Source organism: Syngnathus floridae, chromosome 14 (assembly GCF_059516105.1).
Source record: "Syngnathus floridae isolate MCC-2025c chromosome 14, RoL_Sflo_1.0, whole genome shotgun sequence".
NCBI lineage: Eukaryota > Metazoa > Chordata > Actinopteri > Syngnathiformes > Syngnathidae > Syngnathus > Syngnathus floridae.
Window position 1 is genome coordinate 2,930,683 of NC_142426.1, and position 228,814 is coordinate 3,159,496.

At 44.2% G+C, this 228,814-nt stretch overlaps 24 protein-coding genes and 7 long non-coding RNA genes across 54 annotated transcripts; 18 read left to right on the forward strand and 13 right to left on the reverse strand.

The window, feature by feature from the left end:
* Positions 1-6,878: 6,878 nt before the first annotated feature.
* LOC148387011 (uncharacterized) lies at positions 6,879-16,368 on the reverse strand. The gene is made up of 3 exons (XR_015862734.1): positions 16,240-16,368; positions 7,238-8,618; positions 6,879-6,999 (listed from the first exon to the last, which is right to left on the reverse strand). It is a non-coding gene; the product is annotated as an uncharacterized LOC148387011 (long non-coding RNA).
* A 1,328-nt stretch (positions 16,369-17,696) lies between these two features.
* On the reverse strand, positions 17,697-21,428 carry psmb5 (proteasome 20S subunit beta 5). Its single transcript, XM_088397058.1, has 3 exons — positions 21,165-21,428; positions 20,264-20,570; positions 17,697-18,095 (listed from the first exon to the last, which is right to left on the reverse strand). Exons 1-3 carry the CDS (start codon positions 21,387-21,389, stop codon positions 17,812-17,814), a joined length of 816 nt encoding a protein of 271 aa, XP_088253184.1. The 5' UTR covers positions 21,390-21,428; the 3' UTR covers positions 17,697-17,811.
* Positions 21,429-23,072: 1,644 nt separating this feature from the next.
* On the forward strand, positions 23,073-27,622 carry prmt5 (protein arginine methyltransferase 5). The gene is made up of 16 exons (XM_088397346.1): positions 23,073-23,246; positions 23,427-23,545; positions 23,783-23,868; positions 24,008-24,142; positions 24,223-24,335; positions 24,454-24,503; positions 24,583-24,746; positions 24,896-25,057; positions 25,372-25,449; positions 25,537-25,595; positions 25,778-25,900; positions 26,007-26,182; positions 26,497-26,700; positions 26,787-26,897; positions 26,964-27,028; positions 27,111-27,622. The coding sequence occupies exons 1-16, from the start codon at positions 23,149-23,151 to the stop codon at positions 27,261-27,263; spliced, it is 1,896 nt and encodes a 631-aa protein (XP_088253472.1). The 5' UTR covers positions 23,073-23,148; the 3' UTR covers positions 27,264-27,622.
* A 326-nt stretch (positions 27,623-27,948) lies between these two features.
* ap1g2 (adaptor related protein complex 1 subunit gamma 2) lies at positions 27,949-38,087 on the forward strand. 2 transcript variants are annotated; one of them, XM_088396261.1, is made up of 22 exons: positions 27,949-28,212; positions 28,643-28,851; positions 29,097-29,221; positions 29,523-29,664; positions 29,777-29,873; positions 29,957-30,033; positions 30,275-30,370; positions 30,616-30,696; positions 30,795-30,893; positions 30,976-31,031; positions 33,644-33,757; positions 33,836-33,976; positions 34,265-34,319; positions 34,552-34,674; positions 34,809-34,898; positions 34,992-35,119; positions 35,293-35,397; positions 35,479-35,626; positions 36,516-36,678; positions 36,792-36,943; positions 37,125-37,223; positions 37,316-38,087. In XM_088396261.1, exons 2-22 carry the CDS (start codon positions 28,651-28,653, stop codon positions 37,409-37,411), a joined length of 2,388 nt encoding a protein of 795 aa, XP_088252387.1. In that variant the 5' UTR covers positions 27,949-28,212; positions 28,643-28,650; the 3' UTR covers positions 37,412-38,087. The 2 variants fall into 2 exon arrangements, with proteins under 2 accessions (XP_088252387.1, XP_088252386.1); XM_088396260.1 differs by having other exon boundaries at positions 27,949-28,171.
* A 59-nt stretch (positions 38,088-38,146) lies between these two features.
* Positions 38,147-39,723, reverse strand: nedd8l (NEDD8 ubiquitin like modifier, like). The gene is made up of 4 exons (XM_088396263.1): positions 39,564-39,723; positions 39,093-39,140; positions 38,932-39,014; positions 38,147-38,856 (listed from the first exon to the last, which is right to left on the reverse strand). Exons 1-4 carry the CDS (start codon positions 39,579-39,581, stop codon positions 38,736-38,738), a joined length of 270 nt encoding a protein of 89 aa, XP_088252389.1. The 5' UTR covers positions 39,582-39,723; the 3' UTR covers positions 38,147-38,735.
* A 372-nt stretch (positions 39,724-40,095) lies between these two features.
* Positions 40,096-41,759, forward strand: zp3f.2 (zona pellucida glycoprotein 3f, tandem duplicate 2). Its single transcript, XM_088396262.1, has 9 exons — positions 40,096-40,251; positions 40,317-40,501; positions 40,569-40,672; positions 40,739-40,830; positions 40,904-41,084; positions 41,145-41,238; positions 41,304-41,392; positions 41,462-41,553; positions 41,621-41,759. Exons 1-9 carry the CDS (start codon positions 40,191-40,193, stop codon positions 41,698-41,700), a joined length of 978 nt encoding a protein of 325 aa, XP_088252388.1. The 5' UTR covers positions 40,096-40,190; the 3' UTR covers positions 41,701-41,759.
* A 964-nt stretch (positions 41,760-42,723) lies between these two features.
* On the forward strand, positions 42,724-44,518 carry LOC148387017 (zona pellucida sperm-binding protein 3-like). Of its 2 annotated transcripts, none has more exons than XM_088397364.1 (9): positions 42,724-42,883; positions 42,958-43,124; positions 43,183-43,283; positions 43,356-43,444; positions 43,504-43,681; positions 43,754-43,859; positions 43,942-44,027; positions 44,163-44,254; positions 44,317-44,518. In XM_088397364.1, exons 1-9 carry the CDS (start codon positions 42,793-42,795, stop codon positions 44,373-44,375), a joined length of 969 nt encoding a protein of 322 aa, XP_088253490.1. In that variant the 5' UTR covers positions 42,724-42,792; the 3' UTR covers positions 44,376-44,518. The 2 variants fall into 2 exon arrangements, with proteins under 2 accessions (XP_088253490.1, XP_088253491.1); XM_088397365.1 differs by having other exon boundaries at positions 43,769-43,859.
* Positions 44,519-48,577: 4,059 nt separating this feature from the next.
* Positions 48,578-51,510, forward strand: rnf212b (E3 ubiquitin-protein ligase RNF212B). 2 transcript variants are annotated; one of them, XM_088396611.1, is made up of 13 exons: positions 48,578-48,747; positions 49,078-49,202; positions 49,276-49,328; positions 49,463-49,537; positions 49,667-49,773; positions 49,852-49,951; positions 50,024-50,052; positions 50,133-50,173; positions 50,423-50,447; positions 50,531-50,585; positions 50,762-50,814; positions 50,909-50,939; positions 51,008-51,510. In XM_088396611.1, the coding sequence occupies exons 2-11, from the start codon at positions 49,094-49,096 to the stop codon at positions 50,807-50,809; spliced, it is 642 nt and encodes a 213-aa protein (XP_088252737.1). In that variant the 5' UTR covers positions 48,578-48,747; positions 49,078-49,093; the 3' UTR covers positions 50,810-50,814; positions 50,909-50,939; positions 51,008-51,510. The 2 variants fall into 2 exon arrangements, with proteins under 2 accessions (XP_088252737.1, XP_088252738.1); XM_088396612.1 differs by lacking the exon at positions 48,578-48,747 and adding an exon at positions 48,758-48,898.
* A 36-nt stretch (positions 51,511-51,546) lies between these two features.
* Positions 51,547-55,802, reverse strand: homeza (homeobox and leucine zipper encoding a). The gene is made up of 3 exons (XM_088396608.1): positions 55,385-55,802; positions 54,557-54,640; positions 51,547-54,167 (listed from the first exon to the last, which is right to left on the reverse strand). Exon 3 carries the CDS (start codon positions 54,138-54,140, stop codon positions 52,158-52,160), a length of 1,983 nt encoding a protein of 660 aa, XP_088252734.1. The 5' UTR covers positions 54,141-54,167; positions 54,557-54,640; positions 55,385-55,802; the 3' UTR covers positions 51,547-52,157.
* An 819-nt stretch (positions 55,803-56,621) lies between these two features.
* On the reverse strand, positions 56,622-60,730 carry dhrs1 (dehydrogenase/reductase (SDR family) member 1). 2 transcript variants are annotated; one of them, XM_088396609.1, is made up of 9 exons: positions 60,590-60,730; positions 59,301-59,449; positions 58,781-58,924; positions 58,484-58,563; positions 58,276-58,408; positions 57,920-58,051; positions 57,774-57,843; positions 57,581-57,661; positions 56,622-57,509 (listed from the first exon to the last, which is right to left on the reverse strand). In XM_088396609.1, the coding sequence occupies exons 2-9, from the start codon at positions 59,442-59,444 to the stop codon at positions 57,373-57,375; spliced, it is 921 nt and encodes a 306-aa protein (XP_088252735.1). In that variant the 5' UTR covers positions 59,445-59,449; positions 60,590-60,730; the 3' UTR covers positions 56,622-57,372. The 2 variants fall into 2 exon arrangements, with proteins under 2 accessions (XP_088252735.1, XP_088252736.1); XM_088396610.1 differs by lacking the exon at positions 60,590-60,730 and adding an exon at positions 60,048-60,204.
* Positions 60,731-61,154: 424 nt separating this feature from the next.
* On the reverse strand, positions 61,155-62,517 carry c14h14orf119 (chromosome 14 C14orf119 homolog). The gene is made up of 2 exons (XM_088397395.1): positions 61,807-62,517; positions 61,155-61,740 (listed from the first exon to the last, which is right to left on the reverse strand). Exons 1-2 carry the CDS (start codon positions 62,236-62,238, stop codon positions 61,567-61,569), a joined length of 606 nt encoding a protein of 201 aa, XP_088253521.1. The 5' UTR covers positions 62,239-62,517; the 3' UTR covers positions 61,155-61,566.
* Positions 62,518-63,274: 757 nt separating this feature from the next.
* On the forward strand, positions 63,275-77,291 carry acin1a (apoptotic chromatin condensation inducer 1a). The gene is made up of 18 exons (XM_088396357.1): positions 63,275-63,443; positions 65,349-65,414; positions 65,920-66,031; positions 66,111-66,166; positions 68,646-71,390; positions 71,554-71,682; positions 71,819-71,898; positions 73,242-73,299; positions 73,531-73,570; positions 73,678-73,820; positions 73,890-74,033; positions 74,115-74,298; positions 74,668-74,813; positions 75,049-75,156; positions 75,232-75,339; positions 75,430-75,736; positions 75,831-75,931; positions 76,007-77,291. Exons 1-18 carry the CDS (start codon positions 63,306-63,308, stop codon positions 76,340-76,342), a joined length of 5,001 nt encoding a protein of 1,666 aa, XP_088252483.1. The 5' UTR covers positions 63,275-63,305; the 3' UTR covers positions 76,343-77,291.
* A 597-nt stretch (positions 77,292-77,888) lies between these two features.
* On the forward strand, positions 77,889-109,516 carry trim110 (tripartite motif containing 110). Of its 4 annotated transcripts, none has more exons than XM_088395737.1 (9): positions 77,889-78,012; positions 86,667-86,809; positions 106,955-107,469; positions 107,537-107,632; positions 107,702-107,935; positions 108,053-108,075; positions 108,281-108,426; positions 108,512-108,783; positions 108,862-109,516. In XM_088395737.1, the coding sequence occupies exons 3-9, from the start codon at positions 106,981-106,983 to the stop codon at positions 109,129-109,131; spliced, it is 1,530 nt and encodes a 509-aa protein (XP_088251863.1). In that variant the 5' UTR covers positions 77,889-78,012; positions 86,667-86,809; positions 106,955-106,980; the 3' UTR covers positions 109,132-109,516. The 4 variants fall into 4 exon arrangements, with proteins under 4 accessions (XP_088251863.1, XP_088251862.1, XP_088251864.1 ...); XM_088395736.1 differs by lacking the exon at positions 77,889-78,012 and adding an exon at positions 78,172-78,312; XM_088395738.1 differs by lacking the exons at positions 77,889-78,012; positions 86,667-86,809 and adding an exon at positions 104,901-106,259 and having other exon boundaries at positions 106,955-107,104; positions 107,351-107,469.
* mmp14b (matrix metallopeptidase 14b (membrane-inserted)) lies at positions 86,897-97,505 on the reverse strand. The gene is made up of 10 exons (XM_088395734.1): positions 97,102-97,505; positions 90,908-91,056; positions 90,700-90,822; positions 90,134-90,441; positions 89,494-89,655; positions 89,245-89,402; positions 89,040-89,178; positions 88,792-88,942; positions 88,596-88,711; positions 86,897-88,411 (listed from the first exon to the last, which is right to left on the reverse strand). The coding sequence occupies exons 1-10, from the start codon at positions 97,204-97,206 to the stop codon at positions 87,873-87,875; spliced, it is 1,950 nt and encodes a 649-aa protein (XP_088251860.1). The 5' UTR covers positions 97,207-97,505; the 3' UTR covers positions 86,897-87,872.
* sall2 (spalt-like transcription factor 2) lies at positions 98,073-105,458 on the reverse strand. 2 transcript variants are annotated; one of them, XM_088395731.1, is made up of 3 exons: positions 104,945-105,458; positions 99,085-102,703; positions 98,073-98,977 (listed from the first exon to the last, which is right to left on the reverse strand). In XM_088395731.1, the coding sequence occupies exons 2-3, from the start codon at positions 102,460-102,462 to the stop codon at positions 98,696-98,698; spliced, it is 3,660 nt and encodes a 1,219-aa protein (XP_088251857.1). In that variant the 5' UTR covers positions 102,463-102,703; positions 104,945-105,458; the 3' UTR covers positions 98,073-98,695. The 2 variants fall into 2 exon arrangements, with proteins under 2 accessions (XP_088251857.1, XP_088251858.1); XM_088395732.1 differs by lacking the exon at positions 104,945-105,458 and adding an exon at positions 103,995-104,814.
* Positions 109,517-109,949: 433 nt separating the features above from the next.
* On the forward strand, positions 109,950-112,141 carry cbln12 (cerebellin 12). The gene is made up of 3 exons (XM_088395739.1): positions 109,950-110,879; positions 111,301-111,420; positions 111,481-112,141. Exons 1-3 carry the CDS (start codon positions 110,622-110,624, stop codon positions 111,676-111,678), a joined length of 576 nt encoding a protein of 191 aa, XP_088251865.1. The 5' UTR covers positions 109,950-110,621; the 3' UTR covers positions 111,679-112,141.
* LOC148387027 (uncharacterized) lies at positions 111,064-113,314 on the reverse strand. 2 transcript variants are annotated; one of them, XR_015862497.1, is made up of 2 exons: positions 113,174-113,314; positions 111,064-111,789 (listed from the first exon to the last, which is right to left on the reverse strand). It is a non-coding gene; the product is annotated as an uncharacterized LOC148387027 (long non-coding RNA). The 2 variants fall into 2 exon arrangements; XR_015862496.1 differs by having other exon boundaries at positions 113,058-113,202.
* Positions 113,315-113,346: 32 nt separating this feature from the next.
* On the forward strand, positions 113,347-128,581 carry chd8 (chromodomain helicase DNA binding protein 8). 2 transcript variants are annotated; one of them, XM_088396408.1, is made up of 40 exons: positions 113,347-113,458; positions 114,590-115,626; positions 115,748-116,053; positions 116,190-116,303; positions 116,385-116,558; positions 116,658-116,887; positions 116,973-117,084; positions 117,177-117,386; positions 117,474-117,542; positions 117,621-117,676; positions 117,756-117,873; positions 118,155-118,238; positions 118,324-118,461; positions 118,643-118,764; positions 119,316-119,559; positions 119,629-119,805; positions 119,902-120,045; positions 120,204-120,302; positions 120,394-120,553; positions 120,699-120,909; positions 120,984-121,179; positions 121,289-121,459; positions 121,530-121,820; positions 121,916-122,136; positions 122,235-122,437; positions 122,572-122,728; positions 122,809-122,898; positions 123,351-123,454; positions 123,540-123,663; positions 123,738-123,813; positions 123,891-124,165; positions 124,274-124,503; positions 124,590-125,231; positions 125,305-125,408; positions 125,581-125,793; positions 126,041-126,133; positions 126,222-126,335; positions 126,440-126,541; positions 126,622-126,726; positions 126,858-128,581. In XM_088396408.1, the coding sequence occupies exons 2-40, from the start codon at positions 114,691-114,693 to the stop codon at positions 127,242-127,244; spliced, it is 7,602 nt and encodes a 2,533-aa protein (XP_088252534.1). In that variant the 5' UTR covers positions 113,347-113,458; positions 114,590-114,690; the 3' UTR covers positions 127,245-128,581. The 2 variants fall into 2 exon arrangements, with proteins under 2 accessions (XP_088252534.1, XP_088252533.1); XM_088396407.1 differs by having other exon boundaries at positions 116,385-116,887.
* Positions 128,582-129,045: 464 nt separating this feature from the next.
* On the forward strand, positions 129,046-145,561 carry eif4g1a (eukaryotic translation initiation factor 4 gamma, 1a). Of its 5 annotated transcripts, none has more exons than XM_088397490.1 (31): positions 129,046-129,536; positions 132,078-132,200; positions 132,293-132,379; positions 132,860-132,892; positions 134,339-134,518; positions 134,598-134,697; positions 136,558-136,709; positions 136,939-137,031; positions 137,159-137,234; positions 137,314-138,171; positions 138,381-138,469; positions 138,603-138,780; positions 138,978-139,111; positions 139,316-139,435; positions 139,556-139,960; positions 140,092-140,238; positions 140,303-140,536; positions 140,614-140,718; positions 140,860-141,153; positions 141,254-141,362; positions 141,435-141,531; positions 141,608-141,939; positions 142,028-142,143; positions 142,224-142,396; positions 142,482-142,607; positions 142,803-142,884; positions 142,968-143,066; positions 143,183-143,323; positions 143,406-143,487; positions 143,562-143,699; positions 144,364-145,561. In XM_088397490.1, exons 2-31 carry the CDS (start codon positions 132,126-132,128, stop codon positions 144,549-144,551), a joined length of 5,043 nt encoding a protein of 1,680 aa, XP_088253616.1. In that variant the 5' UTR covers positions 129,046-129,536; positions 132,078-132,125; the 3' UTR covers positions 144,552-145,561. The 5 variants fall into 5 exon arrangements, with proteins under 5 accessions (XP_088253616.1, XP_088253619.1, XP_088253620.1 ...); XM_088397493.1 differs by having other exon boundaries at positions 141,254-141,359; XM_088397491.1 differs by lacking the exon at positions 129,046-129,536 and adding an exon at positions 129,815-129,934.
* Positions 145,562-146,194: 633 nt separating this feature from the next.
* fam131aa (family with sequence similarity 131 member Aa) lies at positions 146,195-149,893 on the forward strand. 2 transcript variants are annotated; one of them, XM_088397502.1, is made up of 5 exons: positions 146,195-146,489; positions 147,313-147,424; positions 147,604-147,780; positions 148,973-149,116; positions 149,246-149,893. In XM_088397502.1, exons 2-5 carry the CDS (start codon positions 147,334-147,336, stop codon positions 149,575-149,577), a joined length of 744 nt encoding a protein of 247 aa, XP_088253628.1. In that variant the 5' UTR covers positions 146,195-146,489; positions 147,313-147,333; the 3' UTR covers positions 149,578-149,893. The 2 variants fall into 2 exon arrangements, with proteins under 2 accessions (XP_088253628.1, XP_088253627.1); XM_088397501.1 differs by lacking the exon at positions 146,195-146,489 and adding an exon at positions 146,513-147,237.
* Positions 149,894-150,058: 165 nt separating this feature from the next.
* LOC148387031 (chloride channel protein 2-like) lies at positions 150,059-172,126 on the reverse strand. Of its 4 annotated transcripts, XM_088397497.1 has the most exons (25): positions 169,185-169,308; positions 162,911-163,079; positions 161,055-161,186; positions 160,838-160,966; positions 160,410-160,543; positions 160,188-160,268; positions 159,855-159,878; positions 158,734-158,812; positions 158,510-158,635; positions 158,314-158,398; positions 157,613-157,714; positions 156,927-157,029; positions 156,346-156,501; positions 156,026-156,095; positions 155,833-155,943; positions 155,484-155,697; positions 155,268-155,401; positions 154,958-155,190; positions 154,513-154,624; positions 154,388-154,434; positions 154,217-154,279; positions 154,054-154,092; positions 153,873-153,977; positions 153,708-153,794; positions 150,059-153,641 (listed from the first exon to the last, which is right to left on the reverse strand). In XM_088397497.1, the coding sequence occupies exons 2-25, from the start codon at positions 163,077-163,079 to the stop codon at positions 153,177-153,179; spliced, it is 3,000 nt and encodes a 999-aa protein (XP_088253623.1). In that variant the 5' UTR covers positions 169,185-169,308; the 3' UTR covers positions 150,059-153,176. The 4 variants fall into 4 exon arrangements, with proteins under 4 accessions (XP_088253623.1, XP_088253622.1, XP_088253624.1 ...); XM_088397496.1 differs by lacking the exon at positions 169,185-169,308 and adding an exon at positions 171,543-172,126 and having other exon boundaries at positions 154,513-155,190; XM_088397498.1 differs by lacking the exons at positions 162,911-163,079; positions 169,185-169,308 and having other exon boundaries at positions 154,513-155,190; positions 160,838-160,961.
* On the forward strand, positions 150,410-161,597 carry LOC148387032 (uncharacterized). The gene is made up of 2 exons (XR_015862868.1): positions 150,410-150,774; positions 161,066-161,597. It is a non-coding gene; the product is annotated as an uncharacterized LOC148387032 (long non-coding RNA).
* LOC148387033 (zona pellucida sperm-binding protein 4-like) lies at positions 163,428-165,484 on the forward strand. The gene is made up of 8 exons (XM_088397500.1): positions 163,428-163,749; positions 163,947-164,134; positions 164,212-164,309; positions 164,442-164,599; positions 164,670-164,862; positions 164,921-165,065; positions 165,162-165,240; positions 165,306-165,484. The coding sequence occupies exons 1-8, from the start codon at positions 163,464-163,466 to the stop codon at positions 165,431-165,433; spliced, it is 1,275 nt and encodes a 424-aa protein (XP_088253626.1). The 5' UTR covers positions 163,428-163,463; the 3' UTR covers positions 165,434-165,484.
* thpo (thrombopoietin) lies at positions 169,458-174,380 on the forward strand. 2 transcript variants are annotated; one of them, XM_088397503.1, is made up of 7 exons: positions 169,458-170,773; positions 172,268-172,403; positions 172,621-172,848; positions 172,919-173,049; positions 173,139-173,225; positions 173,318-173,482; positions 174,066-174,380. In XM_088397503.1, exons 3-7 carry the CDS (start codon positions 172,836-172,838, stop codon positions 174,231-174,233), a joined length of 564 nt encoding a protein of 187 aa, XP_088253629.1. In that variant the 5' UTR covers positions 169,458-170,773; positions 172,268-172,403; positions 172,621-172,835; the 3' UTR covers positions 174,234-174,380. The 2 variants fall into 2 exon arrangements, with proteins under 2 accessions (XP_088253629.1, XP_088253630.1); XM_088397504.1 differs by lacking the exon at positions 169,458-170,773 and adding an exon at positions 171,599-171,659.
* A 1,016-nt stretch (positions 174,381-175,396) lies between these two features.
* On the forward strand, positions 175,397-184,691 carry LOC148387035 (solute carrier family 12 member 9-like). Of its 2 annotated transcripts, none has more exons than XM_088395548.1 (14): positions 175,397-175,758; positions 176,343-176,477; positions 176,766-176,903; positions 176,984-177,096; positions 177,401-177,602; positions 177,764-177,871; positions 178,139-178,265; positions 178,788-178,945; positions 179,358-179,440; positions 179,930-180,054; positions 180,129-180,321; positions 180,475-180,649; positions 180,719-180,865; positions 183,514-184,691. In XM_088395548.1, exons 1-14 carry the CDS (start codon positions 175,569-175,571, stop codon positions 184,392-184,394), a joined length of 2,775 nt encoding a protein of 924 aa, XP_088251674.1. In that variant the 5' UTR covers positions 175,397-175,568; the 3' UTR covers positions 184,395-184,691. The 2 variants fall into 2 exon arrangements, with proteins under 2 accessions (XP_088251674.1, XP_088251675.1); XM_088395549.1 differs by having other exon boundaries at positions 178,139-178,250.
* A 2,380-nt stretch (positions 184,692-187,071) lies between these two features.
* On the reverse strand, positions 187,072-187,740 carry LOC148387036 (uncharacterized). Its single transcript, XR_015862449.1, has 3 exons — positions 187,705-187,740; positions 187,189-187,249; positions 187,072-187,114 (listed from the first exon to the last, which is right to left on the reverse strand). It is a non-coding gene; the product is annotated as an uncharacterized LOC148387036 (long non-coding RNA).
* per2 (period circadian clock 2) lies at positions 187,209-202,035 on the forward strand. 3 transcript variants are annotated; one of them, XM_088395546.1, is made up of 23 exons: positions 187,209-187,451; positions 190,148-190,673; positions 192,773-192,865; positions 192,953-193,107; positions 193,252-193,373; positions 193,622-193,823; positions 194,039-194,090; positions 194,349-194,491; positions 194,597-194,675; positions 194,780-194,886; positions 195,030-195,183; positions 195,321-195,435; positions 195,670-195,822; positions 196,105-196,177; positions 196,286-196,466; positions 196,577-196,695; positions 197,043-197,249; positions 198,032-198,304; positions 198,480-199,300; positions 200,356-200,563; positions 200,647-200,815; positions 200,986-201,136; positions 201,280-202,035. In XM_088395546.1, exons 2-23 carry the CDS (start codon positions 190,252-190,254, stop codon positions 201,433-201,435), a joined length of 4,155 nt encoding a protein of 1,384 aa, XP_088251672.1. In that variant the 5' UTR covers positions 187,209-187,451; positions 190,148-190,251; the 3' UTR covers positions 201,436-202,035. The 3 variants fall into 3 exon arrangements, with proteins under 3 accessions (XP_088251672.1, XP_088251671.1, XP_088251673.1); XM_088395545.1 differs by having other exon boundaries at positions 190,151-190,673; XM_088395547.1 differs by lacking the exons at positions 187,209-187,451; positions 190,148-190,673 and adding an exon at positions 191,199-191,403.
* A 1,365-nt stretch (positions 202,036-203,400) lies between these two features.
* hes6 (hes family bHLH transcription factor 6) lies at positions 203,401-206,377 on the reverse strand. The gene is made up of 4 exons (XM_088395550.1): positions 206,133-206,377; positions 205,960-206,046; positions 205,776-205,860; positions 203,401-205,295 (listed from the first exon to the last, which is right to left on the reverse strand). Exons 1-4 carry the CDS (start codon positions 206,196-206,198, stop codon positions 204,859-204,861), a joined length of 675 nt encoding a protein of 224 aa, XP_088251676.1. The 5' UTR covers positions 206,199-206,377; the 3' UTR covers positions 203,401-204,858.
* Positions 206,378-206,496: 119 nt separating this feature from the next.
* Positions 206,497-208,179, forward strand: LOC148387039 (uncharacterized). Its single transcript, XR_015862448.1, has 3 exons — positions 206,497-207,190; positions 207,346-207,404; positions 207,485-208,179. It is a non-coding gene; the product is annotated as an uncharacterized LOC148387039 (long non-coding RNA).
* Positions 208,180-209,771: 1,592 nt separating this feature from the next.
* LOC148387040 (uncharacterized) lies at positions 209,772-213,146 on the reverse strand. 2 transcript variants are annotated; one of them, XR_015862447.1, is made up of 3 exons: positions 212,990-213,146; positions 212,597-212,706; positions 209,772-212,495 (listed from the first exon to the last, which is right to left on the reverse strand). It is a non-coding gene; the product is annotated as an uncharacterized LOC148387040 (long non-coding RNA). The 2 variants fall into 2 exon arrangements; XR_015862446.1 differs by having other exon boundaries at positions 209,772-212,706.
* On the forward strand, positions 211,619-213,833 carry LOC148387041 (uncharacterized). Its single transcript, XR_015862445.1, has 2 exons — positions 211,619-212,741; positions 213,007-213,833. It is a non-coding gene; the product is annotated as an uncharacterized LOC148387041 (long non-coding RNA).
* The last annotated feature ends 14,981 nt before the right edge of the window (positions 213,834-228,814 follow it).

Here is a 228,814-nt window from a genome sequence, read left to right on the forward strand (position 1 = left end):
GTCCAACAATATAATGGACTACTAAATAGGTTGGTCAACATTTTCATTAAAAGGAAAAAGTAACAATTTGATTCCTCACTATTGTGTCAACGGGGCTTAACGTAGTGGAACCAAAGTGCAAATGAATTGTTTTTGTGGCCTGATTAATAAGTGTTAGAGTAACCAATTTGGCATTAAAGTGGAAGTCAATCCCCAAATTTTCTAATATTATATGTTCTGCACAGCCCAACCAGTCTGTGTTTTGACTGATTAATGTTTCATTTTTGGAATATCAATTAAACAGGCAAAATCCACTTGTTTTTATCCCTCTCAGGGGGCGGCCATTTTGCCGTCGACTGAAAATGACATCACAGTCGCCAGATAATTCACAACTAATCACAGCTCAGCTTCAGACAACCGGTGAGCCGTGATTGGTTGTAACCTGAGCTGGCAACTGTGATGTCATTTTCAGTGAGTGGCAAAATGGCCGCCACCTGAGATGGATAAAAACGGATGAATTTTGCTGCTTAACTTATACTATTGCGCAAACGCAATCATGTTTGGACCAGTGGGGACAAAAAAAAGCGTATTGATGTCTACTTTAAGCTAGAAGTAAGGATGGTAGTTATTCTTTGATATCTTTTTCCCAGATGGGATGTCATGTCTCGATTGCTCCTATTTCTGTCAACCTGTCTGAATTACTGCCACCGTACTCCATACCACTCACAACGCACTCAAGAAGGATATTTCGCTATCCTTTCCATCCAATGTTCTTGCACATCAGCGAGCGAGCACACTTGTCGTGCAGGCCGACAACATCAACATGCATGTTTTGCAAGGGCACTGTTGTGCATTGTTACGTGGAAGGAGGGGAGGGGAGGGGAGGAGGCCATGCTTTTTCCCGCTGCAGCTTTGATCAGTATATTTCCGTCATATACACTCGACAGGGAAAAGAGAGGCCGACAAATGTCCCTGCACATACTGGAAGATGGGAATATATGTGAAGTGGTAGGAAAGCAGCAGATGCGTCTGTCTTATCGGCAAGCATGTGGGTAGAAAGTGCCCTTCCTGGCACGGGAAACATGCAGCCTTCCAGGCAAATGTGGAGAAACAGACAGAGTGACAGATAGCATGACGCTAGCAGACGGACGCGCGCGCTTGCAGGAACGACCATCTTTCACATCTACGGATTCTAATAAGACTAAAGCACGAGCAGAGAGGAGACCGACAGATGTCCTTCTCTGAGTTGGAAAGATGCCACACCTCTACGCGCGCATTATCTATCTATCCTCTTCCCCTCCACCCGTCTGGCCCTTGCTGTCAGGCAGCCAGACAGGAGGTGATGTTTGCTCCCGAGAGCACTGCACTGCCGTCGTTTCTTTTTTCTTGGTCCGCATTCATACCTCCTTTTCCTGTGTGGCATTTACTGTTAAAAGTGTCACAATAATGCCACCAAGAGTGACAGCACGCCACGGACTTGTCAATTGGCGTCTGCTCATTGCAAAATTCCAGATATGACAATTATGGGCTCTTTGCCTGAAGAGAGGCAAGAGGAATTGTCTGAATGCAAATTATTACTATATATGGATGCATTATTATTTATATACATCATTATCATTTCTGCGTTGGTGTATGTGTCATTGGGTTTATACTAAAGGGGACTTTGGGGGGGGGGGGTTGTCATCATCATCATCTGAAAAGCTGTTGATCTGTGAAAGTAATCAAGATCTGAATTGGGCAGGAGGATGAAAAATAGTAGAAAAGGAAATGCAGCTTAGCAGTGCTATATCTGGAGGTTGTTCAAATGGACGCGTGTGGAAAATATTATAATATATAATAATTAGAAGGCTTGTGTTTGCAGTCCAGCTGGTCACACTTGTACATAATAGCGCTGTCAATTCCATCTGGTAATGTTTGTTTATATGAAGTCGGATAAGAAAAAAATGGAAAAATATTTTTTTCTTTTTTTTACTAAGAAGTTTTAGCTAATATGATCATGACTTAAGAAAATGACTTAATTATTTTTCATACATTTTTGTAACAGAAGCTATTTTCCACATCCGGCTTAAACAAACAATTTTTTTTTTATTATTCAAATTTTTTGAATTTTTCAATGTTCAGTTTCAAGAGTTTTAACTTTTGATGCTTCTGAAGAAAAAAATCCAAGCATTGCGATCAGTATTCTGATCTGCTCATACTCACAATCTCATCATGCTGAAATACTTTTTAATCTTGCAGACCACTCCTCAATTGACGTATGCTGTGGCGTAATATAATTCATTTCCGGTTTTCCGTTCTGTGCAGCTGTCTTGCATTATGTATACTTTTCTCTCCAGACATCTATTAAAGCGCCTGACATTTTGCTGTTCAATCTTGAATAGACTACTCTGCTTCAACACCATTCCTGACAGACTTCTGTGAAAAGTGCCACTCAAGCACTTAATCCCACTGCTTGGAAATTACATATCAATTTGAGATTTTTACAAATTTTGAACGACACCGGAATGAAGCTTCTGTACTTTTGATCCTCTTCATCTCGATCACTTCTAACGTGGAGTCGGAAGTGGGTTACAATCTTTGAACTGATTTCCGATCAACAATCCATATTCACACCGCGCGAGTCTTCAGTCAAGCCCACATACATCATTTTACTCGAAGCAGCGTACCCCAGAGAGAATCTATAATGCTCATATAAAGTGAAACACTGCGACAGTAGCTGCTCAGCTCACCTGAAATCTTCAAAGGACTGTTAAAGCCTGCCCTCATAAGATCAAACTTATTATCATTTTAAAAGTAATATAAAGCAAGATAAAAGTCATTTGAGGTTGGGAAAATATATTTGTCACCCACATCGGTCACTCTTGAAGTCTATCTCACAATGTCGTTATGTGGCCATTTGAGTATTGTAATATACCGTATTTTCCGGACTAAAAACCTAGAATTTTCTCAAAAGCCGACAGGGCGCCTTATAGTCCGGTGCACCTTATATATGGACAAAGTTCTATAATGGGCCATTCATTGAAGGTGCGCTTTATAGTCCGGTGCGCCTTATAGTCCAGAAAATACGGTACTCCTGTAAATGTATAGCATTTTCTATTTTGAACTTTGCACCATAAATTTCACCTTCTAATCAGATACATGAAATTGAATAAATAAATTCTAATGACATGGTTCATCTAACTATTTGAGTGTTTCCCCACGTAGCAAATATACATGTTTAAAAGAGCCTTCAGGAAAAATACAGTACCGAAGTGAAAACTACAAACAGAATATCAAACATGCAGTGGAACCACTAAAGTCGACACGATATGTTTTGGGATGTTAGTCGACCTACAGTTTAACCCGATTTAAAAACAATTTTCCTGTAGGTAATTCAAGTATGTGTAAGTAATGCTTTGCACATCTGCCACACGGCAGAAAGAAATTAATATTGTTCCCGATACAAGTGGAAAATTGTGCACTGTAGATATTAGACAAACGCCTCAGACGTTTGCGTTCATGGACTGGCTTGATAAATGAGCCTATATAGTATTAAAGCATACTGTATATGCGTATGCTTGGTTTATGTATTTTTACTGGACCGATGTTTCTGCATTTATAATAGTGTGATCATAATATTAATAAACCAGTGGCAATAACCTGCTCACAATATGCATACATTTGAACTCATCTAAATAAAAGATTTAACCGTGCCAAAAAGAATCATATCTTTTAGCATTGCGTTAATGTGAAAGCAGAACAATTACTTACTTGGCCGAGAAATTATCTGCATAATTACGAGATGAGCATTAGCGGCGTTGGTGAGCATATTAATTGTTGTGTGCATACTGGAGAGAAAATATGCACAGCAGAGCCCCTTGCAACCAGATGTTTGCTGTCTACCAGCTGGAGTTTAAATGCAAAACAACCTTTAAAACGCCAAATGGAACCTTGAAGCAGAAGATATTGTTGACATGAGCAGCAGCTGCACCAGAAGAAGAGAAACAGGTAAAGCTGCCGCGCCACTGGCAAAATCAGCCTCATTTAAGCCGCTATAGCGAGCGGAACATTTCCCAACACCTCCAGGGGATACAAAAAAGCTCCCTGAGAGTTTTAACACCCTTTTTTTGTTCCGCCTATAGAACGTTAAATATTTGATTTCCTGAAACATGCATGAGATGAATCTAATCCTTCAAAATGGGATCACTTGACAAGGTGATGTATTGCGCAACTTTGAAGGAGAATTTTTAACTTTGCAAGGGATCTCAGCATATCACCCAACGCCAGAGCAAAATTCATTTTTTTCTTATTGCTTTAGTGGATTTTTTGGCAGTACTTATTCCAAAAGAAGGAGCAGCATTTTTGGTTAACAACAAAAAGAAATCGCGCCTGTGACAGTGACCCAGTGACACATTTTGCTTTGCTGCTTTTCAAGCTTACACCCAGCCAGTTCTTTCTTTTTTCCTCCTCTTTAGCTAGTAAAACACATACAGCAGTTATTAATTATTTTTTTTTACACCCAAAACCCTAAAATAAAATCAATGAATTGAATGGAAAAATGACTGTCGATACTAGAATTAAAAAAGCTACTGTAACCATTCTAACATTTAATTATGTGATACTTTTGCATACCACTAGAGGGAGCCTGCTTTCTACCAGTGGTACTCGCACCACACTTTGAGAATGGCTGCCTCGAGATTGATTTGCCCGGACTAAAACCTTTTTATAGTTGATTGCTGGTTTTTCAGCAATAGTCCGATTTTTGGTTATCAAGCCAAATAAACCGTTTATGGCAAGGATGAATGAATTGACATTGACATTATTTTTGTTTGATTTTTTTTTACAGCATTTAACTGCTCTCACCCAGGGAACTCAGCATATTGCACTTTGATCATTTTTTTTGGAGTCCAATAAATTATGTGGATGATACTTCAGGGTCAGAAATTGAAGTGTGAGCAGTTATTCTAAAGTGTCTGGCAGAGGAATTGTTGCTTATTACTTTCTATTTATTTTGGAGTAGTCTCTTCTCTTCCACAAATGAAATCATTTTTCATCCCATTTCGTTTTTTTTTTTACAGTTAGAAGGGCCAATTACTTTGTCAATGTCAGCAAAATTTGTGATTTGTTTTTCCCTCCTAACTAAGAGGGCGGTTGTTATTTTCGCTGAACATGTTCAACTTCTAAAACTTGTCTCCCAAATGAAGTCCAATTGACACAATGGGGCTTTTCTAAATGTGCGGCAGAGAAATGGAGGGATACACAAGTATTGCTCATTGTGATTTGCGCTGCTCCCCCTTTCTGCTTCAAAGCTTCCTAATGAATCAATTCATCACCTGGTGCTTATCAGTAGACGCATAGTAGTTTGTTATATAGTAAAGCAGTAGGTTTGACAACAGTGCTGAAAATACCATTATGTTCAGCCCCATTACATGGGTGACAGCTGATTAATGAAATGTAACGCCGTGCAACATATTCAAGGAACCTCATTTTCAAAATGACCTTGCACATTATAATTTATGAATTTATGATGGAAATCTCAAGAGTTTAAACACAGTGCTGGGGTGTTTGTGTTTTTGTGTTGGGGCTCAATCAAAAGTTAGGTGCTCTTCATCTTCCAACAACTCCAGGCCACCTTGTGTGCATTCAAGTGTGCCAGTGGCTGTGGCTTTGTTGCTTTTCTAGCGGCCAATTCACAAGCGCCTCCAACTGTGATGCAGCTTTACCGCTTGTCTTTCAGGACCACCATCCAAAAATACTTGGGTTCTGTTCCTTATCACATATGAGCCCCAGCCAGCGTCATGCAGATGGTGGTCTTACATCTGGTCTGACTTCAGGATGCTATGTTTGAATTTGAAAGTTGTGCTCACTTAAAAGTCGATTTAGATGCCTGCTTATTCACAAATTCACACATTGGTTGAATTATTTGGGGAAACACGTCATATTTTCAAGCGAAACATTGTAGCGACCAAAAGCGTCATTTGACTCCAAACACACTAAATTGTTGCTGTTGGTGGATGTCTTAAGATTGCCATCTTTCACCAACATCCCAAATGGGCGCTAAATTGGGTGGTCACTCACTTGAACGGATTGTGCAGTGTAAAAGTGGTGGAGGCTGCCCAATTTAAAAGAAGCTTTTACACTTTAGGTGGCCCTGGTGCTTTTTAACATTTGAAAGCACAGCACAAACTCAGAATGAAGTGATAAAATTGGAAATGTTACTAATATTGCTGAGTTACATCAAAGAAATGTATTGCTCTGATAATCTCGGGGAAGTCAATAACCACAGAAAAAAAAACGTTTTGTTTGATTCAACTCGCCCCAAGTGGGTGGAAATTGTATGTATTGCAGCTGCCTATTATGTATAACGTTGTATTTAACACTTGGGAGCCGAAAAACTACTCTGGCAGACACCAGCACCAATGACCCAGATGGAAAGGAAATGCAGAGGTGAAAGGAGTTTTGCATGACTCCTACTTGTTACTGGCTCTAGGCCATACAAAAGCTCCAAATAGTTCGACCGTTATATATTTTATTTTTCTATTTTTTTTATATATTTATTATTGTAGTCCGACCGTTATCCAAATGTCTTGTAGATTATTATTATTATTATTATTATTATTATTATTATTATTATTATTATTATTATTATTATATTGTATAATATGAAGAATATTTCACATAGAGCTTAAAAATAACCCACAGGAATCCTGATAAATACATTATAAACGCTAGTAAATTCACTTTAAAGCAGCTCTTTCATCCACTATAAATAAATGAATGTGTTTCTCCGAATTTCAAAGCACATTTTCCAGCAATGTCCCCTTAATGCATTGTTAATGTGTGAAACGTCTGAAAACGTAGCCAGCATTTTAAAATGGGAAATTTGAATATTGGTGTAAGTGCGCGTGAGGTGTCACCTTTCATCTTCAAGAGTACCGGCTCAATGTCAACCTGCCAGCTGATAAATGGTTTTTCTGCATTCCCCTTTTCCTGTCTGCTTTCCTCGAAGCAAAGGGTGTGCCAGCGAGATGAACAACCGCACTGGAATACAAAGACCATCAAGCGTTGGCGTCCATACCACAAGACTCGTAAGGGAGACAAAAGCAGCTGTTCACTCGGGACAAGCAAAAAGATGGACGGACAGCAAACACCAAACAGGCAAAGTGAGTGATCATCACAATAATGGTCATAATCTTCAACCATCCAAGCAGAGAGAAAAAAAAAGTTTGCACAAATTACACGCAGGTTAATTCCAAAAAACAAGCCCATGCACACTCACACATGAAGAATGGAGTCGCCAGTGGCTGAGAAGCCAGTAGTGATGAATCTCTCATACCTGCAATCACACTAACAATGATGGGGTGTGATGAAAGTGGACTCTGTGACTGGAATACAAAACGGTGGAATATGAAATAGGACGCCATATAGTGGTGGCCCCCGTCCACGCTCATTTTTCCATGGTGTTGCATCTGGCATTCATCAGTGGACCTTATTGTTCCATCTGACAGAGTGTAAATTACAGGTGGGGGCAGACTTCCTGCCATTCTCCAGAAATTGCTCCCCATTTTCTGACATCTATGTGATTTTGTGATTTTTCAAAGGCTTCATCGACATTCCATCTTACATCATCTGCACCAATATTTTTTCTCTATTCTTTCCCACTCTTTTTCTGGATCTCTTCCCTTTATCTTTTACATTGATGACTTTTTTTCTTCATCATGGAACGTAGGGGGGGGGTGCCACAACCGCAACCTTTTTGAATTGCCCTTTGTTATAATTAACGTGTGTTTTGGCGCATGTACTGAAGTCAACATTATTAGGGGAAATAAACATTTGGTTGACTGGTTTGTTTTGTTACATGACCATATAACAGCGTGTAACCTTACAAATGAAATGTATTTGGCTTCCCACTAGGAGTGAGATAAAAATATGAGATCTATTCATTTTATTTTGATGAAGAGCAAGCAGTCACAAAGGCATCATAATGAGCTCCTCGTAATAATAACAAGAGTATAGTTTATGCTTACGGGGTCAGTGTCTTCTCTCAGTATGCTTAAAATCAGTCGTAATAAAAATGTGACATTATTAAAAATAAGAAAAGAGAGAAAGAAAAACAGTTGAGTCAAATTATTGAGCAAATTATGTTCCACTACCTTTTCTTCACTCTTTTTTTCACTTCCTGACTCCAGTCTGAGTACAAAGTAGGCTTGACCCAATTTAGCTTCTATGATCAGATGAGATTAGGCCTTATCAAAATGCTATGGCTACTTTAACGATAACATTTTGTGTTTCAATTGACACCAAAAAGTGAAAACCATTTTTCAATAGTGACATATTTTTCAATCTGCAATTGGCTGGCCACTAGGCACATGGTGTACCCTGCCTCTCACCCAAACTCAGCAGGGATTTGAAGATGAAAATAAAGCTACAGGAATGTGCAAAGCAAGAAGAAAACAACTCCACTGAAGAAGAAAAAATAGTAAAATAGAAGCACTGTCACTGGGAAGAAAAAAAAAAGACATCAAGGGGCAAGCGGAAAGCTGATATTGAAAAGCATCCATCCATTTTCTATAGCACTTATCTTGTTCAGGGTTGTAGCACGCTGGAGCTTATCCCAGTTGACTTTAGGCGAGAGGCAGAGTACATTCTGGACTGGTTGCCTGTTAATCACATGGCACATATAGAATTAAACAACCAGTCACGCTTGCATTTACAATCCCAGAGTGGCAAATGAACCAATGCTGGCAAACAAACAACTACATCATGGAGGGCATGTCAATGAAGTCCAGAAAAAAAAAAATCGACACTAAATCAGCACATTTTGACAACTTCACTGCACATTTCAGTATGCCCTAGTTATCAGAATATAAAACCAATATGCAAACGCTGCAGTTGTGCTTACTTTTTGTTAGTGCTTCCCTATAGTCCCATCTGTGGCTTGCTCAATTAGTGTACTTCCCACTTGCTAGGTGGGCACTGGGAGACACTCCAGAGAGCCACCATTTTGTATACAAGCAATTAAAAAGTACATTTTCCATAATAAGGGATTGACATAACCATTGCAGTAACCATTGGCATCTGGCTATGATGATGGAGCCCTGGTGAGCACATAAAGCTCCTATAGAAGATTCCCCAACTCCCATTGTTCACATACACACACACGTCAAGTCTTCCCCCCCCCCACGCTTCACTTTTCCTCCATCGAGCAGATGGGTCAGCCATCTGCTCCAGTTCTCTTCCTCTTATCTTGGTCTTGTGCTCTCCCAACCAGCTGTTTTGTGTGTTGTGAGGTCTGGATCCAAGTTATGGCTACACAGGTCCCTCACTTCTCTTTACAATATTTTTGCTTTTTGCATTGATTGCACTTTGATGCAAGTCAAGTATTTTGTTGTACTCCTGACGTTCAGACGCTTAACTGGCACCTGGTGCCCCAAAATGAGAAGAAATTTCCTTCGCTGCCTCTTGAACTGTGGTTGACCTCGCACGCATGTACCACTCGCAGCCAGCCAGCCGTCTTTCCTGTATGTTGTTGCGTTCTCCTGACAGTGCAATTTCTTCAAAGCAAAGCAAAAGCCAGAAGGCTCCAACATTCAGTCTGATAGACTTTACCTACGTGACTAAGATCTGTATGCTCTCTGGCAAACTAAATGACCTCTTTCTCTACAATAAATGGAGATGCAGCTGTCAAAATGTAAAAAGGCATTATGGATTGTTTCATATTTAAGCTTTGGTCTTCTACAGGTGACCTCACGTCAGGCATGGCGGCCAATCAAACTCCAAGGCATCTTTTCATTTTCAATTTTTTTTTTAAATTGAATTCAGTACTGTTTGTCCTCAGGGGCAGTTCCATTGTATAATATACGTCTGTTTTAAAATGTACTATTTATTTTAGGAATATTGCACAACTAAATTAATTTTACCGTCAATTGAGAGGAATACAGTAAATATGATGATCACAGGAATTGAAAATATATTTTAGATAATTAATCTTTGCTTACTGTTAACTATTTGCAATTTTATAATCAAACAGATTTTTTTTTTTTTTTTCAACACAAGCTGTATTGAGCATGCTTCCAGAATCGGTTCTATAATTCAATTCTCTTTGAAGGTTCCCTCTGCCGGAGAGCCTATGCCTGGGAGGTTCGCCAGTAGCTCTCGCTGTTTGCGTCTGTGTATTCTGCGTTACTTTGACCTTGCCTTTTCAGAGGGCTAATGCCCTGCCGAGAGATGTGCAACTTGCAGCAGCCTCGTATAAGCACATAGATTAACACACATTCACCATCTTAAGATCCAATGGCCAGGGACCAGCACATGGACAATATATGTCAAAAAATCAGGAGGAAACAATGCATCTGATTGAAATTCCTTTTGAACTCTGATTGAATTGAAAAAAATGTTATCCATGTAAACATAGCGATCAAAGCTGGAGGCAGCAGCAGCAGCATGAAAATACACTTTTTTTCCCACACACACACACATGTACATGCCCATAACCTTCACGAGAACAAAGCGTGCGCATTTCAGATGTGAGTCAGTGATATTTGATTTTGAGAAAGAAGATCTGTGTCACAAATGTGATCACAGGCTCCTAAGGGAACGCGGTGGGAAGAGAGAGTGCAAAGATGGGACATTTTTGTCAGATGTGCTGCTTGTTCAAATATTCTCTAAAGGACACCCAAAAAAAAAAAAAAAAAATGAGGCGCATAAACACGATAAGAATCAAACATCAGCTCTAGCCCTGACTGAATGTCTGCATATGTTATGTACACACATTGGAAATACACCGGGCGGAAAAAACAGCCTCGAGACCACAGGTGTAGCAAAACAATGCAGAGAATATTGAGAGGGAGAGAAAGAGAGAGGGAGAGTCAAGGGGGTCACAGGCCTCGCCAAGGGCACCAGGCCAACTGTATTCAAGTGGAAGCCCATCAGACATTCACGTCCCCCTACGGTCAAGAGGAATGCACATGGAAAATAGGGCGCGGCAGGCTTAATGTCGTCCACAAGGAGTCACGCTTTGTGTCCAGATGCTACCCCGCATGTACATGCACACATCATCCAACAGATAGAAATGGGAAAATGAAAATGCATCCAGATGCTAAGAAGGAGCAGATATGGCCATAACATTGTTTTTATTTTGATTTAATACGGAAAATGTGTTTATCCACTGAACAGTACGATATTTTTGTTTTGAATCACATTTATAGAATAGCTTATCTATTTTTTACACTGCTTGCTAATTCTACATCAGTGGTATTCAAATGTAAATATTAAAAGGCCACAAATAAACATTTCATTTTTCTTTCATGACTTTTCGTTCACAAGGAAAAAAATTTGAACTCAAGTGGCAATCCAATATTGACATTATAGTGGCTACATTTACATGATTCGGATCATGTCAACTTCTTCTATGTCAGGCAAAACCAATGCTGGTTTAGCTAAAGTAAACCAAGCTGTCAACTATTCCTCATCAAAAAGAAAAACAGCCTGGGGTTTTATTTCAGCTTGTCTTTGCACACAGTCGGGTGGTGAGTGATGTTCGAATTGTGTCCTGATCGTAATAGTTTATGGCGGCCACTTTATCATCGTTTTGGGTCTTTGTCACTGGATCCAAAATTTCTCTCTACTCAACCTCAGCTCTTTTCTTTGCAGGAGACTAGGAAACATACTATCTGATATGAACTGATTAGGTTAATATATGTATAAAAAAAATAATAAAATGAACATGAGTCAATCTCGTTCACTTTGAAGCCTCCCTTATCTGCTTCAACTGGACTTCATGGCCGATGAACTAGTAATACTCACAATTCATCCAAAAGCATCCATAGATTAAAATGATCACTGAGCTAGTGAAAATCAAGAAAGAACTTTTTGTCCATGTCGCAATCATCTTGTAGCCTGCCAATCAAACAGCCGATTAAACGATAATATCATAGACTAATTTTCTCATTGGCCTGTGGAGCGACGATATTTAAGCCCCTCATCTTGTAATGTGTGCCTGGGGTAAGGTGAGAATCGGTTGGTTTATGCAGCCTCACACACACACGCCTCATTTTTGCTGCTTTAACCCTTCATTAATCCCATGTGGTGCCATTTTTAACCCCATTGTCTTCAGAGCTGAGTGAGCACTGCAGCATCTTCCAAAACTCCCTGCAGGGGTAATTAGGCATGATGAACGCCATTCCAGGAGAGATTAGAGAGACCCAGGTGAGCAAGCAATAAAGACTTTAGCCTCCACATCATAATGATATACGCAGAACGAGAGGCAGCGACAGATGCTGCCATCGGTGCTTCTCTTTCTTCTTCATATTGGTTACAACAATGATGCTTTTAAAGTACAGTGCAGCGTCTTTATTTTCTGTGGAAGAAAGATTGTTACAAAACAGCTGCAAGAAAATATTGCAGCACAGAGCAGTAGTAAAAAAGTTGAACAGTTTTTAGTCAGGGTTTTGTTGTAACAAGCACTTCAGGAATTATAAACAACAGCAGTACGAAGATTATGATCTTACTCTGATATGTTTTACAAAGAGTAACAAGGAAGCCATCTGTTTGCAGGTTTTTATCTCAGAGTTAAGAACCCTTTGAGAGAACAAACCAGAAGAATCTGTGATCGAAGGCTTTTGTCTGACAATGCTCAACCCAGTTCATATCTTTGACGTCTATAACCATCAATGGTACTGAATGAGTTAAATATTCAACATACAGTCGCTATGTATTTGCTCTTGGTTTATTCACATCGTTAATCAAATGTTGATGTTGCTCTCCGACTGATAAACAATCAACTTAATCCTGCATTTGGAATATTGATGTTACAGCATTACTGCTTGTTTTATTTTTAATGCTTGCCTATGCTAACGCTAAGCACCAGAAGGCTATATTTTCTCAGTTGAACTATTTAATGAATGCTAGAAAGATCAAAACACAGCCGGGAAGCAAAGTCTGACAACCCTGGTCTCTTATATTCGTGGTCGGGGACGATTCTGCCTTCGTCATGTGACAAAATGTGACTCTCAGAGGCGTCGCTTCCGATTGCTTAGTCACCTGATGAGTCTACTTTTTCCTCTGTGATGAAAATTGTGCAAGTTAATCTCTGCTTGGGTAACGCCATTGCTCTCAGAGCAGAGCTCGACTGCAGCTGCATTGGGAACGATGGTACCTCAGAGAAATGTAGTATGCAGAATAAAGTCGTAACATTATGAGATAAAAGTGCTAATGTTGCAAGAGCAAAGTTGCATTTTTTATGAAATAGTCATAGGAGAACATTTCAAACAAAGGAATATTTTAAATACAGGATGGGGAGATGCACTGGAGGCAGCTTCCTGGAAAATTTAAGATATATTCCTTTTATGCTGCCTTTATTTTTCTTTCGTTTAATTTTACACTTGGGGTGCTATCTTAAACGTCTATGGACGCTACAGTATTCGGGATCTTAGCAAAAGATCGCAACCTTAGTTAACATGCCCATCAGCAGTGTGCGCAATCTTTTGAGAGTGAATACACAATTGAACGCCCACTATTTAGGATCTTAGAAAATCAAGCCTTTCTGTGTATACGCATATTGTCTCCTCCATTTCTTGATCAAGTGTGTGCTATTTATGAGAAGCTTATGGTGTTATATCGCTAATCTGTCCATTCAGCAAGACTGAATTTAGCCACCAAATTAAACTTGCCAATTAAAGTGGAGCTGTACAAACATTATTTGAACATTATTCTAACATGATTATTCTTGGTAATGCAAATGTGCGCAAGACGATGGTGATGCAGATGATGTTTAAATGACCAGTGCATATTGATGTGAATGGATTGAACCACACATGCTTGAATGCGAGATGTCAAAGTGAAAAGGAGGCACAGTGAGTGCTGCCTCTCTTGAGGTGGGAGGGGGGGAGTACCTGACAGATGGGCACCTCAAAACAGACTAGTAAGCATCTCTCCAAAAACGGTTTGCCATCAGACAGCAGCGGGGCTTGAACCGTGGCCCTCTGGCGCAAGTCCTGACCAAGATTGTCAGCAAAAGATTAGGCAGGCCACTTAGTTCGATCACCATCAAATGTGAAGAAAAAAAATTGGATGAAGCCTAATGGTGAAGCATGAAAAAAAAAGACTTGATGCAGTGGTAGCAGGCCGACTCATCCATAGTGCAGGTATTTCTGCAAATATGAATAATAATAAAAGGAAGCCATGTTTCAGAGTGCATAGTGCAAACATGAAAAGAGAACAATTATGTCCCAGATCTGAAACAAGATTTGTGAGAATTGATTCGGCTTTATGAAATGTAGTCACGTAGTATACATGAGTAAACACGTCCTGATAACTTCTGTGATTCCACCGTGAATCATCCCAGCTGAAGAAAGTATGCCTTGATAGAAAAGTCAATGATCTGTGGTGTGATGTGTGCTTGTGCATGTGTGTCAAGAGGTCATTGGGCTGAGCAGTAGGTGTCAAGATTGCTCAAAAGAGCAAGAAGTGAAGCCGAGCGAAGAAGCGCCAGGGAGAGAGTGTACTATTCCAGACAATCAGATGGCCATCAGCGTAATGAGTGCAGATTGGTCCTGAACTCAGAAAAGGAAAGGAGACAGCTTGTGAGGAGGGGAAATGGAGAGAGGGGAAAGGTGGGACGCACAATCAGATGATACGGAAAAGGTAGCGAAAGTTGTCAAATCCAACCGGAACAAGTTTTGGGATTTTGAGAACGAATCCAAGCTTCAATTCTATTATATAAAAGTTGTTAAAGTATAAGTTACAGGACCAGCCAAAAATATGGAGAAAAAAAAGTGTGATTATAGTCTAAAAAATATAGTAATAGAGGGATGATTGCGGTAAAAAGTGCTCGCCACAAACATGCAAATTGATACCACCGTGCAATGAAAACATCAGGTGCTGTTTGATAAACTGTGTTTGTCTGCTGCATACACTGAAGCAACAAGCAAGAATTTTATGATGCAGACAATTAGAGTGAGGGATAAACAAAGAGGGGTAATTAGCAAACAGCAATTTACCTAAATCTTCACTATTCAGCAGCAGCAAAATATATTGATCAGTCATGGTGTCTCTAATGGGGGAATGTCATTAGTTAGCAAAGTCTCGGGATTTAATTAAACTGCCATTGTCATGATTTAGTTCATCAGCAATTCACTCTCATTACCGTGCCACTTTTGTCATTTTCCATAGCGGTAAAAATGTGGACGAGTGTTTACATTCGAAACAAGAGAACATCCAAGAAGACATTCTTCATTTGTGGCATTTGTCTCAGTTCTGGAAAAGGAAGTCATCAATTATATCTCACACATGATCCCAGTACCAAAACGACGTGTCACTTATTTCCTGATCGTTCTCGACACCCTTAACATCACTTCTGTCATGTCCAGCCCAGTGGATCATCTATCAGTGGGCGATCATCCATTTGGACGGACACCCTCTGTTATTACCCTCACCCTCTGGGTCCGTGGCTGAATTACAACCGCAAAGTCAGTCGAGAGCCAGGAAGCTGCTGAAAAGGCTGAGCCAGGGTAACGAGCTCTGGGGTGGCTAATTAATGGCTCCATTTACCCTCAGTTGGGGGGGGGGTGTCACATTGATCAAAGCAAAATCAGGCCTTGGGGGGGGCGATGGATGGATGGATGGATGGATGGATGGATGGATGGATGGATGGATGGATGGATGGATGGATGGATGGATGGATGGATGGATGGATGGATGGATGGATGGATGGATGGATGGATGGATGGATGGATGGATGGATGGATGGATTGAGTGGGCGGACAGACAGCCTTCTCTTCTTCACCGTCAGAAGCAAAACTACATCCATAAAAATGGTGATTTATGTCCACCAGTATTTTGTCTTAATTGACGACATCCAGCAATACTGTCAAGTGAACAAATGTTAGTTCTCAAATATCCACAACAAAGCCACAAAAATAAGAAAGGGGAAGGTCCCCATTGGTACAATGAAACAACAGAACCTACAATTCAATTTTGTTTCCTCCAAGGGACTCCTCGGTTGCCCCGTAGAAGAGGTAGCGACACAATATAAAACTAATATGGCTGGCAATACCACGGGAGTAAGTTGAGTGACCATCGCGGTTACCATTGCTCTTAGTGCCCTGTCGTTTCCTGACCCCGTCTTTGCTGGCCAGAAGGCAAAGCCAGCCGCTCTTGACAATAAAACAAACCGACAGGCACCATTTACACAGTCAGGTGTCATGACAAGGGATAAACAGCCAGCTGCCTCGGGCCTCTTGAGTCACAGTCCGCATTCATCGTATGGGCTATCGTTCTCACCCTCATGATCATCATCATCATGGAGAGCAGCGATGGTTGTGTGGAAGAACGCCTCTGAGTGCTTGCCGGGGAGAACACTGTGCACTGAAACTGAACACAAGTGAATGGCTGCTAAGTCTTTGCAGAGCAGTCTGCTTCTGTGTCACTGAATTAATTAAATCCTAAAAAATGGGCAACAAATCAGCACCCTTCCAGCTCGGGGGGAAGAAGAAAAAAAGAACAGTCTCGAGTCGTGAGATGGCGGCAGTGGCAGGCACGTGGCAGGAATGGCAACAGAGAGGCTGGCTGTCATCACAAGGGATGAAAAACAGCACCTCTCAAATGAGGAGCTGGCGCTCGCTGCCTGCCTGCCTGGCATTTGCGCCAGTGAGGAAGACCATGCATAGACACCACAAATGTAATTACGTTTGTGCCACCTTTGTTGTTTGTCACAACAGCATACATTTACGGATTTGGGTGAGCTGATTAGACGACACCCAGAGAATATTCAGGGTGGACGAGAGACAGCCGGTTGGGAGTCATTACCTACAATAAATAGAGCTCTCATTCGTTCTCCCTTTGGGGTAAACCATCAGTGGGAATAAACAATGGCGGATGCATCAATCATTGTAGGGTTAAACTTTTGTCTTTGTTTCTTTCTGTGTGATCCAATCGTACAATATTACATACATGGCGATTTGATGAAGTCACAGAGCTAAAGCTGTAATAATATTCACCTTTTTTTTTTTTGCTGAGGATAAACAGAAGTTACTGTCATACGGATGCTTCGCCATTCCAAATCACTGATGAGCCTCTCTCATTTCCATATATCAAAATCCTGTTCTCATTCCATCTGCTAACTACTCACCTGTGAAACTAGTTTTTAACCATGCTTTGATAAGGTTTGGTTTTGGATTTATCTCACCCAGTTTATTCCCAGCTATAAAAACCACTGAAGGGGTACACACACTGCCATCGCGGGTCGTTATATTGTGAAACAACTTGGCAGGCTGGCACGCAGTTGAGTATTCGCTCCAAGTGTGTGTTGGGTGTGGAATTTAAGTATACATTGCCCTTCCAATTAAAATATGTATTTGTGCATTATGAGTGGGGGAGATGAATATTATCATGGAGGGAGCACAATTACCAAGGGTAGTGGTATGCAATTAAACGGCACTATTTAGATGTGCGACTTTTGCAGATGAATGCAGAAAATAAAGTCAGGACATAGAAGGCTTTGGTGTCCCTCCTTTGCCTAATGGCCATAGATGATTACAAACACAATGACACTAGTTATGGCAACATTAAGAGTTCACTGATAAAAGTGAAGTTCTCAATATCAATTATATTGTCCCGCACGTTTGATCCCTTTTCAGTCCCTCATCTGATTTATGTACTAGCGACAAACTTCTACAAACTTTGAGCTAAGAAGTCATTGTATGGTTTTAATATATAAAAAAAAAAAAAGGAGTCCGCAGTGAATGGATGTTTTTTATTATTAACTAAACAGACATTTCAGAACTTCAATTTTGGATACAGAAAATGTGTTTCCCAACATCCCAGTTCCCGACCCTGAGCGTTGAACTTTCCAAATTATGCCTGATTTTTGTATCTACGATGCAGCTCAAGCACATCATCCTGGGAGACCCTGGTCCAGCCTTCGCTATGGACGTGGTAGAGGTTGACCTGCCCTCCGCTGTAGGCGTCGCGGTACGTGGCCTGGTAGATCGCGCTGCGGCCAAGCTCGCAGGCTTCCTCCACGGTCAGATCTTGCCGAAAGCCGCTGTCCATCACACCGTAGGCGTAGATGGAGCCAGAGCCCAGTGAGAACATGTCGCCACAAACTCTGCTTCCTTCTGAGTTGACGTAGTACAGCCCTGAGGAGAAAGTGGGACTGGTCAAAGCGATGCAAAAAAAAGAAACACCGCAAGGGGGTATTTACAGTAGAAAGCATCGAGAGTTCGAGCTCAAGTGTTAAATTGTTCCGATTCCACGCGGAATGATATGTGTGCGCGCCAATATGAGCAGCTGCAACCTTTCCAAGTGAAGACGTGGTGCTGGATAGAACAGCTGCATTCTCTTCAAGTAAAATGAAGCGGACCACGGAACCTGCTGATGCGCGGGGCCACATCGTTTTCCGCCCAGGGGCCCCGCTCAGGCCTTATTGATCCCCCGCAAAAGTGCCAAAAATTAAATATCGACCAGCAAGCCAAGCTACACAGTGAGATGCACCTTAAAAACCTTTGGGGAGGACACACACTGCCGGCACACTCAGTGGACGGATGACTTGTATAGTTTTTACTTTCCAAATATCTATTTCAGTACTGAAAGTGCAAAGACCTCCACATATGAATCTGTGGCACGTTGAACATTGACATTCATAGGTGCTCTCCATTCCATCAGACAGAGCTTTAGCTAGTTCATCTCTCAATCACTCCCTCTATTACTGAGAAATCTTAACCATTAATTCACAGCATTTATTTATATGAGTTCGGATTAATCCCCTCATAATGTAGAAGGAGTTACTCTCACCAAATGCCAACTCACCCACCAAATTGCATCTTATAAAAGAGGCATGTCTTTCATGACACTTTCCAAAGCAAAAATGTGTGAGATTTTTATTCTAGCAAATGTTAGCTGTTACCACTTAGAGAAAAAAAAAACACTTTTAACACAACACCCCCAGATTGCACATTCACAGCTAAACTAGTGACAGACTGTTAGCGCTATGGAGGGCCACTTACTTTTCTAGTGGGGGAAAAAGCATCCCATTCATTTCAGACGACAAATTGCAGCTTCCTCAGCCTGTCGTTAGCTTGCTTTGATGAGCATCCACAGCCTATGCATGGGGTAAAATTGCCACTTTGACACCTGCCTGTTCCAATTGAAAACTGTTAAGGACTAGTTACAAACAATGGTGCAGGCGGACAGTTAGAATGGCAGCCTCTTTGTGCTGAGCACCGCACAGAGGATGTGGAGGCAGGCCTACAAATAGAATTGGAGTGGCAAAAAAAAAAAAAAAAGAAATAACTTCCCACATTCATTCCCTTCCAAACACTCCTGTGGTCTTCATCATGATAAATGCAAGACCAATAACAGAAATGCACACGGATGCATTTATGTTTAGACTCTGAGGCCACATTAAAAGTGCCAAGCGGTAGATGCGTGCTTCACTGCCAGATGAGACGAACCTTCCATTCGGATTAGTCAACCTGGCAAGGAGGAGACTATTTACGCAGATTGTGTAGCTGGCTGCATGATTTGGTGTCGAGCAGTGTGTGTGTGAGCAGCGAGTTTTGAACATTGCTGATTTCTTTCCACCGAGAAATTGTAACTGGACAGTTTACAGTAGCCTTCCATTTTGGAGTGCAGTTTGTATAATGAGCTTCCAACTCAATCATGGGTAATTTAATTGACATGCCATTTATCTGACCCTTCAATCACTGACACTGAAAAGCTCCTATGACAATTGAACAAATACAAGGATCATTATTTTCTCATTTGAATGCCTGGGATTTGAATTCACATCATTTACCTCGGATGGCAAAAAAACAAACAAACAAACAAACAAACAAGCAGTGATTGTGCACACAGACACCTCTGGTTTGAAAACAAAGCCCACATCGATTTCGCTCGTTGTTCAAGCCTTATGCGCAACACTTGTATACGGCCAGGATCCAACGTCCATCCTGCCTCTCTCACTGACCAGCAGAGCAGACTTCATCGATTTGCCATCATGGTCTCACTATAGCAGACTCGTTATGTGCACCTTCAGTGATGTACAGCCTCACTCTGGCATCAAAAGTGGCAGCATTTACCACTTTTAAGCGTTAATTGCTCCAAAGGAAAGAACAGAGGTTGCAGTGCCATCTAGTGGGAATTTCTGGAAACTATATTGGCATTTTCTATTTGGATTTACTTTTTTTTTCTAAAGAACGTGCATAACAAGTCTAAAAATTATATTACTGTTATAAACACGTCCTTTGGAAGAAAAAAAGCAATTTCATGCAGTGTTTAAAAAAGACTTGAAGACTGAAGTAATTACCCGGGCCTCTCTTGTCCCAGCCACAGACCATGGTTGACATGCTGAGTCCCATGCCCTTGTACTGGTAGACCATGTTGGCAAGTAACTTGGACGCTGCTGCCACCGAGATGCGCTCTTTGTTGCGGAGCTCGTAGACGCGGCATTGGCGTGCCAGCATACGCTCCCAGAAGCTGCAGTCTGCTGCTCCTCCAGCCATGGTGCCCAGCAGGTAGGGATTAATCTCAATCACCTTTTTGACCGTCTGCGAAGCGATGTAGCTGCCCGCTGTGGCCCGAGAGTCCACTGCCACGATGACACCATGCTGGAACTGAAATGACAGCACCAGGGGTTACCATATAACTAAGGTCAAGATTTGAGAAAGCTATAGTAGAAACGGGCACTGAGGTAAACCTTTTAAAGATGTGTTTTAATGAGGTTAAACTAGTTTGAAGCATACAAAAACGTTTTGGTATAAATATGAATAAGCAATGGCTCCAAATGTGACAATATCTTCATAATACAACTAGTACAACTTCATAATAAAAGTTTATTGCCACTAATCAGCGAACAATCTGGTATGATTATTGTGTTGTGATTAAAACGTTGTCATGTTATCAAGTGAAAATATGCCCGCTAATAGTAATGACTTATTTTCACATTATTGAACCTTATTTTCATTTTATGGTCGCCGCACTCGGCAACACTCACGGACATTAACGATGGGTGGGTGGTTGCTTGCTTATATGTAAGCATGCTAACATGCTACGTGAGATGTAGCGTCAGCGCTTCATAGTTCAGTCTGATTAATCAAAAGTATGAGTACAATGCTACCAAAAAAAAAAAGACACATTTCGTTATAGATATTGTTGTCTCTTGTTTATTTTGAAGAATTCTAATCCAAGTATCGGGGGCGATTACTTACTTTGAACGCTAAGGTAGTGGTCCCATGCAGAAACTCTATTTTCCTCTCGACGTCATCGTCGTCCACAGCACACAATGGATTTTTGATGGCAAACTGAATGTTGTCTCCCGATGCTGTTTCGAGCCCAAGACCACTCAGTACGGGTCCACAATCGAAAGCAGCCGTTTGACGGCTGCCAAAAGAGAAACCAGCACAATCACTGTTCAACACACTTGCGAGAGCCATCTTTGAAACTGTCCGATCATGAGCAAGCAACTTCCGTGGTTTCGTATTTGCACATTTCGTGACAGAAAGAACTCAGCGCCCCCTGGAGTTGCGGGTGTACGGATGAACAAACTATGCAAAAAGGTTAATGGTGCATTTAACTCAGCTTTGTGTCCTTAAAAATATTTCTGACGCTGTTTTAAAGACTGCCTTAGCTTTTTTTCCCAGTACACCAGGTTTTCAAGATATTTTCATGTTTTATTTTTAAGTTAGACATTTTAAAGTTTACACAATACAGATTTTAGCCATGTCGTTTCAGAAAATAATTCTGTGCTGAACCTAACCCTTAATTCATAAACATAACTAAATACACATTATTATTATTATTATTATTATTATTATTATTATTATTATTATTATTATTATTATTATTATTATTATTATTATTATTATTATTAAAGCGTCATGTGCCACCGTAAATATCTACATATCTACATAAATGTATACAATTTCTCACTGGTACAGATTAAAGGACAGAGTGGGTCGATGCTGAGCTCAACGGCACATCCAATTGCATTATTCAAATTATTCCAAAACTCATATGTCACAGAGATATATCTTTACTTAATACCAAAATATCATTAAATGTAAAACCCAACCTTGTAGCACGTCCCACCTTGAAAGACCAATCCCAAAGTTGTTAATGGAAAGGGTCTGTCTGTGAACTGTTAAAGAATGGAAAGATGTAAAGACAGTTACTGAAGATAATTTGAGGTCAGCGCTGGCATGTAAAAATTCAACAGATTTGCATTTCCATTCTGGTTGATTTAGTCTCTACTCAAGGTCGTAACTGTTGATCAATTCAAAAGATCTGATTATATCCTTCAAAGTTAGAGTGAACCACTTGTGATTCATAGTGGTGTCCTTGAAGCTAGATCTTCCAAAGCCAAAAGCAAAGTAGAAATACTTGTATTCCTTCTTCAAAAATGTCTTTCTCGACAGGCTGGGGGTAAAAAACGTGATATAATTGAATCCAGGAAAATTGGCAACACTCATAAACTCGCAAATCCCATTCTCCTTTGTTCAGGGAGATGCTGTCATCTGTTATCTAGGTCAACTCATCTCGCTGTCCTTTTGCAACTCTACAAATAAACTTAGTCTCGACTCTTTTATAGCCTTTCAAAATATGACAGCTTGCAGAAAATAGTCGTACAATATGTCTTAGTAGACAAGTAATTTGATCATGCTTGAAAGGAAAATGATATGGACCGAAGCCTGTTTCTGCAAACCTTTTCACATTTACCTTCATCACTTTCTGTTTGCTAATGCCTAATGAGACACGACAACACGTCGAATCTAAGGTGGTTGCTTGTAACATATGATCAGGGGGTAAGGAAATAAGAGTTGTGATCAGCACAAAATTTTTTGTTGTCAGCTCCAAGAACAACACTGTATACCAGCCTAAAGCAAATATGCAAAACAAATAGGTAAGGTGTATTTTTCTTCCATTTGTTGTAATTATTTGATTTTACATTTGTTTTTTAATTACATTAGAACACAGTCTTTTGTTTTAATACACAAGTACATAGCTGTACTTCTACATTTTATGCCGCGATATTGCGCGAGAAGTGAAACTGGCATACGTCCGACGCCATTTTAGCTCCTCCTTCCCTCGGCCGTCCTATCCACCGCGTCGCCTGCAGATCCAAAATGGCGTCGTTTTCCTCCTAACCGGGACTAACGAGATTGTGGTCCTAGTTGGTACCTTGCATGCCAAGTCATGGCGTCCGTTAGTACGGGAAGCAGAGTGTCCTGCGGGAGAGATTTGAATTGCGTGGCAGAAGTTGACGAAACATTAACTGTGGTCGCCAAACTCGGGTAAGAAGAGTGCTGCTTAGTGTTGAGCTTGGATGTGGAAATTAATGCGTAAATGTCAACGATTGATGCTAAGCTAGCCGGCGAGACACAAGCACGTGCCCCATCCCAGTGTTGTGCAGTTTGTAGCCAAATATAATGTGTATGTTTTAGAGTTTGCATTTATTTGTCTCTGCTACTCAGGTTTGACTTCGTATGCATGCCCCTCTTCCACCCGAGGTTCAGGAGGGAATTTGAGTTGGAACCCGCTAAATCTCGACCTGGTCCACAGACGCGGTCTGACCTGCTGCTGTGTGGAAGAGGTTCGAACGCATTCGCCTGAAAGTTGGCCACGGTTTAATGTACATAAATGTGCACATCTGTGCAAAAAGAATAAGGCATAGATGATGCCCATTTATTAAGATTACTTTGAAAAATAAATTCAAGGTGTACTGTATGCCAACAATTTAAAGGTGTGACATTCAAGGCCCACTGCATAAATGACGGCAAGATATTCAAACCAGAATTTGCTTGTTGATTATTGTATGTATATATTTTAGATTGGAACACTCTGATTGTTGGGAAGCAGTCCCCATGGATTGACGCAGATTGTGAAGTGGAGACAGTACGCAGAAGCTCAGAAGCTGTAAGTTGGAATGAACAGTCACAGATGTTGATCCTGGAAACAGTCCTTTCATTCCTCTCTTCCCATTTTCCTCTTTTGGGTCTTTGCCATGTTCTTCTTATGCCTTCCATTTCCATCAAAATTGTGTCATTCTCTCCAGGCGCTGGCACAGGAATTGCATTTCTCAGCCTACTTGGGTCTGCCAGTCTTCATGATGTTTTTAAATGGACCTCATAAAGCAAATCTTGCTCGTGTGCTGCTTAATCATATCCAATCTGGACACCACACCACAAATGTAAGACTGCTTTAGGAATAAGAGTTGAGAGCAAGGCGGCAAGAGTTACTAAATGAATCTCGTGAACTTTCTGTGATTAGTTCTGGATTCGAGTTCCACTGATGGCACCTGAAGACATGCGGGAGGACCTGATTGAGAATGAGCCACTCACATGTATTGATGATCAAACTATAGATGAGAAGACCTGGAACTGGTTAGTCCAAAGCGACTAAGTGCCATCAATCTTCTGTTTGCTCTTTGAATGTTTTCTTACTTGTATTATAAATATTGCTTTTTGTATTATTTATTTCTTTTTTTGCTTGTACGTGTAGGTGGCACTCATTAAGGACACTTTGTGATTACAACAAGAGGATTTTTCTTGGTAAGAACAACATGCCACTACTTAAAGTCAATTCCGTTTCAGTAAAATAATCCACATTTCCTGTTTTGTTGTCATGAAGCCATTGAAGTGGGAGCAGACATACCTTCAGAAACTCTGATTGATAAGTGGTTTGGGGAACCAATCAAAGCAGCCATACTTCCCACCAGCATCTTCCTAACCAACAAGAAGGAATTTCCTGTTTTATCCAAAGCACACCAGAGAATAATTGTCCGACTTTTCAAGGTAGGAAAAAGTTAGTTGATTAGTATATCAAAGGGTATTTTTAAACAGAGTGGCTGTATAAAAAAAACTGATTTTATTTTGACCTCTGCAATTTGATTGACAGATTTCTCAAATGTCACGGTACTAATTAAAATGTCTTCTTCTCACAGTTGGAGGCACAATTCATCTTTACTGGTACAAGTCGTCACACTGACAAGGACTTTCGCTCATACCTGCAGTACCTGGAATACCTCAGTCAGAACCGCCCAGCTCCCAATTCCTATGAGCTCTTTGCTAAAGGTTATGAAGACTACCTCCAGTCTCCCCTACAGGTACAGAAATCTTCCATACATATTATAAAATCTTTTTTGTGTCAAAAAAATTACTTTAGTTTTTGTTTTTAAATTTAGGGCCTATTCTTGATGTAATAAGACATTTTTAAAATGTATATTTTCATGAATTTGAGTCATGGGGATAATTTTCTTGCTTCCATACGATGGTCACATTTCCAGAACGTCCACTTTGTGGCCTATTTTTCTCCAATATACTGCTGTCATGAAAATAGGTGACTAAAAAATGACATGCTGTGTTTATTTAAAAACAGTCTTGTATGAACTTTTCCATGTCTTCATCCTATTTCATGTAGCCTCTCATGGATAACCTGGAGTCACAGACTTATGAAGTTTTTGAGAAGGATCCTATTAAATATTCACAGTACCAACAGGTAAGACCCACAGTACTGTCATGACGTTGTTTTTGTTTGGGTAGTATAACTTTTAACGTTTCTCGTCTAAATATCACTTGTCTTCAGGCTGTGTATAAATGCCTTCTCGATCGAGTCCCGGAGGATCAGAAAGACACCAACGTTCAGTGAGTAGCATCACCAAAGCAAGTGCTTTATTCAGACGTGACAAATAAAAAGGAGTTCAGATGTATTTGTTTTCTGTTCGCTGACTTTTGAACAATGCATATTCTCTACAAAAGAGAAACTTGTTTTCTTGTCATGGCAAATGTAGAAAATCGGGTTAATTAGTTGTAACTCCTTTCCACAGAGTGTTGATGGTGTTGGGGGCAGGCAGGGGTCCCCTGGTCAATGCATCTCTGCGTGCTGCCAAGCAAGCAGAGCGCAAGTTGAAAGTTTACGCTGTTGAAAAGAATCCCAACGCTGTCATCACGTGAGTGGCCCCGACAACAATATGCCCAACTTGGCTCTCAAAGAAATTGAATGATCAAATATTTTGTCCCGACTGATAAACTTGTTTGCATGAATTGCTTCCATAGGCTGGAAAACTGGCGCTTTGAGGAGTGGGGAGATCAGGTGACTGTGGTGTCATCTGACATGAGAGACTGGACCTCGCCTGAGAAGGCTGACATCATTGTCAGCGAACTGCTTGGATCATTTGGCGATAATGAACTTTCCCCGGAGTGCTTGGATGGAGCGCAGCACTTTCTCAAAGGTGCTTCCTTGCAGTCATCTGTGTCCTAGAATGAAAAAGAATAACCAAAACACTCCTTAGAATGGTGCATTGCACCACCAGAGTGAAATTGCTAAATGCTACCTTTCACGGTGCATTAACAGTGTATTTATTTCTTGGCAGACATTTTTATTATTTTAGTTTAGATGAAGCTTTTGCACTGAATGATATTTGGTGGTGCAGGTATACCTAATAATTTGTCCAGCAAGAGTAGAATTGCTGTCACTTTCTTTTCTTCCTTGTTGTTGCATCTAAAGTCAGCTTCTATTTCCTCTTCTCGTGTCTCATTACGCCAGATGATGGTGTGAGCATTCCCTGCTCCTACACCTCCTTCCTTGCACCGCTGTCCTCCTCCAAGCTGTATAACGAAGTCCGAGGCTGCAGGGAACGCGACAAGGATCCCGAGTCCCACTTCGAAATGCCATATGTAGTACGTCTCCACAACTTCCACCAGCTGTCTGACCCCAAAGCATGCTTCACCTTCACACACCCCACAAAAGGTAGAAAAAACACAAACAAGTTTTACACTGATTCATGCAAATTTATTTTAATGAACTGACTTTTTTGCCCCCATACCCCCCTTTAGATATGAACAACAACCGTTACCAGTGCCTCAAATTCTCAGTGAATTGTAACTCTGTCCTCCATGGCTTCGCTGGGTACTTTGAGACCACACTCTACAAAGATGTTATACTCAGTAAGTATGCTTCAAAAAGTAAAGTATAGTCAAGTCATAATACAAACCTTTGTCTGTGCTTAATAGGCATAAAACCTGATACACATTCGCCTGGAATGTTTTCGTGGTTCCCCATTCTCTTCCCCCTCAAAGTAAGTACTTTGGTTAGCTTGGAGTATTAAACACATAGACATGATCCTCAACAAATCTAAATTCTTGTGCTTCCTTCATCAGCAACCCATCTCTATTTCACGTGATGATGATGTCACGGTGCGATTCTGGCGATGCAATAATGGAAAGAAAGTGTGGTATGAATGGGCTGTGACTGAGCCGGCGTGCTCTGCAATTCACAACCCTGCTGGACGCTCCTATACAATCGGACTGTAAACATGACCACAATGTTGTCCTCACGTTCCTACTACGTATTTTCTTTTTGTAACAGTTGTGGAGATGTGTGTACCTCATTGTCAGTTATACTAGGTCAGATTATCCTAACACAATGTTGAAAAAAAACACATTCAGTGTCCTTGTTTTGTGTTTTGTTTTTGTATACAGCAAAGAATCACCACAAACATTAAATCTAGCACAAACTATGCCTTATTGAAGAAATTCCATAAAAATGAACACCTGTCTGGTCAATTGACGAATATAGGGACTCTTGTGGCACTGAGATTACATGCTAAAATACCCCATTGTTTTGTATTTGTATGTTTAAATCATGTCAATAAAGACGCTGTTATGTTCTATTTTTTTAACTTGGTTTTTGAATGCTTGTGAATATTTTTTCCACTCATTTATGACCTGTGGGATAGTAGGAATTGCGGAAGTCATGAGGCAAACTGGAGTTGCGGAAATCGGCGTTAATCCGAAAACATTATTTTCAAAATAATAGGTCACTTAATATATAACGTGGTTTTGATCATGTTACTACTCTATGAACTGAGTTATTTTGTATATCTAATGATTATTTCAAATATTTGTGAACAGCCGTGTAGGCCAATCAAACAAAGAACCATGCGGGGTTTATTTAAATGGAAGTTTATTTTGAAAGGTCAAGCATGGAAATGACTCACCACCGATATTCTTTGATGTCCATTCATGAAGACAGCGCCAAAGGTGTCGAGGAAGGGAGTCTACTAGTCTTTTTGTTTTGTTAATGGTCTTTAGTCGTTAAATCTACGTATTATTCGTTATAATTTCAGCCATAACCTTTCACACAAGTCTCCTGCCATGCTAATTAATATAGATTTTTAGCTTGACACCATCTCCCACGGTTAGCTCGGCGCTATCTCAAGGTTAGCCACCGGCTACACTACCTGAGTGACCTGTCTTGCTGGTATTGGTAGTATTAAAATAACTTTTTTTTTTTTGGTTAAAATGTCAACGTCTCTTTCCTTACATTCAAAAGTGACGTAATGTGTCGTTAGTGAATACACTTGTATTACGTCCATTCACTATGTGTTGAGCACTAAAAACGAGTTCAGTTTAAAACCAAAAACGTTGTTATGGACTAATAAATTGAACGTTTCAGATTTTGAAGTAAATTTACTCCATTTTACTGTATTGTAACATTTTTTTCTATTGCTCACTCACTCTCACGTCACACTTTCTCTCTCTCTCTCTCTCTCTCTCTCTCTCTCTCTCTCTCTCTCTCTCTCTCTCTCTCTCTCTCTCTCTCTCTCACACACACACACACACACACACACACACACACACACACACACACACACACACACACACACACACACACACACACACACACACAGACACAGCCATGTCTCCATCGATTCCACTGCAGGAGATGATCCGGGCCATTAGGTCGGCCAGGACCCAGTGCGAAGAGCGGGGTGTCATCCAGAGGGAATGCGCTGTCATCCGTGCACAATTCAGACAATCTGACAACGATGGTCGATCTCACAACCTGGCCAAGCTTCTCTATGTCCACATGCTTGGCTATCCTGCACACTTTGGTCAGGTGAGAAGATTTGAGTGTGATGAGGCAGATGATTGGCTTTCGCCGTAAGATGCGATTGGCAGTCCAATCTATTATATACTTCTATGAATGTGGCTCATGCTGCAGACACACCGGAAACCACAAATTACCCCGCCACACCAATCAAAGGCTATGAAGGAAGACCGACCAAGTGGACCAACGAGTACGCCCTGGTTCTTGCTTGGCTGTTTTAGAGCTAAAGTTCTTGTTAAAATTCTTCCTGTTAGATGGAATGTGTCCGGATGATAGCCAGCCCTCGCTACAGTGAAAAGCGTGTAGGATACCTCGGAGCCATGATGCTGCTGGATGAGAAGCAGGATGCCAGTTTGCTCATCACCAATTCCATAAAAAAGTAAGAATGTCCATTGCAATCACATAGCCCTTTGAGGAATTAAAAAATAACTGCGCAGTCGACTGAGTTTAAATTCAATGGCTGCAATTATGATATGTCGAAACTGATGGCTATTTTTTCCATTCAATTGTGCATATACTACTTGTCTGACTGGTGACATAAACCTTTTGTAGCAAATGTACTCAAGAGTTATTCCAGGAGACAAAGTTTGGTACAACATATAAGGCGAAAGTAGTAATAAGAAATGACAAAGTTTTCATTCATCATATAAAACAGCAGCTATGTGCTTCTTGCTTTTCAGTGACCTGTCTCATAGTAGCCAGTATGTGCAGTCTCTGGCTTTATGCACTCTTGCCTGTATTGGCTCGGCTGAGATGTGCAAAGATCTTGCCCCGGAGATTGAGAGGCTGCTTCGAGCCCCCAATTCTTACATTAAAAAGAAGGTAAAGATCCTCTCGTTATTTCCATACCGCAGTTCAAAGAAACATTGGTGATGCTGAGCTTGTTTCTGCCCCTTCGTAATATGTTTCTGACGCTCTTCTCCTGTTTACCCAGGCTGCACTGTGTGCCATCCACATTGTTCGAAAGGTTCCAGATCTCGGGGAGCTCTTTGCCCGAACGGCTCGCTCTCTCCTGGCCGAGAAGCACCACGGTCAGTTTACCTTTGACATCTGTTTGAGACAAACATTTACTCAATTGTTTTGTGTTCAAGGTTTTGGCTCTGTTTGTCTGAAGGTGTGCTCCATGGTGCTGTAGTGCTCATCACAGTGCTGTGTGAGTGTAGTCCAGATACACTGGAGCGCTTCAGAAAGGTGCGTAGATGACACACGCACACTCAAACATATTCACACGCACATTTTGGGCTGATATGACAAAGTAAGTTCATTGAGGGTATTAACAAAAACCCGTTAAGCATTTTCAAGAACATCATACTACAATATTTGTCCACTGGCCTGCAGCACTCTGCATTTCCATTGACATTGTAAAACATCTTCAGGCAGTGTACCTACTCGAAATTCTGCCCTTGACTTTAACATTTAACGTGTATTGCAGACGGTCCCAGATCTGGTTCGCATTATGAAAAGCTTAGTAACTTCCGGTTACTCTCCAGAGCATGACGTGGCAGGGATCAGTGATCCTTTCCTACAGGTTTGTCTTCACTCTAATACTGCTGGAAATCGTGATTTCACTTATCAAAACAATCGTGATATTTTTTTTTCATTATCAAGCAACCTGTTATGATGGAAATTGGGAGCTCTTTGTATGTTGAAAGATATTTTCTGTGAAGATTTAAGATCCTGATCATGTATACACACAAAAAAAACTAAAATATCACACACTGAAGAGATGTTAAATGCTAAAAGAATAATAAAACGAATGCCTTCCATTCACAGGTCCGCATCTTGAGACTGCTGAGAATCCTCGGGCGCAACAATGAGGCAGCAAGCGACACCATGAATGATCTCCTAGCTCAGGTTATACTTCTGCTTACTACAATGCGTGCACCATGCTAGCTGTTTGATTTGTTTACAACAGGTCAGCTAATGGATGATTTTTGTGTGTCACTGAACAGGTAGCTACCAACACAGATAACACTAAGACCGTGGGCAATGCTGTGCTGTATGAGACTGTTCTCACGGTGCTGGACATCAAATCCGAAAGTGGCCTCAGGGTGAGAAGACACTTTTTAAATGGGGGCATGCCTCATTCACAATAATTATAGTCGTTATACTGAGTAAGATGAATTCCCTCAGATCCTGGCTGTGAACATCCTGGGCCGCTTCCTCCTGAATAACGACAGGAACATTCGGTCAGTGCATCTTAACGGCGTTCGACCCCCACTTTGTATTCCTTGGTTTCATCTCTTCCCCCATCCTCAGCTTCTTTCCCTGTACATTTTCGTTCCTCGAGGCCACTGGCAACTTCTTGACAGGTTGTCATCAGTCTGAGCTATCTCAGCGCCTTGCCGTGGTACATTATCTCTGGAGCCACACTAGAAGGTCACTTTCTATCTGCTAGGCAGAATGAAGGCTCATCAATTGTTCCTCTGGGCTTTGTTATAGTAATATTTTTCCCAGCGCTTATCTTTAAGGGACATGAGGTCACTTTACAGGGTTGTCTGGTTTTTACCTGCAGGAGGCTTAATCGTTTTGTGACCATGACGGAACAGTTTTTTTTGTTTTGTTTTGTGACAGCTGTGGTGATAGTACGTCAACATTGTTTTATCAGAATGACAGATAAATCATTCACTAGATTAATGTTATTTTATTTATTATTTAATTGTTATTCATTATTATATTTTTCATGATTATATTATTATTTCATTTTTATTATATTATTCATTAGTATATATTTATTATATAAAAGTTTTGGGCTGAAATAAAAGTTTTGGGCTGAAAATATATTTTATTCAATAATATTCTCAACCTGTTTAACCCATTATGCATTTGGCTACACAAAATATTACCGTATTTTCTGGACTATAAGTCGCTCCGGAGTATAAGTCGCACCAGCCATAAAATGCCCCAAAAAGTGAAAAAAAACATATATAAAACGCTCCGGAGTATAAGTCACATTTTGGGGGCAATTTATTCGACAAAATCCCACACCAAAAACAGTCATGAACGATCAACAACAGGCTAAACGATAGAAACAACAGGCTAAACGATAGGTATGCTAACGTGACAAACACAAACAAAGAGCTGAGAACGGGGCTGACGTAACATATAGAGTGATTAAGGACAACTATTACATGAATAACATGTTTATAAAACCATCGGTGTCACTCCAATTCATTAAATCCATCGATCGTTCTTTGTCAACAATGGGTGCGCGCGGCTGAGAGCGCTTGCTCTTCAAAATATTCCACAGGCTCATATAACGATAGATAAACTATATTTCAAATAACTATAATATAAGCCAATAATATTATCAAACCATCCGTGCACTTTAAATCCATTAAATCCATCGATCAAATTCCTCGTCCTTTGTCAACATTGCCGCGCGTGCGCCCTGACGTCAGCCTCGTCTTTATTCCACAGATTTAGTATATAACTATATTGTAGCGTTAACAAAGTACAAGGATAGACGTGGGTTTGGTAAACGGCTCTTTATCAAACAAAACAAACTTCCAAGCATGTGGCGGCGTAGACTTCCAGACACGAGAGCTCCATGGCATAGGACCGGGCGTGCGTAATGGCCATGTCCGAGCCCCATGCACCGTTCGCGGACAGCCACTTGGCCAAGTGCCGGCCCCCGACTCAGTAGAGTAGGACAGGGCGTGCGTAAAAGCCATAATAGTTTTTCAAACCTTCTATGTCACTCCAAATCCTTAATTCCTTCAAACTCTTTGTCCTCCGTGTCACTTAGAAATGATCACCGCTAATGATGCCGGAAGTCCTTACGTGGGTACGTTTGTCCTTTATGTAAACAACCGCCACGCCGTGCCACTGACATCACTTAAAATAGTAATCCATTGGTACATCACGGTTCTCCAAACTTTCTTTCTGCTGCTTGATTACTGTTTTCAGCTGCATATTTTACAACTTGAAGTTTGTAACCTGCAAAATATGAGTTTCTTTTTGGTGCCATTTTTCTTAAGCCCACCCAGTTGATGAGTCACGGCCAACGGTGAAATTTAGAGCGCCCTCATCCAGTTTCGTCTGAAAATATAATTTTTTTCAGATGTAGTTTTTTGTTTTGTTTATTTGGTCGTTTTATCAAAGTCAAAGTCTGCTTTATCGTCGATTTTTTTTTTTTTTTTTTTTTTTTCTTCATATACTAAGACACACAAAGAGATTGAAATTACGTTCCCACTATCCCTCGGTGAGATAGTACTCGTATGCATACAAGCAACACAAAAAAAACCAAGAAGGCACAAACAATGAATAAATAAGAGTGTTGAATAAATGATAAATAAACAAATAATAATAAATAATAATAATAAATATAAGAGGAGCAAAAATGGAGCAAGTGTACATACAGCAGACAGTGAACTTGGATATGGTGCTTTAAAGTGTTAATTGCTTTATTTGATGTTTTCTCTATTTTTTATGTTTTGAATATGTTCAAGATAAAGATATAAAAGCATGTGAAGTGATCAACTATACTAAAAATAACATGGGAAGTGGTCAAGTATACTTGTAAGTAAGTGATGTCTTAATGATGAAGTAAAAATTTGTGAAAAAAAACATATATAAGTCGTTCCTGAGTACAAGTCGCCCCCCCACCCAAACTATGAAAAAAAACGTAACTTATAGTCCGGAAATTACGGTAAATTGATCCAACATGACCTTTTTCAGGGTATTAAACTAAAATTCAACAGTGGAATAGGTTAACGAAAAATCATGCCAAGTCATTAATTGCAATTTTTCAGCTTGCCCTTCCTATTTTGCAGATTTTCTTGTTTTTGTTTTTGTCCAGATACATTGCCATGACCTCCCTGCAAAAGATCGTTGGGACAGACAACATTGCCGTACAGCGTCACAGAGGAACCATCGTGGACTGCTTGAAAGACCCGGATGCTTCTGTCAAACGGTAACACACATATTTTTCCACACATTTTTTTTTCAGTTTCAAACATGAGCTAATATCCAGTTCCATCCATTTGTTCAGCCGTGCATTAGACCTCTCCTTAGCATTGGCATCCGCCAGCAACATCCGCTCCATGATGAAAGAGCTGCTCATGTTCCTCTCCTCCTGCCCACCTGAACTCCGAGCTGAAACTACCAGCGGGATATTCTATGCTGCAGAGAGGTGAGCGAATCATGCACATGCTCTTTGGTATAGTCGTAGGCGTGCAAATATTCACAATGGCATGATACATTGGCACTCTCTTTGCCCAAAGCAGGGATTGGTTTACTCCCATTGTGTGGCACACATCTTCACTGTGTGATTGTTAAAAACGCTCAAAGGCATTACTGTATTGGTATGACACTATCGCCACACTTCTGTGTGTGTCTGTGTTCACGGCCACGCAGACACGGATGAATTTCCCTGTGTGTTTCTGATCTGCTCTAAAGCACCATTGTGTGTGTCTGTCAGGTACGCACCTTCCCAGCGCTGGCACATTGACACCATCCTGCATGTCCTCACCACGGTAAACACAACGTCACACATTGTATGAAACAATTTTCATTTGTGCTGGGTGGTGTAAATGAAGCGTTCGAAGGGGGGAAAGGTTTGTTCTTCCAAAAGTTCTTGAACAGCAAGGTTAACTGTTGGTGGTGTATGCGATGGAAAGGGATGTTGAGATATATTGCATCAGCAGCCGTGTGTAGAAAGGTGTGTGTTAATACGCTCCTGTTTGTTATCCATTCCTACACTGCAAGGCTGGAGGTGATGTGAGAGATGAAACCGTTCCCAACTTGATCCTGCTCATCACCAACGCTTCTGAGCTTCACTGTTACACCGTCCACAAACTTTACCGAGCGCTGCTAAGTGACATCTCTCAGGTGTTGTCCTCGTTTTATTATGTTGTTGACATTTTATTATTATGAATTTATTTGTGATGCTTGATTTTCTTTTTTTCTATACAGACATTTGTCCAAATACAATTGCATCTAAGTTACTTTTTATTACTCTGTAGCAACCACTGGTTCAGGTGGCCTGCTGGTGCATTGGAGAGTATGGAGATCTGCTACTCAGAGGAGAATGTCAGGAGATGGAGCCTGTTGAGGTCAATAAACCACACTGGTTCATCATTTGCTTTTTTATGGGAAAACATTTTTTTTTTTTTTTTTAATTCACCATTGTCAATTATTGTAATTAGGTGACTGCGGACAGTGTGCTGGAAGCCTTAGAAACGGTTCTCCAGTCTCACATGTCCACCCCGACGACAAGGGGCTTTGCTCTAACTGCCACCATGAAACTGAGCACCCGCATCATTGACAATGTCGAGTAAGACACACAACCCAACAACATAAACACAACTCACTGTTTATATTTTCTACTTGGTAGTATTCTAGAGTTACATTGCTGATTGAAATATTTCTATTTAAACTGGGGGAAAAGCTGATAAACCCTTTAACTCCATTTCCGTATGTCCATGTCTTCCTGTTTTTTTATTTTAGTCGAATAAAAAGCATTGTAAGCATTTACGGCAGCTGCATAGATGTGGAGCTCCAGCAGAGGGCAGTGGAATATAACGCGCTCTTCAAAAAATATGACCACATGAGGTTTGTGTGGATTTTCATCTTGGAGGGGAAGAAGAAGTCGATTCTCTTAAAAATGTTGAGCTGTTCACTGTGTGTCCACAGAGTAGCAGTGCTGGAGAGAATGCCTGTGATTGACAGGAACTCACCAGGTCATACCAACGGGGACTCGATGGGGGGCGTCATCAAAGAGTTGGAGGTGGACAAGGTGAAGCAGAGAGAGACCCTACTGCCACAACTACCTGCTAACCAGGTGATATTCCCATCAATGCACTTCTCCTTCTGAAAGAATACAATATAAGTGCATCTGAAAAGCGTTTATTTAGCTCTACTGTACAATGTAGATCATGTTTATTTGCATAAACCATCTCTCCTGACCAATTATTTCATTGTTGTGTGTTATGCTAAAGCAATGGAAATGAAACTCAACTAACCAGTTTATACGTAATGTTCTGTCTGGCATGAGATCACTTAGTGAGTCAGCACTTGTGAATTTCGTCCGCCAACATGAGTGGCATTGTTTTGTATCGTGCTGTGTTTTTATTTGCATATCCGTTAAGGAACTGAGTTGGGTGCTTCTCAGGAAGTGTGGTCTTGAAGTATGACATCAGAGCCTAAAAATAAACCAGGTCAAAACCAGGTCAAAATAATACATGCTTTAAATCAAGCCTTCCTGCAATACGAAAAAAAACTTGGTAGGTGATTTAAAAGATGTTGACTTTGTGTTTTGCAGCAAACTAATTGAACTTGCCATTCCGCCAGAAGCATACAGTCATTTACCGTAGTAGATCGTGAGTGCCACCGTGTGGAAATAATGGGCGAACCAGGAGTGTTGTCAAAATTGTGACGGCTCTTTTTCAAATACATTCACACACAAGCAACAGCACAAATTGCTGTCAAGTTGTTGATTTGATCTCTGCGAGATCTCTGCGATATCGTAAGCAGCGAAATCCGGTGATTGGTAGTAAATGAAAGAAGGTAATAGCTCTCAGTGAGTCAGCATTTGAGCATGCAATTAGGCCACACTTTGTGAGAACCACTCAGTTCAAATCGTCCGTAAACTCTCGCTACTTTATAATCTAAGGAATGTGATAACGGATGCATGGACTTCTTCTTTCCTCCCGTGTTTGTGTTTTATTAAGGTATGTGATCTTTTGAACCTGCTTGGGGACTCGGAGGAATCCGTTCGGGCGGGCCCAGCTGAGGGTGACAAGGTACCCGTCCAGTCCATAACCACAGCCAAGCCTATTGGAGGAGAGCTTTTGGATCTGTTGGGCGGATTTGAGCCCACCCCCTTGGCATCAGGTTTGAGTGCTACACCCACACTGCTTATTCAAAGGCATCTCAAGATGTGCAAAGGGGGTTCGTGTTTTATTTGCGTAATCTGTATGACGTTATCAGGTTGCTTTATTTCCTAGCCCCTGCAGTGACAGTGTACGAGAAGAACGGTGTGACTCTGACGCTCAGCTGTGAGAAACAGTCCGACTCGGCCGTGAGGGTAACCCTGAAAGGCTGTAACTCATCTGACTCGGACATCACAAGCTTCAGTCTGCAGGCTGCTGTGCCAAAGGTTTGTGGCCAGGAACTGAGCACTTTGAGACACACAGTTGGGAACTATTAGTAGGACAACTATGATGAGGCAAAGCTGGGTACTCTCAGTATTTGCAAAAACCAGAGACTACTAATTTCAGGTTGTAGAATGACATGAACGAAGTGTTAGGTATCCACGTCTGTGTATTTGATGGTTTCAGAGTGTCCACTTAAACATGAAGGCCCCCAGCGGAGACACGCTTCCTGCAAGAGGCTTGGCTCATGTGACCCAGTTGGTACTTCTCAACAATCCAAACAAGGTGACTACCCATTTTCATCTTTTCCATTGTAGCAATGGTTTCTTGAGCTCAACCGCAGAAGGAAAAAGTGTCATCTGACCCATTTCCCCCAGGTCAACCTTAAAATGAGGATACGGATATCTTACTCAAGCCAAGGATCTTCCGTTAGGGACACAGTTCAAATTGATTCCTTTCCTGGACTTTCTTGATTGGCTCCTATCACCAGACATTCCTCAGATTCACCATTTGGTTGTTTACTCTGATGCTGAACTTTGATAAAGAAGTCATCTATTTGATATTGCATTCAAGACAAAAGTAATCAAGTATTGTTTTTCCAAGGTCAGCAGGCTAGATATAATATTCAGGGTTTTGAGTACTGTAGTTGATTTGACCTATCCTATGATTGTCTTTGATTTCTTTGAGATACTGAATGTCTTGTAGCACTCCATTTGTACTCCCTCCAAATCAATTGGTTAACAGGACATTGCCAACTAATGAACTGTCACCATATCGTTACACTCATAGCTCCCCTCTTCTCCTGTGCCTTTTATTCTTTGTGCTCAAAGGTTTCTTATTGTTAGTAATCATTCAATTACATTGCAATCAGCATTACTTGATAAATCGTGCAGAACCTCTTGAAGAATAGTCATGTTTATTTACAGTCACTCTTAAGTTTTAAGGTCTGTGTCGCATTAATTGTTCTCAGTATTTTTATTTGAAAGACCAATCCACATACGCTTACATTCAGAAGTCCTCCCAAAAACTGCAAAGTGTCTGCAGTGGTGTACTGTGGCTGGTTAAACTGTTCCAGATCCAAGAACACTACTTCATGTTTGAATTCACACTCATTTTCTAATAAATGACGGGATGATTTCAGCACCTTAAGCAGCAATGTGTATTCTATGCACATTTGAGCAATGTGCATTGGAAAAAAAGTGCAAAACCCAATTTAAGCATTTATTGACAATTTCCACAGCATTGGTTAATTGTCAATTTATGCACACGTCGTCGTCCTGAAAGTTGTTGGATTCAAGATTCAAGAGTTTTTATTGGCCAGGTTTGAGCATGCCAAACAAGGAATTTGACTTCGGTACATCACAGCCTCTGTTTAACATTTAGGTGACTAACAACACTCAGGACATGTGAAAAATATTCTCAAACATCCCCTGATCTTAAACTCCCAAGAGGGCAAGGAAAAAGCCAGCTAGGGGAAATGAGAAACCTTGAGAAGAGACCACAGATGGGAGGGTCCCTCTTCCAGGATGACCAGGCTGCAATGGATGGATTTAGCTACCTAAATGTTGGCTGAGAGTCAAATTCCATGCTCAAACTTGGCAAATAAAAAAATTGAGATATTGAGAGTGGCCTGTACAAACAGGGCAAATGCAGAAAGCCAATGTGGGTCACAAAAACATTCACAACAGGTTTGCTTTTGAGTGTGGGAGGGGTCATTTGGTTGTTATGGTAACATACTTTAATGATGTTGGAACACCTCGAGCATTGGCACACAGCTGGCATTGCGTTAAGCGCCATTCATGTTGAGGTGAGTAGTACATCGGGCGTGTGAAAGGCTTCCCCCCCTCTTAGCGCCAACACCAGATGGAGCACCGAGCCTCCCTGGATTTTGTAGTCTGCTGCCGTCTTTTCATCGTTCCTGAAAATCATAGGACAAAATATGCATGACAATTACACTTGAGGGGAAAAAGATTGTCACTGTGAAAGAGCTCACATCTGTTTCCCACTGTAGATGAGTCTTTGTTGTTGAGGGGGTATGCCTTCTTTTTCTTCCACCCTTTCTTTAATTCGCTCCACCTAGAAAGCCAAACAAGATATCAGATGAGTGTCTATCTTGAGTGTTATTCAAGAGGACAAGATTTGAAATGTCTTTACCTTGTCTGTGGGCTCAATGTCGATTTCGATTTCTTTTCCAGTCAGAGTCTGAAACAAATAAAAGCCCTGGTCTGATCCACATCATGGAGCCAGCATTTTTGAGTTTGCGTGCTAGATATTCTGTTATATCTGATTGTAATTGCTATTTAGATCCGCATTCGTTATTTAAACCCCATGTCTGCAGAACTGGGGGAGGGGGGGGCTCCACATAATTAGAAGTTTTACTTTTCAGGTGTAAACTCTACAACGCAGAGCATAAAGATGACGACGTAACAGCAACATATGAGGTGTCAATTGCAAGAGATTTCACGCATATAAAATGACGCCTCACAAACGTATTGTTCATAAGAAATACAGCGGCAAAAGTGCAACCTACACAATATAGCTACAAAATGAAACGGTCGTTTCATTTGGAAAGATCCCTCCAAAGAGCAGACTTTCTTGTTTGACTTCAGATGACAAATGCCTTACCTTCACTTTGATCAGCATTTTGAACGAGGAATATGACAATTTGAAATGATCTTAACATGTAATGAATAAAGCGATTTTGTAGTCTGAGTAGATCTAAACTGGTCGCCGGGATGATTCAGGATTACTTCCTGTGTAACATGCTAAAGGTTCCGGAAGTGACGTTTGCGTAAAATATTTGTCCTTTGTTCCGCTTTGCAGGCTTGTATTTAGATTACGTTACCGAGTGTTACCGTTTATAAGTATATGTCTTTATATTGTCAAGAGTCCTCTAATGTTTGTTGCATTAACTTTGACTGTTTCCCCCCAAAATGGTTATTTAATATTCCATGTTTTTTTTATTTGTGTATATTTTATTCACAAATAAAAGATATATGAGAAGACGAAGAAATTGAATATTTTTGGTGCAAATTAAATTTTATAGTAATAATAATAATCTATTTACATATTTTCACCCACAACCTCTGACTACAAATAAAAAAATGAGATGTGGGCCATTGAGCAAACAGCTTTGGGTGTGGACGGTTAAAAAAAATTGTTCCTGTTCCTGCACAGATGTCTGGCATTGGTATAATTAGACAGGAAGTGTGTATATAATAGCACTTGCCAAGTGTCTTGGCTTATTCAGCCATGCTTCTCCATCTCTTAGGTGTGACACTATTGGCTGTTTTTGCAACAGCTGAAAATAAAGGTATTGCACACACATGCTTTGTTAATACTGTACAGGTTTTTCACATGAGACTCCTTTCTTTACAGATATCAAAATAGAATGTAAGCCAGACTCTGTAAACATCACATGGATCATCAGTGAGGAGCTGGTGCCATACTCGACGTATCTTTTCCTTGGAAACTGCATACGGTCAGATGCGACTGTTTTGCCAACGGGAGAATGGGTGCTACATTTTCACTACAAATTCAGAGACTGTAAATTTAAGAAAAAGGTAAGACTAGCAAATACGGCCATCTGAATCCTCAGAAGCTTCTTGATGACCAGTCTGTCTTCCACAGATAAAGGGGAAACATCTGATCTATCAAAATGTGATGACCTACAAGCCTGGAGTAAAGTCACAGCCACCACTATACGAGTATTTCTTTGAATGTGTCCAGAAAAGGTGCGGTGTAGTTTTAATATCCACTGTTTACCTGACCCCATTTAAAACCTCCCCAAATATTTGTAGGCCAAAAGGGTGGATTCCTCCATTCCTGAACCCAGGTGCCAGTGTTTCTGTAGGGCATGGTGGCCTCGTCTTCCATATGGCACTCCTCAATGGTGATTTTCCTCGCTGCCATACAAAAGATTTGATAAAGCATGCATAGACTCAGTACTGGCGTTCTTCATCCAGAACAAATGACAGGCATAGCAAAATCGAATGTAATCCCGCTGGGCTCGGTCATGCCCATCTGGGCGGCTGTGGAGCAGAAAGCCCATCAGCCCTTGCGGCTCTTCATAGAGGAATGTGTCGCAGCCCCCACTGCAGAGCCGGAGCTACATCAGCAGGTTCATCCCATCATTGTCAACAAAGGGTAGGTCTCATTTGCCTTTTCAGTGTAAAAACTGGATTTGTGAGCGTTTACTTTCTACAGATGTCTTATCGAGAGCAACTCGGCGTTTGTCCCTCGATACCATTCATCTGCACTTGTTCTTTCCCTGCAGTCATCCATGTTGGGTACTGGAAAGGTGAGAAAGAAAATGACCAATTTGTAAAGTGACTGATTTTTATTTTATTTTTTTTCCCCCTACAGCTGTACATTCACTGTAAACTTGTTGCATGGGATCCTGAAGTCCTTGATGAAAGCAAGAAAGCCTGTCAATATTCCAAACAGAATGGAGGGCAAGTGTTGCACGGAGCTTCCTTTTATTTTTAATCTGCCTGTGCAATCATTTGTACTTTTATTCTTAGATGGGAATTACTAGACGACCCATCCCAGAACAGCCTGTGTAGCTGCTGTGATCAGATCTGCAAAACTCGGCTCAGACGAAGAGCTGAACAAAGTATTCTTTTTTTGGAACAACTTTGGGTTGAGCTGCCACATGAGTATATTTGTACCTCTCTCCTTAGAATTCCATGGGTTGAGTCAACTTTCAGTGTTGGGACCATTGGTCATTGTGGATTGCTCGGAGAGACGTCTGACCACATAAAAAGATGGAGGCATTTGTTTCTGATAAGGATGCAGAGAATAAAATATTTTTGGACACAATGTGACTGTTTCAATGAATTGCAACTTTCTTGGCCTGGGGTTTTCTTTTTCTTTTTTTTTTGGTGGAGGGGTGTCTAGAGTTTGAAGTGAATGGGCCCCCCCCCCCAACCAAAGTTTATTGTAGTACAGATTAACTTAAAAAGTACAGATAATTGTAGCAGAATAAATGAAGGTTATGTTGACAAATAGCCTAGTTCTGTCAACAGACTTGGAAAATGTTCAAATGCCAGTGATGGTTTTACAAAGGTAAACTGATTTAAAATGCATTGAGATTAAAGTGTGGACATCACATATTCATAAATAACCAGTGTATTTTTTTTTAATTGAAAGTTTGCCCCATGGGAAAAAATCTATTCAATTTGATATCAGTCTTAATTACTATTCCTGTTCTTGGGTGAATATATCAGTTCTTACGCAGTGTTTCTGTGCACGAGTGTAAATGGATTTTTGTTGCATGAAATGATATCAGTTTATTCCTAACAGTCTATTCTATTCATTTCATAGTGTATATGCAGATTTTAGAGCGGTCCAATCAGATTTGATCCACTATGTGCTCACGCGTCATCTGTATTGTTGGCCAGCAGACTCAGTAGTGCCAGCAGATATATTATAAATCATATTCAAACTTGAACTTTAACCAATCAGATTTAAAATTCACCGCCACACAATAGTGGCAGAATTTTCCATTCCTAGATTGGTAGGTCCAAACACGCTAAATCTGACTCATAAAAGAAGATTGCAGCGATCCGCACACACTAATTCAATAATCAGCATGATCACTTTCAATTGTTTCCGATGATATTTTTGTCATGTTACAAAATAAATTGAATTTGAAAGGCATGGCACAGCTAAGCTGTTCGATTGCTTCCTATTGATGATTCTTCTATTTGTGACGTGCTATCAGGAGGTCCCACCCATCCATCCCAGATATGACTTTTGAAAAATAGAAAATTATGAGTAATCAGGTGCACCTGTGCAGGTTGGCAGGTGAAACAGCTGATTGAGTGCTCAGAAGGGATAAAAAGACAATTCCATGCAGCAAGCACTTTGTTCAGTCATGATGGCTTCCATTTGGCATAGTGCATTGCTTTTCAGCTTAGCTGCTGTCGTTGCAGTATTTGCAGGTAATGTTGCTTTGCTGGAATTTTTTTTAACCCAGTTTATTTGCTGTATGTTGTGTCTTTGTTCCCCCCCCAAGATGTCAAGCTGGACTGCAGGCCTGATTTTGTGACGCTGGTGTGGAGGGAAAGCAGACACCATGCTGATACGTCGCTTTTTCGTTTGGGAACGTGCGCTCCCATCAGTGCATCTGCTCGGGAGGCAACTTTCAGAGTGGAGTATAAAGATTGTGACTTCAGGACAATGGTGAGTACCTGTATGTGCTGTTCCCTTGTTCTTTTGACATCTTAACACTTTCTCCTAGGTGACTGGGGACAAGGTAGTGCACACCAACGACCTGATTTATTTGTCGCCTGACTCTGGAGTGCAAACTCTCACCCATCCTGTTATTTGCGTATTTGACAGGTTGGTTACGTGCTTCTGTTGTCATCAAGAGCTATTTTTGAAGTTAGCGTTTTAACCTGTACCACGTTGCAGGCCGAAAGAATGGGCCCCGACCAGTTACGATCCAGTCTTCTCAACCTATGGCCAGTCGGGTCTAGTGTTCCATATGGCACTTATGAACGGTGGGGTCATTGCTGAAATGACTTCATTTTGTGTTCAAGCTAACTATTTTTCTTTTAAGAGGACTTCACCGGCCCGGCTACATCAACTCGTTCTGCGCTCGGGTCGTTCATCCCGATCGTGGCTCGTGTGGAGGAGAAAATGCATCAGCCGTTGCTCCTGCTGATTGAAGAGTGTATAGCGACAACTACACCAGAGCGGCAGTCAGATTATTATTACAACATTATCGGCAATAAGGGGTACTTTCCTAAAGCAGGCCTAATGGCTTCAACTATTGTGAAATCTTGTAATTCTCCTTTCTTTAATCATAGCTGTCTTTTGGATAGTAAGATGTCACAGTCCAGATTTGAACAAAGGCTGATTTCATCAGAAGTCAGACTTTCTCTTCAAGCGTTTAGATTTGCTGTTGAAGAGGAGGTAACTTTTCAAAATTATTTTGTATTTTTTTTTTCTTTATTCCCCCCAACTTCATATTGATTTTAAATGTGCTTCTCAACAGGTGTTTATTCACTGTAAACTTGTAGCTTGGGATCCATCTGGTATTGACCACACAAAGAAGGCGTGTAACTTTGTCAAAGGGCATGGGTAAATGTTTTGAATTTTTATCAGCCATTAGCTTTTTAGTGTCAACCGTCTACCTTAAAGTTCTGGTCAATTTCCAAAGAAATATCATCTTTAGTAGTAGAAATTTATTCAATCCTAAATGCCTCACCACTTCAGGTGGGAGTTGGTGGACAACCTTGCACATAGCAAGTTGTGTGATTGCTGTGAAACAAGTTGCAAGTCCAGGTGGTCAAGGAGTGTAGATTCAGGTATCCCACACCTCTCTCTCCTGGAATCATCTTGCTGGTCTGACAAGATCTTGTTTTTGCAGGGAAACATGGAATTGTCGAGAATGCAGTCCTTGGACCCCTGACGATTCCTAAAGTCTGACCCTGAAGGGGCAATGTCTACTTTTTGTGTGGAATGACCTTGCGTAACATTTATTAACAGGAATGGTCCTCTGTGCAAAAAATATTTTATTTTCACAAGTGGTTTAGTCAACCAATTTTGTCCAATAAACAATCTGGAACACATGTCTGACCTTTGCGCATATTTGAGACAATAGCCTTAAACATTTGATTAAAATGCTTGCTATCTGCCTCCTGCAGGGGCTTGCTGATGTGCTGCTTATTTGAATCAAATTTGTTGTCATCCTCAAGAACTGTAAGCGTGTTTGACAAAAGTAACACTGCAGGCCTAAACATTGAATGGAATTGATTCATCCACATGGCAAGTGTAAATCTTGTGTTGGCTTTATGGCAGAACATGTCTGCATATGCAAGTGGCTCTCCTTTTGATCAACAACCAATGTAAACAACTGAGGCCATTTGGCTTTTGTTGGTTTGCCTTTGAATTTCACGCCATAGCACTCTCAGGCAACCAAAATTAAACTTCACATTCACACCACTGTTTAAAGAACAGCTTTTTGATGGAAATTCAGCCTGTTAACCTTTAAATTCTATGGACTATGGAAGCAAAAAAGGACCAGTTTTGCTTGAGGGGTTATGGTTAAAGTTGCAAGTTAGAATAAGTTTTTTTTTAAAATGTAATTCAGCAGAGAGTGTCTAACCAATTCAATCCTAAACCTAGTATGAGAATATCTGTCTTGATAGTATGAAATGGCCACTGTTGATTCAGCATTTTTTTTTTTTATACAAGCTCAGAAATGTTGGAGTAGTTGATGGAATCTACAGCATGTCTGAGTTCCATAAAATTCTGACTCGTGTTAAATTTGTAATCATTTATTTGTGATACATTCAATTTAAAATTACAGTTCGGTTTATACCTTACCAGGTGTGGTTTTCTTTTTGCTATATCAAAACGGTGGAAAGACCTCGTCATTAATAGTTTGTCTGTTCCTTAATCAAAGTTGCTGTTTAAAAAAAAAAAAATTATACAGTATAGAAATAGTTTTCATTTATATGTATTTAAAGTATTCGATTTTTTCCGACTGGAGGCGGGGCTCGAAGGCGAGCGTCTGGTGGCCGGGCCTTTGCCCATGGGGTCCGGCCGGGCATAGCCCGAAATGGAAACGTGGGTCCCCCTTCCCATGGGCTCACCACCTGTGGGAGGGGCCAAAGGGGTCGGGTGCAATGTGAGCTGGGCGGTAGCCAAAGGCAGGGACCTTGGCGGTCTGATCCCCGGCTGCAGAAGCTGGCTCTTGGGACATGGAATGTCACCTCTCTGGCTGGAAAGGAGCCCGAGCTGGTGTGCGAGGCAGAAAGATTCCGACTAGATATAGTCGGACTAGCCTCCACGCACAGTTTGGGTTCCGGTACAAGCCCTCTCGAGAGGGGCTGGACTCTCTTCCACTCTGGAGTTGCCCACGGTGAGAGGCGTCGAGCAGGTGTGGGTATACTTATTGCCCCCCGGCTGGGCGCCTGCACATTGGGGTTCACCCCGGTGAACGAGAGGGTAGCCTCCCTCCGCCTTCGGGTGGGGGGACGGGTCCTGACTGTTGTTTGTGTCTATGCACCAAACGGCAGCTCAGAGTACCCACCCTTCTTGGGGTCCCTGGAGGAAGTGCTGGAGAGCGCTCCTTCTGGGGACTCCATCGTTCTACTGGGTGACTTCAATGCTCACGTGGGCAATGACAGTGAGACCTGGAAGGGCGTGATTGGGAGGAACGGCCCCCCTGATCTGAACCCGAGCGGTGTTCTATTGTTGGACTTCTGTGCTCGACACGGATTTTCAATAATGAACACCATGTTCAAACATAAGGGTGTCCATGTGTGCACTTGGCACCAGGACACCCTAGGCCGCAGTTCGATGATCGACTTTGTAGTCGTGTCATCGGATTTGCGGCCGCATGTTTTGGACACTCGGGTGAAGAGAGGGGCGGAGCTGTCAACTGATCACCACCTGGTGGTGGGTTGGCTCCGATGGTGGGGGAAGATGCCGGTCCGACCTGGCAGACCCAAACGCTCTGTGAGGGTCTGCTGGGAACGTCTGGCAGAATCTCCTGTCAGGAAGAGCTTCAACTCCCACCTCCGGCAGAGCTTTTCCCACGTCCCGGGGGAGGCGGGGGACATTGAGTCTGAGTGGACCATGTTCCGCGCCTCCATTGTTGAGGCGGCCGACCGGAGCTGTGGCCGTAAGGTCGTTGGTGCCTGTCGTGGCGGCAATCCCCGAACCCGCTGGTGGACACCGGCGGTAAGGGATGCCGTCAAGCTGAAGAAGGAGTCCTATCGGGCCGTTTTGGCCTGCGGGACTCCGGAGGCAGCTGCGGAACGCGGCTTCGGCGGTTGCTGAGGCAAAAACCCGGGCGTGGGAGGAGTTTGGTGAGGCCATGGAGAATGACTTTCGGACGGCTTCGAGGAAATTCTGGTCCACCATCCGGCGTCTCAGGAGGGGGAAGCAGTGCAACGTGCTGATGACCTCGACTCGGGATGTCGTGAGTCGGTGGGGAGAATACTTCGAAGACCTCCTCAATTCCACCTACACGCCTTCCATTGAGGAAGCAGGGCCTGGAGACTCTGAGGCGGATTCTCCAATCTCTGGGGTCGAAGTCACTGAGGTAGTTAAAAAACTCCTCGGTGGCAAGGCCCCGGGGGTGGATGAGATCCGCCCGGAGTTCTCAAAGGCTCTGGATGTTGTGGGGCTGTCATGGCTGACACGCCTCTACAACGTTGCGTGGACATCGGGGACAGTGCCTCTGGATTGGCAGACTGGGGTGGTGGTTCCCCTCTTTAAGAAGGGGGACCGGAGGGTGTGTTCCAATTACAGGGGAATCACACTCCTCAGCCTCCCTGGTAAGGTCTATTCAGGGGTGCTGGAGAGGAGGGTCCGTCGGGAGGTCGAACCTCGGATTCAGGAGGAGCAGTGTGGCTTTCGTCCTGGCCGTGGAACAGTGGACCAGCTCTACACCCTCGGCAGGATCCTCGAGGGTGCATGGGAGTTCGCCCAACCAGTCCACATGTGTTTTGTGGACTTGGAGAAGGCGTTCGACCGTGTCCCTCGGGAGGTTCTGTGGAGGGTGCTTCGGGAGTACGGGATGCCGAGCCAACTGATAAGGGCGGTTCGGTCCCTGTATCACCGATGCCAGAGTCTGGTCCGCATTTCCGGCAGTAAGTCGGATTCGTTCTCAGTGAGGGTTGGACTCCGCCAAGGCTGCCCTTTGTCACCGATTCTGTTCATAATTTTTATGGATAGAATTTCTAGGTGCAGCCGAGGCGTTGAGGGGGTCCGGTTTGGGGACCTCAACATCGCGTCTCTGCTTTTTGCAGATGACGTGGTGCTGTTGGCTTCTTCAGGCCGTGATCTCCAGCTCTCGCTGGAACGGTTCGCAGCCGAGTGTGAAGCGGTCGGGATGAGGGTCAGCACCTCCAAATCCGAGTCCATGGTCCTCGATCGGAAAAGGGTGGAATGCCCTCTCCGGATCGGGGATGAGATCCTGCCCCAAGTGGAGGAGTTCAAGTATCTTGGAGTCTTGTTCACGAGTGAGGGGAGGATGGAGCGTGAGATCGACAGGCGGATCGGTGCAGCGTCGGCAGTAATGCGGACCCTGTACCGGTCCGTAGTGGTGAAGAGAGAGCTGAGCCAAAAGGCAAAGCTCTCAATTTACCGGTCGATTTACGCTCCTACCCTCACCTATGGTCACGAGCTATGGGTCGTGACCGAAAGAACGAGATCCCGGATACAAGCGGCCGAAATGAGTTTTCTCCGCAGGATGTCCGGGCTCTCCCTTAGAGATAGGGTGAGAAGCGCGGTCATCCGGGAGAGACTCGGAGTAGAGTCGCTACTCCTCCACGTTGAGAGGAGCCAGATGAGGTGGCTCGGGCATCTTATCAGGATGCCTCCTGGACGCCTCCCTGGGGAGGTGTTCCGGGCATGTCCCACTGGTAGGAGACCCCGGGGACGACCCAGGACGCGCTGGAGAGACTATGTCTCTCAGCTGGCCTGGGAACGCCTTGGGATCCCCCGGAATGAGCTGGATGAAGTGGCTGGGGAGAGGGAAGTCTGGGAGTCCCTCCTAAAGCTGCTGCCCCCGCGACCCGACCCCGGATAAGCGGAAGAAGATGGATGGATGGATGGATGGATGGATGGATGGATGGATGGATGGATGGATGGATGGATGGATGGATGGATGGATGGATGGATGGATGGATGGATGGATGGATGGATGGATGGATGGATGGATTTTTTCCGAAGTTCAGTGAATGTCTCAACGGTCAAGTCAGGTGGCTCACAAGCTAATGTAGCACGCTAACGGCCGCAGTCACTCGTCCGTTTTTTTGTCAACCACTTCTCACATTTGCGGCAGGTAAGATTACGAAAATGTCACGGCATGTTTTATATTCGACAGCATGTTAAGTATTTTACGTTTGTAGTCACACGGGGAATTTGATTTGAAAATGTTAAGTAGCAACAACTCATAGCTAACACGTGCAGGCATTAATCGCATGCTACAAGAGGTAAGGATAATTGTTGGTGTGATAAATGTATTATACATATACTTAAAGATAACGTGATAACACACTTAAATAAAAGTAATTTGTTTAAAAAAAAGTCGTTTTCAAAGTGAATAGTTTTGCTCTTAGCGTTTGTTTGTTTGTTTGTTTGTTTGTTTTATTTTGTTTTGTTTGTGTGCAAGATCTAAGGGGGAGCAAATGGAGTGGTTCCACTGCAACAAGTGCTTCATAAGACGTGGATCAACGTTTGCAGTTTCTACCTGTGGACACATCTGCTGTGAAGCTTGCATTAAATCTGCCATAGCTGGTCTGTTCTCGTCATATTCAGATTCCTTGTAAAAAGTAGTTAGTCACTGTTGGGATTGTGCATTTCTCCTCAGCGAAATGCGTCATATGTGGAACCAACTGCCAATATATTCCCATCACAGACAAGGTTGGTTATGTTTTATATCTTATGTTGCGGTGATCCAAATATTTTCACATTTCCAGAACCAAATTATTTCATTGGAAATGTTGCTGTATGTGGTGTTTGTAATATTCAAAAAGGCTTTGTTTTTTTTTTTTTAGATGAAACCGCAGGACAAAATGTTTTTCATGGACCCCGTAGAGCTCCTCATTTCACGGCTAGAACGCATTTTACAGGTTTGTTCATACCTGACTGCTGTCTTTTTTAATTGCTCTCACATTCTGAGAGGTATTTAACCTTAATGGTGACTGAAAAGAGCCCTGAAATAAAATCTGAACATCTAAAGATGAGAACTCATTCCTCAGATTACCAATTTTCAACGGATGCAAATGGAGCGAACGTTGGCGTATTTCAAACACAAGTCTGTCGAACTAGAAAAGCGCCTGAAAGAAGTCACTCAGCAGAGTTACAGGTGAATTAAGAATACATTTATTGTTCCCCCCAAAATGCTACTTACCAAAATTGTCACTGTTGATTCTTTTGTCATCAGGCAAATAGCTGAAATGAAAAGACTGAATGCTGATTTAAAAAGCCAAAATATGGAGTTGCAAAGAGAGATTGCAGAGTTGAAAAAGCCTCTCTCACAGAGGGTACGTGTTGTGTTTTGAATTTCAAAAGTGTTTTGGGAAAAGGTGTTAATAGCGGTAGTCTGCTCTCCATAGGGTACTCCTTCACCATTTCAAACAAATCGGTAAAAGCACATTTCTTTTTCACAATAATGAATTGTGTTGAGGCTGTAAGTGAAACGTATATGTCTTGTGCACTGTGCAGCGTTCGAAGGATCTCACTTCCTGTGGCTGTCACTCCTCCTGGTAATTTCAGTTACTTCTTTTTAATTTTTGGTTTGTTTTTATTGTATATTTGTAATTAAGCCGAATCATACAAATCCTTTGCAATACAGTTGAAGAATGATTTATTGTATTATATATTATAAATCCGAATGAAATTCCGACATATGCAAGAATTTAATCTTCAAACCTTGCATTTTTGTTTGCTACAAGAATGGCATTCTTTAAAAATACTTATATTTTTTACTAATTGCATTTTTCTTCCATCTCCAGTTACTGCTCAATCGAGAACTATGAGGTACGTTTGACAGCCATTTTGTCATACAGCCTCTAATTTACAAGAATGACATTTCAGCATCCATATGTGTTCTGTGGTTTCAGTCCCCTAGGTCCAACGTGGCCCAGAAACAGAGGTCTTGGTCTTGCATCTCGTAGAGTTTAGTACCGTGATCATTCTATACATTTTTTGAAATTTTCCAACATTTTAAATGAACAAAAAGACTGTACTGTTGTGGAGCTGCTGGTGCAGATGACACACTCATTATTTTAAAAAAGATGTCTGAATTTGAAGAAAATGTGAAAATAATTTCTCCTGTTTGGAATTTTACTCAGAGTCCTGGATCAATCACTTCTTTGTCTAGCCACAGCCCTCTTCTTTAGACACAGTAAGTTGCATTTTTTTTGTTTCCTGTCATTCATTAGTGTATATTAGGTTTGTCAGAATATTAAATGTCTTGGTGCTGCTTATTGTTTTTAAAGGGACCACAATTCCCAACACCCTATCTCCAAGGTAAGAAATACAATGAATCTTTTTGACGCATTTGCGTCTAACCCCTCTTCGATTTGTGTCGTCCACAGAAGCCCAAGCAGCTTCCAGTTCCATCAAATGGCTGCTTTATCAGTACACTCACCTAGGCATTAATCAAACCGGTTGAAGCAGGCTTTTTTTTTTTTATCCAGTTCAGTTGTTGCACTGCGTTGTTTTCCATTGAGTAATTTATCAGTCATATGATCTCACTGTTCTGGTTTCCGCATGGTGCTGGTTATTGCCAGCTTCGAGTTAGAAGCTGTACATACATGCGATAAATTGTAAAAGGGCCTTAACATGCATTTGACAATCGCTTGCAAAATTCGCAGTCAAAATGTAACACGTTCATTTGAAGTAGTACGTTTACACAAATAATTCTTTAAATGTGTTCTTAATTTGAAATGATTTTTTGAAAAATTACCTTTAAAAAAAATGTAAGCAAGCATATAATACATTTCACTAAATCGAGTGAGGTGACTTGGTGCACGTATGCTATTGAAGATGATGTGCTCTTCTTAAGTACGGTTACTTTAAAGTAAAAGTATTTCAACAATTGTGTGAGTTGTGTTTGGGATACATACTGCAGAGGTGAATGGCAATGTTTGTAACTTTTTCTTTTAATCTAAACTTGTATAAGTTAACAAACAACAGCAGGTTGAAGGAGGACAGTGTTTAGTACATGAAATAATTGGACAAAACGGCAGCAGGCTCCAAATCCAAAGTGCAAGATGTCAAATTCAAGGGGAAAATGTCCAGTGTGCATTCCTTACTACAAGGAATAATGGGTTAGAAAGGAATGATTACTCAAAATGTCAGTGGCTAAGTTGTCTCGTCCACTGTCTTCTTCGGGTACCAAAAGAGCCACCAGTTTAAATTACTGCTACAATGAGCTATTCTGCAGTTCAAATCTAAACAAATAAGAAAAAAATATAGCAAACCAGTGTACAATTTTCTTTCCTATTTACAGCGACACGGGCAGCAAAGTTATTCCGTTTCAAATATATTAGGATAAACAGAGAGGGAAGTCAATGTACAAGCCTCAAACCTTGAACTGGGCTTGTACTTGGAAGACTAAACGTTACAATACAACGCTTCAGATAAAGCAAAAATGGAATCACACCAAGTGACGACTTAGCTTGCTGGTAGAGACGATATTCGAGTACTGAGTCAACACGAGCCCTTTTGTAGGCTTCAACCGCTTTAATCTGCAACAAGAAGTTCTTGGTGAACCTCGCCCACAACCTGAGCTGAAAACCAGTCTCGCACTTGCTGGTAACTCATTTTGGATTTCTTGCATAATACGTCAAGGTCTTTTTCGTTGAGTGAGCCCGTTGAGAGAAAATATCGTACTAACGGTTGGACATTCGGGCAACCTGCGCCGGTTCCATTCACTTGAGATTTTCGTTTGCGGCTACCTCCAACTCGTGGAGACAGTCCTGAGCCATTAGGTAAAGCGGCGTTACTCTGCTGGGCGGCCAGCTCTGCCAAGAATTTGTCACGGACCCCCTTAACCCATCGCAGTTGGCCGTTTTTAACAGCGTAACGCGTGTCCCCAAACCACTGGATAACATCAGCTCGAGGTAAACCGGTAATCCTAACAAGTTCTGTGTAATCGTCACTCTTGGGCCACTGACAGCGGAGGAAGTGCTGCTTCAATAAAGCCAACTGCTCCTTGGTCTTCCTGGGTCTGCCGCCAGATGAGCGGGATGTCGACGCTGTTGAGAGGTGTAGATTATTGCCCCTGGCCGAGTGCTCGGACTTCTTTGATGCGCTGCTGATGTTGTCTGAGGGCAGTTTGTATGGTGACGCCTCAGGTGGTGGCGTTCCAGAGGGGGAGGAGCTGGGAGAGGATTTGCATGCGTCAGGCGGTTCCTGCGGAGGAGCCTGTTGGTCCAGCTTGCAGGGCTTGACCAACTGTAAAGGTTCTTCTTCGCTTTGCTCCCCGTCTTTTAGACTGTCTCCATCACCAGACAGATCTTCCATGGCTTCATATCCCTCCGCCTCAAGGTCCCGTTCCCCGAAAGCCTCAAGGCTGTGAGACAAGAAAGTCTGGAAGAAATGTGAATTTCTTATCACATTGCTTCGGGCTACCTCCTGGCCTTTCCCCGCCGGATTAAAAAGAGCACTCTTTTGAGTCGTGAGTGAAAGAGGTTCGCTTTGTTGTTCGTGTTTGCCTCCTACAGCTGGAAGGCTAGAAAAGCCCTGGGCCGCTGCCAAACTTCCTCGTCCGACTCTAAGCTGGTAACGGCTGTCGCTGAACCATTTTCGGATGTCGTTGCGGCTCAAACCGGTCTCCTCCTGCAAGCGCCTAAGCTCCACCTCTGCAGGCCAGTTCTCTCTCAAAAAACTCTTGCGAAGTGCAGCAAGCTGAGCTTTAGACTTTTTGTAGCGTCCGTGGCGGTGTTGTTGTGGAGAGGAGCCCGAAAGGTCTAAAGACACCTCAGCAGGAGCAGCAGCAGCATCGGCGGTGATGGCAGCCACCGCATTAGCACTTGATGGTATCTCACTTGGTGGGCGGTAGAAGTAAGAATCCTGAGGCGGCGGTAATGTGGAACTGAAACACGGGCTAGTGGATTTGGTTGGTTTGTAAGAATCTGGTGATTCACATTTTGGTTTCTTCTTCTGAGGAGACACAATAGGCAAAACGGGTTCGGTGACAGAATCTTTCTCCTCAATGACTTTGGCTTCCTCACTTGGTTCAGTGGAGTCATCAAAAGAATATGGCACTGATAGTTTCCGCCGTGTCTCCTCTATCTCCTCTGATGACCAACTGATTCCGTATTTGATTCTCTGTACCATAAACCAAACCTTAACTTTGTCCAAGGGCAAAGAGCAAAGCCGGGCTAGGGTGTTGACCTCAAGTGACGACGGGTATGGAAACAAGTTAAAGGCTTGGACGAGCTCTGGAATGGAGTCCAATTCGCGGGTTTGATCAGAATGTGTCCACACCAATTTCAGTTCTTCTGAGACAAGAGGCAAGCACACAACAGCGTTGTGGTTGGTGGTGAAACTGGATGCGGAGCCTGGGTTGCTTTCGGGTGACCTGGCAGGAAGATGCAAATCTTTAACAGCGTGTTTATCTTCTTGCTTTACTTTACAAACAGTCTTTGTGGTTTTGCTATCCAAGAACTTCTTGGCCACATGCGCTCCCACTCTGCCGTTTTGTTCATCGAAGGTCGCCATCTGGGCCTTGGAAGTCGGGTGTTTCACCTGGAAGAAAAAGGCTATTATTTCACATGTTGATCGTTTCCCAAAAATGTCAGACCACTAGAGTTTATATGCTAATGTTTTCACAATGTTTTGTTTTGCCCTCATTGTCGAAGTCAGTTATCGGACAGCTGTTCCCCCTCCCCCCCTCTACTTTGAACTCCTTATTCTGAACTCCCCCTGAAACGAGTTGTATACCCGGTCCAGACTGGGTTCCCCTCCCCCAAAGTGTGGTGGGTGACTTTTGTTTTGTGTGAGCAAGGGGGGTTAGGTGTGGGGGGGGGGGGGGGGGGGGGGGGTGCGGGGGGGGGGGGGGGGGGGTACTGGTCGCAAAGGGTGGGAGTGTGGAGAACGGACATCCATGAGAAAACCCTTCACGGTTACGTTCTCACCCTTTTCTTATTAGGCTTTGTTCCACTTCAAGTTTCCAAAGACAAGTAGAGCCCCTTCGTGAAGGCAAACAGCAGAGCAGAAGCCTGTGAATTTATAAACGGAAAAAATGATCAGCATTAGTCAAACTTTATTTTTTTCCAAGTTAAAAAGTATTCAACTTGAAAACACCTTAAGAGAGTTTGGTAGTTTGTTTTAATGTTAAGCAACAGGTATCTATCAAACAAATTTATAATGTAACTTTTTTGTGAAACTATTTTGAATTAAACAGTTAAAAATTAGGATTAAGTACAAATCCGTTACTTTTCTTTTATTCTTTGGGTTTTTGTGAATATGTGAATAGCCCAAAACAAGCATAGCCTGGGCACTGTCGTCAATCATATATAAACAAAAAAAAAGCCACTAATTTCTTAATAACGGGTAACATTTTAAATGGGAAACAAGGAAGAATACGCATCTTGTTATGAGACTGCGCCATGGCCGAAGATTGAGGTCGCTTTTTTTTGCCTACGCCAAAAAAAAATGTGTAACCAAACCACGAGCCAACTCTAACGCCACAACGTTCGTCATTCGTTACCTATTGGAACAAATAGGGGCGCTAATTCAAGTAGCTGTCCCGTGTTTTGTTTTTTTGGATCCGAGACGTAATGCATTGAAATGGAAACTGTTTTTCCAAATAAGGTTTGAATCGGGTAAAAAGTTGCTCGTTGTACCCCTAACAATGGTAGTCGTGCCTGTGCCCCTTTATGGCGTACTAAGTAAAACGCTTGACTGAGCTGGCGCACTTCGCCGCCAGACACACTTGGATTTAACGCTGAAAATAAACTTACCGCAAAAGAATCCGTTGTCCCGGAGCTCCGTGTGAGCGAAAGGACAACGAGTTGAAAAGGGTCCAGTTTCCGTTGAATGAGAGGCGGCTCTAAATGGCCGAAGTTTGGAAGAAGACTGGACACAATGCCCGTCCGTCTGGCGCCTTGACCCTTGGCTTATTTCACCGAGCGCCTCGTCGGATTAACGGCCAAGGAAGGCAAGATGCGACGGCGACTAAGTTTGTCACCCTTTCCTTAGACTTAGTCTCGCTTGCCCCCGCCTTCGGCGTCTTTTTCTCCCGACTGAGAGGTGGTGTTCGGTCGCGATCGCTGCTTGGTCCGCGGCCGCTTTTGTTCTGTTGAGAAGTGTTTCCACTGTCCGGCCAGATCGAGGCGAGGCGGAGCTGCGGACCAGGAAGCCCAACCAGGCCCAACTGACTGTTACGGCCTCGGCGTAGTGGGTGTGCCAGTCTGCCGGGGAAGGCTTCACATTGGTGGGAGAAAGCGTCTGTACAACAAATCCCGGCCAGTGGGCTAAACACTTTTTTTTTCCTTCCCCCTACGTGAACCACGTTGCGCCCCCCATCAAATCTGGGCCACATTACGATGAGATTTATTTGCGTAGAGAATCATGTATGTAGAATCATGCATGGAGTAACCAACAGCACTTGACGTGATGTGTTTTTCCGTCTTTATTTGTTCAAATGATATCAAACATGTCCAGTAGCTACAGAGCTAATGATGGTGCTTATGCAAATTTGAAGAGACAGGCTCCAAAAAAAAAAAAGAAATGACACGCACAACACTGGAGTCAGCACAAAGGTGGGAAAAAAAAACAACACTTCCCAAAAATGATTCATTTTGAGGATAGACACCTCATGGGCTACAAATGAGTTACCAACAGTTTCTTTTCCTGAGAGGAAATAAGGGAAATGTACCGTCAGATAGCTTTCTTTAAATAGCTATAAAAAATGCAGCATAATGCTCAGTTTAAATTTCAATGCAGGACCAGTTTAGTACAGTTTATCAAATAGACCCGGAGTTTCAAATTAAAGGACTATTATAGAGAAAAACTCTTTTCAGGGTGCATATCTAGAAACATATAAATGGATTGCACAAAAGCAAGCACAGTGAAAACATTAAAAGCTGAGATTTGAGTCTTCAATTGATGTAAAATATTTAGCCTAAACAGTTTCGTGGGTGTGAAATGGTAGTATTAAATGTTAATTCCTTTATTCAGAATAAGACAAAACAGCAGTTTAACCCTTTAGTGATCTTTATTAATAGCATACCGTTTTGTAAAATAGTAACACTTTTTGTAAAAATATGTACGTATGTGCTTTAATATTTTATCAAATATTGTTATACATTCTGGCTGCATCCACATCCAATACAGCTTCATAGTAATCACAAATAAAATTTTACATTCTTAAACAAAAAAAGGTAATAAGCATGAGTAGAAGCTCTCTCTATATGTATATAACTAACCGCAAAGCGCACTCAATTTTGTGGTTTGTTTTTCGGTTATGCTAAAATGGTAGGTAACAAATAATGGAAAAGAGTACAAATACAAGATGTGCCTTCTTCTGAGGTTTTTTCCCCCCCAATACTATATGGCTCGATTCGACATTAAATGTGTGCAATGGTTTATTGTATTCACATATAAGCTTAACGGGTTATATATTTTTTTTTATTCCTATCAAGTTTTTTTTTTATTTCCATCAGTTTATTGTCATTATTTTCTGGCATTTCTCTTGGCTGTAAGTCTGTAGACATTAGATTTCAGCCTCTTTGTGCTACAATGTCAATGTTATCTGCCCAGAGCCAATATTATTGAACCTATATTATCAATGGGACTGTCTCTTTAACACATCACATTTTCCAAGGTCTTCTAGCTCACTCACAATATTACCATCCTCAGATTCTTTATGAATTTTTTTTTCTTAATTTCAATAGGCACTTGTGGCAGTTGCGTTTAAAAAGTAGTCACAAAGAGGTTTTCCATGTGGCTAGACATTGTTGCTACCCATGGAAAGCATAGAGCGTGGAATTCTTATAAAAGAAGGGACCACATATGAGAGCCAGGAGAGACGCGGAACTTGGGTCAGCAGGAACTTTATGGAGGTGAAGTCTTCAACACTGCGCCCTGGAAAAGCAAACAAAAATAAATACCATACAAACACTTTGATTTTCAGTCTTCCCCCAAAAGTGACTCACCATTAAAGTCTCGGAGCCCATAACGCCTCGCCAGTTCACAGGTCATGAGAATTTTTCCACTCAGCGACATCAGGTTTTTATCTTTGAAATGGAGACAGGGTTCATTAGTTGAAGCTGAAGAAGTCAAAGTCATGTCAAAAATGATATTTGCAATTGTATCATATTTCTGTCAGCGAATGGATAATAGGCTTACCTTGAGCAAGGTTGACAATGCACAGGCCACTAAATTCAGTGGTTTCTCCATTGACAAACACATCCTTAACCTGAGGGTGAAACAATTGAGATATTTGGCGTAAACTGCATACTTTACACACGGAGTTCATCTGGCTTGGCATCTACTTTCTGTTGTGCATCATCTGAAAGCACCATCTCTTCTACTAGCTCCGTCTTCACTGGTCCGGGCCACAGACTGATGGATGCCACGCCGCTTTTGCGAAGCTCCACAGCCATATCTGCTGCCATGCGGTCACACTGTAAAGTTAAAAGTCCCAAAGTCCCAATGATCATCGTCACACACACATCTGGGTGTGGTGAAATTTGTCCTCTGCATTTAACCCATCCCCATGTGATTTTGATCCATCCCCTGGGGGAGAGGGGAGCAGTGAGCAGCAGCAGTGCCGCGCTCGGGAATCATTTGGTGAAATGGTTTCATTACTCCAAAGATAAATCCCAGACCTAGGGAAACACCAACTTACTGCCGCTTTCCCAACACCGTATGGAACATTGAAGAGATATCGCACTCCTCCCATGGATGAAATGGTGACGATCAAACCTTGACCTTGAGCGACCATCATACGGGCCGCATACACCGAACAGATATAGTGGCTTCTACCAGATTGAGAATTAACACCAAAAAAAAAAAGGTTAAATGAATTCATGTTATCCATTCAAAGTGCTTACTACCTTAGGCCCGTGTTGTTTATGGTATCCCACATAGACGGCTCTGTCTCCCAGAACTTTTTCCCCTGGTTCTCAAAGATGGTCTGCAATGACAGCAAATATTTTGTGAGATGATAAACAATTAAAGGTTTCTCTCACAGTTAATGTTATCATGACAAATCTTAGAGGCGAGGTCATATTAGCTCACTTGACATTGTTTTTATTTGGCAGAAATTTGGACGCCAACCACGATTACAAAAGAGAATGTTTTCCACTTTGGAGGATCTGTAGTATGAGAATTAGTGCTTGAATGCCACCAACCTGTACTCCAGCATATGCGTTGTTTACTAGGAGATCCAGTCTGCCACTTTGTTCGAGTTTTATGCGTTCAAAGAGTTTCTCAATGTCTGAATCATTAGTTGAATCACAGATGACCGGCACACACTTTCCACCCCTCTGGTTTACCTGAGCAGAGAGAGAGCACACACAAATCCGTTTTTCCCATAAAGTCATTTTTAGCATTTACTTGCGTTTTAAAATGAACAGACAGACAATATAAATTGTAGATGTGAATTTGAAAGAAAAAAAAATCATCCATTAGTCATCTAATTGCCATGAAGTCAACAATTATTTCATAAAAAAAAAAAAAAAAATCATGCACTAGTCATCTAATTATCACAACGTGAACAATTATTTCATATCAAAACAAGCAGACATTTAAAGATGAATTACTCAATCGGTAAACAATGATCTACAGAAAGAGGAAGTTAAAAGAAAATGCCTTAGCTCAAGATTAACTTCTTGGTATGTGCTTCTTGCCACACCCTGCTCAGAATGTCACCTGTGTTGCCGTTTCATTAAGAGTTGCTTCGTTCCGTCCTGTGATGTAGACATTAGCGCCTGCTTCACAAAGCTGCAGGGCTATTCCTTTACCGATGCCTCTGGAGGCACCTGTGACCACACAGATCCAACCGGACAGGGACATGTTCTCTGTGGACCGCAGATACATCATAGGTCAATGTCGCCAATTTTTGCCCATCAAAATGCACAGAAGCTTTTGCATAGTCTAAAAATACATTTCCGGATTTTAAACGAGGCAGACGCTGTCACCCATCGCTCGTCCTGGTATGCCAAAGTTGTCGTGCTAGTTTGTAGAAGTGGGAAAAAAAAACATTACTAAAATTAAATTGGCCTTAGTGACGACATGGAGCAGGGGTCACCAACATGATCATCAGGTGCAGGTTGTGGGTCTAGTCTCGAAATAGCTTACCAGGTAAGAGACATTGTGATTTTCTAAGAATGTTGAAGAAGTGATCTTTTGAAAACATAAACACTAGCAGAGATTTATAGAAATAAAACATGAAGAGAAATGATCAGTAATAATACGACCTACATTATTATCTGATAGTCCTTTAAAAGGTTCGTGACCCCTGACCTTCCTGACCTCAAACTAACAAAGTATATCGAAAAAAATGCTTTTCATTCACCCTTGCATAACGATCCAGCGTGCGCATTTGTGTAAGAGTGATGATGACGTTTTTAGAAAAACAAACAGCAATATATTTAAAAAGTTAAGACTTTCCGTTACCGTTTTCAGCTCGGATTTTCTTGGACAGACGATGTTCGATAGTGAGTGCCAACAATGAGAGAGAGGCACGACACAACTTAAAGCAAAAAAGTGCAGCGTCACTTAGGTTCTTCTTGTGGCCATGATCAACAAGAAAAAAAAAAGAAGAAAATAACGGGGCGTGTACAGCAATGGGTCATCATTAACGTGATAACGCCAGTGCATTCACGATTACTCCATAGTTATGGAATGGGGGAAAGGGTGAGCGGCACGGCAAAGGTCAACAGGTAATAGTTACAGTTGTTGCAGTAACTCGAGTTATTCAAATAACCATTCGAAAATACAAACGACCACATACTAAGAAAAACAAGACTCTGCATCCAGCATAAAAGGAGACATATGTAAATTCGAAATATTATGCAAATGTAGAAAATAAGCAGCTGTTAATTGCCATTTAAATTGACCAGAAATATTATTTCAAATTCAGTGCAAAAATAAATAAATAAATAAATCTATAACTGATTGAAATCAGATAAATGCATGAAAGGAAAAGGGCAACTTACAGCGATTGGAGTCAGATATTTCTTCCGGCGACGTCTCCGGACTTATCTGGCAAATTGCGAATGCTTTGCTGCTGATATGAGATGAATGCAACTCCTCCTTTCTTCTTTTCGAGACATTCTACCGCAGCTGCGATACAATATTGTGCTTTACTGCCCTCTGACGGTAAAATATATATCTTACAATATTATATTTATATTTATTTATATTTATAATTGATATAATATATTTAGTATATTTTGCAACTCTTTGACTAATAATAAACTTGAAGAACTCTATAAATATACAACGCGGCTAAGATGAACAGTCTGTTTTTTCGTTTTGTTTATTGGTTATTGTTGACATAATTTAGAGGTAGTAAAAGTACTTTGTGTGACACTGTGTGGAAAAAACAGGTTATCATTCAATTCTTGAGTGTAGTGAGAAAGTGAGAGAAAATGTATCAACTACACTTGAAGGCCTTATCATTGAGAAAGGACAAAATACTTTTTGAAAAACACTGAAGAACCCCAATATGCATTTTCCTGCATTTTGAACCTATGCGTCATATCAGAAACAAAACAAGGGTACAATAATGTATACTGTTTATTTGTACAGGTTTACAAAAAATGTCCACACCATATCCAGTATATAAACCAGGGTAGTCACCATGAAAAATGATCATACAGCTCTTAAAGCTAGAGGTTCAATCAAGATTTGTCCATGAAGTACAGTACGCATTAAACACGGTTAGTTTGGTGATTAAAAAACAAACTAACTAACAAACCAAAAAGAAAGGCGATGTATGACAAATCTTTTTTTTTTTTTTTTTTTTTTGCGTGTGATGTTTCCCTGAAGAATTAGACTTTTTAAAAGTTGGTCACAATGCTCCAAAGTCGTTTCAACATAAAGGTAACATCTCAGCGTGCTAACACCTACATTTACTGTGACTATCACATTCATTTTGCTTCTTGTCCCTGGGTGAGTTTGACATCATGATTTAGTCTCTGGCCGCTGTACCTGCTACACAGGTGTAAAAGTGGGAAACAAATGTGGGATCCCTCTCTTCCAGTCTGTATAAGAAGTGATTGCGCTCTTCCTCTCCCCAGGACTCAAACCATTGTGTCCACAGGCGAAGCTGGCATTCAAATATGTTTGGTAGTCTGTCCTTAACCTTGACAAAGTGCAAAAAAGAAATGTTTCATCAATTTGGACACCACTGGGTACATTGTGCCATTACCTGAAGAGTACTGAGAGAGTCCAGAAGCGTGCACACCTTCCCAGGCACGGCTTTGCCCACCAGGTCCTGCAGAAATCTCTCCCGCTGAGAGGAATTCCAGCTTTGGAACCAGCTCAGGACGCACCTCTGCTCCTGGAGGCTCACATAAGAGATGGGCACTGGCTCTCTGACCTGACCTCCGCATGTCAAATTCTCAAGGGTGGGGGGTCCGGCGACACCATGGGGTGCCGAGGGAAAGCCCTCCGACCCCCGAGATGAGAGGCCGAGCCGGTCTTGTGTTCCCAAAGTCGGTGACTCCGCAGTCGTCGGCGCACCCCCGAGCCTGGAGCGGTAAGGACCACACAAGCCGTCTGTGGCCGACATTTTGCGGCTGTCCGTAGAAAATTGCTGCTGGTGCTCCGAGTTTTGAGTGACGGAATTGAACCATGACATCTTTGGACAGGCTGTTTGGTTTCAACATGAGAAGAGCAAGCAGCGACTTGTGTGATTTGGATCAATCGGCAATACTAAACGAATGAGGAAATCCTTGGATTGGTATAAGATCAAATCAAATGTACGTTTAACGGGCAGCCATGAACATGAAGTACCTTTGTGCACGAAGGCGTCAGCCCACCTTTAGTAGCCTAATTGTCATATCTAAAAAGTAACACCGTCATGACCATTTCTTCGTTTGCTGTTCTTCATCGCATTTAACAGCCGTTTGCAATCTGTAATGGCGCATTACCGCCACCCATTGATTTCCAACATTACTGCTTTGCCTTGCAATCTAAATTAGTCATTTGAAAATACGTATATAAATGGGGGGAAAAAGATGTCTAAAATATTTGATTAAATATTTAATTAAAACACATCATCTCATACACCGGGGCTTGCAAAAGTAGATATACAGTTATAAAAAAAGAGAAAACACGGACAATACTTGTTAAAAAAGTAAATTGTGAAAAAAGACATTAATTAAGCCTGTATTATGAACACCCATTTCTCTTGCTCCCTCCATTCATCCATGCATGCATGCATCACCCATCCATGCATGCATGCATGCATGCATGCACACATCCATCCAATGATGCAGGCCTACAGTAACTGTATTTCCCCAATTTAGGAGGGAGAACAAACACCAAACTTTTGACATAATATTTTATGCGTTCTGCAGTGTTTCCATAAGTGAGGGCAATTCAAATGGACATGATAGTTGCAAACAGACTGCCTTGTACAGTTCGGCGCAAAGCGCACCAGTCGATTATCAGAAGTATCAAAACTGCGCATAAATCACGCAAATAAAGTCATTCACTTCATATCAAACCATTCTACCATCCAAATGTAAAACCAAAATAGATTTACGTTTAAATAATATGTTATGAAGAAAATGGTGAAAAAAAACCCTAAAAGTATTACGTTTATTTTTTTGAATATGGCTGGAGGAAGTCGTCAGCAATGACGTCGTCTGTAGGAGGGCGTTGCTCGACGCTCTCGCTGGAATCGGTCCAGAGGAACGGAAAATGGCGGACCTCGAAGACGTAACCCTGGACGGGAGACCGCTCCACTCTCTTCGTGTAGCAGACTTAAAAGCTGCTCTTGAGGAAAGGGGATTGCCAAAAAGCGGACAAAAGAATGCTCTTGTCAAAAGACTCAAAGGGGTGAGTTCCTCTAGCAGTTGTGCGGCCACCATTGCAGCGAGTTGGGGATAACGATGAGACGGGCTGATGCTTTCTCGAGGGCCGACATCCGAGTATCGTTACTGTTGAACAGCGGAGTCGCTAGAGTTTCATAATTTCCAGTCGATTACATTTTTACTCATTTTTTACTGTGTTTATTTTAACTGCGTTCCGTGTTGGTGAACATACCGATCACACAAAGAGTTAAGTAAACTTGAGTGCACGTCTCGAAATGTGATGTTTCCCTGTTAGCTCATTGGCAATTGTGGCTAGCGCCGTGAGTTTAGCAGTGGCCTCGGTGGATTTCTACTGTTTACACTCTCTGTCTGAAACACCCGAGAGTCTGGTTAATTGTTAACAACTACCTCATTTTAGTGGATTAACACATATTCAACGCCTAAATAAAGACTGTTTAGTTATGATCGAAGTAATCTTTTTTAATTATTACTTCTCGCAATGTGCTGACGACTTAGGGTCTGTGAATTCTGCAAATGTGTTTGAGGCCTTTGAGCTGCCGTAGGTCATTGACGAGCTGGATTGTTTACTTTTCTATCGGCCATCAACCAAATGTTATCATTGACACAATAGTGTTGTTGGTTTTTTTTGTTTTTTTTTAAAATCGTAATTGCTCCTAAAAATCATCAATTGTGTTTCTATTTGGCGTTTACATTCCTCTCCTCTGTAGATTATGTTTTTCATTCTCATAAGTATATTTCAAGAGTTTAACAATGCAATAACATCAAGTGTGCCGTTGATGGTAAAACCAACATAGTATACATGATCTGATTTTCATTCTATAATCTCTTAGTGGTGCCAGATGTTGATATTCTGTGGCACATGTTGCAAGTATATATATGTAGCTATTTATGTATTTTAGACTTTTCGGTTAGTTCCTTTTGGTCGGGAGTTGTCACAGCGAGTTACTCGCATGATGTGGTGCCCTTCCCATGACAGTGGCTGGGAAAGAGCAACTATCATGAAAGGTATTGCTTAGGGACCCAATTGGATCACCCTGACCCAGATTTGACCCCCAGTTGCTCCTTTCAATGTTCCCTTGATTATCGTTCCCAAAAATGCCTGCAATTAGTTCAATCGGCCAAAAAAAGGTTGACTTTTTTATTGGTATTATTTTCAAAATTGAAAATATTTATTATTTTGTTTTGGGAAGGATTTACACCTTCAGTGTTATACCATTATGAGCCCCCTCAGACCGCCAAACAGTTCCCTTGCTTCTAAATACTTTTAACACATAATACATTTAACTTTTAAAATGCAAAATGAAGAATAAATAGCGAGCTGTGAGGGGAGCTCGCTCTGCCCTCCAGCTGCAGACGAGTACGACGTAACGTCGCATTCAAGTTTTTTATTTTTTAGACCCCAAATTCCTAACATCCTTTTATTTTGTATTCAAATTTGAATATTTGTTTTGAATTAACTTAATTTAGTTTTTCACCCGATCACGTCTTCAGTCGGCGCCGCCATATACGTGAAGTACGCAACCGAGATTATAATGGCAATAGGGAAGAGTAGACAAGAGGACACAATGCGTCTGCTTGTGTGTGAGCGTTTTGGATTTTGCAAAAAAAAAAAGAAAAGAAAGGAGCTCTTGACAAGACAGTTGCCGTGTATAACCTTTTTAAATGCCCAGTGAAATATAACGGCAACCCAACAGTTTGTCGACGCATCTCAAAACTTGTGGTCTCATCTGCGGGAGGGCCCACACATTGAGCGGCAGTAGTTAATTACTTGCTACATTGTCGCAACAGTTTTTGCTCTGACAGAATATCCAAGTAGTTCCTGATAGCTGATAATATTGGTTGGGAGCTTTGTCTTTGTTGCCCTTACTGTGCAATAAGCAACCATACTATATTTTTCCTTCGATGACAGGCTCTTATGGTGGAAAACCTGCAGAAGACCTTCACTCCTTACGATGGACTGCAGCCAAACTCTCAGGCAAGTGTTTCAAAGCTTCATCGTGTTGCAGTTTTGAAACTGCTAGCATAGCATTATTTGAATGTTGCCTCTTTTCAGTCTATCTCTGAGTGTAAGAATGTGAATGTAAACAAACCGCTATGAACTAACCATGGCTGTTACATTGCTAGTAAAGCTAAACATGTAATTGTAATTGGGGCTGTCACTAACAAATCTTTTTAGAATCGATTATTCCATCGATATGCCATTGATTACTTCAGATAATTACTGTTGCAACACATTCTCCGTGCAGTGTTAACTTTTCATTAAAGAGGGTGCTAATAGACTATGAAAAGGTGGGGGGGAGTTTTCTTCCATACATTCTTTAAATTATAATCTTCTGTCAGGTCATACAGTGTTAACATATACTTCATAACAGTGCACTCCACCTTTAACAAGTGTAATTCTTGTCACCATCTTCAAAAGGTATACAGGTACGATTGCCCAATGACTTGCAACTTACTTTCATGAACCTTTCTGCATTTAGATTAGCGAGGAAATGAGCCAGAATAGCCTCATTCAGCAGTATCTGGCGAAACAACAAGAGCTCTTGCGCCAACTTCGGGAGAGAGAGGCCCTTCAAGCCAATGATACTAACGGTAAGTGGAATAACAATTTGTTCCGGGCACGTATGTTAATGATGATGCCACTTTGAATTCATTTACTTTTTGCAAACAGAACAAGAGGAACGCAGAGACGTGAATAACAGCATTGCATGTCCTTCGCAAACCCAGGTCAGACCTTTCCCCTATCATATGGACTGTATCCATGCAGCACTTCCAAGTTGAATGTCTTAAGGCCTCTTGACACTCGTGCGGGCACGTTGTTTTGAAAATGTGTTGCGGTTTTATTCGAAGTCAGCGGATGTCGCAACAGCCAATAGAGGAATTTCCTCTGCGCGCATTGGCCAATTTCGGAAGCCATTTTACTTGAGTTCTGGAGCAAGTAAAGTGACAATAATTGAGATTGTTTCTGCTAGAACAATGAGATAACTCAATGACTACTGTTATAATGATGACTTTTCCCGAAAATCAACCCCGCTGCTCAAAAAGTGGATGCCTATGGAAACCTGGCCATGAATTATGACTCATAAATATTTGTATGTTTTCAAATACAATAAAACGGCAGCATGGGAATAATATACTTGCAGGCATAGGAAATGGGGGCACATACAACATATTGTAAAGATTTTCGGGGCGATTGACTTCTCCTTTAAAAATATATTTATAAAAATAAAAAAAACAACTTCGAGTCTTCGCCCCTGACCCAGCCGTAATCCTTCTGTTCTGTTGTACAAGATAAGAATAAGCAAGGCAAAGCAGCAAGCATACTGAACAGTAACATTGTGAATAAGTACTCATTAGAGAACGCATGATAACATATATATACAATTTTTCTAACAATTCCCCCCTGTTTATCATAAGTTCTCGGGGACTAACTTATCACCCATATGGCCACTTCAAAAGATTTTCAGCCAAGGGATCACATTTCGCAAGAACTAACTTACACTTGGGAGGAAATTGAGTCTTAATCGTCAAAGCCAGAGTCACGAAACAAATCGGACAGGTTTACCACAATGGATTCGCTGACAGAGTCGTCACTAGAGAAAGAACTCCCGTCGATCGAAAGGTCATCCCTTTGGAGCAACGGAAAAGTCTCAGCTGGTGGAGAGATAGCAGTTGTAATTAGCTTATTAATTAAGGATCGGAGACAAGGAATGCAGCAACATCCACACAGGGTCAAAATGGCAGAGAAAACGGCAATGGAGACCAGGACCGAGGAAACCAGGGTGCAGTACTTTCCGAACACGTTCAACCAGTCGGTCCAAACCTCCGTGTTCACCCCACTGTGTTCCTTCATCCTCCCATTCAAGGTCCTCAGACCCTCAAGGGCATGGGACAGGCTTCCGTCGGCTGCAGTATTATTTGGAATAAATGTGCAACATTGCTCACCAAACATGGCGCAGACACCGCCCTCTTTTGAGAGTAGCATTTCAAGGGCCATTCGATTCTGGAAAGCCATGAGGGAAGTAGCGGCCAGTTGGGAGTGGACCGCCTTGAAACCCGCCTCGGTCCAGTTTCCAAGCCTCTGCACGTTGTAGCGGATGTAGTTAATCCTGTCAACATTTTTGTTAAGAGTACACCACCAACACAGGGCGGATTCAAAACCAGCTGCTATCTGATTCACCAGTTTATACTCATCCGGTACTCCTCTAGGAACACCAATGGCGTCTATGTAAGTTGGATTAGCTGCGCCCTGCCATTCGGCGTTTTGCTTCGTTTTCGGCCAGTATTCGGGCACTACGGACTTAGCAAAAGATGTTAGATCATAAGAGGACATTGGTATCAAATGAACAGGAAACAATAGGGTTACCAAAGCGCAAATTCCAGAGCTGTTTAAAGGCAACCTATCATAAAGTTTGTTACTATTACACCAAAACCAAATATCACTACGAGCAATGGGCAAAAAAGGGGCAGTGACATTGGTCATGGACTCACACCATGGAGTAGGTAGGGCGCCGAGCTTCTCACCAGTACCAGGTAATCTAATGCATGTAAAATTACCCTTAGCTACATCGGACGAAAAAAGGGGTTTATATTTTGTCATAGAGGCAACAGGGTAAACCTTATCCCATTTAAAACAATCATGAGTGGGTGAAATGGATGAGTTTAACATTAAAACAACAGCACACTTAGGAACTATATTTGCAGGTATGATTTTCAAAAGAGGTCTTGGACCCATGCATGCAATGCAACTGGTGTTAGCCATCTTTGTGGCTTGCTCAGCCATAAGAAGCCAGTTGTTGGTTTGACCGCTTATTCCTGTGGAGGCTACAAAATAGCTGTCTATATCAGTGAGGAGCATACTTGTGATTTTTGCTCCTGCTGACAGGGTGTAATTATTTGTAACGGGACAGTCTGCGATCTACATTGTTTTGTTAATGCAAATAGCAATAGGAAAGTGAGGCCATGAATTATGACTCATAAATATTTGTATGTTTTCAAATACAATAAAACGGCAGCATGGGAATAATATACTTGCAGGCATAGGAAATGGGGGCACATACAACATATTGTAAAGATTTTCGGGGCGATTGACTTCTCCTTTAAAAATATATTTATAAAAATAAAAAAAACAACTTCGAGTCAAATACTGCTACAAAATTCAAGCGATGCCACTGCAAACCTTTTTGGTCCTACAATTTCTCCTCAGGATGTGACCCCAGCCTCGGCTGACCAGCACAAGCCACCCGAGCCATCTGATGGAGGGATCCGCTTTTCTGCAGTAACTGAGGGAGAGGCTAATAACAACCAGGAAGCTCACATGTCTGCTCCTCCTGCTTCTGTGTCCATTACCATGCACGTTCCCGGCAATGAGCATCAACCGGAGAAAAGTTCTGCGGCTAGCGACTTCCCAGCCGACAGTGACGATGATGATAGTGAGGACGGCGAGGAGGATGGGGATGACGACGATGACTGGGGCAGTAACGTTCGCAGGAGAACACCGAAACAACTAGCCAGAGGGCCCTCAACTCGGGAGAGGTGTGGAGCATCTCGCCAACCCCAGCAGCCGCAGCACATCCCTTCCCTTTTATCTCCTCAACTCCGCCAGCCAACGCCTCCTCCGTCCCCACCTCCAGAGTTATCATTCTCTTTGCCTGACACCCCAAAACAGAGCCCTCCTGGTCTCGATGTAGCCCCAGCAAGGCACTCACCCAGTAACTCCAGCTCCGGTTCCTCGAGCAGTGGTAGTCGCAGTAGCAGCCCGGAGCCACAAAGGAGTGGACATGTGGAGCGTAAACCCGGCCCATTAAGTCTTCTGGCACGTAAAATGGAGTCCGAAGGCGCTTTCTCCGGGGCTTTTTGGCCTGGTGGCAATGGAGAAGGGAGTAGGAAAGACAACAATCCATCAATAGCCACATCTTTTTGTGGCACAGAACACATTGAGGGTCTCTCATTGGCGACCACCGCAGGTCACGTGCCAGTTTCCATGAGAACAGGCATAAACCAGGGCGTCATCGGAACACATTCGGCTCAAAGTCATATTCCTGTGAGTGTGCTTAAGACTTCCACCGTGGAAGGGAGGGAATCTGAGCTGGAGTCAGAAAAGGTCCTTGAGCTGCACAGACAAGAAAGGCTAAGAAGCCTCGAGCAAGAGCGAGCTTTGGAGGAAGAGCGCAAACGAGCACTTCAGTGGGAACAGAAGGAAATGGAGAGATTTGAGCGGCAGCAGGTCTTGGAAAGACAAGAGCGAGAAGCTCTGCAGTCAGAAAAGAAACTTGCTTCAGAAAGAGAGAGGCTGGAAAGGGAACAATCTTTGGCTTGGAAGCAGGAAGAGCGAGAGCAAACCTTGGCAAGAGAGCAAGCCATGGCGCTGGAGAGGCAAAGGGAGATGGAAAAGCAAAGGGCCTTAGAGCAAGAACGTCTCCAGCGAGAACGAGAGGAGATGGAAAAGAAAGCCAGAGAAATGGAGTTAGAAAGAGTCCAGGCTTTGGAACGGGAACGAGAGCAAAGAGAAAAGGCTCTTGAGAAAGAAATGTTAGAAAGGGCGAGAGCTTTGGAGGCAGAGAGAAAAGAAAAAGAAAGGGCATTGGAGCAGGAACGGTTAGAAAGGGAAAAATTAGAGCAACAGCGACTCGAGAAGGAGCGAGAAGCATTGGATAAACAACAGCGTGAACAAGAAGCAATGGAGAAGGAGCAAAGGGAGAGAGAGGATGCCTTGAGGAAGCAGAAAGAACGCGCTTTAGAGCAGGAACGTCTTCACAGAATGCAAGTGGAGAAAGAACGACTGGAGCAAGAGCGCCTGCAGCAAGAGCGCCTGGAACGAGAACGTCTGGAGCGAGAGCGCCTGGAGCGAGAGCGCCTAGAAAGAGAGCGCCTTGAACGAGAGCGCCTGGAACAAGAACATCTGGAGCGAGAGCGCTTGCAAAGAGAGCGCCTGGAGCGAGAGCGTCTAGAAAGAGAGCGCCTGGAACGAGAGCGCCTGGAGCAAGAACGACTGGAGCAAGAGCGCCTGGAAAGAGAGCGGCTGGAGCATCTGGAGAAAACACGTGTCGAGCAAGAGCGACTAGAAAAAGAGCGTCTGGCGAGAGCATGCGCAAAGCAAGAGCCACTAGCGCCGGGCAATAGAACAGAGACGCAAGAGCCATTCAATCTTGATAGGAAGGATCAAGAGAGGGAGGCTCTTGAAAACCGGGTTGAGGACAAAATAGCAGTGGCTAGGGCGAGTGGACAGGAAATGTTAGAGAAGAAAACAGCCAAGGAGTTGGACATTGAACTCCCACTCTCTCTTACCTCTCCCGCTCCTCCCCTTTTCACAGGACTAGATAGAAAAACAGTGGCAGGAGTCCAGGAAGATGCCAAAGCTCCAATGGCTCCGAGTGAATCCCAAGCAGCGGAATCAAGGTCACCATTGGCATCTCCGCAGTCATCACTGAAGAAATTCCGCTTCTTAAGAGACCCTCCCGTTCAGGCCCAGTCCACCACCTCCATGGTCATCAAACGGCATCGCACCTTCTCCGATACGCCCCAGACTCAGGTGTCACTTCTCTCCTCCTCCCCTGCCGGTTTCGGAGAGCAGCGGGAGAGCCAAACCTCTGCTCAGCAGGAAGTTAGCACGAAAACACAGGGTCTGCTGGGGTGCCGTTCTGAGGAAGAGTCTGCTTTTCACAACAAAACAAGTTCCAAAGAAGGTTTAGCAGCTGAAGCATCGCAGGAGAATGCAAAAGATGGTTCCGTGAGGCAGGATGAGCTGGCCAAGGAAAGCACCAAGACGTTGAAAGATGTGACTCAAGACAAAGTTGCTGCAAGCCCAGCAAACGCTGTACAAAGAAGAGAAAAACGTTCGTCCTCCAATGATTCGGCTTCCTCTGAATCTGATTCCGGCTCCTCGTCATCCCGCTCGTCTTCCTCATCCTCCTCTTCTCATGATAAAATCTCCACTTCAAAGAATAGAAGGGTAGGAAATCGAAATGGAAGCATTTTTTTTTCTCGTATTTACAGCCACTTTGCAGCATGCGCTACCTTGGGCTAATAAATGAATTCCAGTTCTATAAACTACAGACATGACACAGAATGTACATTAACAGGTAGGAAATCATTTCTCTGCTACTTGCTTTTAGGAAGGAAAGCGTGACAGTACTTCACCCCAGTGTCAAGTGACTGCTGTGGCTGAAGATGACAGCATAAAAGAAACCCAAAAGTCTGTCGAGAAGACAAGCACAGCAGATGATGACGCTAGTCAGGCCAAGGTTAGTGGCTCCATTTCTAAAATGTATCAATATTATCTTTGTATGACATTCTTTCTCCTCCAATCAATGGTTTCTAATGGCTGGTTATTTCCTTTCACTCATATATTAAACATTGTGGTGCCACATAATATCCTAGAAACCATTCCTTGAAACAACAGCCGGAGATGGGATGAAAAGCAAAGACGGTGAAGGATTGGAGCGAAAGGATGAATCAAGGTGTGGTTTTATGTCTTGGTATAGTGGGCTCATCTGTCTGTCTGTCCGTAAAATCTCATCAAGTTGGGATGTTGTGTAAAACAAAATAATACAGTGAAGCTTAACAAGGTGGCATCCAGGTATGTTGTGGAGTACATGCTGCAGTTATTGACACTTAAGTTGAACTCACCATAATAGTATTGTTATCTTTATTGATGCACTTTATAAGCATAATTAAATATCTGCAAATTTTGGGGTTAGCTTTCAATTTCATTCAATAAATAGATTTCTCCTAAATTAACAGAACATTTTCTGTTCTGTTGAGGAGTGCATGAGCATTTAAGATGCATTTGCACGAAACGCTAACGCGAAAAAAAGGTTTGTTTCCCTAGCGACCAGTCACTTGTTACTAATTGTTTAATGTTTTATTTATTTATTTTTATTTAGTATTAGTATTTTACAAAGTCACATTTGTAACACTGGCTTTGTGTGAAGACAGATTGCGTTATCGAGAAATGTTGTTCCCTGCAGAAGTATTTCCTATCAGGCAATAGTCGTGGCTGCCTTGGAGCCAACACGTGGGTCCTGATTCCTGATCTTTGCGACATAACTATGGCACCTTCGATGCTTTTTTTTGCAAGCGGTCTAAGATTTGGGGAAAAAATGAAGTTAAAATTCGATAAGACAAATGGCGGGCGAGGCCGTCGTCGCTGATATGCTACCGCTGGCCGCCGAGGTAGCCATAAACGCTTTCGGAGAAGAATAACCTGTGGTGGGAGGAAGGTATGACGGGGAGAGGGAGCTCAGCTCGCTGCGGCACTCCGCCGCCGCTCTTCTATTTTTTGACGACGCACTTGCTCGTGCGTTCGTTGCCAAGTTGGATTAATAGTTACTACTGTGCTCCCTTGAGGTGGCACCAGCAGAGGGGGGCATTTTGCTCACTGCGTCACCGTTCCGGAACGTTTCTCTTGGGCCGGAGGCGGACTGCGGATGTATTACTATGCTTCTCATTTTCACGATTGCACGTAGTATTTTCAGCGGTTTTAGGGAACGTTTCGTCGCCTGCTTTTAGTTTACGTGTCAGTTGTAGCAACTGGAGGAATTCCATATTATTTGCCGTAGTGTTAAATCAGGGTAAAGCACGAGGTTGAAAGATCATACCCCTTGTTTGCATGGTGAACCTGTTGATTACAATAAAAACATTTACAGTAATCAAATTATATGTAAGTAACTATTTTTTTGTATCAAGATTTGTTATTACTCCCCACTTAAGTTTAAAATAATCATTTGTTATTTTAATTCATGACTAACGTGCAAAAATGTATTTTCTCCTTTTCTTCTAATGCGAATGAAATGGAACAAAGCCACGGGATTGAGTCTGCTATGGCAGAGTCAGAGAAACTTGTGGAGGCCAGTGAGGATGTAAGAATTGTTCATCTTTTTATATATATATATATATATATATATATATATATATACACACACACACACACACACACACACACACGTATTGTCTAATGCTACCCAGATTTTATTTAGTGTTTGAGATACAGCACTATGGGATCTATCAAACATACCTTTGTGTACATTGTGTATCACGTTCATCTTTCCCCCATTACGTTGGGTTACATTTCCCCCCCCCTTGTCTTTCAGGCATACAAGACCTTCTCACCTCGGAAGATCTCTCTTAGCAGTACGTATATCGTCTGTTTATCTCTGTTCAATGCGTTCATTTATTTTATTACACAGATTTCAAGGATTCAATCTTCTTACGCTGTTTGTTGCTGCAATGAATGACAGGCAATAAGTCCTCTCCAGGTATAGGCAGTACAGATGGCGATCAGGAATCTGGGATTGCAGGTGGTCGCAAGAGGAGGTGGGGTTCCTGCACTGCGGTCACTGCCAAGAAACCTTCCATCAGCATCACCACAGATTCACTCAAGGTATGAACAACACACTGTGACTAACTTCTTCCGTGGCTGAAAAATACTTAAAAGATCTTTTGTTCCCAGTCTCTGATCCCTGACGTCCGTCCGGGTTCAGTCCAAGATGCTGTTGTGGACCTGCATCCTGAGGAAGTTGTGCTGTCTGACACTGAGGAAGAAAGTCAAGAGACTTCGGAGCAGGACCTTCAGATCCGACGCACTGTCACCCAAGTACGGTATACAGCTCGTTGAATGTGTGCCTTTTGCCACTTACCCGATTGACGCCGAGCTGACCTCATTTCTGGATCGAAGGAGGTGCCTTCAAAGAGTCAAGAGAATGGACAGAAACAAACCAAGAGGAGGAGATGTGAGCATGTAGAGGAAAATGATATTCAGGGAGACCACAATAGGACCCAATCTCATGAAGACAAACCTGAGGAAGACATGGAAACCCAGTCACCAGTCCAACCCACCCAAGATGGAGAAATCAGCACTGGTAATATATATTCGTCTTGTTCTTTCTTTAATTCATTCCAGATATGTCAAGATCCACCTGAACCAAAACAAATAGAAACAACACACGCCTATTGATACACTTCCTACATATGTCCTTTTTAATATGCATGAAAAGGGATACGAAGAAGTATGATTACTTTTTGTACATTTTCTCTATAAATGAAGGGTAGTGCTCCAGTGAAGCAGATGTACTTAGGGGTGGTAGATGAGAAAATCACTACAATTGGATTGTTGATGAAGAAATATTGTGCCATATGCACAAGAGTGCCTGTGTCTGTTGATTTAGCAAGTTGTATGATGGTGATGGATTTCAACCACTCGCCTGACTCTTTTCCCATCTCTCTACCAGTGGTCGAAAACAGCACCCTCATTCGTCGCTCCATCAGTCAGCAAAAATTGGGCGTTTCCATCACCATTGATGACCCCGTACGCACCACACAACAACCATCCCCTCCACGTGGCAAAGTTTCCAGCATTGTTCACGTCAGCAACCTGGTGAGAAAACAAATAGGTTGGATCACTCACCACAATTGTGTGTGTCTCGTTTCACCATTTCAGGAAAAAACTCTTGACTTTTTTGTAATTCTTAATTGAGACAATAGATTCTCTTATTGGACCTGGTGTACTGTGCACTTGCTGAGTTTGAACAAATGTCTGTGAGCTCTGAATGTTTCAGTCTTGGTTGAATAGCAATGCATGAGTGAGTGTGTTATGCATTGATGCTGTTTAGGTGAGGCCATTCACTCTTGGGCAACTGAAGGAACTGCTGGGCCGAACTGGCACCTTGGTGGAGGACGGCTTCTGGATTGACAAAATCAAATCTCACTGCTACGTCACTGTGAGTTCATTTTAATTGTGCGGTTTTCATTGAACAACTGCAGTCTGGGTAAACTAGCCACCTCGCTTCCTCTAGTATTCAAGTTCGGAGGAGGCGATTGCAACACGAGAAGCTCTCCATGGAGTCAAGTGGCCTCAGAGTAACCCAAAAGTTCTTAACGTAGACTTCAGCCAGCAGGATGAGGTAATCCATCACGAGTTCCATTTGTTCTGTTTAAAAAAAAAAAAAAAAAAAAAAAAAGGTGTTTGCTTGACCATGCCTGCGCTTTTTTAGCTGGACTTCCACAAAGGCTTGGGCGCAGCGGAGAAACCGGGAACGGAGGAGCAGTGGCCGACTTCCAACCGTTTTCAAGCGGCCAGCCTGCCTCCCCTACTTCCCAAGCGAGACCAGTGGGCCGAACGCGAGCGGGAAATGGAGCGCAGGGAGAAGGCGCGCTCGGAGCGCGAGTGGGACCGCGACAAGGTCCGGGAGTTTGGAAAAGCTGCAAATGATGGAATGGGAGATCACCGGAGGTCACGCTCAAGGGAGAGACGGCGCAAGGAGAGGGGGAAGAGCAAGGAGAAGAAGACTGAAAAGAAAGGTACGGACGGGCACGAGACACCACCAGCACGCTGTACACACGCCAGCCAGATGCAAGCCAGACTGTTTGTACCGACCGGTGTTTGTTTTTGCAGAGAAAGCTGCCGAGGAACCCCCAGCAAAGCTTCTTGATGATCTTTTTCGGAAAACTAAAGCAACTCCTTGCATCTATTGGCTTCCACTTACAGATGAACAGGTACAAGCGCTTTGTCTCTGCTCACGGATGCACTTTTTATCTCAGCAGCGCTTCATTCATTCATCTCCTTTTCAGTTTGTCGAGAGGGAAGCCGCCAGAGCGGAGCGAATGAAGGAACGTGAACAACGACTGAAGCAGCAGCAGGAGGAGGAGGAGAAAAAAAGCAAAGAAGAGCGAAAGGAGAAAAGCAAAGGTGGTGCTCTTGCAACAGGAGAGCGGAGCGAGGGGGCGAAAGACAAAGACCGAGAGAGAGAACGAGACAGGGATAGGGACAGAGGTAGAGAAAGGGACAGGGAGAGGGACAGGGAGACTGACAAATACAGGGATGGCTACCGAAGGCCGGGGGCCAGCGGAGATGGGGGCAGCAGACGCTCCCGTAGCCGCAGCGACCCGCGAGACAGGCGGCGTTAATCAGCTGATGGAACTTTCTTAAGAACCCCGGGGGCCCCTCTTCCATTTGCCTTCCACTACATGTACTTTGTTTCCAACTGAGACCCAGCAAAGGACCAACCCACGTCGTCACCCTCCCTCCCTCTTAGTTCTCACCTCAAAGCACACGTGCACACACGCAGACGTGTCGATAGGGGACCAGAAAAGTTGCAGTGTTGTTGTATGAGTCACTCCTTGTCGAGGTTTGATGTAAATGACCTTCATTTCATGCATTTGCCAGCACTGTTTCTTAGATTTTTTTCCTCCACGCAGCATAGCAGTACGACCGCTGGGTCCTTTCGTTCCTTCTCCCTCATCTTCCCCTTCTGACCAAAAGTATTGGTGCCATCATTTGCTCTTTGACTCCACATTTAACAGGCTTGCACTTTGGATGGGGAGGACTTGTTGCTGCATGGAAACCAACAATCTTCTCAGCCGTCCTGCCTCGAGAGACAGAGGAAGAGCAAACTCGTCTCTGTGCAGCGATGCGCTGAAATGTGGCCAACGTGTGGCATTCTGTACAGACATCTTTAATCATACCTTTTTAACTGAGGCAGCTTTGGAGTATTTTGTTCTTAGGCGATGCAGTGTTCCTCTCTCCGGCTGTCTGGAAAAGAAAAAAATATATACATGGAGACTGGAGACGGCGCATTTTCTGTCGCACCAGATTTCTTTATTATTATCTCATCTATGTTCGTTCCCTTCTCTTGGCGTCCTCCGACGTGCTCACCAAGTTGGGCTTATACAGGCTGTCAAGGGGAGGTTGTACTGGTTTCAGTTTTCTCACCAATGATTTTAATATTGTTTTTATTTTAGCATTCTAGTACAAATGCTTTGTTTTATTTTTTATTTTAATTTTAATTTCTTCTTTGATTACGCCTATCAGTGGTGAATGTACAAATAAAAAAAATTGGTAAAAAGTTTGAAATAATGGCCTGCCTGTTTTTTCCTCCCCTCCTCCCAATCTGAGCTTGTGACACAGTGATCCCAAGAGTGACTAAAAGCTATTTTTAACCTCTACCCTGGTACTACTTACTACCAAAACGAGGTTCCACAGGTTACAATGCAACAAATTGAATTGCACAATGCTTATTTATGAACACGCTTAACTGTTCTTAGCACATATATTTACTATATATTTGTAACTCAACTAGTGGTTGCCAGATGATGACGTTTACAAACAATTTCACATACATTACTGCTGTAAACATTAAACCTTGAACTCAAATACGAATAGTAGCCCAATGCCTTTACAACAATTGTCCACAAGATGGCGTTAACCACATGTTCAATTGACTCAATATCGTGTGAGTGACGGTGAACAAATCTGCAGTCTACTGCCTCGTCAAAGATGGTATTCTTTTAAATCCATATATTTAATCTGATTGTTTCCTCCCTACTGTTTCGCTGTGTGTAAATGACGAGTTTGCCCCCTTTCCCCTTTCTTACTTCTTTGCTCAATTTCTCGCTCTTGACGTTCATCCGGCAGACCACAGCTGAGCTCCTGTGTAATTACAGCCCATTGGTCGCTGAGCATGACATTTTTCTACCCTGATGCAAGTCCACGCGTCTGGACTGGTGAATCCTTTGCCATCTTATCTGGCAGACAAACAACTGGGACAGTTCAGATGTCGAAGCAAATATGAAAGAAAGTAAGTAAGAGCGGCGATCAAGAGACAGAACGAGATCAAGACGGAAATTTCCTGGAGAAAGGAAGCTTTTATACACAAACCCTCATGATGGGGGACAAAAGAAAAGTTTTAAGTTAAAGGCAGTCGATTTGGGCGCTTAACCAAGAAAATAGAGCTGCTGTATCTACTGCAGAGGTTTCCTCCGGCCACTAGAGAACACTAAGCTATTGTTGATGACATCTTGGTGCGTATTTTGTTTCCGGGTCTTGTCTTCTCCAGAGTTTCACGTGGAGCTCATATGGCATTGCAAACTTTACCCCTGTAAGTGGTCCCATTTCATTTATTATTATTTGTGTGTTGCTAATGTCCCCTGGATATTAAGTTAACTATTTTTTTTCTGTCCTGACTGTTGTTTGTGTCTATGCACCAAACGGCAGCTCAGAGTACCCACCCTTCTTGGGGTCCCTGGAGGAAGTGCTGGAGAGCGCTCCTTCTGGGGACTCCATCGTTCTACTGGGTGACTTTTTCAAGATGGCGGCGCGTGCACACGCAGCGGCCACTCTCTCTCTGTCCCGTCAGTACGGTGATTTGTTCGTCTAATGAGTGTTTGTCCGACAGTCTTGTGTGTTCGTCTCGTCGTGCTTTATCGTGCTACAAGTACAGCAGGCAGGTTCTGCTTGACATCGGCAGAAGTGGGTTTTGCGGCGTTCTGGACTTTGAAGCGTCGACATTAAAGGCGCTCGGACTGCTACATCCTGAAACGTCGCCGACCTCACCCGCTATTCCTCCCCCGGTTGGGAGCCGTTGGAAACGGTGTGCGAGGAGGCGTCCGGGCCAGGCTGGCGGCCAACCTAGCGCGACCGGCGGTGCCCTCCATTCTTCTGGCGAATGTTCGATCGCTGGGCAACAAAATGGATTACGTTCGCCTGCTGAGGTCTACGAACCGGACGGTGTGGAACTGCTGTGTGCTCGTGTTCACCGAGACCTGGTTGAGTGACAACATTCCGGACTCTGCCGTGCATCTGGAGCGGCTAGCGTGCTATCGGGCGGACCGTGCCATTGTACGAGGGGGAAAGTCGCGAGGAGGTGGAATATGCGTCTACATCCGAGAAGAATGGTGCCGGGACTCTGTGGTGGTATGTAAGCACTGCTCGCCGCTTGTGGAGTTTGTGATCATTAAGTGCCGTCCTTTTTATCTGCCGAGGGAATTTACCGCGATTCTGCTAGTCGCGGTATACATCCCGCCTTCCAACATCGAAGGAGACAGGATCGCGGCGCTTGGTGAACTGTACCAGGCTGTCAGTGAACAGCAAACAGCGCACCCTGACGGTTTCACCATCTTCGCTGGAGACTTCAATCATGCCAACCTGAAGTCTGTTTTCCCGAGGCTTCACCAGCATGTTCCTTTTCCGACACGTGGAGACAGCTTCCTGGACCTAGTCTACTCGGCGCAAAAGGGAGCTTTCAAAGCCACCCCCCTCCCCCATCTGGGGCTTTCTGACCATCTCACCGTTTTGCTTTTGCCCGCATACAGACAATTGGTAAAGGCATCCAGGCCGGTTCGGAGGCGGGTTCGTGTGTGGCCTGAGGGTGCCTCCGATGCACTTCGTGACTGCTTCGACACCACTGACTGGGACTTGTTTAAGCAGGCAGCCACCTACAACGATTGGACGGACGTAGAGGAGTATACTGACTCTGTTACCTCTTACATCACGAAGTGCATCGATGATGTGACTTGCTCGAAATCCGTCGTCACTCGCGCGAACTGGAAGCCGTGGCTGACGGGGGCTGTCCTCAGACTGTTGAGGGCCAGGGACAAGGTTTTCAGAGCGGGGGATGAGGCTGGCTTGAGGACAGCGAGGGCCGACCTGTCCCGAGGCATCAAAGAAGCGAAGAAGGCGTTCTCGTGCAAGGTCTCCACCCACTTCAAGGACAGCAAGGACGCACGTAGCCTTTGGCGGGGCATTCAGACCATCACGGACTACAAGCCCGCGCCGAGGAGCTGTGAGGGCGACGTCCGTCTGCTGAACGATCTGAACCGCTTCTTTGCTCGCTTCGACGCCCAGAACAGCACTTGCCCGCTGAAGACCACTCCCCCCCCACACGAGCAGCCCCTGCGCCTCTCTGCCGACGGTGTGAGGAGGGCGCTTGCCGCTATTGACACCCGTAAGGCGGCGGGCCCTGACAACATCCCGGGTCGAGCGCTGAAGGACTGCGCTGGGGAGCTGTCGGGTGTCTTCATGGACATCTTTAACGTTTCCCTGCAGCAGGCCATCGTCCCCTCGTGTTTCAAGGCTGCCACCATCGTTCCTGTGCCGAAGAAACCTGCACCGTCCTGCTTCAATGACTACCGCCCTGTGGCACTGACGCCCATCATCATGAAGTGCTTTGAGCGGCTGGTCATGGAGCACATCAAGTCCGTTCTCCCCCCTACCATTGACCCTTTCCAGTTTGCGTACCGTGCCAAGCGGTCCTCTGAGGATGCCATCTGCTCTGCCCTCCACTCGGCCCTCACCCACCTGGAGAGAAAGGACTCATATGTGAGGTTGCTGTTTGTGGACTTCAGCTCTGCCTTCAACACCATTGTGCCGCAGCGACTCATCTCCAAAGTCGACGAGCTGGGCCTCAGTACCTCCCTCTGCAACTGGCTACTGGACTTCCTCTGTCAGAGGCCTCAGGTGGTGCGTGTTGGCGACAAAATCTCCGCCAGCATCACGCTGAGCACGGGGGCCCCCCAGGGCTGCGTGCTCAGTCCATTGCTCTTCACCCTGCTGACGCATGACTGCTCTGCGACCTACAGCGACAACGGCATAGTGAAGTTTGCTGACGACACGACTCTGGTGGGTCTCATCACGAAGGGCGACGAGACTCGGTACAGGTCGGAAGTCGACCTTCTGACCACGTGGTGCAGGGACAACAACCTCCTGCTGAACGTCAATAAGACCAAGAAAATCATTGTTGACTTCCGGAAGGGTCACACAACACACCTGCCGCTGATCATCGACGGTGCTGTGGTGGAGAGGGTGAGCTGCACCAAGTTCCTGGGGGTGCACATCAGTGAGGACCTCTCCTGGTCTGCAAACACCTCGTCACTGGCAAAGAAAGCTCAGCGCCGCCTGTACTTCCTGCGGAAGCTCAGGCGTGCATGTGCTCCTCAGGCGGTCCTGTCTACATTCTACCGTGGCACCATTGAGAGCGTCCTCACCAGTTGCATCGCTGTCTGGGGTGGTAACTGCACTGAACAGAACTTGAAGGCCCTGCAGCGCATAGTGAATACGGCTAGTAAGATTATTGGTGCTTCGCTCCCCTCCCTGAAGGACATTTACACCTCCCATCTCGCCCGCAAGGCAACCTCGATTGCCAGAGATGTGAGTCACCCGGCTCACTCTTTGTTTGACCTTCTGCCCTCTGGGAAGAGGTACAGGAGCCTGCGCTCCCGCACCACCAGACTCGCCAACAGCTTCTTTCTCGCTACCCCCTTCTGCGTAGCGTGCGGCACTGTTGCGCTATTTTCGGGAATGTCTGCTGTACGCGCACTTGCTCCTTTTTTTTCTGCTCCTCTTATTTATTTATTTATTGTTGTGTTATTTATTCATTATTTATTCAGCACGCTTTTGTTGTACTTGTTTACTTGTTTGTCTGTTGTGAGCCATGTCTTGTCACCGTGGGATAGGGGGGAACGAAATTTCGGTTTCTTTTTGTGTCTTTGGCATGTGGAGAAATTGACAATAAAGCTGACTTTGACTTTGACTTCAATGCTCACGTGGGCAATGACAGTGAGACCTGGAAGGGCGTGATTGGGAGGAACGGCCCCCCTTATCTGAACCCGAGCGGTGTTCTATTGTTGGACTTCTGTGCTTGACACGGATTTTCAATAATGAACACCATGTTCAAGCATAAGGGTGTCCATGTGTGCACTTGGCACCAGGACACCCTAGGCCGCAGTTCGATGATCGACTTTTGTAGTCGTGTCATCGGATTTGCGGCCGCATGTTTTGGACACTCGGGTGAAGAGAGGGGCGGAGCTGTCAACTGATCACCACCTGGTGGTGGGTTGGCTCCGAGGGAAGATGGTGGTGGGGGAAGATGCCGGTCCGACCTGGCAGACCCAAACGGTCTGTGAGGGTCTGCTGGGAAAGTCTGGCAGAATCTCCTGTCAGGAAGAGCTTCAACTCCCACCTCCGGCAGAGCTTTTCCCACGTCCCGGGGGAGGCGGGGGACATTGAGTCTGAGTGGACCATGTTCTGCGCCTCCATTGTTGAGGCGGCCGACCGGAGCTGTGGCCGTAAGGTCGTTGGTGCCTGTCGTGGCGGCAATGCCCGAACCCGCTGGTGGACACCGGCAGTAAGGGATGCCGTCAAGCTGAAGAAGGAGTCCTATCGGGCCGTTTTGGCCTGCGGGACTCCGGAGGAAGCTGACAGGTACCGGATGGCCAAGCGGAACGCGGCTTCGGCGGTTGCTGAGGCAAAAACCCGGGCGTGGGAGGAGTTTGGTGAGGCCATGGAGAATGACTTCCGGACGGCTTCGAGGAAATTCTGGTCGACCATCCGGCGTCTCAGGAGGGGGAAGCAGTGCAACGTCAACACTGTTTACAGTGGGGATGGCGTGCTGCTGACCTCGACTCGGGACGTCGTGAGTCGGTGCGGAGAATACTTCGAAGACCTCCTCAATTCTACCTACACGCCTTCCATTTAGGAAGCAGGGCCTGGAGACTCTGAGGCGGATTCTCCAATCTCTGGGGTCGAAGTCACTGAGGTAGTTAAAAAAACTCCTCGGTGGCAGGGCCCCGGGGGTGGATGAGATCCGCCCGGAGTTCTTAAAGGCTCTGGATGTTGTGGGGCTGTCATGGCTGACACGCCTCTACAACGTTGCGTGGACATCGGGGACAGTGCCTCTGGATTGGCAGACTGGGGTGCTGGTTCCCCTCTTTAAGAAGGGGGACCGGAGGGTGTGTTCCAATTACAGGGGAACACACTCCTCAGCCTCCCTGGTAAGGTCTATTCAGGGGTGCTGGAGAGGAGGGTCCGTCAGGAGGTCGAACCTCGGATTCAGGAGAAGCAGTGTGGCTTTCGTCCTGGCCGTGGAACAGTGGACCAGCTCTACACCCTCGGCAGGATCCTCAAGGGTGCATGGGAGTTCGCCCAACCAGTCCACATGTGTTTTGTGGACTTGGAGAAGGCGTTCGACCGTGTCCCTCGAGAGGTTCTGTGGAGGGTGCTTCGGGAGTACGGGGTGCTGAGCCAACTGATAAGGGCGGTTCGGTCCCTGTATCACCGATGCCAGAGTCTGGTCCGCATTTCCGGCAGTACGTCGGATTCGTTTCCAGTGAGGGTTGGACTCCGCCAAGGCTGCCCTTTGTCACCGATTCTGTTCATAATTTTTATGGACAGAATTTCTAGGCGCAGCCGAGGCGTTGACGGGGTCCGGTTTGGGGACCTCAGCATCGCGTCTCTGCTTTTTGCAGATGACGTGGTGCTGTTGGCTTCTTCAGGCCGTGATCTCCAGCTCTCGCTGGAACGGTTCACAGCCGAGTGTGAAGCGGTCGGGATGAGGGTCAGCACCTCCAAATCCGAGTCCATGGTCCTCGATCGGAAAAGGGTGGAATGCCCTCTCCGGATCGGGGATGAGATCCTGCCCCAAGTGGAGGAGTTCAAGTATCTTGGAGTCTTGTTCACGAGTGAGGGGAGGATGGAGCGCGAGATCGACAGGCGGATCGGTGCAGCGTCGGCAGTAATGCGGACCCTGTACCGGTCCGTTGTGGTGAAGAGAGAGCTGAGCCAAAAGGCAAAGCTCTCAATTTACCGGTCGATTTACGCTCCTACCCTCACCTATGGTCACGAGCTATGGGTCGTGACCGAAAGAACGAGATCCCGGATACAAGCGGCCAAAATGAGATTTTTCCGCAGGATGTCCGGGCTCTCCCTTAGAGATAGAGTGAGAAGCTCGGTCATCCGGGAGAGACTCGGAGTAGAGTCGCTACTCCTCCACGTTGAGAGGAGCCAGATGAGGTGGCTCGGGCATCTTATCAGGATGCCTCCTGGACGCCTCCCTGGGGAGGTGTTCCGGGCATGTCCCACCGGTAGGAGACCCTGGGGACGACCCAGGACGCGCTGGAGAGACTATGTCTCTCAGCTGGCCTGGGAACGCCTTGGGATCCCCCGAGATGAGCTGGATGAAGTGGCTGGGGAGAGGGAAGTCTGGGAGTCCCTCCTAAAGCTGCTGCCCCCGCGACATGACCCCGGATAAGCGGAAGAAGATGGATGGATGGATTTTTTTTTCTTCTCAGAATCCGTAGTCGCAGCTGGAGGACCACCTGCGTCTTGTCCACAGCTGGGGTCAACGGTACCAACCAGTCAGCTGAGCAAGACCGCTCCTGGTAAGAAGTACCCTGTAAAAGCAATATTCTTTTGCCCTGTAAGCAGTCCTCTCCCACCACCATCCCACGCATGCTTCCCCTCCACAGTGAAACCGCATAGGACTTTGTGTCCGGCACTCAACACACAGACATGCTAAGCTCCTCTTTCATAGACCACCTCTCATATGGCCTCTCTGATCTCGGCACGTCTGGTTGACTTTCGTCTGGATTCAATATGTTCCTCTGTTGTCACGTGGCCACACCTTCTATAGATTTCCTCTCATTGCAAAGCAAAACTGGAAGGAAACCTGAGATGGAGACACGATCAAAGCAATCTTGCCACTCGCTCTGATTTTGGCCTCACATGGACCCCCCCGTCTTTTTGATGACATCTTTGCGCTTATGGAAACCAGATGCAGCAGTAAAAGAAGAGCTCTGGAGAAAGAGAAAGAAAAAAACACATGTATTAGATTGTATGATAGATACCTCACAATCAGCGTTCAGGCTTAAAATGAGTCCACTATCCTGACAAGTTCCCATCGGGAGGGGGTTTCCTTGTGGATATGACAACTAGGTCAGCATGAGGCCAGGTGGCCTTAGCACAGGAAGGAGAGCTTGAATCAGCATTTTATGTCAGAGGTGTTTTCCTGCCAGGCTTGAGGGGCATAACGAGCCGCATGAGGCGGATGGTTTGGGGGAAAAGGCAAATGTTGATGCTTCAACTTCCTTGCACCTGCATTTTTGTTCCACCCACACAATAGTGCACCACGCCCGGCACAAAACCTCATTTTGACACTTAAGAGTCATCTGGGAAAGGCCAATGGTGAATGAAAGTCTATTCTACGATGGTAAACCATGAAATAAATCATCCATTTGAAGCATACACCAATCCAGAGTATAATTGACCTTTTTCCCAAACTCAGCTGGGATGCCAGTACAGCAGGATGCACATTATATGCGTTCGACTGAACAATAAAAAATAAAATCTAAAGAACAATGATAGCAAACCCTTGTGTTCCCTGTTCGCGGTCCCGCTGCACGTAGCAGGATGTGGCAGACCCTTAATAGATGCAAATGAAATCCATGTGTTGGCCACTTGCCAGGATTCTTATGAACTACCTCACCCGACATCCTTGTTGCCAGGCAGAGGTCAACAGTCATTCTCATTTTAATTGGGAAGTTACCCAGGCTTCTCTCTCGCTGAGCTTTGTCCCGCCATTCCCCTTTTCTATACCCGTCGGCCATTTTATGAGGCACAGTGGACCAGAGCAGAACCTCTTCCAATAGGAAATTTCCACTCATCAGCCAGCAGGCCAAATACATTCAAGTGAAACAGGAAGTGTCCCGCAACGAGAAAAACTCTTAAATCACTTATTAATGAGGCTTGTGACATTAGACACGAGGCCACCCTGTGACTTTCCAGTCAACAACGTGTAATCTTGCAACATATTTTTTTTGTTTTTATGCTGGTTGGAAAAGTGGCTCGTTTTGTCGAGAGAAAAACGTCTCCAGTTACACAAAGGAGGGGGCGGGGGCGAAGGAAACTATGCAGAGTCGTGCTGATTCTTGCCTTCACTTCGCAGAATCAGCAGGGAAAGACAGAAAACACATTTGAGAAGCACTGTTTGAGTTCTTGTTTGTGTACCATGACACAATGTATATAAGCAATATACAGTTTGTTGACTGCTTTGACCTATTAATGACTTGTCCTGCTGTGCATGTGATCCTGGGGGTTGCAGTTGCATTTCCAGATGTTGCTCATGGAATTCTGCATCATTCTGGCCTCCAAATGTGATTTAAATCCCCCCTCCAACACACACTCCTCCTTCATTTTGCAAACAGCCTCGTGACTTAACCCCCACCCCCCACCCCCCCGACCACCGATTCAGCAAACCAGAGACAACGGGGCGCCTTTTTTTTTTTTTTTATTAAGAAAATAACTGATGATTATTATTGCATTAAAGTGGTACAGCTGCCATAACACGTCATAGGCGACGGTTATGTGACAGTTTAGGTCATTTTGAACTCGGTTGAGGCCTGCAATTGTTTTGTTTTTTTTTAACTTTTATTTTTCTAACTTTTATTATCTCATAATGGAAGACAGTCCCCACTGTAGGGTCGGTCTAATAACACATGCAAATGCTGAGTGCATATTCGACATACACGCATGACCCCATTTACTTAATCAAATGCTTACCAACTGTAACAATTGCTAAAAAAGAAAAAGACAAAAATCCCACATGCCGCTCCAACCATACAACTAAGATATGTTTTTCTGCTATGCAACGGGTCGATCCATTTTATCCCTGTTTCTACTTAGGATTTGGACGCATTCCTCATTTTCCAACCCAGTTCCCTGGCCTGACATTTTCCAAGCCACGTTAATGGAGAGTGGAGTGGCTGGGGAGCAAGAAAGCTGGAGGTCCAGGAGGACGGTGAAGACCAGAAGGAGGGCAAAATAAGGTAAGATAATTGATTTTAAATCTTGCATTCTGTTATATTGCACACAGGTCAAAACAGTAGTGCCAAGTGAAACTCACACCACATGAATACTTTTGCTATGTCTTTATTTTGTAGGAAATGTCCAAAATGTAAAGAACACAGACACAATCTCATTGCGAAAAAGGAGATGGTTCCCATTATTATCATCATCACTAGTATAATCATCATTGCTGTGCGAGTCCTCTTAAACCCGTGACGAGTAAAATTAGCACCATACTGTAAAATGGTAAACAATGAAAAATGGAAGCCATTTTTTCCAGATTTTGGATTTATTTCATTTGAAGATAAAATTAAAACAATCAAGTTTCATTAACAAATAATCACCCGCGTCCCCACTTCACTATTCCCACATATAAAATTAAGGCCACTTTCAAAACGGTATGTCACTGTCCAGCAGGACTTTTTAATGACAATGTACAAAAACGCATTCATTACACAGACAACAACAATAATAGTAATAGTCATAATAATAATGACGACATCAGCATTTATAGAAAAAGGGAAAACACAGAGTTTCATGCTGATTCGTTCCCTTTTATGGTTCACACTGGCTCGGTTCTGTTTTACTGGAGGCTTAAAAAACACAATGACTTTGTGGTTGAAAGAAAATGCGCTTTTTGCATGAGTGTCTGTGTGTGCAAAAGGAACCGTGTGTGTGTGTGTGTGTTTGTGTGTGTGTCGTACAGTATATTGCTGGTGGGTGGGGGAGGGGTGTCAAGCACACAATTTGCTTACACGAGGAACATGCTCCAATTGTATGCCACAAACGCTGACCGATGACGTCAACTTGACAAGAAGACATTGAAAAAGGCTAAAACAAACAAACAGCCGTGAGCTGGCGTCAGTCCCCACAAGACAGAGAACCAAATGGAAGGCCCGAGTGGTTGCGTGCGTGACAGAGCAAAAAAAAGAACCTCGCAGTGGTTTCAACAATGAAGCGCGCTGCTCTTCTTCACATTTGATCTTATTTTGTCCAACATCACCTTCCATTTGTTTCTCTTTGGATCCTCCTCTCCTGTTCCAACTACACCTTGTCCAGTAAGGAACGTTGGCAGTAGAGGAGTCGGCGAGGAGTGCCGTAGCGACGGAGAAACACTAAAGCGGCCAGCGTTGCGATCACACACACCAACAGGAACAAAGGAATGACCACGGCTGCCGCCCCCACTCCGCTTCCCGCCCTTCCTTCCTCGTCCACCTCAATAATGATCACTTCCGTATTCTCCACGTCCTCTTCCCGATCCACCTTTGTCTCGGTTTCCTCTCTCTCCCTCTCTCTCTCCCTCTCTCTCTCCCTCTCTCTCTCCCTCTCTCTCTCCCTCTCTCTCTCCCTCTCTCTCTCCCTCTCCTTGTCTGTCTCCCTGTCTCGGCTTCTGTCCTTGTCGTCGTTGTTGTGGTCCTGTTCCTTGTCTTTGTCGTGGCCGCCTTTTCCTCCGTCCGTCTTGGGGTCTTCGTTGGGACAACCCATCCAATCCCGCAGAGCTGATTTTGGGTAGCCGGGCTCCACTCGCATCATCTGATTGTTGAACTTCCAATACTTGTTGGCTTTATAAAAGTAGGTGTACGCTGAGGAGGAAAGGTACACATCATTTTATGTGCATTATTATTCATTTCCAGTTATGTTCAACCTTTGAGGTTCCACTCCACATTCTCGTTTGTCTTTGTTTGCTGATATTGCATTCAAGGAAGGGATCAACACTTCAAAATAGTTTGACGACTTTTAAAGCTGACCTGCAGGAACACCACTTACCTTGATCTTTGCTCATGAAGGCTGACTTGATATTGTCGGGCACTCCTTGCCAGACATTGATGGGCCTTGGATAACCGTCGTCAACACTCCGCGTCGCTTCGTTGTAACGGTAATACCTACGCAAAGGAAAGCCAAAGGGATGTCACCTCATCAAGTATGTTGCAATTCCAAAGTAGAGAAAAAGTTTCAGACTGACTTGTCTCCTCTGAAGAAGTATGTCTGTCCAGTGGGAGTGTAATAAAGTGCGGCGTCTATCCGATCTTTAGGGAGCCCAGTCCCCATTTCTCTTAGCTTCTTGGGGTAGCCATTATCGAGAATGGATTCAGTAAACACCCAGTATCTGTCACCTAATCAGAGAGGGGAGATGAAAGAAAGAAGAATAAAAGTGACTATTGTTTCTATGATTTTCAACAAACCACTGGATATTTTTTGTCAAATAGGAACCTTTAAAGAAAACAAATGTCCCATCCTCTCTTTCAAAACCAGCATCGATGAGAGTAGGAAGTCCCCTCCAGAAGTGACCCATAGGCATGGGGTAGCCATCCATCACTTGTTTGTTACGCACTCGCCAGAACCACTTATCCTGAAAACAAAAGGTCATTTTCGTAACAGCCCCCAAACGTGTCCAAAGAAGATCTCTCTGGTTTACCTTGAACACAAACATTTCTCCTCTGAAGATGGAGATGGTGTCAAAGTGTCCGTCGCAAATATTTGGGCCGAAATGAGTTTTGTCTGGTGTATAGCTGGGAGTTTTGTCAGTTGGGATTCGAGGTGTCACAAATGGGGGCTGAGGGCCTGATCCCGCACCTGAAAGAGAAAATAGAAATGTTACTATAGTCCTCTCCTGCCTGCTCGGGAAAACTTCAGCAAAGCGAGATGTTCCAAATGTATTACCCACCATAAAGCTGTTGGATGCCTCTGATGTCATCTTCGGGAAGTTCAAAGTTGTCAGTGTCCATCCATTGGTAAAAGGGAGCCATAATGGCTGAGGGGTCACTGGAATGCTCCATACCGAGAGCATGGCCCAACTCGTGCACGGCAACCAGGAATATATCATTGCCTGGAGGCAGCAAAACATGATGTCGCCCATCGGTAAATATGACCTCTCGAGCATTGACCACGCGTGAACAGTGAGGAGAGCTATGGGGAGGCAAGTAGCCACCGTTCAGAGAAAAAGCTGGAAAGTTGATGTAGTTGAATGCAATTTTCAAATCTCCAAAGCAGCAATTAGACGGATCCACACACAATTCATGGACTTGCCATATTTTGTGGGTGACTTGGAGGTGACTCACAAGCACATAAATAACTTGAGCCGTCTGTAAACGACAAACAGTACAAGATGTGCTAACGCTTGCACGTCATGTGAAGAGTGACTCAAGGCAATTCATGAATAAACACTTCCCCATCTCTATAGCATACATAACTCCCTCATACCGATATGAAGTAGGACATGTCGGCGCTTGTAGCACCCACACACCACGTAAACACGTTTCCCTGGCCTTAGTGTTAGCTTGTGAATGACATAGGCGGTCCCTTACCCGTCAGATCCTGGTTTCCAATAGTCCAAGGCTCAGCTTCATCAAAATGGACGTCACCCCCAAGGCCGGCACCGGGAAAGTAAGCGTGTGCCAGGAAGCCTCCCTCACCGTCAAAAGGGCTACTGTCGCCGTGGAAACCCTCAGCGAAGAATATCATGATATCCGCAAACTCCTCCACCTTGTCCCGGATGTAATGGTAGGGAATCTCAGTGAATCGCAGCGGGGTGACGCTCTCCCACACCTTGAAGGCTCTCCTAATGGCCTCGTGGGTCTCGTACTCGCCCGCCTTTGGCGTGTAGTTCTGTATTCTGAGGACGGTCAAATATTGTCTTTTAAAAAGTTGCAAAATGATGGCGCAATACTGCTATTGTTCTATTAGGGAAAGTGTAGGCGGTGTTTTATTATTCTAATAGCTAATCATTATTTTTAACGCCGGCAATGATATTATGGCTGTCAATAGCTCTCCCTGTCTTGCCAAGGAGACAATGTATAGTAAATAACGGTAGCCCCCTGCAAATTCCGCCTAGAAACAACAGGCTGTGACCCGCAAAATCCCAATCACTTACGAAAATGTGAGTTGGTTCTTAGTCCACTTCAGGCTCTGGATGGCATAACGCTTTCTCCTCAAGCTGGTCTTCAACTCAGCACCAAACTTGTCTGGCACACCGCAGCGAGGTCGTTGCATTGCCCTGTCAAACATCACATTTGATCACAAGTGTTCTCAGCGGTGTATCATGGAAGTGAATTTGATCAAGAGTGAAACGGGCTTCTCACTCGATGGTGTTGCTGTCAAAAGAGCCGGTGACCGTGAGGCCGTAGAACCTCTGCATGGCGGCGATGGCTGAGGAGACGGATTGAGGGGAACGCTGAGAGTGGGTCCGCAGGTCCCGTGGGGGAAGGTAACCATATTGTTGCAGCCAAGACTGCAAAAAAAAAAAAGACACGTTATGGCGCTCATAAAAGCAACGACAAAACCAAAGAAGAAAATGACTCCAAACAGGCAGACCTAAAAATCCTCAACAACAGAGACACAAGACATCTTGAACTTTGACCTGGAGAATAAAACAGAATGTGTTTGGATGCCGCCAATCACGCGAACCTCATGTTGAAATATTAAGTGCAGCTGTTATGAAAAGAAATGATTCCACACTGATGCACAAAAGAAGTTTGTTTTGGTGTTTTGGTGCCAACAGCAGCAGCAGCATTTGAAGCCTCTCTGGCATTTCTCCATTCGGTGACTAACTCGACCATCAATTGTCAGGCAGTGTCGAAATCCAACTTTTAAAGTCAAACAGGTCTAAAGCGCTGAAAACACAGCTCAAGTTTCAACGAAACCCCTGCGAGCCAGGAACCGCCTGAGGAAATTCCCTCTTTAAAGTAAAACATTAACAAGACTTTTTTTTGTAAGTTACTCTTTGAAATTTGGTGTCAGCGCTGCCATGGTCATCAAGTTCTTCAGAGTTCTTATGCTGAACTTGACTTTACTTTCCCTGGAAAAAGCTTTTCACCGCAGCACTAGCTTGACATCTGGAGAGACGCCAGTGGCTTTGCTATGCAAATCTCCCACGCAGCTTTTTTCCCCTCTGTGACCCAAAGTAAAAAAAAAAAAATAACATTGAGGCTATTGTGAAGGCAAAACTAAACCCACTGTGATATTCAGGGTTTTTTTTCTTTTATATAACATCACGTGATATGAAGAGTTGATCATTTTTTAATTCCAACGCAGTGTGCTGAGATCAGGGGTGGGCGTGGTGGCCATCAGGAATTTCAGGAGTGTTTCAAACGTACGATCCATTTCAGGGCCGGTCATGCCAGATGTTGATGACGTTTCTGCGCATTCCACTGCTTACTATTTATTTTTACAACATATTTTAACTGAGGAAGGGATTTTGACAATATGATCCCTTGACCTAATTTGTACATGTTGAAACCTGTTCTATTCACCGTTCACACTACAGGCAAATGAAATCCAGATCGGATTTTGTCGGCCCATATGGGACCTTTAGTAGACTTCTCCAGAGATTGAAAAGCCTCCCAAAAATATTTCTACCTCCTCTTGCATTGCTCTCCTGTTAATATGAGATGATAAAAAGATGTTCCCCTACACACTGGCCCACATTTAATCACTACGTACTTCTTATGCATATGCAGGTCACACCAAAAATTCCGAGATCTGAATCCCAGGACTCAGAACTGCGAGGCGCACGAGGCCACCGCAGCCAAATGAGAGAGAGAGCGAGAAGGAGGGAGGGAGGGAGGGAGAGAAGGAGGGAGGGAGGGAGGGAGGGAGGGAGGGAGGGAGGGAGAGTCCCAGGCTGAGACTGGGGCCTAAGGCAAACCTCAGCAGATGGTTGGAGTGGTGCTTCAACGTCAGGGACCTCTGCATCCAGCGTTGCATCCAAACCTCAAAGTCTGTCTTTGCCTCATCACTCCACCCATTCATTCTCCGTGGAAAACCCAGCGGCCTCAGACCACACCCTATAAAACCTATCAATCATTGCGCTAAAGCCCATCTGCTGTTGATACTCGCTCGGGTCGACATGCTAGTCGTAGCTTCTCCTCTGAAGAACCATTTGTGCACCTGGGTGAGCTAACCTTCTTAAATATAGGCTTGGGCCTTGTAGGTTTACAGTACACTAGTACAGAAAGAAGTGATTCTGATCCAACTTGACCGACTTTGGCATGAAGTGGCTTTAATTTCTTACTCTTGGTGTGTGTCAGGGAGACATGGAGGTTGGAGTGTTTACACTAGTTTACCTTTGAATGAGCCCTTTCTGGTTGTGACTCAAACATCAGGCAGAAGTGGACACACATAAAGACTCAGTGTCTCATTGCACACCATTTGGGGAAAAAGACGACGGATGGATTATGGCATTGAAACGTAATTGCCAACGGTGGATAATGAATGAATCATCTAATTGATGGATAATTCGATTCAACTTTAGTCTAAACTACAATTGATAATTCATTTGAAACTGACAGTTGGTTTCACTTTAACATGAAGTTATAATAATCATTTAAATTTCAAAGGAAATTAGGATTAAGAGGAATTTTTGGTGAGATTATAAAGAGATTTGTTTTGGAGCTGAACAGGAAAAGTGGATCAACTGTCACATGGCTGTGACAGAAATACAGCTGTACCACAGATGGTACAACTGTGACTTTTGTTTTTAAGTTTTTCCAGCAAGCTTTAAGTCCGCTTTACAGGTCCAAAAATTACAAAGTACGTCTCGAAAAATTAAACTAAGGCTGGCTATTTGTTATGATTAGTATAATATAAATAAAAAAAGGGTATTCAAATAAATTAAAACGGCTGCAAAATCTCATCTCGCCCGCAAGGCAACCACGATTGCGAGTTATGTGAGTCACCCAGCTCACTCTTTGTTTGACCTTCTGCCCTCTGGGAAGAGGTACAGGAGCCTGCGCTCCCGCACCACCAGACTCGCCAACAGCTTCTTTCTCCAGGCTGTTCGGATAGTGGGGAACGAAATTTCGGTTTCTTTTTGTGTCTTTGGCATGTGGAGAAATTGACAATAAAGCTGACTTTGACTTTGACTTTGAAAATAGTGTGAGGCTCACACAAATCAACTTTCCATTCGACCTTAAGACAGCGTAGACCAACCGCAGTTTAGTTGGGGAACACTTCAATTTGGAATTTTTCGATGGGAAAAAGTCATGTTTGACCTCACAGGTTCCTCTGCACAAGGAAACCGCTATTCCAGGTCCAGTTTGACTGATATTTGAGACTTTGTCACACACATACTCGTTTTTTTTTCGTTTTTTTTTCGTTTTTTTAAACTCACTCAAAAGACTGCTGTTGTATGACACAGAATACTTGTTTGAGCATTAGTGCTCCCATCCATCCTTATAAAGGCCTTTGCATGTGACGTAAAAAATAAATAAATAAATAAATCATTTTTGAACAATGCTATTTTTACACCGCTAATAAGCTGAGTAACTTAAGCGGTGGTACGAAGCGGAAAGGGTCACTGCGCAGACGATGACTGTCAACACTAATAAAAGGCTTTTGAAGTGGAATATGTGAAATTGCCGCTTGGAAACAGTTTTTAACGTAAATGTCGACAGATTTATTTCATTTTAATTCCTCAGATCAAACATGCATAGTCAGCGCTTTGAAATTTACAGTTACAACCACCCACATGGAAGACTAAGTATGGTCAGGAATCAAAGGGGAGGGAGGGATGGTGTCCCTTTTGCAAAGGAAGGGAGTTAGCATGAGAACCAGAGAGTCACTTGTTCCACCCAGGCCGAGCCAATGGAAAAAAAGGGGTGATCTACAGTGATGCTCGCTGCTATCCTGAAAAGGACTCCCATCAGTTGTCACACTTTGTTATAGGCTACTTGCAAGCTAGCGCACACACACATTTGAGGGTCGAATCTCGCAAGTGACGTTAACCATTTTCTCTCTGGCCAATAAGGTCTCACAAAAAGAGTGGACGTCATTTGTAATGTCATTTTTCAGAGCTACAATTGCTTTGAGTGAGGTTACCACTTTGGATATGACCTCATTTCCTGTAACATCAATGACTCCTCAGGGATCCTGCCTTCGGGCCACCCAGCCTTTATGACCGGCCGGGGTGTGTCTTTGTCTATAACATAACACAATGAAAAAATAGCCCAACATCCTTCCTTCTTTCCTGTCTTTCTTCTTTGTCAGTGCAAAAAAAAAAAACTATATGTCCCACACAGAGGCTTATGTATGACTTGTTCATCCAGATAATAATTCCTTTTCTAGCTTTCTTCAAAAATTGCATCAGTCACATGGCCACAATGTCTTCTTTTGTGTTCTGCAACAGCCCCCTCACTGTCCTCAGCGCATATTCCCCCATTTCACTTAAAATGATCTCATCAAGCAGCCATTCCTTTAAAGATTTTGGGGATGTCTATATGAACAGATCTTTACTTGTAGCAGTGCATAATGTCATGCAATCTTGTGAACGCGACAAGGTGTTTTATTGGCCGAGCAAAAACCCAAAATGCCCACTTCCTTTCTTAGAGTCAATTAGTCAAACTAAAGGAAATGACTTCATCTGCCGTGAGTGTTTATTATGATGACACAAAGCTGCTGACCACGTAAAATTGACATCCTCCCAAAAAAAGGATGAAGAGAAGATTTTTGCCATTTGACTCTCAATCGAAGGATTCATTTCTCCCCAGAATTCAAGTTTTTAGGTTCGCCTCGTTAATGTTGCCTTCCAATGTGTTAGGTTTTAATTAAAATTTATGACTTAATTGGCTTTTTTCCCCAAAATGTTTTTTGTGAAACCTCCACATAAAAAACATTCATCACCCTCTACTGCAGACCTCTCTGCAAATAATGGCCTGGGGGCCACATCTGGTCCGCACTCAGGCTCTGAGTGGCCCTCACAGAAACCATGAAGTAATGAAAAAAATACAATATGCAGTGATTTCATTTTGAAAGTTGTGCAGGTTTTTATCATCCGACGATGAGAAGTTTTGTGACTGTCCTGCACATATTACAAACATATGCAAATCCTAAACTGTTAATCTCTGGTTTCAAAGCTGGTTTCTGAGTTTGCTCCTGTGTTTACTTTGAATCATAAATCGTCCCTTTCCTTTGGCGTTTGAATTTAGGTCAGCAGAGCTAATGTAACGTTCTTCCACTAGGGCAGCTGGAATAACAATGAAGATATTTGGCACCAGCGGCTGATCAAAACTCTAATGCTGGCCGTTGACTTCATGTTGTAATGATTCTAAAAAGACAGAAAAATATGAAAAGCTGCTGCTCCTTATCAGTGAGCTGTGTTTTTCCACAGCTGACTCTTTCTCAGAAACGCTGAAGTACGTCTCCTAGACTGCTGAGCCGTAACTTAAGACAGATGTCAACAATTACATTTCCCCATCCCTCTAAATATTAACGGAGCCGCAGTTCTCAAATCCCCCTCCCGTGCCCACAAAAATTGTCTCTGACTCTGCCCTGACCACAATACAAACTCCGATTTCTCCCCATTTACGTTCTCATGCTTCCTTACTTTTGCATCCTCAGCACTCCTCAGCGTTTTTCATGAGCGCTAATGGTGCTCATGGGCTGTTTCCGCTAACCCCGGTCATAGCCCTTCCCATTTTGCACAATGGCAACAACAAGTGACTTTTGCTGACGTTATTGTCCTTTACTCATGTTGTATTAACATGGACCGCAAAAACGATATGATAAACTCTCATGCAACTTACTGTCTGTAACCCACAATCATTCTTTTTTCCCCCCTCATCATCTTTTTATCCCCATACTTTGTTGAAATAGTCAAGCATTAAAACTTTTGCTTTTTGTGTGTAATAGTTGTGAGCCTTTGCAGTGAATTGAAGAATAAAACATTAGTAAACAAATGAAAGCATAACATTTTGGGGGGTTAAGCTAGTATTTCATATTCTAAATAGTATTTAGCAGTCCCTACAATATTGAACGTTTTACACAGCAACAATAATAGTAAAAAATATATGAAAAAAATAAAAACATTAGTAAACAAATGAAAGCATAACATTTTGGGGGGGTTAAGCTAGTATTTCATATTCTAAATAGTATTTAGTAGTCCCTATAATATTAAACGTTTTACACAGCAACAATAATAATAAAAAATATTTCTTTCCATTTTTTTTTGACAAAACACGAGCCAACTATCATAAATGATGTCACACAATACCTGAGCATACTTTATGGTCACACCAAAGAATTATGTATGCTTTTTTTTTTCTTTTTCTTGGGCATTAACCTCAATAAGTAATGTACAAAGATGTCATTGGACTTCAGCATAATTTTTCAGATTTTTTTTATATACTTATCACACTTGAACGAAATGTGGAGAAACAATTAGAGGATATCTAAAACTTAATGTTAAAAATGGTTAGCTTATATGACAGCTGAAAGTGACAGAAATTGCCTGCCAGTCTTTTTTTTTTTTTTTAATCTTTTCACTTTTGTCCAAACTCACCTCCGGATTGACTTTATTCTCCGTCCCCGCCTGTGTGCTGGCATTCAACAGCAGCACCGCCAGCAGCAGCAGTCGCACCAACACTTTCAGCCTCCACCGTGCCATCTCGTTGCTCTAGTCAAAGTATTATCAAGAAGTCGATTTGTCTTTAAATTTGACGGAGTCTGCACGACATCAAAACATGCTTCAAAAATAAACTCAGTTCGTAACACAAATTGAAAAGAAAGAAAGAAAGAAAGCTAGCGGATTCCTGACGGCTGGCTACCAGCGCCTGCAACTTCTACAGTGACTTCAAATTAGTTCGCAACAACATGCATTCTTCTCGTGTTTAACTTGAAGCTTATGAAGACTAGAGGAGGGGGGGGAAGTCCGTTATTTTGGTCGAAATGCTGAACGTGTGTCCCCTTTTTTTTTTTTTTTTTTTTAAGCCGCAACCCCTTTTCCTATCTCCTCCAAGTATACGTGGTGGAAGTTTGCAACGCCCCCCGCAGCCTGTCAGGAAAATGCCCGCCCTCCCCTCGAGCTTGCGCGCAACAACGATGTCTTTATTTTTATTATTTTATTTTTTTGCTAAATACGCCATCGCACTACCTGAGTTTGCAGAGTGATAAAATAGTATTAAAAACGGAGAAAGTTAATTGTCATTATTTTATACTGGAAGGGAGGACTTATTAAGTAAAACGGATGTCCACGAGGGAGTTTTTTTTTTTTTTTTTTCAGTTTTATACTCGGGATTTATTTCAAATCTGCATTATACCACATGCATGTCCCTTTAGGTTCCCTTGATTATTAGACTGACCATAAATGTGAATGTACTGAGCTGCATCTTACGGTGACTTAAAGGAGATTGCGCCATCTATCGTTCATATTCTACCAAACTAATAATTATAAAATGAATAATGTAAAGAACATTTTTGCGTTGAATTCACCCATTAAAAAAAAAAGATTGTTCTTTTCGGTTGTCCTTTTTTTTCATCCATTTTTTTAATACAGAGATAATTAATCTACAGTTCACAACAAACATAAACTTGATGTAGCTTGTGCCACCGGTTACTTTTGCACCAAACAACATTCATATTGTTTATGTCCTCAGTAGCTTCACAAAGACTGCAGCTGTGCTTCTGGTTAGTCCACAATGCATTATTGTACTGTAACTACTATAAATCAAAACATAGGAGACAAACAAGATAATATTCCACACAGAAATGCATTGACACTGTTGGTCTGGTTTGTTATTGCAAAGTGAATTATTTTTCTGAAGGAAGTCTCTTTTGCTTGAGCCTCTTGGTAATAGGTCAGATTTGAAAACCATACCTGAGGTAGACGTTATACCTTTCAGTGTCGAACAGAAAACGAAACCAGATCTGACATACAACATTGATACGCTTAATTAGTCAACACCAGTCTTGTCACAGCAATTACTGACAACAGATTTACTTGAATAATTGCATTTGTGTGATATACAATATGTCTGTTTTTTGCAATAAGACCAAACAAACCCATTGACTCACAACTTTCACAAACAAACATTACTGTGACTATCAAAATGGCAAAGCGACATGAAGGGAAAGAAGCACTATTCAGGCATTCAAGTTCATTCATCTCCCGCTTCATCGGGCGCTCCCTTTTCCAGCTTGGACTGCAAAGGGGATTTAGCAGACTCGTTTATTTCCTGGCTGGTCGGAGTAGTATCGTCGGTTGACCCAGGACTGTTGTTGAGGAAGGCTTGGTACTGGTTCCAGAAACCCGCTGCACTTGTGGAGGCCGGAATAGTCAGGGAACTTATCGATGACTGAGCTTGGTCAGCACATGAACGACTAGTGCGGGCTAAAAAGCGGGTTGCTTTGGTTACTACACCATGGTGCTTCATATGTCCCTGCGCATGACAACATCAAACAATAGCATTAGCTTCACGTAGCAAAAGAGCAAGCATGCAGCACCCATGTCAAAATGATGTGTGATGGATTCCATTTCTTTTTTTACCTTTAGTCCGCTGCGACTAGCATATGCTTTTCCGCATTCAGCACAACAATAGGTCTTCTTCTCGGGGCGAGCTATTGGAGATGGGAGAGTCGGGGCTAGGCTAAGAGGAACAGAAACCTCCGGTGCTTCACTTGGAGTAGATGCATTTACCTTATTCACACCATCTATTTGGTTGTTTCTCTCATATGAGGCAAAATTAAAGTTCTGACCTGGGTCCCTTGTGAAAGCGGAAGCCCTATGTGCATCACTTCCTTGACTACTTTCTGCACTTTCTGAGGCTGACATCATTTTGGGGTATTCCTCAGGCACTTCTGCTTGGGTTGGTGTTGTCGGAGTACAAAACTCATCTCCGTCGTCTTCCCTAGGTCCAGGTGATTGGACCTCACAGGAGACTAGGCCTGGATCGGGGGCTGGAATGCCTATAGCTGTAGTAACATCTTGATTCTGTGTTGAAGAAGAAGAAGTTGTACTCGGACAGTTATAAGCAAAGGTTGTAGGTGTGCTTTGTTGATCCAGTAGATTTGATCTGGGGGAGATCGTGACTGTTTCATCACAGTCCACGGCCATAATGTCCTGCAGTCCAGTGGTTTGGGAAACAGGTGAAGATGATTTGGAGAGCAGATCCCCGGAGGGTTGCTCACTTCTGTCGTCTTTGTCGATACGGGAAAATTCATCCGTTTGCTGGGTGAGTGGCAGGGGGGCACTTGCACAAAGGAAAGGAGGCTCATCGGTGGGTTCTGGTGGAGTTCGGGTTGCGCTATTCATGAAGGGGTCGGGGCTAAGGTCACTGGGGGGGTTGAGGTCTGCGCTACAAAAGCCAGATTTGGTCGTCGTAGCAGTGTATTGAGCATCGGAAGTAGGACATAAGTCAGTTTCGACGTTTTGAAATTGTGGACTTGGGGATAAGCTTGTCAGGTTACCAGGTTGAGGTGTTTTACTCTTGCCATTGCTTTGTTCACCCATGTTGGACTCTGGTTGTTTAGCATTTGATTGGGCTGTCATCTCACAGGCAGAATCATCAATGCCCACTGGGGGCAGTTGACCTCCGAGGTGCATACGAATATGGTGTTGGAGTACCAGAGCATTGGTGAATTTACGTTGGCAAAGCGGGCAAGAATTGTGGACGCGAGCGTTCGGGGGCCGAGCATGATGGGTTGCCAGATGTGAGCGGAGGCTGCCTTTGGTTGAGAAGGATCTTCCACACAACTTGCATGGGAAAGGGCGTTCTCCAAGGTGCGTGGCTTGGTGCAAGCGCAGCGCTCTGGGGCAGCTCAGAACCCGAAGACACACGCCGCATTGATTGCTTGCCAAATTATTGGCTGCACCTGTGATGCTCAGTGCTGGTAGCAAGCCCCCTGCAATGGCACTTGTATTATTGACGCCCATGCCAAGGGCAGCGACCATCTGTCGAGTGAAGTTTGAAACGGATGTGGAGACCGGGGTAGAGGAGGGTGGAGCTGCCATGATATACGTGGTAGAAGTGCTGCTATCGCTCGATTGCGCCTCCATTGCCGAGGTAGAGATAGCGGAAGAAGTCCATGGGGAACTTGACTGAGAGGCTGTCTTTTCCAGCTTCTCCACCAGCCTCTGCAACTTGGAAGTTTCAGATGTAGGTGTAGAGATAGCTAGAGAGGACGCGGCAGTGCTTACGGGTTTATGAAATGGAGAGAAAGGGAAAGACATGTTTGAAAAGCTGGAAGAAGCTCCTTGGTGGGAACCTGGATTTGAGGGTAACGGGTTGCAGAGCAAGCCCAAAGCCGGGTGCAGTGTTGAGTGTGGCACGCTTGAGGTAGAGCTCGAGGAACCTGATGGGAAGAGAAGCTTAGGCAGGTGGGCTAGCTGGGAGTAAACGGCAGGAGAAAGCATGGGAGCTTGAGGGGGGGTGTTCTCGTCAGAGTTATTTGAGTGCTTTGAACCCTTCAGCAATCCTGCGATGGTAGACGGCGACGATAACGTCGCATTTGAAAGTAAGGAGGTGGCTAGCGAAGAAGACGAGGCGGCCGAGGAGGTGGAGGGGGATGAGTAAGACGAGCCAGAAGCAATTGAGACTGCAGCTGCTACAGCTGCTGCCCTATTAAGTTGAAGCAAGGAATGTGAAATCAAAGCCAGATCCACACTTGGAGCCAAGGGTAACGTGCAAGGGGTGGACCCCCCAGATGCCCCTAGAGGGAACCCACTATTGCTACCACCGACCTCCATGTCATTTCCATAAACGTCGTCCTCAGGCCTGCTTTTTGGCTTCTTCTCCGACATCTTCAAAGCACTATTGTTGCAACTGCTGCTACTAGTCTGACTCATATCTGTGGACGCAGTGGGCCGCAAAGCCACGCCAAACAAAGATGGTGGAAGGAGTGAAAGCGAGAGCTCTGGGTTTTGCTCACGGTGGCGTAAGAAATGCACTTTGAGGTTGCCTCTGGTGGTGAAGCGACTCAGGCACACGGGACACTGGTAGGGCCGCTCCCCGGTATGTGATCGGAGATGTATCTGCAGGGCCGAGTCCCCGCTAAAAACCTTGCCGCAAAAGCGGCAAGCGTGCTGGAGACGGCTAGTACTGCTGGAGGAAGAGGTAGATGAAAGGTTGGCCCCTCCGGAAAGTGATTGCAAAGCAGATTGTGCATTTGGGGATACCGACGAGAGGGCCGTGTTTAGGTAGCTCTTGCCGCAGTGCTCAGTCATGGAGATATCATTTGGAGGTTTCTCATTGAAATAATGGCTCGGTAGAGCCAAAGATAAAGCCAGTGGATAGGCGGAGGAAGTCATGGCAGCGGTTGAAGATGTGGAATGGTCTGAAGATTGCATGTTGACTCTCAGGTAACTATTTAGCCCTGCTGCATCTGCACCTGTGGCTTCCATTTGCGGCTTGCATGTTTGCAGGATTTGAGACAAGGCATTGTTTGATTTGGAAGGTTTGTTGGCTACTTGGGAGGGAAGTAAGGTTGAAAAACAGGCCAGGAGAGGAGCCACAGTTGTGGAAGGCTCAGTGGCAGGAGTTTGACTCGTTGGGCTGCTGGCCTGTTTGTCTTCCAGACAGAGTTGAGGTAGGGGTGGAAGAAGATGCTGAGAAGGCGTGTCGAGAGAATAAGTTGCCCCACCCAGACGAAGTACTTGTCTGCAGATCTCCTCTGTTATTTGCATCTGGTTAATCTGCCTTTGCTGAAGCACCCGGAGCTCTTCTAAAATAAGAGCCAGACTCAACTGGGCCCGAGTGGGAGCGGCTGAGGTCGACGCCACGCCTGGACTAGTTGTCGGAGTAACGGGGCTCGGTGGACCCTCGGGTACTCGGCTGGGGCTTCCTGGGTGTGGAGGACACATGGATGCAGAAGATGATGAAGATGAGGAGGTTGTGGTGGCTGATAGGCCCAGTTTGGGAGAGGCCATGGGGGCTCCCCTGATAGAGTCTACGAGGCCACTAGCAGAAGACGGGCAGGTCTAAGAGCGAGGTGGGGGTTGCTGGGATTTGAGCGGCTGGTAGAGGGATTGCTTTAAGAGAGGGAATATTTTGGATCCTTTTCACAAAGAGAGTCTGTGGGAGGTGAGCGAGCAGCTGGATACTTTGAGGAAAGAAACGATGACGAGAACGAGGGGGAATCTGGATATGACCTCACTGCTAAAGAGACACCTGGGAAAAGTAAAAAAAAAAGGTTTCAATGTCATTAACAGCTTTACCTCCAGAGGGTTCAAAGGAGTCATATCTTGGTCTGTGTTGCGCACCATGTTTTTTGGCCGCATTTTTTTTTTTTTTTTTTTGCCCAATGTTTTGTTGCACTACGCTAAGACCGCAGTCACAGTCAAGATATAATTTAAGGACGAGCAGAAAGGCCAAGAAAATGAGGTGGCATGCAAAGAAAATAACAACATCCTGGCAGGCAAATGACTCACAGACCAACAGGAATCTTATTTTGGCCAAAAAGGTTCAAGAGACAGATGTGAAGACTCATGGCCACATAAACAGTCTTACGTCAACTGGATATGGAAAAAGCACTTTGCAAGAAGGAATGAGTGGCACAATCAAATGTGGGACCTGGGTTACTCCTCAACTTACAATATTAGGCCACATTCAGTAATAATGGCAAATATCTCCTTCATGTTTGTCTTTGGATTTCATTGAGGCTATTGTGTGGCCTTTGTCTTTTGAGCAAAAAGTGAAGCTGCTTCACTTTTACAGGCCGTCGAAGCAACTAATCACTGCGGCAAGACGACAACATAAACTATCCACGACAACTGCAGCACGCCCTTTTCCCTCTTTTAGCCAGACAATGGTTTGAAATGCAAAATTAACTTCACACGCTCTGTTTGTGACTTTAGTTTAAAACCCCACCATTTTTGTTGTCAGTATTTCTGTCTATTCTGTGGAATTGTTTGTATTGATTAATTGCATTTTTGTGCAATTGATTTATCCAGTCTTGAGGGGGAAATAGAGTATAGTAGTATGCATTGGTATTGCATTTGTGGCATATGGGTTAAGTAGCCAAATTTGATCCATCTCAGGGTCGGTGATTTTGACCCTTGCTGTTGACTGAAAATAACATCAAGTCTCAGGTCGTAACCAATCACGACTCAGCTTCAGAAAACTGCGACGCCTGTGATTTTTCCTGTTTAATTAATATTCCACAAACAACACTTATAACATTGCCTTTCGATGAGTTGAGCACCCTTAAAAATGCTGTGTTAAAAATAGGACTAACCCAGGAAGTTGGGTCAGTTTACTGGGTTGTTGATAAAACTGGTATTACAGATATTTTTTTTCCCACCTTTGTACCCAAGTGCAGTTTCTATACTTTTTCCTTTTTAAGTACAGTAATTGAATCTTCTACATTTACCAGAGTATTGTTTCACACATGTACTTAAGTAAAGAGTACTTTAATGCAGCATGACCCCCTCGCCCCCCCTCACGCACACACACAGCTTACTTGTTCATTTACTACTTGGCATTCAAATGGTGAGCTGAGACTCATCACCCTCTGTAGTGAATTCTAATCCTGGATGATCCAGACAGCAAACAAATCAAATTGTGTTTTTAAAATCGATGTACTTAAGCCGAGTCTGAAATTCCTGTGCTACTTGGTCAGATGGGTGCAAATAAAATGCTCGTTCATGGCGTGCAATTGTAACATAAGGTCTCTGACACGCCAAAGTGCGTCGATTGTCACGATTCAATGCTATCATTCTCCAAGCCGGTAAACAATGCGCTTGAGACGAGCTGGAATTTACAACAATGGCGTTGAGAGAGCACAGCTGAATGAGCATCGCCTCCTCCAACACACAATGCTCCCTTTTCACGCCGACATGTTTAACACGTGGAGAGAGGTGCACTGGTTGGAGAAAGAAAAGATGCATGACGAGGAGTGAAATGATGATCCACGAATAAGGTCATCATAAAAATGACGTTTTATTCATTGGAAATCTGATGTGGTGTTTGGATTCGAACCGAGCCAAACCCGTTGGACTCATGTCTTCGAGACAGGCAATAGGATCGTTCTGAGCTACATACAAATTATTTAAGCATGACATAAACGTTTGCGCAATTTGTAAAAAGAATAAATGACTCGGTCCATTATGTCAGCAAGATCCGGTGATGCCATCTCACCAAGCCTACGACGACGCGGCAGGCAGGCGGGCAGGCAGGCGTGCCATGTTCGTAGTAAACACGCACACAAATATGTATGGCAGCGAAATGCGCGCCCCCGCTACTGTACGAGCACCTGTTGCACGCTGCGCGCGCCCCCACATCATAACAAGTTATGATTCATAAAATATTATGACCGGAGGGGAAAAAAAATGTCCCGGATGTGCAGCCCAACCCCCCTATAGGCCACCATAGGCGACACAGCTTCATGACCGTAATACAAAAATAACTTACCATGTTTCAAAGGATGATTTTGGTTGCGGAATACTAAAAAGGAGGAGAGGCTCCGGAGCTTGTATGATCGACGCCTCCTCTCAGACGGGACACTGACGCACTATTTCCCTATTTCACCACCAGGGATGCGCAGTAGGATAGCTGCATTTTCACCCTCAATTATTTATCTCCCTTGTTAATCTCTTTTCTTTATTTACTGACAAATAAACAAGTATTCGCGAGTGTGCTGCTGTGACATCCGGGTGGGCATGACGGTGCAGATCGAGAGAGATGGAGGCTTGTTTTTTTGTTTGTCTTTGAACGTCTCAGGGCCTGTCTGCGTTCTCTACTGGACCGTCTGTCCGTCCGTCCGTCTGTCTGTCCGTTCTAATTAATGACCCTCACAGCCAGGCGATCCTCTGGGAAAGTGACTACGATTACCTCCTTATTAGCTCTCCAAGTGCATCCGTCTCTCACAAAACACGCGCACACACTTCAATGGCTGGCTCAGGCCTGTCAGTAATAAAAGATTCAAATTCCAAATCATTATTACGTAAATGTAGGCTGACTTGAAAGTATAATACGGTATAAATAGGAAGTGCAATAAAGTATTTCTATTTAGAACATCTTTATTAATGTATATTATTGTTTAGATGCATAAAAGTAAATCAAGTGTGCTGTTTAAAATCAGCAAGTAAAAGAACGTGTCTTACACCTACAAAGCCGCTAGATGTCGCTCAAAAACAAGCATTGACGATACGTACAGTACTACTGTATAACGAGTCCATATTTTGCATGGGTGTGACCGTTTTGGCAAATATCACAAGATTATTTTGCATTTTTAATGTTGATTGGTTTCCTGTTCTTTATTACAGTCCTTTTTGTGGTATGAATGTGTGACATATATGAAAGTCTGGCCTCCACAAAAATATACACTGACCATTGCTTGACATTTCAAACTATTCAGCTATCTATTTTTTTCTTTCTATGGTTATTCTGATATGAGCTAACTTTTGGTGAAGGGCAGACTCAACTAGGGATGAATCTAAAAGGCATTTATTCCAACTTTTAGAGACAATTTTAATTTGATATCTCTAAATTTTTGAATGCACATTTCCGTTTAGTGCTTCAATGTCTTATTGCATAAAGCCTAACATTTTGTGAGCAGTGTACTATACAAGACAATATTGCCCCCGCCCATCTCACTATCACGTGACTGCACTGAAGCCTGTACAGGAGCTACAGTAGTTGAATCCTTAGGGATTAACCACGGGTCAGCATAGTTAGCAACTCGACCTCATCGATGGCCAGACTGCAAATACCTGGACGCCTTCAGGTAGTAACCCAATCCTCTGTAATATTTTCTCCAAATATTTCCCCATGTAATACGCTACTATTCATTTAATATGTAAATATATGAGATTGGAGTTGGGTATGCAACAGATGACAGTAAAGAGGTCAGCAAGCTGTCAAGGATGATCTCCTGATCCTTCCACTTAAGACGTGTCCGTGTTTCAACCTTGTTTTATGGAATGTATGCCAATGATTCCATTTCTTCCTAAACTGTACTGTTACTGTTTTTAACTAAAGATTGTCCAAATCTGTTGATTTCAGGCTCTCAAATATGATCATTCTATCAATAACCGATCTCAATGAATCTTTCTTGTGTGATATTGTTTAACTGTTATTTACTTGTTTTAACTAAATAATACCAGCTAAACGAAAATAATTATTTGATGAACAGTATTGGGGGATTTTTTTTTTTTAAAATACTATTTCCTGCAAATAAACTGTTGTCTGGTTACTTGATTAATCGTAGAATAATCAATTCTAAAAGTTTTCGATAGTGACATCCCTTGTCTGTACCACTTTACTATTACGTAGAGGAGTGGAATTAGGACTTGTTTCTCACACAAGACTGGTACAAATATGTTTTCCACCTGTGGTTCTATATGTAGCAAGAATAATTTAGTCCTGTTTTATTTCCTAATATTAAAATGATTGCTGCGCTGTGTCTCACTGTGTTGTTAGCACAACTTGGTAAACATCGCCTCATAATGAGCTCCACGACAGAAGAGTTGACCTGCTCCGTTTGCAGAGATCACTTCAGCCAGTCCCTCCCACTTCCCTGTGGCCACAGCTTCTGTCCTGCCTGCATCCGTGAGGCCTGGACTGGTCACGGTGAGAGCAAAGGTCATTTTACCTGCCCTCAGTGCGTGGAGGAGCACGGTCAAGTGCTGTGCGACTGCTGCTCCCCGGAAATGGATGAAGGTCTGGTAAACATGGCGGTCAAAACGTGTCTACGGTGCGAAGTGTCGCTGTGTGCAGAACACCTTAGGCACCACCTGGAAAGACCTGCATTTAGCACCCATTTGTTGGTGAACCCGCTCGGTAACCTTTCTCAGAGAAAGTGCCCCGTACACACAGAGATTCTACGCTACTATTGCGCTGATGAGAAGATCTATGTGTGCTGTGACTGTCTACTGGAGGGAACCCACGTCCAGCACAACGTCAAAGGTTTAAGACAGGTGGAAGAGGATCTAAAGGTTTGTTGTTGTTGTTTTTTTACCGTTAGCTTCGGAAATAATGTGGCTCAAAATTGTGTTTTCTCAGGTGATTCTCCAGATGCTGCTAGGAAAGTCAGAGGAGAAAGTCAAGAATGGAGAGGAAATCCTCAAAGAGTATGCCAACGTCGATTCTACCGTTGCAGTGAGTAATGATGACACATTTGCTCAAATCAAATGATCTTTTGAAGATAATCCACATCTTCTCAACTAGGACTGTCTGATGGAGGAAAATACACAAGTGGAGCACCTGGGCTCAGAACTGCAGGTCCAAGTGGAGAAACTGGTTGCGGGTCTAAAGGAGCTCACGGAGAAGGACAGACAGCAAATCATTGAGCGCGTGCATGAAGACTGTACTAAAGTGAAGGAGGACGTGAGCCAAACGATGAGCATCCAACACTACTTGACCTCGCTGCTAGCTGAAAGTGACCCCTTCCTACTCATCTGGGTAAGCTAGGCCACTGGGATCACGATTGGATAATACAAGTATGTGTGTATCTCACAAATGTATGGAAATGTAGTTTGGCCACAGAACTAATTACTGTGTCGATTTGACTTTCCGCAGGCTTTTCAGTGTGATGACACAAAGTAAGTCAATGGTAGCAGATTTTTTTGTGTGTGTATGTACTAGTAGTGCACCAATCACAACAATAGTCACATGTCTCTAAATTAGATCCAAACAAAAAAAAAAATCTGCCTTTACAAATCTAACATTCAGCAAACATTGAAGTAGCTCATCTTCTGCTCATCCATTGAGATGTGTGTGAGGTTTTTTTTTTTTATTGCTTTGTAGGTTACTAGCTGATCTTAGCAGTCCCCTTTTCACACCAGAACCTGTTAGTTTGGACAGGAAGCACATTTTGGAGGACATAGAGGGCAAGTATCGAGAGTTTATCACCGCCACCCTCTGCTGCCTCAGCGAACTCAAGAGGGAGCTCTGTGAGTAAATATTTACATATATACTACATCAGAGGTCTTTATAAGTTTAACTGAAGATATATTTTTTTTTTCCTTCTGACCACAGTGACCAGTCCTCTGACTCTGGATACCAATACATCTCATCCTCTTCTGAGCATCTCTGATGACCTGCGATTGGTCACAAGGGTTAAGACACGACTGCCCTACGCGGCTCACTCAGAACGTTTCGACCACTGGCCGCAGGTCCTCACACTTCAGAATTTCTCGGCCGGGACTCACTACTGGGAACTAGAAGCCGAAGGATTCTGGGATATCGCCGTCTGCTATAGGAGTATTGGACGGAAAGGGAAAGAGGGAAATTCTTTTGGGAACAACACGGTATGTGTGTATTTGTAATCACTGCAAAAAAAATGAATCCATCCGATAGATTCTTATTCAAATTTTTTTTTTCTCCAGTTTTCATGGAGTTTGACCCAACAACATGACGGGAAACTGGCTGCTTGGCACGACCGCAAGAAAACACGTCTCGCATACAAAATGAGCGGCAACCGTGTTGCTGTCGCTGTGGACTACAGTGCTGGCACCATCACCTTCTCTGAAGTTGGAGCGGCCAATAACCTAACTCATGTCCACACTTTCTGGACCACCTTCACTGAACCAGTGTCCTTGGGCTTTGGACTTTATAAATCAGAGCTCAACAGCTATATTTCAATTGTGAAAGTATGACGTGACCAAGGGAAGGTACAGTTTTACAGTGTAGGAAATAGCTGAACTGTTATGGTAAGCTGGAGTGAAACGTTAGCTTGTTTGTCAGAAGTGGCTTGTAGAAACTGGAACATTTGCATTCAGTGTCATATTATATATAAGCAAACACTGAAATGTGTTCAACTAAGTGAAATACAATAGAACAGCTAAATTAATTGTTGTCATTCAATACTAAAATTGGAATTTATGTACGGTAAGTGAATTAAGTTCTTACCTGCTCAAACTGTTGCCCTCATAAAATACTCATTTCATTTATATTTAGCAATTCCTGGCGTAAATGTTTAAACAGATGTTAATGACTGCGTGATAATAAATGAAATGAAATAAAAAAAAGCATTAGAACCTTGATGAGACCATATTTTAGGCATCTTGTATGATGATGTTTTGACTTTTGAGACATTACAGTACTAAATTGACAAAAGGTCACATTAAGAATAATTGTTGTTTTCTATGTGAGAGAGCTTTATACACACTTAACCACTCAAGTTGTTCCGTTGAAACGGCCTTGGTTTGGTGTTCAATTACTTTAATATTTTTGAAATCTCACTGTGGTGGTGGTGGGCGGATGTAGCATGGAGAATGAGAGAGGCGGAGGTAAAGTGGGGGTGGCACAGTGAGATAGAGATGACCAAAAAGAGAGATGATCACATATCTGTCTTGGCTCAGATCTGACTGCTGTGTGGAATTATGTGAAGAACGAGGAGGAAGAACAAATCTACTTGTCCACGATATCTCGCAGCTTGGAGTATACAAGATTTCTCAGAGGGATACAGGTGATGCTCTTTTTTATTATTATTTATAATGTGTTAAATAATAACGTTTCTAATATTTAGTTTCTCGTCGTTTTCAATTATGAAAACAAGCACAGCATGTGTTTGAACTTGAGAGCATCTTGAGGTCTTTAGAAATACTTCGAATAGTCAAAGCTTGGAGAGAAATGAAAAATGCATGGCCCATGTTTAGCTTTGCGCTGTGAAACAAGTGCACGAGTGTGTTTTGCGCCGTGTGAGGAAATGCATGTTGAGCGAACGGCGTTAGGTGGGAAGGAGCAACGTGTAGAAGACAGATGGTCACTCAGTGGAATTGTTCCTCCACCCCCTTTTTTTTCTGCACCCCCTCAACCTTTGGTCTTGCATCCTTCTGCTTGTGTTCCATCTTTCGCAACCGTCCTCTTTGCCATCGAGACTTTGCTCATCTTGTCAAACTCTCCTCATCCCCAGATACTTTTCAACTGTCTTGACAGTTTTGTTTTTTTTTGCTGAGGAAGTCAACTTGAAGGGAGCAGAGGTCTCGTTGTCACTGTTCTGCTGAGGCCTTCTGACACGGCAATTTGGGACTTTGGACTGGCACGCAAGAAACTCAAAGAGGAATGAACAACTGTGAAGCGTGACGGGTCGCTCTGTGTTGTTTTAACGATCGACAAGAATTGGCTAAGCAGACAAGAATCAGTCATGCATCCCATAATGTTGGTTGTGATGCTATTGTGGGAGCCACCATGTGCCAACGGGCAGAATGACACGGAACCCATCATTCTTGAGGGAAAATGTTTAGTGGTATGTGACTCCACACCCTCATCGGAACCTGCCGGGAACGCGCTGGGCATGTCGGTTCGCTCGGGCAGCGGCCGAGTGGCTTTTTCCGCCAGCCGCCAGACCAACCACGAGCCCACGGATATGAGCAATCGCACAATGATCATCTATTTTGATAATGTAAGTGTGCATGCTAAATTTAGCTACATGAAAATAATGCATGAGGGTGGGCTTTTTTATTTATTTATTTATTTTACCCTTTTAAAAGATCCCAGCCAATCTTAACACACTCTTGAACATTTGAATGAAATACAAATAATTTTGAGATATGTTCAATTAGTAATTTTCTTGTGTCATTAGTGTCATAAACAATCCCAACCCAAAAGTGGTCTCTTAATTTTACCACATAATAATTAATACATATATAGTAAATAATAAAAATAAGTAATAATTTTATTTAGAAGGTTTATTTCATAAAATGTTGCAGGCCGAGTTGTTTATTCACTGTGATATTTTATGATGTCATTCCTCACTGAATGTGTGTAATATTTTGTAACTTGTTAAGACAAGTCAGGCAGTGTTTTTTTACCCTTCCTTTCAGATCTTGGTGAATGTGGGCAGTCATTTTGATCAAGAGAGCAGCATCTTCCTTGCACCGAGGAGAGGCGTTTACAGCTTCAATTTTCATGTTGTGAAAGCTTACAACAGACAGACAATTCAGGTAACTCACTCTCAGCTGTCATGTAGCAGCTGAGGTTCAGCATGGAATGATTTCTTCCAGGTCAGCTTGATGGTGAACGGCTGGCCGATGATTTCCGCTTTCGCCGGGGACCAGGATGTGACCAGGGAAGCAGCCACAAATGCTGGTCTGGTGATCATGGAGAAAGGGGACAAGGCTTTCCTTCGACTTGAGAGGGGGAACCTCATGGGAGGCTGGAAATACTCCACCTTCTCTGGGTTCTTGGTCTTCCCCTTGTGAGCAAGCTGGAAGCCACATGATTGTGATGGTGAGAGAAGGAATTTTGTTGGAGTTGAGAAAACATTTTTTGCCTTCTTCCTGCAATGTTCCAGAAAGCAAAACTCTTCCGTCCTGAAGACAAAATAGAACAGGTGTTGTTTTGCTATTTATTGAGTTTGTATGACCGATATTGCTGAGCAAAACATTGAAAGTAACCCTGTGCATTGTGGGCTTCTTTGCGATTGATCGTGATCATTTTTTTCTCTCTCTGGTAATGATTAAATGTTTAAATAAGTGCTGTTATGGCTACCTTGCATTGCTAAGCCTATTTATGCCTGCATCAGATGTTTACTTAAACTGAAATCTTTATGACAAACTTATATTAAAATATACTAGTTGGGCCAGTAGGTCCTTTTAATCTTGCGTATATGTCGTTATTAAATGTTATCTGTGTGTCAATAAACAAATCACAGATCAGGCTAAATATTATTATGCCTCTCTCTCATGGTACTGTAGCCATTGCCACAGCAGCTGTTTGTAAATATAGCTCCCACCAGCAGAGCTGGCGTTGGCGTGCACCTCGCAGTGCAGCACGGGTCATGCAGAGAGTCAGGACGGTGAAACGCAAATATCCTTCTTGCAGGGCCGCAGACAGATGGAGCCATTGGCGAGCAGCAAGGTTTGTCTCTGCAGGGTTGCCACTGATAAAGAGTGGATTGTCACATGTAGTCACTTACACTTGCTTGCTTTGTCATCACAATCGCTGTCTCCCTCTCATTCATCCGCATATGAGCCCACATTTAATGGTAAACATTTAAGGAGAAGCCTTTTTTAGTATGGGCATTTTAAAGTAACAACATGGTACATGGTACTTTGCACAACTGTCAGTTTTCACAGATTTCCTGACATTGTTTCTCGTGGCTGAATTGGACTTCACTTTTTTTAAATGAATAATTAATTCCTTCGTGATATTGTTATGCACTACCTACTTAGTATTTGAGTTGTTTTTTCACAGAGTACTTACCCTTGGTCTAGAAATTATTTGAAGGACTACCATATTTGTCACATTATTCTACAACAACAGTACTATCACCAGATTATAACGTGACTCATTGGTCCCACCATAATGGCAGTGTTCCGTCACTAGGGAGAGCCAATCGACCAATCACGGAACGTTGAAACTGATATCGTTTCAATGCTTTGTACCCCGAAAAACGAAAGGTAATTTTCAGAATTTCGTAGGGAAGGATCCATCAAAGTCAGAGTCGATATACTGACGTTAAAATAATTGCTCGATATCACACGGGCTCTTTTTGCTCTTTATAACGATCAATGCAAGCATCTTATTAAAAATGCTACAAAAGAGACGATGTATTATAAAAGTTAACCGCTGGTATTACCTGTTATAACTTTGATATTTTTAAAACACGGTATATTAAAATGGATTCAGTCTCTCTGCCAGCGGCTTCTCACAAAAGCATTGAGGACAGTAAAACACAGTACCACGGTCACTCACTCAGTCAAATGAGCTCAGCTAGGCCGCATTTATTGTTCCTCAACCGAACCTCGCTCTTATCCCGCCTAACGGCGACCACCTTTTGAATGACGAGTAGCACAACCAATGAAAATGTCGTGTGCTTCCGGCTTAGAAGGAAATGGACCAATCGTAGCTTGTTAGAGTCCGCGAGGCAGGCTTTGTACGGGCTTTCGAGCAAGAATGTTAGTTCCTGCTCTTCCCTAGCCGTTTCCTGTAATCGTACTGTGTTGTGAGACGGAGAAAGCCATGTGTGTCGATGCAAAGGTAAATTTAGCGCCCCGAATTATTACTGTGAGCCTTTGGGCGGCGGACCCGATGGTTATTTTCGGCTATTTCACCGAGAAATGGACGCAGATCAACTGAAAGAGTATTGCGGCCTAACCCGTGTCAGAACGTTGACGGGTAATGGTTATTGTGGCACGTTGCTTTGGTTTGGTCGGGTTTGTTGATGAGATTGAAGGAGTCCGGTCGACTTGATGGTCGCTTGTAATTGGGCCAGAAGCCAGTCAACTGTCCCAAACATAACACGGCGTGGTTTGGAGTGAATATATCAAGTGCTTGCACACACGCTTTGGCAATAGGCACATCTTGACGGTAGATGCTAATGCTAACCGACGGTTTTGTGAGGCAGACTGCAATGTGAGCAGAGGAAAGCATCCTACATCTCCATCACTGCCTCCTCTCGCCCTATTTCAATGCCAACTCTTCCGAATCACTAAATATTTGACGCTGTTGTTTATTTTTGGAATAAGTTGTAGCTTACTTGATACTTAACGTAGTTGTGCTCATAGTAGATAATGAGAAGTATCGCCTTTGTGGGGGGGGGGGGGAGTCTACTTAAACCTCAATATTGAACATATTTACTTTGTTGCGATAGTGTGTTAAATGTTTGCGCTATTCTGAAATAGTTTCATTTGAAAATAAGAGTTTTTTCTAATGAGGGGTGCACATTTGTAAAATGCTCCAGGATATGTAAACTTATGAGCACAGTTGTGTGTATGATCACAACATATTGGCGGTATTTTCAACATTAGAAATAGAATGTACTGATCCTTTCAGAGGGTTTTGTTAACTGAGAATGTATTGACCTTTTGATTTTGTGTTGGCCACTTGAAGGTGAATTACTCTTGTAATTCTCTTGGAGCTATGATGGTAGTGTGCAATGGTTATTTGTTCTCATGAATTGTGTGCATCGGTTTGAAGTTTGCTGCATATATTTTGTATTGAAAAATCCAACAGTCAAAAACAGGAGAATCTAATGGCTGGATTGATTAGTGCTCATTCATTATGCATGTATTAATTGTTATCACTAAACACTATATACACACCATAGAGCAAATGTTGAAATCCAGCTGAATTGGTCGAATTAATGTCTGTTTTCTTTGTCTTCTCCAGGTGTTTTCTTTGACATTTTGAAGAACTGGATCAGTACAATTTAGCTTTCATCTCGGAGCGGCTCTAACATTGTGCCCATCTCCCTGTGTGGAGGGGGCAAGATGGCAGACCCTATAATGGACCTCTTTGAGGACACACCCCTGTTTAACCTGGACGCTATCCCTGATGACTCCTTTTCTCAGGGTTCATCAGACCCTGTGGAAGAGGCTCTTAAGCTGGCGTTAGGTCAGGTGGATCCACCAGTTGAATCAGAGCCCACGCCTGATCTGCCGGTCAATGCTGACCTTTGTGTTCCTGCCACAACCGCCACCGTACCTGCACAGGAATCCATTCCAGTTCCCGCACAGCAGACGGCAGCAGTGGTGACTGCTCAGACTGTTTCTTTAGCCACGCTTCCCACTGTAGCCCAGGCTCCTGCTGTTGTTGATACTGTACCTCAAGTTCAAGCCCATGCCACAGTATCCATAGCTAGCAACACCAATGTGGTCAGCAGTAGCACTGTCCTGCTTAACTCACCGCTAACTGTTTCCAGCCCCTCAGCCACCACCACCACTGCTGCTCAGCAGCTCGCCCAGATCGCCCAGCAGCTCACTCCCCAGCAGCTATCTGCTCTCACGCAGCAAGCGGGAGGGAAGATTGTCATTCTCAAAGGTCCCCAGGGGCAAGCCCAGGTCCTCCAAACTGTACCAGGAGCCACAAGTTCTACAGGTGGCAAAGTCATCCGTTTGGTGTCTGGCTCACCGCTTAAACCAGCCGTGCTACAAGGAGGAGCGGTCTTGAACCAAACAACCACAGGACAAACTCAAGTGAAGGTTGGCGCTGCGGGTGTACAGAGGCTGCTGCAGTCCCCCAATGGTCCAGTGAAACAGTTGCTGCTCACCTCCATGCCCCAGCAAGGCCAGCAAGTCCAAGTGCAGATGCAAGCACAGATTCCCCAAGCTCAAGTGCAAGTCCAGCCCCAGAGCCAGCCTGCTCAAATCCAAATCCAAGCTCAGAACCAGGTCCAACTCCAGCCAGCCATGCAGGCCCAAACCCCAGTAAGTGCTCCTTGCAGTCGGACTGTCAAATGAGGCTGAACTGGTTTGCTATCACACTTGGCTATATGGCCTGTTTGCTCATGATTGCAATGTTACTAATGAACTGTGTTTGTGACTTTAGGGGAGTGAAGCAAAACGAATCACCCTGGTTCTCCAGCAGCCTTCGCAAGCTGGAGCCGTTTCCACAATGGGTCAAACTGTTGTAGCCCAACCTCAGGTCACACAGGTTCAAGGAGGTCAACCACAGGTCCAAGCTCCAACAAGACTAGTACTGGGACAGCTCCCGGGAGGTAAACTGGTCCTCCAGGGAAGCCAGCTGGCAGCCTTGACCCAGGCCCGGGCTGCAGGTCAAGCAGGAGGGCAGCCCAAAGTCCTTACAATCCAGTTGCAGGTGCAACAGCAGCCAAACCAGCAAGGAGGAGTTAAGGTAAAAGCCTTCAATTAGTCATTGCAAAATGAAAAGCATTCAATATGTTAAGTCATACTTTTGAAAGCCGGTCAAAGTTATTGTTTTAGTGTGACGGTTGACCAGCAGTTTGTGACTTACGTTTGTCATTTTTCAGTACCAGTTGGTTTCAGGAGCAAGCGGTACTGGTAGCCCGCAGGTACTGCAGATTTCCCAAGGCCAAGGAGGGCAGAGAGTTGCAGTGCCTCTCAAAATGCTTCTGCAGCCACAGGTAATAATTTTTTTTTACGACTTGTAGATAGGTATTTTCCATGTGAGCTGAACAGCAACATCATGTCATTTGCCCATACAGACTAGCGCGGCGGCTACAGCCGGTGGGGCTGTCTCAGTGGTGAAGGTCGTCAACGCTTCAACAGCGGGCCCCTCTAGTACGACCACCACGGCAACGCAGGCTATCCGCATCACCAAGGCCCCTGGCGATTCATCCTCTGTGCGACGCGTGGAGATCCTCTGCAAGCAGGAGAAGGCAAATCGAATTGTGGCCGAAGCTATAGCGAGGGCAAAAGCGCGCGGGGAGAAGAACTTGCCTCGAGTACTCAACCAGGACGAACTTCCTTCCACGCAGACCTCGCCAGAAATTGGAGGCACTGTGACCGTTGTCACGTCGGCAAAGAAAAAGACAAGCGGGGGAGGGAGCAAGAAGAAAAGTCCTGTAATAGCCGGAACGCTATCTAAAAGTGCAGGAGGAGCTGACAAAAAAGGCAAAGCAAAGCCAGCCGGAGGGACGCTTGTCGATTGTGGCGGCACCACCATACCTGCTGGTGGCATTAAGAGCAAAAGCAAAGCCAAGATAAAGTAAGAGATACACTGTGGAAAAATGTTAACTTGATCCTTGGATGACCAGTCACTGATGTCTTTTCATTTCTCGGTCTTCTTGTAGCACTATTACACTTGTGGGGGCAAAGAAAAGAAAAAGGAATCCATCTTCTGATCATTCAGATGGCGAGTTGAGTCCTCCCTCACCTGCTGCACTTGAAGAAGATCTGATCATGGTAAGAACGCGCATTTGAAAACGGTCCTCAAGGGATATTGTGTATAATATTAAATTGACTAATCATGAAAATGGAAAAATTCCTCCGTCCAGAAGAGGCGCTCTAATCGCGTGGTGAACAGAAAGAAGTACACCGAGGACCTGGACATTAAGATAACAGACGACGAGGACGAGCAGGAGGATGTTGACGTTACGACGACCACGGCGGCCGTGGCCTCCATCAGTGCGGCACCGGCAGCGGCCCACATCCACCAGGGCATTGACTTACATGGTGACGGACTGCCTGGCATGCAGTTCTTTGTGGTGTGTTGAGTCATTCACTTTTGAGACGAGACTGAAAATACTGAATTTCCCTTCATTGAAATGTCATGTTTTTTTTTATCTGTGCAGGAAAACCCAAGTGAGGAGGATGCTGCCATTGTAGATAAAATTCTTTCCATGCGAGTAACAAAGAAGGAGGTATGCTTTTTTGCATGTACTTCTCGTTCACTGTTGCATTTCAAATTGACTTTAAAAAAAATGGTGTTTTCTTGTTAGGTCTCCCTAGGCCAGTACACCAATCTTGAGGAATTCTTTGTCAAATACAAGAACTAGTAAGTCTCACGTTCTTGACAAGCAAAATGCGGCCAAAGAGTATGTGACTAGAATACAAGTTCACATTGTTGTTTGCAGTTCATACTTACACTGCGAATGGGCCACCATGGGGCAACTGGAGAAAGACAAGAGGATCCATCAAAAGATCAAAAGGTTCAAGACCAAACATGCGCAGATGAGGCATTTTTTCCATGAGGTGAGAGTGCAAACGTACTTTTTGGGTTACAGCTTCTCCACCACACACATTGGGCGGAAAAATGATGTGAACCCTTTGAACTTAAATATCTGCATAAATATTCATATGTCCATAATGGTGAAATGTGGTCAATAAGCACACAATCACTGTCAAAATAAGCAGGATTCATGCTGTACATGGTTTATCATGTTGCAAGGGTTCACATACGTTTTTCCTCCTACTGTTTACTGCTGCTGTTGTATTGAAATGATTTGAATGTATTTGGCTCTGGTTGTCTTCAGGAGGAGGAGGTCTTTAATCCCGACTATGTGGAAGTGGACAGGATTCTGGATGTATCCCACAGTACAGACAAAGACAATGGCGAGGTAGAAGAAACGACACAATTATCATCTGAATGATGTAAATGTCTTGCATCGTTACTAACTACGACTCTTTGCTCCATGCCTTTAGCCAGTGATTTACTACCTGGTTAAGTGGTGCTCTCTGCCTTATGAAGATGCAACCTGGGAGTTGAATGAGGATGTGGATGAGGGCAAGGTTGAAGAGTTTAAAAAAATCCAAACCCGACAACCTCGCCTCAAGAAAATGGTAAGGACTGAAGTTCTAGATATTAAGAGTTTATTGTCTTCCAGTCTTAGGTTCTAGAAAAAAAATGACATGCATTGGCTCCAGTCATTCGTCAACATTCAAAAGACTAAACACAGATGGCCAGTGTGTATGTTCATTTGCGGTGATTCTATAATTTTTTTGTCGCTGTCCTCTACTGTAGACGCGGCCGCAGGCTGGCTCGTGGAAGAAGTTGGAGGAGACGAGAGAGTACAAGAATGGCAACACTCTTCGAGAATATCAACTGGAGGGTGTCAACTGGCTGCTCTTCAACTGGTACAACAGGTACGTGTCACGCCATGACGTGTCTGCAAAATATAACAAAATGCCAGTCAAACATTGAGCAGTCGTATTTGGCAACTCTACACGGGTAACCTGGTTCAGGGCAGTTGTTCTCAACTGATTTTATGCAGGTACCTACATTACGTCATTATGTCACGACCTACTTTTACAGGAGACGAAACCGTGCATGTTCTTTTTAGGCTTGAAAAACACATGAATGTCGTTCATTTGAAGCCTGAATACATGTGACTACTGCAAAGTGACTGTCAGTGCGCATTAGTAAGAAACTCGTGTGTATTGTAACATTTATTTGTTTAAAAAAACAAGCAACACCTCAGTGTCGGATATTTCACTGACCACAAACAGTTGACTGTAAATAAGTGGCAATAAAATAATTTAAAAAAACAAGAATGCGCAAAATAATGGCACATATTTAGCTTGAAAGAATATTCTTAAGGGAAATTGTACTGAATGACTGAGGGAAGAAAATGTTGAAATATTTCTTTCTTTCTCTCAACGATTCTCCCTTGCTTTGCTCACACCTTATGTTTCAGGCAAAACTGTATCCTAGCAGATGAAATGGGTCTAGGCAAAACAATTCAGTCCATCACTCTGCTGTCTGAGATTTATGCTACTGGGATCCAGGGTCCCTTCCTGGTGATTGCCCCCCTTTCCACCATCACCAACTGGGAGAGGGAATTCTCCACGTGGACCAACATGAATGCCATCGTCTACCACGGCAGCTTGGCCAGCAGGCAGATGATCCAACAGTACGAGATGTACTGTAAAGACGACAAGGTAGGCTCGATAGGAACTGATTAGACTGAAATTGTCGGTTTCTAATTGATGTCGCCATTTTGTGCACAGGAACATTTAATCCCGGGCGCGTACAAGTTTGATGCGCTGATCACAACTTTTGAAATGGTGTTGTCTGACTGCCCCGAGCTGAGGGAGATATCCTGGCGTTGCGTGATCATCGATGAAGCGCATCGCCTCAAGAATCGTAACTGCAAGCTGTTGGACAGCTTGAAAATGTTGGAACTGGTGAGTTGACTGGCGTAGAATCATGAAAGCCTATGATGCTGACCGAGCAGGGAGTAGTCTCTGATTTGGAAGTCACCTTATTGTTTTTGCCCCTAGGAGCACAAGGTGCTGTTGACTGGAACTCCTCTGCAGAATACTGTGGAGGAACTCTTCAGTTTGCTTCATTTCCTGGAGCCCGCACAGTTCCCCTCTGAAATTGAATTTCTTAGGGAATTTGGAGACCTCAAAACCGAGGAGCAGGTGCAAAATACTTGATATATGATCGATCATTCAATACTATTCTTGCGACTATAAAAGTATAAGTCATAGTTGTCATAATAACTTCATATTAGATATTTTAAATTTGGCTGTGACTGAGCATGTTCTATTTTTCTCCATTTTTTATTTTAACGCCTCAGGTTCAGAAGCTGCAAGCTATATTGAAGCCGATGATGTTGCGAAGGCTCAAAGAAGACGTCGAGAAGAATTTGGCACCCAAACAGGAGACAATAATTGAGGTTAATCAATGTTCTTAATGCATGATGATCATTTTTCATGATAAAACAACAATTTGCAACAGTCTCAGCATACCTTTTGCATTCCTCTAAGGTTGAGTTGACAGATATTCAGAAAAAGTACTACCGGGCAATCTTGGAGAGGAACTTCAGTTTTCTCAGTTTAGGAGCAAACAGTAACAGCAATGTCCCCAATCTGCTCAACACTATGATGGAACTGCGCAAGTGCTGCAACCACCCTTACCTCATCAACGGTATTATAACATGCTCTTAGTTCACGCTTTTATACAAACGTAAAAATGAAAAAGACTTCTTATGTATAAACTTGGAATCATATGGTCCGAATGTTGTTAACTTGAAATCCCTTTCATCCAATGATGTCGTGTCTTTTCGAACAAGGTGCGGAGGAGAAGATTGTAGCAGAGTTACGGCAAGTATATGACCCTCTGGCTCCAGACTTCCATTTGCAAGCCTTAATTCGGTCAGCTGGAAAACTCGTCTTGCTGGACAAGCTTCTGCCACGGCTCAAGGCTGGTGGTCACAAAGTCCTTATCTTCTCCCAAATGGTGCGCTGCTTAGACATTCTGGAGGACTACCTCATCAATAAGAGGTGGGAGGCTTTGCCTGATTTTCCTCCGCTTGTCATACGGCTCTTTTGAAGTTATTGTTTCCAAATCCTTCTAGATACCTGTATGAGCGGATTGATGGCAGAGTCCGTGGCAATTTACGACAGGCTGCCATCGATCGCTTCAGCAAGCCGGACTCGGACCGCTTTGTCTTTCTGCTGTGTACCCGAGCTGGCGGCTTGGGTATCAACCTCACCGCGGCTGACACCTGCGTCATATTTGACTCGGACTGGAACCCTCAAAATGACCTGCAGGTACAGATTCAACTGCTGTTCTGCCCAACATTACCGGTTTTGGAGTTGTTGTTTTTTTTTCCTTTTACGGATCGATACCAATTTTTTTTTTTTTTTTAAACTTCCTCAGGCACAAGCCCGATGTCATCGTATTGGCCAGTCAAAGGCAGTCAAAGTCTACCGTCTGATCACGAGGAATTCCTACGAGAGAGAAATGTTGGACAAAGCCAGTCTAAAGCTGGGTCTCGACCGTGCCGTCCTGCAAAGCATGAGTGGCAATAAAGACAGTAATGTCAACGGGGTAAGAAGAAAATCACCTACAATTTATATTATGGATGACTTTATTTCCTAAATGTTGTTACTTCCACCAGATCCAGCAGTTTTCGAAGAAGGAGATTGAAGATTTGCTGAGGAAAGGCGCTTACGCCGCCATTATGGACGAGAACGACGAGGGTAGCCGCTTCTGTGAGGAAGACATTGACCAGATCCTCCAGCGCAGAGCCACCACCATCACCATAGAGAGTGAGGGCAAGGGCTCCACCTTCTCAAAGGCCAGCTTTGTGGCCTCCGAGAACCGAAATGACATTGCCCTCGACGACCCGGAATTCTGGGAGAAGTGGGCCAAGAAAGCTGACATAGACATGGACACCATCAACAGAAAGGTAAACTGATTGTCACTTGGGAAAATTGTTTTGTGTACCTGTATTTTCTCTAAATTTGCTGGGAGTAACACATCATTGTTTCTTTCACCCCTTAGAACACACTCGTTATTGACACTCCCAGAGTGCGCAAGCAGACCCGGCAATATTCCACTCTGCGAGGAGAAGGGGCAGAACTAACTGATGCTGACAGTGACGAAGAGTACCCACCTGTGAATTCCAGACATTCTCGCTCTTCCCGACGTGCTGATCGCCATACTGGAGTTGGCTACGGTCGCACTGACTGTTTCCGTGTGGAAAAACATCTGCTTGTCTATGGGTATGCACAATTGGCTTCCTTATATTATATTGGGCTTTATTATAACATTAATTATCATTGTGACCCACTTGTTGACACAATTATTTATTTTTTTCCAGTTGGGGCCGCTGGAGGGACATTCTCTCTCATGCCCGATGTAAGCGGCGCCTGAGCGAGCGCGATGTGGAGACAATCTGCCGGGTCATCCTGGTATTTTGTCTTCTTCACTATCGTGGCGATGAGAACATTAAGAGTTTCATCTGGGAACTCATCACTCCACCAGAGAACGGACGTGAACCCCAAACACTGCTCAACCACTCTGGTAGGAAAATGATCATGGCTTAAAAGTTTCAACTTGCATGTCATATAAAATAGGTAGCTCAAGTGGCTTTGTTTTGTTTTTATTGGAGTCACAGAAATTCTCTCCTTGGTTGAGTTGACTTTTGTTTGTCTCAGGCCTTTCCATCCCAGTCCCCAGAGGTAGAAAAGGGAAGAGGGTAAAAGCTCAGAGCACATTTGATGTGCAGAAGGTGGAATGGATCCGCAAGTACAACCCAGACACGCTGCTGCTGGATGACAGCTACCGCAAACATCTCAAACACCAGTGCAACAAGTTGGTGGCCCATCAAAGTTGTTTTGCTGCAAATGTGTACTTTTGGGCTATGTTACTATTCCACGTCTCTTCTCTCATAGGGTGTTGCTCAGGGTGCGCATGCTGTACTATCTGAAACAGGAAGTGATTGGTGAACATGCTGAGTCTGTCCTAAAAGGGGCTGACATTAGGTAAAATAAATCATTCATAAAGGGCGCAATATGATTACTGCTTACAGAGAGGGGCAAACAAGCGAAGTTAATGAGTCCAGTCGCTTGAAGAAAAAAAAAAAGCATGGTACTAGCAGGTACTCGTTGGCTCCAAGGACAACATGAATAGTCCATGGGTGTTCCTAAAAAAAAAAAAAAAGCTCACCAGTGATGCGATACAACTTACTAAGAATTAAAACAGTAGAAGATTGCTACCATTTACTTACTGACTTGCACATTTATTCACTGAAATACCCTATATTTTGTTAAAAAATAAGGCCATTGCCTTCAATGGAGAAACCTTCTTATTTCCCCAAATATTTTTAAAAGAGGATGTTTTGGGACTCTAATTTTAATATGTGATATTAATCTAAGAATCTAATCTTATAAAAGCTACCGTGAGACACACGAACAACTAATGTGTTTCTTTTCAGAGATGTAGATATCTGGATGCCAGAGATGGAGCAGCAAGAGGTACCTACAACATGGTGGGATGGTGAGGCGGATCGCTCTCTGCTGGCTGGTGTCTTTAAACACGGTAAGAAAGTTCTGGAGAATCTCGGGTGGCCAAACTTACTACTACTGCTGCTAGCATGAAATGAAAGTGGTCACTCTGTTTCTAGGTTATGAGATGTACACAACCATGCGTGCTGATCCACGTCTCTGTTTCCTGGAGAGGGTGGGCCGCCCAGACGACAAGGCTATCGATGCCGAGCAGCACACTGCTGATGGCGAGCTGGGAGATGAGTGAGTCATGACATATGCTTACGACTTATGACACATGCTTGTGACTTGTTGATTAACTTATTTGTTTTACTCAGAGCTGACTATGATAAATACTCAGAGGACCCAGAGTTTAAGCCTGCATCAAGACTCCCCAAAGACTCTTATGATGAGGTATACCTCTGAGATTGCTGTGAAATGCTTCGACAATTAAGTGTTTTACATTGTCATTTAATGACTCCTTCTGACAGTCTGATGGTATGAAGATGGAGGAGGACATCTCTGTTGAAGACAAGGCGGTTGCAGTGATCACAGAAAGTGTTGCTAACCAGAACCAGAGCGGTTGCGATTGGCCCTCGAGTTCCTCCCTTACCGCACGCTTACGGCGGTTGGTCACAGCTTACCAGCGCAGCTACAGGCAGGAGCAGCTAAAAATTGAAGCGGAGGCCAAGGGCGATCGCAGACGCAGGAGATGTGAGCAGGCCAGCAAGCTGAAAGAGATAGCACGACAGGAGCGACAACAAAGGTATACAGATTTGAAATGGCTCTTCTTCAAAAATGCATGTTGGTTTACACAACGCCACCAATGAATTTCACTTGGATGGAAGTCACAATTCGATTTGCCTTTCTGCAGGTGGACACGCAGAGAAGAATGTGACTTCTACCGAGTTGTCTCAACCTTTGGTGTAGAAAGAATGAAAAAGCCTGGCATTGTTGAAGGCGAAGAACCAGACTATGAATGGGCACGATTCCGCACCTTTGCACGCCTGGATAAAAAAACGGATGAAAGCCTTAGCCGCTACTTCCGCTCTTTTGTAGCCATGTGCCGGAGAGTGTGCCATCTGCGTCCTGGCCGGGAGGAGGGTAACTACAGCCACCCCGATACTCAAATATGAACATTTATTGCAGAGGCACTGCCAAAATGTAACAACTCTATGTACGTTCCCTAGATTTGTCACCGCTTCCCCAGACTGTGGCCCCCATCACAGAGGAGCGTGCTTCCCGCACACTGTATCGCATCAGCCTCCTCCGTCGCCTCCGTGAACGAGTCCTTCCGCACCCCTCCCTGGAAGAACGTCTGGTGCTGGCACCCCGCACCTCCGAGCTGCCCACCTGGTGGAGTATTCCGGAGCACGACCGTCAGCTGATGCTCGGCACAGCACTGCACGGCGTCAGCCGCACCGAGCTGTCGGTCTTCCCAGACCCGCAGTTCACGTTCACTGCGGCCCGAGATGAATTCATCCAGAACCAGCAAGCCCCGCCTCTGCCCCAACCGCAACCCGTCATGCACCTCAACCAGCCAAAGTCCATTGCAGAGGTGCCGGATGTGAAGGAGGACGGACAAGAAATGGCCATTAGTTTGCTAGGTGGTGAAATCAATGCTCACCTGCAAAGTACGCCTTTGACTCACCATGATGGCAAGGCACGAGGACAAAGCTGGAGCTTCAAGAAGAACAAAAACAAGGGAGCAAGCAAAGGAGGTGAAGAGGGTGGGTCCGATTCGGATTCGGACTCAGATTCAGGTTCGTCGTCATCTGATCGATCGGGCAGCAGTGATGACAGCGGAGATAGTGAAGAAGAAGCGGGTGGAGGTCAGCTGGGATTGGACAAGAACAATGCACAGTTGGACACATTAATAAGACTTTGCTCTTTGTTTTCTTCTAGGTGCGAAGACGTGTGATGTCGATGAAGAAAACAGTTTACTCTCAATGGCCTTGTCTCAGGATGGCATTCCGCCTGCGGATCCTATCAGAGTAGACTGGCCCAAGGTAAATATGGACCTTTTCAAAAATAATCCAACCATGGAATTGGAACTATTTGGCAGGAAAACATCTTGGAATTTGTTTTTAAATGACTCGTAAAGTTACAGCTATATCTACTATGTACACACATGATTTGCTGGCGGTTGATGTTTAATGAATGTCTTTCATTCAAACTCAGGACCGTGTGCTGATCAACCGTCTGGATAGTTTGTGCACACTGGTGCTCACCGGGCAGTGGCCGTCAGGGCGACGCTACGTGTCTGAAACTCACATTAACCAAAGCTCCGAGCTGCAGGGAGACGAAATGGCTTATGCTCGGGCGGGCCGCAAACCCATCGGCGTTCCTGGAGGAGAAGGAGAGGATGGAGAATTCACTGTCAAACTCCTCAAGGTCATTGTGCACTTAACCTTTAGGGTCTCGCTTTGTGTATCATCCTGATCATCATAATCAGGCCATTGTTTTGTTTTTTGCCCACAGAACATGTTCAACTTTGTAAGTTGACATTGTCCAACTAGCCCAAAAATTCAAATCTCTTTTGGTTTTTCATTTCCGATCAGTATTGATTTATTTGTGAGTTTTTCGTCGACAGCAGCGGTGGTGTTTATTATGGCTCAATACATCTCTGTCACTTTACCAGGAGGAGGGTCTGAAGCTGACCTTCTCGAAGCAGGCACTGATGCCCAACGGGTCAGGGGGAGAAAGCAGCCGTAAGAGGCGCAAAGAACTGGAGGTACATCTTAATGAAAAAGCATTTAGGTGCGACAACCACACCACCTTTTGACTGCTGACTTGTTGCCTGCCATTCTTCTATGTTGTAGTTATCAGACCCAGATGGCTTCCTTGACCCACTGGAGCGTATTCCTCGCCGCCGGGACCCTCCCACCTGGCTGAAAGAGAATCCAGAATATGAAGTGGAGGGAGACATGCTAGAGGTACAACAAATTATCAATGCATTGGACGTTTTGTTGTTCTCTGGTCTCCAAAGAGCAACGCGAGGAGCAAAATGGCATTTGGGGTCACATACTTTTCTCTTCAGCTTCTTGTGAACAGGAGCAAGAGAAAGAGGAGGAGGAAGGCAGATAAAGTGCTGACAGGCAATGAGAAGGTCAAGCTTATTAACATACGGACAGGAAAGAAGGTCAGACACTTGGGTTGAACACACTTATTTCACACCTGTTGACATTTTCTGCTAACAAATGTTTTGTTTCTCCACTTAAGATCGGCGCCGCATTCTGTCCGATGTTGCAAGATCTGAGAGAATACCTAGAAGAAAATGCCGATTTAGTCGTCGCACCTGATTGGTCGGAAACAGTTCGGAACTCTGTACGTACGCCATTCTTGATTCTTCATCAACAGTACATGCATATGAAACCAACATTTTGCAAATCTTTTGTTTGACTTCAAATACCATGAAGCTACCTACAAGATTCATGTTCCACATTTCTTTCTCGCAGGGCTTTTTGCCTGAAATGCTCTTCCATAGACTGCTGACTGAACACTCGGACATCCCCAAGAAAACTCGTCACCGCCACCATCATCATCACCACCACCACCACCATCATCACCACCAACATCACCACACTCCAGAGCCAACACCTGAAAATCCTTACCTGGAAGGAGTGGAAGAGGAGACTTTGGTCTCGGATGGAGCTTACATGATGGACGAGGAGGACCTGGAGACCTCCCAACATTTCCTCACCAGTCCGGACTTTGGTGTTAAAATTGAGGCTGGTGACAGCCTTTCCCAAGGAGACTATGACAGCTCAGATCAAGAGGCCCTATTAGATGACGTCATCCTCACACAGAAGGACTCTGACTCATCATCTAGCTCAGAGGATTGACCCCCCCCCCCCCCCCTCATTCTCAAAGGAATTAGACCCCATCTGAAAGTGCGTCGTTATCCCCCATTTATTTTTACCTTATACATGAAATTGTGTTGCTGCTTTTATGCATTACACATTTATTTTATATGTGGATTTTGTTTTGAGAGAGCAGGTTTGCACCCACCTTTTCGTCAATCCGTCTCTTCTCGGTCAGTCCTCCACTGTAGCTGCAGCAAACGGCAAATTTCATTTTTACTCTGTGGCCCATCAACCTGCTCCGATCACTCCCAAATTGAGGAGTTCACATCACATTCCCAGCTGTGACCAAAAGGGGGCCTCCTGCTGTAGATAATCTTTTCTTATGGAGGAACTTCAATTTGGGTCCTCGACAAACATCAATGAAATAAATATACGCAATCAAATGGCATCCAACACGTTCTTAGCCTTGTGGGTTCACATGACCCGAGTCCAAGCAAGTCTGTATATGAAATACAAGGGGTTCCAATTTTTGGGTGTACTGTTAATGTTTTAACTGTGTGAAGGAGAGGGCGTGTGGTGCATTAGTTACTGAGGCAGTGGAAAAAAGGATGGTTGTATTGTATTATGTAGATCAGGTAACTTGTGTCTTATGGTGCAAAGGTGACAAATGAATTGCTGTTCTTGTTTTATGATCTTTCTGTGCCCTGAATTACAGCAAACTACAGTCATGGCAAGTCTGTGTGTATTATTGTCCTTTTCGCCAAGCAGTTGCTGGTTTACTTTCCCTGGAAGCAACATTTATGTGGGTCATGACATGAGACCCCCCCCCCCCCTCCATTAAAGATAACTAGTGTATGTTATAAGATATGGAGGCTTTGCTCCTGTGTATTTGATACATACTTAAAATAGCATTGTAAAATGAAATTGATATTCTTGGATACTATTCCATTGTGTACACTTGCAAAAAATGTAGGGATGTTTGGGGCTTGTGGGTAAAATTTACACAAACGTGAAACACTAACTTTCATGTGGAATTAATTTGCATGTGCATTCAAATATTAAGAGATCAATCCAAGTTCCCCTGTGGACTGGGCCTTGAATTGTGAATATCACTTTATTAACACCGATTATAAACATTGGGAAAGTTTGTATATACCATTGACCAGCAATGTTTTATAGCATCAAACTGTGTTTTTGTTTCCATATGTATCCACTTTTGTACTAGGAAACTGACTTAAAAAAAAAAAAAGCTTTACGTCGACAAGACATCTCTATTTTGGAGACACAAACTACAACAGTAAACGCATGATCCATATTGTACATCCTCTCCGACCAAAGGGCTCAAATGACTTGTAATAAATGTCAGAAAAGTTACAGTCCTGTGCTTTGGATCGTTCAGGAAGCAAAATGGGAACTCATGACCTACCTAAACAATCTAAAACATGACTATTTGACTCAATGTGGTGCATATGACACTTGAAAATATATTTTTTATTGATAAATGACTAGATACATTTTATTTTGTTGCTGGCGCACGTGAAGTTGGCTTGTCTCCAAATGGGTCTGTGTGCAGAATGGTAACAGAATCGTAACACCCCCCCCCCCCCCCCCCTCGCCTGCTACAGTTAGTCTTGAAGGACATTGAAGTGCATTAGATTGAGAATTGCGTTTTTAAATGCCAAGAGAAAGCCGAAAAAGGTTCTGTTGTTTGCAAAACACTCACTATACGAGAGACCGGACTACACTACAAAAACTACGCTCACTCAGAAGGCTTTGGGACCGGCGTTGTGGGGCGGAACGTTACCGTTGTGCGTTCTGCAATCAGACCCCCGCGCATTTACCCGGAAGTGATCCAAGCGACTAGGCAGCACACGCACCCGGCTAGCAGAGCACGGCGGCACCGGCTTCCTCGGCAGGCACGCAACGTCGCGCACTATGGCGTCGCTCTGAGTTCACTCACACGGCAGTTGTGTACATACCTCACCGGCAATCCGTCACCATCGACGCCTTGATAATGGACCTCCGGTCCAGGGGCTATTTTCGGGGCCATCGGAATCACCAATAGTACTCGTCAAGGACGAAATTGCTTGATTTTTGTCAGCACCGTCCCTGTTGCACGCCCCGGGATTTCATCAAGTGACAGACAGGAGTAGAGCCGGTTAGCCGCAGCTAGCTCGCTAAGTCAGTTGCCGAAGAAGGGCATCCTGGTTTGTGTTGGACCTAAAAAAAGTCAAGACACCGGGCAGTGACAATACCGCGAATCCCGGAGAGGACCCGACGAGAGGCCGACTCCCGGGTTGCAATTCAGCCGCGCCTTCACACGTTATCTTGGTAAGAATTCCGTTCGAGGTGAAAGTCGGTCGGCCGGCCGGGCTTCATTTTGTGTGTAGCCGCCTTCCAACAAGGCCCCATGCCGGCAGTCAACCCGCCGTGGATTTTCGAGCTCAGCCGACAAAGCTACGAAATTAACTGGTCGTTTGAAAAGGTCCGAATGCGTTGTGTTTGGACGTAGTTGTCTTGCAGCTCTCCATGGATGTGCGGGCGGATTGCAGGGCGCTTTTGAGCTAATCGCGACCACCATTAGCCGCATTACAGGCACGAGCTTCTCCTTGCTAATCTTCAGATGGTTGCCACCCTTTGGGATCTACGCCATCTACTTTCGCTCTTTTCCTCCGCCCAAACCACGATGTATCGCCACTTTTGATGTCAACCCGCTTGTTGTGATTAAGGTTATCACTCGAAATTGTCTTGTTGAATGAAAATGATTTGTCTGACTAGAAAAAGAAACTAAATCGAATCGCCTCGGATTCAGAGTGCCCGTAGAGTCGGCGGCCGGGGCCTGCAATGAAATCCACTTGACACAGTTGCGGCGCTAACGTTGACCCATCATCGTTGCAGTCAATGTTGACGGTTGGAGCACTATTTCGAATTGCGGCTCGTTTCGGTGTTGTCAAAGAACAATAATAGGTCAACGTCGGCTGCGTCCGGGGAGCACTTTTTGGTCAAATAACGCGGGACACAACGACCGGCCACGTAGCATAAGGCAAGCAAAAATGTCTCTTGACAGTGGGACACGTATCATTAGCCCGGCTGCTACTTTCTCCTCCTGGTTCCGTCGGCCCATTCTCCCCGGTAGCTCTACGAATTTCAGTCGTAACTGATCCGTGGGCTTCCTTCAACTCTGGGTTGCTCGAGATACCGAGCAACCGAGTGAGGATTAACCGCGAGTTTCGTTGAAAAAAGCATGGCGCTGGCTAATGCTAACGTCAGTCGCCGTTTTAGCAAGACGGTTCCAGAAGTAACATTGCAAACTACGTTCGTGTTCAAATATCACATTTCTTTTTTTACAAATACACAAACGGGTCGTTGTGATTATTGACTTCGGATGTTTTTAAGCTCAGGCCATCGACGCTAAACCTGAGCTTTGACCTCAGGTGTCCATTTTCTCCCATTTCTCCCTCACCGCTCGTGACATAACAATTTCAACTACAGAGAGTCCACAAAGTCACTTTGCAAATAATACGACAATTATTGTCAAGTAGTGTGTGTCGACATCAGTGGTTGGTTTTAATTCAGTTCCAGTTGCGTGCACTTGAACAAAGTATTGACTTAGGGGTTTCCACACTTGATTTGTAGTTGACAAAAAAATCAATTGCTGATTTTCCAAGTTTTTAATCAACTTCAACTGTGTTTACAGTCTCTTGACATTTAATGAATGTATTACAAAAGTAAATCGATAAAACCTAAAGCAAATATTTCTAGGATGTTTGGCGGATTGAACAAAATGTGCCAATGGTCAGGCCATCTCGTTCACCAGATTTAAAGACATCATTCATCTTTTGAACAAATATGCGGGAAGTTGATGGGCATGAAAAGCTCACGGATGCCGTTGCTGAACCATTTAGAGAAATATTGTAACAGATATATTTTTTTTTAATCCTCTATGTTACAATTCTGGAATAATATGAGATTTTCTTTCCAAGGTCCTTTTCCCATTTGTTGGTTTTTTTTTTAGGTCAGGCTTGCGCTCAAATAAAGGCAAGGGAGGAGAGGGTTTATCTACTTAAATTATCCTTGTTAATTTACTAAGCACTCTGACTTGCGGTTTTAAGAGTTCACTGTGAGTATGGCCCAAAATCCTACCAAGCAAATGGGGCGACTCCGAACTCGAATTACAAATAAATTATGTGTATATATATATATATGTATATATATATATATATATATATATATATATATATATATATATATATATATATATATATATAAAAAGCCTACCTGTCGACCAAAATGAAGCCTGCTGTTTGAAAATTGCGTTCTGCTACACCGCAATTTTCTTTTGAATTGTTTAACCTTATATAGAGGTGCATTCATGAAATGAGGCAAAACAACTTAAGTGTTTTCTATTTCTGTCATAATTTTCTGCTGCCAACTTTGTCCATTTTGCTTTTACAGTGCTTAAAATGACTTTGAATGCATCTTTTTAGAATTTACTAGCGACTGTCCAGAAGTGCGCATTCGGCTGAGGGTTTCCAAACAGTGATGAACGAAGTACCTTGCGATAGCCTCAAGTGAAAACTCATCGACTGAATAATTCTCCAATGTGATTAGGACTCAAGTAGTCATCCTATGGCCCACAAAAGCCATGCAAATTAAAGTGAGACAAAAGGAGGAGATGGTGGCAACGTTATCATGGGCGAAACCACTGACCACACCCTCATTTGCTGTCAAACTAGATGGTGCTGTTTGCACTTTCTGATGATTTATGAAGTTTTATCAACCTGACAGTAATGCTGCAAATTGCTACCAATAATTGTGCGTGTGTTTTTCACTCATTTAATTTTGACCCCTCCTTTGTCTCTTTCTCAATAGGTTGGCAACACATCGCCACCCTAATGCAGAACCATAAAAGAACGTGAAATGAATAAACCACCGCAGCCTATACCGGGACCCACCTCTGTCCCAAACCCCGCCCCCTCCCCCGGATTGACGCAGGTAAGTGACCCCAGCGCGAGTTGGAGTTGTGCGGTCTCGTATTTGCATGACGAAGCTTCCCTTTAGTTTTGTTATCTTCTCTCTCCCCCAAGGCCGCCTACGGACCCGGTCAGCCCCCGTCTCTTGTTTTCGCCACACCTTCACCCCCTCAGATGAACTCGGCTCCCCAGCCAAGACAGGTATGGTCCATTGCGTGCCATTATTAGAAAGCATTCCAGTCTTTTTCCAATTTGGAAAGTTGGGAATTTAAGGGAACATAATTAACAAAAATTCTATTTGGCTCTTAGAAATCGTTTTGGATAATAACCTCAACTGTTCTTTGGACATTTTTATTTGCCTTGTGTTGAGACAAAAATAAATAAATGGAATTACTCTCTTACACGTGGGCAAGGAGAGATTTATTTTGCTTATGACAAAATGTACATAAGGTCCATTTTCATTGAATGACCCCCAACTTCCCACAGAAAGTTTCCAACACTTCCCAAATTGCCCATCTTAACTTTCCATGGGAATTTAATGGCAAATTTCCATCCCTTTCTTTGCAAGTCAACTTCTCGTCGACTTGAGCCAAACTAGTTTGTGTGTCGTTTCGCGCGTGTCATTGCTTATTTTTCTGGCCGTGATCTTGACTTCTTTCCTGTGTTTTGCTGTTCTCCCAGTTTGCCGCAGGGCCCCGTACGTTACACCAACAGGTACTAACACCGCCCGCCCGCCCGCATAGTTCCATCCTTCCTCCCCGGTGTCGCCGTAGCACCGCGCATGTTATTGGCCACTGCGACGAGAATGCTTTTCGTTCAAACATTAGACAGGAGAGACGACAAAAGCTTTCCGTTTGGGTCTCGTGTCGATTCCGGTAATTGATTAAATTCTCCAGTTCTTTGAGACTGTAAGCGTGGGACGTTGAGCATTCATGTCAAACATTTTTTTCCAAGTGACAGCAGTCCTGTCTTATGTCACAATTTTTATCCGCTAACAAGCTGGTTGCTCTTGATATTTAAGAATTAAAATAGACTTTGCACGACGCCTATGCTAGAACACCTTGATAAGCACGACTTTTCATTTTCTACACAATTGACAGCCACAGAACAAAGACTTGGACTGCTGGTGGCTTTGTTTGTGGAATGCGAATGCGCGGCATGAATGATATTGTCGCGGCACGAGCCCGTTTCCAGCATCCCAAAGACGACCGCGTGTTTTGGAATGGCGCGCTGAAAGCGTTAAAGCAGCACAACGGTTGATTTCCATTCTGTGGGCAAGTCAAGAGCAAAAAAAAAAAAAAAAGTGACATTTTGCCCCCGCTCAAATAAGTTTGCGTTGCGAATGTTCTCGTACTTTCCACAATACCACCAGACAGTGTGCTAATTTCGTCCTTGTTCAATGTTGCCGCCCTCATCAGCATGATTCAAAAGTTTGCATGAGTCATTAACATCCTTAAGTCGTGTTAGCCCCGCCTCCTTCCGCCTGCATGCGCCTCTTCACTTCAAAATGGATCCCGCTCCACCTGCCGGGATCTCGCACGACTTGAGATCTCTCAGGACTTGCATGCGTAGACGCCGTTGCCAGGCTTTCTAGTACTTGGCCCCAGAGATTCCCCCCCCCCCCCCGGTCAACGTCTCGCAGCCTCGCTGGTTCGCACTGTCTCCATTTTCACGTTTATCTCCCTCTCTCTTGCTTTCTGCTTGTGTGTTGTGCGGCTGAAGGGTGGATACAGAGCGCTACAGGTAACGGCATTTCTCTCCCTGCAGCCAGTGCTGAAAGTTCAAGTGCAGTGAACCCCCGTTTATCATATATAAGTCACGTAAATGTAATGCAGCGGCACGTCCAAAGTGAGGTCCAGTCATTGTTTTGTAGTTGCCCCCAGCCATTTTGTGTCGTACTACGTAGAAGCCGCATGACTTGAGCAGACTTGCAAAGTCTACCTCGGCATGGAGTTTAAAAACGGTTGTCGCAGGGCCATACACGATGAAGTGTCCGTCATACAACAGGGGAGCACTGTACTCTCTAAATGAGCATTTGTTGTGATGTTTTCCATCCATCTCAGATCCGACGTTTGTGTGCGTAAGAGGAGCCATGCTGTCATCCTGGACGAGCGCTTTTGCTAACCACTTTTTTTGTCCCCCACCTTTCGACGTCTTCAGGGTTATTATTCGAACCGTCCTGCGATGGCCACCAGCACGCCGAGGGTCCAAACGAGCAGCGGCCCTCGACCCGTCGGACCTCCCCACGTCTACCCGCCGACCTCACAGATGATGCTCATCCCCCAACAGCAGCTCTCGTTCACTGGCTCCCCTCAGGGTTACTTCCTCCCCCCTGGGCAGGTGGGTTTTGCTCCTTCAAGTAGTGGAAGCTCTGCGAAATGCCTCTCATTGTCTCTGTGCCCTTTGTCCACGTGTGCAGTACGGGCGCCCATACATGCCACCTACTCAGCAGTATCCCGTGACCAGTGGGACTGCCGGCTTCTACGCGGGAACCAGCCCTGCTGAATACTCCGGCTACGGTAAGAGACGTGAGCCCGTGGAAAAGGATCCTCTCACACATCCTCACTGATTCATAATCATCTGTCACGTTGAAGGAAAGCGTTTAGTTTTCGTCCGCGCCCATGTTAGCCTCACCTCATCGCTCACCGGGTTGGCTGCATTTTTTTTTTTTTTTTTTTTGTCCGTCTGATCCGTGTTGAATCTCTTTGGGAGGGCAGAACACTGGTTGGTGCATGCGTTGTGGCTTTTTTGTTCCGCTTTGGCCTGTGTTTTATCTATCTGTAGTTTCAGCTCACAGGTTCCATGAAATGCTTCAAGACCACCACCCAAAAAAAAAAAAATAGCTTGTTCAGTTTTTGGGAATGAAATTTCACAACTTTCAAGTTCACTTCTGAAAGTTTCTAGTGCATTTTTGGTTGAGAGTGAAACATGAGGCAAAACAACTCTGATAATCATGACAGCTCTATTTTTATTTTATGTTGAGTATTTGAACTTTTTTTGTTTTTAATCCAGATAAGGCAATTGAGAACAGATCTCATTTGCAATGCCAACCTGGCTACAGACAGCAGAGCAGAGCAAAACAAATAAAAGCAATTCTCCAAAAACTGTAGCATGCTAAATAGTGCATCATGCACGAGATGACATCAAAAACCTCCAAGATCTGAACACACACTCCAAAGTGACAGCCAATCCTCGTTTCATGGGACCTTTTTAACACCCGGCTTCCTCTGAATCCTCTCGATAACTCATTCTGCATCTGTCTCTTCCTGTCCTCTTTCCTTCCTTCCTTCCCTCCTTCCTTCCTCCCTCCCTCTCCCATTCCTCGCTCCTCCTCCTTTTGCCGCGTTGGTTCAGAGCCCTCTCTTGCTGCGAGGGAGAGGCGGGGTGGCGGGGGGAGAGGCGGCGGCCGAGAGAACGGCCGTCTCTCTCTCCACGGTGCTCCTCTCACCTCCCAGCGCTACCCCGGTGAGTAGTGTGCGTGCGTGCGTGCGTGCGTGCGTGCGCGCGCGCGTCGGCCAGCCAGCTTCAGTGGCGCCTCTCGTCTCCACTCTTGTTGTTGTGTTTCACTTTTTAGTGGACCTGCATGCGCGCTGCTGCTCTTCACAAGAAGCCTGTTGTGTTGTTGAAATACACACGTCGAGTTAGGCGTATTCGACTTTGCGGAGGAATTCCAGGATGCCCCTGACTACTTGTCATACTTTTTTTTTGCTCTTGTCCAACAAGGAGCTGAGAAGCAAAGTTCACAGCAGGTTTTTGACCCTCAAATCGACCAGCCACGTCCACTTGATGTTTTTGTTTAACTTGCTGTTACAACCTGACGATGCTCAGTGGCCGCCGTCCCCCAAGAGCGTCCTGTTAGATGGCGAGGGATGCTCGAGCATGTCGAAATGTCCACAGCACCTTGAAGCAAATTCTTAAATACCAAAACCAGGACCTCAATTAGTCACTTGATAGTTAAAACACCTCTTGTAACTTTGCTTGCTCAGCTTCTTATTTAATTTTTTTTTTTGGGGGGGGGGGGGGAGATGATAGAAATACAAATACCGCAAGATAAAGGCTCAGTGCAATCGTTCAGAGACATCAAAATATTTATTCGTATCGGTTGTCAGGTTCAGCAACAGCGGGAATTTTGTTTTCTGAAAAATCTACTGCGCAAGCTTTTATGGGCCCAATTTATAAACCCCAAATATATTTCCATAAAGCCCGATGCGCTTGTTTTGACGGACTTCACTTGAGTGAGCAATTGACATCTGCAATGACTTTTTGTTCCCCAAGTTCGGGTTTGGTCTTGTCTTTTAAAAAGCAAACAGTTTGAAAGAAGCATGTCTTGTGCTCATTGTTGACCTTTTTTCTTGTTGTTGTCAAATTCCAATTTGCAGCAGCAGCATACTACCCGGCTCAGCCGCCGTACTCTGCGTCTGTCCAGCCCGCACAGGTCATTATCAACCCTGCCCAGCAACAGCAACCAGCCCCCCCTCCTCAGCAGCCTCCGGCACCGACACAAGGCCCACCAAAGAGGGAACGTAAACCGGTAGTGTGTCCCAACAAAAGGGCAGCGGACCTCTTGTCTGAGGTCACTAACTGAATGGAGAGCAAATCTATTGTTTGTTCAATGTGGAACTTTCCCCTTTTAATTCAAAATAACAAAAGTTGAGGGGGAAAAAAAGAAAAGACAAACTCTGGTTGTCGGTCGATGTTTACGTACCATGAATGGAGGCTTATAGAAACCTAACCTACACTTTGGCCTTTCCTCACAACAGATCAGAATACGCGACCCCAACCGGGGCGGACAAGATATCACGGAGGAGATCATGTCCGGTGGAAGGTCCGCCACTACACCGACTCCACCGCAAGTAAGAAAGCTAAACCACACAAATGAGGAACTTGAACTGCTTTTGAAGCCAGAAAAAAACATTTTCGACGGTCTGCTGAGTTTTACCAGCCATCTTACCTCTTGAATTGTACCTTGTGTGATTGCAGGCCAACACCACAGAAGCCGGACCTGCACAGACCAACGGTGAAGTCATTCCGCCTGTTACAGCAGCCACAAGATCAGGTGTGTGCCTTTCCTCACTTCTACATTGTTCACTACCGTGACATTGTTGTATTTATTGATCTTTATTTGGATCCCCCAGATGACAACCTCGAGCTGGTTGGCAATGTTGAAACCCCCCCACCACCTCCTCCCACCACAAACCCCGAACCCGCGTTTGATGCCTCACAGGAAGCAGACAACCAGAACGCGCCGGCCGCAGAATTGGAACCTGCCGCCTCTGACCTGGCTCCCGAGGTGGCGTCCCAACTGGCGGAGGAGCGGCCAGTTCCCTCTCTCCTCCCACCTGTTACAGCGGCCTCCTCCTGCGCGGAGGAAGTTAAAGTCGACGCTAACGTCGCTGACACGGTAGACGCTCCCGTCTGCCCCGCTCCTTCGACGGCGCAAGAGGAGGAACCACCGGCCACCCCGGCTCCGTGCGAGAAAGCGCCAGAAAAGCAACAAGTGGAGGAAGTGCACGAGGAAGAGGAAGAGTCCGCCGAGGTCAAAGCAGTAGAGCCTGTTGGTGAACTTGCAGAAGTCGTAGCCCCCGTTGATTCGGATACACAGGAAATGCCTACAGAGATGGCGACGGAAGCGCCTCAGTCTTCCGTCTCGCCGCAGGAGCCCGCCGCTTCAACGACTCCAAATGTCGAGCCCAAACCCGAAGCCACGCCGGCCGAACCGGCGGAGCCTCCTCTCTCCAACGGCCTTCCTCAGGATGTGGAGGAACTCGCTGAAGAAGACACTACGCCCTGCGACCAGCCAGACACTTGTCAATCTCAGGAATCTGAACCTGTGGCTAAAACGGCAGTGCCAGTCGCGGAGGAGATGGAGCTCGAGGAGAAGGAAGTGCTGCTGCTGGCGGAAGAGAAAAATAAGGAAGTTGTCAAGGTGGCAAAAAGTGAGGACGTCCCTCCTGTCACTGTAAACGCTCCTACAGAAGAATTTACTATGCAAGGTAAGCTCGCCTATGATCGCATACAAAGAACAAAGAAGATATTCTGCAATAGAGACTGTTAAAAACACACACACACACTTGGGGGAAATTTTAGTTGTACTGAAGTGCTCTTGTACTGTAAAAACACAGAAAGAAAAAGAAAAAGCGATACCGCCAGGGAAGGTTGGGTGCTGCATCAAACACTTGCTAATCGCGTTCTTCTCTTGAAGCTGCTACGTCTGTGCCAAAGAAGAGGAGGAACATGAAGGAAATCAACAAGAAGGAGGCCATCGGAGACCTCCTCGATGCCTTCACAGAGGTTTGTATCAGCAGACCGCAGAACAAAAGAAGATTGCAACAAGTCCGCATAGATGTCATCATTATTTTAGGCCGGCTTTTCTTTAAAAACACCGCTCGAGACAAACTGCGGACTCTTGTTTTGTCGACCCCAGGAGCCGGATGCTAAGCCCGCCTCTGAGCCCTCGTCCACTCAGGCCGACCCCGTCCCTGTTGCTCCAGCTGAACCTCCCGCCGAGGTGGCAGATGAGACCTGGGAGGAGAAAGAGGACAAGCAGAATGCAGAACCTCAATCCAAAGCTGAGTCCAGTGACAAGAACCAGTACAAAGAAGGTGGGTGGGCAAAGTTGCATAGAGCAACAATTACCAACCGCTGCCAGAAATGATCTGGAGTTTCTGCTCCACCAGGCTGTGACCAAATTGATCAAGATACTGCGCTCGTTTGTTTTTTGGCGGTTTTGAGCGCGTGTGTGTATAGCACTTGAATTTCTCCCCGCTCCCATTACATTTGTCTTCATTCATCACCCCAGAACACTGGAAGCCACTAAACGCCGAAGACAAAAAGCGCTACGACCGAAAGTTCCTGCTGGGCTTCCAGTACAGCAGCGCCAGCATGAATAAACCCGAAGGACTGCCCGTCATCAACGACGTGGTTCTGGACAAGGTGAGCATATTAATCACGTCGACAGGGAATAACTCTCAGCTGGAAAAAGTTGAGGCGCATCAACAACCTGGCCCACAATCATTTAGTTGCCACAGAAGTGCTCTCAAAAAATCTGCAACTTTCAAGCCATTTATTGATATAAAAAATTCCAACTGTTCTGATCCGTTTCATTCAGGAAGTCAATAATTGCGTCCTCCGTTTCAGGTGATCAAGCCTTCGCTGCGGCCCACGGAGCCAATTCGAACGATGAATGTTGGCATGGATTTCACCCCCTCGTATTTGGGCAACCTGGGCAGCAGATCAGTCGGAGGACTGCGCGGACCGGTACTTGTTGTTCCTATTTGCGCGTTCAAATGACTCAAGTGGATAGAGAACAAAGAAGGCGGATTCGCTCGGCAAAAGTAAATAAGTATATCATGCTGTCGCTCTCCCCTCCCGCCTTAGCCCCCCGGGCCACGGCGTTCCCAGCAGGGTCAGCGGAAAGAGCCACGGAAAATCATCACCAGCATGTCGCTCAACGACGACGTGCAGCTCAACAAAGCGGAGAAAGCCTGGAGGCCCTCGACCAAGAAGAGCAGCCGTGGCCGTGGCGAGGAGGAATCCGCGGCGACCACCAATGAAGAGCTCACGCCTGCGCAGGCCCAAACGCAAGAGCTCTTGAAGCGACTGCGCAGTATCCTCAATAAACTGACGCCGCAGAAGTTCCAGGAGCTGATGAATCAGGTCAAGGAGCTGACCATCGACACGGAGGAAAGGCTGAAAGGCGCCATCGACCTCATCTTTGAGAAAGCCATCTCAGAGCCCAGCTTCTCCGTGGCCTATGCCAACATGTGCCGCTGCCTTTCGGGGGTAAGTGGCGCTGGTGTGCTGTGATTGGGGCGTTTGTTCACTCCACCGGCAATGACAAACAACTCTTAGGGTCGTAAGTTATCCAATAAGGTGGACTCAACCTCTGAAAATAACAATTGTCTTGTCTTCAGTTGAAAGTCCCTGCCACAGACAAACCAGGATATAGTGTCACCTTCCACAAACTGCTGGTCAACCGCTGCCAGAAAGAGTTTGAAAAGGACCAGGATGACGACGTGTTCTTTGAGAAAAAGCAAAAAGAGATGGAGGCCGCCAAAGAGGTAAGTCATCAACTCGCCGGCCGCCACCAGCCGCATGTTGACCCACTTTGCGCCGTACCCCCAGGAGGATCGTGAGCGCTTGCGCCTGGAGCTCGAGGAGGGCCGAGACAAGGCCAGGCGGCGCTCGCTGGGCAACATCAAGTTTATTGGGGAACTTTTCAAGTTCAAGATGCTAACGGAAGCCATCATGCACGACTGTGTGGTCAAACTACTGAAGAATCACGACGAAGAGTCTCTGGAGTGTCTGTGCAGGCTGCTCTCCACCATTGGCAAAGACCTGGACTTCGAGAAAGCTAAGGTTTCAGATATTAACCCTGAATTCCATAACTGTAGGGATGCATCCATGACTGAATTGTTTCTCTTTGTCCAACTCAGCCTCTTATGGATCAGTATTTCCATCAAATGGGAAAGATCATCAAAGAGAAGAAAACATCATCCCGAATCCGCTTCGTGATGCAAGATGTCTTGGACCTCAGACGGGTGAATGTTCCATGTTATTTTCTGCAGAGGCATTAGTCTCAAGTGGACCAACCCCAGGCCTCGTCCGGGAATTCTAAACCATCCTTTGGCGAGAGAAAGGCATTAATGAAGCTTTCTTGTTTTCTAACCTTCCTCCGTCAGTGTAACTGGGTGCCCCGTAGAGGAGACCAGGGTCCTAAAACCATCGAGCAGATTCACAAGGACGCAGAGATGGAAGAGCACAGGGAGCAGATCAAAGTCCAGCAGCAGCTCATGTCCAAAAAGGACACAGGTGGAGGAGGCGGCGGTGGCGGCAGGATGGGTGGAGGAGGCATGGGCGGCCGTGGTCCTCACACGCAGGGAGGTGGTCGGGGCAGCCAACCCCAGGATGAGGGCTGGAACACAGTGCCCATCACCAAGAGGCCCTACGACACCGCCCGCCTCAAGATCACAAAGGTAAGGCTCCTTAAGTTCACTTTGCATAACATGGTTCCATCCGAATGTTGAACTCTCTCTCTCGCTCATCTTTTCATTTTGTCTCGTGCTTCTCATGCAGCTCGACAATCCGGACCTCAACAATCAGCGGTTGGCTCCGTTAGGCAAAAGCTGGGGCAAAGGTAGCAGCGGAGGAATGGGAGTCAAAACCGTAACTGGAGACCAAGGTAGTAGTCCCTCTCCACGCAAAATGTCTTTTTGACTGTGGCCATTTTAAACGTGTCCTTTCCCTCCCGATTTAGACTCTGGTCGGCCGACGACCAGCACCGTGAACCGCTTCGGTGCCCTGCAGCAGTCCAGCTCCTTGTCCTCGGACTCGGATCGTAGAGCTCCACAGAGGTCTGCGGTGTTCTCACGATCTTATTTTCATTTGTATGCACCTGGAAACTGCGCTTACATTTGCCAAAATCGGCAGGCCGAGCTCCAGCCGTGAGCGAGGCGGCGACAGAGAGCGGGCGGATCGGGACCGAGATCGATTTGATCGCTTTGACCGCGACGACAGAAGCAGTCGAAGCCAAATCACCAAGCGGAGCTTCAGCAGAGAAACGGAGGAGCGTGGCGGGAGGGGCGGCGATAACAAGCCTACCAATGAGCCCGTGCGCCGCGTGGCCAGCATGACGGACAGCCGCGATCGGGGCAGCCGGGACAGAGGCAGCCGGGACAGAGGCAGCCGGGACAGAGGCAGCCGGGACCGACGCAACAGAGATGGCCGAAGCCCGGACATAGGCCCGAGCAAAGACCTTCCGGGTATGACCAAGGCCAAATGTTAACTTTTACAACCGTTTCAAAGTAGAACGTGGGATTGTATTTTTTTTTCTCATCTCCTCATTTTTAGCAAAGCACGATAGTGCACCCGCTCCTTCTCTTCCTAAACCAGCATTGACAGAAGAGGAGCTTGAGAAGAAGTCCACCGCCATCATCGAAGAGTACCTCAACATCAATGATTTGAAGGTACGAGCGGCGCCATTGCGCCCGCCCAACCCACCGTACAGCTCTAACACCTCTGCCTTTGTCTTCCTCCGGCGCTGTAGGAGGCGCTGCAATGCGTGACCGAGCTCAACAGCAGCGCCTTGCTCTACGTGTTTGTGCGGCAGGGCGTGGAGGCCACGCTCGAACGCAGCACCAGTGCTCGTGAGCACATGGGCACGTTGCTACACAAACTCACCAGTTCGGGGACCATGCCCGTTGCGCAGTATTTCAAAGGGTGAGTTCAGCTCAGCCCGGCCGGCTCCATGTTCACCGACCGGCATGTGCCGAACTCCGAGTTGCTCATGTTTTTGTTGACGCAGACTTCTCGAGATCCTGGAGGTCGCCGAAGACATGGCCATAGACATACCTCACATCTGGCTCTACCTGGCTGAAATCATCACCCCCATGCTCCTTGAAGGCGGCATCCCAATGGGACAGCTCTTCAGGTGAGCTAAGGGGAAAAAAATGGAGGCAGATCAAATATTGACACGGTTAACCATTTCATTTCACACATTTGTAGACAAGCAATTCTAAAGACACTTGACATCCACCTTGAAGATGTTGCCTTCACTTTCCGCGCGTTACACGAAACAAACAAAAATGTAGCGCAAAGCTCGACAGTGTCTTAATTGCTCCTCCAGGGAGATCGCAAAGCCGCTCTTGCCTCTGGGGAAGGCCGACGTGCTGCTAGTGCAAATCCTCCACTCGCTCTGCAAAGGGATGGTACGTGCTTAAATCACCACTGCCTTCGTCATGTTGCAAGAGACCATGCTGATTTTTGAGTCTTTCCGTGTTTTTGACGCTAGACTTGCAGTAAGGTCGGCACCCTTTGGAAAGAGGCAGGACTGAACTGGAGCGACTTCCTGGCCAAGGATGAAGACGTCAACAAGTTTGTCACAGAGCAGGTGCGTTACGAAAGCTCATGGTGGGATTTGTTAACATGTTCTTTTTCAGTTTGGGCTCAATGAAGACATAAAAGGCCCAATTTATTGAAGCCGATTTTTGTTTTACTTTCTTTCAGAAAGTGGAATTCACAACAGGCAAGGAGCAGGAGTCCAAGGAGAGCACTAAAAAGTTGCTGAGCGGGGACGAGCTCAGGCAAGAGTTGGACCGCCTCCTTCGCGACAAGGCCAGCGACCAGCGGATCAAAGACTGGGTGGAGGTGCCTACTCGCTTCTTTTGAGCGCAAAGACAAATAAGAAAATAAACAGCATGCACAGGCTAAATAAACCTGCTCCTTTCAGGCCAACCTGGATAAGCAGCAGAGCTCCTCCAACCATTTTGTACGTGCACTCATGACCGCCGTGTGCCAGTTGGCCATCATAGGTAAGTCAGCTGCTGTCTTAGCTTAGCTTTTAACTTGAAAATTACCTTCTTTCAATGGCGCGTGGCTTCCTCAGGAGACCCGTACAAGGTAGACTTGCCGCTGATCAACAACAGAGCCGCCCTGCTGCAGGGCTTCCTGAGCGACGAGCAGAAAGAGCTGCAGGCGCTCTACGCCCTGCAGGCTCTCATGGTGCAAATGGAGCAACCTGCAAGTGAGTCTTGCGCTCAATCGCTTGATAATCCGCCCTATTTGAAGGGGGTGTTCCACAAGTCTCGATTCTAGGCCCACTCTAGCCATCAGTTACTTGGCATTATTTGGTATTTAAGTGCAGTTATGTCTGTATTGTGTTTGGCTTGGGTCAAATTTGAACGATTCCCCATCTGATTTTTCATTTCAATTCCTGCTCCGACGGCGTCTCAATTCCCATTTTTTTTTATTCTTATTCAATTTTTGGCGGCTCGGTGGCGCACTGGGTAGCACGTCCGCCTCACTGTTAGGAGGGTGCGGGTTCGATTCCACCTCCGGCCCTCCCTGTGTGGAGTTTGCATGTTCTCCCAGGTCCCGCGTGGGTTTTCTCCGGGAACTCCGGTTTCCTCCCACATCCCAAAAACATGCTTGGTAGGCCGATTGAGCACTCCAAATTGTCCCTAGGTGTGAGTGCGAGTGTGGATGGTTGTTTGTCTCTGTGTGCCCTGCGATTGGCTGGCAACCGGTTCAGGGTGTCCCCCGCCTACTGCCCGTTGACGGCTGGGATAGGCTCCAGCACGCCCGCGACCCCCGTGGGGACTAAGCGGTTCAGAAAATGGATGGATGGATTATTCAATTTTTATGTGGTACTTGGCATAAACATGTCCTTGTAAATGTTACCTTTGCAGACCTCCTGCGTATGTTCTTTGACGCGCTGTACGACGCCGATGTCATCAAGGACGATGCCTTCTACAAGTGGGAGTCCAGCAAAGACGCGGCGGAGCAAAACGGCAAAGGCGTGGCCCTCAAGTCCGTCACCGCCTTCTTCAGTTGGCTGCGTGAGCCCGAGCCTGAGGAAGAGTCCGACAAGGACTGAAAATCTGCCTCCACCCTCTGTTGGCCCGAACGGCGAGTAGGTAGCGACTCGAGGGACAATCTTGCTGATGAGGCAGACTCAAAATCAAAATCCTCAATGAGGAAAAATATCTTTATTTTTTTTGTTGTTGTTGAGGGATGGACTCAGAAAACAATCAGTTCTCTCCTCCCTTCCGCCTCTCTTCGTTCAATGTTCCTGAGGGATGGACTCAGAAAACAATCATTTCTCTCTTCCCTTGCGCCTCTCTTCGTTCAATGTTCCCCATAAACTTGAAAAGTAATCCAGCAGGGTGGTTCATGCAGGTTGTGACATGTTCCCGCCACATCACTATGAAAATTCACCACACTGCAGACCTTTTTTTTTTTTTTTCCCCCGTTTTTGACCGATCACTGAGATGATTGTCAGTAGTGGTTCTTCACCCAGCATAAAAGAAGTACGTTTCTAAAAAGCAACATCGCCTTGTTGGCTTGCTTCCTCCCCTCTTTTTTTTTTTTTTTTTTTTTTTTTTTTGCCCCCTCGCCCCTTTTTTTTTCTTTTTTTCAATCTTGCTGGGATTTTAAGAGGACGGGCAAATGCGGTGTGATCACAATGCTTCCTCGCCATCACGCCGACTGACTCTTGGTCTCTGTTACCTCTGCTGCAGAGGGACACTTCACCACCCAATTGCCATTAAAACTTGAAATCTATAGAAATTGACTTGACGCGTTATAGAAAGTTAAAGCAGAAAATATCCGGAAGCCTTTTTCTACATCAAGTGGGAAACTCCTTTCTGGAGCATTCTGTAAATATATACTAATTGAAAACATTTTTTTTGTTTTGTGGTTATTTTTGAAATAATGCAGTTGTCCGGATGCAGAGAGGTGCTTTAGATAATCCTTTGATTATTAGTTTTATTGGAATTTTGTAAATATTTTTTTTTTTGCTTTCTTTATTTAAGAAATTTTGGCTTCTTTTGCATCGGAAACTGGAAAGATGAGGAACATTGCAAATAAAGGACTTGTTAAGTTGCAGTCAAGAATATTTTTTCTGACCCGGAACAACCATTCATGTACTGGACACTTGACTTGTGGAAGGTATTTCAAGTGTCAAGGTTGCTTTGACGTAGTATATTAACAAGATTATCTTTGCAGTTTAAGTAGCAGTTGTATATTTTCAAGACTGAAAGTTGTATCATTCATATTTGAGAGAAAATTGAATATTTTGTAATCTCAAGTTGTATATACTTAGAAAAAGTTGAACTTGTGTCAAATTTATCATATGACATTGCTTTTATCACATTACATCAAATTAATTTCTGTAAATGTCATGAAAACACAAACAAAATGTGAAACCTTTCACTTGATGTGAAATTAAGCACGTTATGTGGATTTTATCTCGATAAAACGTCACATAACATCGACTTTTTCTTGTGAAATGTATCACCTTTATCATGTCATGTGATCATTTATAATTTAGCACATTTAGAAAATTACATTTCTATGATTCAATCACAAACGTTATAGTATTGAAATGTGCATATACCACCGTAAAATGTAAAAAAAAATACGTTAAGTTTATTACATAACGTGGAGGAATCATACAGTTGAATGGACTTAGTGTGCAAAAATATATAAATGCCCTCATGTCGGAGGGGTGTGTGTGTGTGCAAAAGAGGCCATAGGGGCGGGGTGTGCCACCGCCTTGATGACGCTCGTCATATCGGCAGACATTCAGCCAGCCGAGCGATCCATGGTGCCTCCTCCTCATTCACCTCTTCCTCCTTCCGTGGCCGACGTTGGACGCCGGAGTGGTTGAGGATGCTCGGCTCGGCGGCGGTGGTGGCGACGGCGGCGTGACAGCACGCGAGGACCGACGTGCTTTCTCCTCCCTTGGAATCTGTTGATCGTCTCTGGGTCGGACGCCGCTCCACGCTTTTAGGATGAGCGACGTGATTTACAGGTAGGGTGGACAAAACGGCGTGTGTGGGTCGGGATGCGGGCTGTAGGTTGGAGGTCGTTTGGGGGGGTCAGGAGCGCCATCCCCGCGGCCCCCTGCCTTGTTTTTGCTACGTAACTGCATCGCTTGCAGGCCCTGACGTCACGCGTGTGCAATGCTGCGGTACTTGAACGCACCGTTTCTTAACATCCGGGCCGCCCCCGCGAGGAGGGCTGCTCAGAGGGGCTTTAGGTCGAGCCCACTTGTTGGTCAACCGCGTGAGCACCGTGCGTCACTTTATTAGGTCCACCTGCACTATCCACCGTGACACCCATTGTCTGACAGTAACGCTATGATATTTGTTCCGAAATGTAATAGTGTGGTTGCGCTGCATAATGAGAGGTTTTACTGTCTCGTGTATAGTTGATTGGTCGATATCCAGTCGAAGTGCATTTTACTAGAGCACCTTAGTATGGAGAACTCCACGCGCGTCCCACTATGCATGATGTGCTCTTGGTGGCACTATGCCTCTAATGGGGATTTGCAGCTGCACGCTGGGCCTGAGCTGCTTAGTACACGCCATATGCTTGAACCCCACCTCCCTGCACTCTGACCTTTGGGCAACCATTTGGCTAGCTTAACAATGTAGGCCAGGGCCAAAGCTTTGAAAGCACACCAGCCAGCCTGTTGCGGTTGTTAGTTTTACCGAGGCATGCATGCCATGAGCCAGAGCTCCAGGAGTAGCAAAAGGAGGTGGCAGGATGACCAAGAGGTGAGATAGTCTGTTTTTCTTTTTCTTTCTTTCTTTTAATTTCTTGTGACAACGATCCACTGTTGTGACTTGCAGGTGAAATTCGAGAAGAGTGACATGATTCCAAAGTCAGGCAAATCTTCGGCGGACTCGCGGAAAAGTGTGGGCATCCATGAGTTTGCAGCGCTAGCTAGATCCTCCTTGAATGGTAAATTGCCTCAAACTTTTTCATCTTGGAACCATATGAAATACGTTTTGTGATCAATTTGATTTGGATGTAACTCAAAATCTATACAATGGTGCTCTTTAAAGTTGAGAGTTTGACAGTCGACATGAGTTAAGTGGGATTGTCGGTGTTGTATTTGTAAGCCAGCTGTCACCACACAGGCATCTCTCAGGCGGTGAGGGACCATGTGACCAAGCCCACCTCGCTGGCCCAGGGCCGGGTGGCCCACCTCATCGAGTGGAAAGGTTGGCCCAAACCCGCCAACCCCCCCCAGGCCGCACTCTTCAGCTCCTACTGTCACCTGAGCGAAGGCGAGAAGGAGGCTCGCTTCGCTGCAGGTACGACGCACACGCACACACAAACTGCAAACACACTTTCATTCAGCTGGCTTTGTATTTTGCATCATTTTCTTGTGAATGTCGAAATGAGCTCTTCTACTATTATGTGTGGGAAAAATCAGATCAAATCTCTATTCAAATGTCCCTAATTGAATTGCAATGTTCTTCATATTTTCAATTTTTTTTAGGTATCCCCAATTAATGTACCGTATCATTTATTTAAAAACAAAGGATTGTAAATACAAGCCTTTCCACATGTTGTAAAAAATAGAAGAGCCTGAATCTAATATTGTTAATATTTGTAATTAAAAGGCATCTCATGCACTATTTTATTCATTCATCATTCACAGCATTCTCGTTAATTGTGTTCAAATTACAATACATCATTTGGAATTTTATTTGAAAGCTTAACATATTTTCATTTGTAATTATGAATATTGCATCAAAGTATGTCACCAAATATTTGACGCAAAAATATATTGTTGTTGCTGATGCAATTCGAGCTCCATTAAGATGGTGCAAGTAGATTCCTTCTATGTTTGATTGCTCTGCATCTTTTGACTTGGTCGGGTTTAGCGACAGCACCTCCGATCTTTTGTCAGGCACCTAATCCCCTAATCGTCTCGGCAGGTCTCGGTGGCGAGCAGATGGCGGCGGCTGGCCCTGCCAGAACCACTTGTTGTTCTTGTTGTTTGACTGTGACTCATCCTCGTCGCCATCCTCGGCCGTGACGTGACGTTAGCTGCTTAGAGCAAAGTGGCGACGCTTATCTGCAATCAAAACACTTGACTGTCTTTCCCCCAACGGTGACTGAGCCAAGGCACTGCTTTTATCCGAGTCAAAAGGCATCCCTCTTGATATCGGGGTCCGCCTAATGCGGTTCTCACTTCATTAAATTTCATACAAAAATATTTGTATGTTTTAAAATACAATATTCTGAGGGTTTTAAATTTGAAAGTGGATCAGTAGGTCCGTTTGACTGCGCTCAGAACGAAAATAGGGCACAAAGACTCAACTGTTGTTCTTTCAATAGATTTGGAATTATTAACATGAACCTGTGTCCAAGTAAATTTTTAACAAAAATGTGTCAACTGGTCAATTTGTCCTGCTTCAAATGGGTCCATTTTGGAGTGGGTCACTTTGACCCGCAGTGGGTCTAAACTCCACCAACTCGATTGCTCCCCCCTCCAAGGCGTGGCCGAGCAGTTTGCCATCGCCGAGGCCAAGCTGCGAGCGTGGGCGTCGGTAGACGAGGACGACGCGGACGAGGAAGACTCCAACGACGAAGACGCCAAAGCGGGCTCTCACGCCGACTTCCCTCCTCGGAGCACAGCAGGTACCCCACCGACCCCGACCCCAAAGCACTTCCACATCATCTGCCGTCATCCATCACTGACCAAAGACCCCCTTCCCCATCTCTTCCATCCACCCACGTAGGTTTTCTGACTATCTCCTCCTCCCTTAGACTCCGCAACGTGCGATCCTACCTGCCCAGCTCGGATCCGGCGTGAATGCATTTTCCAGGAGGAAGGCAACGGCGGCGAGGTGTGTGTCCACCACAAACCGGAGTGGAGGCCCGGCCGTTTCGATTCCTGTTACTCGACCTCGCACTCGGAATCTCCTGGAGAGGAGGACGAGGAGGAAGAAGATGAGGTGTTCCAGGAAGCCCAGGCGTGGAGCTCCGACCGCTTCCCGTTGGACCGGGCCTCCTCCGGGGTGGCGTCCCTGGATGAGGATGACGAAGAGAACCAGGAGCAAGGAGGAGACAAGCTGGAGGATAAAGAGTATTTGATGTGATGTGTCGTCCATGTCGTTCATGGTGGATATGACATCATGTGTTCTGCTTTGCCTTGTGTCCTCCTTCTTCTTCACTCACCCCCCCCCTTCCTCTCTAAGTCTATTTTCAGTCCAAAAGCTCCACTGGAGAAATGTGAGCGGAATGTAACGCTGTCCGTTTTGTACAAAGTTTTGGTGTCAAGTGTTGCTATGGCGTGATTTTTCTATGGAATATTTTGTAGTGTTGTATTTTATCGGGGTTCATGCTGTGTCACGTGGATGTTGATACTGAATGTCCTTGCACACGTCAAAATACAAGGTGACTTTTTCTGGGGGAGCGCACGAGTCTTTTTTTGCGGGCAGCTTCAAACCATCGTGTCAGGCTGTCATTTTTTCTAACTTTCCATGGATGCTATTTGGTACTGCAGTAGTATTCAAAATCTGTTGAGGGCCTGAAAAGGAAAACAATTCTCCAGCCCGATGATGAAATAACACAAAAAAAGCCAAGACGACTCCTTTTTTTTATTCCCAAGGTGGTTTTTGTTGCAATCAAATTCAGTGGCTCATGTACAAAAACATATTTGGTGTTCTCTGAAAAATAACAATGGCTGTTTGACTCTGAATGCATTGTGGCTCCATTTACATTTGCATGTATGTGGCATGGACCAAACCATGTAAAGGGAGATGGTGCACAACGGATTTATTGCTGAACTAGATACCTTGCAAATGTCCAGAGCCGCACACGCTTGTGTCCGTATTTGACAGACACACTCGTACTAATTTGCAATTAGCCTCTGAAAAAAAAAGTGATTTAACGGTATTTCGGGACAGAGTGGCAGGGGAGTTACTTCCGCCCATTTTTTGGGTGAAGTCTGCTTGATTGACACATCAGCGTGACTACGTCAGAACAGGCATGTTACTATTGTTTCCTGGCGTGCCTACCATGCTTAGTCAATGTCCTATTATTTTGGAATACGTTTAAGGCAGCAAAGATGCCCAATAGATGCGTTGTGGTCGGGTAAAGGAACACGCCGAAAGAAAGGACCAACAGATGATTATTCCCGAAGGACGTGGGTTCCAATTCAACTTGAAATAAATGAGTGCAAGACAAGATTGGGAGCACTGGAGCCTCCCTCCAGCTGAATGTGGCCGTTTCAAGCACCTCCTTTTTGGATAGGCGGCGGAGGAAATACCCCTTACGTGGATTTCAGCGGAAATGTAAGTCAAAAGAACCAGAAAGCAGATTTCAATTGAATGTATAACGACTTCGGCCACGGTGTCAAACTGCGGCCCGCGTGCTAAATGTGAGCCGCAGTGTCATTATATTTGGCCCGTGAAGACAAATTGTGCATCGACTTTGTGTCGATACAAAAATTGCAAAGTGTGTTCACTTTTAAAAATAAAGATGTTGCTAGCAATTTTTATTACCATTCATCTACCATTCAATTTGAACCGTTTTTACTAGTCTGGTTTCAAAACTAGTTATTTATTAGTTTGTTGTGTAGCCTATACTGTATATAATATGAGACGTTCGTACATTTATTTGGGTTGACAGTCACAATGGCCCTCAGAAGAAAACTATGACTACGATGCGGCCTGTGACAAAAATGAGTTTGATGACCTGATCTAGGCAAATCGAGTAAGGATGCCTGCATTTTGAGCCTGATCAATCCCCGTTATTTTGACATTTTAAGCGATGTCTGTACAGTGATTACTTTTGTGTCCTTTTATATTCTTGGTGGCGATGCATTAGCAGTTTATTTCTACGTTGCCCTTATAAAAGCCACCAGAGGCTGTCCATCTTCACGCCAATTCTGAGCCCTGCACTTGTTGTCAGTCTGGTGGAAAGCTGCCATAAATTGTTGTCACACAATCAAAGATAGTAGGGCAAATATCAACGTTGTGCTTTTGAGGTTACATACTTTCAAGGAAGAAAAAATGGTAATCTTATGAGACTAATGGTCCACACTGTGTTCGTTTATGATCGAAAAGTTGTAATCTTCAAGATTTAAGTCACAATATCAAGAGTACAAGGTTGCAAATTTAATTGCACATTTTTAGATTAAATTGGTAATATTATGAAAACAGTTGTACTTTTCCAGGCAAAAGGTCAAAATATTATGAGAATAAATTGTAATATTGTGAGAATGCATATATTGAAAAAGACCAATATATATTTTAGAAATGTTAAAATATGACATTTAATGTGGAAAATATACATTATGACAACAATATTATGACTCAAATCTTCAAAGTGTGACTTGATTCTTGAAAATGTTTTCTCCTTTTTTTCTAGAAAACGTCTTTTTTTCCACTTTACTCTCATAACATCCATTTCTTATATCTGGAGGGTAAACAACTTTTTATCTCCCAAATTATTTTAATGAAAAAATATATAACTGCATTCTCATAGTATTCCAACATGAAAAAATATATGATGTTTGTCTCTTAATGTATTTATCTTTCCTTTTCATTGCGGCCCTGATGCGCCTTCAGAGTGGACAAACTACGTTTAAAAAAAATCGTAACATTGTCACACAAGACGTCAGACGTGGCAGAACGTCGCCTGGGTGAATTATTTTGCATTAGCTACCATCGTTTGTTTATTGCATATCCGTTGATGTCATCTATACGAACTGGCGACAATCGAATAGAAGCTGTCCTATCTGAGCCAGTTATGGGAATTAGGTAGTTAACAGCCTTGACCTTTGCTCGTCTTTTGATCGCACGTGATTCATTTTTGTCTGTACGCAAGGAATGAAGGCACGCCGAGACTTGGTGGTCATAATCCAACATGCGCCATCTGAAGCGTCCATAAACATGATGATGATGATCCATAACCAAGAAATATGACAACCGAGTCATAGTGTGACCTACTGGAATCTATTCTATTCAAACATTCATGTCAGTAATTTGAGGCAGGCGTGCAGAAGTATTTTTTTTTTTTAAATGAAGGGGCCTTAATCAAGTCAGACTATCTATATAAAATATGATGTGACTAACATATTTCATACAGTTGTTATATTGTTCAGAGTTGCTATTATTAAGCATTTTGCATACGGTGTGAATGTGAATAATTTTACATCAACAACATTTGTACCAAAAAAGGATCTATAGCTGCATCCTAATAAATTGGATTATAGATAAATTTAAAATGTGAAACTTACAGATTCACTACCCAGAGTGCAATATTTCATCATTCAATAAAATAATCTTGACTATCATAAATTACAGGTGACGCAAATGAACCAAAGGTCCACTTTTTGAAGTGAGCTACTGCAACAAAGGAACTTTTATATACTTGTGTATTTGTGGGCTAAGTATTGCACCATATAGGCTCCCCATACCGACACAAATGAAAAAAAAAGCCCAATCAAATGTGTCGCCCTACAAAAAATATTACGCTGCCCCCTATTGGTCTGGAAGGCGGGTAAAGTGTAATTTTGCAAGTGTTTTGTTTGTCAGCGTTGGTTCAAACTCGCCAACGGTCGCAAAGACATTCGCAAAAAAACGTTGGACTTTGTCCCTCTGGATTAATCGCTAGTTCTAGCCAGACTGTGTCTTAAGCAAGGCAGTGTCAAATGGAGGAGCTACTCTAATGGAAGAAAAGTCAACATTCATCACTCGTCAGCGATTGGTCTTGCCTCTGGTTCTGATTGGTCCCCACTCAGAGGGGCGCTCCAGCTTCCTGGCGTCACTTGTTCTGGCTCAGGAATTTGGCCCGGCGGTGGTTCGAAGTCACAAACCAGCTCGGACTCCTCCGTGTGGGCGGGGCTGCAGTCAAAGGTAAAGTCCGATTGGTCCTCGGTGAACGAGGGGCTCTCCCGGAGCGTTGGCTCGCCCGGCTCGGTCTGGTCCGACACGTCGACGGGCGTATCGTGGTACGCCATGTCTGGCCGGACCTCCGCCTGGTCCGGTGGTCTGGGTTCCCGCGGCAACGAGAGTCCCCGGTGGCGCATGCACAGTTTGTGAAGCTCTGTGACCTCGGAGATGCTGCTGGTGTTGCCGCTGTCACGGAAACTGGCCAGTGGGGGGCGCACTTTCACCCCTGCCACCGTCACTGAGCCCTCGATGGCCTTACGTAGCTTGACAGGGGGTTAAGTCACAAAGTCAGCAAAGACCCCATCACCCGGCCAAAGACAAAAACAAACCTCTTTGAGCGAGACGACACCGACCAGACGGCCCATGCTGGTCACGTAGGCGTGATCCAGACCCAGAAGGGAGAAAATGGTGTGGGTCTGCAGGGGGTGACAAGACACAAGAACCATGTTGACAAGGTCGCAAGCTGAGTCCAGCACAGGCTCGGCCGCTCACACCTTATGAAGCGAGGTGTGCTCCACTAGCTGGAATGGAGCCGGATCAATCTTGGAGTTCTTAAAATCCAACGGCTGGTCCAGTTGCTGTTCTTCCCACTCGGTGATCTAAAAGCAGATGAGATGAGATGAGATACTACTGTTACTACGACTAGAACTGCTATCCTTCTTGTGTGGAGCTTACCTCAGTTGGGCTCATACAATCGTCTACTTCAGTCGAGTCCTGATGAGACAAAATAAACATGAAATATTCAAAAGAACAGAAGAAACACAAACATACAGTCTGCTCATATGCCGGTGGTCCAAGCAAGGCAAGGGTTGCTAGGTAACACACGAGACAATCTTACCATCATAGAGATCCTCACGCGTTTGGGCTTCCTCCTTTCGCACGGGGACGCCCCACACGGACTCTTCCCACCAAGAGGGATACGCCGAGAAACGTGAGTGACAAAATAAAAAGTGGGCTTTCAGATTAGGGTTTGAAAGTATAGAGCACCAAAACAGTAGTTTCCACTAACCTCTCGCCTCTCTTCGCCTTGTTCAGCATAGGACAGCATCTGAAAACCTTCCAAGGAAAAAGACACAACCAGACTTTCAGATTTCAGACTTGATGTGAATCGGCAACAGCACGGCGACAAAGTACCGTCGGGCGGGTTGGCGTCGCTGACGGCCGCCGTGCTCTTGAGGGCCGACTTGAGAGGACGGCGAAGGTTGGAGACGGCCGAGCCGAAGGAGGACGACTCCTCTGTGGAGATCTGCATGCGAGAGACGTTGACAAAAGGGAGGCGCGCGTACACACGCACCGCATGCAAGGTCCACACCAAACAATGGAAGACGTGCATGGGTGGGTGAGGGCACAGAGCGACCACGAGACACACAAGACAAACGTGTGAAAAGCCACCCAGAGGATATTTCAACACTGCTGATGCTGTACTTGCCTCACTAATTGGTCTCAAAAAAGACACAAGCTCCATCTGTGCCTTTACCTCCTGCTGCATGCAGCTCACATGCCGTGCCTTAAGTGGAGTTCCCCAGCTAGCCCCGCCCCCGGACCCACCCTCACTCTCGAACCCCGGACGCCTCCACACCTCTTGGGCGCTCACCAAGAAGTGAACCCCTCGATGAGCGTTGTTGTTGTTGCGCGTGGATGTGGGGGCGCTGTCGCTAGTCAGGCTGGTGAGGCTGGTCAGGTTGTCGTTGGGGTCGCTGTCCTGGGACAGCAGCTGGCACAGGTGGGTCAGCCGGCGCTGGCGACTCAGCTGCAGCGAGAGCAGAGACTGCAGCTGAAGCTTCTCGATGGAGCCCAGGAGGATCATCGAGTCTGTAGCGGGAAGCGGATGTCACATAGCATAGCATGGCATAGCATATTCTCCTTCAAAAGATGTTACCCCGCCTTACCTCGAGATTCAACCAAAGCCAGCGTCTTGAGCTGACCGGTCAGCAACATCTCCTGCAGCTCCCGATAAGACGAGGTGAGCGTGATGAAGCGCACGTCCCGCACCATGATGTCTTCCACGCGGATATTATACTTCCTGCAACATGGAGGGGACGACAATAACCGCATCCGAACAGCAAAAGAAAATATCAAGCGGATAGAGAGTTTGAAAGACCCACTCGTGATGCCCCATGCCCAACTCGGGAAGATAGGGCAACTTCTTGATGCGGATGATGGAGTCGTACAGCGACGGCTGGAGCGCCTGGGCCACGGCGTTGGCCAAGATCACGGCGATCATCACGGGCAGGATGTGCGAGATCTGGCCGGTCAGCTCGAAGACGATGACAGCGGTGGACACGGTGTGGGTGACGGCCCCGGAAAGCGCCGCAGCACCTGGCGCAAGGAGGGTGGAAAGATGTCAGGAAAGATTTGGTCATCCTTACCGCCCCAACAAATATTTAGAAATGCCTGTATTAATATTTCAAAGTCAAAAAAGGAAATGGTTGACAGATGACTGGAGATGCTCACCCACGACAGCGTAACCGCCGGGAACTATGGGATAGACGCTGCCGTCGGCATGGATGCCATCAGGAAACATGGCAGCCATGATCTCTCCAACCAGTCTGCCAAATGCCGCACCTAACCATCACGCGTTGACAACATGATGCATTTTGCGCCATTATATCATCATGAAAAAGAATTTAAGCTAGATTGGACTCACCGATAAGGAAAACCGGCATGAAGGCCCCGCACGGAACGGGCATGGTGGTTGCCACGGCGGACATCCAAAACTGAGAGCGGCGGGCATTCAAGTGGACATACAATGGAAAATGGAGTTTTTCAGAGCTTGCAGAGTGAGATTTTCAAGATGACATTTTTAGAAGATGTGATTGGCCAGATGAACTTGTGATTCTGTTCCTCCTCATTTCTTTTAGATGGTCAAATGGTACTTGATCTAAGTGGGCTGTCCAATTTTAGACCCATTTCCAAGCTCCTCAAGGTTCAATTTTGGAGCCCCTGCTATTTTCCCTGTATTTGTACCTTCATGACGATGAAGAGGACGAGCGTGATGAAGACGTTGACCTGCGGGTGCTTCCAGGCGTGGTGGTGGCTGATGTAGTCAAACTCCTCAGCCACACCCTGACGGCACCACGTGCGGTTGTCAAACAACGCCACCAACGACTCGTGCTGCGTCAGCTGAGCCAAGTCACAAACACATTCATACACATTTATGTCAGCCTCATTACTGGATATGAGTTCTTACATTTATTTATTTATTTATTTAGATTAGACTATTTATTTATTTATTTATTTATTTATTTATTATAAAATAACAATTGTCAATTGTGGCTATGGGAAGCCCTGTGAGACGTTTTTGTGATTAAGGGCTTTATAAATAAATTTGAATAATTAAAAAAAAAAATGTAATCATTACATTACAATTTGTCATACATGTGAAAATTAACAGCAATGATTAAGAAATGGAATAAATTGTTATTTGATCAAAACCAACACATACAGGTAAGATTTTGTTTAATTCGGTTAAGTAATTTGTTAGTTGACTATAACAGTTGACATTGATAATCACTCATGTTGAAAAAAAACAAAAACAGAGTCCTCACCTGACCCGCCATGAATTGCCCGAGGCCCGGAGGGAATGTGAGCGTGGACACCAGTAGGGTGACGAGCGCCGGATACGCCAAACGCCTGACAGGAAGAGATGGACTGCGGGGTCATTAATAAGAGCGTCCGTCATCAAGATGGGGGCAGAATTTGATTTTTCAAGCGCAGGTGCTGAGGGAGCACCAATCCGAAAATAGCTTGTGTGTGATGTGTGAGACTAAGCGACCCAATTAAGACGCCGCCAGGGCAATTTTAAGCACAAATTCGGGACCACTGCATGCAATTTTTAGCCTTCGGCAGCATATTTAAATCAATTTAAATGTGACTTCTCTTCATGCCACTCCAATTTGGACTCCCAACCTCAGAAAATCAGATCAAGTCTGCGCAAGAGTTGGACAAAAGTATTTGGACATGTAACACAAGTGGGTACATACATAGTGACTGACACACTCGCCTATTTTTTCTTGCTCACGTTAAAAATCTTTTGAGATGTTAAAAATCGGTGTGAAGGTGTGTGTACCCCATATCTTGTTAGGTGAATTGATTATCGTGTAAAAAAAAAAAGCAATTAGGTTCTCTGTCTGCTAAAGAGCTCCGTCATCCCTGGGGACATAATGCGGTCGTGCTGCTTTGTGGCGGTGTAACAATTAGAGGGCTGCTGTGAGGGTGACATTCAATTGCTTACTTCCTCAGCAAGAGCTTGTTTATGGTCTTCTGCTTCCTCATGCACTCCACGATGAGCCGGTTCAGGTAGACAAACAGGGCGCCGCCGAAACCGCAGGCGATCCTGAAACATAACGTCAGTAACGCCAGTCACTCCACAACCCTTGGAATTGTAATCTTGGAAATAAATGTTTTGAAAGACACTCAAATGCAAAGAAAATTGTATCCGATTAATCATTGGATTCATCGATAATTGATTGTGAAAATAGTCAATAGTATATTTAAACACAAAAAACAAACTGTATTTTTTCATCTAACAAAAGTCCACTAGCTTCATGCTAACATACAATGCAAAATACCCTTAACAGACTAAAGGAAATTAGTATCGACGATATAGTAATATGTTGCATTTCTGGCATCACATTCAACTGTACTGTACTGTAACTCGAAATTCAGCATCCTGTAAAAACCAATCCAAAAATGTGAGTTAAAAATTTGCACTATATAAAGAGCATAAACGATGAACCCTGATAGTAGCACGACCGCTGTATTGAAAAAGACAACCACGTAAAATAGAGTTAACCAGCGGGGGAAAAAGTTCATTTCATGGCCGACTGTTCAAACACAAATGAAGTCAAGTCGACAGGAATGAAATAAAGAATAGAAGGGAACGCCCTTGGCGAGCTCAAGCGGCTCGGTTGAAGCCGCCGGCACGGCGCTCACCCGAGAATGGCAAAGGCCGGCAGCTCCTGAAGGTCAAAGGGGAAATCCAGACGGAAGCGAGTCTTAAAAAGAGCTGTGATGGTCTCTGAGGCAAAAGAAAACAAAATCCAGTCAATCAGAAAATACAACAACAAAAATTGTGCCAAACAGTTGTGGAACGCGAGGAAACGGATTGGATTTTTTTGTGCTGGTCTACCTTCCTCCTTGTTCCATACCGCCAGCACTCGGAAGATGAAGGCGCTGAAGGTAGCAGCGAAGAAGCCCCTCCAGTAGTTCCTCACAGCAAAAAACGTCGACGTGACCTCGATGCTGAACAACACCCCTTTGGTGCACACACACACACAGGTGGTTGTGTCTTTGTGGTCCATATTGAGAACACGGACAATATGCTCAGAACACTTTCCATCAATGTCATTTTACCTCCAATAGGCGCAGCAAAGCAGCAACCAACGCCCACCGCGCAAGCGGCCGACAGCATTTCGGTGTTCCTCAACTCATTCTGCCCAATCAGCGTCAGACGTGAGAAAAAAAAAATTGAAATGCATATACACAGTAGCAGCTGCTCAATTTATGACATAGTTAGACTCCAATGGTGGCGACTTCTAGAACGTTCGTCTAGTAGTCCATCAATAAAGCCGAGGTAAAAATCATAATTACAGTGAATATTTGTATGAAAAACAAATACAAGAATGTCCCTAATGTCTCGACATGCAGAAAAATATATCAAACATTAGCCTAATAGCATCATTGTCTAAGTAAAAGTGCTCTCCTCATTTTTCTTCTCATTTGTTGAATGTCTTGTTTTTGTTTTTTTTCTCTCCCCAAAACCTTATGCAATCATGCTATTAAGCTAATGATATTTTCAAGAAATGACATTTCCGACCACATTTTATTCATTTAACTTTTGCGATGCAAAGATTAATTCTTGTTGCAGTGGTGGGGCGAGCTTGATTCAATTTAAAGTAATATTGAAAATATTATGTATAAATTTATATTGCAAATATAAACTGTGAAATAACTGTTTGTAAATAATTAAGATAGAAAAAAAACCAAGAGCAATGTTCATAGCTGCAAGTTGAAAATAACATTTCTTGAAAATAGGCCCGGCCTGTGTGTCAATTGAAGACGTCAAATGTGGCTACAGCGCCATTGCAGCAGATACGTACGGGGGTTCGCGCCGCAAGCAAAACGCTGCGCTACAAAGCCGCCCTTGCAGAGGATCCGCATGAGACATGTTGAAATCGCGGAAGGAACACAACGATGGGCGTGGCGGATGGATGACACACTGCAGACACATGGAAAGACATCCAGCTAGCGTGGACGCAAATGGACGTGGCGTATGGAAAAGCCCTTTTGGCATTTTGTCCATATCCTTCATCTCCAGCTTAGAAAAAAAAAGTATCTCGTAAGACACTGTGTTCTACTAGGTCTTGTCTTAGCACAAAGAGCAAAAAAATTCAGTACGCTGGACAGCAAAAATATGGAATAAATGCTCCGACTGCTTTTGATTACTCATGTGGATGGAAATGACCAAGTCATACCTTACTTCCCTCGAAGGGCTCTTCCTTTAGCGGTAATAGGAAAAAAAAAAGAAAAGATGTTTGAGTAACAGAGTGCCCAAGTTACCTTTTCTCTCTTCGAACAAGCAGCAAATGAACTCCGGCAAGCAGTCTGCTTTGGACTGAATGAACTCTCCCCAGTCTGATTATCTTCTAATGGGAGCTCGACCTCCTTGGACTATTTCAGTCCAACTAAAAGCAATGTTTTGCCTCCTCCGCATCGCCGCCCTTCATCTTTGAGAGGGCGTCCTGTTGAGGGGTGAACATCTCAACTTACTTCCAAGGAATCGAGCAATACATGAAGTCCAGTCTCACCATGTAGATTCCGCCAAAAAGAGCGGCCATGAATTTGCTGAGAAGGGCGGCGCACAGGCTGGCCACGTGTACAAAAGGTCCCTGGAAGAGCAGGATGGAGAAGAGTAACACCTTAGTGGAACACTAACTGCTTGGAACATCTTCAGGAGTGGACAATCAGGCTGTTTGGAACACCCCCCACCACAAATTTGAATATGGTTTTGTATGTGTCAGATCCTCTACCTCCTTCCCCAGAGGCATCCCGCTGCCCAGGGCGCAGGTGAGCCCGATGACCTTGGCCACAAACGTCTTAAAAGTCAAGTACTCCTTGAGGACCACCCCCCTCAGGATGGTCTTCATCTCTGGAATGCCCGAGCCTGAGCCACCACAACATGCCAGGTGTTGCCATGATGGAATGGAGGCAAAAGAGGAGTTGAAAGAAAGCAATTACAGAGGAGCAGAATAAAAGGTTATAGGGGAGGGAGGGAGGGGCGCTGATTGATATTCATATAAGCTTCTATATGCACATCTCATTGTATGGATGAAAGGGAGGTCCGTTCGCGTCCTCCGAGGCCTTCTAGCGCATTACGAAGGCAATTAGGTTCTTCAAACATGCAGCGGCTGCTGCCGATGGCAAACCAATGAATTCCTTCAAGGTGTGCCTGCCTCACCCACGGCCTGCGGGGCCAGGATCTGCGTGAATCCTGCCGAGAACGTGATGAGCACCACGGGGTAGCTGACCCATGCGATGTACTGCAGCAGCAGATTATTGTCCAGGCCGCCATACATCCACTTCTGTGCTGCACACACACACGCACACACACAGCCCAGATTGTCAGTGTAAAACCTGGCTAAGGTTTTCTCGTCTGCTCTGAGACTCTTTTCTACCTTCTTGGCAGAAGGCGATGGCGTAGTCCATGACCCAACTGACCAGCGCCATGAGCAGCCCCAGTAGGATGAGGAAGATCCAGTCCTCACCCAGCCGTGAGATCAGAAACTTCTGACAGCTGGAGGCGCATGCTGGAATGTGGACAGAGAAAGAAAAACATTTTTTTTAATTGGATTGAAATCAGCAGAAATGATGCATCATCAATGATTTATTCCAATTTGTGCCCCCAGAACAACTATACTTTTTTTTTTTCCATCTGGGAATGGATTTTCGCTTTATGCGACAATTCCATTCGAATGGCGAGTATAATCAGTTGTAGAAGCAAGAAAAAAAAAAGAAACTTCCAGATCCAAATAGCAATCAGTGCCGAGGCTTAGTAAATAACCTCATTATGCGGAATGTTTGTCGAGAGGCTTTTGTACATCCGCCGTTAATGAGAAGGCGTTTGCTTTTGTAAGCCCCACTCGGGGAAACAACAAAACGAGCAAAAGTGCTTGTCATATTCATATCAACTTGACGGAATAAAAAAAAAAAGAAGCTGATTTGTGCTGAAAGTGAGCAAATAATGCAACAATTCCTCCACAAGCGTGTTGTTGCTTTGATCATTTTGGTTTATTTCACACTCGACTGGTCACTGCCAGGAAGATGCAGTAACAAATCTCCGAACGCATTTCTGCTTCAGCATCCAAAAGACAAAAAACACAATCCGAGGCTGTTTTTAACTCTGGGCCAAAAAAAAAAAAAAAAAGCTTTTTGTTGTGTGCGTGGGCTACCCTTGTCCAAAAAGCTTCAATGCTAGTTACTCATCATCAAAACCACACAAATGTCGTCCAGCATCCACATACACACACACGCGCGCACACACACACGGGGGAATCACTAAAGTGGAATTTGTGAAAGTCTTATCTAACAAGGCAAAACCGAGCAGAGCTGTCCAGCCAGCCACAATGGCTAAAAACAGTTTCCTAGCCTTTTTGGAGCTTGTGATTCTATATTGGGCAAAAAAAGAATGTTCCATTTTTGCAATTGTAACCACCTAGTAGAGAAGTTGCTAATTGTTCTGCCTGTCACTACATCACTGGCATATATTAATGCATTACTTGTGGTAAATAAATATTTTTATGAATAATTTTCTACAGCACACCTTGTCTGTGCTTGAGAATGATCGGTATATTTGGATCTACAAGCAAGCAGGTGCCAGAACACATCAGTGTTTTAGAAAGGCTTTTAAACAGCTCCCATAAAAATTGAGCGAGCCAAGATTTAAAGGCACTCTGTCGCGCTCTATCCATCTTAGCTTTAATCAGACCATTGCTCACAAGAGCAAACAGACAACACATTGTTAATTGCCATTGTTGAATTGGCCACTTCACAAAAGTTTAGTGACACAAATTGGATGGATGGAGGGATAGACTGGCTGAAATGGAGCTTTCCTTCTCAGGCACTACCTCCTCTCCTTTGTTTACTCACAAGACGAGACGCAAGATAATCTGACAGACGACGAGACTGAACCAGCAAGTAAACAAGACGCCGGCACCAGCGCAGATCTCTCGCACACGCACCCAGCACTTGTGTTTGACATTGAGAGAGGCAGCTTGGCCCGAGGTCATTGCTCAGATGGGTCGCATGCAATCATGCTCACATCTCGTCACCTCAACCCTCTGCTCTACTATGAAGATGGAACGTATTGTTCTAAACATTTTTATGCACTTTGCAGCCACACCACCAAAGGCATTCTTAGATTTGTCCGATGAGATGCGATCATTTGACGTCAATGACAAATGTTGCCTTTGCTTTCCATAGAATGAGTGTGAAGGCAAAGGTCAGAAGAAGAAAAAGACACAAAAGCACTCACACTGACACTTGGTGCACGGTTCTTTCTGGTACTCGTGCAGATCCGCCGCACGACTTCGGACGCTGGCGTTCCGCCGCAGCCCTTCGCCGTTGCGCACGCCGCCATCACGCAGGCGGGCCGCTTCCGCCTTAGCGTAGGCACCCAGCTCCTGCGTGTACCGCCCATACATCTGTAGGGGTCACAAAGGTCACACACGGTGAGGGGGGGGGACTTGCTCAACATAATAATCAACAATAATTTCATTGCAATGTTTATTTATTCACTCTCAACTCAAACATAATCCATAACATTGAGAAATGATTCTCCATGCACATTTGCAAGGGTAAATATTGAACACGCTCAACAAGCCAAAACACAAACTTCTATCAGCTTGTTTAAAAAAAAAAAAAATAATCCTGGTTTTGCCAAAATGGCTTCCTGCTAATGAGCTACACCTGTCCACGTGGCTACCATTCAATTGCCTCCCAATGACAAAGGGGCGGAGCCACTGCTGGACCAGTATAAAGCCTGCGTCTGAGTCTGCCACTTTGTCCCTGTACTCTTGAGCACCACTATGGAGCGTTCCAGGAGCCTGGTTGGTGTTTGGCTGGTGATTGTTGGACTTTTGGTCAGCGATGCAGTGGCCCATCATTGGATGGAGGCCCTGAACACCAACAACAAGCGTCCTGTGCCTCAACCTCAGAAGCAGACAGGAGTTCCTACGCCTGCACCTCATGTTGACAAATGCCAAGTGGAGCACAATGAGATGATCCAGTGTGGCACCCCCGATATCGCCAATGAGCAATGCGTAGCCATCAACTGCTGCCACGATGGACGGCGCTGCTATTACGGCAAAGCGGGTAAGTGCAAGCTAAATTCTCATAGTGGGCCAAGTCATGTTTGAGCAGGAGTGGAAAATGCAAAGTCGGTAACAGTGTCGGTTTGTTAATTGAATTTTTGCTGACTACACAACACGTTGGCATGTTCAGAAATGGACTATTGCGCTACCAACCCCGTCAAACCGTTTTTTTTTTTTTTTTTTTTTTACTCTTGTCAGTGACTGTGCAGTGTACAAGAGACGGCCAATTTGTGGTGGTGGTAGCTCGTGACTCCACGATGCCGCCAGTGGATGTGACTGCAGTCAGCCTGATGGAAATGAACGATCCTGCTTGCAACGCGGTCGACGCCACCGCCACATTCGCCATCTTTCAGTTCCCCATGTCCATGTGTGGCACAACGGTCAAGGTGTGTGCTTTTGTTTTAAAATGATCAATTTTGCCTATAAAACTACACACTTATCTAATAACCACAATTTTTTGCAGGAGGATGACGGTTTTGTGGTATACGAGAACCACATGTCATCGTCGTATGAAGTGGGAATCGGACCTCGAGGTTCCATCACCCGGGACAGCCATTTTGAGTCAGTGCTTGAGAATTGAAAACTTGCATTAATTTGAAATATGACAGTTGAGTTCAAACAGAAATCAGAAAATTAGGCCTTGGTTGACTTGAGTCCAAAGTGTTAGAACTTCCTGATGTTCTTTTTGCCCAGGCTTCTATTCCAGTGTAGATATTCAGGCACAGCTGTGGAAGCGCTGGTCGTGGAGGTCAACGCCCTCCCTCCGCCTGTGCCAGTGGCTGCTGGTGGACTTCTCAGGGTGGAACTCAGACTTGGCAATGGGGAGTGTCTCTCAAAGGGTTGTGTCGAAGGTGCGTACAGCAGCCCCTCGGTTTTTCCACGTGCTTATTTTTATGCCTCAAAGTGAAACTCTACTTTCAGAGGAGGTGGCGTACAACTCTTTCTACGCCGCAACAGATTACCCGATCACTAAAGTGCTCAAGCAACCTGTGTATGTTGAGGTCCGCATCCTGGACAGGTCTGATCCCAGCATTGTTTTGAATCTGGAGCGCTGCTGGGCCACCACCACTCCTAATTCCAACAGCGTCCCTCAGTGGGATCTTCTAGTGGATGGGTAAACTAATCTCTCCACCAAATTCAGCAATGTGATATTGAAGGCTGGATCGTTGCAGGTGTCCCTACCACGATGACCGCTACCAGACCATTGTGGTACCTGTGCACGACTCTAGAATTCCTTTCCCGACACACTACAAGCGCTTCATCTTAAAGATGTTCTCCTTTGTGGAGCCAAACCACTATGCTCCTCAGAAGGACAGGGTATGCTGTCAAAACTTCACTTGAGTGGATTCTCTGGAAGGCAAAGTAATGCTTGATTTGGGAACTAAATCCAATGATGTGATTTCTTTTTTTCAGGTTTTCATCCATTGCGTGACTTCTGTGTGCTACCCAAGCAACGTGCACTCCTGTGACCAAACGTGCTACGGCAGACATCGTGAGTAACCTGCTTAAGTCATGACTGTGCTTCCATCTTGAAGCTTTATTTTTTTTATTTGTCAGAATCTGGAGGAAAACCTCAGACTACCGCCCGTAAGATTCTAAACCAGGATGTGGTCTCTAGCAGACAGGTGAATCTGACCCCAATGAGGGGCTACCCTACTGGTCCTCTGAGAAAATGGAAGAGATGACCACTTACCCAAAGCCAGTCGTGACTTTTAATAAAGACTTGTTTAAAAGCATCTTTGTTGCAGCCGGCTTTCTTTGTTCATGTGAAGGTCACTGCCTCGGCTCAATGTGCGAAGGCACTAATGGAACTTAGCTCCGCCCACAAAATGTGATGCATTTCTGCTTGGCGTCAATAGAAGGCTAAAGATTGACACATTGCGCTTGTCATCTGGGTACTGCATAGACTGAGATTTCTTTTGCCTGAGGACAGAATGTGGATTGTATTAAGCCTGACTTTTTGAATCCCACGTAAACTTGAGGCAGGTTTTAAAAGGCTATGGGAGCTGTTCTGCAAGGTATCAATTTTTCCAGTTTGACATCTCTCACTCATTAAAATTGCTGTTTGCATCAATGGTGGCAATTGATTTAAAACTGTGCATCCTCAGTCTCGCTGTGAGGCTTTCTACTTTTCTCCTTGCTGCAACTAGTGCATCATTCTCACTCACTGCTCTGCGCTTATTTGATGTTTTTTATTCCCAACTCCTCCACCCCCCCACTTTCATTGAAATGGGTATCACGACTCGTCCAGGCTTGCTTGTTCTGCTCTTGTGAACACGGGGTGGAGGTTTGTGGAAAGAAAAGAAAAGCTGCTCGATAGGCAGCTTCCCTCCTGACAGAAGGACAAAGAGCACAATGTTGGTTTCCCTTTTCGTCCACCCACAATCCAACCTGCCTGTGAATGTTGGAGCTACGGCAGTTGGCGCGAATCGGGACAGTCGGTCGGGAAAGGCTAGATAATTAAACGTTGAGCATTGCTAGATAAGCTAGCATCAAGATGTCCTTGAGCCAAGATGATTATGATTTAATTGGGGTCTGTCAGCCTGGTTAATGAAGGCTGTGTATTTTATGATCTGCTTTGTTTTATGGTCTCCCGCCTCCACCATTACAAGTTCTTGGCATTCTGCTCTTGTCTAGTGAAGTTATTTCATATCGAGATGACCTTTGGTAATTTTTGATTGTGTGTGCGGTACCAGATTCAAATTGTCCATGGCTCAGTTTGCCATACAATTGAGAGCAGTGACTTGACTCAGTCACAGTAGACAGCCCGATGGCACACATTCAGGCCTGTTAAGTGTTTAATTGGGACATGTTAGTGGTTCTCTTTTCGCCTCCCTACTGGTAGAGACTGGGAGAGCAGTACCTGGGCCATCTGGACCTTGCGAGAGCAGCAGGTGGGCTACCAGAGCTGCTGTCTCACATTGGGCCAACTCCCACGAGAGCAACTTCAGAAGCAGAATTAGTCAGTTTAACTCCCACACTGAACCCTGGACACCAGTTCAGCTCTCGCGCCTCCCATCTGGTTGCCGTTGGATGACTTGTATTTTGTGTGTGTGCTGGGTAACTGGAAAAATCTGTATTTGATAGTTTACTTTTTATCGTGTCCGACCTACATTGTGACGAGTTTTATTATCTAGTAAAACAGTGTGAAGAGCTTCAATCATTGATTGATTTTCCACCCTTTCTCCCGATAGCGAGGCGCTGCAGTCAGAGCATGAGCGGGCATCACACAACAGATGAGATTCAAATTCTTCATTATTCAGCAAATCCCAAGGCGCTGCCGCGTAATCAATTCGCTGTGAGGAGATGAAGGCGGCGCAAAGGACATTTATTTGACATTCTAATGACTTGTGTGTCCTTGCAAAATGGCTCAGGGAAATTTGGTTGCTCCATGAAAGAAACATCATGTCAAAGTTAATGGAGATTTAATGTCTCGAGGCAAGCCGGAGATACTGTCTGTTTTTCTTTGGCTGATGGGATTTTTCTTCTTCGATAGAAGTGTCGCAGATGTTACATATGATAGGGTGACTGTGATGGAGCCAAACTCAATTAGGCCCCGAAACACTCCTGGGAGAGATTCAACCGGAGCAGAACACACAAACTGGACTCATCTTGCCATTATTAGTCACGCTTACAAACAAAAATGCATTTTAAACACCTTACACCAAATGATAATCACTCACATTTTGAGACGTCAATCGAGAGTGTCAATTAAGCTCGAATAGTAAAACTTCCATTGTAAACAATCTCATGGTCCTTTTCTGGTGGAACTTTGTGCAATCTATTTTAGGAGTCAAATGAATTGAGATTTTCTTCCTCCCTCTCTGCAAACACTGCAGACATTCCTTCTGCAGCGGTGCGCAGGTAAGAGTCCAATTTGGCAGTGACAGCACCCGGAATGGACCCGAGCCACCGGCAGTGTGGGAGAAAGGACAGGAGTGCTGACTGGGGGGGATGCAAAGAGACAGCACTGTCACCTGAAGTGTCTTTGGATACGGAGGGGAAGGTCACGCTACGAGATGGACACACAATGGAAACGCGTCATGATTGGAGAATGATGACCTTGACAAGGACAAGTGCTGCTGCTTCATCCACATAAAAAAACAACTGCTAATTTGTTGTGTCAATATCAAAACACATTTTAAATGAGGCCTTTTTCTATACCGATTAGCTTCATTGTGTTACATGTGAGCTGGAATCTATCCAGCACCACTTTATGGCATAAAGAAAACTGCTCAGTGTCCAACCCCTGAAACTTTTTGAAATAAACAAAATCTGACGTCACACTTATGAGTGTGGATGGAGAGATTTGCGCGCACAGCTATAATCAGAAAGCCACTTACAGTCAGATCATACAGAACATTCAATTTGTCTGGCAGATTGTGGAATGTTAAGTGGGACTCGTGCACGTGTGCCACTGCACCAGCATAGCATGTTTTACATAAAGATGTTGCGGCACAGAGGCTTTAAATATTTATCAGCCCGGGCCAGACTGGAGAATCGCGAGGAGATCTTCTTTGTGCTCAAGTGTCATGATAGAAATCTATGTGACAAGGAAAAATATTACAGTCCGACAAATTTATTGTAATATGGTGGAAATCTGATTGGACTAATACTGTATTGCTGTGAAAAACAAGATAATTACTAAATTCACGTGGAAGAACAACAATCACCTAAACAAATGGTCAAAGTTCTCTATTTCGGTATTATTTGAACATTTTCATGTTTAATCATACCAGTGTTTATCTGGGATCTCACTAGTTAATGATCAAGTAATCTGAGATCGATTGTTAATGCCTCTTTGCACCGACTTGGCGATCTCTGAAGTCAAGTCTGTTGAGGAATCAATACTGACGATTTCTTTCGTGATTTTTTCTCCCTGTTTTCAGATATGTTGTGGACTAAGAGTTTCTTTATTGTCTGTTATTTTTTGTTGTTATGTAGACGACATTGGCCCGATCGTGAAAGGGAATGTTGTGTAAATAATTTCTTTTATATGTGTCGAGTGTCTACTGTGCGTGGGTTTCGCTCTTGGACTTTGCATACCACCACGTTGGGACAAACTGTGTGCATGCACACACGTCACCGCTTGCTAAAATTGTTTTTATAGTTGCTCATATTTGGGCAAAATGGAAATCCGACTTTGCTTGCGCTCAGCAACCAATAAGAAGACAGAAAAAGGCTGACGTCACTGAAGGCCAGCAATCTGGTGGCGAGAAGAGGAATTTGAAATGTGATCGCTTAAAATAAAAATTGCTCTGGACAAATTAGATTGCCATGGCTGAAATCTGATTGGACCAAAAAAAAAAAAAAACAATCACATTCACCTCCGTATACTGAAAACAGAGCCATAGGAAACACTAAAAGAATAAGGTGATAGACTGCTGGCAATTTCAAATATTACAAGTGAGGATATAAATGTGTGGGCCCTCTTACTGGATTGTGACTTTGATCCCTGCAGCTGTCAATTCCTGAGCTCCCCGGTGTTAGAAGGACATGAGCGTACCACCTCAAAACATCTGCTCTGACAGAGACACAGCACCCCTGGCATGTATATGAAGGTGAAAACATATGCTCTGTCTATCCCAACCACACGCATCAACCCTCGTCACGCCTTCTTTGGCGCACGTGTACAAACGAAATTAAACCAGGACGAATCATTGAGATCGTATAAGAATCAGAGCAGAGGGGGAAAAAATCAACTTGAAGCGAACTGTAATGTTCTGACACTAAGTCCTGTTCTCTACCCACTTGGAATCCTTTGAGGCAGACCGGCACCGGCTGCCTATGCTCCCAGCATACATTGCGACCGACAGGAGGGAAGAAGCCGGCGACCCGTGAAGCCGTCCCCGGTGGCTCTCCTGCTGTCGTTCACAGACAAGGTCTCACCTGGACCGCTCCCTCAGAAGATCTCTAGACCACTAAAAGCAAGCTGTTTTTGCACTTCATATCTCACAATTTGGTACTAAAATGCATTTTTCCTGTCGCAAACAAACACAGCTGTCTGAGAGCTTCTATTTGGAAGATTTCTGCAAACACGCTGCCGCACGCTAGCTCGGTTTGAGATTTCCTCCAGGAGAATGCATCAAGATGGATCATTCCAGCAACAGTGAGACGTTCCCCATTCCAAGTTGTACGAGCTTGACGGCTGTAAGACTCCGAGGACGCTTTGTCAACACAACGATCCAATTTTAGAGTGCGATGCGAGGAGCGCGAGACCGCTAGTGTGGGCTGACGCTTTATCTGATTGCATTTTGCTTAGATTCTCCAGAGCGAAAACACACATGCAAGGTTTCGGCCCGAGGAGGACATTCGATGCCGAGCGCGTTAGCCTCGAATGTCGAAGGGCTCGGCCCTGCAGGTCCATTGCATTGATTTTTGATTCATTAAGAATTTGGTGGGTCGTGTGGAACCGGATTGATCGAGTGTGCCTATCAGCAAGCATGTGTGATTGCTTTGTTTACTCACTCTGTACTCCTAAAAATAGCAAATGGTGATCTACATGCTGTAGGAGTGATGACTTGAAAAGATTTATTGTTGTTGATATTTATCCATTTCTAAATTCTTGTGAGCATCACAAACATTGCATTGATTAGGAATAGACCAAATACCTGTATAAGTACTCAACTCAACTGATCTTCCAGGGGCTACGCTATAAACAAACTGATATATACTTGGGTCGTTTCAGCCATGTCAACTCATTCCAATTTATGTCTGTCCTAAAGTCAAAATGACATAAGACCGTTTTCATTGGCTGAGTCGCTACCCATGAATCATCGCGGGATCATGACGAAAGCCAATGATCCATTTGTAAGCACTTGAAAATGGAGAAAAAAGTCAACAGTAGCTGTGATGGATGGTAGGAATGTGTCGCAGCTACTTTATTTTGTTGCTCATCTGCATATTTGAATAAGTCTTTCTGCCAACTGAAATGATTTATTTCACACATTATGTCAGTTCTCTCGCTGGACCTTGGCATCAACCCAGGAAATGCTCATGAATATTCAATCACTAGAGAGGAAAACGTGAGAAGGTTTATATACGTTACACACTATATATTTATAGACACACGCATCTTTTGAATGCATGTCCAACTATTCAGCGTTTCTATTATTTGACAAAAATGAGTCTTCACCAGCTTGCAGCAAAAATAGAAAATGGAAGAACAAATGTTTTTCTTGTTTACCAAAGATATTGAAATATGACTTTTTAACAATTATGCTCCATTGACGATGACATACTTGTAAGTAAGGGATGTCTTTTATTCAGTAATTTACGTCCTGATCACTATCACATTTCTTGTTTGTTTTTCTATTTGTGTGCCACAAGCTTGCTTGATTGTCAATGTCTTTGACAATACGCATGCATTAGGGAGATTTACTCCAAATCCCGATGTTAATGCCATGTCTGCGGTGTTTTCGTTTGTGTCGGTGATACGGAGCAATATCAGCCGTCCTTCGGGGACCCCATACTTAATCAACAGCGAGCAACAGCTAGAAAGGGGCCCCATGCGGGGGGTTTCCAGCAGGTTGTCCTTACAGTGTCTAAAACAGCGCCATTGTTTTGTCATCGTTCATTTTTGTCGTCTGCAAGTCTCTGTCAACAGTAAAACTGGCGAGCGCCCACAGGGATTGCAAGTAATCAGGGTAAAAAATAAATAAAAACACGTAGCACAATAAGCCCTTCTGGTAGCATTTGCCCTTGAGCGAAGATATGGACAAAGTTGAGCAGAAAGCCCATTTTTGACAGTTTAGAAAGGTAGAAACGAATCGAACGTAACAAACTCGTACTCACTTTTCCCCTGGGCGACTCCGCTCCTCCCGACACTTCCAAATCGTCAGCTGCGACGTCGCTCCATTGCACCTCGCGGAAAGCAGACGCAAGTTGAAGCAAGGACGCGCGCTGCCACAGGTTGCTGCTAGCTGCCGCTCTCCTTAATCGATAACGTGACCGGGCTGCAAATGACACGCGTGGGAGCTCTCGCTGGATGCCACCCGCAGGCTCGTCGAAGATGCGCAAGCCATTCGGCGGCTCTGGAAAGTTACTCGCGCCGCGCGTAATTCACGGCTTTTGCGCACACGAGCAAGCCGTTTAGATCGATTTCATCATCGGCGAATATGCGTTTTTGTGCGAATAGAGAAAGTCGTCCTTTTAGGCCGGCTCGGGCTGATGTGGGAGGATGAAAACAGCGGGGGACCGGGAGCCGTGTCCGTGATGCAATGCGGGTAGCGCCGGTGTCGCGTCCTGCAGCTTTCCCCATGCGTGCAGAAATGCTGGCGCCCCGGTCGGAGCGGATGTGTGCATTTGTCTTAATTTCGGCATTTGTCTGCAGAGACAAGGAAGGGGAGGAGGAGGAGGCAAACTATGTGTACATTCTCCCTTGCTGATTTCATCTCTCTCTCTCTCTCTCTCTCTCTCTCTCTCTCTCTCTCTCTCTCTCTCTCTCTCTCTCTCTCTCTCTCGCTCTCTCGCTCTCTCGCTCTCTCTGTCGCTCTCTCTCAATGTGATTGAGAAAGTAGTGGGTGCAGCTGTCTTCCAACTGTGGCCCTCAAGACAAACCACCTGATGGATGCCGACTGATATTAGATGGCATAACTACACAGAAGTTACAACATGAGAGGAGCTGCGTGATTTGGTGCAGTCTTCATTTCGTTGGTGGGTGAGCAGGAGCCTATTTGACCTAACAAGTCAACAAGTAAACAGCTTTGATGATTTGATGTCACTTGTGCAAATGGAGTCTTACACAATCATAAATCATTAACCTTTCCGTGGGCCGGAAAGCCGCCGTCCCCTAAGCGCCAAAAGCTCAGTGGGCGGCGAAAATCAACACAATATCAATGAAATCCACTTTGGTTTTCGATATGATTTGAAGTATTGGAAAGTTGGAGTGCAGCCTGCTGTCAGGCCAGATAGCGCTGCCCCCCCCCCGCCGCCACTGGATAACAAGACTGGAAATCAAGAAGGGGGAACACAAAAGGAAACGCAGTTTGTTTGTATGAGACCTCGCCGCGTACGCGGGATATTTTCCACCTGGCTCGTCTTCTTAATGGAACAAATGTGGACCTATCGAGCGTGGCGAAGCAGGGCATGGCTTTAAGCAGTGAGTAGCTAGTGTTGAACTTGGAACTTTGCTGCGTCTCGGCTTCAGTGCGTCTTTGTGTGTTCATCAGGGCTGCTGCTGCCGCTTCTGGTTCTGCTAGCTTATCAAGTGCCGTGCGCCCAAAGCAAGCCCGTCGATTTTGAATGCAGCCGATCGGCAAGAAGAGCATTGAACATTGTGGAGGAGATGCAGGCTGCGCTGGTGAGGCCTTCAGTTGAATATGATGACATTTTGGCCACTCAGTTGTATTTTGTTTTCACGATTGCACTTTCAAAACTTCATCCTGGCAGAACAACTGCAACGGTTCCAGTAGCCTGCTCAGGCCAGTCCAGCTAACATGCGCTGAGCTCCACGTCGCATCTTGGGAAAGAAAATCAGTATGTTAGTGCAGCCATCTGATTTTTTCATTTATTATCAACAATGAGCTGCTACAACCAAATTTGCTTTGATTTTGTGTCGCTTCCCACAGCACCATGAGAGGAGACAAGACATCATCGTGTCCTTGAGGCATCTTTTGGAGAGCGTCAAGGTTGCCAGGCCCCTCGGCCAGGCAGAATGCGCTTCGCTACTTTTGCAGAGATTGGAACACAACATCAACAGCTACCTCCTCGTCCTCACGCATCTTCAATTGAGTGTAAGACGGCGTCAAGGAGACACAAATACAGCAAAGAGTAAGCGGTCATTCCGTGATTTGTTGCTATCATTCATGGTATCAAATCACAGAATTATTGCTTACTCGTCACTCACAGCGACGACACATGACGATAAACGGAGTTGAGTATTGACTAAAATCATTTCCACACAGCCAGCAAGTAAAGTAAATGTCAAAGGGTTTTCCCTTGATTATCAGTTCCATAAGAAGCGGAAATATCCAGGCTTCTCGTAAATCTCTGGCTGCTGATTCCCGGTAATCATGCTAGCAATGTTTTGCGACCCCAAAGGCTTCCTTCCTCAGGACAAAACGAAGATAGGAGCGCATACTTTCCACATGACACCTCCTGAAAGTCCAATATGAGCGGGCTCTGAATTTAAAGCTACTGTCACCCAAGTTGAACCAATTACATTCCAGAAGCTGGCCGGGTTGGCTTCTTAACTGTTTGTGTGTAAATTGGAATTTGAGAATTTGGTGTTCCGATTGTTGGATGTCATGAAATGATAGCTTGTTTGAAAATTTCTACCCAAATAAACAAGCTTCACTCCATTTTGTTTTGTCTTAGGACGAGCAAGTGGAAAGCACAGAATTGTCCTGCGTTCCTGGAAACACCCTCAGTCTGAGCACGGTGCTGCTGAACTACAGGCGGCTCATCACGGGAAAACTGGAGCGCTTGATGATGAGCCTGGAAAGCAGATGCGCTCGCCAGTTACGAGAAGAGTATCTTCAGTAAAAGTATGTTTCGTCCTCAAAGCCCCAATGACAAACTCAGCAAAAAAAACAAAAAAAAAAACAATGGAGCATTTTCCAGAGGTGGAAGTCAGCGAGGATGACGCTCACCTGAAAGTTGATGTCATATTGTTCTGCTTTGGCCCACGAACTAATTGCAAAAGCAACAGCCCCCATTTTAGTTGTAACCATGCAGTGCACTCCTCAACTTTTTTCTCAACTTTCCTTAAAGGAGCCGTTTTATGCATTTTTTTCCCCAAATTTAAAACAACAATTACAATCTCGTCTTGCTGAAATTAGCTCATTTCCAGGAGGCGGGAAGTGAAGAACTGGATGCCTCAGCAATGATCACTAAGTAAGAAAGCAAATGTGGCCTGGCTGTGTTTTAATTCTAGTACTGATTACCCAATTGATATTGAGCAGAAGGCTAAATTAACTTTGGAAACCTATAGACATGAGAACAAGATTTCCTTTTCTCGTAGTATCCTGATGCACTTCTTTTATTTATATTTACATGTGTCACTGTCATGTTTTTTCTTCTTCTTATGCTCGCTTGTGGATTAAAAGCAACAATCCCTTACTTTAATAAAATTTATTAATTTACAATCATTACGGCATTTTTTTTAGCATGTAGATATTCTTTTTTGTCTGTTCTTTCATTTCGTTTTTATTTCAAGATGTCTTTCAACAGAAACTAGCCGTTTGAAAAGACAATTATTTTCCTAAAATACGATAAAACATTAAAAATACTCACGTGCGTATTTTGGCTTGATTAGTGTTTTTGAAGGAGCTATATACAAATTAGTATAACAATAAAAACATTTTCTCCAAAAATCTTTATTTAGAAACGGAATTAAATATTTACAAACATACGTACATTGTATGAACATCAGTGTTATCCCAGAAAAAAACCAACATCCAAAAAGGCAATCATATATTAACAAATACACAATGATTGTACGTATATTACAATAAAGTGTAAAATCAAAGAACATTTGCAAAACAGGCTCACACAAAGACAAAAGTATCACAAGGCACAAAAACGTAAGGTAACTCACTTAGAAAGAGCAATGTAGAAATATTTTTCTTGTTATTTGTTAATAGTTCAAAAGAGGACATAAATATAAATCATTAATGGGAAAATCCATTAAAGGAAGTGACGTTGCAATTCCCGCCAGCCTCATTAGCATGAGCACACCTTGCTCACCTCACGGTACCTGCTACAGCTAAGGGAAGCTAGCTTACCAAAGACACCGCTTTACAAGATTTCACCATAGCGGATGAATTAAGACGTATTGTGTTGTTGTAGCCATTTAGGAAGTGACAATTAACTGTTGTAATGTCCGAGAAGGCTCCTCTTGTCAACTATCGACTCACCACCAACAACGGAGCGGAGTCGAAGGATGAGACCGCAAACAGGAGCCCCGAGCAAGGCCAAGACCGAGGACGTCGAAAGCTCGGCGTGATTTTCGGAGTTGTTATTCCGACATTGCTTTCCATGTTTAGTGTCGTCGTGTTCCTGCGAATTGGTCAGTAAAAAGAAAACTAATTGTTTCAAAACTATACGAAATCGTCGATAATACATTTATGGAGTAGTCTTTAAAGGTAACCACTTGGTCAGGTGACGAAGCACTTTGAGTCATCTGTTTTTTCATGATTAATTGTCGTCTGTGTTTCTATTTGTTTATATATTTAACATCCAGTGGCGATGTTTATTACATTTTGCCCAAGCCTTCTGTCATTCTCTGCGGACTAATTAAAGCCATGGGTGATAAATTACCCTGGCTTGACAAATGTGATTTAGAGTCCTAAGAAAATGAATGATTGTTCCTGAAAAGCTAATGAATGATCCTACCAAAATGTGTTTGTAATTAAACAAAGATTTTGGCGGGATGATGATTATTTTTCAAACTAAAACAAATATTAGTAGAAGTTAATAACCGTGGGAATAATGGACGTGCCCAAAATGTTTGTAACATCAAAAATGACACTTAAGCTTGGGCACTGATATGCATGTCTTCTTTCTCTATTATTTTGATAGGTTTACCATGCTACATTCTCCATCATCAACTTTCCTGCACGCATTTGTTTGTTCTTTCTTATTTGCCCGCAGGATTTGTTGTAGGTCAAGCTGGGCTGTACCAAGCCATCGCCATGTTCTTGGTGGCTTACATCATCATCACAATGACCGTCTTTTCTGTCTGCGCCATTTCAACTAATGGAGCCTTGGATGGGGGAGGTGCCTACTGTATCCTTCAATGAATCTACATTATGAGGGCATATGCGCCAATCTGTACTGGCACAGCGGCTCTGAAACAATTATGCCTCATTTTGCAACACATTTTGGAAACATTTTGAGTGGTTTGTGAACATCTACATTTTTGGAAATAACCCGCCAGCAAACTATTTTGTATGTTGTGAAATTTCTCCCTTGAAGGATGGGCAGGCACTCCAGAGAGCTATTAATATGCTAGCACGTAAAAAAATTAATCTTCCAAAGTATGACCCCTGCAATTTTTTTAATGACGACCTTCAGACATGATCAGTCGAGCGCTGGGTCCAGAGTTTGGTGGCAGCATTGGAATCATGTTTTTCTTTGCCAACGTGTGTGGCAGCGCTCTCTACATTTTAGGTCTGGTTGAAGCAATCGTGTCTGCCTTCGGCGTCCCAGAAGGTTGGCTGGCATGAGTATATCACATTCAGAGGCACGACAACATTTGGCTTGACTAATTCATTTTTTCGTACTCGTTCCAGCATCAGAGCTCGGGGCAGTTTTCGGAGCCTCCCATCGGGTGCTGCCTTCAGGATATTGGTGGTCTTTGCTTTATGGCACTGTGCTGCTTTCCATTTGTTTCTTTGTTTGCTTGGTGAGACACAACAACACGCTGTGTCATTTCTTTCCGTTGTTTCGGTAGAATCTTGGCGCTTGAATGCAATTTGTTGTAGGGCTGGCTGACTGGAATCATTCCCATTGCAAAATAATATGTGCCATGGTAAACAATGGATGCTGTCGTTTGTTCAGACATTTATTGTTTTCCCATGGTAACAAACATAGCCATACATTTGTTAAATAAGTTGACCACTGTCTTAACAACCTGGAGAGCGGTTGACTTTGGAGATTCTGTTGGATGTTTAATTTGCCTCTCAGTTCAAGCGGCTTGTGATTTCCAGGTAGGCGCTCAAATCTACGCCAAAGCCACTTTTGTCATCTTCCTCATCGTCACAACCGTTCTGGCATCCATCTTCACCAGTTTCTTTACCGTGGAACCCAGAACAGTTACGCTCCCGCATTCCTCTTTCATGAACGCTTCCACCCAGACCGCTGCTAACTATACCGGCCTCCGCCTCCACACCTTGGAGGGCAACCTTTGGGGTATGTCCCAAGCAACATTGTCCTGATGTTGAACTTGAACTTTACACTTCTCTGTGATTTGCAAAAATGTTGGCTTCAAGGAACCGGCAGAAGTCTTTTTTTTTTTTTTTTTTTTTTTTTTTTCTTCTTTCTAGTACCAACACAAGTGTGCTTTCTTTTAGCTAGTTACACAGTCGACTACACCACTGGAATGATGATGAGTTTTGCCACCGTTTTTGCGGTCATGTTCAACGGTTGCACCGGAATCATGGCTGGATCCAACATGTCAGGTAAGGCGTCTCACCTATCGAGCATCATGGTTTTACGTTACCTAAGTAAAGAGTAAACTATCTTTTTCTCCATTCAAATTTGGTTGGAAAAAAAATGGATTGATTTTACTGAAAGCGCCAGTTACTGACCAAAAAAACAGAGAAAACATAATTTTGTGAAAAGAAACTCATCAAGCAGAACAGAATTGGAGCGGCGAGTTGCTGTTTAGAAAATCACCTCGCCCCTGGTGCCAGTAAAAAAGTGTTTCTGTTTTTTTGTTTGGCCAGGTGACTTGAAGAACCCAAGTTATTCCATTCCCAGAGGAACATTGACGGCGGTTTTTACAACATTTGTCACGTACAACCTGCTCAGTCTGCTGGCTGCATCGTCTTGTCAACGGTTTGTCACCATCAGGTTTGGAGGGGCAAAAGTGTCTTAAGGTCAAACAGATTGAACGATACCGAGGGATGAAAGTCAATTCCTCCCCAGGAGAGAGCCAAGATTGTTGAAACGAGTCGCAAGTCCTTCTCCTTTTTTCTTTGAGGTCTCTGACGTTTTAACTCAGGAGACATGAAACGTATCACGTCCATAAATCCTTTACTTTGAAAACATCAACGCCAAGATAGTTCAGAAGTGTCAGTCTATGAAATTACCTGCCTCATTTGTATGCACAGACGCGGCGGCGCACTGATTGCAAACGGTGACTGCGATGAGCTGATGAGATGAAATGCAATGAAAATTGGATATTATGATAATGCTGACAAAAAGACAATGGAAACAAAAATATGCGTTCACCCAAAGCATTGCGACAAGCTTGAGTTTGAACAACCCTGTGCACTTTTTGCAAGTCATTCCTGCAATTTACTTGAACTACATATAGAAATATGCAAATGTACATAAAACAGTCAACTTTATGCTTCCTTGTCTTTTCTTTAGCCCCATCCTCCAGAGAGACTACAGTTTCCTCGGGGCCATCAATGTTTGGCCTCCTCTGGTCACAGTCGGCATCTACTCGTCGGCCATGTCCGCCGCCATGAGCAACCTCATCGGCGCCTCCCGAGTCCTCTATGCGCTTTCTAAAGATAACCTGTTTGGTAAGGTGGCCATTTTGTGTGTCTTGGACAAAAAAAAAAAAAACTTGATTGGCTTGCGAAAGGATAAATTGACTCGTTGATAGGTTGATGCTCACTTCTAAGGTTCCACCTCAGCTGACTCCCGTGTAAAACTAAGTCATCTTTTTAATCGGCGGCCATCTGTGAGAAATGGACCACAGTTATCCATTGAATGTCTGGAGTTCCTGATAACGCCAAGTTCATTTGGAATGCATCATCTGACAACAGATGGCTGGCGATGTTGACTTTCTCTGCAGAGACACAAATGCTGTAACTGTGTGTTTTGGTTAAGCACCAACGCGGAATGACTCAGTTGTTTGTCTCAGCAAGAGGCATATGAGCAGCAACAGACACTTTGCCTTTTTTGACTTGGCTTTTGTAAAACCGACAACAGGTGGCGTCCTGGCTCTGGCGAGGACCACATCCCGTAGCGGGAACCCTTGGGCCTCAGTGCTTGCCTCTTGGTTGCTTGTGCAGGTAAAATGTTGCCACCTAAAAGTGTTTATCTAAATATATCTTTCTTTGTTGCTTTTTTTAAAATATCTGTTGCTATGTTTACTTTGAAAGTAATCTTCAGCTGCAAAGGACATTGAAAGCCTTTTGTTTTTGTCTTTCAAGACAATGCTGTATAAATATTTTGTATTTATGCAAAATACATTTTCAAAGTTTTTGTGGGGGTTGAAAAGTAACCACGATCAGGATGAGATCCAAGTAATAAGATGTAAATAAATGGTGAGCGAGTCATCACTCACACATCATTTGACTCATCCATGAATCACATGCTTTTCTTTTTATTTACAATGGAGCAGTGATTTTGCCTAAATTCATTAATAAAAAATGAATAAATAAAAAAAGAAAACCTTTCCGAACTCAATTGAAATGTTTTAACACATGTACATCTGTCTACTTTCATCACAAAAAATCGAATTGCCTCGTGTCGGGCAAACGTGCTTTGTTCGCCACTAGATGGTGCTGTTTGCTGGGAAATTGAACACAATTGCTGGAATTGTGACCATCATCTTCTTGTTGGTGTATGCCACTGTCAACTTGGCTTGTTTGGCTCTCGAGTGGGCATCTGCGCCAAACTTTAGGTAGGGTACAAGACTGGATAGCAACAAAAATAAAGTACTGGTAAAAGTTATACTTTTCCCCCACCTGCATTTAGGCCCTCCTTCCGTTGTTTCACTTGGCACACCTGCACGCTGGGCATTCTTGGCTGCCTGGTTATGATGTTCCTTATCAATGCCATCTATGCATTTGCCAGCATAGCACTCATGCTGCTGCTCCTCATGCTTATTCATTATTTCGGCCCCATCAGCAACTGGGGCTACATAAGCCAGGCTCTCATCTTCCACCAGGTACACACGCAAATCTTGAATAGAATTTTATTTTAACAAAAAAAAAAAAAGAAGTTTCTTTTTTAATCACCCCTGTCATTATTGGGACACAAATATACATATCAACGATTGCATGTCATTTCCAGCCTTTAGTAAGCAGGTGTTCTTGCTCAGGTTCGCAAGTACCTGTTGATGCTGGATGTGCGCAAGGACCACATCAAGTTCTGGAGGCCTCAGGTGCTGCTAATGGTGGCCAACCCTCGTAGTTGTGTGGGCCTGATAATGTTCATGAATGACCTGAAGAAGAGTGGCCTCTATGTTCTGGGTCATGTCAAACTGGGATTGCTAGGTAATTGTTTCTAGCTTTTTCTTCTTCCCATTTCAATGATGCCATTTGATTTGTTGTGCGTTTCCATAGATGAGAGGCCGTCCAATCCTTTGCAGAGCTGTTACCACTCCTGGCTGGCTTTAGTGGACCATTTGAACATCAAAGCCTTTGTGAACCTCACCTTGGCTGACTCTGTTCGACGTGGAGTTCAGAACCTTCTTTTCATCACAGGCTTTGGTAGGTGTGCTTGTGTTTTTGTTGTGCAGTAGTCCTCTGCGGGTTTTGGCCCTGCTATAAATAGCCAAAAGTTTCATTGACGCCCACCCTGGAAATGTTCATACACAAATGCCAATATTAATAGTTTAATCGTAAATAAGCCACAGTGTTCCCCAAAACACTAATGTCATACTCTTTTTACAAAATTGCCTAACAAGCCTCTTCCTTTCGTACGTCATATTTTTTTACATTTAAATTATGTTCCAATTAGCCTAGGCTCTGGTGTCATTTTCTGGCTTTGGGAAATTAGGGGGAAAAAGTACATAAATCAGTGAGGATAGGTTTTAAAACAAAAATGGCCAATTTATGATTTTTTTGTGTGGGGGGGGTCTCATTTTATTTGCAGGAAATAAGTGAGTCCTGCTCTGACGAGAAAAAAATCCGGGGTAATTGAGTTATCAGTTGCCCGTTGATGCCACAAGGTGGCAGCAAAGCACTGCTTTCTTTTTAATATATACTACCGTATTTTCCGGACTATAAGTCGCTCCGGAGTATAAGTCGCACCAGCCATAAAATGCCCCAAAAGTGAAAAAAAAACATATATAAGTCGCTCCGGAGTATAAGTCGCATTTTGGGGGGCAATTAATTCGACAAAATCCCACACCAAAAACAGTCATGAACGAGCAACAACAGGCTAAACGATAGCAACAACAGGCTAAACGATAGGTATGCTAACGTGACAAACACAAACAAAGAGCTGAGAACGGGCCTGATGTAACATATAGAGTGATTTAAAGACAACTATTACATGAATAACATGTTTATAAAACCATCGGTGTCACTCCAATTCATTAAATCCATCGATCATTCGATACGATAGCAACAGGCTAAACGATAGGTATGCTAACGTGACAAACACAAATGAGGAGCTGAGAACGGGCCTGACGTAACATATAGAGTGATTTAGGACAACCATTACATAAATAACATGTTTATAAAACCATCGGTGTCACTCCAATTCATTAAATCCATCGATCGTTCTTTGTCAACAATGGCTGCGCGCGGCTGAGGGCGCTTGCACTTCAAAATATTCCACAGGCTCATATAACGATAGATAAACTATATTTCAAATAACTATAATATAAGCAATAATATTATCAAACCATCCGTGCACTTTAAATCCATTAAATCCATCGATCAAATTCCTCGTCCTTTGTCAACATCGCCGCGCGTGCTCCCTGACGTCAGCCTCGTCTTTATTCCACAGATCTAGTATATAACTATATTGTAGCGTTAAAAAAGTACAAGGATAGACGTGGGTTTGGTAAACGGCTCTTTATTCCACAAAACAAACTTCCAAGCGTGTGGCGGCGTGTTCTTCTAGACACGAGAGCTCCATGGCAGAGGACCGGGCGTGCGTAATGGCCATGTCCGAGCCCCATGCACCGTTCGCGGACAGCCACTCGGCTGAGCGCCGGCCCCCGACTCAGTAGAGTAGGACCGGGCGTGCGTAAAAGCCATAATAGTTTTTCAAACCTTCTATGTCACTCCAAATCATTAATTCCCTTAAACTCTTTGTCCTCCGTGTCACTTAGAAATGATCACCGCTAATGATGCCGGTCGTCCTTACGTGGGTCGCGCCGCGCGGTGCCACTGACGTCACTTGAAATAGTAATCCATTGGTACATCACGGTTCTCCAAACTTTCTTTCTGCTGCTCGATTACTGTTTTCAGCTACATATTTTACAACTTGAAGTTTGTAACTTGCAAAATATGACTTTCTTTTTGGTGCCATTTTTCTTAAGCCCACCCAGTTGATGAGTCACGGCCAACGGTGAAATTTAAAGCGCCCTCATCCAGTTTCGTCTGAAAATATATATTTTTTTCAGATGTAGTTTTTTGTTTTGTTTATTTGGTTGTTTTATCAAAGACAAAGTCTGCTTTATTGTCGATTTTTTTTTTACATATACCAAGACACACAAAGATATTGAAATTACGTTCCCACTATCCCTCGGTGAGATAGTACACATATGCATACGAGCAACACAAAACAAACCAAGAAGGCATAAACAATGAATAAATGATAAATAAACAAATAATAAAAAATAATAATAAATATAAGAGGAGCAAACAGACAGTGGACTTGGATATGGTGCTTTAAAGTTTTAATTGCTTTATTTGATGTTTTCTCTATTTTTTATGTTTTGAATATGTTCAAGATAAGGATATAAAAGCATGTTAAGTGATCAACTATACTAAAAATAACACGGGAAGTGGTCAACTATACTTTTAAGTGATGTCGCAATGATCAAGTAAAAATTTGTGGAAAAAAAACATGTATAAGTCACTCCTGAGTATAAGTCGCCCCCCCACCCAAACTATGAAAAAAAAAACGCGATTTATAGTCCGGAAATTACGGTATGTATATACATTAAATGGCACTTTCAGCCTGACCAATTAAGGCCGTCTCCTCACTTCAGTATCTTTCTTAATCTTAAAGATAATCTCTTAATGCCACAACATGGCCCCAAAGCCACAATTTTAAACCAGACAAGACTTTAGGTTAGTCCCCCCCCAAACCACGGTTATGCAGCGGGTTCACCGTCTTACTTTCTGTGGCTTAAAACGCGATTCTTGTGGATTAAAACCCATATCGTAACGTTTCCTAGGCGGGATGAGGCCAAACACTCTCGTCTTAGGTTTCTATGACGACTGCCCCCCACAAGACTTCCTCCAAAGCAAAGTTCATTTGCCTCCAGAGCACAGCTTGGATGCAGTGTATCCAAACAAAGAGTCGGGAGAACCACTCTTCCCTAATGTACGTGATGCACATAAACCCAAAGACATCAAAGAAGAGGAATATGTGTCAATTATTACCGACGCTGTTAAAATGGGCAAAAACGTGACCCTGGCTCGATACTTCAACCTGTTCAACAAGGAAGAAGTTTTAGGGGCGGGGAGGAAGACCAAGACAAAGATACACCACGGCGCGGTGGGCCTGTTTGTTGACATTTGGCCATTGAATCTGCTGCGACCGGACAGCGGAGGCAACGTGGACGTCTGCTCGCTGTTTTTGCTTCAGCTGGCCTGCGTGCTTCATGAAACCCGCGCCTGGAGCCAAGCCAGGTTGCGCCTTTTCCTGTGCGTGGAAGCCGGGGGAAGTCTGCGGGACGAGGAGGAGGCCAAGCTGCGACTGATGCTCAAAGAGCTCCGGATGTCGGCGCAAGTGCAGATGGTGGCTTGGGACCAGGTTGTGGCACTACACCGGGTTAGAGGAAGGGAGAAAGATGAGGAAGTGCATAACGGATGCAAAGAAGCGTTTTCCAGCAACGCGGCGCAGATGACGGATGATTACATCCACGCAGTCAACAATCTCATCCATAGTCACGGAGACCCCCCGCCGGCCGTGCGCTTCCTCTATTTGCCACAGCCGCCTGCAGACACAAGCTGCTACCGGGCCTACCTCCATCAGGTGGACTTGCTGAGTCAGGATTTGGGTCCCACGTTGCTCGTCCACGGAGTCACACCGGTTATCACTACGGACCTCTAGAGCACTTTGGCGACCTCGATTGCGCCAATCTGAAGTTGGGCCGTCACTCTCATTCAGTCAACATTTAGAATCACCGCCAGAGAACGTCAATTCTTCAGCTTTGTTTTACATTTGAGCCACTTATCTCATCGCGACGCCTTTGAGGGTTTATGAAGAGTAAATCACAAATTTGCACATTTTAGTGGTGAAAGTAACTAAATGAATGTATTTAAGCTCACACTATGTCAGAAGTACACATTGATATTGAATGCTTGTTCTATACTGATGAAAGAATAAAAGTGAATTGTGATGACCTTATTCTTCTCTTGAGCATTGAATGGGCAAAGCTTACTGTAGATGTAGTCTATAATAATGTAGACCTGTAAGGGTGTGTATGAGCCATTCTTGTCCGTTTTTGACGACTTCCACTTCAAGGAGGTTGACAACCTCCTTAATAGTTAAAGTCTCAGGGGCTTTTGTGATAACACCAAATAAGTCCATGTAAACTTAACTGAGCGCGAGTGACGCATTTGGTCATTTGGCGGTGGGCACCGTGGAAATGTCCCCCTTGTGACGTGGATCCAACGCCATCTGCGGCATATGTCGGCGTTTGCATGAGTTGGCGAGGAGGCTTTGACACCTGCCCACACAAAAGTGACTTTGTCTCCTCACAGATGGAGGAATGGAGAGCTGACTCCATGTAGGCCTACTATTAATTGATACAACGTTGCGAGCCAACGCACTCTGGCCTGCGAAGACGCAGGTAAGAAAACGTCCGTTAGTTTGGGCTAATCCAAATTTATATATTTCATAAAAGGTGCTAATATTTTTTTAAGCTATATAAATGGGTGCGTGGGTGGTTGACAACATGTTATGACTGAGCACCCCAGACTGTCTAAGGTGTGAGGCAGTGCCTCCCTCTGCTCTGCAACGTCAGCTTCCGGGAGCCATAATTAGAATGATTTTCTCAGTTTCCATTGGCATCCGTCCTCTCCTCGTCACGAAAAGTTGAGCATCCTGTCGTCTGCTCGCTGTTCGTTCCAGTCAATTTCGGCTCTGAGTAGTGTCATAGCACCGACGTACTGAACTTGTGCAGGCTCTCAAAATCAGACGACCCTAATTGAGTGATCTGCATAGACACAAAATACAATCCACCATGTAGTTGTAATTTTAGGATGAGTTTTTTTTAGAATGGTGAGACAAGTTAGAGCCTTCAAAACAAAAATGATCTTAAAATCCAGTAGTGCTGCACTCCCATCACGATCACTGGAGACTTTTCCTAGCCTGGCTCATCCTGTCATGGGTGGATGCCTTGATCAGACACATTTTCGGAAATGGGGAGATAATTGAAGATTTACCTGCTGTAATTTTACTCTTAGTGAGTGGGCAGGCACTCCAGTTTTTGAGTTTTGCCATCTGTTGCTCCATTCCTTTGGTGGTTTGACAGACTCTGGTCCATCTGCAATCCCCGGATGGCATGACAGGATACTGGCACATTTGTCAAACGCTTTCAAATAGAAGCAGCACGCTGGTGTAGTGGCTTCCCCGCACATTTCAATCTGATTTCGAACCTCTGCATCAAAAAAAAAAAAAGCTTTGTTGAAAGTGTCACCTTGTCCAAATGTGAATGTGAATGCGTTTTCATCTAAAGAGGCCCCATGATTGGCTTGCGACCAATCCGGGGTGCCGCTCACCCAGTCATCCTTATCGAGGCCAAGTGTGACTAATACATGGCAATAGTTAAACACCTAATAAGGTAATCAGTCATGATTCATGAATATGAATTCAGTGGGAAGCTTGATTCATTTTGACCAAATATTCATCTCAGTCTCTTTTCCTTTGTTGGTGAATTATTATATTACCAGATAAATGCAAATTGGACCAAATTGAGCTTTGATTATGCCAATTAACGCTGACTTAATGTCGCCGTCTCTGCTTGTAGCAGATGGCGAGGTGATAACACGTGTTGTGAAAGATATCATTTCCCTCCGTTCCTGGATCCATACTCATACATGGTACCTTGAAAAAGGATTTTCTACCCAAATCGATTTGATTTAAGGGTACATACAAATTTATTTCATTTTAAACATGTCCCAGGTGTCTTTAATGAAAGCTCTCCAGCATGCATATATGCATAATTTTATCATTTCATTTAATTGGTTCAATAATTATCTGTTTTTTAAAACAATGTCTACCTGGTAATTGATTTATGACATAGTACTAGGAAGAACAATGAAATGCTTTTATTAATTTGTTCACCTGTGTTCCTTTCATATGAATAGATATCTGTGCTCAACTAAACAGGCCCAGTTTACAGTGTTAGTATATTTCAGAATAAATTAAATATCTTTATTTTTCAGTTCAGTATACTTTTTTGGGGTTAGATTTTTTTGCAATGTAAAATATTTGCCTCTAAAAAGATTGGGAAACTGATTAATTTTTTAATGAAACTGCCATTCCTTCAGCCTATTCTATTACAGCAGAGAATTAATGATTAAATACATTGAAGAATGATCTAATAGGTACGACTGTGATTATTAGTCACCTTGTGTTATATCACAAGTTCCCAACGTTGTTATCTGCTAACTTAATACTTCAACGCATGCGCAGTCACCTTGTATAACAGTTTATACAACAGCCATCCCAGCCTCTTCATTCAGTAACTCTTGCTCTCCGCTGATTGGCCAACTTCCCTGACCCCGCCTTCCGCCCCTAGTTCTCCACGTGAAACTGGTGACGCGCTTATATAAATAGAGTGATAGTTGTACGGGCAAATCATAGAAGTGTGCGGTGTTGCGGTTGGACGGCCCCTTACCCGGAACAATGGCGCCGCTTGGCTGGAAGCGCAGTGAGGTTAAGATTGACAGCCGAGGGAACTAATAAAAACAAAGAAGGCGGAGTCTCTGACAATGAGGTCAATGCCTCAGCCAGAGCTCCAATACGCAGTGCGAGTACAAATCTGACCGAGAGAGTGGCAGTGTCACGGGCAGCGAAGAACTGATATTTCGTGCCAGCTTTCCTACCCGGAGTTCAGTTTTTCTTCAGCGTGCACACGGGGACCAGTGTTGGTTGTTTACGGTACGTGGAGCTCGATATGCACTCTTAAAAGGCTGTCTAATGTTGAAGTTGCATAACTGTGTCAGTGGACTAATGGATCAGCTGACTCGGCCGGTGTGCTTTCACGTGAGAATATCAACTTTGTAGTTGTCGCCAATATCAACGGTGTATTCCTAAACTATGTTAAAGGGTTGAGGGAGCACTCAAAGAAAAAAAGGAGACCGCGTACGTGTCGGAGTTGGCGTCGCATGGAAAGTCAAACACAACACCTTACATAAAGAGCGCAGCGCAGCACATGTCCGTGGAGTTAGTGAATGATGCCCGGAATGCAACCTCGGACGATGATCATTCAGTTGTTAAATTTTACAAGGGAAAAAAAAAAACAGATTACAGACATGACACAAAACTGAAGTCCTTTCAAATTGCATCTTTCTGTCTTTAAGAAACACTATAAGAAATCAAGAAAAATCAGTGTGGCAGTCAGTAATGGTTACTGTTTAAGAACAAGCAGAGGGGGGAAAATATATGGAATCACTCAATTCTGAGGAAAAAATTATGGAATCACCCTATACATTTTTAGATCTGCTGGTTAGTCTGCGTCACACCTTGGAGAGCTGTTCCGTTTACTTGGCACTTGAATTCCAAGCAACTGTATCTTTGTCACACACAATTATTTATAGTTAAGTGTCCTGTACTTTTTGATACTGTAGAAAGAAGAGAGACAAAGTGAAGGTTTTATTTTGTATCAAGAGACATCATCTGTTTTATCAGCCCCCCCCAAAAAAAGCACAAAAGGTGTCTTGAATCTGTTCCAGGATGCAGGAAAATATGAAGAGCAAAATGTTCTGCTTCAATGCTTGAAAAGTAAGCTTTGTCTGGCGTACAGTCTTGATTCAGTACTCGCTACAATCAAATGTCAAGATATCCTCAAGCAAAGCTGAGGAGTTCTGCTATGATGTTTGTTCGCTATTTTTATGTCTTTCTGGCTTGCACAGATGGAATGGATGGAAATGCAAATAGGATTCTTGCTTTGCTTTAGCCAGAAAGCCAATGTGAGCATCAGGCCAAGAAAAACAAAAAAACCTGCTGTGATTCTCAGGTTGCTTGGATACGGCGATGAATGCAACTGTAAGCAAAGTGTATTTTCGGCTTGTCTCAATGAAGAGGGCAATTGTATTTAGAATTGGACCGGGAAATCGGTGTCACCCTCTCCACCTGCGCTCTGTTTTTGTCACTGGCCGAGACGTGACCCTCCCGTCTTGGTACCTGTCCTTTTTTAGCTGCCGGGATAAAGGATGAAGCCTCGTGTTGTCACGGTGTGCATGTGTGTGTGCGCGCGCGCGCGAGCGGCAATCTGCATCGGATCCAAGAGGTCCATCTGGGATGTCATTGAGCGTGGATGTAGGTCACACAAACAATTTCAGTTCACACCCAAAGTAGAAATGTAAACTTTTGAAATTTCCATTCAGGATTTCATAAAAAATAGAATTCTTAATTGTTTTGTCCTTTTTTTTCATAGCGGCAGATTCTAGATTGATGACACCCAATAAAGCCTCAGCAGTTTTCATTCACTTTATTTCTCCACCGATTGTTAACTAGCACACAAAAGACATTTGTCAGCCAAGCTGTGTGAAATGGGCCTTTTATGTTCTTTTGATTTGGTTTGTGCTATCCGATTAGCCGTCAATGGTGGGATCTCGGTGTTATGTTCTCATTGGGCGAAGCCATTTCTGTCTTCGCCCTTCTTGTCATCCATTGTGCGCTCTGCCGGAAATTGCATGAAACTCGGCTTTAGTTGTATCACAAATTGTGTGGTTGATAAGAAAGCAAAAGCCACATTGTTAACTGAAATAATCCGCTGCGGGCAAAAATGAAGCGCACGAGTTCTTTTTTGCTAATCGTGCTGAATGAATATTGCTTGCGACGGAGATGGCCTGGCGGGTACATCGGACCGAGCTGATCTTTAGTCATGGGTGGAAACGGTCACGTCAGAATGTCACCGTATGGATATGAATGCGCTTCCAAGAAGTGACACATCAACCTTTGTAGAATGCTGTGATCTGGAAAATACAGATAAACATAGTTCAGGATTACAATGTTCTTTTCCTCAAATAAATGTCAGCGTGGTCATCTCACCCATTTTTCCCTGGCGAATGCATTTTTGCTGCTCAAACAGTAAAACGTTCCTACGACCAGAGAATGTTCTTGGAGTGCGGTTAGAGAGCGGACCACAATGGTCCGACTATTTCGTCTTCTTTTAGCTATGTCATCTTTGCGAGCTGCGGCGTCTGAAGGCCAGGAAAGACCAAACGGTTCGCTGCAGCCTAACGTGGCATTCAAGTAAATGTTTTCTTTGTGCTTGGCACGACAGATGATCCTTTTGAAAGGGCCGGTCGGGGGCCTCAGATGGAACAGAACCTCTCTTTTCAAAGGTTACGCAGCTAGAACTTGCTCACACACCTGCAGCGTGTTTGTTGAGGTCTCAAGATGACTGTTTTTTAAATGTTATCCTTTACAACAAACGAATGCGATCAATGACTAAAAACCTTTGAATTCGCCGATTGTTGCAAAAGCAGATTAAACAAACTGATAGGAGTCAAGTGTTTGGTTTGCTGGATTTAACAGCATCAACACAGTGCAGCTCAGCTTCTGTCAAGCAGACATCACGACTAGCGATACGCTAAAGGATTTTCATTTTATTTTCATTCATGTCTCAGCAGAGCAGTCCCATTCCAGTCCTTCAACCCGGCCGGCGATGGGGTGATTGTGTTCACTCGACTCAACTTTACCACCGCCCACGAGAAGTCAGCTCATCTTCCCGATGTCAGAAGATTCAGACTCCAAGCACTACTGCTTTTCAGTACTGGAGGACCAAGATGGCCGCCGGGCGTCAGCATCGTGCTGCCCCGTGCCGAGAGGGACCTCCGGCTGTGGCTCCATGGCGCAGCTGCAGCGGATGAGCGGCTACGGCCAAGGCAGGCCCGAGCTGGGCCTGCCGTCGGAGGGCAGCGACAGCAGTGGCCACGAACCTGCCCCCGCGGGCCCGCGCAAACTTCGCAAGAGTTCTCGTTCCCTCTCGTTGCTGGAGGAGGACGTGGAGATGAAAAGCAGCGGCTCCAGCGGCAGCGGGACCGAATCGCACGGCAACGAGAGCCGCGGCCACGGGAGCAATGGGGGCGAATCGATGGGCAGCTCCAACAGTAACAGCAAAGATTCCGCCCTGTCTTCTGTAAGCAACAAGAGGTAAGGTGGCCGAAAACATGTCGTGCACACTTCACATCTTCCACCATCATCATTTTCATACAAAGTGGGCTGAACGTGTGCTGAACATATTTGAGTGATGAGTCAACCAAATGTACTTTGAAGTACAGATGGAATATGTACGGGATCTTTCCAAAACGGCTTTGGTGCCTCTGCAGCGTGACGTCAAAGTCAGCGCAGAACTTGAGTCAGTGTTGGCAAAAGAGCGCCAAAGTTCATTTGGACTGGTGGGAACATTTGAAAAAAAAGCTCCCAGACAGATTTCTGCCCCGGTGATGTCATCCAGCAGAGCGGCCGCTTGGCTCTACAATAATGCCAGAGGGGCCGTGTTATGCTGTCTGACACGTCGTTTGTCGCCATGACAACGTCCTGTTTGTTTGTATGTCCCGGGGCGGAGTGATGCATGTTCTTACCGTTTCCGCTCTCATGTCCCAAATGGGAGTGGTTCAAAATAAGCACCATATCAGGCTAAGGGCAGCCATTCTCAAACTTTTCACTTCAACCGTAAAACGGAGACGCTGCTGGCCGGATTCTTCATATTCCGTCCGGTTCGCTGACCCACTTGCCGCTGCCAAGTCAACTTGACACACGTTGACTTTTTTTTTCTCGTCTCCTCTCGAATGGTCTTCGCAAAGGCAGCTCTATTCTCAGTGGCTTAAGTTGGCTATTTTTAGTGCGAGGCGACGGAACGGGCAGCTGTTAATAGTCTTGGGTAAGTGTTTTGTGCTGTAAGATGTTCTTTAAAAAAAAAAAAAGTCAAGTAATTTGCATCATTGTGCTGTCGAAATGACAACAATTGCCCTCCATGCCAGATGACTGAATGATACAATAGAAGCTTTAAATTGAGTTAAAAAAATAAATCTAATATGTCCAGCTCAGGTGGCAGTGCCGTACCATCAATAGTTTGGTGTTGTTGCCCACCCCCTGCCCTCCCCCATCAATATCGTGGCCATTTTTAGCCTACTGAAGTGGAATTAGATAATTTCATTCGTGCGTGCTTCGGCACAGTGGTCAGGAATCAGCAGTTCGCACAATACAATACATCTTTATTTATATCGCAACAGCTGTCAATAGAACTTGTTAGTTAAAAGAAAACTAAATGTGTTGCTTTTCCAAGCAGAGAAACCAAAGCTCTCAAGTCCGATGATGCAATGGAGCCCAATTAACCCCTTAAAGCTTAGCAGTACATTTTGGGCCAGTCCACTCGAAAAGTGGCTGTCACATTTTTTTTAGCATTGTGTGTAACTGCATTAAATGGCCTCCATTGCTCAAAGCTTGCTAATTGTGGTGTTGCCGCTCTATTGTTAGCCGGATTAGCTTGCTATTTAGGTACACCTGGATTGTGATGAGTCAGCGTCTCAGAGTCCATTTTGGGTTTAGCAGGTCTTCCTTAAGACTGTCAACCGCCCGACACTCTGCCGGGCTTCTTTTGAGATTAAAACCTTGCTGTATTTCTAGTAGTGCTGTTAAGTCGGACTTAAATTTACAAAATCAGGTTGTGCCTTTCGACTTCCATTTTGACATGATTTTATTCAGCCCTTTTTTATTTTGTGGATATCAATTACTCTCACTTTATCCATCCATCCTGCTCTGGAGCTCTGTTTTTCCCTGTTCTCTAGTAGTCATTACAGTGCAATGGGTTTTACCTTAATGGCTTTCCATGCGGGGTGTATTTAAAAGTTGTCCTTCTCCTCCTAATTCTTCGCCATCCCCACCGAGCCACGTGTTCTCCGCAAGGAGCTGCTGACATTTTATGAGAGCGGCGTCCTTTCTCAGCACCGGTTTTAACACAACATGGGATCCGTTCACTTTCTTCCACAAAAGGGCTCCGACATCGGCCCATCTTTTTCCAGGTCAAACTTAAGCGCACCGCAAACTGAGAGATCGTCCGCCTCCATTTTTGCTCAATGTTACGTAAGCCCACCTCAAGGGCTGCTCACCTGGCTGACAAGCGTGCACGCTATTATAAAGAATAGCAAATGTTTGAGAAATGATTGGAGGCAAACTTCTATATGAGAACACATCTGTGTTTATTATTACACGACTTGATCATCTTTTTTTCTTTCTCTGCCATCCTTCAGCTCAAACTCCCACAGTCCGTCTCCCCCCAGTAGTTCAAACGCCTTCAGTTTGCTCAGCTCCGAGCAGGACAACCCTTCCACCAGTGGTTGCAGGTATGTAAACCCGAGGACCCCGAAATTGGGCTTCTTTAGGTTCTTGGCATGTCTGACCGGGCGGGAATGCGCTTGTGCCACTTACAGTAGTCAAGAATCAGCCAAAGCCAAGACTCAAAAGGAAGTGCTTAAGACCCTGAAAGAGCTGAAGCTGTACCTGCCCGCCGAGAAGAGGCACGGCAGCAAATCGTCCACGTTGAACACGCTCAAGTATGCCCTGCGCTGCGTCAAGCAGGTGGAAGGTAAAGCTCATGCACTTCCGCGGCTCCCCTAGCAAGCAGTATTAGATAATAGTTCATCTAAGTCCTGGTTTTTATTTTTCCATGTATAAATAATTTCCTTGTTATTCAAGTCTGCCTGACTCCAAGGTTTAATTTTGTTCGCAGCCAATGAAGAGTATTACCAACTGCTGATGACCAATGACAGTCAACCTTCTGGCCTGGATGTGTCGTCGTATACCATCGATGAGATCGACAGCATTACATCGGAATATACCCTCAAAAACAATGTAAGTCACTGAATTATTGTAAGAAAACGTTGTCGTTTTATGTGAACATGTTTCATTTTTGGTAACATCCAGTATAGACCTTCAGCGTCTGAATTGTTTTTTAATGAAAATGATTCTAAAAATTAAATATAAAAACTAGAATATAATGCACTGGTACAGATTGGAAATTCAGATTTTTTTAAATGTATTATTATTATTTATCAAAAGTGAATTGACCATTAAAGTGTTGCTGTTTTCCCCACGAACAGGACATTTTCGCAGTGGCCGTGTCTCTCATCACGGGAAAGATCGTGTACATTTCTGACCAAGCCGCCTCCATCCTCAACTGCAAAAGGGACGTGTTCAACAACAGCAAGTTTGTGGAGTTCCTGATCCCGCAGGATGTCAACGTGTTCTACAACTTCACCACGCCGTACCGGCTGCCCTCCTGGAGCATGTGCACTGGAGCAGGTAGGGGAAAGAATCACTCACTCCCACTTGCTTGTTTTTCCCGACGAGCAGCGACTAAACGCTCGCATTGCAAGCAAAGGTGAAGTTATGCATGAATGGAATTTGTGAAAATCCCAGCTTCTGCCCTCCCCCTTCCTTTGGGAGTAAAAGCAGGCGAGCAAGTTTAGTGCCCTTTGGTTTCACTGAATGAAAACATGCCTCGTTTCCCGTCGCAGAGTCTCTTCCGCCTGACTGCATGCAGGAGAAGTCCTTCTTCTGCCGTATCAGGTGGGTGGACCATCTGCTGTGTGTGTTTTTTATTCATGCTTTGGTTCCACTCTGGATGTGTTTTTGTGACATCATATCCGTGTGCGTCACTGGTCATCAGATAAGAATGAATCATGTATCTTTTTCCATTTTCTACACGGTCGATTTGGAACAACGTCAGTGTTTTTAAATAGAGTTGGAATTGAAACTTTTTTTTTTTTTTAATCATCTGATTAATCGACTTAAAATATCAACTGTTTGTTTCACTTGTTGGTCCAGTGGCGGAAAGGAGTGTAAAGGCGACCTGCAGTACTATCCCTTCCGAATGACTCCTTACCTGATGAAGGTCCAAGTCACAGCGCACGCTGAGGACCAGTTCTGCTGTCTCCTCCTGGCCGAGAGGGTTCACTCGGGTTATGACGGTAAGGGCCTTGACAGAAATGAACACAGCTTTGCTTTTGAAGGCAGATTAGGTTGATGTTAAAATGTAGTGCTGCGTCACTGAATACAGTGTGTGTTTTGGATAGCACCCCGGATTCCGACAGATAAGCGCGTCTTCACTACGACGCACTCTCCGAGTTGCGTGTTCCAGGACGTGGATGAACGGTAAGGCAAACATTCCTTATCTGCATTCATGCCATCCCGTTTGAGAGCATTTAGTAGTTCTGCCTGTGGTTTTATGTCGCCGATGAACTGTTTTTGCATTGCAGAGCGGTTCCTCTCCTGGGTTACCTCCCACAGGATCTGATTGGCACATCCATCCTCCTCCACTTGCATCCCAATGACCGACCCATCATGCTGGCCATCCACAGAAAAAGTGAGTCTTTTTACTTCCTCTGCTTATATATTTCTTTGCACTTTGTTGGTTGTACACAGGAATAAACCTAATCAAGTTCTCACCTCCTCTAGTCATTTTGAATCTGCCTAAAATTAATATGATGTTTTCCTCCCCATGCCCAGTCCTCCAGTACGCCGGGCAGCCGTTCGACCACTCGTCGATCCGATTCTGCGCCCGCAATGGAGAATACGTCATCCTGGATACCAGCTGGTCCAGTTTTGTCAATCCCTGGAGTCGCAAGGTCTCCTTTGTGATCGGGAGACACAAAGTGCGAACGTGAGTTGTTACTTCAAGACACTTGGGAAAAAAAATCTACTTTAGTGCAATGACAACATATCTGTATTTTTGTACTTCCCACCACTGCTGAAATATAATAGTCTGTTTAATAAACCTTTTCATTTGTTGGACTCCAGGGGCCCCGTCAACGAGGACGTGTTCATGGCCCCGCTCACTGCTGGATCCGAGTCAAAGGCCATGGACTCAGACATTCATGAGATCACTGAGCAGATCCACAGACTCCTCCTGCAGGTGAGAGACAAGAAGAAGGTTCCACATGGCTGGCTACTCAGTCCACAGATTTTTTTTGTTTACAGAGAAAGCTGTCAAAATTGTCTGGGAACTATTGTTGTTCCACAAGTCTCGATACTAGGTCCACTTTACGTCACTGTCCAAATGACTTAGCCTTCCTGTAGAGAAGCTAAATAAGATTGAGAGCTCGATAACAGGGCTCCTTTGTTGATGATGGTCCTGTCTGTCCTGCAGCCAGTTCATAATAGTGGGTCGAGTGGCTACAGGAGTCTGAACAGCAGCGACCACCTCCTGGGCATGACGTCCTCTACCGAGAGCCTCAACAACGGCAGCAAGTTCCATCAAGAAGACAATGAGGAGGAAGAAGTGAACAGCAAAGCCCGGCCGGTGAGTTCATATCCATTCTACACAGTAACGTGCCACTTTAGTAGTTATTCATATTTATATTTGTGGTTTGCTACTCCTGAAGTCATTCTCTGTCCTTTGGCCAAAGGAGTGCTTTATAAAATATTGCGCCAGCGCTATCTTGTGGCAATTGTAGATAACAGTTTTGATCACCAGCCCAGACTCTCAGACCACAAAATGATATGGAGGGTAGGATCAGTGCTGTAAAGTCAAATTATAAATAGACGAAGACGGCTAACTTTTCTTCTTCTTTTCTTTTGTTAGAGAACCTTCCAAGAAATTTGTAAAGGAGTCCATCTTCAGAAGCACCAGGAACAGTGCAGGAAAATGAACAGCAGTAAGTCCAGATTCCTACCTCTTCTACTTGGACAGATGAACCCATCCTGCTCTTAATTTCATTTTCCCCAAAGTCAAATCCAAAATGAAACAAAGTCCTTCTCTTTAGTGGAGTCTGACCAGAAGAGCCCGGCAGTGGTGCGGCCCAAGGACTTGTCAGGCCTCCTCAGCTGGAAGGAAAACGTCACGCCGATGGAGGAGAGCAAGTCCTCCTCCCACGAGGAGATGCCGCTCAACGACCAGAAGGTCTACTCCTACCAGCAGATCAGCTGTCTGGACAGCATTGTCAGGTACAAACAACACATTGCAACTAACTTGCCATTTCAGTCATACTTGTACTCGTGCTCTGTTGGAAAAAAAATGCCATCGCTCCATCCTTACATCTTATGATGGCCTGCAGGTACTTGGAGAATTGCAACGTTCCATATGCTCTGAAGAGGAAATGCCAATCATCCTCAAATACCACGTCCTCTGATGAAGACAAACACCAAATCTGCACCTCAATGCAGGCCTCTCAAGGTATGAACGTCCCACCGCCATTAACGTTACAATCAACAAGGTCATCTTTCAAAAGCAAGGGTGTCCAAAGTCCAACCCAGGGGGGCCACTTGCCCCCCCGGCTACACAGTTTTTGTCATTCAATTTGCCACATATTCCAATTACATAAAAAAGGTTACGAGAAGAAAATAAACAGAAGAATATTGGTATCAATTTGAAGTTTTCTTGAAAGCTTTCCTTCCATTTGACCAACACGTGGTTCTCCGTGGCAAACGTTTGGACATACATGCTTCAAAGCTTCTTCTTTCTCAGACTCTCCAAAATGGCAGTCCGATGTCAGTATCTTTTTTTTTTGTTCTCTTTGGCAGAACCGGCCTTGTTGAAGGATCACTCCGGTCTCTCCGCTTTGGACCACCCCGATAAAAAGTCCAGTGACGCTGCCAGAGCGGTAGTGGGCACTTCGCTGCCCCTGCCTTTACCTAACAAACCCGAAAGTGTGGTGTCCATCACCAGCCAGTGTAGCTACAGTAGCACCATAGTTCATGTTGGCGACAAGAAACCTCAGCAAGAATCAGGTACAGTGCCGTGAAAAGGATCAGCCTCCCATCGCTTTTCTTCTCTTCGTGCAGATTTCCTCTCTTGTAGCTTTCAAACGGTTATCGTTTCAGAATTACCATCATGGTTCCTAATTCCTATTCAATCTATTACGCATTTTGAAATTATATCACATTAGTATTTTTAGGTATTAAGTAGATTACTTAAAAAAAAAACTTTATATAATTGCTAATTATGTATTTTTGACTCGAATTTTTATTTCATAACCAAACAGTGGCGCCTTGAATTTAATTAATTCCCTGGCCTATTTGTAGCTCAAATTCTCTATGAAAATGCTTGGCCCCCAAAAAACACAACAAAAATCTTTCTTACCTCAAGGCACCACTGTCATGGTTCTTAAAAAAGACAAAACTGCAGTCTCGTTTTTCAAGTTGCCATTTTTTTGATATGGAGGAAAATGCAGGAAAAAGGAGAAAAGCGAGGAGATGATCATTTTTTGCAGCACTGTAAATCCATCTGCCTTTTAACTGTTTACTGTACATTTACACCTTGATGATGTGATCGAAACCAAGGAATAAGGCCAAGAAGGACCAAAAGAGATTTCTTCAGATATTCTGATCACAGGATCAACGTGATGCTTTTGTGCTTCCTCCAGATTTCTCTCATCTCTGTGAATGTGTGCATGTGTTAAGTCGTGTATAAGTTTGTGTCCAAAGTTCTTTCCACTGTCTTCTCGAGCAGATGAATTCTGATGTTCTTATGTGGACTCATTTGAGTTGTTGGTCCTCTGTCATTCATTCAGAGATCACAGAGGATGTGTCAGGGGCGGGTGAGGCAGCAGAATGCGGCCACAACCCGATACAGACGGCGCCGCCGTCTTGGGCCTTTTCGCCTCGTGGCCAAGAGAGGGACTCGTACAGGAAACTGGGTTTGACCAAGCAGGTTTTGGCGGCCCACACACAGAAGGAGGAGCAAGCCTTCCTCTTTGGATTCAAGGAACTGCGCAAGCTCACTGCCCTCAAAGCCAACTGTTCGCAGTACCTGGAGCGCCACAGGGAAAAGAACACCAACGACGGTAACAAAAAAAAAAAAAATCAAATCACACTTAGACAGATTCATGAGTGTTTGTAGTCAAAGTCACCAAGTTCAAAATATATATCCTGGGATGGAATGAGGAAAAAGGCTCACATTTGGCCCAATTGTCGGAATGTGCGCGTTCCACTTTATTGACAATCATTTTATCTTCACAGTCTCTCCGGCTGCCCAGCGTTCAAAGCGAAGCGGCCCCGGGTCCGAGCTCAACGCGGGCCGGCGTGCCGCGCGCAACAGAAAGACCAAACCCAAGCGAGCCAGGCAGACCGAGTCCTCAGACAGCACCGCGTCTTATCGGAGGCAGCAGCAGCCGCCGCGAGGTCCTCCCCTGAACCAAGGCCTCAACCCCACATCCTGGTCTGCTTCGGACACATCTCAGTCCATGTTCCCTGTAGCCTTCCCGGGTTTCCCCCTCCAGGTTTTCCCCAGAGATCCTTCGGTGGTGGCCCTGGTGAATACCCCCCTGCAAGGCTTTGCTGACAATCAAGGGGCTCCTCCTTGCCCGCCAGGGGTCACTCACTCCCCCTACGTAGCACCCATGGTCGCCCCCATCATGGCTCTTGTGCTACCCAACTACCTTTACCCGGCCTTGGGTCCCGGACCTCAGCAGCCGGCGTACCACCCCGAGATGGGCCAAGCCACCTTCCCCGGGCAAGCCACCATCATGACTCCAGCCCCATTCAACCCCCAAAGACCCTATCCACCCCAAGTGGGCTACGTGACGCCATCATTCTACTACCCCCCACCTGCTTCGGAAGCTCCCAAAGTCCCGGCGGAGGGCCAGTCTCGCGCCTCCACACCGCAGTCTGCATCGCCGCCACTCTTCCAGTCTCGCTGCAGTTCTCCTCTGAACCTCCTGGAGTTGGAGCTCTCTGGAGACCGGCAGGATGGCACAACGTTGCCTCCCGGAGGTCAAGGCGCCAACGCGGCCGAACGGGAGAAAGCGGCAGTCGGGAGCCAAGCCAAAGAGCTGAATCAGGTAGGCTATGAAACGGCGTAACTTTCCCCCAGCCCCAAACAGAATACACTGAACCCCACTTTATTTTCCGAACCCAACCCGCTACAGGGGAAATTCTGTGATTAAAAACAGAACAAAAATCTCACATGCTTTAACTATATTCAACTGGTTTGGCCAATACAGCGGGGAGCACTGTATCCTCTCTCTGTGTGTGTATGTGCCGCACCTCCCTGCAAGTCACCATTGTGGGGCCTGCTGAGCCCGAGCGCAACCGATCACCTCTCACTTGAGTGAAAGTCCGAATGATTCCTCCAAAAATTGAGAATGTATTTCTATATGCCCTGTATCAAAGCCAGATTTGGTCCCGAGCTTCGTCTGGGTGTTAACACGTGCTGTATTATGCCTTACACCCTTTAGCCATCTCTCAGTCTCCTTGGTCCGCCTGGACCGTTGTATTGCGAGGGCACGATCCATGTCTGTGAGCGTTTGTCTTGGGATAAAGGCATGTTCTCTTCTAGGCTGAGGGCTTGCAGCAGTCAGGTAGGCTGACCGGCCGAAAGCTTTTCATCCTTGTCCAATCCCATCCCTACTCAATTTCATATGTCCGTTATCGCCCCTTGCCCATCTCACACAAATGTGATCAACTGCTACTGTGCGTATTTAAGAACCTCTTGATAGTTGGAGACCATTCATGCTATGGAGACCATTTGCATCTCTGTCACTAAAATGCTCAGACAAATTCACCTTTGTGCTGGCTTTTCTAAATGGTGAAAAGCAACACGTTAACCATAATGTGGGGAGGGTCAAATTATGGCCCTAGGGGCAGGCAAACCACACTCATTTTTATTTGATTTGATTTGATTTGATTTAAGACTGTTAGCTTTGAGGAAGAGGAATGTTTGATACCACTTTTAGCACTTTTTATACATACAATTTGATTGAATGCAATGATCAAATCTTGTGAACAAAGACGTTTCTTTCGGATGCAGCTGACGTGTCACACTGCCCTAGTACAGCGCCACCTACTGCTGAGGATGTCTAGTTAATGTTACGTCGCTTGTGTGTCTCCCTCCCAGGCGAGCTCTCGTGGTGACTGCAACAACAGCGACAACACCTCGTTGTCCAGCGACATGCTGGACATCATCCTGCAAGAGGACTCGTGTTCGGGCACCGGCTCGGCCACCTCGGGGTCCGTGCGCTCGCGCTCCAACGGCTACGGCACCTCGGCCAGCGGGACCTCCAACGGCCGGACGTCCAACAGCGGAGCTTCGGCCAGCGGGGCAGGTGAGGCGAAATCATCCAACGTCACTTTGTTGCTCCCAAAGTTAGCTTTTAGTCAATCTCTCTGTTGAATTATTGGCCATCAGATAGCAACAGCAGCAAATATTTTGGAAGCGTGGACTCATCACAGAAGAGCCAGAAGGTGAAAGGTCACCCGGACGGCGGCAACAGCGACAACGTTCTCCGAGACCCCGTTTGGCTCCTCATGGCCAAGGCTGACGACAAAGTCATGATGACCTACCAGATGCCGTCACGGTAAGCGCCTACTTTAAAAACCCTCGTTTGACATCCAAATCCTGTTTTGGCAGAAACTCGTATTTCAATCTCTGCTCAACCAGACCTACCCAAACCGCTAGCAGAGCATGTTTGCTGCTCTTCAAACATTCGTGACCCGATGATGAATGTGATTTTGGTTTTATTGACAGCGACATCCAGAAAGTTCTCAAGGAGGACCGCGAGAAGCTGAGGCTGATGCAGAAGAGCCAGCCCAGCTTCACCGAGGAGCAGAAGAAGGAGCTGATGCGGGTGCACCCCTGGATGAAGAAGGGGGGGCTGCCCAAAGTCTTGGATGTCAAGGTGCGCTGCAAAACAAGCTTGTTTCATTTTTAATGGCACAATTTCAGATACGACAGACGTACGTGATTTCCCTGCGTTGTACGCGTGTACCTAAAGTGGCCAATCGCGCGTCCTCATTCATCCAACATGTTATCGTCGTCCAGGTGTGCTCGTGTTGCGACGGCGCCATCCACGCCCCGCCCACAGATGACCTCCTGGACTTAGAACTGGTCGAGCAGGACCCCCTAGTGGAGGGGGGCTCCCAGAGTACCCCACGAGAGGATCCCTCCTCCGTGGTCGACTCCTCCGTGACCTCTTAGACTCAAACAAGTACTTTTAATTAATCCTAAAAATGATGTCTTCAACTCAACTTGAAAACATACTAAATGAATTCCTTGTATATATTGTATATATTTCACCGGAATATCTCTTTTTTTACTTTTTAAATGGCTCAGTTTGACGTGTGAACGTAACAGGAGCGTCAAAACGACAATCACTGAGTGATGACTGCAATTTTGTTGTTTTATGTTTTGCCCTGCTTTATTTAAAAACAAAAAGTGCCGTTTTTTTATGTCTATTTTTTTGTCAAGCACTGAAGAAGAGACACAAAAAGGGAGCTTCAGAGGGGTAGAAAATGAAAAGAAAATGGAGGAAGCCACTACTTGGCTCAATTATTTCCTCACAAAACAACCCAGAAAGTGGTAGCTCAATTCATTTTTGAGCCAGATTGGGTTTTGTTGGACCCAACTGTTTTTGGACTGCATTTGTGATGTGTAACAACACTTGAGTTGGCTGTCTCTGTGGAACGCACAAGCGCACTTTTGTGAGTGATGTTGGTGGACCATTGTTTCTGTGTGTCTTAACTGGTTTTGCACTCTGATTGTAAATAATGTGAGATAAAGACTACTTATTCAATGGCACTTTTGTTTCAAAAGGGATATTTTAAGGAGCAAGAATGTGTGCTGTGCAAATCCTGAATGGTGGCTGCAGCGATTCATTCACATGTTAAGAGTTAGATTGTCAGTCATTAAGATTTTTAAGAAACATGGAAAACATTTTTTAAAGCTGAGCCATCTGCACTTCAATGCAAGAAATCACAAAAGTCTTGCAGAGGTTGACCTTCCTAATGCAAATTTCTTGGGGGTCAGATCCTGCAGACTCAGCATGTTGGGTCAAAGGCGGCAGCCTCCTCCTCCTCCTCATCTTCACACTTTGGGATGAGGTGTGAACGTGAGGCAGCCGCCCCCCTGTAGTTGCAGGCCTCATTGCAGACTTTGGGCGTCTGCGAAGCCAAGCAAGGTTATTTTCAGGCCTTGACGTTTTTCAGGCTTGAAAAAGGTAATACAGCTGATGCAAACGCATATTTAAAAAAAAAAAAAAAACATATCCATAATATAAAATGTTCTTTTTTTTTTTATTAATGAGAAAAAAAAAAAAAACAGGTGCTAGCGTACTGTTGGGTGTCAGACAGTGCACTAAAAATGATCAAAACTTTTCTTCTGATTGACTTAAAAAGAACCAAAATGATTTGAGATATTTGTTTGATTCAATTCATTGACTAATCATTGACCAATAATTGACCAAAAAAAAAAAAGAAACTCGAATGAATGCTCGACTAATTAGCCAGTCAGTCTGTCAATGGTCATCATTCAAACAATGTACTCCTGCGAGTACTATGTCATGTGAATTTTATTGTACGGCTCAAGACTCCTTTGAAGCAATTCCTAGAAAAGGCCCTGTAGCAAAACAAGGAATCTACGTCAAAAGAGTGCCATCTTTATCGTTTCCTCACTCGCAAGTGTTACGGCGTCACCAACGACACCCTGCCCGCACATCACCGAAGCAGACGCCAGCTTTTCTAATGCGGGCCGCAGGAGTCAGGACGGGAGGGAGGGAGAAAAGCTGTGGCCCCTGGAGGGACCCCCATGGAGCTATTAGGATGACTAAATAGCCTGTATTGTGGATTCAGTACATATTTTTGCAACCTTAATGATGCAAATGATATGTTAGCATGTCGAGCTGTGATTCTCAGCCAGTGTACCATAACATAGTTCTTATTTTCATTGAACTGGTCTGAAAATTCTGATTTATTTGCTGCTAATGATGTGTCTTTGCTTGTCTATCTAGAGGTTGTACACACACACTCATCTTTAACACCTCTGCACTGCCTACGTCATGTACGCAAATGAATGGCCGTTGCTGAATCTTAACTAATATCGTAGAAGGGGGGTGTCGAGTGGGCTTGTTTGACACAAACATCCAAGAAATGTCAACTGTCACAAAGATGTGTTTTGAAAAGGTTCTAATGTTATTTCTTGCATATTAATACAATAACCACTTTTAAAAAAATATGTAATCATTTATAAACAAATAAGAAATGACATTCAAACTTTTAATCATAGTTTTTATGCAAACATCAAAAATTCAAAAACGTATTAAATTTAGCTGCATCACTTGCATAGCTTTTTTCCCATTTTGTTGTTCAAAAAAAACACCCAACTAAAAAAAGCCTCCAACTACAGGGGGGAGGCTGCCTCACATTCAGTCGTTTTCAACTTACTGTAACAATATATTAGAATAGCTGTACTAGTTAATCTTTTTCCTTTTTAATCACTTCCTGAAGGCGGAACATATCAGGTAATGCACCTAAAATAATTTGATATAAAAGAACCAGTGAAGTGAATCAATTAGGATATCTATCGGTGATGTTAATCATTTTCAGATCGCTACCACAGTAAGTATTCACCAGCACTCACTGATACCGATACTAAGTACTAATACCACTGACAACCACTTCAGTCTACCAGGGTCTCAAACAGATGGTTTTATGCAAACACCAAAAATTCATATGAACTTATTAAACTTAGCTGCATCACCAAAAATTCATGAAAACTTATAAAACTTAGCTGCATCACTTGCATAGCTTTTCCCCCATTTTGTTGTTCAAAAAACACCCAACTAAAAAAAGCCTCCAACTACAGAGGGGCGGCTGCCTCACATTCACAGTCGTTTTGAACTTACTGTAACAATAAATTAGAATAGATGTACTAAGTTAATCTTGTTTTTCCTTTTTATTCACTTCACTGGTTCTTTTATGTCAAACAAATTATTTTAGGTGCATTACCTGACATGTTTCGGCGGGTTCTTCCGCCTTCATCGGACACTCTGATGAAGGCGGAGTAACCCGCTGAAACATGTCAGGTAATGCACCTAAAAGAACCAGTGAAGTGAATAAATTAGAATATCTGTATCAATGATGTTAATCTTTTTCAGATCGCTACCACAGTAAGTATGCACCAGCACTCACTGATACCGATACTAAGTACTAATACCACTGACAACCACCTCAGTCTACCAGGGTCTCAGACAATCAGATGGTTTTATGCAAACACCAAAAACTTATTAAACTTAGCTGCATCACCAAAAATTCATAGAAACGTATTAAACTTAGCTGCATCACCAAACATTCATAGAAACTTATTAAACTTAGCTGCATCACTTGCATAGCTTTTTTCCCCATTTTGTTGTTCAAAAAAACACCCAACTAAAAAAAGCCTCCAACTACAGAGGGGCGGCTGCCTCACATTCACAGTCGTTTTGAACTTACTGTAACAATAAATTATAATATCTGTATCAGTGATGTTGGAGATGTTGATCTTCTTCAGATTGCTACCACAGTAAGTATTCACCAGCACTCACTGATACCGATACTAAGTACTAATACCACTGACAACCACTTCAATCTACCAGGGTCTCCAAAAAGATTTGGAGCTATTTAAGGCCACACATCCTGGCACGTCCTGCGACTCAGATTCTTCCGATGAAGAAACTTGACTTTCTTCTGACTCCTCGGAAGACGATGCCTCTGAGTCAGTGTCCTCCAGGTCAGAGCAAAGGTCGTCGCTAGAGGCGGAGGAAGAGGAAGGGGCCAGGGACACCTGCAAACCCGGAGTTTGCTCCGGCGCGACAGGGCCACCAAAGGGGTCTGCATCACAAAACGAGGCCCTGAGGTGGTCTTGGCCATGCAGGGGCATGCTCTCAAGGAGGTGGTTGAGTAGCTCGGCCCCCACAGTGGGGTCCACCCCCGGGAGGCAAGACACAAAAGTGTGCACACCGTGCATGCCGTGGATGTAACCAGCCGCAAAACGCTCACGTGCCTCTCGGTTGACGGCTTCCGCCTCTGGAATCAACAGAAACAAACAAAAAGGTGTGTAGAAACTTCAAAACATTGCTTGGAATGTAACAAGTCACCACAAGGCAGCGGTTCCTTTGGTTGTTGCTTAATTTTGTGTTGTGTGAGTCACAATTTGACTAAGCATGTGTTAGAAAGTCTTAACGTGATGTTTTTTCACAATGACAGGGAATGTATGTAAAAACAAAATGTATGAATGCAGTGTTTAGAATTTCCAGCTGCCCGTGAATAACAGGGGATAAAAACAATGTATGTAAAAACAAAATGTTGTATGGATACAGTGTGCAGAATTTCCAGCTGTCCATGAATGCAGCGTTGAGCCAGTTTTTTGGTTTTTTATTTTATTTGGGGCAGCGGTTTGGGTGCCAAGCGGAATTTATAGAATTCTGAATTTACACCCATAAAATGTAGATACCTCGACTAACAGTGTTAAGCGTTTGTAATAATTTTTTTTTTTTTTTTTTTTACCTTGAGCCTGGTTTTGCAGGATGGTCACCACACGTTTGACCGTCCTCTCCAGTACCTCACCCTTCTCCATCTTTGAATCGAGTTGCTACGCGAGACACACACACGTGCACATATTTGTCCAATTTAGCTCAATTTTAGCTTATAAAAAATGATTGTCCTATTAAAATGAGAATGTGTTTCTTACCTCTGTATCCCCAATGAGAGCCCTGAGTTCGTGTAAACTATCGTTGACACGATCTCGTCGTTTCTTCTCCACCAGAGGTTTCCTCATCTATATTCGCGCCACCAAAACAATAATAGCGGTACACTTTTAATAAACTAAGCTCTTTGCCCTATGCTGTATGATTTATTCATTACCTTTCTGTTAGGTTTGAGTCCGTCTGCGGAGTGGTCGGTCGATGTGTGCTTACGGGTGGGGGCCATTGCTGCTAACCTGACCGCCCCCCTCCCTCCAAAAAACAAAACTGACGAGGACCTTGCAAGTGTCTTTCGAAGATCCCCTAAAAGACGTTGGAGCTCCTCAATGGCAAGACAGATGGCTCGGCCAGCAGACCTGGCTTCTCTTAGTGTTGGCTAGTGTTGGCTGGTGAGTGAACGATTCATTTAAAAAGAACAAATCCTTGAACGATTCGTTTGAACGAATCTTTTGAGTGAACTGATTCTAATGAGTCGTTCACCTAAAAGAACTGGAATGCACATCACTACTGCAGTGTAGTGTTGGCTCGTCAGAGAACGATGGGTTCAAAAGAACGGATGTTTTCAGTGAACGAGAGTGAACGAAAATATTTAAAGATCTTTGTAGCCATGACGGAAAAACTTGTTTGGACCCGTTTGAAAATCATTTATTTGATATGACACAATGGTGTGGTGTTTCTTAACAACTGAATTGAAAATGAGTCCACGGGAGCACTGCAACGGCCGCGGAATTTTTGCAAGAACAATTCATTTTAGGATGAACTATCAATACAAATATTTTCATTTGATTCATTTGACCAGAGCCTGCTCGGAAACAAAAGGAGATTTGGTCATATTGATAGGGTATCCTCCATCCAAACATGTTCGGTGTTCAAAGTTTCAACGGATTGTCCGACGCAACCCTTTCTACAGTAGTCACCATGACAGGCGACCACCTGGTGGCGTCAGTGTGCCGAGCGCCGTTGGACGATCAGGAGAAGAAGATTTGAATTGACGGATGTGACGTCAGGGCTTTAGGTAAATTGAAGACAGGTGTGCTCAAGGGGCGTTATCATATGCAGGTGCCACCGAGCGCGTGGCGGCGGATGGTTTCTCACCTAAGCTAGCATGCTAGCAAATGTTTGTCGTCTCCTGCCGTTTTCCACGACAGACGCCGTGTTTGTTGCACGATTTTCGCGCTCAAGGGGAGTTCTCAAATGCAGGTGCCACCATTTTCTCAGGTAAGGGAGCAAATGTTTGTCGTTTCTTGCCGTCTCTCACAACGGAAGCCACGTTTGTTTGTTGGAGGCCGCAAGGAGAGTTTTCAAATAGGCCCCAAAATGTGTGGTTTGTTGCCTTTTCTCACAAGCCTTTTATTTTATTTTGTTTGTCGCAGGATTGTGTACTCTGGTGACTCGGCAACGCGTCACGTCCACCGCGATGGTGGGCCTGGAGGTAAATTGTAGGCCGCAGGCAATTTAGCCCGTGAGCAAATGTTTGCAGTTTCTTACGATGCCGTTTATTATTTCTTGCAGGATTTTCGCTGTCTCGGGCGTGCTTGAGGTTCGGGCACGGCACGCCACAATCGACTTTGCGTCGCATCGTTGCACGTTTTGGTAGTATTTTAAATGTCTTCCGCGTCTTTTTTTTTTTTTTTTTTTTTTAATGCTGGCCAGCATTTGTTCATTCGTTTGTTTGTAGAAGGTTCGTATAAGACGCCACCGATAAGCGCGCGTTTGTCTGACTATAGGAAATGTTAGACTCTAGTCAACTAAACCATTTTTTTATTATTTTATATTATGCGTGTGCCATTTCCGTGTCATGCAAACTGGTGAATGCAACGAATATGTTACCTCATGTCCAAATCGGACCAAATCCATTCAAAGATGGCGCCCGCCCACTCGTTCCGATACGCAACAAACATTTGCGCGGGTTGTTTTCTCCCGTTTTGGACGCCGCCAACCTGGATCATCTGTCCAATGTGAGGTGAGTTGTAGATGATGAAATTAAAATATGAATTATAATCTTGAATAATTCTCATCATTTACTACAATGTAATGATTATATATTTTTTCAAATGTAAAACTCTACTTAGAATGGATACAATTAAAATATTAACTAATTTCGATAAATTATCATAACTTACTACAATATAATATTTTTTTTCTAATGTAAAACTCCTAGTATGTATAATTGTTGGTAAAAAATCATGCCATTGCCACTCGACTCGACTTTGCTTGTCTTTTGTAGCACTAAAAAAGGCCGCCCAGCCAGCATCCTTCTATAACAAAGCAAGCAGGAGGCTCTTGAGGAGCCCTTTCAGTGATGTCGAGGACACTGAGGAAGAGTAGTCCTAAATCAGGTGAAAACTTGTTTTTGTCAAGTTTCATCTTCCCAACACACAATGGTTGTCGAGTTTTAGCTTCCCAGCACACAATTAATGGCTGTCTGTTATTGTAGGCTGCAAGAGGAGCCGAATGGGAAAAGTATAATTCCATATGAAAAGGCGCAATGGCCTATCCAAAGGAGCAATGGCCTATCCAAAGGAGCAATGGCCTATCTGTAGGAGCAATGGCCTATCCGTAGGAGCAATGCCATATCCAAAAGAGCAATGCCATATCAAGTCAAGAATCAAGCAGCACGCTGCAGAAGTCGACGTGTGCGGATCATGTGCCCAGGAAGGGGCAGTGTGGTTTGGTTATGGGTGCATGACGGAAAGGTTACAGGACAGTGTTTGGGGGTCTGACGGTTGGTCTTGCTTAAGAGGTTGTGGCTTACCTGGATCCAGCGGTGTCTTGTGCTTGGTTGCCATCGACGGCTCACTTGGGGGAGGACGTGGTGACTTGGATGGAGACAAAACTGAACGTTGACGCGGAGCCCAATGTCCAATCCTGCCATATGACTTGTTCCATTTTGCGTCTTTTTCTAACCTGCCACTGTCGTACTTGCTGCGTTCTTTGTTCTCCCCCCATCGGTGTAGGGTGGCGTTGGAGCGAGCCGATCCCGAATGTCCAATTTTGCAATTTGACTTGTGACGTTTTCTTTTTCTAACCTACCACTGTTGCACTTCATCTAAGCCTAACCTACCACCACTGTGGTACTTGCGTTCTTTGTTCTCCCCTAGGTGTTGGAGCGAGACAGTCACATTGTGTCTTTTTCTAACCTACCATTGTCGCGCTTGATCGAAGCCTAACCTACCACTGTGCGTCCTTTGTTCTCTAGGTGTAGGGGGCGGTGTTTGGGCAAGCCGGTCCACGAGGAAGACATAATGATGCGAGCAGCGCCCAACTCATTGCATGTTCTGCCAATTGCAGGTCGGGCGCAAAAGGGGGGGTGGGCGCACGGCTTGATCCGACCCAGTGACGGTCACCAAAAGCAGCTAGTCGCTGTGATCAAGTAAGCAAGTGACCGACGACAACTTGGGCTGCTCTTTGAATTTCTACCATTTGTTTCTGTTTCTGCAGATGGCGACCGGGACGTGACACATTCTGATCAGAGGCGGACTGACTGCTGTGGCATCGATCTGAAGTCGCCGAGTTCTGAGGGAGACCCGCTTCCCTGGAGGCGTCAACCTGCGCAGCTTCAACGTGTGAAATGGTTTTTGGTTTTTAGTTTTTTAAATTACACCAGCGGTGTCCCAATGTCTGCTTGAGGGCTTGTTGGATTTTGTCCACAATTTAGGGAGCGCGTTATCTGCGCCTCACGGCAAAAGCCTTTGCCAATCACCTGTTATCCAATGTACTCACTGCGTGCTCGTTTGATTTCTTCAGATTTAGGAAAATGCAAAGACACTGAAGCAGAAATTAGACTTAGACAGATTGGTTGAGTTCAATCACAATTCTTGTTCAAAAAGCTCTGTTTTCAGGAAAGTGCAATACAGCGCTGGGCCCTTCAAGAGTGGAAAGTCTCCATTCAGAAAAGGCAAAGTCCAAGGTTGTTAGATCAGTTTTATATTCAGTAGCACATTGTGGGCTGGGATTGATGGGCGATGAGTCTTCGGGGTGGGGCAAGTTCGAAGGAGAGTCTGCTTCCATGGGAGTGGTGCTGGTTATGGGCGATTCGGTGTGTTGGTGGGGGGCTGTTGGTGTGTGTGTGTGTGTGTGTGGAGGGGGCTGTTGTCTTCCATCCCGTCTCTCGGCCTTGGCGATCATCTTTGGCCGAGTTCTCGGGTGGCTCCTTCTGGCACCCACTGGTTTTATCTCCACGTGACCTTCCTGTGAACATTCTTCTCCAATCTTGGACATACACTGTCGTACCGCATTCAACCGTATCTTTGCTTTGTTAGGCAAACTATTTCCCTCTGTGCAGAGCGTTCAGTAGTAATCAAAAACTGGCGTCTAGCATTAGTCAAAACATAAGATACAATCAAGTACTGAACGGTCAAGACGACTCTGGCCGTGTCCATGATTCAGAGAAAAAACATCAGGCATGCATTCCACAGTTCCTTAAGGGTCATTAAGGTATTTAGGCAATATATCAAAAGTCATTTGTTATTTCAAAGTCCTCAGAAATATATATATCAGATCATAAAGTTATAAAAACCTTTCTCATCACCACTTATCAAAAATGTCTAGTTATGTCTTCTTTATTGATTTGGTGTGTAGGTATAATTATATGCTTCAAATGTTTCTTTTATTTATTTAATATGTGAATATACTTGTCTGCTTATGTACTTTATTCAATGAGGTTTGAGCATATCTGTTTTTGTAGCGAGGCAGGACTTTTTGTATTTCGACCTCATTCCTTCAGGCTGCATACTGAAACAAATTCAGAATTCTTTGACACAAATTCATGAAATCAATCACGAAATCTTGCCATTGATATTTTGTGCTACAAAGCAGTGTTGCGTTCATTCGTGTGGTGTGTTGATCAAGTTGCCCCGAGGCTGCCATTTGGACACCAATGGTGACGTGTGTAGGGCTGCACGTGTATTGGAAAACTGCCATATGGTGGTCTAGGTTATTGACATGCACTTTAAGACAGCAAAGATTTTTTTTTCCATGTCTCAAATGAAACATGTTTTCTTGCCTAACTCTTTGTAATGAGGCGATAAGTCATTGATGTAAGAAGTTAACTAAAAAAATGTTAACTAATCAAACTGATCTCATTGCAATCAAATAGTTAACATCCATCCAAGAATTTTGCACAACTTGCCTCAATGCAGTGGTCTGGCCCAGTACTGCCATATCATTGAGTTTCCAAAACGTTGTGCAGCCCTCATTGTGTGCCAAACGCGCAGCGACGGCAAGCGACCGCGCAGCGAGTGCAAGCGACCGCGCAGGCGACGGCAAGCGCAGGCGAAGGCAAGCGCAAGCGACGGCAAGCGCAAGCGACGGCAAGCGCAAGCAACAGCGCAGCGAGACTTTTGTGCTTGTCTTGCAAGGTGGAAGAGACCATGTATGAAACGAAGAGCCGGTGGATGGAGCGTGGCTATACCTTGCCCTTTGTGGAATACCAGGGTATAATGTCTGCCAGACTGGGTCCCAGTGTCGTCGAGGGTGTCGAGGACAAGGAGATTCTCCGTGACGTCACGTTTTCCTCTTTTTTTCCTCTCGGGGCCAAGCCAGCTCTACTCAGGGGGAACTGGCCGGTTGCGCTTAAGTGCGCACCAAAGCCTCTTCTCATCTCCCCTCGCTAACTCCCTCCCTCCCTGTCAGGTATTTTCTCTGACTGAATATCTGTGTAAAAGAAAAGGATCAGCAGACAAAACAAGTGAGGCAGAATATTGAGTTTTTCTCGCGAGGAGTGCATCCAGATTTACAGCAATCTGACTACACTAAAAATCTGTTTGCGCTCTTCGCTCTTTTTATTTGGAATGCCCTACCCACAATGTGAGACTAGCCCCTAATAGGTGGGGAGAAGGCGTGGGCTTTGTCTCATTAGAGAAGAAACGAGATTCTATGTGAAACAAGAAGTCACAGACAAGATGTCATGAGAAATGAAAGTAATGCAAGGACAAAATGCGATGTGAAACAAGAAGTCACAGACAAGACGCCATGAGAAAAGAATGCAAGGACAGAATGCCATGTGCAGACATCAACAAAATAGATTGAGCTATCATCAATTTTCTTGGATTCCCAGAGGTGTAGAAGGTCAGGAAGCTCCAGACAGCATCGTTTCACTTGTTGACTGGTGGACGTCTGCAAGGCGAAACAGCAAGCATTCTGTGCAATAATCTTATGAATAAGTACTCATTAGGGAACGCATGATAACATATATACAATTTATCTAACACTACCCTCTCTCACTCGCGCTCTTTCTCCAATGCGCCTGGCAGTACCTGCATGGCCTGGTGCAATCAGGGTGGAACGTGGCTATACCTTGCCCTTTGTGGAATACCAGGGTATAATGTCTTCCAGACTGGGTCCCAGCGTCGTCGACGGTGTCGAGGACGAGAAGATTCTCCGTGACGCTCTCCGTGACGTCACGTTTTCCTCTTTTTTTTTTTCCCTCTCGGGGCCAAGCCAGCCCTCCTCAGGGGGAACTGGCCCGTTGCGCTTAAGTGCGCACCAAAGCCTCTTCTCATCTCCCCTCGCTCCCTCCCTCCTTGTAAGGGGTTAAACATTTCATAACCCGGATCGCTCCAATGCAGGAGGGCTGTATGAGACATGCCCGTGCGTGCTGCTAGTTACCAGATTCAAACTTACCTTAGTCAAGATTGGGGGGGGGGGATGCTAGTGGAAATTTTCCTCTTGCCAAAACCACCACAATATTTCTGCCTTTCAGGATTGCCGAGGTAGCGGTTGGGACAGAGTGCCTGCACAGAGACGGACCGGAGCGCAAGACCAGAGGGTAATAATAAACTTTATTTGTATAGCACCTTTCATACAAGAAATGCAGCTCAAATCGCTTTACAACAAAGGAAATTGTAAGCATTGAATGCTTCACATAGGAACAGAAAGAAAAAGAACATGAAGACATTAAAACAAAAACATGAATGTATGCATACACAATCAATAAAGTGAGCTTAAAATAGGAGCAAGCTTTAATAGATAGGTCATGAGTATGTCCACAGAAATGAACCGCATGCAACTGAATACCGTTTTTCTTTTTGCAGTTGCACGAAGCGGAGGATGAGTCCAAACGTCAAATACCGGCCGGGAGGGGAACCCAACCATCGGCTGACAATAGGCGGACGGGTGCGGATGCGGGGAGGGCAAAGCGCCCAGCCAGCATTTAAGGAGAGTATGACTTTGTTTTTCCTTTTGTGCTTTCTTTCCCTCCCTCCCTCCACTTTTTCACTGGGTGTGCACACTGGCCGTCTCAGCGCTGCGTCATTTTGCAATATTGTTGTTTTATTGTTGTGTTTTTTTAAATACATGAAGTGAACTGTTTGTACTGTAATTGTGTGTGTGTGTACCTCTGAACCTGAATTAAACTGAACTGAGTTCAAGTGGTCCATTTTAAACATTGACATGGGCAGTCTATCGTGCATACAAACTGGAATCATTTGAGACATTCTCAATGACAAGACATTTGTAAAGTTAGTCTCAAACCAAATTGTCTTGTTAAATATGCAGTGTCAGGCTTATTTTTTTTTTAACTACACAAAGAAAAGCTGCATGCATTCTAAATTGTTGACAAAAGCCAAGTAGCCAGACACCCATAGATGCAAACGACAAGCGTACAAACGGTGTCTGTTGCGATCAATAAGTTATCCTTGGCAACCCTGCTTTAAAATGGCCACCGAACTCAATCTTGCAGAATGTTGGTACATTTTTCTGTACGAGTAAAAGCTGGTATTCTAATCTAGTCAGAGCCATTTTTTGGTTTGTTTTGAATAGTCATGCATCATGTGGGCGTTCTTGTGAATAAAATCAACAGTGTGTTTTCTTCCTGTTGGTGGTCTTGTAAATAAAGTCGACTTTGGTGTCATTCATCATTTGCGATGAGCCTCAATTGAAGCTGCATCTCTTGAATGTGAAACTTCTTGCATGTTTTGTTGCAGGGCTTGACGTCCCCATTGGCTGACTACAAAGAAGGCTGTTTCTGTACAGTCCAGGTTGTTGCTGAGGTCGATTGAATTTATAAACAGAGGAACTTTTAGGACCTTGGCTTTCAATTCAAAGCACAGTTGCTTAACTACACGGCCAGCCTCGGTACATGTACTGGGTGGTACCACCCAGTTCAGAGTAAAGGCCAGAGTGGTCATCTTAATACCAGCATCCGCATGAAATTGACCATATCAGACAGGCTAGATGAATTCCAAGTGGTACCACCGGGTGGCAGCATATTTGCCTAAAGCTGTCTGGTGCTGGGTCAATGCGATGCATCTTTTGTTGTTTTGCCCAAAGCAACCTAATACACAATATTTGCCTCAACCTGTCTGACGTTCCATTGAACTGTAAGCAATAAATTTTAACTTGAAACAACTACATTACAAATGATAGGCGCCCTAATTAGACAGTTGGGTCAATGTGACCCGTCTTTTGCCGTTTGTTTTGCCCAAAGCAACCTAACAAATACGCACAGGTACTGCCGCTTTCTCGCCAATGTGCATGTCTCTTAAATGTACAAAGCAATCAAATTCATTTGCATAATAAACTTCCAAACCACATGCTATAAATATTCATGTGATTCAGAAAGTCTTCTTCTGTAGCTTGCTAAGATTTGCCAATTTGAGCAATGCCGTATCTGAATCCGAGGCTGGGGGCTGCCCGTCCATGTACCTAATCGCTCGGCCTTTACTTTGCAGGTTGTCAACTGCAGTCTTGGAGAATTTTGTGTCATGTCTGTGAACATGCATTAACAACTAACCCCTTACTTTTCATAACGAGTTTGTAAATTTGATTGGTTTCATGACAGGCTCGGCAGGCTCCAATTTTCTATTTCATGCGTTTGACATGCGCCCATGTGTGGATTATTTTTATCATTATGAATTTTATTTTTTGGTATTATGGATGTTTATTGTACGGAGAGCTGCATGCACAGCTACAGGTGGGTGGTGGCTTTTGTTCATACAGCCATGTGAGATGCTGCCAGTCGAGTTTCAGGGACTGAGAATTGGTGATTCCAGGCTAGGATGGTATCTGGAGGTACACCGAAGTCCAGCTGGCGATGGGTATGTCACCATGGATATTGTTATTTTTACTTTTTAACCATTGTGACACATTTTTTAGAATGTGTCAAAAGGGGGAGGTAGAAAAAAAAAAAAAAAAAAAAAAACAAAGGGGGAAATTGTGAGATTTTAAGTGTTTTCAGATTTGATGGTTTTTAAGTCTTCAACATGCTGGACGGAGGAGAAGAAGCAGCTCGGCAGAAATGAAGTGAATGGGAGACAACATCATGAGATGGAGCCAAAGCCTGGTAACAAGTGTGAAGAGTTTCAAAATAGCTCATAATAAACTGTAGACCTTCACAAGATAGGATCAAATAGGTGGGAGAGTATTAAATGTAAAAAATTAGAACAATAACATACAGACTCCAAACAAATTGGGAACAGGTGGATTATGAACGTTAAAGTTTGAATAACACATTATTCACGTGATTGCAGGATAAACAATGGAAGGGATTGATAAACTGAACAAATTTAAGATGATTGCGGTAGTATTATGTCGAAAACAAATAGATTCAACAAGTTTTTTCCCTATAAAATGGTGCCGTTTGGGTTTGAAGTACATAGTCGCTTCAAAGGAGGAAAAGCATGATTTAAGATACGTGATTGATCAATGAGAAGGCTATCCCTTGTACCAGGGGGGTCAAACTCATTTGTTCACGGGCCGCAGTGTAGTCATAGCTTCTTTCGGAGGACCGGTATGACTGTCATACCCAAATAAATGTGTGAGCACCTCATATTATATAGAGTAAAAGCTACAAAACAAACTGACAAGTAACTCGCTTTCAAATCAGACAAATAAAAACTGGTCTAATATTTAAAAATAAAATATTAAAAGTGAAGACAATTTGCAATTCGAGTAATGACTCATGAATAAAAAGCACAATTTGTCTTCGGGGGCCGCATAAAATCATGTGTCGGGCTGCATCTGGCCCCCAGGTCTTGAGTTTGACACCTGTGCCTTATACAAAGGTAAAGTAGGATTAGAATTTGATAAAACAGATATGGACATCATCATATTCCATTAGAGTTTGAATTGCTTGCAATACAATTACAAATTAGTTAACACCTGTGTGATTGATTGATTGATTGATTGATTGATTGATTGATTGATTGATTGATTGATTGATTGATTGATTGATTGATTGATTGATTGATTGATTGGGTGGTTGATTGATTGATTGGTTGGTTTATTGATTGAGTGATTCATTGAGTGACTGACTGAAGGGCTGAGTGGCCGAATGGGCAATTGTTCGATGTCTGTCTGTCTATATGTATGTACTATATATGTATGTATGTATTTCGTTATTTGTTTTACGTATGTAATTCGTTATTTGTTTATGTATTTCTCTTTCACATTTTCTTTCTCATCTTCCACTTCTTTCGGCTGCTCCTGTTAGGGGCCGCGACTGCAGAGCGATCGTTTCCATATCTTTCTGCGCCACCAACCATCTGCATGTCCTATCTTTGTCTCTGCCACACTCTCCATTATTTTGGCTAGTAGATTTCCAAGCCTCGCTTCTAACATTCTTTCCGATAACTTCATGCTTTGCTTAATAAACATAACAACACCTCTGTAGCTACAACAGTTCTGCGCATCGCCGTGGTCTGAATTAAGAAATAGAAGTCAACACCTTTCCGGGGAACTTCTCGCTTTTTAAGAATCTCCCCTGCCATCTCTCCTTGATAGTTCCATGCTGTCACTGGAATGTCGTCTAGGCCAATTGCCTTTCCACTCTCCATCTTTTACAAATGTCTGGGTATGAATTTTATCTATATTTATTTTTCTCACTCATTGGCGGCCCCACAGAGGGACTTGTAGCGGCTCCACAGAGGGACGTGGTGTGCCAACAGAGGGACCCTGGTGGCATCAACGATTTTGGTGACCTCAGTAAAACTGAGGTCAACAGAGGGAGTGAAGGAATGAGGTCGAAATACAAAAAGTCCTGCCTCGCTACAAAAACAGATATGCTCAAACCTCATTGAATAAAGTACATAAGCAGACAAGTATATTCACATATTAAATAAGTAAAAGAAACATTTGAAGCATATAATTATACCTACACACCAAATCAATAAAGAAGACATAACTAGACATTTTTGATAAGTGGTGATGAGAAAGGTTTTTATAACTTTATGATCTGATATATATATTTCTGAGGACTTTGAAATAACAAATGACTTTTGATATATTGCCTAAATACCTTAATGACCCTTAAGGAACTGTGGAATGCATGCCTGATGTTTTTTCTCTGAATCATGGACATGGCCGCAGTCGTCTTGACCGTTCAGTACTTGATTGTATCTTATGTTTTGACTAATGCTAGACGCCAGTTTTTGATTACTACTGAACGTTCTGCACAGAGGGAAATATCTTGACCTAACAAAGAAAAAGATACGGTTGAATGCGGTACGACAGTGTATGTCCGAGATTGGAGGAGAATGTTCACAGGAAGGTCACGTGGAGATAAAACCAGCTGGTGCCAGAAGGAGCCACCCGAGAACTCGGCCAAAGAATATCGCCAAGGCCGAGATACGGGATGGAAGACAACAACCCCCTCCACACACACACACCAACAGCCCCCCACCAACACACCGAATCGCCCATAACCAGCACCACTCCCATGGAAGCAGACTCTCCTTCGAACTTGCCCCACCCCGAAGACTCATCGCCCATCAATCCCAGCCCACAATGTGCTACTGAATATAAAACTGATCTAACAACCTTGGACTTGGCCCTTTTCTGAATGGAGACTTTCCGCTCTTGAAGGGCCCAGCGCTGTATTGCACTTTCCTGAAAACAGAGCTTTTTGAACAAGAATTGTGATTGAACTCAACCAAGCTGTCTAAGTCTAATTTCTGCTTCAGTGTCTTTGCATTTTCCTAAATCTGAAGAAATCAAACGAGCACGCAGTGAGTAAATTGAATAACAGGTGATTGGCAAAGGCTTTTGCCGTGAGGCGCAGATAACGCGCTCCCTAAATTGTGGACAAAATCCAACAGCTCGGCCATTGATACATCAGCAATACCTCTTTCTAGGTCTCCTCTTGTCCTCAGCTCTGCAAACCTTTGTGCCAGTACACCATATGAAGTAAATAACGGAATGTTTTTTTTTACACCTCTAATGTGTATCAAGCATACCAGATCGTGTTTTAGAACAGCCTAGAATAGTAAATTACAAAAAGTAAAAAAAAAACCTTGTAAAGTCCTAAAAAGTCATTAATTCACTTATTAATCGCTGCAAGCAGGAAGTACAGGTAAATGTCTGCCTATTCATAGCCATCGCAATGTAGCAAATATCGCAGTGTACGCAGTAGGGGGCGCAGGCAGTATGGGGCGCAAGCAGCAAGGGTGGGGAACCGAACCCTGGATCTCGGGTGTTGGAGCGCAGCGACGGAGCCACTCGCCAAGCGTGGCGAGCTCGGCAGTGACCCCCGCTTTCCCTTCGAGTCATTCTTGTACGGTCAGTATTGGGAGCCGCACGCGCTGGGTAAGTACAAAAGAGAACAGACGGCCACTGGGTACCAGGACACACTGGCCAACCGGTTAGTGACACGGCCTCTTGTCCTGTTCAATACTGGTTTGATCTCAGGAGTGGGAGCATTTTTCGGCCCACTTTTGTAAGTGTCTGAACACATGCATATAGATTGCATGTCTACGCATTTATTTATGTGTAAACACCCAGTGTGGGCCCGCCCGCAAGTGGGCGGGGAGATGCAGCTGGCCCCGCCCCCATCAAAATGGCCCTGCCCAAGCCCTGCCCCCTGCCCTACAATAACACACAGCCATTAATTGTGTGCTGGGAAGCTAAAACTCGAGAACCATTGTGTGTTGGGAAGATGAAACTTGACAAAAACAAGTTTTCACCTGATTTAGGACTACTCTTCCTCAGTGTCCTCGACATCACTGAAAGGGCTCCTCAAGAGCCTCCTGCTTGCTTTGTATAGAAGGATGCTGGCTGGGCGGCCTTTTTTAGTGCTACAAAAGACAAGCAAATCATTGCAACAAAAATAGACATTGAGTCGAGTGCCAATGGCATGATTTTTTACCAACAATTATACATACTAGGAGTTTTACATTAGAAAAAATATATATTGTAGTAAGTGTTGGATTTTGTCCACAATTTAGGGAGCGCGCTATCTGCGCCTCAAGGCAAAAGCCATTGCCAATCACCTGTTATCCAATTTACTCACTGCGTGCTCGTTTGATTTCTTCAGATTTAGGAAAATGCTAAGACACTGAAGCAGAAATTAGACTTACACAGGTTGGTTGAGTTCTATCACAATTCTTGTTCAGAAAGCTCTGTTTTCAGGAAAGTACAATACAGCGCTGGGCCCTTCAAGAGCGGAAAGTCTCCATTCAGAAAAGGCAATGTTCAAGGTTCTTTGATCAGCTTATATTCAGTTGCACATTGTGGGCCAAGTTTGATGGGTGGTGAGTCTTTGGGGCGGAGCAGGTTCGCAGGAGAGTCTGATTCCATGGGAGTGGGTGCTGGTTCGGTGAGAGCTGGTTCCGTGGGGTTGGGTGCTGATTATGAGCGATTCGATGTGTGGGGGCTGTTGTTTTCCTTTCCGTCTTTCAGCCTTGATGATCATCTTTGGCTGGGCTGTCTCCCTCTGGCACCTGCTGGTTTTATCTCCAAGTGACCTTCCTGTAAACATTCTCCTCCATTCTTGCACATACACTGTCTCACCTAATTCTTTCATCATTCTTTCAAATTTGTCCTTTTGTACGAAATTATTTGAGCTTTTGGCTGTGACATCATTAATCTACTGTTCCCTGACTATGCAAAGTTTGTTCTTTTGATCTCCATGTACTTGCTTACGTCATCATATTCTTAGTTTAATCATGCTTTCAACCATATATTTTCTTTGTTAAGCAAAATATTTCCCTCTGTCCAGAACGTTCAGTAGTAATCGAAAACTGGCGTCTAGCATTCGTCAAAACATAAGATACAATCAAGTACTGAACATTTTTAGACGACTTTGGCAGTGTCCGTGATTTAGAAAATCATCAGGCATGCATTAAACAGTTCCTTAAAGGCCTAGAGACATCCCTTCTTTTTTTTTCAATTAGAACGGAATTTGATAGAATGTATAAAGAGAACACATTTGCCGCATTGGAAATTAAAAATGGACACCGATTACTAAGAATAAAGCTAAAATTAAATGCCAGTTTATCGATCGGGTTCCGCACGCAGCCACACTGGTGGCGCCATTACTCCGACATCACAAGTTGTACATCCGGATCTCAACAAACCCAAACAACATGGCAGATAGCGACAGCTCCGTTTCTACCGGCAATATTAGCATCATTTCATCGGATTCAGAAACCTCTTTTGACCGAGAATATGATGAACCTAGCAGTTCACTTGGGCTGAGCTGAGCACGTTTTCTGAATTGTGCCCCTCCTGTCACTTTGGTTAGGTTGGCATAGTAAAAAGTGCGCTTGGGGGCTTTAGAGTGCCGAGTTGATCTCGGCACATGAAGGAATGACCACCTGCAACGTTTGGTTTAGGTTTTATAAGCATTTTTAATTTTATTGCTTAAATCGCATTTTCTCGACGAGCTGAGCACGTTTTCTGAGATGTGCCTCTCCCGTCACTCTGGTTAGGTTGGCATAGTAAAAGGTTCTCTAGGGCAGTGTTTCCCAACCTTTTTTCAATCACGGCACACCTTTTCATTGGAAAAAATCTCGCGGCACACCGCCAAAAAAAATCTGTTAAGCTCCTCTTTTAAAATCAGTTATATTACAACGAAACACGTACAGTCCTATTCCTATATATGTATGGAGAGTCGAATAATTTAATAGAAATAAATACAAAATATTCTTTAAATTGTATTCCTCTTTTTAAATAAAAGTGACAGTTTTTTAAAAAGGTTTTAGACGGTGTAAGAAATAAACTCTTTAAAGTGATTGTGATTAAAACAAAAGAATCAACGTGATTTTGTTTACTGTTTTAGACTAGGTCTATAAATATTGCAACAATAAGAACAAAGTCACTTTTAAAGACGCTCTGCTGTTCTGACAGCAGCTGAGTGGCTATCACAGTCGAGGAATCTCAACTTGACTGCTGCAGGAAATGGGGTCAAAATACAAAAAGTCCTGCCTAGCTACAAAAACAGATATGCTCAAACCTCATTGAATAAAGTACATAAGCAGACAAGTATATTCACATGTTAAATAAATAAAAGAAACATTTTAAGCATATAATTATACCTACTGTTAGGTTACGGATTCTAGTTATTGATCTGACTCCAAATTGTGATCAACACTTAACTCATAAATTGCTATGTCCTAATCCACACACTGGCGCACCTAACAATTTTGCGAGTTCGTTCTGTCAAAGAGAAGACCAGTAGATCAATTAGACCAAATTTACCAATTATTTATTCCTGACAAAGCGCACTAATACAGGCCTGGGTCCCGGGTCCCTCACACTAAAACTCGTGCGTTTTTGTGACCACCAAAAGACGACACATTCTTCCGGGTTGCCCAGTTTTAAAGAAACACAATATGAATATTAAAGCATGCAAAATATTGTGAGATGATTGGTGGATGGCCATCTTCTCCCCGTCCAGGTGTCGCTGAGGTCAGGCGGTTGGGTTTTCCCCTCGATGCCCGGTCCCATAGTCGTGCTGTTGTTCTCGTTTCTCACCGACCTTGAGATTATCTCGTCCGGTACTCCCTGTCTGGGCCTATACACAACACTTCCAAGAAAACAAGTTCATGCAGTTTGCCTGCACATTCCTCGGCCCCCACCAATCCACACGAGCACTCCAATACTAGATATTAATATGATTATAAGTTTAACACAACCTTAAAAAATATGTTTGCAAACTCCCGAAAGCACATTTTCCTTTATTCCCTCTCATGACCTCATTTATGAGGTCATCACCCGTTACTCTAGCAAACAGCTATCGGTCCTTCCTTCCCCCCGCTGCTCATGTTGAGTCACCAGGGTATATTGGCCCATCGGTGGCAACGGGCCAACGGTTTTCTCGATCAACCGGACAGTGAGTGACCTAATACATGGAATACAACAACAACTGCATAAAATCATAACTGTAGTAAAAATAGCCACAGCAACAAGCACAAACATGATGAGGCCTTTCCAGCTTCCGAACGTTTTCATCCAATCAGACCAAATATCGGTGTGTAGGCCTGAATGATCTTTCATCTTTTTGTTCAGTGTCCTTAGTCCTTCCAACGCCTTGGTCAGTCGGCCTCCTGGTGCCGTGTTGTTTGGGATGAAAGTACAACATGCATCACCCAACATTCCACACACACCATGTTCCTTAGTCAAGAGCATGTCCAACGCAATTCTATTTTGGAACGCCATTAACGACGTTGCAGCCAATTGTTCATGAACTGCGGCGAATGATTCATCTGTATAATTACCCAGTCGTTGGACATTGTAATGAACGTAATTAATACTGTCTACATTTTTATTGGGGGTGATCCATAGGAAGATACTTTCGAATCCCGAGAACACTTGATTAACGAGTTTATACTTATCTGACACACCCCGGGGCACTCCTATAGTGTCAATATATGTGGGATCGTCGTCGCTCAACCACGGGGGCAAAACGTCTCTTTTGGCTCACTTCAGGAGCCCCGCCAGTGGGGACTCCAGGTCCCAATTGAGATTCTGTATTTCAATGGGGACAACCACCACAGGCATTATCAAAGACACGAGGGCACAGATACCTGATGCATTCTTCGGCAAGAGATCCTATAATTTGTCATCACCACACCACAACCAGATGTCACTGGTCTTCCTCTGCTCCTTCCATCACTGCTGGGTGAATTCTGGCATGTCCTGTTAAAGCTTGAAAACAAGTGAATTTGGAAAAAACGTTGTATATCACAATTACAAATTGAAACCTACTCACCCATTTCTATTTTACCACTCCCCCTTTGACACATTCCCCCAATGTGTCATTACGTATCAAAAGGAACCTGCAAAGCGTCCCCTCTCATCACCACTCTCATTGTAGCCAGGCCCGCGGAACCTCTAGCTCCCATCTGGGCCCCGGGACCGTCACCCCAAGTCCTTGAAACTTGACTGTCCACCACACACACTCGGCAACACAAACAAAAATCATCGCCCTCCTGTCAGTGAGCTTATAGCCCTGCTGACAGCGGACATTTGTACACACAAAAACAAAAACAGACATCAAGTATCAAAACAAAAACAGTCATAAAATGAATCCTGGCGCCCGCGGATCATGTCCTGAAAACCACGTCATCAATAAGTTCATCATAAAAACCAAAAGGGCAAGGGTTAACATATTCTTGTAAATCCAACACAAACTTTCCACGAACGCAATCGACAACCTGCAAGAATGAAAACAAGTTGTGCAAGCAACGCGCAATCCGCTCCTTGGCTGGTAGCTGGTGCTGCAAAAAAAAAAAATCAAGTCACACAGAAAAACAAAGCAGAGCGTGCTATTGTCGCAAACACGTTCAAGCGTCAAACAATTGGTCACTGTCCACCTAGTCCGTCACCCCGTCGGGTGAGCTCAAAGTCGTCACACGTCAAATCGTCCAAAGTCTTGCTGTTCGATACTAGTTCTGTCTTGTCTGACCATATCACTGAAATGGGCCTTCTCCATCACACCGTTTTGTTGTCGATGGTGCCCCTGATTGATCATTGAGCCATGGTTCCGGTCAGAACTCATCACTTACCAGTTCCAGACCCTCCAGTCTGTACCACCCCTTCAGGTGAGAGGAATTTTATCCTCAATTGCAAACACATCACCCCAACTTCAGACCTCTCTGGCCAATCATACTGCGCACACACACTCAAAGTTAGTATGTTAGTGTGCAGGCAAACATTGACTCCTAATAGTAACTCTTCACATTTGGACATAGTTGTCAACATGACCTATTGTAAAATCTCCAATTCAATTTTCCATAAACTCGCCCATCAGATTCATCGCAAATTGTCATATATGTCTATCTGGGGGGGCCGACTGTGGGACCCGCGTGTCAGGGGAGCCTCCATAACCTCAGATTGCTCCTACAAACTCGGTCTCTATTACTTATCCTAATTAAATTCAATAAAGATGGGTCCGACTATTCCCTCTGGATTTTTACGTCATCATTTGGCTCTCCCCCTTTTTCCTGTTGTCTAGCTCAAATATGTTTCTCAGTCTGCTTCACTTTATTGCCCCTCTTGGCGAGTCTCACTCCCCCCTCTCAAATTTTCAACTTTAAAATTCACGCCCAATTTTACAAAATTCTTTCTATATTTTTATCAATTTTCTGACCAATTCAACACGTTCCAAATTTAAACATAATCTTGTGGCTTTCCCCGAATTTTTATTCAGCCTCTTCGCCTTCACACGCAATTTCTACGGAAATTAATAATTCTAGTTATTATTGTTAATCATCCGTGGCCCTCGTAAGGACAAGCCGCACCAGTAATGGATGGATGGATGAATTGTTAATCCTAACCCCAAATGCCTATCATAAATTGCCATTTAAATCAATTGTTGCAAGGGTCATGTCAATGTATTCGTTATTTAAAGCCCTACTGTATTCTTTTTTTTAATTAAGTAGTGCCCTTTATTACTATTTTGCTGACTATCCAGAATTCCAACTTTCTTATGGCCCCTCACCCCTTCAAGCTGAAATATGCATCCTATAAATCAGTCGCAGTTGATGTGTAATTAAATTCTGTTGCTTTGATAAAGGTCAATTAAGTTTAGCAATTCAGCCTTCTGTTGCCCGAATCCAAATTTTCACTGGTCCAATTATAAAATTTCATTATTTCAGTTAGATTAATTATGTATTCGAAATGCTAAGTTACATATAAAAATGTATGATTCAAATTATTTAATTTCTATTGATCAATGTCCACTTTGCAAAGTTTCTGATCACGCTGTCGTATAATTTGTCAGTGCATCTTCACTGACCATATCTATGTATTTTGTTTTTTATCCCCGTTTCAGTGTCAATAAGCATCCTTATTATTCCCTCTTTTATCAAAACTCCTCAGTTATGTCTGCCCCAGCACCCAAACACACTTCCATCCCTTTTGTCCCATACTCCACCAACTTTGTAATGCTTCAGCAGTCTTTAGCAATGTGTCCAGTTTGACTTCATGTGACTCGTGCAAGTCTTTAGCAGCCTCTCCTCTTAGATTCTCATGATGATGATTCAGGGCTGGACCGTCCGCCATTCTCAAATGCATCCATCTTGTCTTTGTTCTTTCAGTCTATTTTTTTTTATCTGCGACTGTGTGTATTCCACCAACTGTATGGTTCTTGTCCTGTGAAGAGCCGTGCTTGCCCCCTTCAAGCATGATAATAGTTCCTGTTGTTCTCCCAAAGGTCAAAGGTGTCTCATGACCAGGGACAGTCCTCTGTTGATTTTGAGGCAGCCAGTAGAGTACAAGGACTCAGTTCAGGACTTGTGCCATGCGCTAGGGCAGAACACACTGGGACACAAATTTCACAAAACTATCTTCGTGTTATCAGTCTTCATGTGTAGTATTTGTTCCTTACACCCCAAATCTTCCTATTAACATTTTGTATCCTATCAGTTGCGCACACTCATCATCTTACTATCAAGCCGCCCTTATCAAATGTTTTTTTTTTTTTTTTGAGTAATCCATCCACCCTACCCATTAACACGGCTAAAATCCTCGTTCCAGTGTTTATCATCAAATAAAGTTCCGAAATCCTTTATAATAAACTGTAATGTAATTTAACAATCTACCAACATGGTTGTATATGCGGTGAATGTTATTGTTCAATCTATAGGTCATACAGCGCCTGTGTTCCAACTATGACACTCCTCCTTGGTTTACCATCTCATAAATTATTGTTGTCAGCAGCGCTAAATGATAGTGCTTGAAAGTGAATGTCTTATCGCCCAATTTAAAACACATGCCGCATTTGAGCGAGTATTTATTCATTTATTTGCCATCCTCATGTTAGCTGGCATGTGTCAGAATTAAAATGTAATTTTGCTTTTAATTTTAAGTCTTTCAAAATTGCTATATCCTTACTGCACCGAGATAAACTGTTAAATATATCTTTAAAAACAAACAAAAACAATCTATGCTCCTGTTAGCCTGCAATTGTCCAAATCAAAAATGTTATTTTCTTTTAATTGTTTTTCTTTTGAACCTCTAAATCGCTCATGTTGCTAACTTAACCTAACCTTAAAGAAAGGACCAACAGGTTACTCCCAATAGCTCCTCATTATTTACGAGTTAGCCCCCCCTTTCTTGAACATTCTCTGATCCATGCAGTCTTCCTCCTCACACGCCTGCACCCACATAGGGTGTGCACATAAACGCACACACCGAGTGCGCACACAACCGCACGTACACACACACACACGCATCCGCACGCACGCACGCACGCACGCACGCACGCACGCACGCACAATCCATCTCTCATGTAGCTTCTTTGCCACTTTCTATCGGTCAATACCATTCACAATTTGCGCTTCCACATCAGCATATACATTCCTTCAATCTCACTGCTTCAAACATTCACTGAGAAACTCACACTGTCCCTGCCCCGCCCGGGCCATAGCACCCCCCGTGCGAGGAGGGGGTCGCGGCATCAATGTTGACCGGTTACAGGCTGGCCATTTCCTGCAACAATCATGATGCCGGCCCACCGCCCGCACGAGCATAGCACAGGCCCACGCGCACAGCCCAGACCCGCGACTACGCGCGAGTGCAGGCACGCTCATCAGTCTCAACTTCTCAAAGGGCAGGCCAACTTTGCTGTTGCGCCCTTCATCATGTTCACATTCGACATCTTTCAATGTCTTCTACACAACATTTGTTGTCTCTTATTCTCATCCTATCAAGCCACCGTTCTAGTAACTTTTTGTCACACGCCTTATTTTCTCTACTGCCACACCTTGCTCATCTTAGTTTCTCTAACCAACATAAACACACCATTGTCCACTTCTCAATTTCCCTATTATCGCTCAAAAGCCTCCTAAACATTCTCCATTACTGATTTCTTCCATAGAACATACATCTCACTCACACACACTCATATACACACCCACTCATGAGGATCCTCTGCGCGCACACACACTCTCCCCCCAATTTGGTTCATTTTGGATATTTTAGCGGTCTGATCTCTCACAGGAGGAACTGTTACCACCGGATATTTTTTGAGGAGGCCTCACTTCCCCTCGGGGATCTCTTTATTAACCCCAGCTATTTGAATACGATCGTCACCGCACCCTTGTCCGCCACGACGAAGCACTAGGTCCCTGACCTATCCGTAGTACGCGTAAGTCCCTGACTTTACCGTACACGTTACACACGTAAGTTCCAAACTTATTCACCGTATGTATCTTAACTTCATGCACACCTTATTTGATCTGAGCGACAGTCTCCTCTTAAATTTCCTCTTTCAATTTGCAGCATTTCGACTTATAGTAACAGGTATTCTGCTTACCTTATCGGTGATGAGCTCAGGGTTGAGGAGACGTCGTACCAGCTCAACGTTGTGCGCTTATTCCAAACGGTTCGCCGACCGGGAGACAGTGTCCCTGACACTGTCCGGTGTCTTGGCTAAAGACCACGAGTTGTCAATTACCCTTCTCTTGACATCACGTCCGCGGTCACCAAGAAATTGTTAGGTTACGGATTCTAGTTATTGATCTGACTCCAAATTGTGATCAACACTTAACTCATAAATTGCTATGTCCTAATCCACACACTGGCGCACCTAACAATTTTGCGAGTTCGTTCTGTCAAAGAGAAGACCAGTAGATCAATTAGACCAAATTTACCAATTATTTATTCCTGACAAAGCGCACTAATACAGGCCTGGGTCCCGGGTCCCTCACACTAAAACTCGTGCGTTTTTGTGACCACCAAAAGACGACACATTCTTCCGGGTTGCCCAGTTTTAAAGAAACACAATATGAATATTAAAGCATGCAAAATATTGTGAGATGATTGGTGGATGGCCATCTCCTCCCCGTCCAGGTGTCGCTGAGGTCAGGCGGTTGGGTTTTCCCCTCGATGCCCGGTCCCATAGTCGTGCTGTTGTTCTCGTTTCTCACCGACCTTGAGATTATCTCGTCCGGTACTCCCTGTCTGGGCCTATACACAACACTTCCAAGAAAACAAGTTCATGCAGTTTGCCTGCACATTCCTCGGCCCCCACCAATCCACACGAGCACTCCAATACTAGATATTAATATGATTATAAGTTTAACACAACCTTAAAAAATATGTTTGCAAACTCCCGAAAGCACATTTTCCTTTACTACACACCAAATCAATAAAGAAGACATAACTAGACATTTTTCATAAATGGTGATGAGAAAGGTTTTTAGAACTTTATGATCTGATATATTTCTGAGCACTTTGAAATAACAAATGACTTTTGATATATTGCCTAAATAGCTTAATGACCCTTAAGGAACTGTGTAATGCATGCCTGATGTTTTTTCTCTGAATCATGGACACGACCAGAGTCGTCTTGACCGTTCAGTACTTGATTGTATCTTATGTTTTGACTAATGCTAGACGCCAGTTTTTGATTACTACTGAACGCTCTGCACAGAGGGAAATAGTTTGCCTAACAAAGAAAAGATACGGTTGAATGAGGTACGACAGTGTATGTCCAAGATTGGAGAAGAATGTTCACAGGAAGGTCACGTGGAGATAAAACCAGCAGGTGCCAGAAGGAGCCACCCGAGAACTCGGCCAAAGATGATCGCCAAGGCCGAAAGACGGGAGGGAAGACAACAGCCCCCTCCACACACACACACACCAACAGCCCCCCACCTCCACACTGAATCGCCCATAATC

What these genes read in the sequence shown, in the direction of transcription:
- psmb5 (XM_088397058.1), bottom strand. Translation starts at nt 21,389, where the DNA reads ATGGCTCTCGCAAGTGTGTTGAACAGTGATTGTGCTGGTTTCTCTTTT. An exon ending in CCACTACCTTAGCGTTCAAA is followed by an intron (nt 20,571 to 21,164) that starts GTAAGTAATCGC and finishes CTGTCATTTCAG; the next exon opens with TTCCAGCATGGTGTCATCGT. An exon ending in CTGGGACAAGAGAGGCCCGG is followed by an intron (nt 18,096 to 20,263) that starts GTAATTACTTCA and finishes CTTTCTCCTCAG; the next exon opens with GGCTGTACTACGTCAACTCA.
- prmt5 (XM_088397346.1), top strand. Translation starts at nt 23,149, where the DNA reads ATGGCGTCCGTTAGTACGGGAAGCAGAGTGTCCTGCGGGAGAGATTTG. An exon ending in CAACAAGAGGATTTTTCTTG is followed by an intron (nt 24,504 to 24,582) that starts GTAAGAACAACA and finishes GTTGTCATGAAG; the next exon opens with CCATTGAAGTGGGAGCAGAC. An exon ending in CAGAAAGACACCAACGTTCA is followed by an intron (nt 25,596 to 25,777) that starts GTGAGTAGCATC and finishes TCCTTTCCACAG; the next exon opens with AGTGTTGATGGTGTTGGGGG.
- ap1g2 (XM_088396261.1), top strand. Translation starts at nt 28,651, where the DNA reads ATGTCTCCATCGATTCCACTGCAGGAGATGATCCGGGCCATTAGGTCG. An exon ending in CCTGGCCGAGAAGCACCACG is followed by an intron (nt 29,874 to 29,956) that starts GTCAGTTTACCT and finishes GTTTGTCTGAAG; the next exon opens with GTGTGCTCCATGGTGCTGTA. An exon ending in CACAACTACCTGCTAACCAG is followed by an intron (nt 35,627 to 36,515) that starts GTGATATTCCCA and finishes TGTTTTATTAAG; the next exon opens with GTATGTGATCTTTTGAACCT.
- nedd8l (XM_088396263.1), bottom strand. An exon ending in ACATTGAGCCCACAGACAAG is followed by an intron (nt 39,015 to 39,092) that starts GTAAAGACATTT and finishes TTGGCTTTCTAG; the next exon opens with GTGGAGCGAATTAAAGAAAG. An exon ending in ATCTACAGTGGGAAACAGAT is followed by an intron (nt 38,857 to 38,931) that starts GTGAGCTCTTTC and finishes TATGATTTTCAG; the next exon opens with GAACGATGAAAAGACGGCAG.
- zp3f.2 (XM_088396262.1), top strand. Translation starts at nt 40,191, where the DNA reads ATGCTTCTCCATCTCTTAGGTGTGACACTATTGGCTGTTTTTGCAACA. An exon ending in TGCAACAGCTGAAAATAAAG is followed by an intron (nt 40,252 to 40,316) that starts GTATTGCACACA and finishes CTTTCTTTACAG; the next exon opens with ATATCAAAATAGAATGTAAG. An exon ending in CAGACGAAGAGCTGAACAAA is followed by an intron (nt 41,554 to 41,620) that starts GTATTCTTTTTT and finishes CTCTCTCCTTAG; the next exon opens with AATTCCATGGGTTGAGTCAA.
- LOC148387017 (XM_088397364.1), top strand. Translation starts at nt 42,793, where the DNA reads ATGCAGCAAGCACTTTGTTCAGTCATGATGGCTTCCATTTGGCATAGT. An exon ending in GATTTGCTGTTGAAGAGGAG is followed by an intron (nt 43,860 to 43,941) that starts GTAACTTTTCAA and finishes GCTTCTCAACAG; the next exon opens with GTGTTTATTCACTGTAAACT. An exon ending in GTCAAGGAGTGTAGATTCAG is followed by an intron (nt 44,255 to 44,316) that starts GTATCCCACACC and finishes TTGTTTTTGCAG; the next exon opens with GGAAACATGGAATTGTCGAG.
- rnf212b (XM_088396611.1), top strand. Translation starts at nt 49,094, where the DNA reads ATGGAGTGGTTCCACTGCAACAAGTGCTTCATAAGACGTGGATCAACG. An exon ending in TCACCATTTCAAACAAATCG is followed by an intron (nt 50,053 to 50,132) that starts GTAAAAGCACAT and finishes TGCACTGTGCAG; the next exon opens with CGTTCGAAGGATCTCACTTC. An exon ending in GCTCAATCGAGAACTATGAG is followed by an intron (nt 50,448 to 50,530) that starts GTACGTTTGACA and finishes CTGTGGTTTCAG; the next exon opens with TCCCCTAGGTCCAACGTGGC.
- homeza (XM_088396608.1), bottom strand. Translation starts at nt 54,140, where the DNA reads ATGGCGACCTTCGATGAACAAAACGGCAGAGTGGGAGCGCATGTGGCC.
- dhrs1 (XM_088396609.1), bottom strand. Translation starts at nt 59,444, where the DNA reads ATGTCCCTGTCCGGTTGGATCTGTGTGGTCACAGGTGCCTCCAGAGGC. An exon ending in TTAATGAAACGGCAACACAG is followed by an intron (nt 58,925 to 59,300) that starts GTGACATTCTGA and finishes CTCTCTGCTCAG; the next exon opens with GTAAACCAGAGGGGTGGAAA. An exon ending in ACGCATATGCTGGAGTACAG is followed by an intron (nt 58,564 to 58,780) that starts GTTGGTGGCATT and finishes CTGTCATTGCAG; the next exon opens with ACCATCTTTGAGAACCAGGG.
- c14h14orf119 (XM_088397395.1), bottom strand. Translation starts at nt 62,238, where the DNA reads ATGTCATGGTTCAATTCCGTCACTCAAAACTCGGAGCACCAGCAGCAA. An exon ending in ACTCTCTCAGTACTCTTCAG is followed by an intron (nt 61,741 to 61,806) that starts GTAATGGCACAA and finishes CACTTTGTCAAG; the next exon opens with GTTAAGGACAGACTACCAAA.
- acin1a (XM_088396357.1), top strand. Translation starts at nt 63,306, where the DNA reads ATGGCGGACCTCGAAGACGTAACCCTGGACGGGAGACCGCTCCACTCT. An exon ending in AGATGGAGAAATCAGCACTG is followed by an intron (nt 74,299 to 74,667) that starts GTAATATATATT and finishes TCTCTCTACCAG; the next exon opens with TGGTCGAAAACAGCACCCTC. An exon ending in ACTTCAGCCAGCAGGATGAG is followed by an intron (nt 75,340 to 75,429) that starts GTAATCCATCAC and finishes GCGCTTTTTTAG; the next exon opens with CTGGACTTCCACAAAGGCTT.
- mmp14b (XM_088395734.1), bottom strand. Translation starts at nt 97,206, where the DNA reads ATGGCACGGTGGAGGCTGAAAGTGTTGGTGCGACTGCTGCTGCTGGCG. An exon ending in AGAATAAAGTCAATCCGGAG is followed by an intron (nt 91,057 to 97,101) that starts GTGAGTTTGGAC and finishes TTTTTTTTGCAG; the next exon opens with TCTTGGCTGCAACAATATGG. An exon ending in CTTCATGAGCAAAGATCAAG is followed by an intron (nt 88,412 to 88,595) that starts GTAAGTGGTGTT and finishes TTTCCTCCTCAG; the next exon opens with CGTACACCTACTTTTATAAA.
- sall2 (XM_088395731.1), bottom strand. Translation starts at nt 102,462, where the DNA reads ATGGCCTCTCCCAAACTGGGCCTATCAGCCACCACAACCTCCTCATCT. An exon ending in CTAGTCGCAGCGGACTAAAG is followed by an intron (nt 98,978 to 99,084) that starts GTAAAAAAAGAA and finishes TGTCATGCGCAG; the next exon opens with GGACATATGAAGCACCATGG.
- trim110 (XM_088395737.1), top strand. Translation starts at nt 106,981, where the DNA reads ATGAGCTCCACGACAGAAGAGTTGACCTGCTCCGTTTGCAGAGATCAC. An exon ending in ACGTCGATTCTACCGTTGCA is followed by an intron (nt 107,633 to 107,701) that starts GTGAGTAATGAT and finishes CTTCTCAACTAG; the next exon opens with GACTGTCTGATGGAGGAAAA. An exon ending in CGAACTCAAGAGGGAGCTCT is followed by an intron (nt 108,427 to 108,511) that starts GTGAGTAAATAT and finishes TTCTGACCACAG; the next exon opens with TGACCAGTCCTCTGACTCTG.
- cbln12 (XM_088395739.1), top strand. Translation starts at nt 110,622, where the DNA reads ATGCATCCCATAATGTTGGTTGTGATGCTATTGTGGGAGCCACCATGT. An exon ending in TGATCATCTATTTTGATAAT is followed by an intron (nt 110,880 to 111,300) that starts GTAAGTGTGCAT and finishes CCTTCCTTTCAG; the next exon opens with ATCTTGGTGAATGTGGGCAG. An exon ending in ACAACAGACAGACAATTCAG is followed by an intron (nt 111,421 to 111,480) that starts GTAACTCACTCT and finishes GATTTCTTCCAG; the next exon opens with GTCAGCTTGATGGTGAACGG.
- chd8 (XM_088396407.1), top strand. Translation starts at nt 114,691, where the DNA reads ATGGCAGACCCTATAATGGACCTCTTTGAGGACACACCCCTGTTTAAC. An exon ending in AAAAGCAAAGCCAAGATAAA is followed by an intron (nt 116,888 to 116,972) that starts GTAAGAGATACA and finishes GTCTTCTTGTAG; the next exon opens with CACTATTACACTTGTGGGGG. An exon ending in TTGAAGAAGATCTGATCATG is followed by an intron (nt 117,085 to 117,176) that starts GTAAGAACGCGC and finishes TCCTCCGTCCAG; the next exon opens with AAGAGGCGCTCTAATCGCGT.
- eif4g1a (XM_088397490.1), top strand. Translation starts at nt 132,126, where the DNA reads ATGAATAAACCACCGCAGCCTATACCGGGACCCACCTCTGTCCCAAAC. An exon ending in TCGGAGGACTGCGCGGACCG is followed by an intron (nt 139,436 to 139,555) that starts GTACTTGTTGTT and finishes CTCCCGCCTTAG; the next exon opens with CCCCCCGGGCCACGGCGTTC. An exon ending in TGGACTTCGAGAAAGCTAAG is followed by an intron (nt 140,537 to 140,613) that starts GTTTCAGATATT and finishes TGTCCAACTCAG; the next exon opens with CCTCTTATGGATCAGTATTT.
- fam131aa (XM_088397501.1), top strand. Translation starts at nt 147,178, where the DNA reads ATGCATGCCATGAGCCAGAGCTCCAGGAGTAGCAAAAGGAGGTGGCAG. An exon ending in GGAGGCTCGCTTCGCTGCAG is followed by an intron (nt 147,781 to 148,972) that starts GTACGACGCACA and finishes CCCCCCTCCAAG; the next exon opens with GCGTGGCCGAGCAGTTTGCC. An exon ending in CCCTCCTCGGAGCACAGCAG is followed by an intron (nt 149,117 to 149,245) that starts GTACCCCACCGA and finishes CTCCTCCCTTAG; the next exon opens with ACTCCGCAACGTGCGATCCT.
- LOC148387031 (XM_088397496.1), bottom strand. Translation starts at nt 163,079, where the DNA reads ATGTATGGGCGGTACACGCAGGAGCTGGGTGCCTACGCTAAGGCGGAA. An exon ending in GGCAATTCATGGCGGGTCAG is followed by an intron (nt 156,502 to 156,926) that starts GTGAGGACTCTG and finishes GACTTGGCTCAG; the next exon opens with CTGACGCAGCACGAGTCGTT. An exon ending in GCGTGAGGATCTCTATGATG is followed by an intron (nt 154,093 to 154,216) that starts GTAAGATTGTCT and finishes TTGTCTCATCAG; the next exon opens with GACTCGACTGAAGTAGACGA.
- LOC148387033 (XM_088397500.1), top strand. Translation starts at nt 163,464, where the DNA reads ATGGAGCGTTCCAGGAGCCTGGTTGGTGTTTGGCTGGTGATTGTTGGA. An exon ending in CTGCTATTACGGCAAAGCGG is followed by an intron (nt 163,750 to 163,946) that starts GTAAGTGCAAGC and finishes TACTCTTGTCAG; the next exon opens with TGACTGTGCAGTGTACAAGA. An exon ending in ACCCGGGACAGCCATTTTGA is followed by an intron (nt 164,310 to 164,441) that starts GTCAGTGCTTGA and finishes CTTTTTGCCCAG; the next exon opens with GCTTCTATTCCAGTGTAGAT.
- thpo (XM_088397503.1), top strand. An exon ending in AGGAGATGCAGGCTGCGCTG is followed by an intron (nt 173,050 to 173,138) that starts GTGAGGCCTTCA and finishes TCATCCTGGCAG; the next exon opens with AACAACTGCAACGGTTCCAG. An exon ending in TCACGCATCTTCAATTGAGT is followed by an intron (nt 173,483 to 174,065) that starts GTAAGACGGCGT and finishes GTTTTGTCTTAG; the next exon opens with GACGAGCAAGTGGAAAGCAC.
- LOC148387035 (XM_088395548.1), top strand. Translation starts at nt 175,569, where the DNA reads ATGTCCGAGAAGGCTCCTCTTGTCAACTATCGACTCACCACCAACAAC. An exon ending in GGATGGGGGAGGTGCCTACT is followed by an intron (nt 176,478 to 176,765) that starts GTATCCTTCAAT and finishes GACGACCTTCAG; the next exon opens with ACATGATCAGTCGAGCGCTG. An exon ending in TGCCTTCGGCGTCCCAGAAG is followed by an intron (nt 176,904 to 176,983) that starts GTTGGCTGGCAT and finishes TACTCGTTCCAG; the next exon opens with CATCAGAGCTCGGGGCAGTT.
- per2 (XM_088395546.1), top strand. Translation starts at nt 190,252, where the DNA reads ATGTCAGAAGATTCAGACTCCAAGCACTACTGCTTTTCAGTACTGGAG. An exon ending in AATATACCCTCAAAAACAAT is followed by an intron (nt 193,374 to 193,621) that starts GTAAGTCACTGA and finishes CCCCACGAACAG; the next exon opens with GACATTTTCGCAGTGGCCGT. An exon ending in AAGCCAAAGAGCTGAATCAG is followed by an intron (nt 199,301 to 200,355) that starts GTAGGCTATGAA and finishes TCTCCCTCCCAG; the next exon opens with GCGAGCTCTCGTGGTGACTG.
- hes6 (XM_088395550.1), bottom strand. Translation starts at nt 206,198, where the DNA reads ATGGCCCCCACCCGTAAGCACACATCGACCGACCACTCCGCAGACGGA. An exon ending in CTCTCATTGGGGATACAGAG is followed by an intron (nt 205,861 to 205,959) that starts GTAAGAAACACA and finishes TGTCTCGCGTAG; the next exon opens with CAACTCGATTCAAAGATGGA. An exon ending in CCTGCAAAACCAGGCTCAAG is followed by an intron (nt 205,296 to 205,775) that starts GTAAAAAAAAAA and finishes TGTTGATTCCAG; the next exon opens with AGGCGGAAGCCGTCAACCGA.